Raw genomic sequence first — 260587 nt, 5'->3', positions numbered from 1 at the left:
TTTGGAAAGATCTTTTGAATCTCTGAAGGCGCTTAAAGCATAGTTAGTGCCTCTCCTTTTAACTGGGAGGATAAAAGTATCTGTCCAAGATATTAATATGTAAGATAACATTGTAGACATGTTATTCTGATAATACAAGTTTTATTTGCATTAGAATATTAGGATATTTGTGGACATGTCCACCTAATATAAAGTTTTTTTTTTAATCATCAAGACATGTAGGGCTGAGTTATGTAATGTAGAAACTTCTAAAGATAATTGGATGAGAATATACATATTGACCTGTATATTATGACTAATCATTACTCAGATCTTAATACAGGGATGATCTAATAGCATTTAGATATCAGAAAAGGTTTTGACCTATATGTCTTTAATATTGTTTGAATACATGTATAATCTTTATCATTCCTCATTGTTTCATTTCTCAAATTCTGTAAAACGAATACAAGAGGGAAGAATTCATACACAAAGACAACGAGATTAAAAATATGCAGTAGGAAAAACAAAGAAGGGGAGGTTTTTTTACATGAAATCTGGGGTTTGGAAATGTGTGTGTGCACACGCATGTGCACTGTGGTGGGAGTGGGGCAATTTGGGGAATATGTTACATGTGTGACTTTGTTTTGCCCTGGTGAAGTGAATGTTGTTCAGAAAGGGTAAATGTTTGGACACTTGCAATTGCTCATGGATGACTTTATATGTTTTAGTCTTAGAAAAATTGTACCCTTTGGTAGAAGCACATTTTCTTTCCAAAGTTGGTTATTAACCACAGAATTATAGCAGTTACTCATAACAGGTTTGAAAATCAATAGCATCTGCAAATGGATTAACAGATTAGAGAATCAACAGCATCGGAAAATAGGTTAATGCATATTGCTTCTAACAAGTGCATGAAGAAATAGAAGAAGCTATGTAGCTTTCGGTCCTGACAGAAAGGGGTGAAGGTGGGTATCATTTCAAGAAAAAAATATAGCTATGCACACAATGGTTATCTCTGAAAATATTTGTGTTAAGATGTATACATGGCCAGGCATGGTGGCTCACGCCTGTAATCCCAGCACTTTGGGAGGCTGAGGCAGGTGGATCATGAGGTCAGGAGATCAAGACCATCCCGGCCAACATGGTGAAACCTCGTCTGTACTAAAAATACAAAAATTAGCGGGGTGTGGTGGCCCATGCCTGTAGTCCCAGCTGCTCAGGAGACTGAGACAGGAGAACGCTTGAGCCTGGGAAGCCGAGGTTGCAGTGAACCAAGATCACACCACTGCACTCCAGCCTGGTGACAGAGCGAGATTCCATCTCAAAAAAAAAAAAAAAAGTAAACACGTACAAATCTCTTAACCTGTTATCAATGTCTGAGCTACATAATTATCTTTCTAGTTGGAGTTTGTTTTAGGTGTGTACAAACCGACATTTCAGTTTTTCTGTTTGAGGTGTGTACCAACTGACATTTCAGTTTTTCTGTTTGAAGTCCAATGTATTAGTGACTCTTTGGCTGCTCTCTTCACCTGCTTCTTGTGGCCTGTCTACAATTCTAAATGGATTTTGAACTCAATGTTGTCCCTTCTGGTTTCCTGCATATACCAACAGCATTACCTATGACTGATTTTTCCTGAGCTATTTTCACTGAGCTGAGCTAATGAACTAAAACTGAGTTATGTTTTATATTTGTATCAAATACATAAAAGGAACACTCTGCTTTTTCCTTTTGTGGTTCAAAGGTAAGCTGCATTTTAAAATATTTCTGAAAATAAATACTTTTGTTATTAGAAAAAGGATCTTGCTTTATATTTTTATTTTTGAATGTAGTTGACTTCCATATTGTTTGATATTGTTACTATAGTTTTATATGAGCTATTATCCTTTCATGACTTTTTTACATATCACTCCTGTTTCCTTTTTCCAACTGTTTCCAGATGCTAGTAGTATAATCTACACATTGCAAAACTTTTCATTCTACATACTCATGAATGGAGCTGTGACATAGCTAGGATTAATATAAATATTTTAAAATTTTGCTTTAATTACATGAATCTTAGACGAACAGCCTCAACATCACCTGGGAATCTGTGAAAAATGCAGAATCTCTGGTCCTACCTGAGAACCACTGAATCAGAATCCACAGTTTAACAGGAATCTTTAAGAGATTCACAGATACACGAACTTTTGGAAAAGCCCTGATTTAAGTCACTGAAGTTTGACTAGCTGTAAGAGTTGTATTTGACCTGTTGCTGGTGTTAGTTTGATGTATTAACAGAAGGACATAAGCATACTGAGATGAGGGGGAGGCTCATCAGACCTGAAAATGTTGCTATAAATATCCCACTAAGTTTTACAATTTGCCCTGTTGAGCTTGTAAATGACATTTTCAAACAGTAATAAAGCTAATCTATATGGCAGAGTAGAGGGTGAAGTGGTATTAAACTTTATACTCCTTTGATTTGCTGGAATGTGTTACTTGATCTACTTGACAGTATTAATGACAAATATATTTGCTACATGTAAAGTAAGGGATAGGTTAGGAGCAGATAAGGGATACTAAAATTGGAGACAGGCCCTAGACTTTATTTGAGATAAAAAATTATTCATCTGAATAAAGAGATTCTTCAGGATTGAGTAGCTTTCTGTTTTATAAGTGTATACTGAATAATAGCACTGGAGTTTTACTACGAGCACAAAACTGAGTTAGATTGCTAGATGGCCTGCTTGCCGCATGTCTGCAGTGGAGTAGGGAGCAGAAGCAAGGCAGGAGATAAAGAAGAAAATTCAAAGAAGAGTATTTACAGTGGAGAAAGTCTATACTGTTATATAGAAGTGAATGAGGAAGGCTGGGCACCGTGTCTCATGCATGTAATCCCAGCATGCTGGGAGGCTGAGGTGGGAGTATGGCTTGAGGACAGGAGTTTGTGACCAGCCTGGGCAACATAGCAAGACCCTGTCTCTACAAAAAAAAAAAAATTAAATTAGCTGCATGTGATGGCATATATCTGTAGTCACAGCTATTTGGGAGGCTGAGGCAGGAGGATCCCTTGAGCCCAGGAGTTTCAGGTTGCTGTGAGCTACGATCACACTGCTGCATTCCAGCCTGGGCAACAGAGTGAAACCCTATCTCTAAAACAAAGAGTGAATGAGGCCAGTAGAAGAGAGCTGAGCTTGGGACTGACTACCTAGGCTTAAAGTGCCACTTTGGCAGGTGTTCCTCTGCCCTAATCCTGTCTTCATTCTACACAGTTGAGGACTAGGACATTTGTGGAAAGAGGAACCTACATAACAGAGAAGGCTCTGAAATAAGTGGTGGGTAATTTCACATACTCTGCCACATTAACATTAAATAATTCAGTTATTGGAGACTTCTATGGAATCATCTTAGAATGGCAATACACATGAAAAGGGTTTATATATCTTTGGATATAGACTAGGGAACAGAACCAATTTGAAATATCAATGTAGGTTAATGTTACAATGTCCTCATAGATATCTGAAAAATTATTTTTAAATGCTGTGATGAGTTTGTGAAACTATATCCATACTGGTTAATTTAGGAATGTTTCTTTCTCCACTTTCATTGCCTTTCCATCTTAGCCCTGCAGCCAGCATATTCACAGTTTGTTTAGTAGAAGTACAAGTCAGCCACAGGCATCAGCAGAGTAATCAAATGGACAGTAGGGTTACTTGGACTCTGAAATTTCTCTGGCAGATAATATATTGCTAGAAAGTATTGCTTTGCTATTTCTGTTTTCCATATTATTTAAGGACATTTGGCTTTGCTAATAAAGGAAACAAATGACAAGCATAGATGAAACTAAGTTTAAGGAAGTAGAGTAACATGTCAGATATCAAGGAAAGCATTTATTGAACAGAGGAAGAGATGGAATTATCAAATATACATAAGCCACTAAATGTGCATAACATACTACATTTATATGGGTCAAAGAGGTATCCCACTTGTCCCCCTGCTGGCAACATGAAGAAAACAAATGCCGACACATCTGTTCAGCAGGCCTCTGGTTCTCTACAGCTGTGACCAGGTATACTTTCCCTTGTGTCTCTCCAATATAGCAAGAATTAATTTTGACTCTAAACCCCTTCTGTATTTTGGACTCCCATGCTTATACTCCAAATCTGGTTTTAGTATCCTCGCCATTAAAAGAGAAAGTTGATGAAACAGAGAGACAGAATATATTAATATTACGTACTTCAGGATTCATATATAGTGGGACTTCCACCCTCCTTGGTACTCTGTCCTAAACTTGTAAATCTGTTTTCTCTTTGCCCTAGCTTCTCACTGTGTATTTGAAGTTGATCAATAAATTGTGATATTTAATAATCTTGAGTTGTTCTACTATTTTTTTGTTCCTTTAGGACAGAGCTCTCGGATAGTGCCTGGTAGTGTACTTAGAGGGAGGCTAACATTCCCTCTAAGTAATTTACCATGCAACAGCTATGTTTTACATGTTGGGTTTAAATTTAAAAAGTTTGCTTATAATTCAGCATTCAAAATATGAAGTACAGCAGGCTTGCTAACTAAATAATGAATTATAAATATCATATGCAGTCTAAGGCCTGAATGGCAAATACATTTCTTTTACCAATCATTTGATAATTGCTTGAAATCATTTAGTTGAAAAAGTCTTGAATTGGTTAAGAAAGATGCATAGACAGGTCTAAGATCTGTGTGGACAAAAGGCCAAAAGAGTTAGCAAGGTCTATCTTGGGAAATGTAATAGAGAAAGTCCTGTAGTCCTTAAGAGAAGAGAAGGTCTCTAAAGGTAATTATGAATTGGGTGAGTTGATGTGTGGGTTTAATCATTGATACCATCAAATTAGTTAAACTTTTGTAGTCAACTATTATAATTCATTGCCACACTGTAGAACTATCTACTAACAAAAAGTTCAGTATGTATTAATAGTAGGGTTCACTTCTAAACATTAAAACTACATTTGACTCAGCTTAATATACACATTGAATAAAATATTTATCTGACAAAAATGTAAGCAAGAAAACAGTTATCGGCAAATTTTCTGTAAAGGACCAAATATTTTAGGCTGTATAGGCCATACAGGCTCTGTGACAACTACTTGGCACTGTCATTGTAGCACAAATATAGCCACAGACAATATATAACAAATGGTCATGGCTGTGTTCCAAGATAGACTCTCTCTCTCTCTCTCTCTATATATATATGCGCTGGATTTGGCACACAAGCCACAGTTTGTTGGTTCCTAGACCAGAAGGTGCTGGAACTTTGTAGATTTTGACACAATGGATAAATATTTGAGTGACTTGGTTAGTCTGAAAGTTTCCTATTGTGTTAGCCTATCATAGCTATATAAAGGATATACCATTCAGAATTGGGGGCTACTAAAAAATAGATATTCTTTAGTTGATTGAATTTCCTTGCCATGCCAGGAATGGAACTCTTCACTTTTGGGGATTAGAAGCCCAGGTTACCATCTAAATGAGGGTATTCTGCTTAATATTATCTCAGTGATTAAGAACTGTTTAAGTCATGAAGTCCTTGCCCATGCCTATGTCCTGAATGGAACTGCCTAGGTTTTCTTCTAGGATTTTTATGGTTTTAGATCTAACATTTAAGTCCTTAATCCACGTTGAATTAATTTTTTTATAAGGTATAAGGAAAGGATCCAGTTTCAGCTTTCTACATATGGCTAGCCAGTTTTCCCAGCACAATTTATTAAATAGGGAATCCTTTCCCCATTTCTTGTTTTTGCCAGATTTGTCAAAGATCAGATGGCTGTAGATGTGTGGTATTAATTCTGAGGGCTCTGTTCTGTTCCATTGGTCTAATCTCTGTTTTGGTACCAGCACCATGCTGCTTTGGTTACTGTAGCCTTGTAGTATAGTTTGAAGTCAGGTGGCGTAATGCCTCCAGCTTTGTTGTTTTGGTTTAGGATTATCTTGGCAACATAGGCTCTTTTTTGGTTGATGAACTTTAAAGTAGTTTTTTTCCAATTCTGTGAAGAAAGTCATTGGTATCTTGATGGGGATGGCATTGAACCTATAAATTACCTTGGGCAGTATGGCCATTTTCACGATATTGATTCTTCCTATCTATAAGCATGGAATGTTCTTCCATTCGTTTGGGTCCTCTTTTATTTCGCTGAGCATGGTTGGTATTTCTCCTTGAAGAGGTCCTTCACATCCCTTGTAAGTTGGATTCCTAGGTATTTTGTTCTCTTTGAAGCAACTGTCAATGGGAGTTCACCCATGATTGGCTCTCTGTTTGTCTGTTATTGGTATATAGGAATGCTTGTGATTTTTCCACACTGATTTTGTATCCTGAGACTTTGCTGAAGTTGCTTATCAGTTTAAGGAGATTTTGTGATGAGATGATGGGGTTTTCTAAATATGTAATCATGTCATCTTCAAACAGAGACAATTTGACTTCCTCTTTTCCTAATTGAACACCCTTTATTTGTTTCTCCTGCCTGATTGCCCTGGACAGAACTTCCAACACTATTTTGAATAGGAGTGGTGAGAGAGGGCCTCCTTGTCTTGTGCCAGTTTTTAAAGGGAATGCTTCCAGTTTTTGCCCATTCAGTATGATATTGGCTATGGGTGTGTCATAAATAGCACTTATTATTTTGAGATACATCCCATCAATACCTAGTTTATTGAAGAGTTTTTAGTATGAAGGGCTGTTGAATTAAAACAGCAAAAGCAATGGCAACAAAAGCCAAAATTGACAAATGGGATCTAATTAAACTAAAGAGCTTCTGCACAGCAAAAGAAACTACCATCAGAGTGAACAGGCAACCTACAGAATGGGAGAAAATTTTTGCAATCTACTCATCTGACAAAGGGCTAATATCCAGAATCTACAATGAACTTAAACAAATTTACAAGAAAAAAATCAAACAACCCCATCAAAAAGTGGGTGAAGGATATAAACAGACACTTCTCAGAAGAAGACATTTACACAACCAACAGAAACATATAAAAATGCTCATCATCACTGGCCATCAGAGAAATGCAAATCAAAACCACAATGAGATACCATCTCACACCAGTTAGAATGGTGATCATTAAAAAGTCAGGAAACAATGGGTGCTGGAGAGGATGTGGAGAAATAGGAACACTTTTACACTGTTGGTGGGACTGTAAACTAGTTCAACCATTGTGGAAGACAGTGTGGCGATTCCTCAAGGATCTAGAACTAGAAATACCATTTGACCCAGTCATCCCATTACTGGGTATATACCCAAAGGATTATAAATCATGCCGCTATAAAGACACATGCACATGTATGTTTACTGCGGCACTATTCACAATAGCAAAGACTTGGAACCAACCAAAATGTCCATCAATGATAGACTGGATTAAGAAAATGTGGCACATATACACTATGGAACACTATGCAGCCACAAAAAAGGATGAATTCACATCCTTTGTAGGGACATGGATGAAGCTGGAAACCATCATTCGGAGCAAACTATCACAACGACAGAAAACCAAACACCGCATGTTCTCACTAATAGTTGGGAATTGAATAATGAGAACACTTGGACACAGGGTGGGGAATATCACACACCGGGGCCTGTCATGGGGTGGGGGAAGGGGGGAGGGATAACATTAGGAGAAATACCTAATGTAAATGACAAGTTAATAGGTGCAGCACACCAACATGCCACATGTATACATATGTAACAAACATATGTGCACATTGTACATATGTACCCTAGAACTTAAAGTATAATAATAAATGAACTGTTTAAATCTTGAATTGGCAGGGCACTCCCATCTCCTCAAATATTCTTTATACTTGTTGGACATTTAAAATTTTGATTTACTTTTCTTTTTATAGAAAGACATTTGTAAATTTAGGTTTTTGTATTTTAAAAAATACTTTCTCAATTAGGTCTTTTATTATTACCTCTATTATAATTGTTCTGGTTTCTACCTTGACTAAATATAAAATCCTTAGGTTACATTTCTTTTTTCTTAGTGTGATGGATACACATTTATTTCTCATAGCTGGGTTTGAATTCCAGGCCTACGCCTCACTATGTACTTTTGAGAAAGTTAACCCCTCTGTGTCTTAGTTTCTTCCTCTGTAAAATGAAGATACTAGCACCTTTATTACAGAGTGGCTCTGAGGATTAAATTAGTTAATGCATTTAAAGTGCTTCTAACAGTGAATGAAATAGAGTAAGCACTCAAATATTAAGACCATGCAACTTTGATAAATCATAGCGACTATGAATTGATGGCTTAATAACTGACATTTCTCCTTTCCCCAAATAAGTAGCCCTGGAAAAATTGTTCAAAGTACTCAGTCTTCAGGAAAGTGCTGAATGTTGAACATTACCATGTTGTGATGATAATGGATGTCCTGGATTTGAATTTACCCTACTAATAAGTTAGTCTGTACTTTGTCATGGATGTTGGCAGAATACACATGATAATCCCGGGACAAAAACAGAAGACTTTGTTATTTACAGCACAGTAAAAACATGAGCATCAGTGTCTTTTCCATCAGTTGCCCCCACTTTAAGTCTTACAGGGGCCACGCAATAGGGCCCAGGTCCATGCTCCACAACTTGTGGGTTTGTATCACAGCTGAGGAACACTGAGGTTCCAAAATCCAGCACTTTGAGGAAAAGCAGTAAGCAAACCATCCTCTTGTTTAAGAGTAGGGCTAAGACATTGCTTCATCCCTCCTAGTTTATCACTAGAAACATATACCTAAGAATAGGCCCAGGCAAGGAGAAATTTAGGACCTTCCTTTCTGGGCATATGCAGCAAGACAAGTAGGAAAATAAGCCCAAGGACAACTGTGTTTTCCAACAGTATTCCAGGTGTGATATTTGGTTAATTTTTTTGCCCTTTCTAGCTTTATGAAAAAAGTTTGGTAAATTCAGTTAACAACATTAAATTGATGTCTTCTTAGAAGGCTTCTCAGAGCCTTTACTGTACTATAAATATCTAAGAGGAAAAGTTAGTGTTTAGTGTTTAGTAAAGTTTTATGACCATGGATTCCTTTTCCTTAAGAATAATTACTTAGGAAGGCAGGGTACATTAAAAAAAAAAAAATCTTGGTTGTTACTATTCTGCTTGCTTCTAATTTATTTCCTGACTTCTCTTTTTAATTACTGTAAGATAGCCATACATTTATTTGATGCATGATTATAAAGTTCCTAGGCCAATAAGGGGTACATATAAAATACCCAATATTTGAAATGCTGATGGTGTTCCCTATTCTGTGGCTTTCACTGACATGCTTACCTTAATCATCTGACCATAGTATTGACTGCATTGTTTTATCTTTGTGTACCACATGATACCTTTCTGGACTACACAGATGCTTTTTGTAAGCAGAACACCAAATATTCCTTTAATTTCCTGCTATGCTATTCTAACATTCTTCTCTCACTCTTACATGTCAGATATCTTACTATTTAATCTTTCTTTATATTCAATACTTCATTCTCTGGCAAACTTTATTCAACATCTTAAAACGTTGGTGCTAATCTATCGTTACTTACAGGAGTCATCTGTTAATGCCATGAAAACTTTGTTCATAAAAAGAATTTAAGGAGCACTCTTAGCTGTTGCAGAGACAGCAGTGGTCCTTAATCTTCTCTGCCCCCTGCATATTTCAGACCCCTACAATTAAAAGTAATAATGCAATAAATACTGGCCAGTTGTCTGTGGATGGAAGTATCAGGCAATGAACATCAGGGGCATTGAAGAGCTATCACATCTTTGTCAACTGTTGCAATAACTGACAGTACAGAAGAGATCACACACTGCCATCAGCTTGGCTTCTTGAGTGACTGTGTAGAGGGCACCGCCAGATCACAAATTTGAGACATGAGATTTGAGAAGAAAGATTTTCTTCAGTTACGTTATTGCAAAAAGTGTATTGGTTTTACCATATTTTACATAACAAAAGATCCTCCCCCAAACTGAAAGGTTTTCAGGTTGTCTTTGGAGCTGCTAATAACCTATGCAAAATCTGTGTTAATAAATTTTGAAACTTTGTAGATCCTGATATTTGAGAATTTAGAATATGCTCTAGCAATGTTTACTAAATGGTATCCTTTAGAACACTAATTTTGGGATATGATAACAGATACTTTATGGAAAATTTGGTCCACTGGTGAAATATTTGGGTGGGTTGCTACATATATAAACATGATAAATGTTCCAATACATCATTATTCTTTTAAGCCAATGTTTCTAAACTTAAGGATGGAATATTTTTTTTTTTCTATTAGATATTTGGAGTGGTGACTTACAGGATTTGGGAAATACCAAAATAGAGAAAAGTTTACTACTTCTCAGAAGGGCTGCCATGTGATATAAGGATTCTGTATATTCCACATAGGTTAAGAATTCTAGGAAATATGGGTACAATACCAAGAAGATAAACCTGAATCTTAAATTCTGAATCATGGCAAAAACTTCTGTTACACATAAAATTTTGAAGCAGCAAAAGGGAGAAAAATACAAAACACATTATATATACATGCACATATATACAGTCACATGCATACATATGTACACACATACATATATACATGCTCATGTATCTGGAGATGAAAGTCTTACTCTACAGAAGCCACTCTTGAAAGTCTGGAAGAGATGACTATACCACCAGATATGCAGACATTAATAGAGAGACACATAAAAAAGACAAAAGGAGGAAACATGACACCATCTAAGGAACACATTAATTCTTCAGTAACCGACCCAAAAGAAATGGAAATTTATGAATTGCCTGAGAAGGCATTCAAAACAATAATCTTAAGGAAATTCAGCAAGATGTAAGACAATATATAGTCAAGGAAATCGGAAAACAACTCATGATCTGAATGAGAAACTCAACAAAAAGATAGATGACATAAAAAAGAAGCAAACAGAAATATTGAAGATGAAGAATTCAATCAATGGAAGAGAGACAATTAATGGCTTCAACAGCAGACTGGATCAATCTTTTAAAAAAGAATCTGAATTTGAAGATACATCTTTTGAAATAAGTCAGAAAAAAGGAAAAAATGAAAAAGAGTAAAGACACCTACGGGAATTACAGAACACCATTAAGCAAACATATATTCATATTATGGGATTTCAAGAAGCAGAACAGTTAAAGAAAGGGACAGTCAGATTATTTAATGAAATAATTGCTGAAAAGTTTCCATCTTAGGAGAGATAGGGCATCCAGATCCATGAAACTCAAAGGTGCTTGAATAGATTCAACACAAATCTGTACTGAGACGCATTACAATCAAACTGTCAACAGTGAATTACAAAGAAAATTCTAAAAGTAGCAATAGAAAAGTGTCAAATCAGGCACTTTGGCAAGATGGCCAAGTAGGAACAGCTCTGGTCTGCGCCTCTCAGCGAGATCAATGCCAAAGGTGGGTAATTTCTGCATCCCAACTGAGGTACCTGGCTCATCTCATTGGGACTGGTTAGACAGTGGGTACAGCCCACAAAAGGCGAGCCAAAGCAGGGTGTGGCATTGCCTCACCCAGGAAGCACAAGGGGTCAGGGAACGCCCTCCCCTAGCCAAGGGAAGTCATGAGGGACTGTGCCGTGAGGAATGGTGCACTCCAGCCCAGATACTACGCCTTTCCTATGGCCTTCACAACCACCACAGAACAGGAGATTCCCTCAGGTGCCTACACCACCAGGGTCCTGGGTTTCAAGCACAAAACTGGGCGGCTCTTTGGGCAGACACGGAGCTAGCTGCAGGAGACTTTTTCATACCCCAGTAGTGCCTGGAACACCAGCGAGACAGAACTGTTCACTCCCCTGGAAAGGGGGCTGAAACCAGGGAGCCAAGTGGTCTAGCTCAGTAGATCCCATCCCCACGAATCTCAGCAAGCTAAGATCCACTGGCTTGAAATTCTCGCTGCCAGCACAGCAGTCTGAAGTCAACCTGGGATGCTGGAACTCAGTGGGAGGAGGGGTGTCTGCCATTACTGAGGCTTCAATAGGTGGTTTTCCCCTCACAGTATAAACAAAGATGCCTGGAAGTTCAAACGAGGTGGAGCCCACCACAGCTTGGCAAAGCCGCTGTGGCCAGAGTGCCTCTCCAGATTCCTCCTCTATGGGCAGGGAATCTTTGAAAAAAAGGCAGCAGCCCCACTTAGGGGCTTACAGATAAAACCTCCATCTTCCCTGGGGCAGAGCACCTGGGGGAAGGGACAGCTGTTGGCACAGCTTCAGCAGACATAAATGTCCCTGCCCGCCAGGACTGAAGAGAGCAGCAGATCTCCTAGCACAGCGTTCAAGCTCTGCTAAGGGACAGACTGCCTCCTCAAGTGGTTCCGACCCCTGTGTATCCTGACTGGGAAACACCTCCCAGGAGGGGTCAACAGACACCTCATAAAGGAGAGCTCCAGCTGGCATCTGGAGGGTTCCCCCCTGGGACGAACCTTCCAGAGGAAGAAACAGGCAGCAATCTGCTATTCTACAGCCTCTGCTGGTGACACCCAGGCAAACAGGGTCTGGAGTGGAACTCCACCAAACTCCAGCAGACCTGCAGCAGAAGGACTTGTTAGATGGAAAACTAACAAACAGAAAGGAATAGCATCAACACCAACAAAAATGATATCCACTCAGAAACCCAATTGTAAGGTCACCCACATCAAAGACCAAAGGTAGATAAATCCACAAAGATGAGAAAAAAACAGCACAAAAAGGCAAAAATTCCAAAAACCAGAATGCCTCTTCTCCTCCAAAGGATCACATCTCCTCACCAGCAAGGGAACAAAACTGGATGGAGAATGAGTTTAATGAAGGGACAGAAGTAGGCTTCAGAAGGTGGGTAATAACAACTCCTCCAAGCTAAAGGAGCATGTTCTAACCCAATGCAAGGAAGCTAAGAACCATGAAAAAAAGGTTAGAGGAATTGCTAACTAGAATAATCGGTTTAGAGAAGAACATAAATGACCTGATGGAGCTGAAAAACACAACACGAGAACTTCATGAAGCATACACAAGTATCAATAGCCGAATCGATCAAGTGGAAGAAAGGATATCAGAGATTGAAGATCAACTGAATGAAATAAAGTGTGAAGACAAGATTAGAGAAAAAAGAATGAAAAGGAATGAACAAAGCCTCCAGGAAATATGGGACTATGCGAAAAGACCAAACCTACGTTTGAGTGGTGTACCTGGAAGTGACAGGGAGAATGGAATCAAGTTGGAACACACTCTTCAGGGTGTTATCCAGGAGAACTTCCCCAACCTAGCAAGACAGGCCAACATTCAAATTCAGGAAATACAGAGAACACCATAAAGATACCCCTTGAGAAGAGCAACCCCAAGACACATGATCATCAGATTCACCAAGGTTGAAATGAAGGAAAAAGTGTTAAGGGCAGCAAGAGAGAAAGGTTGTGTTACCCACAAAGGGAAGCCCAACAGACTAACAGTGGATCTATCTGTAGAAACCCTACAAGCCAAAAAAAAGTGGGGGCCCATATTCTACATTCTTAAAGAATTTTTAACCCAGAATTTCATATACAGCCAAACTAAGTTTCATAAGTGAAGGAGAAATAAAATCCTTGACAGATAAGCAATTGCTGAGAGATCTTGTCACCACCAGGCCTGCCTTACAAAAGCTCCTGAAGGAAGCACTAAACATGGAAAGGAAAAACCGGTACCAGCCACTGCAAAAACATGCCAAATCGTAAATACCATCAACACTATGAAGATACCGTAACAACTAATGGACAAAATAACCAGCTAATTGATCCTAATGACAGGATCAAATTCACACATAACAATATTAACCTTAAAGGTAAATGGGCTAAATGCCCTAATTAAGACACAGACTGGCAGATTGGATAAAAAATCAAGACCCATCAGTGTGCTGTATTCAGGAGACCCATCTTATGTGCAAAGACACATGTAGGCTTAAAATAAAGGGATGGAGGAATATTTACCAAGAAAATGGAAAGCAAAAAAAAAAAAAAAAAAAAAAGCAGGGGTTGCAATTCTAGTCTCTGATAAAACAGACTGTAAGCCAACAAAGATCAAAAGAGACAAAGAATAGGGAACAATGCAACAAGAAGAGCTAACTATGAACCCAATATAGGAGCCCCCAGATTCACAAAGCAAGTTCTTAGAGACCTCCATCAGACTCCCACACAATTATAGGGAGACTTTAACACCCCACTGTCAATATTAGACAGATCAACAAGACAGAAAATTGACAAGGATATTCAGGACTTGAACTCAGTTCTGGACCAAGCGGACCTGATAGACATCTATGAAATTCTCCACCCAAAAACAGAATATACATTCTCCTCAGCACCACATTCCACTTATTCTAAAATTGACCACATAATTGGAAGTAAAACACTCCTCAGCAAATGCAAAAGAACAGAAATAATAACAAACAGTCTCTCAGACCACAGTGCAATCAAATTAGAACTCAGGATTAAGAAACTCACTCAAAAATCACACAACTACATGGAACCTGAACAACCTGCCCCTTAATGATTACTGGGTAAATAACAAAATTAAGGCAGATATAAATAAGTTATTTGAAACCAGTGAGAACAAAGACACAACTTAACAGAATCTCTGAGACACAGCTAAAGCAGTGTTTGGAGGGAAATTTATAGCACTAAATGCCCACAGGAGAAAGTGGTAAAGATCTAAATTGACACCCTAATATCACAATTAAAAGAACTAGAGAAGTAGCAGCAAACAAATTCAAAAACTAGCAGAAGACAAGAAATAACTAAGATCAGAGCAGAACTGAAGGAGATAAAGACACGAAAAGCCCTTTTAAAAAAATCAGTGAATCCATGAGCTAGTTTTTTGAAAAGATTAACAAAACAGATAGACCGCTAGCCAGACTAATGAAGAAGTGAGAAGAATCAAATAGGTACAATAAAAAATGACAAAGGGGATATCACTACTGATCCCACAGAAATACAAACTACCATCAGAGAATACCATAAATACCTCTATGCAAATAAACTAGAAAATCTAGAAGAAATGGTAAATTCCTGGACACACACACCCGCTGAAGTCTAAACCAGAAAGAAGTCGAATCCCTGAATAGAACAATAACAAGTTCAGAAATTGAGGCAATAATTAATAGCCTACCAACCAAAAAAAGTCCAGGACCAGATGGATTCACAGCCAAATTCTACCAGAGATACAAAGAGGAGCTGGTACCATTCCTTCTGAAACTATTCCAAACAACAGAAAAAGAGGGGCTCCTCCCCAACTCGTTTAATGAGGCCAGCATCATCCTGATACCAAAACCTGGCAGAGACACAACAAAAAAATAAAATTTCAGGCCAATATCCCTGATGGACATTGATGTGAAAATCCTCAATAAAATACTAGCAAACCAAATCCGGTAGCACATCAAAAAGCTTATCCACCATGATCGACTTGGTTTCATTCCTGGGATGCAAGGCTGTTTCAACATACGCAAATCGATAAATGTAATTCATGACATAAACAGAACCAATAACAAAAACTACATGTTTATCTCAATAGACGCAGAAAATGTCTTCAATAAAATGCAATACCCCTTCATGCTAAAAGCTGTCAATAAACTAGGTATTGATGGGACATATCTCAAAATAATAAGAGCTATTTATGACAAACCCACAGCCAATATCATACTGAATGGGTAAAAACTGGAAGTATTCCCTTTGATAACTGGCACAAGACAAGGATGCCCTCTCTCACCACTCCTATTCAACATAGTATTGGCAGTTTTGGCCAGGGTCAGGCAAGAGAAAGAAATAAAGGGTCTTCAGATAGGAAAACAGGAAGTCAGATTGTCTCTGTTTGCAGATGACATGATTGTATATTTAGAAAACCCCATCATCTCAGCCCAAAATCTCCTTAAGCTGATAAGCAACTACAGCAAAGACTCAGGATACAAAATCAATGTGCAAAAATCACAAGCATTCCTGTACACCAATAATAGAAAAACAGAGAGCCAAATCATGAGTGAACTCCCATTCAAAATTGCTACAAAGAGAATAAAATACCTAGAAATACAACTTACAGGGGATGTGAAAGACCTCTTCAAGGAGAACTACAAACCACTGCTCAAGGAAATAAGAGAGGACAAAAACAAATGGAAGAACATTCCATGCTCATGGATAGGAAGAATCAATATCATGAAAATGTCCATACTGCCCAAAGTAATTTATAGATCCCCACTGAGCCACCATTGACTTTCTTCACAGAATTAGAAAAAACCTACTTTAAATTTCATATGAAACCAAGAAAGAGCCTGTATAGCCAAGGTAATCCTAAGCAAAACAAAGCTGGAGGCATCACGCTACCCAACTTCAAACTATACTACAAGGCTACAGTATCCAAAACAGCATGGTATTGGTACCAAAACAGTTATATAGACAAATGGAACAGAAAAGAGGCTTCAGAAATAACATCACACATCTATAACCATCTGATCTTTGACAAACCTGACAAAAATAAGCAATGGGGAAAGGAGTCCCTATTTAATAAATGGTGTTGGGAAAACTGGCTAGCCATATGTAGAAAGCTGAAACTGGATCCCTTCCTTACACCTTATACAAAAATTAACCCAAGATGAAATCAAGACTTAAACGTAAGACCTAAAACCATAGAAACCCTAGAAGAGAACCTAGACAATATCATTCAGGATATAGGCATGTCTAAAGACTTCATGACTAAAATACCAAAAGCAATGGCAACAAAAGCCAACATTGACAAATGGGATCTCATTAAACTAAAGAGCTTCTGCACAGCTAAAGAAACTATTATCAGAGTGAACAAGCAACCTACAGAATGGGAGAAAATTTCTGCAATCTATTCATCTAACAAATGGCTAATATGCAGAATCTACAAAGAACTTAAACAAATTTACAATTAAAAAAAATCAAAAGGTGGGCGAGGGATATGAACAGACACTTCTCAAAAGAAGACATTTATGCAGCCAACAAACACATGAAAAAAAGGTCATCATCATTGGTCATTAGAGAAATGCAAATCAAAACCACAATGAGACACTATCTCATGCCAGTTAAAATGGTGATCATTAAAAAGCCAGGAAACAACAGATGCTGGTGAGGATGTGGAGAAATAGGAACACTTTTACACTGTTGGTTGGAGTGTAAATTAGTTTAGCCACTGTGGAAGACAGTGTGATGATTCCACAAGGATCTAGAACCAGACATACCATTTGACCCAGCAATCCTACTATTGGGTATATACCCAAAGGATTATAAATCATTCTACTATAAAGACACATGTACATGTCTGTTTATTGCGGCACTATTCACAATACCAAAGACTTGGAACCAACCCAAATGCCCATCAATGATAGACTGGATTAAGAAAATGTGGCACATATACACCATGGAACACTATGCAGCCATAGAAAAGGATGAGTTCATGTCCTTTGCAGGGACATGGATGAAGCTGGAAACCATCATTCTCAGCAAACTAACACAAGAACAGAAAACCAAACACCACATGTTCTCACTGATAAGTGGAAGTTGAACAATGAGAACAATGGACTCAGGGAGGGGAACGTCACACACTGGGACCTGTCAGTGGGTCGTAGGGTAGGGAAGGGATAACATTAGGAGAAATACCTAATGTAGATGCTGAGTTGATGGGTGTGGCAAATCACCATGGCATGTGTATACCTATGTAACAAACCTGCACATTCTGCACATGTATCCTAGAACTTAAATTTAAAAAAGGTATCAAATCAAATATAATGAAGTCTGCATTAGACTATCAGTAAATTTCTCAGCAGAAACCTTGCAGACTAGGAGAAAGTTGGATGACATATTCAAAGTTATAAAAGAAAAAAAAAAACCTTTCAGCTAAGAATACTATACTCAACACAGTTGTCAATAGATGAGAACAAACTGAAGGATTCATTATCAGTAGAATTACTTTACAAGAAATGCTTAAGGGAGTTCTTAAAGTGAAAATAAAAAGACAATAATTACTGTAACGAATACATATGAAAGTATAAAGCTCACTGGTAGAGGTAAATACATAATCAAATCAAAAATATTTCAATACTGGAATGGTGTATAAATCATACATTTCTGTAATATAAAGATGAAAAGTCAAAATGGTCAGAAATAACTAAGATTATCATAAGTTGTTATTAAATATACAATATAAAAAGATGTAAATTTTGACATTAAAAACAAATTGTGGTGATGGGAGGGACAAAAGTCTAGAGCTTTTATGTTCAACAGAAATTGAGATGTTATCTGCTTTAAAAAGTAGATTATAAGGACGGGCATGGTGGCTCATGCCTGTAATCTGAGCACTTTGGGAGGCCAATGCAGGCCTATCACCTGAGGTCAGGAGTTCAAGACCAGCCTGGCCAACATGGTGAAACTCCATCTCTACTAAAAATAAAAAAGTTAGCTGGGTGTTGTGGCATGCACCTGTAATTCCAGCTACTTGGGAGGCTGAGGCACAAGAATTGCTTGAACCCTAGAGGCGGAGGTTGCAGTGAGCCGAGATCACGCCATTGCACTCCAGCCTGGGTAACAAGAGCAAAACTGAGTCTCAAAAAAAAAAAAAAAATTTACTACAAGATTTTATACATAAGCCTACTGGTATCCACAAAACAAAACAAAAAAAGATAGCAGATATACAAATGATAATTAGAAAAATCAAAGCTTAACACCTCAGAAAATTATCAAATCACAAATCACAAGAAAGGAACAAAAAAAATCTATAAAACAAACAAAATGAAATTTTAAAATGTCAGTAAGTCTTTACCTATTAATAATAACATTGACTGTAAATGGATTCAATTCTTTGATCAACAGAGTGGATAGATTTTAAAATGATCCAACTATATGTTGTCTACAAGATAGCCACTTAAGATTTAAGAACACACACAACCTGAAAGTAAAAGGATGGAAGAAAATATTTCATGAACATGATAATCAAAAGAAAGTAAGGGTGGCTATATTTACATCTGAAAAAAAACTTCAAGTAAAAACTTTTGCAAGGGACAAAGATGGTTTAATGATAAAGGGTCAATTCATCTAGAAGACACTGTCAGTGTATGTGCACACCACATTTAAGCACCTACAGACGTAAAGCCAATATTAACGGACATGAAGGTAGAAACAGATAGCAATACCATAATAGTGGGGGAATTTATTATCTCACTTTCATCAATGGATATATAAACAAGACAGAAACTTAAGGAAATACTGGACTTAAATTGTACTTTTGATTAAATAGACCTCACAGGCATACAGAGCTTTGCATCCAACAGCAGCAGAATATCCACTTTTCTCCACTGCACATGGAACATCCTCCAAACCAGATCACACAGTCCATGAGACAAGTCTTAACAAATTTAAAAAGATCTAAATTATATCTTGCATCATTTCAGACCACAATGATGAGGAACTAAAATCAGTAACATGAAGAATATTGGAAAAGTCACAAATGTGTAGAAATTAAACAACATGCTCCTGAACAACCAATGGCTCAAAGAAGAAATCAAAAAGGAAATTTATAAATATCCTGAGACAAACAATAGAAATACCACATACAAAAACCTATGGGATACCAGCAAAAGTAGTTTTAAAAGGGAAGTGTATAGTAATATATGCTTACATTTAAAAAAAGTTTCCGAATAAATAGTCTAGCCTTACACTTCAAGGAACTAGAAAAAAAACTAAACCCCAAATTTGCAGAATAAAGAAAATTTTAAAAATCAGAATAAAAATAAATAGGGAATAGAAAAACCATGGAAAGAACTGATAAAACTAGGAGTTTTTTGTTTTTTTGTTTTTTGAAAATAAATTGACAACCATTACCTAGTCTAGAAAAAAATATATAGAGACAGAAAACAAAACAGTGGTTACTTCCACTGCAGGGGTGAATAAAAAGAAGGAAATAGGGAGATGTAGGTTAGAGGATACAAAGTGGCAGATACGTAGGAGGAACAAATCTAGAAAACCAATGTACAACATGAAGACACTAGGAAATAAAGTTGTACTGTGTTTAAGGGATTCATGCTAAATAAGATTTTTATCATTCTTGCCACAAAACAAAAACGGGTAACTGTGAAATGAAGAATGTTAATTTACTTTACTGTAATAACACTATTACTATGTGTATGTATCCCATAAGATCATGTTATATAACTTAAATATATAAAATAAACTTTACTTTAAAAAATAGCAGAAGGGGACATCAGAGAGGAAGTGAGAGCATTTTTTGCTCAGTTAACTAAGGTAAAGAGTTTAAATGATTCCTTTATGACAGTACCTCTCATTTGTTATGAGAATGTGCTGAGAATCTCCATGAAGGAGCTATGTTATGTAATATTTTTCAAACTTATTTTTGCAGAGCAACTTGCAGGACTGGCGTTCTGCAGGGCAGACTTCGGGAAATGGTCATCCAGACAAATTAGAGTCCATATGCCATATGTAAGGGGGGAAGTACTGTTAAAGCGCATAAGACCAATAGACAGGAGCTTCAAATTTAGTCCAACTGTTGATAATTTTATTATTGGACTTTACTGCTTCATCTATAAATTTAAGGAATTTTGAGCTAAACAAAGTGTTTTGATCTTGAAAATTCTAAATATTTTTAAAAGCTTGGGCTAGTTATAATATAGTGTCATAGAAAGTTATCCCTAAGCAAAGAAAATTGTATGGTTGCTCTAGAAATTCACTGATGATATTTTCAAGTCTGAAGTTATTCAAGACATTTTAATATTTTGCATATAAGATTTATTTTGAAATTTGTCCTCTCACTTGAGTGCCCTATTTAAGCTTTTGTTCAGATTAAAATTGAAACTCTCCTCAAATATTACATGACTGGCTTTAGATATCCTGGGCTTGACCGATGCTTCTCAAACTTTAATGGACATTATATCACCTGTGTATGTGGTCAGAATGCAGATTCTGATTACATAGGTCTAGAATACTGTCAGATTCTGCACCGGCCACGAACTCCCAGGTGATCATGCTGCTGTGGGTCTGCAGGCAGTGACACCATAACACCAACCTGAGTTTTAATTCATTTTCTACGACTGCTCGTCATTGTGAGACTGATCAAGTCAATAAATATTTCTGTTCCTCTGTTTACTCATTGTCAAATAGTGATCGCACACTTGCTTGAATGGCCTCACAGAGCTATTGTGAAGATAAATGAGATTTTATGTGATGATCTACTAAACTTTATAAACATCTACATTGTTCTTTTTTTCTAACAGTGAACCATTAAATGGTTCACTCAATGGGTATTTTCAAATCTTCTTGCTCATGATATATGTGATATATGTCATCATTTTCTGATTTTTTTTTACATAATTATGTCTCTCTAATAACTCACTGATCCATAGGAATGCTTATTAGGGGACTGGAATAGTTAGATATGGGGAATAAAGGGAAAATATAGATGTTTAAAAATCATAGTGATTTTTACTATATCAATTACTATATTTTACTATACTGTAAATACTTTACTATATTAAATAAAGGTATAGTAGAGTCAAACATTTCATTGCTGAAAGTGACTTCACTTGTGCTATCCCATATTTAAATGACTTCAGTGTGTGATAGAGAAAACAGTTTTGAAAAGACAATTTTCCTAGAAAAGATAATTGTCTTAGGTCACACAGCATGTTAGTCAAGAACAACGTTGTACCAAAATTCAGGATGACAGAAAACTTACTGATTTTTGAGAAAAGAAAACATCTGTCACATAAATGTGCTTAAATATGGTGAAGATGAAGATTTTGATTATATTTCAGAAACAGATTGGACAACCTAATGCAGGGAATGCTATTTTAACATGTAACTTGTAAGTTGTCAAAATTCCACTAGATGGCAGATAAAATCCGATGTTAAATACAGGAGCGTGACAAGGAGCAAAAATGGAAACAGGCAATTTCTTTATCGAAAGACTGGGCCTCTGACTTTGGCACATTTATTCAGTGTATTGATATAGCGACTATCACTAATTTAACATATAGAGATAGGCTTCATATAAAACATTTCCTATTCGTTTTTTAAATAGAACTAATGACATGTCTATACATGCATGTTACTAAATGGGAAATTATTTGATATAGTGAGAAAGCATAAAAAAGGACTTGAGTCCTGGTCATAGTTTTGACACTAAATAAAGAAGTGACCTTGAGTAAGTTATCTCACTTGTCTGAATCTCATCTTCTCACCCATAAAATGTAGACGATAAATAATAATGCACTACTAATTTGTAGGGCAGTTGAGGTTGTACGGAAATTGGCTTTATAAACTACAAAGCACTACACAAGTGTTAGTTACTGTTATTTCAAAGCTCCCTTTCCCTTTCCTTACCGAGGCGGTGGACCGTGAGCCTCAAATCAGGTAAGCCCTCCTTCACCAACCTGCCACTCTAAGCCCTCTCAGTGCCCTCAAGCTCCGGGAATCAACATCTTTCACTCATTCTGGCTAGTGTTTATTTTGGCTCCTATATGCCTTTGGACTTCTGCAAGTTTCTCTGCTCTGGTTAAAACAGTTTGCTGCTCTATTACTGAGTGTCATAAGGACTTTTGTTCCCTCTGTGGGTTAAAGTGTCACTTGGTGCTCATGGGAGAAAAATCAGGAAACTTCTTCATTTTGCTGGAGTCACTTAATTTTCAAATCTATGTGACAGAAGCCACATAGTGCCCTACTTGTTCCTTCACACTTTCTCCGCCCTTCTAGGATTTTTTACAGCAAGTTTATTTCTCTCTGCTGGTACAGTCTAAATTCCAGTAATTCAAAGACTCAGCAACAGTCCAAACTCTATGTCCTCATGAATAATATTGCAAACCACATCTCAGCAATAACGTTTAGTTTAAGATTCAAATTAATGACTACAGTCTGACACTACATAGAATATCTATCACAGGCAACACTTGAAGAAAATGTGTGCTATCCCATATTTAAGAGGGGATAACATGTGACTTGTCAGATCTGTAGCTGCTTAGCAGAATCGCTGTAGAATATTTCCCAACGAAGGTTGTATCCACGGCTTATTACTGGGGGAGAATTGGTCACATCCATTAATCAGAGGTTGATCTAGAGACTGCATGCAGAAATAGAGGGAGTTTTGCATGATCTATGTAAAAACATATCTGCCACTTACAGGCTGTTAGAAAGGTATGTTCTATTGTGGAAACTTTTCCCCTATCCTTTTGCTAAGAATTGTTCACAATGCAACTTAAGATCCTCGACTGTAAACATTATTATAAACACATACTTGCCCTCATTTTTGAGGGGGTGAAACTGATCCACTGTGATTTCTCTCTGGTAGCATGCCATTCCCAATTTTCCAGTAGTGACCCTGTATTCGAGCTTTCCACTTTTTCCTACCCATCAAATTCTACCTCCTGAACTTGAATTTACACTGAAACATAAATACTTGATAAGTTCAGAGTAAATTAATTACTTCTTCCAAAGCTTTTCACATTTCAAAGCAATCAGAACAGGATAAGGCAGGAAGAGGAAGAAAGGTAGATATTTTAAATGGCCTTTAAGGCCCCCAAAATTCCTGCTGCCCTCTCCCCTTCACCTCCCCCAGCCCTGCCCCACCACACACAGAAGACTGAGGTTTCCTAGCATCTTCATCTATGTACATACTTAAATTTATTTTTGTTACTAAATGGTGACAAATAACTAGACAGAGTTGCAAGAAACTGAACAATTATGTTTGGAATGACTCAATCTGAAGCATAGGCAATGCATGTACATTTAACTTTAATGGCTTCAGGAACACATCTCAAGGATATAAGTAGCCAGCCTTCAGAGCAGAGGCAATTGGGCTACAAATAAAGGCCCATATGATTTTCAGCTGCACACGGTGCCCCATAAAAGTTAGGACACTCCAGCTGGGTGCTGCTCACGCCTCTAATCCCAGCACTTTGTGAGTCCAAGGCGAGCGGATCACGACGACAGGAGAACAAGGATATCCTGGCTGACAAGGTGAAACCCTGTCTCTACTAAAAATACAAAAAAATTAGCCGGCGTGGTGGCGGGCGCCTTTAGTCCCAGCTACTCAGGAGGCTGAGGCAGGAGAATCGCTTGAACCAGGGAGGCGGAGCTTGCAGTCAGCAGAGATCGCGACACTGCACTCCAGCCTGGGCGACAGTGAGAGACTCCATCCCCCACCCCCTCCAAAAAAAAAAAAAAAGTTAGGGCACTCCATATAACAAACTGTGCTTTTAATTGAAAACTCCGAAGTTGAAAGTGGCAAGAACAGATCATCTAAAATGCAAAGGCTACTATGTTATTAAACAGCTTTTCACTTGAGCAACCCCAGAATGAATGGCGGCAGAATCATTTACATAGACTGAGCACTAGAAAAGAGGCTAGGTATTGAATATATGCGGTTATATACTAATAACCTTGTCTATTACAATGCTATTACAATGCTACTTTCAAGCTCAAGTTTGGGAATACTGGTAATTATAGCAGGGTCTAAAGCAATATAGAATGGGGCTTCTGATAAGTTGAGAGAGAACCTTGGCATATTCTGCTCACCCCTCTTAACATCATTGGTTAGAGACTGAAGGACAGCTGTCATCCTGTCACAACATGCCCAAAGAGCCCACAGGTGTCACCCTCTAACTCAGAGCAAACAGACTACCCTGTCAGCAATTTCTCAGATTGCTTTTCATCCACCAATAGGCTTATTTTCATGTACTGCCATCTAAATCTCTTCATTTTTGTGTCAGCGTAGAAAGTATTATCCTTTTTATCTGAGGTTAATTCTTCCACCTAAGCAAATGAGTGTGCTAAAATATTTTCTATCTTTAAACTAAAACAAAAATCCATCCACTATTGGAATTCTAGGCAAGTGGTTATAACCACCATTATCATCCTTATGTGGAAAGGATGTTTCTATCTTGCCAACCTCCTCACCCCCTACACCACAGTCTATTCTTAACCCAGCAGTGAGTGTCCCTGTTAAAATATTGTTCCATGTCACTCCTCTGCCTAAAACCCTAACTCAGGGTATAAGCCAAAGTTCACAAAACGTCCTTCAAGATCACAGGTAATTGGTCCACCTTCCACCTTTAACTCTGATCTTACCTTCTATTCCTTTCCCTGTGCATCACTCAGTTCCAGATTCCCTGAACAATTTGTCCAGTCTTGTATATGCCAGGCACACTCCCACTGCGTGGTCTTTGTGTGAGCTTCTCCCCCTGCCCAAGGGAAGATCTACATTCCTATATATACTCATGACTTTCTTCTTCATCTCATTCAACATTTTTGCTTAAAACTAACCTTCCCAGGCTGGACGCAGTGGCTCACGCCTGTAATTCCAGTACTTTGGGAGGCCGAGGCGAGGGGATCACCTGAGGTTGGGAGCTTGAGACCAGCCTGACCAACATGGAGAAATCCCATCTCTATTAAAAATAAAAAAATTAGCCAGGCGTGGTGGTGCATACCTGTAATCACAGCTACTTGGAAGGCTGAGGTTGGAGAATCACTTGAACCTGGCAAGCAAGGTTGCAGTGAGCTGAGATCTCGCCATTTCACTCCAGCCTGGGCAACAAGAGCAAAACTCTGTCTCAAAAAAAAAAAAAAAAAAAAAAAAGTAACCTTCCCAGAAGGTCATCCCTAATCACTATTAAATTTGCATTCTACCTCAAGTCCACCCTTTCCTCTTTTTTATCCTTACGCTTATCTCTCAACAAGTTGTGCTCTCTCCCTCCCTTTCTCTCTCCAGATAGATAGATAGATACATACATACATACATACATACATACATACATACATACATAGATGAAGTTTGCGTGCAATGAAGAATTGTGTGTATGTGCTTGTATATGCAGAAAGCGAGGAAGAACAGGAGAACATTTTAGTCTATTTGTATGTGATATAAGCCCCAGCTCCTAGAGCAGTGATAGGCTCATAGTAGATACTCAGGAAATATGTGTTGAATGAAAGGAATAGTGATATTGGCATAGACTAAGAGAGCTGACATTGGAGATGGAGAGGAGTGGATAGATTTGAGCATATGAAGGAGACAGAAATGTCAGGATTTGGTGAGTAACTGGCTATGGTATGTTAGAGGGGGATGAGCTGTCAAATGAGACTGAGAGGAGACAGAAAACCCAGGAGAGGAGTGATGTAGGGGGAGCCAAAGGATGTACTCCTCCTGGGGTTTCGGGGAATAGTTAGTATTAATAGTATCAAAGTGAGATAAGGACCAAAAAAACACTTCATTGGATCTGGTGGCTTGAATAACACTGTGAGAATAAGTTTGATGTAACTCAAATGTTCTATGATTACTCTCCCACCATGCTGCTTCTTACCAAATAAGCCTCCTTTTTCCTCCTCTCTCTGACCAGCAGCCATATAAATGCAGGCAGATACTTCTAACTCTTAGTATGCAGCAGAAGTGATGTTGCATGACTGCCTAGGATGGGTCATAAAAGGTGATGCAGCTTCTGCCTGGCTTTCTCTTTCTATTCAGACATGTCCCTTTGGAACACTGGCCATCATGTCATCAGCCTGGCTATCTTGAAACTACCATGCTAGACAGACCATATAGAAGTAGAGAAATGCCTATAGATCCCCAACATGTCCAGTCTCCAGCTGTACGAGTTTTCTCAGCCCACTTCAACATGTGAGTGAGGAGGCTTTTGAGATGACTTCAGCAGCAATCGCCATCCCATTCTAACAACAACAGACACCTGTGCTAGTCAGCTCAGCTTCCCTAACAAAATATTATAGCCTGGGTGGCTTAAACAAGCTATTTATTTTCTCAGAGTTCTGGAGGCTGAAAGTCTAAGATCCGGGTGCCACTGTGATTGGGCTCTGCAGAGGACTCTCTTCCCGGCTTGCAGACAGCTGCCTTCTCGCTGTGTCCCCACACGATACAGGGAGACAGCTAGCCCTGGTGTCTCTTCTTATAGACAGTACTAATCCCGTTGGACCAGGGTCTCACCCTTATAACCTTATAACTTCATCTAACCCTAACTACCTCCGAGAGGCCCCATCTCCAAATACATTACATTTGGGGGTTAGAGTTTCAATTATGAATTTGGGGGTAAGGAATGGACACAAATATTCAGTTCGTGAACAGAAACTCCCATCTGGAATACCTACCTGAGGCCAGTCCACACCAGAACCATGAGAGATAATAATGATAAAGGATCATTGTGGTTTTATGCACTAAATTGAGGATACTTTGATATACAGTAGAAAACCAGAACTCTGGCCAGGCATGGCAGCTCACACCTGTAATTCCAGCACTTCGAGAGGCCGAAAGGAGAGTACTTCCTGAGCCCAGGAGCTCAAGACCAGCCTGGACAAGATGGTGAAACCCCATCTCTACAAAAATACAAAAATTAGCAAGGCGAGATGGCGCACGCTTGTGATCCTAGCAACTTGAGAGGCTGAGATGGGAGGATTACTTGAACCCAGAAGGTAGAGGTTGCAGTGAGTCAAGATCATACCACTGCACTCAACTGTCTCAAAAAAGAAAGGAAAAAAGAAAACCAGAACTCCTGTTCATCTTTCAGACTTCTGCCAGCTATTCCTGCAGAGAAGAACTTTCTGCTCTTCACTTCCTTCACCCAGGTACAAGGTAACTATACATCCTTTGTGTTCCCCCAAACATTTTATTTTGCTTTAACATGGAGTTTTCACAAATGAGTACAATTGTCTGTATTTCCTACGAGAATTGCTGGAGGAAGACAATATAGAAGTCATAAAAAATGTTGAAAAGATAAATAAGCATTTAAAACCTACACACATCATGTCTGAAGAATAGACTTGTGGGTAGAGAGGAAGTAGAAATTGCATCAGATGTGGAAGGGGCAATAGGGGCAGTATTTTATACCTAAAGAAAATCAACATCAGTTTTACCCTCCATCTTCAGTCAGCCCATAAGTATGTATGAGAAAGAGAGAGAGAGAGAGAGTGCATATGTGTGTGTACAGGGTTGCCCCACCTGAGAGAGAGAGAGAGAGAGAGAGAGAGAGAGAGAGAGAGAGAGAGAGAGTGTGTGTCTACAGGGTTGCCCCACCTAAACTGACCCAGAAGTCTAGATGAATTTTAATGAGGCACAGACCTAAAGGAGAGCATCATCACAATAGGGTGCTTGCTTTTCATATTATATAATGATTTACTGTAACCACAGATGGTGATTAACACTGCAAACATTAAACAGAAGAAAGATTCCAAATGTATTAACTTAATCAAAGCATATTTATTGAATATCTGCTATGTGTCTGGAACTATCCTGTTTGTTTTAGGAGAAATGAGAGAGTATAAATAAGGAAGTCTTCAAGGAAGTAATTTTCTAGTTAGTGCGATAAGACAAACACAAAAGAAACTTAACGGAGGAGATAAATGGCTTATTTGAGCATATTAAGATATAATACAACCCAGCAGGAAATAATACATGTAAATAGTTTCCAAGGCTACGTTTAGAAATATTTTCTCAATGTAGTTACCAGGGGTGGGGGAAAGCAGGGGTGGGCAATGGGGAGATGTAAGTTAGAGGATACAGAGTAGCAGATATTAGGGTGAACAAATCTAGCAATCTAATGCAGATGAGATTTAGAGTTAATATATTAGCCAGGTGCAGTGGCTTATGCCTGTAACCCCAGCACTTTGGGAGGCCAAGGCAGGCAGATCACCTGAGGTCAGAAGTTCGAGACCAGCCTAGTCAACATGGTGAAACCCCATCTTTACTCAAAACACAAAAATTAGCTAGGCATGGCGGCGCACGCCTGTGCTGAAGTCTGAGGCAGGAAAATCACTTGAACCTGGGAGGCAGAGGTTGCAGTGAGCTGACATTGGGCCACTACACTCCAGCCTGGGTGACAGAGTGAGACTCCGTCTCAAATAATAGTAACAATAATATATTGTATTCAGAAATTGTGCTAAATGAGTAGATGTTAGTTGCACTTGCCACACACACTCAAAAAAGGGTAACTATGTGAGATGATGGATATGTTAATTTGCTTCACTCTGGTAAGCATTTCACTATCTCTATGTATCCCATATCATGTTATATACCTTAAATATAGACAATAAAATTTATTAAAACATTTTTTTCAAACTTGGGCATTTAAGACTTGGTAATATGAGTGATTCCAAGCTGAAACACAGAAGGGATTGCTTATATTTACACATTTTTAAAATATCACAATTACAAAAACAAAGCTATTCCAAAATAAGAACTCTTGAATTTTCTAATTAAGAGAAACAGCAGTATTCTCCTATGGGCTCTAACAACACATCTGCATACTGATTTTCCTTTCTCAGCTTTTATATTTAAAGGACATGTATCGGCTTCTCCTCAGTGTTTTTAAGGCCCCGACACTTTCAAAACTTGTATGTGATCTATGGGGAAATATGATTGATATCAAATTTGATTCAGGCCATCAAGTAAAATCTCAACATTTCTTACTGCTCCTTCTGAAAGTCACAATTCCTATTCCAAACAGTTATTTCTTATTCTTTTTTAGGCTTTGAGGCCAACCTTGATAATTTTGCTCAATAAAAATTGTGCTGTTTTTAGTTTTTCACAAAAAGTTAATATAAAAGTAGAAGCATAAAAAATACACTAGAAGCATAATGGAGTATAGAAATGTGTAAAATGAATTACATTTCTTTATCCTGTCCTTTTTATTCTTTATATTAGTTGATGGCTCCTTCCCTTACCCAGCTGTGAATAAGATCAACTTAAGTTGCTTTCAGTTTAGTGGGGATACAAACAAGCATGTAGGAAATTATGATACATTTTTAAAATCAGGGAAGGGCAAGAAGCCTGCGGAAAAAATCAGACTCAGAAAATTGAAAAACAACCAGGAAACATCAGAAAAATTAGTTGTTAATGAAACCAAAGCAGAGGGAATTCTAAGCAGAATTAACATCATATGAAAAGACTTAGGAGTGAGATTCACTGGAAGAGCAAAAACAAGTTTCATATGGCCATAGTTTCCAGCACAAGTTAGGGACTGGCAAGAATGGAACTGAGAAGATGAACAGCGGGCTGAACAAGGAAGGATTCTGTAAATCAGGCTAAGAATCACTGAACTTGCGAGGGTAAGGTATAGACATTGGGGGTTTTGGGTAGGAGGATGACACAACCAGATAATATTTAAAGGATCATTCTGGCTATTGTGTAACACATTTACTGAAGGATTTTATAACAAGTTCCATAAAATATATTAGTGATCTGAACTAAGCTAGTAGATATGGGATATGAGAGGATTTTTATTTAGATAGATTAGATATTTAGATAGATTAGATAGTTGTATAACTTGACATAGGCAACACAGAAGTAGACATGGTTTTGGCTGGGTGAAGTGATGTGTTCAACCTTAGAAGTACTACTAGGTGCATATAGAATGTGTAAGTGAACCTCAAGAGAGAAAAAGAGAACTGGATAAAGACATAACGGAAGCCATGGACATGAATGAAATCATGCAGAGGAAGAATAAATAAATAAAACATAAAAAGAGGAGTAAAAATAAATAAATAAAACATAAAACAGTCTAAACAAAGTCCCAAGGAGTATTAACTTTAAAGATGGGGCTGGAAGAAGCAGCATTTCCAAAGGACTTAGAAAGAATGCCAGGAATAGGAAGAGGAGAACAGCCACAAAAGGTAACAGAAGAGTGTGATTCAGGGAGAAGCACTGGTGACGAGCAGCCCCCATTCTTGTGAGAGACTGTGGAGGGAAGCAATTGCAGTAGAGTCATGGTCAAGGAAACCAGATTGCTAAAGAGTGAGTGAAGTGTTAAGTATTTAAAACATACATGAAACTCTTTCAAGAGGTATGGCCACAAAAGGGAAGTCATCAACTAATTTTCATCATATATGTAAATTAAAACACTAAAAGAAGGTATCCAGGATATTGCGACATGGAGAAAGTCTCCTAACTCTTCCTCTTTAAGGGCAATCTAAGCGAGCACGCTTTGTCTTATCTGCAAGCAGACTATCTTCATGAGTGTTAGAAAGCCCAAAAACCCAACTTAACACTAACATACAAGGGTATGCTCCCACACTGTGTCTGTCTCATCCTTACCCAAGTGAAGTTACACTTTCTAATCCCTTTGCTTTTTTCCTTCCATTCATAATCAACGTAAAATTGGATCCTCCATTGTGACTGGGGTGAGGTAGTATGTAAAAAGAGATTACCCAACCTGGGGGTTGGTAAAAATCCCTCCTTTTCCTTCTTGTGGCACCAGATAGAAGGAATTTGGGCTTGAAGAACTTCTAGAGCTCTCAGGACAATCACCAGAAATAGACTTAACCTTGCCAGTGCTTCATGGCATTTCAGTACTTTGAAAGCTGCAGTCAAGAAGGGTGGTGATCTCTTGATGAATTTCAAGGTTCATTTTCTGATCAGGTTGAGTAAAGTCTCTTTTATGGACACAACTATTCTATCCCAGGAGCTTCCTCAATTGAGCGTCCTACCCATATTTTCTTCTGGATGTTATGAAGGTGATATGGTTAGGCTTTTGTCCCCACCCAAATCTTATCTTAAATTGTCTCCATAATCCCCATGCATCATAGGAGAGACCTGGTGGGAGACAACTGGATCGTGGAGGCAGTGTCCCCACGCTGTTCTCGTGATACTGAGTTCTCACGAGATCTGATGGTTTTATAAGTCTCTGACAGTTCCTACTACACCCTATCTCTCCTGCCACCATGTGAGGAAGGTCCTTGCTTCCTCTTCATCTTCCTCCATGATTGCAAGTTTCCTGAGGCCTCCCCAGCCATGTGGAACTGTGAGTCAATTAAACTACTTTCCTTTATAAATTACCCAGTCTTGGTGTTTCCTTATACCAGTGTAAGAAAGGACTAACACAGAAAGCAAAGCTACTTGGGAATCATAATGGATTCTCATACTATAATCACTCGGGATAACCTATCCCTGAGACAAACGTGTGCAGTGACCCTGTCTTTTCTGGGATGAGTTCACCTTAATCATTTTGATTGAAATGATTACCTACAGTGGCATTTTACCAGGTGGGGAAAAAAAAACTATTCAAGATCGTGTGATTAACAATATTCTTACAGATAACAGAAGTTTGATATCTCAAGGAAATAGAAAATGAGCCTAATTTGAGGTTCAGTCACAATATCTCAATTTATTTAAAAACCAGTCAAGTTTCAGTTATTTTTTGATGGACACTCTGTGCGATCTGATATACTGCTATGCTTGTATGAATGTCCCTTCTCAACCCAAAAGCTTTTCTGGTCTGGCACAGGTCACCAAAATAGATGGATTTACCAGAATCCGCATTTTTGCATATCTTTGACCAACATCAGAATATTTCTATTGAGAACATACAGTCAGTATTGAATCTTTATCTTATAACAAACACATACACACACACACACACACACCCCTCGAAATGGATTGAAGACTTAAACATCAGACCTGAAACCGTAAAAATCCTAGAAGAAAACATAGGCTAAAAGCTTCTTGAACTTGGTCTGGGCAATGATATTTGGGATATCCTACCAAAAGCTCAGGGCACAAAAGTTACAATAAAGTGGGACTACAGCAAACTAAAAAGCTTCTATGCAAAAAAGAAACAAGTACCCAACTGGAAAGACAGTCAAGAGATTGAAAGAAAATATTGCAAGCCTTGTGTCTGATAAGGATTTAACATCCCCAACATATAAACAGCCTACACAACTCAATAGCCAAAAAAAGAAAAGAAAAGCAATCTAATTAAAAAGTGGAAAATGGTCAAAGGACCTGAATAGACATTTTTTCAAAGGAGACAAAAATGGCCAACAAGTGTATGAAAAGGTTCTCAACATCAGTAATCATCAGGGAAATGCACAGCAAAACCACAGTGAGCTATCACCTCACACCTGCTAGGATGGCTGTTAACAAAAAGATAAGAGATAGCAAGTGCTGGCGAGGGTGTGGAGAAAAGGGAACTTTAGCGTGCTCTTATGGGAATACAATTATGGGAAAAAGCATGTAGATTCATCAAAAATAAAAAAAGTAACAATTAGCAATAGAACTACCATATGATCCAGCAATTCCCCATCTTGGTAATATACCAGAGGAAATGAACTCAGTACCTCAGAATGATATTCTGCACTCCCGTGTTCATTGTAGTATTATCTATAATAGGCAAAACGAGAAAACAACCTAAGTTTTGTAGACAGCTGAATGCATAACAAAATTGTGGTATGTTATGAATACATATAAAACCTCTCTAAGTTTAAGGCTACATAATAATTATCCTCATTTTGTGTGTGTGTGTATATACACAAAACAGGTTATATATAACTTGTATATAACATATATAACTTATATAACATACACACACAAAATGAGGTATTATGCAGCCTTAAAAAAGGAAATTCTGCTACTTACAAAAACACGGATGAACCTGGAGGACATTATGCAAAATGAATAAACCAGACATGGAAATTTTCTAACAGAACATTTCAGGTGCTCTCATAACAACAATAAAGTAAGTGAGGAAATTTAATTTGCTTATTTTAGTCCACATGTGTATCAAAACATCATGTTTTATATATTAAATATATGGTTTTTATAAAAAATAAAAAATATGTGTTAAGCAAAGTGAATTATTTCAGAACCTCAGTTGACTTATATCATAATCCAATTATACTTCATTGAGGATAAACTAGAGGGCAGAGTCCTTTCCACACGGTTATCTCCCTTTTATTGTCTGGCATGTTTGCCTGCACATAGTAATTTCTCCATAACGTTTTATGGATTTTAAATTGCTCCATAAGAACAAATGCCTAGATGATACTGGAGAATTAGAACAAGGGAATTTTCTAGCTGTGTGCCAAAGAAGATAACATTGTCTTCTTAATATCTTAGCATTATCTTATTATTATTAATATGGGAGGTATTGCAAGAATACAACTTTAATAACTGTACCATATAATTCTGATAATTTCTGGTCAGAGCTGTACTTTTCATGTTAATAGCAAGCAATTTCAAATGCTGAAAGTATAATAAATGCTGCAGTCTTGTCTGTTATAAATGCATGTTTGTTATTACCAAGTGGCTCTAGTTTTCAAGTGAATCCTTACAGTGATCTAACTCCTTGTGTGCACAATTAACTCTGCTTGGCTCCTCAAAATCCCTGGGGCACCCGTTGGCTCTGCTCACACTTGGTCCCCCTGTGGTGTAGTCATCACATCACACACCTCATTGTCAGGCACACCCACCTGAACCCTTTCTTCCCCTGAATCACATGCAATACTGCCAATCTCTGTGTCATCTTCTTGAGTCGCTACTCCCTAGTGGTCTTGCATCTGGCAGAAGAACTTGGAGAATCAGGAGGCAGGCCCAGAATTCCTGGATATCTCTTGTTGCCAACTGGGATTCACATTTGGGTTGGACTAATCATGTTTTTGCCATTCCTGAACTAAGTGCAGTGGACCTAAGTGTATCCTGCTGACTAAATCCTAAATCCCCAAGCCTCCTGCTGTACACAGCCAAATTTTACAATTCCTAATGTTTATTCCTTATTCCATTGTACTAGGTCACTCCCATTTTCTTCTTTATTTTAACCATTATTCAATAGAGATAATACTAAATGTAACTCAAAGAGCTTTATCTTGTCAGAGGATTGAAAAGTGAGTTAAAAGAATTTTAAGGCAATAAAGCGGCTTTTTTAAATTTTTAAATTTTTATTATTAAAGTTCTTGGATACATATACACAACATGCAGGTTTGTTACATATGTATACATGTGCCATATTGGTGTACTGCACCCATTAACTCATCATTTACATTAGCTATCCCTCTCCACTCCCCCCACCCCACGACAGGCCCCAGTGTGTGATGTTCCCCACCCTGTGTCCAAGTGTTCTCGTTGTTCAATTCCCACCTATGAGTGAGAACATGCGGTGTTTGGTTTTCTGTCCTTGCGATAGTTTGCTCAGAATGATGGTTTCCAGCTTCATCCATGTCCCTACACAGGACACGAACTCATCCTTTTTTATGGCTGCATAGTATTCCATGGTGTACGTGTGCCACATTTTCTTAATCCAGTCTATCATTGATGGACATTTGGGTTGGTTCCAGATCTTTGCTATTGTGAATGGTGCTGCAATAAACATACGTGTGCATGTGTCTTTATAGCAGCATGATTTATAATCCTTTGGGTACATCCCAGTAATGGGATGGCTGGGTCATATGGTATTTCTAGTTTTAGATCCTTGAGGAATCGCACACTGTCTTCCACAATGGTTGAACTAGTTTACAGTCCCACCAACAGTGTAAAAGTGTTCCTATTTCTCCATATCCTCTCCAGCACCTATTGTTGCCTGACTTTTTAATGATCACCATTCTAACTGGTGTGAGATGGTATCTCATAGTGGTTTTGATTTCCATTTCTCTGATGGCCAGTGATGATGAGCATTTTTTCATGTGTCTGTTGGCTGCATACATGTTTTCTTTTGAGAAGTGTCTGTTCATATCCTTTGCCCACTTTTTGATGGGGTTGATTTTTTCTTCCTTTCTAAGTTGGCAAGGCCAATTTTACTTTGGATGTGACTGAATTTTAAATTGTCAAAAGCAGTGTTCTCCAACACATGATCTTGGAATACAATTTTCAAAGCATGTTAATAGTATTTACTCAAAGAAAGTAAAAGTTTCAACAAGGAGCTAAGTGGGCTGTGAGAATAACTGAGCAAAGCTGGATGGAATATACAAAATTAAATCAGTGCTTTATTGCAAAATTCTTTAGCCATTAGTAAACAACAACACAATGTGCATACTTGAGAAGACAGGAATGCAGCATGCAGCATTTCTTGCTTGAGCTTAGTGGGTTGAGATTGGGGTTAGTGTTTCACAGAACATGGTTAGAAGAAATATTTTTCTGAGGGCATCACTACTGACAGGCTCACATAAGTCATGCATATACATGAGCTATCCAATTGCTGATCAGTTTAATTTGCTTTAGCTCTAAGACTGGGGAAGACTATCACCTGCATTATTCTCTGGTGCCTTTATGGACTCCAGTACAATAGAATACTAATTAGTTGACTGGCTAAAATAGGTAATGGGTTAATCAGTTAACACGTTAAGATCAATGTCAATTGGCAAGTTCTATCCAGATTGAAACGCAAAGCATTTGTATTGCAGGTTAACTAATAATCTTTTTGGTCCTACCTAGCACTTTAGCTAGTTAACATTATCATTCAAGTAATCCATATAAATAGGAAACATAATAAGGAATATGTGCCTATATGCCTAAGCAGGTGTAATTTTCTTTAAAAATTAAAAGGGTTTTTTTTGTTGTTGTTGTTTTTGAGACAGAGTCTGGCTCTGTCACGGAGTGCAGCGGTGTGATTTTGGCTCACTGCAACCTCCGCCTGTGGGGTTCAACTAATTATACTGCCTCAGCCTCCGGAGTGGGATGTGCCACCGTGCCTGGCTAATTTTTTTTTGTAATTTTAGTACAAAAGGGGTTTCACCACGTTGGTCAGGCTGGTCTCAAACTCCTGGCCTAAAGCGATCCACCTGGCTCGATCTCGCAAAGTGCTGCGATTACAGGCTGGGATTACAAGCATGAGCCACCACATCCAGACTAAAAATTAAAAGTTTATACTGTATTGTTCACATTGTGATGCAACTTTCCGCATGTATTTCCAGAATCAACTATGTATCAAGGAATGTTGAAAGCATGAAGTGAGATCGTGGTGAATTCTCTCCCATTATCATTCTTGTGGTAAGAGAATGAATGGTGGGGAGACAAGCTAAGAGGAGAATCTGCTCTGTCTCAGTGCTGTATTGCCTCCTGAAACAGAATATCAAGTTTTTTTTCTTATCTATATGTGAAAAGGCTTTCAATTCTTATAAATAAGGGTACCATGTTAGTTCTAAAAGATGATTTTGAGTGTTCTGCTCATCTCCTATGTTTGAGGAACAGCATTATCTCTGGTTCTGTGAGCACTACTATTTCAGGACCAAGTGTCCTGGTGCTGATGAGTTGCCACACTCTGAGCAGTGGTGATATTTAACAGAGTATGCCTTAAAACATCATCTATGGCTACAAATTGATGAGGGCGCCAATCATTCCTTAAAGCCTAGTAAGCAAGGAATCCAATTTTCTCCTTCCAAATTTAGGGAGATTATAATATCAAAGAGATGGGAAGTGAAAACTTTGATATAATTTCAAATTAGGATATTATAATATCAAAGAGATGGGAAGTGAAAACTTTCAGACTCAGCAATCACTGAGGATGGTTTCATCTAGACAATTCATTGAAGCAAGAAAGTGAGGACTAGGAGTTGTAGTATTCTGTAAAATATTTACCGATTTTGACGGAAGTCTTATATAAATATATCTATGTCATATATTTATAACTTATAAAATTTTAGTGTACTCATTATAAAATATTTATAATAGAAAATATTAAAATGTAATTAGAAGAAATGTAAATTGTAAACATACGTTTGGATAAAAATTTTAGAAAATAAAATTAACATAAAGTTAACAAACATGAAGTTAATATGACATGGACCTTTATTGAATCAAATAATGAAAATAAAATACTATTTGATCATTGTAGAGTTCAACCTCATATATGTATATAAATTATCCATAAAACTAAAAAGTAGAAACAACTCAAATATCCATCAACTGATAAGTGGATAAACTTAAGATGATACATCCATACAACAGAAAATTAAGCAATAAAAAAATGAAATACTCGTATGTGCTACAACATGTATGAACATTGAAAACATTACGCTAAGTGAAAGAAACTAGTCACAAGTGACCATATATTGTATAATTCCATATATCTGATATGTCTAGAATGAGAAAACCCATAGAGAGAGAACATAAGCTAGTGGCTGCCTGGAGTGGAAGAAGGGGAAGAGGATTAAAACTGACTGCCACACACTATAGGATTTCCTTTTGAGGTGATAAAAATATACTAGATTATGGTGGTAGTTGCACAATTAATATACATCTAAATGGGTGAATTGAATGGTATATAAATTATATTTCAAAAAAGCTATATATACACAGCCCCCAACTAGTGTGCCTTTGAGTCTTAAGAATATTTTCATGCAATTTTTAATATGCTAATTAAAAGCAACTTATACCTCTATACCAGTTAAAGGAAGAATGCTGGGGTATTTTAAACTAACTCCAAGTATTTCTTTCTACCTTTTTATTCTTCAAATAATCCCAACTCTCCTTTGATAACTTTGGTTAGACGATTTTTTTTTTTAAACAAGGATAACAATTTTTTATTGGCAAGCGTTGTATTTTGTTTCAAACTACACTTTCCAGTTTGTTTTTGTCTTTCTTGGTTCATAGGCACAGTCAGATGCAGAAGTACCAAAAACAGTTTCTGTCATGTTGAAATCCTGTTGATTTGGAAAATCTAAGGTCTAAATTAGAGAACTTTTCTTTCTTTCCTTATACTGCAGGTTACTCAATGTGACAGTACGGTATGACTCATAGAAGCACAGATCTGCCTACGACTGCAGGCTGTGGGTGGATTGGAGTCAAGGAAGAAAAAAATGGAGTAAGAGATTCATATGCTTTGAATTCAAGGCATAAGGGTGCGATTTCCAAATGTCAAAATAACCTGGCATCACAACAAAATTGTACGTAGTTTGCAATACAAAAATGTTTTAAAATAATTTTAAAATAATTTAACAAGGACAATTTTCAGATTGCCAGCCTGGCAGTCATCACTGTTATTGCAACTGCACAGGCATCTGGGTGCTACTCCAGTCAGGATCACTGTGGATGACCTTGTTTTTTAAGTCAGGAGGATTCTTGATATAAGCCTCTTCTGTCAATCACATGTCTAGTAGAGCCAGGGTCTTTGACTGTCTGAAAGCCCCATCATTGTCACCTTCTTAGTCTCTGCTACTCTCTGGGAAGCCAGAGAGATTCCCCGCTGTTCTAGGACCAGGAGACTTTCTTCCTTTCCTAGCCTCTAAAAATCTCTCCTCCTTCTTTCTTCCTCCCAGTTATTGCTCTCTTCTGATTCCCCAGCATGGTCCCCTCAAAGAATTCAGGCACTAGAAAACTAAAGCCCAGAGGCAATTTTTTCGAAGCAATTTAATTTTTAATCAAGCTATGCAAAAATCTCAAGGGGCAAGGGAGTACTATGGCCTGGGAGGAAGAGAGAAAAGACAGAGAGAACAAAGTAAACTATCTCTAATTTAACCTGCCATACTAGGACTTAATCTCTACCAGTTCACTCCAAATACTTCTTAGTTATATAGAACAAACCGTGTCATCCAATTTGCTGCTGAATGACCTTTCACATCCTGGGCTGATATTAGTCAGAGGTGGTGATTGCTTAAGGCTCAGTTAAAGGAGCTCGGTTTGCTCCTTTGCTGTGTCTTTCAGTCATTCCATCAGCATGAGCCACTGCACTTTGTGCCAGTGTACTCTGTGCCCCTTCCCACTGGGCTCTGCGTTATGCTTTCATCTCATCCCAACCACTGGGGCTTCTGTTAGTCAAACTTGCATTCCACATGACACATTTCCCCATCTGTGTCTTACTGTGAATTATTTTCTACTGCTCTCTCATAAAATCTTTCACTGTCCTGGGTTATTCTCATTTCCTTAATTTGTAGAACACATGATGGTTAATGATTAGGATTACAGCACATTTCTGTAATTTTAACATGGTATCTCCAACAGTCATTGTTTTGTGGCTACAATAACACATTCCAGATACATAAGATTGAAGGTTAAGTTAATTCACTTTTATTTAAATGGGCTTATTTCTTTTGGACATTTGCAGTCCAGCTGTAGAGTGTGAGTATGTGTATATGTGTGTGCGTAATGATAACAAATAACAGGGGAAATATTTGAGTCAACTGCTCACTTGGGAAGGGAAGTTAAATCCACAGTTGTCAGATAGATTCCTTAAAACTGTAAAAAGCCTAAATTAAATACCTGGATTAGTTCACCTTGGTGTAAAATGGGACATTCAAATTCCGGTCTCATTCAAGCCACATCAGTTACGTCTGCATTTTAGAGGTGTTGTTTTCTCTTCCTGAGCTAGTTGTACATAATCCTTTAATCAAGTGAACATACCTTTTTTTTTATTTTTTATTTTTTTATTTTTTTATTTTTTGAGACAGAGTCTCATACTGTTGCCTGTGCTGGAGTGCAGTGGCCGGATCTCAGCTCACTGCCACCTCCACCTCCCAGGTTCAAGAAATTCTCCTGCCTCAGGCCTCCGAGTAGCTGGGATTACAGGCATGCCACCACGCCCAGCTAATTTTTTGTATTTTTAGTAGAGATGAGGTTTCACCATGTTACCCAGGCTGGTCTCAAACTCCTGACCTCATGATTTACCCTCCTCGGCCTCCCAAACTGCTGGGATTACAGGCGTGAGCCACCACGCCTGGCTGAGGGATGTTTTTAAAAAGAGTAATGGCAAAAAAGAATAGGAGAACAGCAGTAAATGCAGGAAACAAGAAGAGAATGAAGCAGAACTGAAAGGGACAGAATAAGTGAATATAAAGGAAGAGAACAATGTCACCAATAAATACCATGCTATGAAGTTACACCTGTGCCACAGAGCCCAGGTTACCCTCTGGAATGAGAAGGAACATGGCAGCTTGGATGGAAATCCAGTTTATGTGAGTGCATCACTTACCTTAGTTTCATTTTGCTTTTCTGTAAAGAAAGGGACAGAATGACCCCAAGGTTCACCCAGATTTCTTTTTTATTTAAAATTTGAGAATTCTATGAAAGGTCACTCTGTAAGCCAGGTAGCAGCTGGGCAATTCAGTCAGGCATGTATTTACATTCCAAACATATTCCAAAAGCACCCTGTAGAGTTTGAAAAGACCTCTGAATTTGTCCTTTAAAAAAAAGTCTTCAACATGAGCTGTTCTTTGGACTTTGTTAAAGTGTTCTTTTCTTCTTTTGTAAGAGACCTCTGTCTGAAAAAGCCATCTGGGAAATATTCACCAGAAGTTTTCTTGTAGGATGGAAACACTGCTGCACGCTAGCTGCCTAGAATGAGTACAAATCTATCCAATGGTCACTAACTGCCCTCAAAGCCCTAAATCACTTTCAGCTTTGAGGAGACATATGTGTTGGGATGGGTCCCATTCAATTAGTCTTTTCCAGTCAAACTCCAGAGTGAATCAGGGTTTTAGCCAACTCTTAATAAATATACCAGATTTTAGCATCTGGAAGGAAGCCGATCCAAAACAAATTATATGATCCACATAGTATGTAGCTCTGGTGTGGTCATTTGATTCCTGAGTGGTGACCATACCCTGGATGTGTAGGACGAACTTTTAACCCAACAAATGACAATTTAGCAAACAACAGCTGCATAGCCCTTTCACCAGTGGAACGATAGAAACTCATATTAAACGAGTTGTATGTACGGTGATATCAGCACTTCAAAAATGACATTACTCGGCAAAAAAATAAGGCGGCCTACAGTAATTACAGGATTAAGCTCCTCTTCAGGATATAAGTCACGCCCCGGAAAGGCAGATAAAATTAATGTCTCTTCTTCTGCTCAGTTGAATATTTGCTTTTATCTTTACCTCTATTTCGAATCTTTGCTAAGGAAAGGAAGACTTTGTCTTGGATGGTTTAGTTAACAACATGGCTTATGTTATGTTTTATGACTAATTAAAATTGAACTGAAACTTGCAGGATGGTATCACAAATTAGCATGCTCCCATTTGGACCTCCCCTCTTAACTCAGCAGGTTGTGTCTTAATCCTGGAGCTCTAGGCACTTTCACATGGTTATTGATTGAATCCACAGATTCAGTTTCATACAGCAAATGACACTATGTAGTCAGCCTCTTAATTACTTAATGCAGTCTCTGTGTGTCACGACAATATGCACATTAAAACAAGTAGTGTAAATAGAGCTGAAATGAGCCTGGCTGAGGCAATTTTTATAAAAGCTGCTCTATGTGAATGGAAGGTGTCTCAAATTCAGTTACGCAAAGTGTTTCAGTGAAAACGATGCATTATCCTAAAAGCCATTTGGATGATGTAATCTCTTATGACAAAGAGATTACAAAATGACACAGTGAAAAAATAACTAATCCATAAATGTCCGTAGGTTGGGGTCTGTATGAGCAAGACAGTACTTTGCTTTGCAGTAAGTCTCCTTTTTAAACTAGAATGTGAATACTCATGATATCTAATTACTAAGCAGAGTTTAGTGGGTTCTTATTAAGGACTTTCAACATGTCCTAAACATTGAAGCACATCTAAACGCTAGATATAGAAAATGAGTAGAATAATCCACAATGTAGGAAATCAACTACATAATCTGTCAGTTTCCTGTGATAGATTTAACCTTTTATTATTCTATAAATCAATCCACTTTTTAAAAATGCATTTTGATTGGAGCTGATTGACTAATTTTTAACTTTTTCCCTCTTCTTTTCCCTTTCCTCCTTTCATCTACTTTTCTCCTTCCTACTTTCTTCTTTTCTTCTGTTCTGTCCAAAAACATTTGCAGGAGCCAAGGGTGAAGATTTTTGAAAAACTCCTGAGCTCAGGCAGTCAATGGGCAGGAGAGGTCTTCAGTTCTTAGGATTCTAAGATTTTTAAAACATTCCATGAGTAATTGAAAGTTGTGCTTATTTTCTTTTTGATCATTTTATACGTATGTTACCATTAGAACTTCCAGGTATTTTCATTAGGTCTTTTGTCAACTAATGTGTCTTAATTTTTTTTTTGAACTATTAAGAATTAAAACACAGTGCAATGTCTTTCAATATCCTACTCATTCCTAGTTTTTATGTAAAAAGAAGTTCTTCTGAAACTACCAAAAATCCAGATTATTTTATTAAAGGTTAATTATTCCCAGAATATGTAATTGCTTTTATAGTCTTATTAATCCAGCACTTGAAAGTATAATACACTCTTTTGTCATAGTTCTATTTCGCATTGATTCAATGGTATGTGATAGAGGTAAAACAAAGGGATGTGTCTACCAGCAAGTGTAAAGCAATTACCTCTGCAGGAAACTAACCCAGTTAGTAAGAACGAAAAAAAATATACTAAAGGAACTAGTTTTTGATAAGAATTTATCCATGGTAAAGACATAGCTAGCATGACTTTTCAGGCCTTGACTTTTGAGTCAAAGACAAGTTTTGAAAAGTCTACTCTGTTGCTAAAGTCTAGCAGCTATGCTCTCTTTGCCATGTATTCATCAGTCTGATGAACTCTAAGATCATGAGACTATAACGTTTCTTTAAAAATAAAGGAACTTAAAGAATTCTCTTGTGGCATATGCAAATAATTCTCTTGTGGCATATACAACTCCTGTGCCAGTTGAATTATACTGTTGACTAGTTTCATCTTCAATAGCAGTGATGGACAAGTTCCTCTTCACTGACCCCACTGCCATCTGTCATCCTGGATTCCACCTACAGTGCATTGTATGAGCTACACTGAACAGGTTTCACCCTGGTCAAGGTCACTGGCCAGCCAATCAGAATTGATGGGGTCACTGCAAATATCCAAATTACTTCCAAATGGAGGTGCTGACAGACACTGTTAATGAGTACTGTTTTGTCAGACTTGTTGATGACCTTTGACAACATCCTTCTTCCAGACTGCTGAGATTAGTCTTTTTTTTCCCTCCTTCTGACATTTAGGTGGTATCCGATACTTAAATGTACATTTGAGGGTAATCTGAATCTGTGTCAGAAGATGAATTTGCAGAAGTGATAAAACTGATGATGTTATCAATCCATTAAGGAAATGTTTTATTTGCCTTTCTTAAGAAAGATCTAAGCCTGCACCTTTGGGTAACTGCTATGGATAATCTGATGTGAGATGCACAAATCTGTATTATCATACAATTATGATAGCAGAGCAAATGATCCTACTTCTAAATAGTATCAGGTACCTTACTTTTCCACTTGTGTCCCATGCTGGCCAATGAGGTGCAGAATACGAAAGAGAATAAATCACTCATAGCTGTATGTTTTCATTCTAAAATAGTAATATCTGCTTACACTGGTTGGGTTTCAAGACAAAATTATCAGGTATGTTATCAAAGAGACTCTTAAGATCATTGTCTTGCTTTTTTATATTTCTGGTTATCCTCTGTGATGAATCAGCCAAATTCCAACACCCTCAAGAAGCTACTTAAAATGATGAGGCATTAGAGCGTGTGGGGGACTGTGCAGGTAGAAACCCTGTAAACAGGTAGACCAATGAGAAGTCTACAGTTCAATAAGGGTAGAAAAGTTTAATATATCACTTTGTTCTTTAAAAATTCTTCTATTAGCAGCTATTTCTGTTCTCTATTTTCAGGTACTAGCACCCAAGGGTGTTTCTGTTAAATGCTACTTTGTTCAGCACTTCTCCGTTACAGCAACTGGATTCTTCAGTTGTTCACAAACTTAAACTATGTGAAGAGAAATCCTATCCCTTGAGCTCTATTTCCTTGGCCTCCAAGGAAATCTTTATGATATTCTTTTCCTCTGCTTCATGGATTAGATTTAATTTCTGTTCATAAGCAGACCCTTACTATCTGTGGCCTCCCTCAGGATTCTATTGTTCACCTTTCTTCCAACCTAAATCTTGAAGGCTGCCTTACAACTAATCTACAACTTCCAGTAAAAGTACTTGTAAAAGTACTTTAGAAATAGAGAAATTTGCTCAGAATATCCATAAGTTATAAAACATTGCCTTTATTAAAAAAACTACAGGTGATCATCATAGAGATTTACTCTATTAGTATTATTTTTAATTAATAAGTCACACATGTGCTATCTTTTTCCCTTCAATAATCATTTTAATGGAGTCAATTTTTATGCCCCCTCCATTTGCAATTCAACACTTGTTTAAAATATTTTACTGCAAATAAGAAGGATCAAAGATATTTAGAACAGTCTTATAATCTAATGTCTGGGAAACAAGTCCAAAATTAAATATGAGACAGAGATAAATGAAATAGAAGCCTTAATATATATTCAGTGTTCTTGAAGATGATAGAATCCTCAACATACTTTCTCTGTAATTTTCCTTGGATTATGTCATCTTTTCTGTAGTTTCAACTATCTCTTTGTGGAGAGTCTCTCAGTGGTTCCTCTGAAGTTTCTGAAGACCAATTGTGTGAATCTTTTCCTAGTTTTGTATTCAGTGACCTCTTGTTGGGTAACTCAAACTTGGCCATGATGGTACTTGTGTATTTATACCGTAAAAATGGTCAGATGCTACACATCAAGGCTTCTTTGCCCCTCACCCTTCTCCTGGAAAGTCAGTGGTTAAAGTATTACCAGTTCATCACCAGTCTTGACCCTATCCTAATTCAATTCAGGTTAAATCTCACTAAAAATAATTTTATTTTGTTTTCCCTTTGTCTTTAAAATAAGCATACCAAAAAAAAGTCATTTTAACTTAGTGAGTAATTGCTATGAAAACAAACAAAATTAGGTTTCTTGGATAATTCCTCTCCATATATCACTCTACAAAAGATATGTAATTGTACACTAAGGCAAATTATATATTCTTAGAGTCTGCCTCACCTGTCCCAATTGAAGAGTGTTTCTGTTTGCAGAGAAAGGAAACACTCATTTCGCTGTGAAGGAGGAGGAGAAAAGAAAAAATTATTTCCCTCTTCTGTCTCTCCAAAATCTACCTTCATCCTCTGTATCATAAATTATGTAAGTAAAATAGAGCCTTGTCCCTCAAAATGTGGTCTGCAGACCAGCAGCCTGGGCATCTTCTAAGAGATTGTTAAAACATGCAGATCTCCAAATCAATCCAGACCTCTGAAATGAGAATCTACCATTTCACAAGGCTCACAGGTGATTCACGGGCACATACAAGTTTGAGAAGATCTGGATTCGAGAAGAAAAAGGCAAAGGGCAGCTAGGAGAAAGAAGGGACTTGGGAGGAGAGTAGAAGATGTAGGGTTAGGGTGGAGGTACATCCATTCAGTCATCAGGCCCCAATATGCTGGCTTCTTTACAAACAAGAGGCACAACTGAGGACACACTTCACCCCTTTAAATGAGTTTTTATAGATGACTTTTCTATTTTCTTCACCTGTGGCTGGTTGTCTCCTAGCACCTGTTACAAAAGACAGTGAGACTGCCAAGATAATTCTAAACTACTGCTAAGAAATTTGGAGAAAGTTTTCATTATGACCCTGAGGATGAAGCTCTTCATTTCTTCACCAAGTTGAAAATGTGGCTTGAGGAAAAATATTTCTGCTTTCATTTTGGCCCTGTTTGTCCTGAGGCCATGTGTAGCTGAGCACAGCCAAATGAAACTGACCGAAAAAATCTGGTATAGACAGTGCAGTTGAACAACAGCCAAGCCATGAAATTGAGTCCCAGAAATTCAAGCTCTTACTTGGTTGATGCTGACAGCTGAAAAGAATAGGTTTTTTTGGTGTCACATGCACTTTTCTACACTGTATAAACCATATCTCTAGGTCACTTATATTGACCTGCCTTTGTTACAAAATGTGTGACCTCTTCAAGTGTCTCAGTTTTGTCGGTAAAATGGTGGTGTATGACCGCTCTTGGGACCACCCTGGTCTTTCCACCTGTCCTCACACCTTTCACCCCAGAATATTCTGCCCTGTAAGAGCTATCTAATTAAAACACTTTGTTCTCCAGCTGCAGCTGTTTCAGAGAATCCTGGCAATATGCTTCCCTTGTTTTTTTGAATTCTTAAGTCCTGCATTTATTAAATTTGTCAGAAAGATTTTCTCAACTCTGTACAGACATAGTGAATGTGTGTACACATGGGTGGTATTTTTAACCTAGTCTTAGCCACTGATTTTTCTTGTGAAAAAAGTGATGTCTTGAGACATTTCAAAGGTTGTGGTATCATGCTAGTTAATTCTCAGATGTCATATGACAAAATTATATTATCTGCAAAGGCAAACATCTATAGATAGGAAGACAATGCTGGAAGTCCTCATTTATACATGTTATGCTAATATTGTCTACCAAAAATTATCACTGACATTAAAGATCACTTGAATCTCAGAGCATCTACGGATGACACTTCATAATTTCAGCATCGTAACATAGAATAGTCTATTCTTTTATTAATTTCAAATTTCTTAATATTCATCAGTTTCTCCATGTGCAAAAGGCAGATAATAATAGTACCTATTTCTAGGTTTGAACATGAAATTTAAATTGTTTTTTAAATAAAAAATAAGGTAATGCATAAAATCACAGTTCCTGGCAATTAGTAAGCATCCCATTAATGTTAGCTTTATTGTCATGATATTTTTACTTATTCTTTTATAAAATCTTCAAACCAGAATGTTGGCAATGTTCAAATGCATTCAATAATTGTTTAATTAGCATCTAAATATCAATCAAGTTGCTTCTTTGAGTTTTAACACATACTGCCTAATCTCAGTATGCCAGCTGAATTACTAAGAAAAGATAAAACTCTCTTTATTGTTGTGATTTCTACTGTTATAGCTCATTTCTAACTTGGTCTGGAGATCTCTCTCTTCAAAGTGGCCATAACCAAGATAGCCACTCTTTAGGAAAACTCTGACTAGAGAAAAGTTAGGCTCAGATTGAGATGTGTTGGTCAGGCAAGACAGAATGAGAAAGTAAAACTAAATACATGGAACATAAGAAATGTATTACTTACAGGTCTCAGAGAGGTGAGGGGTGCCAACGGGAGGCTGATGGAAGTCTGGAGGTAGTAGGGAACTCAACCAACAAGTGAGGAGTTAGAGTGTGAAAAAGAGCCAGGCAAAGGATCTGTGGAACTGTGAGTTTGTAAGGTCCGCGGGCACTATCCTTTAGGCTTTCCTGTGGGGGGTGTGGATTGGCTAGTTTAAAAACAAATGTTTGCAAAGGGGGATTCTGGTGTTAACCATTAGGTTTCATCATGGGCAGCAGCTGTCGGGTATGTTGGTTTTATTTTTTTTTTTTTTCAGTGATTAAAATGAGGAACAAGTGGCTACTTGCAAGCACTCACACATGGAGAGGAATTTTTTTTTTTTTTTTTTTTTTTTTTTTTTTTTTTTTTTTTACCACACCAAAGGTGACAGGGTACAGTTGCATTTCAAACAACTTAAGTCAGGCCTAAAAATGGATGTCGAGGAAGAAACTATATTAAACAATTTTATGACAATTATTGTTCCACTCCTTTAACCTTATTGATCCCTAATTGTATTTCTCACTTCAGATTCCTTTGGGAAACAGCCAGGGCATCAATCAACTAATCAATCAATCAAGTAAATACTTGCCTCTTATCTCCTTCTTCTTAAATATATCTAAATTCTCAAGACATCTACATTGACCAACTCATCTCAAAAACTAATAGCAGGTGTTTATTTCATTATTTACTGCATTGAAATGCATATATATCTGCCTCGATCTCTACTATTCCCAAACTTCAACTCTTGGAATCAATCTGTGTATTCTTTTTTGGAAATTATTCATATGTTTCCACCCCCAAACCTATAAAAAAAAGTCATTCTTCTACCACATTAACCTTTCAGAATTCTGTACTACACAGTCCATTCCAGACTCTTCCTAGAGCAGAAGCCCCCCGTGATTACTACACTGAAGTCTCCATTCTCTAAAGTTCTGACACTTAGGTGGCATAGGACAAAAAGCAGATGTGTTTTTTTTTTTTCAGTCCTAAACAAGCTGCTTGCTAGCTGCAGAAACTCTCAACTTATTTTCCCATCTGTAAAATTCATAGCAATGTCTACCAAATATCACTGTGGGAAATAGATGTGATCATGAATGAATAGGACTGAAATAGCATCTTAGTAGAAGAAAGTAGGTTTTTCATCATGTTCTCTTGTGGCCATTGTGATACAGACCAAATTTTTTAACTGTTGTTGAAGTGTCATCTTGTATGATTAAGTATTTTACATTTGCCTTAGCTTCCTTTTGGAGAATAGATATGGTGTTATTCATTTCTTATATGGGAGTACATGGTATAATTGTATTTGCTTGCCTGATAAATTTTAGTGAGTGTTTTACTTCATGGAAATTCTATGGATATTCAAAGCAACAAGTGTGCATTTTCTAAAATCTCTATTAGAGTATTTAACACTGATGATGCACTATTCATTAGATATGAGTGTCTATAAAGATTCATTATGTATTATAAAAAAGGGGAGGCCCCAAACCAATTCCACACAGGCTTATTAAGCAATTGAGCACCTGTTTGGAGGCTGGCACTGTCCTAGATATAAGGCATAAAAAAGCGATTGAGATATGAAGTTTACACTCTACCTGTGCTTTTTTTTTTTTAATGAAAATATTTCAAGGCAGCCCAAAAAGGGCTTTTATGATTGAAATGAAAAAGAAGTGCTGACAATCTCAGAACACGTTAAGCATGCCCCCTGCTGCTCATTGGCTACAAATATTTTTGTCTCCACCCAAGCTCATGTTGGTGGTGGTGGCTATGGTAGGGACAGTAGAGTTTAACACTCTTTAAGGAGAGGTAAAGACATAAATCATCCCTTTCCTCCTTTTTCCTTTTTGTCAAATTCATCTTCCATAAGTATTTTTATCCAAAAGCATCCATACTTACTCCATTTCTGAGAAGGAAACTCAATGTACCATCATTTTCAAAGCCTCAGTGCCAGCTTTTGATGACACCATCTCAAGAGGGTTCAGAAATCCCCTTTTTAGTAACAATCTTCCTTATTTTACCTGGCAGAGGAAAGCAGTTACCTGCGGTGTAGGGGGTTCCGTCACAAGGAATTGGAACAGCCTGGAATAACTGCTTTAATGCTGACCCCATTGCTCCAATTAAAGATTAAGTTCCCACATAAACTGAATTGTGAATTTCACTCTTCTGAAAAAGGATATTTTACCACAATATCCATTCTCTAAGCTTTCCTCATTCACTTAGACAGCTTGTTTCTAAATGCAGGATAAAAGTGCCATAATTTCTGCAATAAATAAAATCAGGATTAAGTAACAGAGTAACTAAGGCAGCTGGTCTTTGCAAATACTTGGTCTTAATCATGTGGCATTGTATCTTTAGTAAGGTTATTTACTGTGGACTCTCATCCATAAAATCAGTTTGCATCCTCAGTTGTTTAGAATCGCTGTCCTTATGACCCAGCCTGTCTTAATCTAAAGCATCCATGCAGCATGGTCTTTAATCACTCTTTGATTTTTCATCTATGGTTGTTTTGGTTCTCAATATTGAAACCTATGCCATTTCTTCTTCTGGACATTACTGGGTAATAAATCTCTTGTTCTGACAGTTTCTGCATATTGCATAATAGCTCCAGCACCCCCTCTGATGCTCTCTTCCGGCCTCTATTTGACCCCTTTTGGTGTTCTTTTTTCCTTCTGGACCACACTACTCCCCTAGTCCATTCTTGCTGTAAGAGGATGAATACTGCCTTATAACACTCCTTCCCCTTATTTCAGAAATGCATCCCAGGAGGGAGCTGTTGCATGTTGCTTATACTTCTGTGTGAATGAAAGTAAATACTAAAGTCTACTAGACTTTAAGTCTAAAAGAAAATCTACACTTAAAAAAAAATATGTTTCGGACTGCTAGTTGATCTTTCTATTTTCTTTATTTCCATTCTATTTCCATTCTTCCTCTCAAAAGGCCTTTAAAATACAGACAGAAATATGTTATGTTGAATGCAAATCACTCATATCACATCATTGGCCTCCAATAGTTTTTATAACCCTTAGAATCAAACCTGAATTTCTCATCACGGTCATCAGGGGCCAAGGGACTTGGTTTCTCCACCTTTTGGATCCCATCTCCTCCCTGTCCTTTTCTTTCTCACTCAGATGCAGCCACACATGTTTTCTTTTTTTTTCCCTCACATCTGCCAGAATTATTTTACCCTGGAACCTTTTACTGCCTTGTCCCTCTGTCTGGAATTCTCTCTTTCCTAATTTTTGCATGATTCCCTTACCTTTCTTTAATTTTCTTCATAGCACTTTTCTGAACCTAACTTGTTACATAATTATTTGCTTGATTCGGTTAACTTAAAGAAAACATACAATTTATAACTTTAGGTAAACAGAAGGGGATATTTTATTTCTCACCAAGGGTTGCAGCCTGCAGGGTGTCCATTCTGAAAGGGTGGGAAGCATAGCCTCCAGCCAGAAGCCAGAATCAGATACTTCCATGGAGGGGCAGAGGGAACAGGAATTTATGCCAAACAGCTAATTTCAGAAGACTGGCTACTTGACCTTTACCTTTTACCATATACAAAAATCAACTCGAGATGGATTAGAGACTTAAATGTAAAACCTAAACCTACAAAGATCCTGGGAGAAAATCTAGGAAATACCATTCTGGACATTGGCTCAGGCAAGACTTCGTGATGAAGACTCCAAAAGCAACTGCAACAAAACCAAAAATTGACAAGTGGAACTTAATTAAACTAAAGAGCTTCTGCACAGCAAAAGAAACTACCAGCACTGTAAACAGACAATCTACAGAATGGGAGAAAATATTTGCAAACTATGCGTCTAACAGAATGGGAGAAAATATTTGCAACTATGCATCTAACATAGGTCTAATATCCATAATCGATAAGGAACTCAAACAACTCAACAAGCAAATACCAAACAACCCCATTTAAAAATGGGCAAAGGACATGAACAGACACTCCTCTAAAGAAGACATACATGTGGCCAAGAAGGATATACAAGAAATGCTCAATATCACTAGTCATTAGGGAAATACAAATCAAAACCACAATAAGATACTATCTCACACCAGTCAGAATGGCTATTATTAAAAATTCAAAAAACAACAGATGCTAGGGAGATTATGGAGAAAAGGGAATGCTTACACACTGCTGGTGGGAATGTAACTTAGTTCAGCCCTTGTGAAAGCAGTTTGGAGAGTTGGGAATAACGCTCAAAATCCTAAGGAAATTGAACACTCAAACAAAGGATTCTTAGCAAAGCAATTATACTTCTGCACAGAAGGGTGCTTCTCCTTGGCCAGTTGCCATGAGAGCATACGTGAACAAGGGGGCACGAGACCCTTTATTCCTGATGCAAGTCCTGCCTCTATACCCTTTCCCCATTGGCTGGGGTCCAGCCATACAATCTAAGCTAATCCCGCTTGGCTAAACATTTGAACTTTTTTTTTTTAGATAAGGTGGGCACGTAAGGGAGACAGGGGGAAAGGGGAAGCGGTGTCTACAATAAGCTAGAGAGCTAGTCTTCTTTCCACATAAGGAAAGGAATGTGAGCTGGTACTGATAACGCCTGGTACTGTGGCATGTCTGGTCATGTAGCAAAGGCAGAAAGGAAGAAAAAAGAGAAAAAGGAAAAAGGAGTGGGGAGTACAATGAATTAAAAAATAAAGGATTGACCAGGCTATTTGAAGAGAAACCTCATCATATTCCACAGGAGATTTCTCAAAGAACCTACAACAGAACTACCATTTGACTCAGCAAATGGTAGTTCTGGTTATCTACCCAAAGGAAAATAAACCATTCGACCAAAAGGACACATGGCACTTATATGTTCATCGCAGCTCTATTCACAATACCAAAGAAATGGAATCAACCTAGATGCCTATCGATGGTGGGCTGGTATAAAGAAAATGTGTTACATAACACCACGGAATACAATGCAGCTGTAGAAAAACAGATCATGGTTTTTGTAGCAACATGGATGGAGCTGGAGTTCATCATCCTAAGTGAATTAATGCAGGAACAGAAAATCAAATCATGTTCTCACTTATAAGTGGGAGCTAAACATTGAGTAAACATAGACACAAATAAGGGAACATTAGACATTGGGGTCTATTTGAGGGTGGAAGGCGGAATGAGGGTGAGGATTGAAAAACGGCCTATAGGGTACTATGCAGATTACTTGGGTATCAAAATTTTCTGTACACCAAATCTCCACAACACACAATTTAGCTACGTAACAAACCTGCACATGTACCCCCTTGAACCTAAATACAAGTTGGAAAGAAAAAAAGGAATTTATGCCAAGTAAGGTAGCCAAATATACTACTCAATAAGCTATGGAAGGAGTCACGAATACATGGAAGGAGAAAGGTGCACATGCGCAGTTGGGCTTCCTGCTTCTCCATAAAATGGTGATGTAAGGGTGGAATTTTCGACCCTTTGACATCCAAAGATGAAGCAGAGGATAAAAAAATCCCTTACTGTGCAAGCTCTGTTGACTCACAAGAACCACTCCATGACTGTGATTTCTTAATCAGGCAAAACAAAAGAGAGGCAGCATCAGGCAGTTGGTTGATATCAATGGTGGAGTCATTTAAAAGGGTTGGTTCCTCTTTAGCCCTTAGGGAAGAAAGGCTAATCACCGTCGTGAGGGAGGGAGGGACCTAACACCCTCATCCCATCAAGACTGACGATTTCATTTTCAAGGTTACTCTGGGGTCCCCTTGGTCAAGTGATGGTCTGTTTAGTCAGTTGTAGGGTTTAGGATTTTATCTTTATTTATCATTTATTTGTTTTCTTCTCCTCTAGAAAGAAGGCTTTACAACAGCAGGTACTTCACTTTGTTCCCTGCTATGACCTCAGTGACTGAAATACTGCCAGGCGCATAGGAAATGCTAAATGAGTATTTGATGAAATCACGAATAAATGATATTTCCAAAATCAGAGGCATGGTAATAAAAACAGCCAACATTTATCTGATATTCATGTTATGTCAGGTAAGTTCTAAGCACTTTACATGGATTATCTCAATTAATCTTGACAGTAATCCCATGAGATTGATATTACGATAATGATCTCAGACTTACAAAACTAGGAAGTATTAAGAAAGCAAACTAAAACAAGGTGTTCTGATTTCGTGGCCTGAGCTAGATGCTCCCTAGAGTCCTAGAAATCCTATTTCAAAGGGTGCTGTATATAGAATCTGTCCAAATGATCTAACTTTCCTAATAGATGTTCCTGAAGGGGACTCTTGATAATGAAGCATAGAAAATGAATAAAATTTGTAGCCAGACTCTTTGTTTTTCACGTTTTTTTAGCCTTTAGGAAGTTATTAAACTCAGGGAAAGTCTCCAAATGCTTCCAACCCTCATTTGTAAAATAGATGAATAGCATATACTTCAGAAGATCCTGTGAAAGAAGATACTACGTATAGTGTGTTTTTACACAGAAATGCTCACTAAATGGCTATCTTTATGAGGAGGATGATGGTGGAATTTGTGGTGGTGCTGTGACTACTGCAGAGGGCAGGTGCATAGCACAGTGGTTAGCATCTCTATCAGTATGACTTCAACATGCTTGACCATGCCTGCGGACTGGCCAGGATAGAAGGGACAGGAGACTGTGGTATGGGGTATCAAAGATTCTTAGGAAAAGCCAGGTTTCTCATGTGGGGGGTGACAGCTGACATCGTGGATGAATAAGTCTAAGCTCCAGGGTAGTCACTCCAAGGTTCCTAGGCAGATATGGAGAAGGAATTCAGCTTCAGGAAGGATTGAGTCATGGGCCTGATCTTGGTTTGGAAAAAAAAAAAAAAAAAAAAGTAAGACACACAAGGTTCATGTCCTGATAATGACTATCAGATCATCTGCCTGCCAGTGCCAGGGGGGATAAGGAAATAGGAGCAATAATAAAAATAACAAACGGTCACTGGAACTTCTGGATGAGCTGAGGGGCTTTGTAAAGCATGTAATAATAGCACCAATTAAACTAATAATAATATCTCAATCATGTGGCAGGAATGTGATTTTATCCTTACAACCATATGAAGGGAATAATTATTATTATTTTTTAATTGAGATGGAGTTTCGCTCTTGTTGCCCTGGCTGGAGTGCAATGGTGCAATCTTGGCTCACTGCTACCTCTGCTTCACAGGTTCCAGCAATTCTCCTGCCTCAGGCTCCTAAGTAGCTGGGACCACAGGTATGCACCATCACAACTGGCTAATTTTTTTTTGTATTTTTAGTAGAGACAGGGTTTCTCCATGTTGGTCAGGCTGGTCTCAAACTACTGACCTCAGGTGATCCACCTGCCTCAAGCCTCCCAAAGTGCTGGGATTACGGGCATGAGCCACTGCCCCCAGTCAGGAATAATATTATTATCCCATTTTTTTCAGATGAGGACCCCAACAGGCACAGAGAAGTTAAATAACTTTCCCAACATAACTCGGTTAGCAAATGGCTACTGGGAGTCTATATAAGTAGAAGAAACAGAGGATTCTTCTGGGAAAACCAAGGAGATGGCCTCATTGAGCCAGAGAGCCCGACAAAGACACAAATGAAAATATTGGTCCCAGTAATGAGAAGAATGAAGATTTTCAAATCTTTCCTTGAATAAAATTGTAAGAGAAACTAATCATATTGTCAACTCATTAATTAAAATAACATTTGATGATAATGCTGTGAGATATAGCCTTCAAAAGATATTTAAGTATTTGGATGACAGCTTTATAATGAAACTCCAATCTCCATTTAATTATGTAAGTACAGTTGCTTACTGTTATTTGTAGAAATTTTTAATTTCTACAAAAATTAGAAATAGCATTTTCATTGAATTTGGTTCATTGTTTCAAGTAGACTTCATCCACAAGTAATTTAATTAATGGACAACGAAAGAAGCTCCATTTATCTTATTAAATGTATTTTCATTTAAGATTTTTACTTTTTAATGATTTTCAAAATTTGGAATATATTTATGTCCTTTGGGCAAATTGTGATGATTTGTAATTTTAATTTAATTCCAAAAAAAAGTTAATACTTGGAGGATTTTTTTTTTTTTTTTTGAGAATGAGTCTCACTCTGTTGCCCAGGCTGGAGTACAGTGACACAATCTCTGCTCACTGCAACCTCTGCTTCCCAAGTTCAAGTGATTCTCCTGCCTCAGTCTCCTGAGCAGCTGGGATTACAGGCATGCACCACCACGCCTGGCTAATTTTTGTATTTTTAGTAGAGACGGGGTTTTACCATGTTGACCAGGCTGGTCTCGAACAGCTGACCTCAGGTGATCCACCTGCCTCGGCCTCCCAAAGTGCTGGGTTACAGGCGTGAGCCACTGTGCCTGGCCTACATTCTTAAATAAGAATTAAATATACATATTTTTGTTTCACATTTGTGTGATAGTAATCAATAAAATAACTTAAAATATAAGACTTGCTGTATCAGGATAAAAATGTTTGAAGCAAGTGGAATAGAAATATGAATAAGAAGAAATAGAAATAATATAAAATTTCTGGCTGTTAAAAATGGTTAAAGTTGGATTGTTTTTCATTATTTTAAAATATGATGTTGAGTACCAAATTCCTATAATATTTTGATTTCATTGCTGTCATTTATAAAGAGATGTAACTATGTTATTTTAAAAGTTTGAAATTGATATTATACTGAAAGTTATATGCTTTGCAACTATGGAAACGTATAATAAGAAAGTTAGTTTTTAACTTAAAAATGATTTAGTGGCTACATAACTTTTCAAAATTCTCTTTTAAGTACTTGAGTGACAAAGGTTGAAATCTACTTTTCAAGCTCATGGGTGATATTCAATGGATAATCCTTGCTCCAGAGAACCAAGGCAATGAAGAGTGAGTTGGTGGAGGTGGATGGTAAGTATATAGGGATTTCTGGGTTCTGTTTCTACCTCACTTCTGCGTTTGTGTCCTGGGAAGGTACAAGATCTCTGAGGGGCAAACAACACAGACGTATCTTGGTGGTTTTGGGCTGGAGAGGCTCAAATTGTCTCCCAGAATGGTGCAGGAATAACAGAAAAATTCCTATTCCTCTAAAGCATGTTTGGACATAGTGGAAAGCTCACTTGCCCTGAACAGGCTTTGCATTAGAAATAAGAGACAGCATAGAAGACCTTCGTGAACCGGTAACAAAGTTAAATGGAAAAACTGATGTTATCATAGACGTCAATATGCAATATGGATAAATGACATGAAATATCAGCTGAACTATGTAGGTGCAATCTGATGAAAAAGAGAAAAATGCTCAAATGAAAAAAATGGTTTTGCTCTCCTGATTAAAAAATAATAGCATACGCTGGAAGAACTCCACGTATTTTATTCTCACAACACAACTACCACATGGGATAGATATTATAATTCCAATTTTAGAGAAAGTGACAATTCATCAAGAGGGATTAAATAACTGTTCCAGTTTATATCACTTATAAGTGGAGAAGCTGGAATGGGAACTTGAAGCAGAAATTGGGGCTCATTTTGGAATAATGAATACACTGAATATAGCTGGTGTGTGGATTTGTGGGTATGTAATATGTATATACATATACACATACATATGTGTACATGAAAACATCACTGGGATTCTGCTGAATGTGCCAGGCTGGTGGGGCTTGGGTAGCATCTCCTTCATTTTATTGTTTTCTGTGGTCTGCTTTTCCTACACATGAGACAAGCTGTCAATACAGAACCACAGCTTACAACACTTCCAGTTCACATCAACTCAAAGGAAGGTAATTTACAGGTATAATTTCTCTGTTTGACTATTCATGATTTGACAGAGAAGTAAAGATGAATACAGTTTATCCCCAGAATCAGTAATAAAGGAAAAAGTTAAAACATATAACTTTTCTTATTTTGAAAAGTCCTAAGAAAGTGAGAAATTCCTTTTATCTCATGAGCCAAGGATAATTTGTATATTGAAAAATATCCAGAGGAACAATAGGAATGACCTTTTTCATAATTCTATCATATATTCATTCTGCCTTGCAGAAATAATTTTGTTTATGATCTCATAAAGTACTTGGGTAACTTTTTTTTTGTGAATAATTCAGAGAATTAAAAAGAACACTAAAGGAATAGAACTTCACCCTGCTTTTGTACTTGGAGGTTGAGAGGTAACCTCACATAAACAGTTTTAATGTGTTTGTTATAATGTCATTCTTTAATAGCACTTTATGTAAGTAACACTCAAGCATGGCAACATAATAGCCGAGAAATACACAATTTAAACTATGTGGAAAGTAGTATTTTATGAGGTGAATAGACAAATACATTAGAGTCACTAGAATGAAGATGGCATTTTTTTTTTTTTTTTTTTTTTTAAATCTTGGAGCTGGTTCTTCCAACTCTCATACCTGTGTACTATGAAGGTAACCTGTGTACTATGAAGGAAACCATAAAAATTAAAATGTATACCAGAGGTCCCTTAAGAAAAACAACTTATTGACAATGAATTTCACCAATTGGCATGCATGCCAGTAGAATTCGTGGTGGTTTTAATTTTGTGGAGGGGCCTGCATTCTTGTGCAAAAGGTGGTTGGCTAAAAGGTTACTAGGATAAACTCTTAAAAAAAAAAAAATTCCACAGTAATCTGCAGCTTTGTCATCACGCATGGAATTCAATAAAATTCTCAATGTCTCTGGTTAAATAAACATTTTTTCTTACTTAGTCTGCTTATTTTTTTGTCTAGACTAAAGCTTTTTAACAGGCTGCAAAACAAGCTGAATGTTTCTCTTGACTTTAGCTAGCAGAATACACGTAGGAAACTGTTACCATTTTCTTAAAAATTTTCACTTAGGTAAAAGACATAAATCAGCAGCACATTAAAATTATAAGAAACACATCAAATATTTTAAAACTCAAGTTAAGTTGAACCATAAGCAAGGAGATACTGAAAAATAATGAAGCAATTAGTGAGTAGTGCAGAATTGTTAAGTTGGAAGACCTGTTAAGACAACTTTTAATTTTTGTGGTTTTTTTCTTCACTGACATTATAAAAGATTGAAAACCCAGAGGTAGAAGAAAGCTGTAATAGGTCTGCCATTCAAATGTGTTAACTGGATTATGAGTTAATCTGTGGTTTCTTTCCTCTAATTTATTAAAGGCTCATTTTACCTGATAAGGTGTTACCTAACCCAATGACTGCAGTTTCCCCACTTAGATCATTGGTATTTAACTTGCCATAGAATACAACTGAAACATTCCTTCTTGTTCTAGCAAAATGATGCCTTCTAAATAAGGCAACATTAAGACATTTATTGAATACTTACCATGTAAAATGTTCTGTCCTAATGCTTTACTGGTATGAACTTGTATAGGAAAGGAAGGCAGAATTTTAAAACTTTCCCAGAATAAGACAGTTAGTCTGGATTCAAATGCAAGCAATCTGGCTCCAAAGACCGTGCATTCCTAAACTGTGTATTTTTTCCAACGTAGACACAACATACTCTGAATAAGTATCTATAGATGTGTATGGATGTACAATATTGGGAGAAAACAAATATGTATTTGTTTGGAAGTATACACAGAAAATGGATGATATTGGATGTCCTTTGGGTTGGGACTCGAATAAATGAGGGCTATTGGTACTGGGAGAGCTTTATATGTGCATCTTTCTGCAATTTAAATCTTGAAATAGATGTATTACCTTCACAAAAATGGATAAAGGAATATTTAAAAATCATATGAATTCAGTAGATTGTATCATGCTAACAAGTAAGTTAATCCTACATTAAAAATAAAGGCTAGAAACATAGTTGGGGAATTCAACATGTTTTATTTTGCCAGGCCAATGATTTCATCAATATCCAATTAAATTTTAGTGTGACAACTACATTTAGTTTGTTTTCTTACACAGATTGAACATTCACCATTATGACAGTTTCATCATGCTAAAATCTATTCACAAACTTACACTTTGGAAAAAAGTGTATTTCTAGAAAATTTTATGTACAATACAAATGGAAAAGATATTAAGTCCTGAATTGTCAAACTACACAAAACAAAACCAATCAACCACCAGTAGTATACATTAACAACATTTTTGAAAAAAAATTTCTTTTACATTCAGCAGAGTTATGTTCATGAAGAATTTCTACATTTTTAAAAGTAATGAAAGTATACACAATTTAATAATTGTGAAAATATAAAGAATTAAATAGCACAAATATAGTATAAAACTAAACACCCTTACTGTCTATCAATTTGGGCTTATGTGAAACAAAGGGAACTGTGACTCTAAAACAATTTTACTTTTAACTTTGGACATAGAATAGATTGGCCATAAACACAGAAGATGGTTTTGGCTTTACACTGACACATTTCTATGTGTCAATGTAGAGGAGAAAAGTTTAATTATACCTTTTAAGCAGGCAAACCATTATAATAAACTGCTTTAGAAATTACTGTAAAATTATACACATTTGGAACAACAGATTTTTTAAAAAATGAAGTTTGGTGTTATGTTATACATTTTAACTATTTTTGCCATATCGAGGCCTCCTCATATATTATCATAATTTATGATAACTTAAATAGTGAATCATATTCTGATATTCTGACTAATAATCATATTCATTTTGACAATGACTTTAGTTTTTGAAGTTTTATACTGCAATACTTAAAAAGGCCATAATCTACTTTAATTACCTTCATCATAGATTATTAACTATAAATAAAATTTTTATACAAGATTTGGATTAGGTACATGGTACAATATCTGTCTTTACCTGGAAGCATGAAAATGTCTTAAAAGGTAAATAAAAAAGCAAAAGTAGTGTTTTTTAAATATATATGAGAACATGAATAATTTTTTTCACATTTTTCCATCTAATTTTTATTTGGAGAAAATAATTTCAGTATGAAATTTTTCTAATAAAATTATTCAAACATACAATTGGGAGATAATTATTTTATTCATCACAAAACTTACTACATTTACACTTAGAGACCAGTGAACATAGTACCATTACCTTTTGAAAGAAAGAATGTCTCTTCATACTGTTTTCTTACTTTCTAGACATAACAAGCACCTTGCCATCACACCAAAAAGATCATAAAATATATAGTGTTGACTTAAAAATCAGTGTGATATCTGAGACTGGTTTTAATAAAACGGAGAATCAATCATTGAATTTGAGTACTGAAGTTGAAAACTAGCCACATTTGTTATAAATTCCTCTTTAAAAATTAGTAGTTTCTACTTTGATTTTTCTTTTTGATGATTTCACCCCTTATTTAGAAGTCTAATACTTCAAAGATTTTTCCTTCTTATATTTTTTAATTTGCCACACAGACTAGGAAATAAGAGAACAAACAGTAATAACTGAACAATGCAAGATTATATTCTTTGAGTCTAAAATAAATTAAATAACTTCCAAAAAAAGTAAGTGCTTTTGTTTGGAAGGTGATAACAAGAATATAAGCCGAACTGCTTCACTGATATAACTCCCATCAAGTATCTTCATGGAGCAGGTTACTGATTTTTATCTTCCTGAATAAGGAAACAAAGGTCAATGACAGATACTGGTAACTGATTATTTCTACAATCTTAAAAAAAAAAATAAAATATTTCATTGGAACCATATAAACTCATCATTTTCTCTTTATGAATAACTCATGTTTTCACACAATTTTAAATGCCTTCTTCCTTTTACATTTCTTTTGATAGCCATTCTGTCATATGCATTTATGACTTTTACTATGTAAAAGCTGTGGATTTGGAACTTGTTTTCATATATAAAATCACTGACAATTAGAATTCTAAAGCCCCAGAGCAGGAAAGGAATACCACAGGGATATGGCCCTCATTCAATTGAGGGATGCAACAATTCTAGTTTTGTAGCTACCATATCGATTTTGAAGAAAAGGTGAATAAAGATATAAATAAAATCTGGGTTAAGTTAAATATTTATATGCACCATGAGGACCATGACATGTCTAGTGCTAGTCACTATCATACAAGAAAATGCATGCTCATTTCAGTTCATGTAAAACTCACTTTAGGAGTAATTACCTTTTTCAGTAATTCTCATTGGTAAAGCACAAGTTTCTTTGCTCAAAATTTGATCATTGAAGACAGAGCATTTGTTAATGGAAGCATAAGACCCACATAAGAAAATATTATGACTCTGGCAACTGATTCCTCCTGTTTCTACTTTTCCGGCTATTGATGAGGGCCTTTAACTTGCCATAGTCCCCTCTCATTTTCTGTGACTCGTCTCCCTGCTGATGTTGCTGCCGAGTGTCTTTGCAGTATTGGTTAATCATCTGCATTTCTGAGTGGCTGAATGCTCCCATGATGTCCTTCGGGTGGAAGGGTAAAGCCCTCACAGAGCTGGCCCAGGTCCATGGGGACCATTTGTCAGTCACAACGGCCACCATTTCTGAATCTAAAACTTTGAAGTTGATCTTGGCTATGGTCTGCTTGAAACTATTTTCTGTAGCAATGCAGTGATAAAGTCCTTGGTCAGAACCCTGAACAGAGCGGATCAGGAGTCCCTGTGAAGTGGCTATGATTCGTTCATTCAGCTTAACCTAAAAGAGAGACACATTAAAGTTACTGAAACTGAACATTACATTTCCTTAGATTATGACCAACATATACAGAATAGTGTCAACTTTCACAGATTTGGGAAAAAAGTATTGAGTACCACTTAGCATCTTTCTCAGTGGACACGAAATTTTGGTCAGTTCCACTGCCTTTAAATAAAAAAAAAAAAACAAAAAAAACCACACAGGAGATCTTGTCACACTGTCACAGGGGTATTGAATCTAATAAAGACAGGGTGAAGATATTATCCATATTGGCAAAAACAGCTTAAAGTGCTTTCCCCTGGATAGAAGAAGTTTCTCCATATATAAGCACAAAATTGTGGTTGCCTTTGAAATTAGAATCACAGTCAATATATGTAAATGAAACTCACAGATACTTTAAAATATCTATTCCATCCTGGTGTTCTAGTCTTTTATATTTATAAAAAGTACTCACTAGTAAAAACATGAAGCCACAATTAAAGGGTGAATTTTATCTTTTTGTTTCAATGAAGGAATGTTCTTCTAAATAAAAAATACATAAGCAGAGGCAGAATTTTGAACATTATCAAGGGCCTTTTTCAATTATCCCCAAATAAACAATGTCTAAAAATTAGCTGGGATGTCATCATCTTTTAAGTCCTGTAAGTGGTTCTACTTTACAAGGAAAGGTAATAAAAAGCTATGAATTAATATTTAATTGCTTTATAGATTTTACTGGAAAAATGATTATTTACTGGGTATCAGTAAATGCTTGAAACCTTCCTTACAGTTCCACCTGTAGTATTGCCAATGAATAGATAAAAACGTAAGTGGTAAGAGGTTCTTTGACACGTATACTCAAGAATACTCTTTCATTGAAGAAAAAAGAAATTTGATCAAAATCAAAATTAGATAATGCATGTTAAATGTTTTCCTAAATGATAAAGTTCTGTGCAAATGGACAAGATATGACTAATAATATCTGAATCAAAGATCAATTGGTTTGTGCACACACACACACACACACACACACAAAACACAAAAAGGCAAGTATAGTATTAAAAGACAGATAATAGAACAGAACTAGAAAAGAGAGAGTCACTTGGAGGAAGAAAAAATTTTGACATTAATTAATTTTACTAAGTTTAAATGTCCCTCAAAGACAAATCATGTATAAATACATTCAGAAATTAAAGAAAAAATAAATGTTATCCTATTTGTGCAAAATTGGGAAAATATTTTGAGTCCAATATGGTAAATCCATTGAACATGTATATAATATTTCGCACAATTACATTTTAGGAATTTATCTAGAATATATACTCTCACATGTGTGCAGGTGTTTTTGATAAGAGGAAAACAAGAAATTATCTAACAAATAGATGGCTTTGAAAAAAAAACACTTACAGTATATTCACACGATGGAATATTATGCAGCCAGGAAATATGACATTGAATCACATGTACTGATATTCAAGCGGGGTCTGTGTGTGTGTGTGTGTGTGTGTGTGTGTGTGTGTGTGTGTGAGTGTTGTGTGTGTGTGTAGGGGAAGAAAACTATGGAACATATTTGGAGAAATATATAAGTCTTGGGAATCTTACTCTGGGCAGTGGGAATAAGAACTGAGTAATTATTATTCCATAAGTATTAGTATTATTCAATAAGTATTAGTATTATTCAATAGATATTAAAAGTGATAAGTATTGAAGTGGAGGAGGGCTTTCAGTTTTCACTTTATGCTACTTAGTATGAACTATTTGCCTTTGCTCTGTGAGCTTTTATCATTTGTCTTACTTAAAAAAATGATTAATGTTTACACAGTAATATGAGTGAGAAGCATATGTTTTCTTAAAATAGAAAGGATCACAAAAAGTTTAATAAAATATTAATAGTTTAAGAATAAGTAAAATTGTGCTCTGCTTAAATTCTGAACAAAACAGACTGTCATACTTGTGTTAGAGCTAATGTTATTGCAATATTAAATTATTAAATTCTTATGTTTTTGAGATTGGGAAAGAAAGTCAAATAGTAATGTTTGAGTCTCCATATTCTTGAGCATTCTGAAATAGAACTTTGGAAATATTATTAGAGGGAATAAATCCTTAACATTCCATTTACATTTTACTATTAATTTATATGGCAGATATTCAAATATATATATTTATTTTAAATCATAGATGTTATATTCACTTATATATTATTCTATTGAACTTTTTACTGAAGAAAAGAAAATTACTTTTTAGTTGATCCTTGTTTCAGTATTACCCAATTTACATATATACCTATAGGCTTTTTCTGGAAGGACTGTTCATATCCTTGTGTTCCTGCCCTGGCCTAACAGCTCACTTGTGTATAGTAATCATCATCACACATTATGACTTCTAACCCAGGTTACTCTGCAAGCTAATTATTATAATCCATATCCATTCAAAATAGTTGAAAATTAATTTGACTGCAGAAATGTCAAGACTTCTTTGATAACAGATTTTACAGCAAAGAAAAGAGATCTCAATAATTTTCATTATTAAAATCTTTCTAAAAGTATTGTTAGCATGATAGGCTTTGGAAGACTGATGGGACTCTGATGTCCAACTAGCTCATCTTTCCTCCAGATAATTCAATGTCCTCCTGCAAGTAGTCATCTGCTTATGGTGTAATATTCCAGTAATGAGGGACACATAATTTCCGAAACAGTTCATAAGATATTTGGGTAGACAAGTCTGAGAGTCGGAAAGTATTTTGCATATGAAACCAACATTTATATCAGTAATGTTGATGCAGTATCTGTGTTCTACAGCTTAAGGCGGTACTCAGTCTACATACCCTTAATTAACTTAAATGTAGTAACCAAATTGCCCACAACAGAAGAATACACATAAATGCAGAAGGCTCCACTTCCCCCTTGGCTCCATCAGACTTTATGATGCACAAATGATGGTATGTTTTAGACCTCCCTAAGGCTTTAAATATACATATATATTTTTATCATCTCATTTGTCAGGACAACATGACATCGATATTACGAAATTCATTATTTATAATATATCACCCTATGCCATTTTACAATGTCTCCCTTATTTCAAAAAACCCAGCTCTTTCCAATCCATGAAAAGTTTCAGTAAGCGTGTTTTTATTTGAAAATCTAAGGACTTTTTCCATATCACTAAATAAAGGCAATGGTCTCATAAACAATGATTCCATATATTACCTAACCAAAGCACAAGAGTTATGAATAATAAAGCAATGGAAACAGATTACCACAGAGCAGAAAAAACGCTCTTTGTCATGAAGGTTATAGTTCAGTGTACTTTCTTGCTGAGGAAAATTAAACTTTTTTTAAAAAGCCCCCTTTTATCTTGTGAATCACACAAAGGTGCTGTTGTGTGAAAACTTGGCTTCTGGATTTGCACACATCTTGTTTCTTTTAGGAATGTTTCCTCACATCAATACCACTGTCTTAGTGCCCAGGCTCTTGTTTCAATCACCATGTTACAGAGGTGAGCAGGCAGAGAGAATTTCTAATTAACCCATCAATTCTTAGGACAAAGGATTTTAAGGAAAGTGGCACTTGTCATCCCAAAGACATAAAAGATGATCATATGCCTTTCCTTTTTCCTTAGATCTGAGCCTCACCGAGGGACGTTGATTTAATGTTCTCTCCGAAGCCCTGATGGATTGCTGCTGTGCTGCTTTACTCACCTCTTTCCTCCTGTCTTTGTCTTTCTGTAACAGCCACTTGATAGATGCCTGCGGAGACTTGGGGGCACACTCCAGAAAAGTGGTGTTATTTTTTACTCCATACTGGACAATTTCAGCTGCATTTCTGTATGCTAGCAGGCAAAAATAAAAGGCGAGAAAGAAAGAACACAACTGAATTTAGAGCACATTCTCCTGTAAAAATGCTATATACATGATTATTTTTATACAAAATTGTGAACAACTATGACAGCCAGTAAAAAGCAGTGATAATCATTTAACAAGCAAAGTAGGATACGTTGTTTACTTGTTTTGTTTATGTAAAGGGAAGGAGAGACTGTGAATTAAGGTAATGTTGATAAAATCATGTTTATTCAAGAATTACTCTACACCAAGGATTGTTGTTAATATTACTTTGTTAACTTAATTATTACAATACTCCTGCCACATTTTCTCAACTTTTCACAGCTGAGCAAACTGAGGCTGTGAGTTATGAGGAAATACACTTTAGTGAATGTGTCAGGCAATACCGAAGCCAGGTCTATCCCATTCCTAAAGTCCATCCTCAGTGTCATATAGAGGAAACAGGTAAGCACTGGGAAAGGGCAGAAAGAAAGCTGTGGCCTTGGTGGAATGCAGTGATTGAGAACACTGTCTTCAGAATCAGTGGAACGTAGGGTAAAATCCTGACCTTACCACTACCGGCTGTGTCAACTTAGACAAGTTACTTGATGTCTCTGTGCTTTAGTTTTACTCATCTCTAAAACATGGATTATAGCATTTTTACATAGGGTTCTCAGTAAAAGTATTAAATTAGGCAAAACATTTAGTATTACCATATGGTAGCTTAGACGTGAACAGAATCCTCACTAATAAAGCAGGAATAATAGGACTCTAGTATGGTTTTTTTTAAGCATTGAGTGAAATAATCATTAAAAAACACTGAGCTCAGGTTCTGACACAAAGTCAGCATTAATATTTGTTTGATGTTACCTCCACTGCCATTATTCTTACCACTATGACAACTACTACTGATGGGAACTGATACACTTTTATAAAATTGCAAATGGAGAAATGGTAACTTGAATTTATTCCCTCAACTAGATGTATGGAACAAGTAAGCAAAATCTGTCTTAATTTGCTCTTTGCAGTTAGAATAGTAAAAAGAATGTCATTTTTTACTACAGGAAAGCACAGACTCAAAGGGATTAGAAATAGGAGTCTGACTGTTAATTTTTGAAACAGCATATCTGTAGCACCTTAGTGAGCCACAAGGAAGGTCTGCTTGGAAATATTTTTATTTGGTGGGACTGAGGAAGGGAAAGTATTGTAACATGGTAACTCCATGTCAGAATGGGAAGGATGGAATTAGTTTAATTGAAGGACACAAGGCAGGATTGTCAACAGGCATTGTAGTACACCCATGTTCACAGCAGGATTCTCACTATAGCCAAAAGATGGAAGTAAACCAAGTGATGGATGAATCTATAAACAAAATGTGGCTTACCTACATACATATGTACATATATATGTATGTATACACACACACACACAATAAATACACACATGACAAAATATAATTCAGCCTTAAACATGAAGAAAATTGTGATATATGCTACAATATGAATAGACCTTGAAGACTTTCGGTTTAAGTGAAATAAGTCAGTCACAAAAGGACAAATATTGTATAATTCCACCTATAGGAGGTATCTAGAGTAGTTGAATTCATAAGAAATTCGTAAAGAAGTAGAATGGCGGTTTCTAAGGGCTGGAGGGAAGAGGTAATGGTTAGGTGGTATTTAATAGGTCTAGTTTCAGTTGGGAAAGATGAAAAATATCCAGACGTGGCTGGCAGTATGTTGCACAACAATGTAAATATGCTTAATGCCACAGAACTGTAAACCTTAAAATGGTTAAAATAGTAAATGTTATGTTATGTATATTTACTGCAGTAAAGAAAAATGCTGTTCTAAAGGTTCTTCGGTGGTAAATCTCAAAATGGAAAATAGGTTTTCTTTAGAACGAAAATAGTAGCTAAGAAAATCTGTAATTACAATCTGTGTGAAAGATCTTCCAGCTAACATACTTGAAGTATATGTGTTCCGAGACATTTGTTTTTCATGATTCTCAGTATACACACAAAAAGCCTTTAAGTTTTAATTACCATATATAAATACACAGAATGTTATAATAAATATTTTTGAAAGTGAAACGTTTGAATCTATGACAATGTTTTCCCTTACTGAAATGTGACACGGAGCATTGCCACTGTGCACTGAGATTGGCCATTGCTCACTTTTAATACCTTTTAGATTAAATCCTCTGCATTGAGTCAGTGGGTTTCCATGTCTCACGTCTTGTCTTCGGCTCCTCCTGTAAGTGCAGAAATACATAAAAGTGACTGAGAATTATCACTGCCAGTTACACCAGTCTTAAAACACTGTAATTTTAAACGTTGCATCCTTTTTATTGCTAAGCTTTCATAAAAATTTTTAAAAAGAGTTCTGATTGATGTAGCTATCTCACATTTCTTATACAATTCATCAGTAATGGGGGGGGGGTTACTTATCTTTGCTTTTCAATCTGAATAAGTTTTTCCATCTACATTCAGGATGGAATGGCTCTGAATCTCCTGTTGCATGCATATCCTGAGTAAATGCTACCTTCTCTAATTAATAGTGTAAATGTTTAGTTTAGAGAAATTCAGCCTAAATTTTCTAAATCTATAACCTCCAAAGTATAAACTCACTAGCATTTTTCTTTTTATAATAGTTTGTCTTAAATAAACATACTTGTTTCTTACAAAAGTCAATGTTTTCTGTTTCTAGATATATTAAAACTTTTCTGAAATAAGCAATAAAGATAAAAATAGGGACATTTAATAAAAAGTTAATTTCATTTACTAGAATAAGCATGTTGTCCCCAACTTTTTATTTTCAAAATTTCAAGTCTACAGAAAAGTTGAGATATGAGTAAAATGAATACTGGTATACCTAGATTCACAAATTGTTATATTTTGCCACATTAATTTCTTTCTCACATGTAAGTACATATCATGTATATATTATGGATCCACACCTATGAAAGCCTTTAGAAAATAAGTTACAGACACAATAATGCTTCACCTGTAAGTGCTTTAGTATGTATTTTTCAACAAGTAATCTTTCAACATAACAATATAATTATCATCCTAAATATATTGATATTTAACAACATAATCTAATGCATATTCTATATTAAAATTTCTCTAGTTCCCAAAATCTCTTTTATGGATTTCTTTTAAGTTAACCAGCTTCCAATCAAGGTTCATCCTTTGCATTTAGTTGTTATGTATTGTTAGCTTAAAGCATTTCGACATTTTAGTTACATTAAGCCAGATGCGGTGGCTCACGTCTGTAATCCCAGCACTTTAGGAGGCCAAGGCGGGCAGATCACGAGGTCAGAAGTTCAAGACCAGCCTGGCCAACATAGTAAAACCCTGTCTCTACAAAAAATACAAAAATTAGCCGGGCATGGTGGTGCATGCCTGTAGTCCCAGCTACTTGGGATGCTGAGGCAGGAGAATCGCTTGAACCCAGGAGGCAGAGGTTGTGGTGAGCCGAGATCATGCCACTGCACTCCAACCTGGGCCACAGGGTGAGACTCCATCTCAAAAAAAAAAAAAAAAGTTACATTGTTTGCAAACTGGTCATTATTTAAATAAAAGTTTTAAGTTGTATTAAATTATTTAATTTCGTGAGTTTCAGATGCACTAAGTACCTTACTTTCAGTGGTATTACATCGTCTAAGAAATCGAAGTGGAGCAACTGAAATCATCTGAGCAAGGCATCAAACATTGTTAAAAGTCAGAAGAAGGTGACTCTTTAAATATTGTGAATACCAGCCTAAATTGATTGCTTACTATCAATACGTGACTGAGCATATCACTTAATTGGGTTAAATGCTAAGTCTTTCTTAATACTTTCAAAGATAAATAAAAATATTCAGCAAGAACAGAAATATTAAAAGTACACAGTGGTTATTAAACTTACAAAGAAAAATTAATCTCAAAGTCATTGATAGTGAAAAAAGCTCATTTTCTAGCTAAAGAAAACATTACTTCATGTACACAACAGACTTTATAAATCTACTTATGGCAGAATAGGTATAAAATTTTGTACCACTTAGGTATTCCTTTTCCAAAGTCCCGTGACCCTTACCAGTTGTATATTTCTGTACACACACAAACACACAACAGTGAAAGTGTTAGTCACTTTTCTCTCAGGAAATATGATTAATATGGCACTGTACTCTAGAATAGCTCCCATATCGAGTTTTTACTGCATAATATTTGCTATATTTTGAAGTCCAGCATTATTTTACTATAGTCAACTTCTAAATATATATTATATGAGCATCATGAGAGCGTTTTCAGCCCTCTAGGCAAGCAATATCATTCACAATGGCTAAATTTATTGTCCTGTGATCAACACTATATAATGGTTTACTCATGTATACAAACTCTCAAGCTGGGCAATCTCAATTTACAATATCACATAGCTTCTAGACATTCAAATATAGAAAAAACACTGTTATGGCTTGGCTTAAATCATGAGATCAGCAAGGCAGCCATCTGAGTCTTTTTTATGTATAGATTCCTTCCACCGTACTCACATAGCATCACAAAAACATGCTCGTAGGCAGAGTAGTATTGTATTGCATGTAGGATTTGGAATTTGGTTCAAGTTTCCCATGTTTCATACACAATAGTAAATTCTTTTCGATAAACAATGAAATCTTTTATAGAAAAGGTATTTATTTGAAAATTGATCTGATTATCTTGTCTTAAAATAAAGTTTCTAACTACTTGTCTGAATCCAGAACAAATAATGTTAGGGACTATACAGCAATATTTGATACAAAACCACAAATATTTAAGATATTTGAGAATGAAAATGGAAAAAAAAATGCTTTTATTGTTTACTATAGTTTTTTTTGTTTGTTTGTTTGTTTGTTTTTGAGACAGAGTTTCACTCTTATTGCCCGGGCAGGAGTGCAGTGGTGCAATCTCGGCTCACTGTAACCTCTGCCTCTTGGGTTCAAGTGACTCTCCTGTCTCAGCCTCCTGAGTAGTTGGGATTACAGGCATGAGCCACCATGCCCGGCTAATTTTGTATTTTTAGTAAAGACAGGGTTTCACCATGTTGGCCAGGCCAGTCTCCAACTCCTGACCTCAGGCAATCTGCCTGCCTTGGCCTCCCAAAGTGCTGGGATTACAGGTGTGAGCCACCATGCCCAGCATGTTTACTATAGTTTTTTTAAAAAGGCAGACTATTGAGCCAATGATATTTAACAACTTCATTATGTCAAAGTATGGATTCCACCAATTTCCAAGTATAACTGTATTTCTCCATTTGTATACAAATAAAACCGTTTTTTGCTTTTTATTTCTATGAAATCCTCAAAGTGATCTTTGTGTTTTGCTTAGAGTGGCATCAGCACAAAACTAGGTAAATTAACACTATTAAAGAAAATAAACGTGGAAAAATACTTCAAATCCATTACCTTCAAAGGAAAATCAAAAATTCATATGGGAATTTACAAAATAGTTAATTCATTCACCAATATGTTTTGCATTTACTATAAGTATAGGCTTAACTAAGTTAGGACATAATTTGGAGAATGTAAATACTGTAGATATTTTTAGTGAAACTTCCCATATGCTAGTCAAAGATAAATATGGGTAGCCTCAGGCATATTTTATACATATGTAGCATTTTCTGGCTTTTCAAGATAGAATTAAAGCACTGCTGGAGATAATCAAGATAGCCTCCCCCCATCTTTTTTTTTTTTTTTTTTTTTTTTAAAGACAGAGTCTCATTCTATCTCCCAGGCAGGAGTGCAGTGGCGTGATCTCAGCTCACTGCAATCTCCAGGCCCCAGGTTCAAATGATTCTCCTGCCTCAGCCTCCCAAGTATCTGGTATTATAGATGCCTGCCACCATGCCTGGGCTAATTTTTTTTTTCCATTTTCAGTAGAGATGGGGTTTGCCATGTTGGCTAGGCTGGTCTCAAACTCCTGACCTCAAGTGATCTGCCTGCCTTGGCTTCCCAAAGTGCTGGGATTATAGGCGTGAGCGACTGCACCCAGCCAAGACAACTCTTTAAATAGCTACTACTTTCCTTCTCAACCCATTATTCATGGTTTAATATCAGACATGATATTGTAAATGCAAAGAACTGTATGATAGACTCATTTCTTTATTAAAAAAGTATGATTAAAATTGTAATTTGTGGCGGTAGAATGACAATGTAGAATCTATATTTAAGCACACATCTTAGAAAGGATACTTGGGGTTGTAATAGGTGGGAAAATATGCAAACAAATGAGCTAGTGCATATTGGGCAGCAACTTCTAAAATGTAAAAAAGTATCTCTAGTATGCAATGACAGTCTATATACAGTATGGAATTTTACTTGAGAAATATTATTTGTTACATAAAAATGCTTATTGGTCAAAACCAGTCTTTGCAGAGAAGGAGTACTGATGTCCACTTCCCTTATATTATATAATAACTGATATACCTATACAACTATGGTAAAAGTCCACTTACAGTCCCCATATCCCTTTCTTCCTTGGAAAGTATAGTGCTTCAGCTTCCTTCAGCACTAAATCTGCTTAATAAATTGAAGATTATATTGCAGGTGCTAGAGAGGAAAATTTTCAGAGCATCTTACCAAGTAAACAGTATCGCCTTACAAAGAATTATGGTAATTTAACATATCACTACTATCATATTTGGCAGTGAAAAACAAATACGGTTGAAAAATACCAACAGTGGCCACAAAAATCACTTCTTATGTGAGATTACGTTTGAAATTTGCCTCCCTCACACTGTCTGTCCAGGTTGAGGCCTCCAGCCCCATATTAAGATGAAAGATCAGAGTAATGATGTCTAGAAATTCTAGATAGACATCAAAAGAAGTCAGGGACCTCCTCACTAGCACCTAAATTAACATGGAGGAACACAGAGTCTTGGAACGCATCTATGAGGCTCCTGTTTTGAAGAGTGGGAGTTCTCTTCCTATCTCATGCCATTAAGAATCTCAAATGATCCAGCCCAGGCCACTCCTTTCTACTCCAGAGTCATATTTCTAACTGCCTACTCAATATCCCTGTGTGAACATCTTATTGATACCATTAACGTAACATCCTCTTTCTCCCCACAAACCTGCTCCTTTCACAGTCTCTTCTTTCTCAGGAAGTGACATCTATATAAATCCTAATGTTCAGTTCTGAGAACTTGGATCATTTTTGACTCCTCTATTTCTCTAACCTCCCACATCCAAATACATCAACAGATTCTGTGAGCTCTGTCAAGCATCAGATCATTTTTTTTTTGCCACCTCTACCTTTATTATCCCTCTACAAGCCACCATTATAACTCACCTAGATGATGGCAGTAGCCTCCTGTCATGCAGCTTCTGCCACCCCTTCCCCTCTAACTCCAACTTCTTCCTACACCAGGTCTTCAAAGTAAGCCAAATCCAACCAGTGATCTTTTGAAACCAAAGCCAAACACTATCATTCACATGTTCAAAACTCCTCAGCTGTTTTCCATTTCACTTTAAATAAAAACTTTTCAATTACTTACAAAGTCTGACATTGTGTGGCATTCTGACCTCATTTCTTCCTATCATTCCTTTTTCTCATTACAGCGCAGCCTCATTAGCTTTCGAGCTGTTTCTTGAACAATCCTGGCATCCTCCAGTATTAGAGATTTTTGATCCCTCTTCCTGGAATGTTACTCTGCTCGATAATGTCTTGGTGCATTCCACATCAAGTCCTTGCTCACACAGTATATCTGCAGTAAGGCCCTTTTTGACACCCATTTAACTTCACAACCTCCTGCTTACCACACATCATACCTACTTTCTCTGCCCTTTTTAAATTCACAGATTGTGTTATTATTTGATATACCAGGGGTTTTCCTTATTTGTTTATTATCGATCTTTTCTCTTTAGAATGCATTATTCCTGAAGACAGAGGTTTTTGTCTTTTTTCCTGTTATACGCCTAGCTTCTAAAACAATGCCTAGAAAACATATTTCCAGTGAAAATATTTGTTGAACTAATGAATAAGAGGATCAGAATACTTTTAATACACAAAAGCACTAAGGTTGTTATAATCTGTTAAGGTCCTCAAAGAAAGGTAGAGAATAAAAGCCATAAAGCACCATCACCCCAGTGCTTTACTTGAAAGATCACTCATGCTCGTGGCTGCTACTATTTGCTCCCTCTGCTAATCCTAATTTTCAAAGGTTTTAGCCCCATCACCATCATGACCCATGTCACTCACTGTATAACTGAAAATAGCTATGACCTTGGCTGACTCTGAATTCTGCATATTCCTTTTCAATTTCTCTACTCATGGTTCCTTCCAATTTGGTACAAGTTGATGCAGTTTCCTGCCTAGGTTTACACTTGGATAAAAAGTACCCTGCCTCAGACTGCCTTTCTTTCTTAACCCAACCAGTAATCACGCAGTCACCACTCCAAGGATAAAGCATGGTCATCAAGGTTCTGAAAGCAAATCTCAAGGTATCCATGCTGAAATAATACTCTTGTAGCTTGAACTGGAACCAGCATTATAAGATAATTATTTATATCCTTGTTTACAAGATAATTAAGCAATGTAGAGAAATCCTAGGAAGGTGGGTTTTAAGGATACACTAAAGCATATAAAATAAAAAAGACGGCCTGGAGCGGTGGCTCACGCCTGTAATCCCAACACTTTGGGAGGCCGAGGCAGGTGGATCACAAGGTCAGGAGTTCAAGGCCAGCCTGGCCAAGATGGTGAAACCCTGTCTCTACTAAAAATACAAAAATGAGCTGGGCATGGTGGCGGGTGCCTGTAATCCCAGCTACTCGGGAGGCTGAGGCAGAGAATTGCTTGAACCCGGGAGGCGGAGGTTGCAGTGAGACAAGATCGCGCCACTGCACTCCAGCCTTGGCGACAGAAGTGAGACTCTGTCTCAAAAATAAATAAACAAATAATAAATAAAATAAAAAAGACATAAATTAGATGATGCAAAAAATGAAAAAAGCTAAATGCTACTTGAAATATTTGATGGGTCCTAGAGGAGTAGGTGTTACAGAGGAGCTCTAAAGGGAGAAAGGACTCTTTCCAAAGTACTGTACTCTGGACTTGCCATATCTGTGAGAATCTCAAGTTATAACGCATTACCATTTTCTTCATTCAAATACTATGTGTGGTGCTAAACACAGCTTCTACTTTTAATGTCATTTAAAGAAACAGCAATAGAGCTAATTCTAAAGATGTGAAACACTTCTGTATTGTCTGGTGTCATACATTTGGATGTTGAACTGTTTAGTGCTCACCGTTTCCCAGTTGGGTAGAATCTGGAGCAGGAATGGCCATCCCAGGCGCAATAAGGGTCCCGTGCCAGGCAGCAGTCAGCACAGGCGGTACCATAGATGTGGCAGCGATGCAGAGACACTTGGGAAACCCCTTCATTGGAACTCACATACAACTGTTGCTATTAAAGGAAAATGATGATTTATTTCAGATGTGGAAGTTAAAAGAAGACTTTCAGCAGGAACACATTATAATATATGCTCACAAACCCTTGGATTCATTTTGGAACCGACTAAAAACGTGAAGCAAAGCACAGAAGGGTATAAAGCCAAAACAAATAGAATTTTCCTACGTTAATATGCCTATAACATTACCACTTTCCTGTTAAAAAAGAAAAGCTCAAAGCACCATATAGAATGGTAATGTGTTTTAGACATTGGGATTCATTGTTCTCTCAGATTTGAGCTAATATATTACAGATTTAAGTTATGAATTATTTTTTCTTTGAATGCAGTGTCTTAGCAAAGCACAAGGAAGCATTCTTATTTTTTAAGTATGGCCACACATTACTTTGTAAATTTGAGAAAGTCTGGTTTAAAATAAAGGGCATTTTAAGTTTACAAGGAAAAAATGGTCAATAGTAAGCATTGGATGAAATAAAAAAGTACATTTTGGTCACATGCCTTTGAAAGTAGCGTGTTATTCATTAAAACTACTTAAAAATAATTATTTAGAATAATATCAGTATTTATATTTATACATGTGTTAAAATTCTGCTTGATCCAGTGATCATCATCATCCTAAAAATCTCATGAATGAAAATTTCATCCTCTTTCAATTGTAGGATGTCTACTGCTTCTAATGGTTTGATTCCTTTAGCTGGGCATAATATGGTTCTAAGGAGTTGAAGGAATGAGTCTCTTAATTGACACTCCTTACTTTCCAAAGGACTGATATAACTCAAGTTAGCACAGAATCTGTAAGCTGAAACTTGAATAGACGTGGATGTATGGGTGTGTGTGTACTCCTCCATGTACACATACACATACATGCACATATATATACATTTAAAGATTAAATCTCTGGAGATACCATGTGTCCACCAGGCCCTGAAGCTCTGGAACCAGAGTTCCAAGATTCAAATCTCAGCTCAGCTACAAATTTGCTGTGCAACTTTTCTGAATCACAGCTTCCTCATTAGTAAAATGAGGATAACATAATACTTACCATATGGAGTTTTTGTAAGAAATAAATGTTGTAAGGGTTTCCTCCACATAAAATGCTTGGAATAGTTTCTGGCTCATAGCTTGCTCAATGAATGTTAATTAATGGTAAAAAGTATGGTAAAATATCAATTAAACTATCAATATATGTTTTTAATTCTAATCAGTTATTTGAATCACATCTCACTCTATTACATCTAATAATTTTATTCATATCAATTGACTTTTCAGAAATTTTGCTGAAATTGACTGGTCTCCAGTTGAAACATTCAAACTACAAGAAAACAACTGCATGTTTTGACAATAACCATTTGTCCAGGAACATTTGAAATAAATGTTTATTGAATAAATTAGTAAGTAATACAGTAAATTTATCAGCTTCATTAAAATACTTTAAGGATACTAGTATATTTGAGTGTAGGACACAGGTAGTTTCATTCTAGATAATATAATTTTTATTAGTCCTACTATTTTCTGTTATATGGAGTAAAAGAACAAATTAAAAAGAGAGCATAAAATGGATAATAAAATGAGAAACACTGAGAAAGTTATTTAAATACACACAAGATGTCATTAACAATTTGTAGTCCTCTCGCACTGAAAAAATGATGCAGTATGCAGTTGTACAAATGATTTCCAAAAAGTCAAATAATTATCCTTGCCTTGAATCTCACTGTTTTAATGAGACATTTTAAATTATCTACAATTTAAGATGTTGAAGACAGATGTAATACGTAACTACAGTTAAAACTTGCATACAGGATTACTATGCCACACAAATGACTTTGTGTTCATTTTGAATCTTGCCCTGATACTTTCTCTTTCCATTAACTACTGTAAACAAAGGGCTTCCCTGCTGACTTCAAAGACAATTCCGACTTGAGAGTCCCTCCCTAGGACATTAGACAAAATGACGAATGGCTTCTCGTTACTTGGGAAAATGTTTGTTATGCACCATACAAACATTTTTACAGATGAGATCGTTAGCTCCATTGTACCTTATTTATTTTCCCTAATAAAATTCAGTGATGTGAAAAGAGTGTAAGACTGACCACAAAATACTACTTCATCTCTAACAAACCAAATATGGTGAAGAGCTCCAGAATTATGTAATCAGTTGTACTAACACATAAAACCTTTATTGTGTATTCCAAAAAAAATAGGTCTCAGGCTTTTACACAGACAGCATTTACTGAGGATCCACTTTATTCCAGGTAATTTATATAAATTAACTTGTTTGTGAGAAAAGCATTACCTTACAAATGTAGAAACTTAGGTCAGTGAAGTTACTTGATTTGTTCGTACATTATGGTCAGATAGGGATGCAAATGCATGCCAAGCCTATTTGGAAGCCTACTCCATTCTGACTATATTACTCTGTACCTTAAAAATTTTTTTTTAAATAATACATTTTGGGAATGGAGAGGTACATGGTTTGCTCACGTATATAATGGAATTGTACTTTTTATTTCCACGATCATTGTATATTTGCATGTGTAGGGACAGATTTGACAATTAACTTGAGGATTTCAATTACAGTCAAATATTTCTTTTTCAATTCCTGAACTCTTAGATTTGAGACTTTCTTTCTTTTCTTTCTTTTTTTTTTTTTTGACATGTTTAAATCCTAGGAAATAATATTTCCTTTAAAATAAGCATAAAAGAATGCACTGCGTATTTCAAATATGTGACAACAGTAGAAACTTAAGAGAGGATTGATGACTCATTCCAAGCCTCTAACAATGTTGTGACATTACAGAGTAGCCCAAACTTTATGCTAAATTCTTCTCAGAAAGATTATTTTTATTTTAGTTGGCTTCACACACCGTTATATTTGAGAAAATCAGATATACAAAATGTTGGAACATCTTGCTGTATATATGTTCTGCTCTGACAAACTTTTATACAAAAATAAACCTATTCGGTCTTTCACTAATAACTAGTAAATTCTACATCAAAATTAAAGGTGACTTTGTGGTATACTTTCAGTGGTATTATTTATTTTGTTAATACGAGAACTAATTATTCAGAAGTTATAAAATATAATGTCTCATAATAAAATATTTTAATAAGCAAAGAGCATAAAATAGCTTAGTTTTTACCTTTTTAGATGAAATTTTCATTGTCGTTATAGGAGCATGATTCTAAAATATTAGAAAACAACGTTAGTTGCTCAAATATTCCTTAAAAGGATTTTACATTCAGATTTTTTTCTATTAAATCTCAAGAAGAAATCATTTTTCTTTATATACACATCTACTTTAAAAGTACTTGTCATATATAGCACATTTGCATATACTTGTCTATAAAGTACACTTTCTCTTTGGAAACTAAGGATAGAGTTGTTATACCTAAAGTTTGAGACCAGCCTGGCCGACATGGTAAAACCCCATCTCTACTAAAAATACAAAAATTAGCCAGGCATGGTGGTGGGCACCTGTAATCCCAGCTACTCGGGAAGCTGAGGCAGGAGAATTGCTTGAACCTGGGAGTCGGAGGTTGCAGTGAGCCAAGATTGCACCATTGCACTCCAGCCTGGGCAACAAGAGCAAAACTCTATCTCAAAAAAAAAAAAAAAATGTAGTAATTAAAACACATGTATCGATATAGGCACTAGAACAAAAAATGAAAATCCGAAAAGGAAATTTTTGGAATATTCAATACAATGAATAATTCAGAATCAGATCCATGGACTCAGGTGGAGGAAGACGTGGAATGGTACACCACCTAATTCCTCCGCAACACAAGCACTCTGCATAAGACACTGTTGTTCACCTGCCAGTGCTGTTTTGGAACGATAATATATTAGGCTGAACTATACTAGTTAATACTCATTGTTGCAAACAAAAAATATTGTTAGAAAAGGTTCTCTTTTGATAAAATGTGAATGAAAGAACCTAAGAATTTTCTGAAATAGTAATGTGCTTGCAAAGTATTCATAACTTTACTTCTTAAAAATTATCTGTTACTTTTAATGATTAAAAATAAGACTTCTGGTGGGGTGCAGTGGCTCATGCCTATAATCCCAGCACTTTGGGAGGCGGAGGTGGGCGGATCACCTGAGGTCAGGAGTTCAAGACCAGCCTGGCCAAAATGGTGAAACCCTGTCTCTACTACAAAATTAACTGAGTGTGGTGGCACATGCCTGTAATCCTGTAATCCCATTTACTCAGGAGGCTAAGGTAGGAGAATCGCTTGAACCCAGCAGGTGGAGGTTGCAGTGAGCCAAGATTGCGCCATGGCACTCCAGCCTCGGTAACAAGAGTGAAACCCATTTCAAAAAAAAAAAAAAAAAAAAAAAAAACAAATTAGACTTCTGGTAAAGTGATTGAGATCGATGAGCTTTACTTGAATAACTCAGGTGGGAACAAGCTCTCAAAATCAAGTGTACCCCAGTTATTTTGCTTTCTGGAGCTGCATGTATTTGCCAACATTTTAAAAGGGAAAACAGTGGTATCTTTAATTCTCCATTGCAACAATTTTTGATCATCCCATATAAATACGTGCATGCACATGTGCGCACACACACGCATATACACATATACAAATGTTGCAACTTACAATCAGCTAGACAGTTACTAGTAGTTATACTTCCAATTCTAGTTAAGCTCAGGGAAACCAGACTTATTGCCAGAAAATGTGGAACAGAGGACTAAAAGAAGAGATTATGGTCCTGCACTGTATAAAAACTAAGCTCCTGGTTTTTCGAAGTCACACTGAATTTTCTGCAGTACATCAGTGTGACACTTAGCTAAGAAAACTTTTCAATTTAAATGCATTATTTCCTCACATGCTCATCACAGTATATCATACACACCCAATTATTTTTACCCCACCTCAGAAATGTGACACAAACACCATGCTGAAGACAGTAACTGTATTCGGCAACTGTGTCTCCCGACTTGGCCGTATCAATCACTGGCACACACATTAGTAAGAAAATTCAGACTTTTTTTGGTGTCTCTTGAGCTGATGTCCCCACATGCATTCTGACTGACTCTGTTTTTCCACTGAGAGTTTATTATTCAAGATGATAACACCAGCATAACTCATATGACAGACCATAAGTAGTTAGCACGTGATCAGAATAACTCATGTTTCTTTCTGTAACATGTATGTTTAGGCTTATGTCATGCTCACTTAATTTAACATTTCCTGATAATCAAAAGGTGATATTTCAGTATAAAAAATGAAGTGCTGCTATATGACATTTTTGCTATCTTCAAGAATACTCCAGAATAAGGCACTTCATATTATTTTGGCAAGCCAAGTTGTCCCTACAGAGTTGAATGAGAAAAAAAAAATGTTCTATATAATGTAATTTTGGTTAATCTAGTGAAAAAATCAATTTCTTTATAAAACAAAGCATGAAAAAAGCACTTGTTTGAATATCATTAACATCATTTTATGAGCCCAATTTTAACATGCCAATCACAAAGAACCTGTGCCAGTTAGTCTGGCATTAAAACTTGTAAATTTAATAATGTAGTAGGAAACTTGCCAGAGTTCCGCAAATTTTTTATTTGATTCTATTACATATTTCTTTACATTTAAAATTTATTACCTAAATCTAACAGCGCTGCACCCTACCCTCTTACGTGCTTATAAAGTCAATATTTTTGGTGACAGTGGGAATGTCTATTAGTGAGTCAATACATTCTAAGTCTACTCAACTAAGCAAAGCAATTTGCTGGACTAGCAATAGTCTGCTACTGGGAGTTCTAAAGTGCTACTTTTACTCAGTCATAGGCTGACTCTGGTCTTTTGTTGTGTCTGGGCCATTGTTTCTTAATTGGTTTAGTTGGAAATAGTGGTCTGCAGCAGGACTGATTCCATGCCAAACTTTCTTTGCAATTCTAATAGCTCCTCCGCTGCGCTTTACCCATCTTTCCAAATGCAGATAAAAAGCACCATGTGAACTACAGTGACTGATACTGTGAGCAGAGAAGGGCACGGCAGGACACCACAAATCCACTCTCCTGGCTCACAGATAAAGAACAGGCACTCTGCCCTGACCAGGTGAGATCTTACAGTACTGAACTTCCCTTGGGTACGTTTTTTTTTTCTGTCCTTTTTCTTTTTTCTTTTTTATCCCAAATTCAAGGACAAGGAGAATAATACAATGAAATCTCAAGTTCTGATAGAACATGAAGTTCTGAGTGGTAAAGAGACAACATTTGTTTTATTTAACTGAAGTGACATTTGAGTTAAAGGCAATAAAACAAGAGAAAACAAAGTCGTTTTTCATGAAATTACTGGCTAAAAAAATATGAGAAAGCTTATCTAACAATCAATAATGTGCAAGTATTTGGGTTTCAGTGGCTTGTGAAGCAAATGATAAAAGCCCTTTCATGGCAAAATCTTCCAGACCTTGACAACTAGAACTCATTTTTTAAAAATAATGATGACCACAATTCTTCAAGTTGTGATGATAGCTTAAAAACAGAAAGAATCCTTTTATGTTAAGATAACTTGAAATGTAGGAAAACACTTTGCAAAAATATTTGTTCTGTATTTCTTATTTTATCTGGTGTTTTCCTACCCTCAAAAATTCATAACATTCATTTATTTGATCTTTTATCAAATATAGTTTCCTCCCAACTGGCTGTAAGATTAAAGAATTCACTCATCATGCATGTTCTGAGATTAATAGAAGAGATGTGCAAACCTTAAAGACTTCCAGCTCCTCCAGAATGAGCTCGCCACTGACAGAGTTGTTAGTAGGAAGAACAACCACTTTTTGCACAGTACCCCGATCTAAATTTAAAAAAAAAAAGCAATGAGATGTTACAATACTTTTTAAAAGAAAGCTATTTAGACACAGGACTACTGACTTAGAATATTATTTATATAAGTATTTAGTAATCAAAAAACATTGTATGTATTAAGCCATTGACATGTGCTGAATGTATTCCAAATCTCATAAAAATTGAAACACATACAATTCAAGGGGAACCAAGAATATCTTTTTTTTTTTTTTTTTTTTTTTTTGAGGTGGAGTCTTCACTCTGTCGCCCAGGCTGGAGTGCAGTGGCACCATCTCGGCTCACTGCAAGCTCCGCCTCCCGGGTTCGCGCCATTCTCCCGCCTCAGCCTCCGGAGTAGCTGGGACTACAGGCGCCCGCCACCAAGCCCGGCTAATTTTTTTTTGTATTTTAGTAGAGACGGGGTTTCACCGTGTTAGCCAGGATGGTCTCGATCTACTGACCTCGTGATCCGCCCGCCTCGGCCTCCCAAAGTGCAGGGATTACAGGCGTGAGCCACCGCGCCCGGCCAAGGGAACCAAGAATATCTTATATTTTGCACATATTGGGTATAGCTACAACTATGAGAGAAGGAAAGAATCTCCAAATGTTAAGTCAAAAGTTCGGAACCGAATGTGTATTCTTGTAATACAATACATAAGTTTTTTTGTTTTGTTTTGTTTTTTTGAGACAGAGTCTTGCTCTGTTGCCCAGGCTGGAGTGCAGTGGTGCAATCTCGGCTCACTGCAACCTCCGCCTCCCGGGTTCAAGCGATTCTCCTGCTCCAGCCTCCCGAGTATCTGGGATTACGGGCGCCCACCACCATGCCTGGCTAAGTTTTTGTATTTTTAGTAGAGACAGGGTTTCACCATATTAGTTAGGATGGTCTCGATCTCCTGATCTCATGATCTACCCACCCTGGCCTCCCAAAGTCCTGGGATTACAGGCGTGGTGAGCCAATGTAACCAGCCAATACACAAGTTTAAGTTTGATCATTAATATTACTTTCTCCTCCACACCAACATTCTAAAGTGACAATCTCATTTTGTTAACATTAAAACAATGATTTCATTATTCAAAGAAAGATGACTACAAATGAATTTTTATAATAACTGTATAAGTCACTAGGATTGGAAAATTCACATTTGGTCTGTAACTATGATGAACTTTAGACATGGTAAAATGTTTCCCTCACCATTCAAAATCATCTTCAAAAAAGAAACATAACTGATTTTATTTCAGGTGTGGATTCCTATTCACAGAAAAGTTCTACTATTTACACAACTTTGTCAGTTTGTTACAGTAGGTAGATAGTCAGACATGAATAGGTGAGGAGAGAGTCCCCACCCCCAACCAGTAATGTCAGGCAACCAACGGGTGACGGTCAGGCAGTTATCACATGTCATGTCTCTCTAAAATAATAACTGGTTGCAGCTGGTGCTGAGGCAGGAAAATAGGGTCTGGAGGCAGGGAGTGTCAAGCCAATTCACACTTCAGCTATGACAGGAAATATCCTCTCCACAGGGCATACACCGGGTAAATGACTGTAACTTTACCTCATCCCCTTCCTTTACACAGGTCATACCCCAAATAGAGGGTATTTAAACTCCAAAAAATTCTGTAACGGGGCCTTTGAGCTCCTGTGCTCAGGCCCACTCCCACACTGTGGAATGTACTTTCCTTTTCAATAAAACCCTTCATTCCTTCCTTGCTTTGTGTGTTTTGTCCAACTCTTTGCTCAAGATGCCAAGAACCTGGACACCCTCCACCGTTAACAGTGCCAGGGAAACACAGTCTCCCAGTAGATGGAAACACCTGAAACTGGTGATCGGCAGCTTCCCAATAAGATCTCAGGAGCTGGGTGAGTGAGCTCAAGCATGTGCATTAACAGGCAAAAACGGGGCAGTTTTACTGGTCTCTGACCTTCTTTTAGGAATGCTAGACTGTGAAGGGAAGAACGCCTCAAGTGAGCACGGGCACAACTCCAGTAAACACACTGTGCATGCTCCCCTCCCACGTGCTGGCAGGCCACCATGCCTGCGGACAGCCTACCCCAAGGCAGGAATCAAGGGAGAAGGGACCCAAGACCCCAGAAGTATGTGAACCTGTAACACCCTAAGTCAAAGGCCAAAACTGCAAACTTGATTTCTCAAGTCACACAATTGTATTTTCCTTCCTTTAATTCCTGCTCTAAAGCTTTTCAATAAACTTTTAACTCCTGTTCTAGAACTTGCTTTGGTCTTTCACTCTGTCTTAGGCCCCTTGGTCAAGTTCTTTCTTCTGAGGAAGCAAGAACTTAGGTTGCTGCAGACTCATACAAATATGCCGCCAGTAACAAGCTGGCAATATGTTTCTTTGGATATTCTCAAAATGTAGAGGAAATACTGAAATTAGAGGATCCAAATAAGTTAAATCAAATAAGAAACGTACTCGTATTTCCCAATTACAGATAGCCAAAAACTGAGATGTCCAAATAAATATAAGAATATAAGAAATAACATTTATGTCAATATTTGTAATTAAAATGGTTTCACAAGTCACATAAACATTATGCATATAATCATGCCACTCAACCAATCACATACATTTTAGGTTGAAAAGACACTAGTTTAGATTTAACAATGTGGGGGTTAAAGCAAATTTGTGAGTAATCTGGCAAAGTAAAAATGTATTTACTTAAAATGTTTCTATTAATTAGTGAGTTGGATCATAAATATCAAGATATTGCTCTTTTAAATTATAACTATAAATTTTTAATTTGTAAATATGTATTATAATCAACATAATGCACATTTTTAAATTATGTTGAAAATGTTCTAAGAAGAATTAACTTGAACTGAATTGTACAGGGATTTACAACCAGAAATCATTTAGTGAGTAATACGATAAATTTCAAATCTCGTATCTCAAGTTGGCTTCTATTCCACAGGCACGAGTTACTCTGACATCAAAGATTTTATCTCATGTTTATAGTTTGTGTTTTATGAATCCAATGGAGTCAAAGTAATTCTTAATAAAGAATAAACTCAACTTTAAAACACTGCAAACTAAAAAATAAAAATCCACTAAATTAAAAACAGTGTTTATACAAAAGAGCAAGACAGAGTTTGCCAGGATAATGCCTGAAATCTGTAAGGATACAAAGTATAAGCACATAATCTTAGAAGTTGCAAAGCACTCTGTAATTTAAAATTCACTTCTTAAACCATACTCAAAAAAAGGGAAAATAATAATAATCCAAAAGATTTGCAGGCTTTAGTTTTAATCAAAAAGCTCTGAAATATCTGTTTTGTAGCTGCTTCCTTAGAATTACCCCAATAACAACTTAGATGATTTTCTTGAAAAATAAATAATACAAGGAAAAATTAGAAGTGAAAAAACATTTGGGGATGCTGTGCAGAGACATGTCACAATTGAAAAGGGATGCATGTGGCTGGAGGTGTTCCTTAATTTCTACTAACAACCTATTGGAATTAGCAGTGGAAACTTCTAGGTAAATACAACATACCAAAAAACGATCTGAAAGCCAGGAAACTGTGATAGCTAGGGCAAGATTTGTGTGTGCATGTGAGTGTGTGTGCGTGTGTAAACGACCACACACATGTGTATGCATATATGTTCCTGTTGAATATTTGTTGAATTAATCTGTAGGCCATGAAGGATGAAAGAAAACTCAGGAGGATACAGATGTAAAATCTTTGTTATACGGGCATGTTATCATAAAAAGCATGTTCTTTTTTTTTGTTAACAAATCATATCAGTTTTACAGTTCCCTGCTGCAGTTTGTAAGAATCACTACCATTCTATGTGACAGCAAAATCCACATTCTTTCTTCTTTGTTTGCAACTCTTTAAATTTTTTTATCTTTAATCATTATGGATATATAATAGTTGTACATATTTATGAGGTACATGTGATATTTTCATATATATATATATACAATGTTTAATGATCAAATCAGGGTAACTAAGGTACTCATTATCTTAAGCATTTATCATTTCTTTGTGTTAGGAACATTCCAATTCCAATCTTTTAGTTATTTTAAAATATACAATAAATTTCTGTTAACTATAGTTGCCCTATGAAAAGAGACGGAGTAGAGGCTGTGTATAACACAGCTCCAAATAAAACCATGTAAAAACAGGTTTTGATTAGAAAGGTTCCAATAGATAAAACTATCAGCTCTGAAAAGAAATAAGTACTTCAAATGATACAACTGACTCCATATTCCCCTAATGTTTTCACTTACTATGACAGCAAAATTTTACAGAAATCCCCATTTTCTTCTGACAGGGCCCACAACAAACGTACTTTATGCACACCACCTTTAAAATATTACACAAAGAAGGGCTATAAAGATGAGCTAATAAGAAGATAATGCAGGCCGAGCACAGTGGCTCATGCCTGCAATCCCAGCACTTTGGGAGGCCAAGGTGGGCGCATCACCTGAAGTCAGGAGTTAGAGACCAGCCCGCCCAACATGGCGAAACCCTGTCTCTACTAAAAATACAAAAAATTAGCCAGGTGTGGTGGCAGGCACCTGTAAATCCAGCTGCTGAGGAGGCTGAGGCATGAGAATCGCTTAAACCTGGGAGGCGGAGGTTGCAGTAGGCTGAGATAGTGTCACTGCACACCAGCCTGGGGGATAGAGCAAGAGTCTGTCCCCCCTTCCCCCCCCCAAAAAAAAGATAATGCAAACCCTGTTTTTTATCCATTTGCAGTAAAAGTTACAATACTACTTTTAGTCATTTCTCTTTTCCTTTGTTATTTTTGGTTTTGACAGTAATGGGTTCCCTATATGAGGACTACTTCTGAGGTATCCGTGGGCTGTATCGTTTACTAATAATTAAGTAAGTAGTCTTAAGTTGTCTTCTATCCATTTTCACTCACTGATTCAACAAGAAAGTATTGAGTGAGTTCAGTGAGTTGAGCAGTATGCATGCAAACACACAGGCATAGGACTCAAGAGTTTAGAATCTAGAATTTATGGTTTTCTGAGAAGTAAGTGTGTTCCCATTAAAATGTTCGTCATTGAGAGATAGGCATTCCAGAATGGCCGTAAAACTCCCAATTACTTATGTCCACAAAAAGCCATCTCCATGCCCTTTCGTTTGAAGATAATAATATACTTATCAAATGTCTTCCTTCTGGGGGTGGTGAGAATGGTATTCTCTGAATGTATTCACAACTATAAATCCTTTTTAGTGTTCTGTAGAATTGGGTTATTTTTACATCCTTGGGGAAAGCACCATGCCTGTGATACAGTTACAGTGAAGCTGTCACTTCTTTTTTCTTTAAACCTCACTTTGCTATTGTATAAAACGTAAATAATAACCATGCTTTTCATAATGGCTATCTAAAAATCCATTAAGCTAAGGCTAAAGCCTAGCCAGAATCACTTCCCTTCTTTTGGCACTAACACCCTGACACATCTTTCGGAAACACCAACTACCTCATTTCGAGTCTACCTGCTTAAGGAATGGCTTACCTCTCTCCCAGCTCCAGGGAGGCCCACATGATGTAGGCCTGGCCAACAAGAGCATACCCTTGCCCCTGTGACTCACATAGGAACAGGCTAGAAACAAGTGAGGGCCCTGCCCTTCCCGGGAATGAGTGAAGTGAGACTCTTCTTCTTTCTGAAATCAGGAGCATTAAAGCTTGTAAATCTGGAGGTGCTGGAGCCATTCTTGCTACCACATGCAGAGACTTCGTTTAAGAACAAGCAATGCACAGGAAAATAAAACTGAAAGGCGGTGAAATAAGTTCCTGACAACATGATATTAGCACAAATTCAGCTATGTCTGAGGCTGTGTTCTGGGTTTCTCAGTTAAATGAAGAAAACGGTATTTTGTAAGTAGTCTGAGTAAGGTGTGTGGTCACTTTCAGTTGAAAGAGTTCTGACTAATAAAAATTAAACAAATAAGACATGGAAATTGCTTAGCATGGTGTCTGGCACATCAATAACATTCTCAGTAAGTGGAAGTTATGTTTTAGCTTTAGCTCCATCATTGAGTACACTTTTGACACGATTGTAGTCACTTTCTTTGAGTGGATCTCAATTTTCTCATCTGTGAAGTATAGATAATTTAAGAGATACTCTAAATACATTAAAGCATTGTGTGAATAAGCAAGACAAATCTGCAAAGTGATTTACATAATGCAACTCTATGCACAAAGATAACACAGCAGACTCATCAATCCATATGAGATATTTTCATTTTCTTTTGTTTTATTAAATCATCAAAGAAAATTTCCTAGACAGGCTTCCTTCCTACCTTATTTTATACTATCTAATTTTTTTTTCTAATATAAGGAGCACAGCAGTTATCCTTAAACCTTTCCACTGTCTCTGGCCAAGAGATCAGCTTGCATTTATAAGTACAGTAAGTGTTGGCTGTGGCAGGCAAGTGATCAAACACAGCTCATTACCAAGCAGGTCATTGGAATAGTCATTTGTATATCTATCTCCTGAGTCTTATGTAAACAGTCCTTAGGGAGTTTCCCTGGAAACTGATGTGCCAAACTGTCTGCTTTCCCCTGTGGTTCTGGTTGCCTAGGGATTTGGGGCAACTACTGCCTCCTTAATGAGATCTGGCCAGTCCCTTCCTCCTGGTTGCTAACCTATAAACGTATTCCAGTCAGGGCCAGCCTAATGGGTGTGTCACCCACAGTCACACAAGTTCCTGTGCTCTTCGTGCTCCTAGGTGTCAGTCTAGGCAGCCCCGTACATGATATTAGGTGTAAATTACCGCAAAATAATTAGTTCTAGTATTAATTTATAGTAGTATTATAAAAGATAAAATCACTACATTTACTAAAAGGCATCTCTTCCCTTTTAATAATTTTCTGAGACAACTTGCTTATTAAAATAAAGAAACATACTTTGAAAGCCCAAAAAAGAACTGCAAAATCTTTGCTTGGCAAATGAATGCTTAATAGAGATGAGGGAGGTATGACTAGACATGTCAATTATTAATTTCTATAATTATGTATTGATAATTGGCTGCCTTATTTTACATTAAAATACCCATTCCTAATACATTTATTTTCCTGTTAGGTAATCAAACTGCTGCTACAATCTTTTAATAGTGAGTTTTAACATTTCAGAATAAAACTGAATCATGAGTTATAAAATCTTTGTTAGTTCACTGAATCTACTTTTAAAATGTAGCATTCTATGCATGTGTATGCCTTGTTACAAAAAAATATAAAGTATTTCTAAACTGAGTTATTTAGCACAATTTCTCACGTTTAGCAGGGTTTCTCACATGGTGAGCTTTGAATTGGTCATTGGAAAGCTGTAACGTTGACACCTTCAGCCTCAGCCCTGGGGGCATTAGAGCCCCAGTCGGGCATCTCAAGTGTCTGTATTTGAGGGGAGGCCCTAAGAAAGGCTGTCTCAACAAAAGCCATCTAATCATCTTCCCAAGTGTGTTGATGCTAAAGATTTTATAGGGTCATATAAATTTGGAAGGACTGGATTAAACTAGGTTAATTTTTTTTTTCCCCTGCAGAGCCTTTCAGAAAAGTTAACATTCTTTGTTGCATTACGAGGAAAATAGTGTACTCAGTGACTTTCAAGTTTATTTGCTGATACCATTAATTTCACTTGGCTCCTTAGCACCTTAGTCTGGCTTTCAGATTACCTCACTCAAAGTCACCTTCGGAGTTTACTAAAAATACAGATGCTGGTTCCCACATCACACCACAGACATAATTTCTGGAGGTGCTGCATATTAAATAAGCTTTAGAGAAGAAGCATGTGTTTGCTCAAACATTAAAGAATCATGAGAGACAAACAGTATCATTTTTTAAACCTATTTCATTTCTTGGTAGTTGTCTGTATTTAATCAAAGAGAAAGCTACCAAATTAGTTTTTAAAATATAAATATGTTACTTTTTTTCTATTTTTAGCTAAAATAACATATTTTCTACAACTATATTAAATTATTGACCTATTTGCAATATATTAAAATATTTGGGGGAAGTCTTCAGGCAGAATTTTAACAAATAATTTTCACATGGTTTGAAAATTAGAGTACATATATAATTTAAGAAATTGTAAAAATAATGATCTTCAGTAAAATGAATGATAAAGCCTAGAGTTGGCATAAAAATAAGGAAATAGACATTTTCAAATGCTTTTGGTAGAAATGTAATCAGGAAAATCTTTCTGCAGGGCAATATGGCCATTAACCATGATGGGGTAACTGATACTAGAGTACTTTCCTGCGGTAAGGAAATAAAAAAACTGGACAAAATGTATGAGGCCATTCTTTTTAGGTAACAGCTAACAGGCAGTGCAAGACTAGAAGAAAGGATACTCACAAGCTAATCTTCATGATCATCCCCCACTTTCTGTCTGGGAACAATCCCAACAGAGGTTCAGAGAGCTTGTGTTCAAGCAGAACATGGTGGTCCCACTAAGATGAGGAGGCAGATATGAAAATGTGGGGCAGCAGAAAGAAATCAATTCTGTGGTCCAGAGTGTCAGAGAGAGGGAGGCGTCCAGAAAGCGGGTTTCAGAAATCCATGTGGAAACACTCTGTGAGTCTGTGCTTGAGTCCTGGGCTACATATGCAGGATGAGAGCACCGGAGGCTTACCAGATTGCAGGTGCTACTTGAGAAAACTGTTCAGATAAATTACAGGTTTGGCAATTCTGGAAGAGCAAAGCTGGATGAAGTTGTTCTTGCTTCAGTCAGATCTCATTAACACCTTGTTAAAAACCGTGACATCCAGCTGACACAAGAAAGGCTGAGGTTTTTAAAGTGTCACATTCTAGAGTAAGACCTAATTTAGGCCTGCCCTAACAAAACCTGTAACCTAATCTGATAAGATGTGGAAGGGAGAGATTTTGGAGTTTGAGTCCTGTAAAATTGGAGTGACATGCTTTAAGCATATGCATTCGAACAAAGAGTAGTACAAGTCCAAACAAGCGCAAAGCGATCAGCTAATAATAAAGTGCTTGCTATAATAAGAATGAACACCATCAGAGGAAGAAAACAGAACTCAAGCCCAGGGCATTATCCATGATTTCCAGGATTCAACAACATAATTCATTATATATCAAAAAGAGAGAAAACAGGACTAAGAGTCAAGAAGAACAAAGTTGAGATAAACCAGATGCTGGGCTTAGCAAATAACAGCTTTAAAGCAGTTACTGTAATTAGTATAAATATGTTCAAATAATAAAACAAATATATTCAAAAACTAAAGGAAGGCATGGTTTCAACAAATTAACAGGAAAATTCAGAAAAGAAATAAATACTATCCACCCAACAAGATGGAAATTTTAGAACTAAAAGTATAATAACAGAAATAAAATATTAACTCCATGGGTTTAACAGCAGATTAAACTATTAAGAGTTGAAAGAGAAAACAATTAACTTGAAGGCAGATTATAGAATTTATGCAATTGGAAGAACAGAGGGAAAAAAGACTGAAGGAGGTGAACAGACCCTCTTGGTCTATGTATTATCAAATGGTCCAACATATATGTGACTAGAGTTTCACAAAAAGAATAGAGAGATTGGAGAAGAAAAATACTTGAAAAAATAATGGCCATACACTTCCCAAATTTGATGAAAAACATTACATTACAGATGTAAGGATTCATTAATAACCAAGCTGAAGAAATGTTAAAGGAGTCAAACCCTGGCATATTTTATGTAAACTGCTGAAAACAAACCATAGAGAAAAATCCTTGAAAGGAACAAGAGAAAAAATACATTGTCATGAGAACAAGGAACATAATTATTGGTAAGTTTTTATGAGAAACAAGGGAGGCCAAGAAGATAATGGAATGACTTTTTTTTTTTTTTTTTTTTAATGCTGAAAGAAAAGACTAAGTGAACACATAATTCTATATCCACAAAAATACTCTTTTTTAAAAAGTGAAAACAATCAGTAAAAGCATGGAAAGTTTGTTGCCTGCAGACCTCCTGCATTTGGAGAAATCTCCTGCATTTGGAGAAATTTCTAAAGGATGCCTTTTAGCATGAAGGGAATTGGTACAAAATGGAAACTCCAAAAGGAATGAGAATCTGGTATGATTCTCTTTTTGTTAGTGCTAACTGGTGTGCAGGTAGAAATTTTGGAACTGCTACAGATATTTGAGAACATGGTAAAAGCTGAAATAAGAACAAAGCTGACCCATTTCCGAAAATCTTAGTGACAGAAAAATAAAACTATCTACTCTAAAAAATAAATTAAAAAGTCAAACAGACCTGTATGTGATATCTTACAGAGTATTAAAAAATCAGTATTTTTAGTCTAATCCCTGTATTAAGTAGGGAATTATATTCTATTTTTAATGCAGGCCCATTATCTTTTATCTACAATTGTAAAATTCACAAGTTTGTTTTCTTTTTTCTTAAATTTCTTTGGTGGCAAAATCTGTCCTTACTTGAACTAATTTGGTCATAAAACCTGACCTGCACTGACTTCAGGCTATTTATGGCGGTTGTTTTTTTTACACAGGGTTTGAAGGTTTCTGTTTCGCTGCAGAAACAGTACTGTGCATTATTACAGGGTGTGGTCCCGGGTTCTGCAAGTCATGTTACCTCATATATATGAATACATTACCTTTTCCTATTCAACTACTTCTGAATTCTGAGGCACACTTGGTTTCAAATAAGGTAATATAAACTGTAATTGCTTTTCTTTTAAAAAAAAATATTTTCTAGATCCTTTTTACAATGAGCATATGTAACTTTGGCAATAACAATGTAAGAGACATAGTTAAGTGAAGCTATAGACTGAAATGTATGTTCCTGTTTTTACTAAGATGATGAGTGTACATCCTCAAAAGCAGATCTACAAAGACGACTTTACTAAATCAGGATACCACTATGTCTGCCCAACAGTTATGTTAGAAGGAATACAACTAATTTGTACTGTTCTCTCACACGCTGAACACCATGTATGTACAAGACCGTGCTCTATGAAGGTTCTCTTTTTGCAGTTATCAATGGCCCTCAGGAGTAGATAATGATTTCTCATTAACACACCAGTTAATGGCAGCCCCGACAACACTGCCAAGTAAATTACAAAGAAAAAGAAAATACACCTCCTTCTCCTGAATCTGCAACAAATGTCCTCTATTTCCATTTTATTCATTTTCGTTTTGCACTTGCAAACAGTATAGAGTAAAACCTGCCAACTGTAATCCTTTGTTTCTTTATAAAATGTGAATACAGTATTTGCCCTACATACCTGACAAGGCTGTTCAAGATCAAAGAGTCTATGTGAACCTTTCTTGTAAATTCTACAGATTGTAACTAATTTTACTCCCCATAGTCTGAAACTGCCTTTCCTATTTGTCTCTTCACCTGTTACATAAATTATTTATGTTCTTTTGCTATACACCAGTGGTTTTTACTTTTATCTACAAATTCCAAATGAAAGAAATGCCACCAACGTACTACCAACGGATTCATCTATGATGTCACTGAAGTTTTAAAAATATATATACTTTTTGCTTTCAGCTTTTCCTGATATAGTGGGTACTCAAATGTAGTTGATACTGGAAAATAATTGCATGCATATTGTTCATTACCATTTGTATTGCTTACAAGTATCCGAGCTCTGTCAAAGGAGATGCATTTTTTTGTTTTGTTCACTGCTTATGTCTAGTGAATAGAACAGTATCGGACATGTGACAAACATTCAAAATACGTATTAAATGCATATATACTAATATATATGACATACATCATAGATATGTGTGATTGATTTCAATAATAGATATTATATAGGTAAGTGTGTGTATGTCTCTACTGAATGCTTACTAATTGCTAGGTTGTACACTCAGGCTTATACATATTTTATCTCATTTGGTCTTTAAAGTAAACCTATAAAGCCTACTTTAAAGTTCTCCTATAAGGAAACTGGGCTTAGAGATGTTATATAATTTCCTCGAAGTAATACAACTGATAAGTGATAGAGGGCAGGATTTAAACTTGAATGCCAAACTATATTCCCTAATTTTTCATCCAGGAATGACATTAAAAAACATTCTAATAAATTATTTTCTGGGGGTGTTTTTTGTTTGTTTGTTTTTTGAGACAGAGTCTGGCTCTGTCACCCAGGCTGGAATGCAGTGGCAGTCTCGGCTCACTGCAACCTCTGCTTCTCGGATTCAAGAGATTCTCCTGCGTAAGCCTCTTGAGTAGCTGGGATTACAGGTGCATGCCACCACACCCAGCTAATTTTTGTATTTTTAGTAGAGACGGGTTTTGCCATGTTGGCCAGGCTGGTCTCAAACTCCTGACCTCAGGTGATCCACCCGCCTCGGCCTCCCAAAGTGCTGGGAGTACAGGCATAAGCCACTGCATCCAGCCTTGTATTTGGTTTTATACAAGGTTTTGGAGAAGTCACAACCAAAATTAGAAATCTCTTGATGTTCCCATATGTTGATCTAGATTTTTATAGGTGCACACACATGCTTGCATCCATCATGGTTGTAGAAAGTTTCAGAGTTAAACCTTTAGGCAGGTTAATTGAAAAATAGACTTCTGGGACGAAGTTGAAAGAGAAATCTTAAGGCCAGTGGTTTTACTAAACTAGAAAGTATGTAACGAATGACTAAGTTATGTTTTAATTGAAAAATACCAAAAAAGCAGAAAACAATAAAATGTTCCCTTTTAAGATTTGACCTAATACTTTATTTATTCAACTAAGGTGTCTGTCCTCACAAAAATATCTGCTATATCTAATGTGTCAAAAAGTGTTTAGTAAGTTTGTATATTCTGGTTCTAGAAGCAAATTTTCTCTGTGAGGGTTAAAAAAAACACCATAATACAGTATTGGCTCAAGTGATAATCCACCAAAAAAGGAATTACTACTATTATTTCCTGTGATATAGCTAAAGAATATTCACATAGGGCCTCAGGAATCACTGAAATTAATGTTGTAGGACTTTGTAAATTACTAAAAATTATATATCACGTTTTAGTATTCCTGTTGCATTACATTAAGAATTGTTTCTATTTTAATTTCAGATAAACTGACACATCTTCAATAAAGAAGTCTTATTATGTAAGTTTTTACTGATCCTACACAAAAGATGCAACAACTACATTTCCAAAGATGTAAATTCAGGGCTAACCTTCTCTATTTAATCCTTTATTGTTTAGGGAGAATTACTCATCCGGGATTCATGAATTGTATAGTCACTCAACCTGTTTTCTTGCACCATTTTTTATCATAAGATAGGTTCTTCTGTGTTAGTTTTCAAAGTTTAAACCACATACATAAACTGGCCTTGAATATCTATCTACAGTTCTAGGTGCCTGGGTAAGGAAAACATCTTTCCTCTCAGAATGTGGTCATCAAACAACCCATTTACTTGCATTGTTAACCTCTTCCTACTTCTTTCTGTTCATGTCTCAGGTCTTTCCATCTGAAATGGTTATTCTCCTGGCAAATGTTACTAGTGTGTAAGAAGATAGGATGAGGAAAACAACCTACTACCAGGGCACTCAGCTATAACTGTGCCATGTCTGATGATCTTGACCACTGCATCTTCCTTCCTTTCAGTGTTTGTTCTTAAGACCACCACAATATCACATTCTTTTATTCTCCTGTTACTTGTATGATCACTCTCCATTTTCTTGGTAAATATTCTTTATTTTCCCACCCCTTAAATGAGCTCCAAGAGTTAAATCCTTATCTGCATAGTCTCCTAGACTGACTTCAAGCATTTTCATGGATTCAGCTAACACCCACATTGCTAATGACTCCCAGATCTCCAGCTCTAGCACAGTGCTCTCTATAACACCCTCTTTGACTCATCTGTCTGAATTAGTCCACCAAATCTTCAACTTGTTGTGAGACAGAGCAGAGCTTGAATTTAATTACTGTTCCTACTAGCTTTGCCATCCTAAGCAAGCATTTAATGTCTCAAAGCCTCAATTTACACAACTGTAAAATGGGGATAATGATTTTTATTGGGTTGCTGTGGGGTTTTAATGAAATAATGTAATTGAAGTGATCAATTTAGACTCTTATGCACAGTAGGTCAAAGAAGGAGGTAAGTGTGCCATTTATTAACAAAAATGAGTTCATCACTCTCCAAATCTGATTGCTGATTCTCTCTTACCTTGATCAGTCAATGGTATTTCTTTCTACCATTTGCCAAGTCATAAATCTATGAATCAAGTCACAAATCAATTTTTTATCATCAGGTCCTTTCTTTCTCCCAAATACTTTTTAGACCAGATAATGTCATTTCTAACGCCTGTCTTAATTTAGGCTCTCATCATTTCTTACCTATAACCTATAAAGAGTCTTATTTTCTTTCATCTGTCTTTAATGTATCCTCTACAACACTGTAAAAATGATCTACCTAAAAACGTGTATGGGTCACGGCTGACACACTCTAAGGTGACCCTCAATGAGTCATGCTCCTGTATAACTCCTCCTCTTGAGTGCAGGTGGAACATGTGACTTGCTTTTAAGCAACAGAAAAATATAAAAGTGATGGTATGTCAATATCAAGATTATGATTATATGAGACCCCATCTCAGCAGACTGAAGTGAGAGACTCTACTACCCTTGAAGAAGCAAACAACCACATTTTAAAAAGCCAATGAGGAGATCTATGTGCAAAAACCTGTGGGTGGCCTCAAGGAGCTAAGGACCTTACTTCTGCAAAAGTAAGGAAGTGAATTTTGCCAAAAACCAGGTGAGTTTGGAAGAGGACCTTGAACTTTAAAAAACAATTGTGGCCTGGCTAAATTTTGTTGTGAGACCGTGATCAGAGAGGCTAGCTAAGCAATCATCCTTGGGAGCTGTAAGATAATAAATGTATGTACCTTAAGCCACAAATTTTGTGGTAATTTGTTATACAGCAATAGAACACTATCTCAAATACGTATCAGGCAGTAGAACACTATCTCAAATACTCCCATGCAAAATAAATATTTATTGAATTGGATTAAATTGTCTCCTCCACTGAGTCAAGAGATTCTTAAAGGAAAATGATGTTGCCATTTTTCTAAGTCCTGGAATGCAATAATCTCAATAAATTCTAATGACTGAATAAATGACATCTTTGTGATATATTACTATGTTATTCTATACTGGTAGAGAAAAGCTCAAGAACATAACATGTTATCTTTTTGCATAAATTATTAAGGACATTTCCAGAGTTTTAAAACATCAGAATTGATTAATCTTTATTTTAAAAATTATTAAAAGAAGCATAGATTAAGTTATAACTCAAAAGTTAGTTGTCTTAAGCTTCTATTGCTGTCAAGAGCAAATTACTACCAATTTAGTGTCTTAAAAACACACGTTGAAGGCCGGGTGCAGTGGCTCATGCCTGTAATCCCAGCACTTTGGGAGGCCGAGGCAGGCAAATGGCTTTGGGAGCCCAGGAATTCAAGATCAGCCTGGGCAACGTGGAGAAACTCCATCTCTACTAATAAGAGAAAAATTAGCCAGGTGCGGTGGTGTGTGCCTATAGTACCAGATACTCGGGAGGCTGAGTTGGGAGGATCACCTGAGCCCGGGGTACGGAGATTGCAGTGAGCTGAGATCACATAACTGCACTCCGGCCTGGGCCGCAGAGTGAGACCCTGTCTCAAAAACAACACAAATTTATTATCTTAGAGTTCTGTAAACTAGAACGCCATCACAGGTCTCACTGCACTAACAAAAGATTTTGAGAGGGTTCCTTTCTGGATGCTTTAGGGACAATGAATATACTTCCTTGCTTTTTCCAGCTTCTAGAGACCACCTGCATTCCTTGGCATATGGTCTCATTCCTCCATCTCAAAAGCCAGCTAAGTCACGTTTCTCTGACACTTCTTCCACTATGACATCTCTAACAATGGCCAGGTAAGCTCTGCTTTTTAAGGACTCATGTGATTAGAATAGGCACACCCAAGCAATTCAGGAAAATCTCCCCATCTCAAAGTCTGTAACATTAAACATATCTGCAAGTTCCTTTTCACAAGTAAGATAACATGTCCCCAGTTCCAGAGATTAGGACATAGAGATCTTTTGGGACAGAGGCATTATTCTGCCCGCCCCATTAGTGGAAGAGAAGAATAAGAATGCAACTCATTGTAACACATACGACTCTTAAATACCACAGACTTCCTCAGAAACTCTGTTTTCAGATCTTTTCATTCCAACTTATACTACATTTCACATTCTAAAATGAAACATTTCCTTCTATTTTCTAGAATTTGAACTTTTCCAAGTTAAATAAAAAAATTTAAAATCAGCTTTCTGCAAAAACCACCACAACTGGCAGCTATAGCCTTCCTATGGATACTCACATAGGGAAGGCCTGGCCTGACTGAGCAGCAGGCTGTGAATTCTTCTCCTCGGGACAAAGCCTGCCAAGTCTGCCTCAGGGAAACTTGGCAGCACATCAAGAACAAAAACTTAGTGTGGCCATTTATTCCTGACACACAGACAATAGACTGCATCATTTAATGTCTTCAGGCTAGAACATTTTTCTTACATTCATATCACTAGAGGGTTAAATAGGGGCAACACCCAGGGATGAGGTGTGACTGTAATTGTTTTCAAGTCATCTAGAGAAACATCAGGGATTCAGTAGTAAATGAGCCAGCGGTGCAGAGCGAGTCACTGCCCTCTGTCCTCCTGCTGAGAGCCACTAGGTCCTTGCATGATATTCTAAACTCTCCAAATATATGCAGAATCCATTTTAATTAAGGAAACAAAAACATGCCAAAGAGTTTGATGGGTGTTTTGGTGAGCGTGTAAGACATTTTGAATATAGATATGAGTCCCATTTTAACACAAATTGTAAATGGGCAAAAATTTAGTGATACATCAAAAATGAAGGTAAAGTTCTACTCCCTTTTCACATCTTCCCCTCTTGCCCCAAAGTTTTATCTCCTTTCTTCCTAGCCATAATGTAATTGACATAAACATATCAAATTCATAGGTTAAATTCGAGCACATAGGTTAATTCACACAAAAATTCAGTCTGTTCCAAGGTGCAGTTCATCCAAGTCTTCTCTGTCATCTTGCAAGATGAATCTTGTTCACATGTAAGACTTGGCAACAACATATGGATGGGTTAAAATGAGTGGTATCATTCAAACAAAGCAATGTCAATGCTAATGTTGCATGTCAACACATCAGGGATATCATCATGATATATGTGGATGAAACATTTAATTCATAGTAAAATGAAAAAATATAAATGAAATGAACTTCATTTAAGGAAAAAATGTAAAGTAGTTATGGTAAATGAGGTAAAAATGTGAAGAGAATAAATGTTCAATATATGAAATCAGATGGCATGGGTTTATATTTTGGTTGTATTACATATTAACTACTATCTTTTTGATCTTAACTTATCTGTGATTCTTCCCGAAAACAATGACAAATAATAAATGCAACTCATTCATTCAAATAATATCTATTGAGTGGCTACTGTGAGTGAGGCACTAGTCTAGGTACTAAGGATACATCAATCAATCAATGAAACCCATATCCCTGCCCTCCATGGCACCTACATTCTTATAATTCTTCATATGATATTTATAAGGGTTGGATGAGATAATTTATTTAGCATTCCTGGAAAAAGATAAGCACTGCAAATAAATTTAATTAGCATCATTATAATAGTAATAAAATATTTTAGGAATCTGTAAATATATATTTGCCTAAGTCAGAATACTAAATAAATGGGTAATTTGAGCAGACTAGAACCAATTATTATATATAATAACATATATATAACACATTATATGTATATATTCTTTATACAATCATTATATGAGATTTTAAACTGTCCTTAAAATAACAGGTGTCCGAAGAGGAGCTTAAAGAAAAATAATTCTGCTTTTTGAAACGAATTTTTTCAGCAATGAGCCCTATTTTTATTTCTAATAAGTTCTCTTTTTAAAGTAAAATGTAAATGACAACATTTGCCTCTAGATTAGCATTCACTCAGGGCTATGTTCCTTTCTTCCCCTCTCTCTTCACATACCCCTCTTTGCTACTCTTCCACATGATCAAGTAGTCATGACACCGTGACTTATCACCTATCTCCCATCAATTCAGCCATCGTTCTACTCTGCTCCATTAGTATTTCCTGCTGTGAAAATCCCTGTAGAATCTATGGTAAACTCTCAGAGGTTTCCACGTTCTGCTTTGGAAAGCAGTGACCCACAATGTTATTAAAAATCAGTAACTTACAAAGGGATTTTTCCTTACGCCAAAGCAAAAGAGACATCTAGACATCATCCTCAGAGTGACATTCACGCACAACTTCCAGCTGACAGTCATCGCTTCTGAACTCACATGCACTGCTCCAGCTATCAAATTTTACATGGGGTATTTTAAGGAGTTCTTTAAAAATCAAAATTCCTGGCTCTGCAGTTCATTAAGTGTGCCATTCCAAGAGATGCAACTGCCAGAACTGGTTAGTTACTATGAAGGCAGTTATCCTCTAATGCTACAAGGCAAGCATTTTAAAGCTTTATTCAAATATGTGACACACACTTCAAAACTCCACACTTTCAGAGGACTTCCTGGAACTAATATTCCAACTTAGTACTCCTCCAGTTAAACGGAAGCTAATAAGAAGCATGAGACAGTATACACTATGTAAGAATGTTAGCAGAACACCACATGTATTGACCCTACATTAAAAAATCATAATAGCATTAAATTATCCTAAACCTCTAACACCCATTCATAAGAATACTCTCACTCTTTCATCAAAAACCACACGTCATTCTGATTCATGTATAGTGCTAAAAATATAAATTTTACAGAATGTCTCTGAACCTGACCCAGACACTTAAATATTTTCATAACTCCAGAAGCAAAAGGAAAACCAGCAAAAATCTCTTGACTGTGTAACACAGTCTGCTTTGAACAAACGGCCTGGATGCAAGCAGTAGGTGGCAAAGTTAAAATAGAAATGTTAATCCTATGAGAACCCTTGCCTGCTGTTTTATAGCCCTTCCTCAAGATTAAAAAAAAAAAAAGAGAGAGAGAGAGAGAGAGGTAAAGAACATAAAAACACCTATAGCCCTAATACTACAGAATAAAAGGAAGTGCTGATTTTAAAATACATGTTTTCAACCTGTGATTTTTTTTTTTTATAGACAGTAGTATCAGGAATGGGTGGGAAAATAAATAAATATAGTTTCCAGTTTAAATTTTAACAAAGTAGCAGCCTTTTTTCTTTACCCAGGATAAAAGAAGAAACATTAATTTTGGGTAACATTATGAATTACTTTATTGTATCTACATATTAGAAAATAGCTTCTTGAAGAAGTATTAATTTTTAAAAAATTTACAATGATCAACCAAAACAGTAACAAGCAAACTTTTTCTATAAAAGGCCAATATATATATATATATATATATTTCCGGCTTGGCTGGCTACAGGGTCTCTGTAGCAACTAATCAGCTCTGCTGCTGTAGTACAAAAGCAGCCACAGATGAAATGTAAATGAATGGGTATGCCTATATTTTAATAAAACTTTCTCTGTGGACATTGAAATCTAAAAATCATACAATCTTCACTGCTCATGAGATATTCTGCTTTTTATTTTTTCAACCACTTAAAAATGCAAAACAACATTATTAGTGTATGTACCATACAGAACATACAGTGGGCTAGATTTGGGCCACAGGTTATATTAACAGTTTGCCAACCCATAGACTAGATAGCAATAATGAAAACCGTAAGAAATAAAAGGTCAGAGGACAAAGCTCACTTTTCCTTCCTTCCTTCCTTCCTCTTTCCCTTCCTCCCTCCATTTTTTCTTTTCTTTCTAAATTAATTAATTAATTAATTTTGCTTGATATCTGGCAACACAAAAAATAATCCGATGCAGTTTGATGAAGTAGAAGGTCAGTATCTCAAATTCAGTCAGAGTTGTACATGATAATGGTACCGGGCTAACTGTAACAGTTACCAGGCACAGAGCTCACACATCTACCATGGAGATTCTGTAAGCTACAAAATCATTCATAATATTCAAAGTGAATATCATTACATGGAATCCTATTTGCATTCCAATGAACTGTCACATAAGTTTCCCCTATGGCATCTTCTTTGACAAATAATGTCTTCATTGAATTCCCCTGAATTTTCCTTGATGATACAGAAAAAAAGACAAAAGAGAAACTTGCTTCACTGTGCCAATAACTGGAGCATCATTATTCGTTTATAACAGCTGAAGGGTTGTCTGACACTAGGGGACCTGGAAACACCCTAGAAATGTTATATCCTTCCCAAGACAGTTAGATATATAATGCTGGGAAATCCTGGGACAATGACCTGTGATTCTCCCCCAAAAACGCTATTTTGTCTCTTTTAGTTACAAACAAGAAGAGAGAACTCTCTTTGGGAGAAATTTCACCAGCAAACCAAGAACTACTTGAGCAGTAGTTTTTTTTTTGTTGTTGTTGTTTTTTTTTTAGATGGAGTTTTGCTCTTGTTGCCGAGGCTGGAGTGCAATGGCACGATCTTCGCTCACCACAACCTCCACCTCTCAGGTTCAAGCGATTCTCCAGCCTCAGCCTCCCTAGTAGCTGGGATTCCAGGCATGCGCCACCACACCTGGCTAATTTTGTATTTTTAGTAGAGGCGGGGTTTCTCCACGTTGGTCAGGCTGCTCTCAAACTCCCGACCTCAGGTGATCCGCCAGCCTCGGCCTCCCAAAGTGCTGGGATTACAGGCGTGAGCCACTGCACCCGACTGCAGTAAATATTTTATACCAATATACTGGTTGTTAGAGACTCAGATAAATTGAAATCATTGTTTAAAAATTATAATGCAGCCTGTAATGACAGTAAAGTCCAGTGGCTAAGGGCGCTACCATGTCTTCAGTAAGATGCTGGGGCATTGCCACAGCACACACTTTCCTATTAGGATGGGATCCTCAAGAGACTCCTGTGGCTTTGTAAGCAATCATCAGTGCAGCTTCCACTACAATTAAAAACATATGCCTAAATATTGTTTTTGAAAATGACACAAGTGTTTAAATACCAAAATAAAAATTCTATGAAATGGTGCCAGAAGCTTATGTGGTAAGAAAAGCCAAAGAATTTGTGCAAAAGTATGCTTCTTACTGTCTTCTATGAATAAACACTGCTGAACAGTTCATAATGGCTTAAAATTCCACCCATGAAATCTACATCTTTTATGTAGAAAATATAATTATTTCATGTAGATTTTCATGAAAAAACAACAACAACAACTTAGTTGTGGCATCTAAGTCCACCTTTAAGGCAGGCCTCACAAGAAAAAAAGCCAGTCATCTTTTCTGGGTAATATGAGACATTATGGAGAGGTAATATTCCAAATTACCACACAGCCTCAGGAAAAAGAAAACTGTTTTTCTAACACGAACTCTACATTGAATGATTGAGCTAAGGCTAAAAGCAAATCTTTGTAGTCACTGACATGAAGGCTGTATCTGTAGAGAACAAAGCTTATATGCGAATGAAGATTAGCTTTTACAGTCACATTTATGAATTCATATTACATGAGTAACAATGGACATAGTTATGATTTTCAATTTATCTTGACAAATATTTATTGAGCTTATCAGGTACTGTGACGTGCCTAGAAAAGAAATTATATAGCAAAGAGAGATAGAACTTTGAGAGAAATGTTCAGTAATGAATACAAATATGGGAGATTGGATTAACTGCTGGGTGGAGAATTTTCAAACAGGATAAATTGAGTTTGAAGCATGATGTTTGAAATGTTAATGGGTTATACAATGTGTGTTATCTAACAGTCAACTGTACATGAAAACACTGAGCATAGGAAATGGTAAGGAATAACGATATACATTTGGGATTTGTTTGCACAGAATGGATAATTGAAGCCAAGTGAATGAATGAGATGGGCATGGAGTATCTTAAAAAAGGGGACTATAAGGCCAGGTGCGGTGGTTCATGCCTGTAATCCCAGCACTTTGGGAGGCTAAGGTGGGCGGATCACGAGGTCAAGAGGTCAAGACCATCCTGGCCAACATGGTGAAACCCCGTCTCTACTAAAAATACAAAAATTAGCTGGGCATGGTGGCACGCACTTGTAATCCCAGCAACTTGGGAGGCTGAGGCAGGATAATATCTTGATCCTGGGACGCAGAGGTTGCAGTGAGCAGAGATCGCGCCACTGCACTCCAGCCTGGGCGACAGAGCAAGACTTCATCTCAAAAAAAAAAAAAAAAAAAAAAAAAATTGGGGGGGACCACAGACAGAACCTCAAGGAATACCCACATTCATGGGCAGGAGGAAGCCAGCTAAGACGGAACCACTAGGAAGAGAGGAGAATCCTCTGACACATGAGTGGAGCAATAGGTAAAGTGAGATTCTCCAACGCCAACTGATGCAAATAGGAGACAGAGGTATTTCAGTGGTTAAAAGCCTGTATTTTTCTTATCATGAGACCATGCAAGACCTTGGCAAAATCTGCAAAACAGCAGAGGTGGCAGTGGGTGAAGACAGATATCTAGTTTCATAACCTGGCAAGGCTTCTAAGTTGAGGATTCAGTGGAGGATGAAATGGAAGAATCAAGTAAGAATATAATTGATAACAAAAATCCTGGAGATGGTAGGATGAGATACAAATTGAGAGAGAGTGAGGAACAGTTATTCTGGGAAGGAAGGATTATTCCTCAGCTGTCAGGCAAGCAAAGAGAGGACTAGTGAAAACTCAGATATGTCCAACTGTGGGAAAGGATGCCAACCTAGGATGCCAAAAAGGATAACCAATGTAGTAGTACATTTTAGAAGATTCTCAGTCTCAGTCCAGTAAAGCTGAAATTACATGAAAATGAAACATTCAGATATGGGATTTTTAAGAATAAAAAAGGATAAAATAAAATCCTTATCTTAGCACACTTTGGAAATTTTATTTAGCCAAGAAAAAGTATCCACATCTTAAACTGATCGAAGTATGAGTGCAATTTATCCCTTCATCCAGAACACATATTCCACCACTACCATATTTTATAATGACTTTTACAGACGTGTGGTCTATTTCCTAATAAACTACCTAATTTCATAAAGTAGTTCTAAGATTACAATAAGATGTTATTGTAAGGAGTGTTATTGTAAGTGAAGAGATTTCATCAGTTCCTGTAAGGTAGTTAGGGATGTTTGAAATAGATTTTAAATTACTGCCTGACCAACAGCCAGGGTGTGAAAGACGTGAGGAGTGGTTCCTAACTTTTGTGTGCATCAGAATTACTTAGAGGGCTTGGGAAAGCACAGATGAGTGGGTTTCATCCCTAGAATTTTGGAGGAAGCACCTCAGAATTTGTATTTCCAACAAGTTCTCAGTGACACTGATATTGCTGGTCCAGGGACCACACTTTGAGAACCACTGCTCTGTAACATACAATGCTAGTTATTCCTTATCGTGTGGGTCTATAAACAAGCACATTTTCATTCAACTTCTATCAAAGTAAATTGATGGAATTTGTAGATGTGTTAAGACTGCCATCAATATTTTCAAAAAACCTGTCTATATTTGAGTCACATTCACTTTCAAATGTTGTATTGAACATGCTATCTGTCATTATCATTATCCTTAGAAAATGGCTTCAGGTACTGATTAAGAAGTCACAGAGTCTGTTTCTGTTGAAAGGAACACTTAACTACATGGCTTATTAAATAAGGGATAAACCAGCTTCGGTTATGTGTGGATGCAATTCTAGTACTTAATCATTGCTTTTTTTTTTTTTTTTTTCCCATCGGGACAAGTAGAAGTTTTTCACAAGGCTGGTTCATTTCCAGTTCAGGTGGAAAGTGCAGCAGAGAAATCATACAAATATCTTGTAATGACAAATTGCCAAGAAAATCATATGGCCCTACCTACATATATTATATGTATTATATATTATATATATATATATATATATTCCTCACAAGAACTCTATAGTTTATTTATTAGCTTCATTTTACAGACGTGGAAACTGAGGCAAAAAGAGATTAAATATCTCACTAAGGGCTAGACAGAAGTAATTATTGGAGTTTTTCTAGTTTCAGTATCATGGCCCTTACCTACTACCTATATTTAATACATACTTTTACTACATATTAAAGCACATGTTGGGCTCAAATATTTACCTGTTCCGAGAAACAGGACGTGGTATCTCCCATCAGCAGCATTCACTCGATCCACAGCTATCTTTGTATACTTATAGTCAGTGCCAATACGAACAATCAAAGGCCTTTTGTGGATTGGGTAGATGGAATTGTACATGAGAGGATGGTTCCGAATAAAAGTGACAACATCATCTGGGAACTCCTTGGTGGTTCGCATATTGGGTGTAAATGCTCCTCCTGGACACTAGAAAGAAAGTTTTAAAGAACCAAGTTAATAAAATAGTTGCCTTGTTCTAGTAATAACAAAAACTCTCTACTTTTGAAATCACTTAGTAGCTCCAGTTGTTTTAAGCATATCTGCTACCTATGGAGGTGAAAAGAAATAGCATGACTATGTTTTACTATCTGTAGATGATTAATACTGTGTGTATTAACTTTGAATTAGGCTAAGTCCTTGTATGTTATTCTGTTTTCAGAGAAGAGCTGATGCCATCTCGTATATGAGATAACTCTTCACCCTTCTCACTCACCATTTTTCTATTTCTTATTTTGTGCCAGACACCATATTGTTAGGAAAACAAAAACTAGTGGACACAATCTAATGCTGCTACTTCTTAAAGTAAGTCATATTATCATTAAATTCAGTCAAACTCTGACATGTAAGTTTTATTTCATCTGATCTGCCCTCCCAAAAGAGAGAGCTTAGAAATTGGGACTTAGGGGCTTAGGTGGCTCAGGCCTGTAATCTTAGCACTTTGGGAGGCTGAAATGAGAGGATGTTGAAGCCAGGAGTTCAAGACCAGACTGGACAACACAGCAAAATTCCATCTCTGGGGAAAAAGTTAAAAATTAGCTAGGTGTGGTTGTGCATGCCTGTGATCCCAACTCCTTGGGAAACTGAGGCAGGAGGATCACTTGAGCCCAGGAATTTGAGGCTGCTGTGAACTGTGATGGCAACACTGTACTCTAGTCTGGGCAACAAAGTGAGACCCCATCTCCATAAAAAAAGGAAGAAGAAAAAAAGGAGGAGGAGGAGGAAAGATGGAGGAGGAGGGAGAAGGGGAGGAGAGAAGAAGAAAAGAAGAAAGAAGATAGCTTAGACTGGATGTGTTAAATTAAATCTGGTAACTCCCCTCTATCAAAGATCCCATTCATTATCCTTAGAATAAAATACCAGCAGCTTAGAATAGCCTACAAGCTTCTGCATGATCTGGCCTGAGCCTGCCCCTCCTACTATAGGTCTTGCTGCTCCTGAGCCTCAAGCATACCTTCCCTCCAGGATCTCGGCACCTGCTGTTCCCTGCCCAGCATACTCCTCTTCAGAACACCCCATGTCGTTTTCTGTTACCTCATTCAGTTCTCAGTTCAAAAGTTGCTTCTTGAAAGTGATGACATATAAAAGTATCTCCCCTTCTCCATCTCTACTTTGTCTCCTTGGCCTGCCATTTTTCTTCACAGCCCTATTTTAACTAACAGTATACTATATATCAGTTGCTTGCGTCTTTATTGCAAGCTTGTGCTGACTGTAACTGGGTCTATTTTGTTATTGTTTTGCCATCAGACTTATAACAGAGCTGGTTAGTAGATAATCACCAGAGTAGCTGAATGAATGCATTATATCATTCATTGTATCTGGCCTGCAATTTTGGTGCAGGGTCTGTATGAAACAGGGGCCTCAATTCTGGCCAGGAGGGAAAAGTTTCAGAGCATTAAGTCCAAAGGGGCAGGCAGAAAACAAGAATGAGATCTGGAGAAAGGACTGCTGAACAGCGTCAGCAGTTCTGGAAAGAGAACCTGACAAGGGCCTCTGAGGAGAAGATTCCATTCGTAGGGTACCTAAGGCCAAACTTAAGGGTAGGCTGGGAACTGCTGAGGCCAGAACTCAAACTCACTCACTAATTGGATCTGAGTGTTAAGCTATATGAGAAAAACCATTGGGTATAATATTTTAACACATACAACATTATTACTAATGTTATTAAATACCTGTCAATATTAAATTCCTGTTGATATCTCTACTTGCAGAAACAAAAACACTATGTTATAGTTTTCTTGAAACACACAGCACTATTGTGTTATTTTTCATTTATCTTCTTTAGAGAGGTATGTGGTAAAAGGAAAGTAACAAAGCAAGCTGCCTGTTCAATAGCAACAGGCACAGCATCAGACATAAATAGCAGGATGCAATGGGGACTGTGACAAACTGGGGAGTTATGTGTTATCCAAAGATGGTAATGAACACTTATCCAGCTGACTGCTTCTAAGCAGGAATAAAATCCTCGTGCTTCCAGACCTCAGCAGAAGACAGAATGTGGAGTTTTATGTAAAATCTGCCAAGTGTTTAATGTTGATTCAGTAAAAAAGAACAGCAACGTGGGGGGCCAAACAAAATATGACAATCTCCAGGTTAAATCCTTGCAACAGCTGTCCAACAGTATTAGTGCCTTCGGGCCAATGCTGCCAAGCAGACCTCCATGTGCAGCTAGATCTCAGCCGATTACTAATATCATCTCACTCATTTAGATTGCATCATCATGAGTGCAATATTTAGACTAACTTTGACCAGTTAACATTACTAGACTAGAACTTTTTACAGATCTGATAAATATAGTTCTCTTTTTGTAGAAAGGCACAAGGAGCAATTAAATGACTTAAAAGAGTAGCAGTAATGAGACAAGTAATAAAACGAAACCTCTCATTCTTTATTCCATTAACTAGACTTTCATCTGGAGTTCACGCTTTTATTTTTTAAAACGTATTATATTTAAATACACGTTTATAAACTGCTCACAATGAAGACCAAAATGAGGACAAAAGTTTTAATTTGAGGCTGTTCTAAGCTGATGAATGTGTTCCATACTTCTGCAAAATACAGAATTATGGGTGTTTTCTAGCCTCAATCTTCACACAAAGTGGAAAAAGGGAACTACATTGCTCACTGCATGAAAACATGGAAAGAGCAATGCATGGGTAATTTAAATAGTTCCAGATCTTCATAAAACACCACTAATTATGGCTTGCTAAACTGATATGTCTCCTTAAGTATTTGCAAGCATTCCCGTTTCTAAGTTCTGGAAAAATCAAAGTTAGCATACATTACTAAACAATTTACATAATTTCTAGTTAGTACAGTTTGATGTGAGATAAGCTTATTAAGTTATCAGTGCCTAGTCTCTGGCTTTTCCTTAAAGGTAACTGAAATCCAGGTTAACAAGTATGTCAAGGTTGTTCAAAACCATAGTTATTAAAGAGGTAATCTAAGCAAATCGAATCAAAGACGTTACTTTGCATTCATTAAAATATTCCCCACAAGACTTTTTTTAATCCTCGCATGAATTTATCACCTAGAAATAAGTGTCTCCTAGTACATGTTCAAACTTACCAAATAATTTTTTCATAATAATTAATTCTTCTATTGATTCATGGAATCAACTCTGCTGATAAGACAATGAGTGCTAATAATGTAACACAAACAAAAATTGATTGCCCTTTGTAGACTCTATCTGCAGTACTGAGTTTGCTCAGTGTCATACTGCCAAGAATAAATCAGAAGTGATTAACTTTTCTCTCACCTTGCAATATAATAAAGCATGTTTATTGAAACTTCAAGATAACATAACATCTATGTGCTATCGTAAAGTATCTGTCCACTAATTTGGCTGGTGTTTCATTCTTTAGAACATTAATTTTACTCTGCAAATAGTCATTAAGTAATTTTAAGTAAGTAAACTTCTCCTTTAAGTGTTTTTCCTCAGTTCTCCTAGCTATTTGTTTATCAAGCAGTGATAACCCCTCCTTTTTTGAGTAAAGACAGTTCAAGGGCTCTGATTACTAAAGTGTGAGATAAAATGCTACGAACAATAAGAATGCCATGTTAGGAAAGTAACAGCAATTGTCCTTACCAAACTTCTTTCCTATACTCAGGTATTCATAAATATCTGTTGCCCTCTGGAATTTCTAAATGTTCTCTTAATCTTCACATCCATTAGGCCAGTTTTCAGAATATACTTATATATTAATATACGTATCCATTATTTGGACATACTTTATCCAAAAAGCACTCTGATGTGCCCAGTAGGGGATATAATAATATAAAATTACTATTATCTTCTAGACACAAGTATTCAAGTAAGAAAGACATATTCAAAGCAAAATAACAATATTATGACAAAAAGTAATAACTTGAGACAAATGTAAGATAAATAATCAATTTTGGTTTAGGATCAATTTCCCTACATAGTCAAGAGCCAATATTTTTAAACTGAGTTTGTAATAGTGGAGAACTTACAGCTGCCAAGGTCAGTGAAGATGTTTAGAGATGAGAAAACAAAATTTAGAGTATTTAGAGAACTGTAATTCCTAGGGCATTGCTGGATCATGGAGCCCAAAGTGAAGGAAAGAGGTAGGAGGTGAGGCTGAAGACAGATTGCAGAAAATAATGCAAAACCAGGCAGAGAAAGAGTGACTACCATGGTCGAGGGGATCTTAACACGTGGGGGATGAGTGGTATATAGATATATAAAGGGTCTTAGTGGCACTCTAGAATCTAGGTTTATTTCTAGTACTGGTCTATGAAATTTGTATACTGAGAAAAACTCATATTTTATGTTTCAACCTTGGTAATCCAAGCCCTTTGTTTGAAGCCCAAAAAATTACATAGTTGAAGACTTGTACTTGTGTATTAGCTGACCCTCATCTTCCTTATATTTGCCCTCCCCTACATATAAAAGCCCACCGTTCCAGTCCTACTAACCCACACAGAGCTTTGAAAACTCACTTATTCATTTCCATCTGTGTCTTGTAGTGTATGCTGTACCCTGCATCTGAAAACCCCTTCCTTTCTTACCCAATTTATTCACATCCAATCACTCTTTAGGGCAAGTTCAATCTTACATTTTTTTTTATCCCTTTTCAAATCAGGCTGTTTTACTACAATCTCTCTCTCCTCTAAACTTTGATATTTATTTTTTTTACGATGTGAGATGACATGTAATTAATTTTTCATGTCTGCATGTCTTATGCATTCAATTTTCCTAGAAACGTTCCTGTTTTCAAACATCTAAGAGAAACAGAAATACTCTAATGTAAGCACAACCAGAAGACGTATGTAATCAACAAAACTGCCAGCAATGAACTTCTCGTATCCTTGCCACTACTGACTATGTGGATCATCAATTTTCTGTGATCCTTTGCATGTACCCGACCTGTCCAAAGCATGATGATGGAAGCACATGACTCTGTTATAAGGAGATGTTCAAGTTGAACACTTTCATTAAGTTCTGCCTTAACAGGATATACAACATATACAAACAATCTCCTGCAAAAGCTTTATACACGTTGCAGCAGAATAATGTAATATGCTTGCTTGGCCACAGAATTTTCATTCTTTGGCTGCCCTTTGCAACATACCAAAAGTGTCTTGTTTCTTCCACAAACTTGAATTACTTATGGAAAAATATTATGACACAATTGGCAGACTTCTTCCTACTGACTTGGGCTTGCTGATGGGGTCGTTTGCTAACTGAGCTATCAACCGTGCTTTAAAAGAAGTACCTACAGGGAACATTAGAACGAGGGTATGAGATTTCTGCCAGTCTCATTTCTTTAAGAACACAGCCATATATTTATGGGGTTGACTGGGCAACCATACTACTGTATGGGGAAATAAAGTAGGACAATCACAGTTGATCCTTCATTGGGAGGACTTCAGAAGCAACATTCTTAACCTTAGAGAAGAGAGAATACTTTGGATTACTTGGCTGCAGATGGTTTGGCTACATGAGACGATATTAAACCCTGGAAGTGCAGGAAGAGACAGACACTGCCACTCTGAGTCAGAGAGCTGACTTCATGATGTTTTGCTGGTTGAAGGGTGGAGGGATAGAATCTTCAGGGAGGTACGCTTTTCCACGAGGAGTTCCAGAGGTCACTCCTCTACCCTGCCTCTTTTATTCTCTAAGGATCACTCATCTGACAATTTTTTGATTTAAAGGAGCTGCTCTGGTCTCAACACCAGATGTAAGAAACCACATTATAGAAATATTTCTCAAACCCTGACTACTCCCTTTTTTCACGGAGTCTGCTGCAGATGTGTGGTGCTAACCCTGGCTTACTCTACACTGCTTTGGAACAGGAAACAAATGGTCATTCTTCAGAGCTAAAAAAACAGTGAAAAGTGGGACTGTTAGCAGAATTTTCTAATTTAGCATTGGTTTATTCTGTTTTACTAAAAAGGGTTTAGTATTCCTACATTTTATGTAGAACAATTGCTGCCTGACATGAGTGGTTTTCTCACAGTGATTCTCTGAGTTCTACACACCTGTTAAGGTGCCTTTCAAGTTGTCACCTGGGTGAAGAGCATGATGAGAGGTAATATCAGAGGTCACTTTTCTTGAGGAAAAAAAAAATCCCTAATTTGTAGCATTTGTCAGTTTCCATGGTGTAAATAGTTTCACGATGGCTGATTTCAAGTTACCACTCTAATGTTCTTAATTGAGAAGAGGTGCACATTATCTGCTCATGTAAGCTAGGTACATGCTGGCTCCAGCACAGACTGCATGAGGCTCTGAGGCCTCAAACCCTGATTCGAGCAGCATGGCTCTCTTTTATCTTGGTAATATCTTTATATTTGAAGGGTTTCCCTTAAGTTTTTTTTGGGGGGGAACAGAATTTTGTTGAGTTTGCAAATCAACTGCTCCTGTAGTAACCCCATTTATATGTTGTTCAAAAGAATCACTGATGAAAGCACATGTAAACACAACCACCTCTTAGTTTTCCATATTAAGATGAGTCTATGACTAGGTCAATTTCAAATAGCAGGTCACTCTCAAAAGTATATTTTTCTCTGAAAATGCACAAAATATGTTGAGTAAAATAGTAACAGCCTTTGATATATAATGGAATTTCAAAGTTGTTCAGCCTCCCCTTCCTTTCCTCTTAAATAATTTCTGCTTCTTATCCAGCACTCCCCAATCTTAAAATGGCTGTATCCGCTGATGCTTTTCCCTGTTTTATACAAAATTAATGTTTTGTCCATCTTCTTTCAAGCTGTGAACATCAAAGAGAGATCATCTTAAAGGATAATATAAATTCTGTGACAGGACTTTGTTGTCACTTATTTTTTTTTTTTTCATGACCTAAAAGTTTAATCTTTTTATGAATAAGTAGCAATTCCCATAATTTTTCCAAAGTTAATTAAAGATCAATTGTTCCACACAAAATACACATAAATGATTAAACTTTGAGCTTCCTAGCTAGGAATGAAACTTAAGCTTTAAAAATTTTGGAATAAAATGTGCTCTTTAAAGGCTTAGCAAACTATATTTTCAATTTTCAAAAAATGAACAATAGTATAATTTAAGATAAGAAAATAAAGGAGTAAACAATATTGCAAATAAACTCTAATAACAAAGATAAAATGAATCAACAATTAGTAAAAATTATATGGGATAATTATTTGGAAGAATATTAGCAAAGATAATTTCAAATTCAAGAAAAAGGAACACCTTGTTAACCTAACTGTTAGTATCTATCTTTTGATTTTTAAAATAAATTCATTGTTCATATTTATCCATTCTATAATTATAACCCTATTTTATGAAATACAGAGATATAAGATTACATTTCTATTAATGTTCAATTGTATAACATCTCTCGGTGTACTGTCTGACATTTTAGAAACAAAAACTAATCAACATTCTAGAAGGCAGCATTATTATAGGCCAAATGAAAAAGAAAGAGTAGGACTTATCAATGGACCCTTAGAAAAATTCTGGTTCTAATATTCAAGTGCACTCTCTGTATCTTCAGCTGGAAAACTGAATTTTCAGTGTATCCCTAATACTACTAATATTGCATGATACGGATATATCTACCTGCTTTAATAACAGTACTTCTATTTCAGACCATTCCTAATTAGAAAGCTGCCTATAGTTAAATCGTTCTAATTTGTGTTACTTTATAAATATTTTTTTTGAATAATTACATCTCATCTGTGGTAATTATTTGCTAACACATAAATTTTCTTCCTTTGAGATGTATGTAACATAATTTCTATCTAAATAGATGCCTAGAAATGGCACTATCTCTATATGAAGTATCTCTAAATTATTTCTCACATGGTTATTCCTTAATTAAAACAGATATTCAGGCTGCGGTGGCTCATGCCTGTAATCCCAGCACTTTGGGAGGCCAAGGCGGGCGGATCATGAGGTCAGGAGTTCGAGATCAGCCTGACCAACATGGTGAAACCCCATCTCTACTAAAAATACAAAAATTAGCCGGGCGTGGTGGTGCCTGCTTGTAATCCCAGCTACTTAGGAGGCTGAAGCAGGAGAAATGCTTGAATCCTGGAGGCGGAGGGTGAGGTGAGCTGAGATTGTGCCACTACATTCCACCCTGGGCAACACAGCGAGACTCCGTCTCAAAAAAAAACCCCAAAACCCCACAGATATTCATTACTTGTTAAATGAATTTATTATTATTATTATTATTATTTTGAGACAGAGTCTTGCTCTGTTTGTTGCCCAGGCTGGAGGGCAGTGGCACGATCTTGGCTCACTGCAAGCTCCGCCTGCCGGGTTCACGCCATTCTCCTGCCTCAGCCTCCCGAGTAGCGGGACTACAGGCACCCACCACCACGCCTGGCTAATTTTTTTGTATTTTTAGTAGAGACGGGGTTTCACCGTGTTAGCCAGGATGGTCTTGATCTCCTGACCTCGTGATCCGCCCACCTCCGCCTTCCAAAGTGCTGGGATTACAGGCTTGAGCCACCGCACCCAGCTGTTAAATGAATTTTTATAAAGCATCATAACAAAGAATTTTTCCTGGATACTCACAGTTCCAGGGCGAGGATATGGAATTCTGCCCTGATAGGAAATCAGCTGGTGATTGGGCCCTTCTTTGTGGGCAAAAGGCCCATTAAACACAGTCTGTATATCAGATAAATGATACACACACACTGCTGATCCTTTGAAAACTGAGCTAAAAAAGAAAACAGAAAAAGGCATTTTCGAATTTTTAAGATTAAAGTACAATTAAAAAATTTATGGTAAAATTTATGATAAAACGTTAACATAATTCACCATAGAAAAGTTAAATGTTATCGAACACATGTGAAAAGTTGAAAAACTTTGAAAAAAGGTATTGATACATAAAGCATTACAATATTCAATTCATCCACGGAGATAGACAATAAGTTATAGTAAAATCCTTTTCAATGTTTCCAAAATATAGGACAACTCAAAAAAGTTTCTAGTTTATCTTAGCAGCAAGAAAGTATACTGATGATTTTATTTAAAAATATGAATTTGAATTCCAAATCACTATCATATAACCTATCAGCATTTAACTCAAAGAAATGAATCTCATTAATAATTTAACACCATATCTTTCTGTATTATGATTATTTTAATGAGAGTGTTCTCACATGGTATCTTGAATACTAGTTGGAGAAGTCTATGTCGTCACGGTTTATGTACTTCCCCTGTTGGTCACAGAACAAAAAATAGGAGCCCCAAAATATTCACCAAACCATCTTTAGTCAATGACACCTCATAAAATTTGTTTGACTCTTTAGTAAGAAATATTTCCATTGTCCTATGGCAGGTTGGCTGAAACCAATATTTCTCTGACTCACTCATTTATTTCAAATTAGATGTCTAATGAAAAAAGGTGCATTCCCATAAAAACAAATAAGATACATTGTTAATCGTTAACATTAACAGGCAGAATGATGATTTTGAATTTTTTTGATATTAAAGTTACGGGTATTGGAAAAAAAAACTAGAAAAACAATTTTATTGAAAACATTTTCTTAAGAATTTGATTTTTTTTCTTTGTTCAATTCTTTTTTTTTTTTTTTTTTTTTTTTTTTGAGACAAAGCCCAGGCTGGAGTGCAGTGGCGCAATCTCGGCTCACTGCAACCTCCGCCTCCCGGGTTCACACCATTCTCCTGCCTCAGCCTCTCGCATAGCTGGGACCCTGTAGTCCGCCATCACGCCCGGCTAATTTTTTGTATTTTTAGTAGAAACGGGGTTTCACCGTGTTCGCCAGGATGGTCTCAATCTCCTGACCTTATGATCCGCCCGCCTCGGTCTCCCAAAGTGCTGGGATTACAGGCGTGAGCCACCGCGCCCGGTCTCTTTGTTCAATTCTTTCGTGAGTTAAATCAAGACTATTTAGAACAGGAGTTAAACACATCCTTAAAGACATCTTTTTAGACATCTTGTGGGGCAACCGCAAATATTTAAAAACAATTTCCTTGTACATTTCTTTTACTTTTAATAGCTCATTGCAGTTTACAATTATACTGTGTTTTTCCCATTAAAGAAAAAAACAGCGAAAATCTTTAGAGTTTTGTTTTGTAGTTGATTGTCTAATCAAAGAGACCCATTATCTTCCACACTGGCTGAGTTACAGCTCAACTCTAAGGAATATGCCTAGTATAAAATTAATAAAGAAAAATATGAGCAGGAAAATATGAAAATATTATTTTTTATCTTGAAATATATACTTCAGTTTGGGCATCCCAGAGAAGTGAGAAAACATTAAACTAATTTTCAAATACATAAAATAATCGCATATGGAATAAGAAAATTGGCCGGGCACGGTGGCTCACGCCTGTAATCTCAGCACTTTGGGAGGCACAAGTTGGGCGGATCACAAGGTCAGGAGTTTGAGACCAGCCTGACCAACATGGTGAAACCCTGTTTCTACTAAAAAAAAAAAAAAAAAAATACAAAAATTAGCTGGGTGTGGTGGCACATGCCTGTAATCCCAGCTACTCAGGAGGATGAGGCAGAAGAATTGTTTGAACCTGGGAGGTGGAGGTCGCAGTGAGCTGAGATCACACCCTTGCACTCCAGCATGGGCAGCAGAGCAAGACTCCATCTTAAAAAAAAAAAAAAAAAGGCCAGGGGCGGTGGCTCACGTCTGTAATCCCAACACTTTGGGAGGCCGGGGCGGGTGGATCACGAGGTCAGGAGATCACGGCCATCCTGGCTAACACAGTGAAACCCTGACTCTACTAAAAATATAAAAAATTAGCTGGGCGTGGTGGGGGGCGCCTGTAGTCCCAGCTACTCTCGGGAGGCTGAGGCAGGAGAATGGCGTGAGCCCGGGAGGCGGAGCTTGCAGTGAACCGAGATCGCGCCACTGCACCCCAGCCTGGGCAACAGAGTGAGACTCTGTCTTAAACAAAAAAAAAAAAAAAAAGAAAAAAGAAAAAGAAAATTGGTTCAATGTTTTGTCAGGTTCTAAATAGTCATCACTTTACTTCAGAAGTAGAAAGTATTTTTATAGAAATGCCCAATTGTTTCCAGCTTTCCTAAGGTATAACTGGTATACAAAAACAATACAGTACATAATTAATGTATACAATGTGGTAAGTTTGAACATATGTATACACTTGTGTTACTATCACTACAATCCAGGTGATAAACATTTATTACCTGTGATAACAGCAACCAAAAAAATGCCAAAAGTTTTATTTGCTCATGAGTCCTCAAATTATTTTATTGAAAAAAATCATTTATTTTTTCCTACATGATAATTCATATCTTCATTTGTTTGATAAAAATATCATGCAATCGCTACAAATACTCTCTACAAAAGCATTTGGAAAGCATTAGTTTAGCTCCAATATATTTTGATAATCAGGCAAAAGTAAATAAAATGGAAGGGTTACATCCCAAATGACATGTAAAATTAAAAGTTGAAGAGAAGAATGCTTTTATAATAATTACTGTTACTCCATGAAGCTTATTGTTTAACTCGTAAAATGTAACTGTTGAATAATTACCTTGATGTTGTAAAAATGCCATACACTAGTGTTGTCCTCGGGTTATCAGTTTCCAGCAGAAACACGTCCTCTATAAAAAGAAAAATATTCTTTAAGTTTCTAAAGAGTAACTTTTGTTTTGAAAAATTTACCCTAAGAAAATAATTTCAACTATGAAAAGTATTCTGTAAAAAGATATTCCTGTACCATCATGGTAATCTGGAAACAAGTAATGATAGAAACACTAAATTAAGTTAAATTAATACAGATACTAATAGAATTTATAAAAATTTTGTATCCTTGTGAAAACCATGCTAGTAAAATAATATTATGGGGAAAAAGTACAATGGCATATTATATGGACTAAAACCATATTAACCTCAAAAACATCCATCAGAATATAAGAAAAAGATTAACAGTGAGTGTTCCAGGAGGCAAAGCTATAGGAATTTTCTGGTGCTTCTTTCTAAATATCCTTTAATGTTAATATATTACTGTTTTAATTTTAAAAAATTACAAATCTCAATTTCTTTTTGATCTAATCTTAGGAGTTGGAAGATGGAATAAAACTTTTTCACAGTAACTTATCATACCATCAAATAGAACTTTCTGTGGCAATGGTCAAAATTGCTAGTGATACTTTTATTTAATGATAGCTCCTCTAACAAAAAGATGTTTAAAGTATACTAAGGCAAAGACAAAAGACAAAAGTATGCATAGTGAAGTGATAAATAACAGAATATGAAAGTAGATTTCCGATAGAAAACTCCAATTAATAATCAATTGCCATGATTATATGAAAGGCCTAGATGTAGTGACAATCTTGCTAACATAATTATTGCTGAGAAACACAAAGAAATATGTATTTATTTTAAATTAACAATGAATTTAAATGACCTCATAAGCAATAAATTTATAACCACTCAAACAAGAAATTAACAACCACTAGTCCTTCCATATGTGAATAAGGGCTGACAATATCTAGCTCTCCCTAAAAAAAAAGAAAGACTGAAACATAAAAATATTCCCAAACATTTGGAGGGATAGAATGAGCAAGTAGGCCTTTTCACAAAATAATACTTAGAACTTTTCTCTAGAAAAGCTTATCCGGAAACTTTTGTTCCATAATCAACATAATGGTTTTTGAGCAGAAGAACGATATAGTTCATATTTATAAAACTATTAGAATCAGTAAATTTTTTCCATATGGTAACACAGATTTATAGCTTATATTATCACCTGTCTCAAAATCTGAGAATGACCATTATTTTACATTTTAATGAATTACAGTGAAAGAAAAGTCATTTATAAATGGCATTTAGTAAATATGATATGCCCTGGGATATTCAGATTAAAAAAATAAAAAACTGTTCCTTGGCAGATGTAATCAGACTGTCAGTCCTTATTTGACCTGGAAAGTATAAGCCTCATGTCACACTGAGAATACTTAATCTCAGAGTCACCAAGCAGAACTAAGAAGGGAACACGAGTCTCCAAATTTCTACTCTGACACTTTTTTCCATCCAAACTCTATTCTGTCCATTAGCTACAATAGTAAAAATATATAGCTGTATTTTCACACAAAATGAGAATATTAGATATTCTAATATACATGAAATAAATATAAAAACATAAACATATCATTACCTATATACAAATTATACAAGTTACACTCCAAACACACACATTCGTTCGTATATTATGGTGAATTCAATGAGTTAAATGTTTCAGCAGTGACTCATGGGCATAATAGATTAAAAAATACTTAAGAAAATTTATGAAAATTTATGAAATTTAATTATTTAATTATTTTAAATTAGCATACTATTTATGCTGAAAATACGGAAAATACATCCTCTTCTGAGACCTTATTTAAATATATAAAGCCTTCTTTCAGAAACATTTTTCAATCTCATATGTATGTACCTAATTCATCAAAGTGCGTTTCTGGGCCGTCTTCATCTGTTACCGAGCACACCAGCCTCGCCTTTAAGAAAGTGGTCCACTTGTTGACAAGACTACGCAGTCCACCAGTGTCATTCTAAAACCATTTTGTAAACATAATTCAGATTGCTTAAGTAAATACTGAAGCACATTAAAAATTCAACTTGAACTCTAGTTGCTTGGAGGATGAAAATCTGAAGAATGGATATGTTAACCACTTCTGCACATCGATAGTCAAAGAGGAATATTTATCACTTATAGCATTTTATACAATAGTTATACTATTATTCTCTTACAGCATGATATCAGCTGAAAATACATGTATTTGATAAATGTATGACATAATTATTTCTAATTTTAACAATGTATAATGGAAGTATTTATAAAATGTCATGGAAAACAGATCATTTAATCTACCTTTCCTTGATAAAACTAATTGTCTTCAATTTGAACATAAATTATTATATACGGTGAGTCCTGCAGATTGTGGTCAGGAGAGTGCTTATATATTTACACCAAATGGTCCCCAACAGTTTTGTATTCACTCCTTCATTTATCCAAATTATCACATAATTTTCAGTATTTCTAATCTGATGCCTTATTATACATTGTAAGGGGAGATGGCATTTGGATCATTCACAAATAGTCTCTATTGAAGACATTTTTTTTCTGTGTCCAAAAGCCTTTTAGCCCTTCTGCTGACTTTGCTGTCTTGTTGCAAATGACTGAGAAACAGCTGAGCTCCATGATCAGTGGAATATTATAATATATAAACTATTTTAAACACTAAGCACTTTAAGAAACATTTTTTCACAAACGACGCTAATCATAAATATGTCAGGACAAGTCTGTAAAACTCTATGATAAATAGGGCGTCACAAATTTCCTTGTGTTGCTATGTATACTTATTGTTTCTACACAAGAACATTTTGGTTACTGTTTTTAATTAGAATTTTATTTTATTAAAGCTGTTCTTTTCACTATTTATAAATGGTTCCTTAATAATCATCTTTTACTGAGATAGTTACTGTATTTTATTCACAAAAATCAGTTTCTTTTGGTAATATACAATTTAGCTATTTTTTTGAATAGCAATGCATTAAATGGATACGTAGAAATTTGCCACAAGTGTTTATTTGTTCAAGAACACAAACAAAATATTTTCTTAAATTAAGATATTTACTAAAATAGGGTATGCTTATCTCATATAACTTAATGAAGGTTAGAATTTGAGTTAGGGTTATAAACACTATATTCAATATAAAATGATGAATATTAAATACAATAATGATGAATGCTACCTTAAATGTTCCCCTCAATATTTCATTTATTTGTAATAGTTGATAATAAAAGCACGGAGATAAAGTACAATTTGAATTTCTTGGTCTTTCTTCAAATTAGATTTGGTACTGTTAAAATATACAAGCATTAATACTTACAGGACATATTCGAGCAATCATGGAATGAATCTGTTTTGTGCTCCTGTTATTGTCAGTCAGTTTTTCTTTGAAGAAGAAGTATACCTTAGCATCATTTGGATCAGTACCATCTGGGATGACATGTGCATCTACAAACATAGGTTCTAGAAAAAAATACAAAAGACTAGGTATATATTCATGATGAAAATCCATCTTCTGTCATCTAAGTAGACCACAGGCACATGCCTTCCCCATCTTTGGTAGAAAAAACAATTCAATATTTACAGATACCATTTCTAAAAGCAGTAATTGCATTCACTCACCATACCATATTTGATGTCAGGTACCACAAAGTATAGCTATAGTATGATAAATCACTTTATTTTTTGTCTGCAATATATTCTGGAAGTGCAGGAAATACAAAAATTCTTTGTGCACTGGTGAGTTTCAAAAAATTGAAAAACTTTTCTACCAGTTATTTCCTAAGGAACCTGATGGCTGTTTTATTGAAAAAAATATTTATTTTTCAAAGTGTGTTTTTCAATCTAGCGCATATAAACTCAAATTCGTTGAAGCAGAATAAGGAGTTGGAAGTCCAAACTCTGAAAAACATGATCTTTCTTAAAATGCAACATATGAAATGAAGGGGAAACTTTTCAAGGAAAAACAGCATCGTTAGTCATTTGGAGACATACAGGGTTTCCTTATTTCAAGAACAGAGCAACTTTTAGAATATTCTATTTCCAGATGTACTGGAGGAATAATCTGAAGAAGTAAATGAACAATCAATGCTTTCTTGTGCTGGCCTATCAGCGAAATAGGATGCTTCACTGTGGTGATTCATGCTTAACTCTGCAATGTTAAATGAATTGCCACATTAAGGGTCAGCTAAAAATTTTCTCCAGGGTGAAATGACAAGAATCTTAGTTTTTTTTTTTTTTTTTTAATTGCTCTAAACAACAGCAATTGATTGGAATAATACGGTAAAACCAAATGAGCACCTTTTTTGATGTGAATTTCATATGATGCCAAGAGCTGGAGGCAACTGAATATGCATAATCATAAAGTTATCATTCCTATGATTTCTACTGAATATTAGTCCATTTATGAGAAAATACATACCAGTTTCATAATTTTAGAATCTAAGTTTAAAACAAAAAAGGAGGACCCAGCTATACCCTATTCATTGCATCTAAATGTCATACATTTGGGATAATTTTTAGATTTGGTATTGTTAAAATATACAAGCAGATTAAATGAAGTAAAAAGCATATTTAATTGCAATATGTTACAATTAAACAACTGGAGAAGATGCTTGGGTACTGAAATATAAATTATCACTGTCACTTTTATTTATTCATATTCTTATAATTGTAGGATGATTAATAGAAATAAAGAATCAAAATATGGACTATGAGCTATTCAATTATTTATTTTCCCCAAATATTTTAAATCATAGAGTACAGAATTACTATTATTCATGTCATAGCCTGATATTTTAGTTTTTAACCATTATCCCTAGTTGTTAGGATGGAATTAAATAAGTTAGTTTAACATGATACTAAAAAAAAAAAAAAACATCAAATGCTTTCTTACCACTTAGCCATTTGGAATTATGTTGATCAGTTCTGACCGCATTCCTCTTGGTTAAACTTCGAAAAATAGCAGCATCTGTCCCCATGAAATCTATATACATTCCAGAGAAAAGCTCCTCATCTATGAAAAAGAAAATATTAATGAAATGTAAATTTTTAAAGCTAGTTTGAAGTTCTATATGAGTTTATTAGGAGATCACCACAGGTATTACAGTGTTATGATAATTGGTTATAACCAAATGTTAATTGGTTTGCACTGTTCAGTGAATCAATAAATTTTATAAATTTTAATCTTTTCTCATTATTGCCTGAATGATAATTACTATGTTTTTAAAAAAATCAAACCTCAAAGCAACTTTATTCTATGTAAAAGTGAAAGTTCCTCTACCTGTACTTAATTATACTATATATTAATTTTTATATAGAGTCTATCAGAAATGGCAGGTGTATATAGATAACAAAATAGCTTAATTGTTTACCTATAACACATTTAAAAGAAAAACACTGTAAGAGTCAGAAAACATGGTTTCTAACTTTGGTAATCCCTAACAGGCTGGGAATTAGTGCTAACCTATTGAACATCTGGAGTTCCAACCTTCTAATCTATAATGTATGGGAATTAGATTATGATCTTAAAAGTTCTTAACGCATATTAAAATTTCTATGACTTTCCTAAATGGATTGAACATAATAGTTTTAAAAACTATTATTATGACATGACGAGGAAGCCACATTATAACTGTCAAAATATTATCAGTGATTGAAAAATGTAATCACTAAAAGTATATATTTTGATCTTTAGTGCTAGAAGGTTCCTGGTAAGGTAAACAAAGTGCTACTTTTTCAACTGCAACTCAGCCATAAAAATAGAATACAATGATAAGAAAGAAAAGGTATTTAAAATTAACTAAATTTTTACTATTAACAGAATCAGATGTATTAATCTATACACACATATATACATAACATTCAACATTTAGCTTATTGTCCCAAGATCCATATTACTTTTCATCTAGTAAGAAGCAGTAAGCATTGAATTGGTAACAAATGTGACTCCTGAGTATAAAACAGTAGCTAAATATCTATTTTAAAAAGCATGAAATTTATCAGCCTGGCCCACTGAACTGCCATGCAGCTGTGTTCCTTGACTGTTATTCTAGGATTACTCCCTGGGCTACCTTCAGACTGTGGTCATTTTGGCAGGACTGGAACGTTTCAAAGTACTCTAAGCTCACTGTTTAGTAATAAGCAGTACCAGTCGGCCCAGCATCGAATGGAGAATGGAATGTGTCTAATATGTGCTCACCAGGTTATGAACTGGACCCCTACCAGTTAGCAAGCTGGTGTGGCGGGTATTTGGTTGCTCAGCTCTCCTTCCTAGTAGGGGTTCTAGGCCCATGGAAACAGATTACAGGGAGATAACAAAAATGTGCATGAAGGCTTTTTTTTCTTTACCATTTTAGCTTCTTTAAAATTCTGAGAACATTTGTGAGGCTTATATACACACAGATCTAGCTATTGTGGCAACTTTGTAAATAATTATTTCACATTTTTGTTACAATAAAACTGTAGATTATACATTCCTGCTATTCAACAGATTGACACAGCTATCAATTGTCGTACCTGTTTTCAAGCAGAAAGAGAAAAAAGATACTAAGAAGTTTATGAATGGCAGAGAGGACTAATTCTAATCCTACTTCATACCATCTTATTAGTTATGTCTCAAACATTACATAAGCCTGCACATCTAATTGGCTTCATTTCCTATATTAAATTCTCAGTAATTTTAATAGCAAGTTAGGAACTTTCTGCTTCATTTTATATCAATAAGAAATTTTTGATTAATGTCACTTTGGTAACCATTTTGAGAAGAAGATTTTTTGCAGGACTTCATGCAGAGATAAACTTGTGCCTTTTAACTTTATTTCAAAAACATTTTGCTTTCCAATTGCATTTCTACCAACTAGAAAAACTTTATAAAGTTTATGTAGACTCTTTAAAAGACAACATCCGACTTCGTTGTTGCCCTACAGCAGTGACTGAAAATAGCAAAAGCACAGTGAACTTGCACAACTACATTATGAAATTTGGAATTCTAATTCTTCAGGTCTCTGGTCATTTAATAGATATAAATATCTTAACCAATCTGTGCTTTTTTTTTAGCGCACTGTGCTTGAATGGAAATGATAAAGCACTATTACAAGGTTAAGGGAGATGACCACACAAATCACAAGAGGTAATTTTAGAGGGATAATCAACTGGATGAATAAAATTATAACTACAATCTCATAAAGCTTTTTGTTCTTTTTTACTGTCAGTTTTTAAGGTAAGCAAATTGTTTAGTGACTTTCATTTGATTAAAAAATGTCAAGTTACTCAAATATTAATAGTATAGGAACACGAGCATAGGAATTCAACTCTCAGGTCCTTGAGAAACAAAGAAGGCCAATGTCTAACTCCTATTCTGGAAACAAATCCCGTTCTCTAAGGGCAAGACTATTAAATGACTTAAGACAATTTAGCAAGAAAATTTATAATGCCTTGTTCTAATCCTTATTATTCTAAACAATATTCAATGAGATAAAACTCCAGTAGCAGCTATGTGAACAGACCCTTGAGGTTTATTTTGTAGCATTTAAATGGAAACAAATGAAAACTATATATATTTAATTACTATCAAACACACCACATGGTTTCTGAAGGTGAATAAAATTTCCTTTATAATGGAGAAAAGAATTTCCAAACCACTGCTTCTATTAAATAATATTTGAAAACATGCCTTGCATAGGACATAATTGGATAACTTTGTAGTTTCAAAGCTAACTTTATGTCCTAAATGATATACTTTTGGCTCCTCCCTGTCTGATTTGAATGCCAATATTCAAGCAATTCACTGAATAACTTCCAAGGTTTACCTGTCTTAATGTAATTTCCAGATATGAGAAAGAAAGATGAGTTATCTATGTAGATGAATCAAAGCAAGCATTTTAAACACAATAATTATTTTTCACCTATTCTATGGTTGAAGGATGAAATTTTAATGCTGGCAATACATTTAAAAAAAGCAAAGAGGAAAAGGTATCTACTGTATGTATGACATACTAAAATCCAGCATTTGTTACTTGGTCAACACATGGTAACTCAGATATATATATATATTCTCAGATATGTAAGTATATACATATATATTTGTACTCATATATATAAATATACATATATATTTAATACTCAGACATATAAATATATATATTTATACTCAGATATATATTTATACTCAGACATATATATATATATATATATATATTTTTTTTTTTTTTTTTTTTGATACGGAGTTTCGCTCTTGTTGCCCAGACTGGAATGTAATGTCACAATCTCAGCTCACTGCAACCTCTGCCTCTCAAGTTCAAGTGATTCTCCTTCCTCAGCCTCCCAAGTAGCTGGGATTACAGGTGCATGCCACCATGCCTGGCTAATTTTTTTGTATTTTTAGTAGAGACAGAGTTTCTCCATGTTGGTCAGGCTGGTCTCAAACTTCCAACCTTAGGTGATCCACCCACCCTGGCCTCCCAAAATTCTGGGATTACAGGCATGAACCACTGCTCCAGGCCAACTCAGGCATATTTTTAAAGTGTCTTAATCAAAAGAGAATGTCTTTTAAGTGAGTCATGGAAAGCCATTCAATGACTGAGGTTTAAAAATTGACTTGTCTATGTGTGGATCATTAAGCAATTAGGCACGTGGCTTAACTGATATTTTGTGTAAAGTGAAAAAATGAAAAAAATAGCTTTATTACCATCTCCTTTTTGCCATAGCAATTTTTAGACAATCCCCAGAGAATGTACTTGGCTAACACGTGCACTTTGTTCATCTTTCCTTTGAAAAAACACCCCTTTAACTATTTCTAAAAGATTAATAAAACACAGTAGTGCAGATACCTCTTTGACATACTGGTTTCAATTCCTTTGGATATATACCCAGAAGAGGAAATGCTGGATCATATGGTGATTCTATTTTTTGTTTTTGGGGGAATGTTCATACCATTTCCCAAAATGACTGTACTAATTTACAATCCCACCAACAATTTACACAATTTCTTCTTCTCCATATACTTCCCAACACTTGTTATTTGTCTTTTTTGATAACAGCCATTCAAACAGGTGTGAGGTGATATTTCATTGTCTATACTTCCATGTTAATTTCAGCATTATTCACAAAAGCTAAGACATGGAAGCAACCTAAGTGTTCATCAACATATGAATGGATTTTTAAAAATGTGGTACATATATACACAATGGAATACTATACAGCCTTAAAAAAGAATGAAATGTTGTCATTTATAACAACATGGATGGAACTGGAGGACATTACACTAAGTGAAATAAGCCAGGCACAGAAAGACAAATAACATATGATCTCACTTATATGTAGAATCTACAAAAGTTGATCTCATAGAAACAGAGGTAGAATGGTAATTATTAGGGGCTGGAGGATAGAGGGAGGGGCAAAAAAAAAAGATGTTTATCCAAGGAATAAATTTTATGTGATTTTAGTGATCTACTATACTGCACAGTGACCACGGTGACAATAAATAAAATTTATTGTATATTTCCAAATTGCTTAAAAATAGATTTTTAACATTCTCACCACAAAAAAATCAGTTGGTGAGGTAATGGATATGTCAATTGGCTTGAATGAATTTTTCCTTTACATATACATAGATCAAAACACCACATTGTATTCTATAAATATACACAATTATTTGTCAACTAAAAACAAATAAAAAATAATGAAAGGTAAAGAAAAAATACTAAAACATGAGGAAAAGTGGGTGTACTTAATACTACAAACACAATTACAGAAAACACTGAAAACTACTTTATGATAATATATAAGTATACATATAAGTATACACATGATAACATATAAGTATACATATACACACTTTTAAAAATGCTTGGCTTGCTCTAGGTATGACGAAACTGTCATTTATAGATGAAAAGTTACATGCTTATTAATTAATCTTATTCTTACAAATGAGAAACTGAACTCTCTATTTCTCAGCTCACAACTTTCTTCGTATTATTTTACTCATATACTATCATCCATACAACCATCAAGAACAGGCCTACCATGTCAAGCTAATTTTCCATGTTATTTTATGTTTAATCCTCCCTCTTTCATTGTCTACTTACTGATCATAACAGACACCGTGTTCACGTTGGGGTTGAAAGAGCAGCGTCCTTTTCCAGATTCACACTTGGAGTCAATCATGAAAACTTGGTCCTTTATTGTAGATAAAATTTAAAATGTGGCAACAATAACTTATTTAGTGAAGACAATTGTTCATCAGTAAAACAAAACATCGTTAAAATTAATATGCTTTCTAGTTGGTTGCTTATTATGCCTTCCAATTTACTATATTAAGATTTGCTAAAACTATGAGGAGAATTGATCTGTAATTACAAGCTAACCACAGCAGGGCTAGCTCTCATTCTATTACACTCCCCAGAGGGCTAATCCAAGAAGTCGTTCTCCTCAAATCGACATTAGCAAAAATCACTTGAAAACCAAGTATTATTATAAATCTCAACTAGATGTGTTGAACATCAGCCGAAAGAAGACAATTGTCCATAGAGGAACAATCTATGTAAGGACTATAATATTTTCAAAATAATTAAGATTTTTAAAACATAGAATTTTATCTTACTGTTTAATTTTATCATATAAAGCATTGTACAAGATTCAACAAAACAATTCATAATTCAGATTTAAAATGTGCCATTTACTCATGAATTTATTTAACAAAAATTTACTGAGCATCTGCCATGTACCAGAAACTGACTAAACACTGGGGATATTGTAAATAAAATACACCAAAATTTTTGTCCTCAAGTAATTTATAACCTAGTGAGAAACCTAATAAATAATTAAACTATGGAATATGTTAGATAGTGCTTGCTACTGAGAAGGAAAGTTAAGCAGGAAAAGGGAAGAGAGAAGACTATAGATTGGGGGCAATAAATTCAATGGTTTTAGCCTCAGCAAGAACAAATATCTTGTCAGTATAAATATGTACCTTTTTCTTTATATAAAGTTAGTACAAGCCCCCTACTAAAATTCAAAGTAAAAACAAATGACCATTTTAATAGGTCAAATAAGATGATAAGGAATCTTAATTATCAAGCTAAGGCTTTTGAAAGTTATCCTGAAAGAAATGTGAACTCAGTAATATTTTTGAGTGTGGAAATGGAAAGATCAAAACCTTGCTCTAGAAAGTTGGCCTTTATCTAGGAAGACTGGGAATGAAATGTATAAAAACAGACACTGCATTCAGGAAAACTGGTTAGTTTCCTATTACAAGAGTCCAGGAATTAGAAGGTAATAATCTGACATGGCATGTTTTCAGTGGTCAAGGTAAGAGCAGCAGAGATGTAAGAAAATTTATATAGTGGCAATCAACAGAGCTTGGCAATCAGTTGTAATTTGGTGGTTCTAATTTCATTGTACTTGTTGTCCTTTTCACATTGCCTCCACACCTGAAAGGATACATCTATTACATTCTCTATACGTGCCTCCAAACTACTTTTGTAAAAGGAACCTAAAAAGGTAAATCCAAACAACTATAGATATGTGATCATCAATCACAATCAATTTCTAATTGATCATATTCAGGAAAACAAAGATGATTCTAAAGTTTTGACTCCTTGAAAAAATAAAGCTAGTACACAGTTGTTATACTGAGTGTCTATACTACCGCAGGACCTCTCTGAACATAACAGAGAATAATAGAGCTTAAAAAGAATCACAGACCTCTAGCCTAAAAGGTTCTTTCTGAGTATCCTAAGATCTTCATCAATGAAGTCACTCTACAGGTGATGAAAAAATATGACTTGTCCAGAAGACCATGTAGCTAAAGGGTGATGATAATAGCACAATTTGAATTCAGTCTCCTGACTCCTAGTGAATCACATTTCCAAAAGGTCTTCATTCATGTTAACGACTAAACTAAAAAAAAATCATAAACCAGAAGAAAAACAAACAAAAAAGCCTTATTGTGATTCTAGAGCTGGAGACCGATATGACCAAATAAGTGAGAGTTCGTCTTGCAGGAATGGATGAGGTTGTTTAGGTACCATTTGCTCTCAACTGACCTACTCCTACATCACACAGCACTCTAGATGTAGATCTTGTCACCACCAGGAGCAGACGTGGTCTATCCTAATAATAACTATCTCAAGTACCCTGAAATAATTCTTCAGACTTGTCTCCTAAGAACTCTTCTCTACTTCTCCCCAGTTCATTAGGCTTTTCTCTTTTTCACTTTGTTAACAGGTTAGATTCCATGTTTTTTGTTTGTTTGTTTGTTTTTTAAAGACAGGGTCTAGCTCTATCTCCTGGGCTGGAGTGCAGTGGTGCAATCTCGGCTTACGGCAACCTCCACATCCCAGGTTCAAGGGATTCTCATGCCTCAGCCTCTGGAGTAGCTAGGACTACAGGGATGCACAACCATGCCTGGTTATTTTTTTGTATTTTTTTTTCTTTTTTTTTTTTTTTATAGAGATGGGGCTTTCACCATGTTCCCCGGGCAGGTCTAAAACTCTTGGGCTCAAGTGATCTGCCCACCTTGGCCTCCCAAAGTGCTAGGATTACAGACATGAGCCACTGTGTCTGGCTAGATTCCATTTTTAATTTCAATAAATTTTGACACAACATTCGATTCCTTGAATGTATGACTTTTTTCATTGCATCCACACCCCAAAGGAATACATCTATCTACATTCTCCATACTTGCCTCCAAACTACTAAAGATTTTGTAAAAGGTAACCTAAAAAAGTAAATTAAATACACTACAGATTTGTGATCACCAACCACAAGTGGATCCCCTACAATGTACAGTGGCCTTTCAAAGATTCTCTTATCACAACTGGTTCTGTCATCAAAAATTTCAAGCCTTTGCCACTACAGTCAAATCCTGATTTTTCTGACCCCCTAACTTATTCTCAACTCATATTATTGCTACTGTGCAGAGAAAGCAAAGCCCTTAAATGGCATATCTTCAATTCCTCACTACTAAACACACAAATACCATATTATATTTAGTAATGTAGTATTATATTGATATATTCACTAATACATGAGACTAGTTCTCTTACTTTGAGGCCAGTACTTCGGATTTCATTGCTTTGGATTTCATCTTGTCTTGTCTTTTTGGGCACCTTAGATTTCCATTATTCCTTGCGTTTATTTGATACATACTTTCATCTTATTAATTGGAGCCTTTATGCCATTATTTAAACAACTCCTTCAGCTCCCATATACTACTCTCCTTATAAACCACACTTCTCAGGGAATTACATACATCCTCATAACCATTTTCTGACCTGCCATTTTATTTTCAATCCACTTTAATTCAGCATCTAATGTCAATTTTGCATTGAAACACTTATTGATAAGATCTTTAATGACAATCATGATACACAACTCAGTGCTTATTTTTTAGACCTCATCTTACTTGAATTCTCAATGGCACTTGGAATTGTTGAAAACTTCTATGTTTTTACAATGACTTATTTTTATTTCTCAGAACCAACATAGTCTTTTTTTCCCTACCCCCCTTCCTCTGTCTGTTTCTCTTTATTTTTTTAAGATGGAGTCTTGCTCTGTCACCCAGGCTGGAGTGCAGTGGCTGCGATCTTGGCTCACTGCAAGCTCCGCCTCCTGGGTTCTTGCCATTCTCCTGCCTCAGCCTCCCAAGTAGCTGGGACTACAGGCACCCACCACCACGCCTGGCTAATTTTTTGTATTTTTAGTAGAGACGGGGTTTCACCATGTTAGCCAGGATGGTCTCTATCTCCTGACCCGTGATCCACCCACCTTGGCCTCCTAAAGCGCTGGGATTACAGACATGAGCCACCCCACTCCGCCCTGTCTGCTCCTTTTAAGGCTTGTTTGTAAGGTGATTTTCCTCCAATTGGCCATTAGTTAGGAGACCCTCAAGTCTCAATCATAGTCATTCTTTTCTTTTACTCTATACTTTATCTCCCTCTCTGCATAATTAAATCCATACTTTTCTTGGGCTCCAGTTACTCTTATAAACAATGACTCACACATGTATATACTCAGCCTTATATTTAACCACCTACTTGATATCACTAGTTAGACCTTTCCATGGCATCTCTCATTCAACAGACCAAACTCAGGCTTATAATCTTTACCCTATACATGGTCTCTTCATTCTCATCTCAGTTCATAGCAACTATACAATTAAAGAGGCTGAAAATAACAAACGAACAAGGAAAGTGTCAACATTTATATCATTTTCTTTTCTATATCCAAATCCATCAACATCATCTATACTATTTTATACTTTATACCATTTTATACTCTCTGTCACCATTGCTATCACCTGAGTAAAACAATCTCTTTTGTGGTCTTCTACGTCAACTCTCAAACTAATCTCCTACAACTTTTCCACTCCCCTTCTCCCCATGCCACAAATCATCTGTTACCTAACACACGAGTGACAACACAATTCTGTTCATGCCATTTTCTGCTAAAGATTGTTCCAATTTACTTCTCTGTTGAGATATAAGAAAGACCATGATCTTTAAAGTAGCCTAAGCTTCAACATGATTTTCATTCTGCTTTTATTCTCATTAAATGAATATTTCTGGATTGAACAATAAGAGAAAATAACAGAGAGTAGGTGGTGAAAAATTTAAAAGTAGGCATAGCAAAGTGTCCTATGGTCATAGACGTCAATAAAAGCAATGAAAAATACAGACCATGAATGGCGGAATTTAATGTCATAGATTGTTCTAGGAGAGGGGATACAGATTGAGGGAGTCAACTTGGTCACTGAGGAATCTGCCATTAATCAAACAGTTTTAGTTAATGTGTAGGAGTGAAATATTAGAAAGGATGAATAAAGATATACAGAACTGGAGCATAAAACCTAGAAATTCAGCCTCCTACTCTGAGAAGCTTAGTAATGAAGTAAAAGAGAAAGGAGGAAATTAGAAAAAAGAAGTCACAGAACCAAAAAAAGGATTTTAAGGGAAAGAAACCCAATCCTTTCTTTAAATGGGGAAAAAAAAAAAAAAAGTAAAATATGAAGGTTCTTTATCAAAGAATTTAATACAGAAAATGTATAATTTTTCTTCTAAAACAGAAAACATATTAGCAAAAGATACTGAAACAGACTAGATTGGTGGCAAATTTCATTCAAAAAGCATAGAGGATAATTTGCATACCTATGACATTCTTGGTCACCCGTGATATTCTTGGTCAGTCTAAGGTAAAGTTACCTGCCTGATGAGGGTCAGGGTCAGGGGAGCTTAGGGGGAGCTTAATTGGTATTCAGTTGTTGAAACAGATGTTATGAAAACATCTGATGAAATCAAAGATAAGATATGGTAATATTCCAAGAATTTATTGCAAAATTAACCAATCACCATTTTTGCTTTATGTTTTATTCATTCATTTAAAGTCATAATTCACTTGTATTGCTTTATCTTTTTCCAGGAACAGAAGACAAGGAGTAAAGACAGTAGACACAGGAGAAGAACTGGGGTTAGGTCTTCATGTAGCAAGGATTCTAGGCTCTTTAGGTGGGTACTGTTGAAATCTCAGAAAGCTCTGAATCAGTCTTGCAAATAATAGAAGAGAAATGGGATATAACAAAAGCATGTGATGTGCCAAACACGAAGTAGGCTCATCAAATATCCCCCTAACACCAATGAATATCTATGAAGACACTCCAATGAAAGATGGCAGGTAGCCGGGCGCGGTGGCTCAAGCCTGTAATCCCAGCACTTTGGGAGGCCGAGACGGGCGGATCACGAGGTCAGGAGATCGAGACCATCCTGGTTAACACGGTGAAACCCCGTCTCTACTAAAAAATACAAAAAACTAGCCGGCCGAGGTGGCGGATGCCTGTAGTCCCAGCTACTCGGGAGGCGGAGGCAGGAGAATGGCGTGAACCCGGGAGGCGGAGCTTGCAGTGAGCTGAGATCCGGCCACTGCACTCCAGCCTGGGTGACAGCGCGAGACTCCGTCTCAAAAAAAAAAAAAAAAAAAAAAAAAAAAAAAAAAAAAAGATGGCAGGTAATGTCCCAGATATAAAATTGAATAATTAAAATAACTCTGCCAACCTAACTTGGTTCACCTTCAAATTATGGTTGAATAGATGAAAAATGTCATCTCTCAATAATAATAAAAGTATCAGCAGTAACTATTACCTTTGGTGATTACAAAATACAATGTTAGTGATAGAGAAGAATTCTCTCAAAATAAAACTTTCTGCATCATGGTCATTTTATGCTAGGAGATCTTTTATCCTAAACTAAAAGAAAGCAAATCCATTATCTGTTTGATTAAACTGTGTAGTTCTATATTTACACTATGGTTTTCATACTACAAATGTACAAAAGTGACGTTATGGTGAGATTCTCCGACTAGAGTGAACTATCAAGGACTACATTTTATAAAGCTTAAAAATCATAACCCTGTTCATACCTAAATTGGCTCTTAAGATGTTCACATATTATTTCAGAGATTCATTAATGAAACTGCTTCTCTTTTGAAACATATCTTTTGAAGTGAGACTAAAGTAGTTCATATTTAGCAAAGTGATTAAAATGTATTCCATGCTGGTTTTCCAAAGGAGATTATTTTTTTGGACAGAATTTCCAATTACGCCTTGAAGTGCATAGTGGGCAATTCGTACATGGGAAAATAATTTTATTTGAAATGTGTGCTCTGAAAATGGCTATGCTATTGTTGGCCTGTACAGTGACTGCACAGACTTCAGGGAAGTGTCTGACAGATTGCAGACGTCTGAGGCAGTAGTTTATTTAATCAATTGATCACAGGCATGTGGTTTTAATGACAAGTTCAATGCAGCCAACTGTATTCTTCCAAAAAGCATAACTTTACTTTCCTTGTAAGAATTTTAATATTTCATAACATCTTGAACCACATTAAAAATGTCTCATTTTGGGGTCAAATTATAATTATTTTTAAGTGACTTCTTATTCATTAAAACATACTTATGTATAAATTACATGTCTGAAAAACAACTTAAAAAAGCATCATTGTTCAGTCATTAGTACCAAAATAGATTAACTGTTGTTAAAGGAAAATAAGCTTTAGATCAGTAGCCATATTTATTTTTTGCAAAATTCTAATCTAAAAAATCAAATTAAAATATTATTTAAAAACTGGACTTTCTATATTTAAGTTGCATAATAAAGCCAAACCAAGTTTGAAAATTCAGTTTTTGGCCAGGCATGGTGGCTCATGCCTGTAATTCCAGCACTTTGGGAAGCCGAGGCGGGTGGATCATAAGGTCAGGACATCAAGACCATCCTGGTTAACACAGTGAAACCCCGTCTCTACTAAAAATACAAAAAATTAGCTGGGCGTGGTGGCAGATGCCTATAGTCCCAGCTACTTGGGAGGCTGAGGCAGGAGAATGGCGTGAATCCAGGAGGCGGAGCTTGCAGTGAGCCGAGATCGCGCCATTGCACTCCAGCCTGGGCGACTGAGCAAAACTCCATCTCAAAAAAAAAAAAAAAAAAATTCAGTTTTTAAAATAGTTATATTAAGTAAAACAAGATGTTTGACTAAAAGAATGAGTAGAAACTCTCTCGGTGTAATGTACTTTCCTTAGTCAACAGCTGTGGACTGGGATAACAAAGGCTTAAGTAGCACAGGTAAAGTTCAACCAGCCTCATATTCGACTATACATTAGGTATATATTTGACTAGTGTTCAGCAAACATCATATCATAATACCCCATATCACTCTAACTAATGTAAGAATAAGGCTGGAATAGCCTAATGTAGGATGATGTTGGTCTAAGATAAAAGTATGATTTGTTAATTACATCAAGTTCTTTTCAGCAGATACTTGGCATCCTGCTTTATACATCTTTTACAGATATACATTTATAAAGTTTTATTGAATTTGAAAGACAAGAAATTTACTAGATTTGAGAAGGTTAAGTTTATGCTACAATATTTCTATAATTTGGAGCAAATATCACTGTATTACATTCAAGTTATCTTGAAACTATAACATTTTTCTTTTATCTTTTACAGCTTTACAAATATATACTAAAAATATATACATATACACTAAAACTATATATATATAGTTGTGTCCAACTAAAAGTATATATATATATTTACATATTTATAATACACACAAAAATATATACACATTTTTAGCTGAAGGCAAAAGGTGATACTTCAAGTAACTTGGCGGACAGGAAAATATGTAATATACTTTATGTTTAAAGGGCATGAAAATATTTATGAATATTGATATTTCCAAGTCTTTACTCTAAAACACAGTTTCAAAAATCCTTGACACTAATATCAAAACTAAGAATGTTAAATAGTTACGCTTACCTCTGATCTCCTCCCTCTGTTCAAGTAAGTACAGACGGGACTGAAAGCACCACTCCCACAGACATATAAATGTGTACGATTGAAAGTCTGAATTACACGGACAAAGTTCCCACAGCCGTGCTAAAAGAATCAGTAAATAAGCAGTTAGTAACTCAATGATTTTCACTGTTATTTCAGTTAGCTATGTTAACCTGAGATCGTGTATGATAGGTAACAATGAGGTGACATAAACTTTTGATGTTATTAGTCCAGGGGTGTCCAATCTTTTGGCTTCCCTAGGCCATACTGGAAGAAGAATTGTCTTGGGCCACGCATAAAATACACTAACCCTAGCAATAGCTGACGAGCTAAAAAAAAAAAAAAAAATCGCAAAAAAAAAAAATCTCATGTTTTAAGAAAATTTACGAATTTGTGTTGGGCCACATTCAAAGCTGTCCTGGGTTACATGAGGCCCGTAGGTCACAGGTTGGACAGGTTTATATTAGGCCATATCTTTGGGAAACTATTAATATATTTGCACCTCTTCAAGGTAATTTGAGAATACTTATCTAACTTGTAGAAGTACCAAATCAAATACTAAGATTTGGTGCAACTGAAGGAAAACAGTGGTTCAGGAATAGTCAAAACATTATTACAGGAACAGTTGCTCAACAAATATTTACTGATTACCTACTATTTGACAGGGTATAATCAAATTCTCTGGGCATCCTTACTGAGAAAAACACAAAAATCTCTACGCTTGTAGAATGCAACTGAACAAAGTTGTCATACGTGCCCTGCTTTTTCTATTTCTGTTTTAATCTGGACTAATTCTAATACTTCATTTGAAAATGATCTCAAATTTATACATGTCAACGCAAATATTGTTTGCCAATACTTTGCTATACATTTTCCTTTCTGCTCCATTTTTTTATTGTTAAAAGATGTATTTCCAGAAATATTAAAATAACAACATGGTTTATTCCACTGATTTATTTCAAGAGAAATATAGTGCACGGCAGATAGTAAGTAAAATGCTCTATTTCATTATTCTCATATTACAACACTGTCTAAATTTTTACGTCCTGAAACTTTATAAACATATTATTTACCTGAGAAAGTTTACAAATTAACACATAGAAGTTATTTTTTCTCAAGTTTTCCTTAAAACAATAAACACACACACATTATATAAACGTGTTCTGAATGCACCTGTGCCTATACAAGTTCCATATTACCATTAGTACACAATGGCAAACACTATTCACCTTAAGAACTGGCAAATAAAACTAAATAAAACTAATCTCCAACAAAATGCCAGCACAATGACTGCCTTCTATGAGGAATGACATAATCATTCTCTTTGCCCTGGATCCCCTAAAATATTCCCTTCTTCTCTCATAGAAACTCCTTTCTTACTTGCTCCCAGTTCAAGTAAAAGCAAGGCTGTCATTTATTCACCCAATGAAATAAAATAATTATTGCAATTCTCAATTGACTGTGACCTTGCAGGAGCACAGAAACATAGTCAGCACTAGATACACATCTCTGTGACTAAATTAACCACTGAATGTTCCAGTTACTAGCTTCACTATCCTTTGCTGACTATAATTCAATCAAGCCTGAGACTGAATGACTTCACGAAGTCATTTTTCTCTCAAAGAACATAATAAAATGATTGTATATTAGAGACAGTATTTTTATTAAAAACTATAAAGAAACGTATCAAAAGTTAACAGTAATTTTTCCCTGGGTGGCCTGGGTGGTCAGAAAATATATTTCGCTTTTCCCCCTGCTAGGTACCATGTATGCTCCTTTTTTTTTTTTTTTTTTTTTTTTGAGACAGAGTCTTGTTCTGTTGCTCAGGCTGGAGGGCAGTGGCGCGATCTCAGCTCACTGCAACCTCCGCCTCCCGGGTTCAAGTGATTCTCCTGCCTCAGCCTCCTGAGTAGCTAGGATTACGGGCATGTGCCACCATGCCCGGCTAATTTTTGCGTGTGTGTGTTTTTAGTAGAGATGGGGTTTCACCATGTTAGCCAGGATGGTCTTGATCTCCTGACCTCATGATCCACTCGCCTTGCCTCCCAAAGTGCTGGGATTACAGGTGTGAGCCACCACGCCCAGCCTCTCCTATTTTTTAATAAAGCGTATCTATTATTTAAATTATTGAAAAACTAAAACAAAATAAACGTTGCTAAAATAGAAGTTAAAATTAAAATCAATATTATTTTACATTTTCCATCATTTTTCCTTTTATGTTCATTATTACTTGCCAGCAAATATATACTTCTTTTCTTATGCAGTAATTTTATACAGGTGTTTCTATGATACATTTTTATTATTAAATAATCAATCATTAATTCTGTAGTCAAAGAAATTAATCCTTACAGACTAGACCATATACTTTATTTTTAAATCATTAAGGACTTTTGTTAAATACACAGTGTCATTTCTTGACACCTGTTTATAGAGGTATCTGGAAATTGATTACGTAACTACAGATAACATGTTTCCGAAGAAAAAGCACAGATGAAATATGGTGTGTTTATAATGTGTCTATGTAAAGGGAATCTATGAGGAATGAGACGCATGCATATTTTTTCACATTCAAGTTTAGTCATTCTGGGATTCTGTATACAATATTTCAATATTTCCCCATAAGATATAAATAATTCAATCCAATTCCTTTAATAACAGGTTATGTCTCTCTCATCTTGGGTCTTATGGATGTCAATGTACTTTCACGAATTACTGGTATTGGTAAAATGAAAGAAGTCAATAACATCTCTTTTATATTTCAAATGCACTATACTCATTTCATGTATCTATCTGCTTATTATGACTAATATTTATTTAGAGTTTATTATATCCTAGACTATGAAATAATCATATTGTATGTTTTATCTTTTATTTTTACCTTCAGAAAGTTTGATTTTTACCTTTAGAGCAGACATTTATTTAAAACTTACTGTATGCTACTTAGGCACTGTAAGGTTTTTACCATATTCATTCAGGTTTTTACCGTAACTCAGTTCCTTTTGGAAAAATAAACTGTAGAGCTTTTTAAAAAAATAACCTGTCTGAGATCATATAGGTAGTAACTAAAGCAGATTTACAAACACATACATCTCTAACACTGAATCCTGTACTTTTAGCTGCTTTATAATTTGTCATTGGATGAGAAGTCCAAAGTTGTTTCCTGCGGGGGTGGGGGTGGGGGACTGAATGTCTCTGCTGCCCAGGCTGGAGTGCAGTGGCACAATCTCGGCTCACTGCAACCTCCGCTTCCTGAGTTCAAGCGATTCTCCTGTACATCCTGAGGAGCTGGGACTACAGGCATGTGCCACCACACCCGGCTAATTTTTTGTGTTTTTAGTAGAGACGGGGTTTCATCACGTTAGCCAGGATGCACAGTTGTTTTTATAAGTTAATACTGATATAACTTTTTAGTTTTTATAACATTTATTAATATTCACAGAGCTCTTAATCCTTTCATGTAGATTGTTTAATTCTCATAACAATGCACCAATTTATTACTACTCCATTTTAGTGATGAGGAAATTGAGTCCCAGAGAGGTTAAATAAAGAGTTCTAGTTTTAATAAGTAACTAAACTGGGACTTGAACCACAGCCACTCTCCACTGTGCAGCTTTTCTATAGGAATCTGATTAGCAATGAACAGATTCCCACACTATCTGTTGCTCAGTGTGCTCCCTACCCCTCCCCACACACAAGACTACAAAAGGAAAAACAATTCAGATGAGTTAATTATTGAAAATTATTATCTCGGTCCTTTCCATTTCCATTGTGCTGCCTTCGTTTCTGACCTAAACTGCTGCAATAGTGTCAATTCCATCCTGCAAATATGTGCTGAAGTCATTCTACGCAAGGCACTGTATATGGTACTAGCAACACTGGAATGAATAGACTCAACCAACACATGCTTTTAGAGAAAGGAGAGCATAATGTATCAGACTGTGGTAGATACTGCAATAGGACTGTATTTTTAAAAATGTATTGTAGAAGGAAAGAAAGACATTAAATAATGCTGATCTGGGGTAAAGATTTGAGTAGAGGTGACATTTGAGCTGAGTCTTGCAGAATAATTTAGAGATTTTCACAGGCAAAAGCATAATAAGGAAAGAACATTTCAACAAAAAAAAAATAGCATGAACAGAAAACAGAGACATGGGAGTGCAAGATTTACTTGCAGACTAGTGCCTAGAAGGGTTACAGGATAACTGTGTGATGAAATCAAGAAAGGTGTAATTACAGTTGGTCTGCCATCCTGCCATAGTCTTCAGATAGGCACTAGAGAGTATTGCAGAGAAGACCGAGTAGATTTAAGTATGCAGGTCTCAGAGCCAGATGACCTCGGTTTAAACTTTGGCTTCATCTTTTACTAGCTTTCAGAACCGAAGACAGTTACTTGGCCTCTGGATGCTTCAATCTTTGCCTTTCTAAAATGGCAATGGTAATACTTGTTGTGGACAATATATTAATAAAGCAGTAGAAATAGTATCTGGAACATAATAAACACATCCAACTGTCCAATATTAGATTTGTTTTATTTGCATTTTAAAATTGATATTGTCTATAAACCCAGTGAAATGGTCAGGGCATCTGTCCTGCATAAAGCTTAGTGCAGGTCCTGACCACAGTAAAAATCCACAAAAAGTTTGGAGTATGAATGAAGCCTTAGAGACTTCAGTGGAAATAAATACCATGGATGCTCTCTTTTCATTGTTTAATTCTCTTTTGAAATGATTTCCTGGCACAATGTTAATGAAATATAAGGCTGCTAACATTATACAGCATATAATAAAATTCTATTTTTTATAAACATTTATGTCTATATAACAAAATCCTGGAAGAATATGCCCTGAATTGTTAAGAGTGATTATGTTTCAGTAGTGCAATTTACTTTCTTTAACAGTGATACAGTATTAACTACGTACTATGCACTGCTCTAAGCTCTCTGCAAATATTAACTCATCAATCCTCTTAACAACCCAATAAGGTTAAGTGCTACAGATTAGCACATTTCACAGATAAGAAAACCAAGATGCACAGAAAGTTTAAGTTTCCAAGGTCGAAGAGCTAATAAGAGATGGTTTATTTTCTGTTGCTTTCTATGTACTTTTCTAGGTCTTCAAAGATTGTTATATTGAAAATATATTACTTTTATAATATAAAAATATATGTTTTAAAAATATATCCTGGAGCACAGGTGAACAGGCCTTTAAAAATATTGACTCATCATGGCCTATACTCTGCAATGACATAAATATACTTCATACTTTCTTCTTCTTGGTCTGTACCTTCTTGGTCTAGGGAAATTAATCAAGGTATTTTGATAAAGAAAATGTATTTTTTAGGAGCTTAGGATTGTATGGTCACAGAAATAGGGAAACTGATATTCTACAACTAATAAATCAAGTTTGACACCATGTGCATGTAATGTATATATATCTAAATATATATAATCCTACTTAATTTTTCAACTGTCTCCTATAGTATTTACATAGTACATTCATTAAGCCCTATCTCATGTATATGTTTGACAGCATGTGCTATTGTTTAACCTCAATTTATTTAGAGTATGAATAAAATATTAGCATTTAGAAATAAATGGAGCATGTAGGAATGTGAGTATGCAGTGGCAGGAAGAGAAATGGGAAGTAGGTTATATTCTTTTTAGCTGAGGCAGAAAATTAGCTATATTCCCACCATGAAAATTTATTTTCTTTAAAAACGTTAGTTTATTACAGAATTATGCTATATTATTACCTAAGATCAAATGTTAAATCACATTAAATTTTCTTCTAATAATTGTTATCTTGTTATAATGTCAATTAAAATTTGATACAACCAAAAAATCTGAAGGATTAAGGGATGCTTAATTCTTGTTTTATTTTTGCTTTCAGTTGTTATAGCAGTATGGATATTAATTGCTACCACTTTATGTTCTGCTTAGATGATTTACAGAGCTAAAAGCAGAAAGTTTTAGCTTAATGAAAATATACCTCTAAAATATATGCATAATAAATGTGCTACAAACATAATTAATCTAAAAGCATTAATAAACTCAGCATCTACTGTGTCCTACCCTCAAGCCCTGACAATCAGTTGCAACGATTTCCCATGCTTGTATGCACTGTGACCTGAAGGGGTGAGTAGATGTTTCCCAGGCTGAAAACACGGGAAGATTATTGAAAGACAAGAGAATCAACATCATGTAGCACATATCAAACACTGGAAGAGAGAGAGGGTACAACTTGTTCGAATTTCAATACCATTGAAATAAAAGGTTAACAAGTTCTAATATGATTACCACAAAATCTATCAAACCTTTCCTAAATATCCCAGATGTGCTTTGTGTGTATCCCTTAGCATTTATCATTTTCTCTCTGGTAGGGTAGCATGTATTAGTGGCTAAGAGTACAGAATCCAGAGTTGCGTGTGACTTAGACAAAGACCGTCCCACTTCACAGCAGCACAGCTTCAGTGTCTCGCTTTCTTAGTAATGCAGGTATTTTATCTTAAAAATACAGGTGGTGACAATAATGCCCACCTTGTAGCATTGTTATGAGGATTAAAATAAAGCACTTACAACAAGACCTGGCCTGTTCCATTAAATGTTGGGTATTTTTTCTGAATATTATTGTATATACATCTCATCATCTCCAGTACGTTATGAAGACTTAAATGTAAGGACTCCATCTAACTCACCACCAGCTTCTTCACAACAACTAAATAATTTGTGCAAATTAAAATAATCGATTCCTGTGTTTTAAAAGTATTAGGTTATTAGATAATATTTATTCCAAGTTTTAAAAAGTTCTTAAGTATGTGGTTTCATTGAGAAATGAAAGGAGGATAGGTTGTTCTACAGAACTTCCAAAGATCTATTTCACATTATTTTTCTACCACAGGCCTTTTTTTCCCCAGAGTCTAAGTAAAGGACACTTCTGTAAGTACTTCACATGTATGAAATGAGACGGATTTGTCAGACATTATTTTCTTGCATAGACACTAATCACTTTTTGATTAGTGTTTCCCAGGACTCAACAATATTGTATGGACAAACAAAACCTGTCCGGCCGAGCCCTAAAAATACCTAGGAAAGAGCACTCCATTAGATATTTCCCTTGTGTAAAACAACTGGCCTTATAGTAGAAATTAAAAATATCAACAAATTACAGCATGACAAAACTATGGGAAAATGTCAGCATGTATTGAAGATTTTTATCTAATAACTTTTAATTGTCAAAAAGCAAAACAAAAACCTCAGGGTTTCTATTTTGACAAAGGAAGCAGAAACCAAATGACTTGTCTAAGAATCTTCAGAAACTCAACAGCAATTTTTGGAAATAGAAGGTACAAAGGTACCTAAATTCTGCACATTCTGCCTGTGGCAGTTCTTATGAATGGGAATTGCAAATCATTTTGAACAAAGGACAATGAAATTCAGGAACTACAGCCACGGGATATTATTGTGGCAAAAGGCAAGGCATGATCAGACACACATCAGTGGGAAAAAATCCCATAGAGAGAAAAGAAAATAGTTTAATTCATTCACAATTATTAAAATAATAGCCTCAGGGGACAAAACATCATTCTCTGCAACATTATGCTTCATTCTACCATTAGTTTCCTGGAACATCGTTGTAATATATGTAAGTGTTTTTTCTACATTTTTCTGGATTTTCCCCCCAAGATTGTGGTCTAACAGGTCCCTTGGATAGCAGATATGCCCCTGCAAATTTCTCCTGCTCACTTTTAAATTTTTCTTATTGGATAAATCACTCCAAGAACCCTTTAGTTAAGGCCAGATATCCTACCCTCCAGAGTCTTCCATGGTCCTGCCTTCAGCCAAAAATTTTTGCAACTTTACACCTGGGGCTGTTAGGAGTCAATGAAAATAAACGTTTCATTTCCTCAATCCCATATTTCCACTTTCCACAGGATTAGTATTTTTCCCATGTTTGGTCTTGTCTGATCCATCTCTACTTCCAAGACTCAGGGCACAGTCTTCACTCCTGAAATCAGTATCTCTTGACCCTACCACAAAATAAATGATTAGTCAACATTTTTTTAACCCTAAGGTGGTCTATTACTTGTTATGACCTGAGACCTGAATGTATGTGTATATACTGACTAGTCTGTCCACCCGATTACCATATTTCTAGCTTATTTCTAAATTAGTTTGTATTTCCATGCTCATTTGATTATGGCTGACTTTTCTAACAAGATAATAAAGTTGACTGGAGTTAGAACTATTTCTGTCTTTGCACCAACTATGTCTTTAGCAACTAGCTCCGTGCTAGATATATAACAGGTGCTGAATCAGTATTTATTGAGCAAATAATGGAAGGAATGAATGAAGAAAGAAACCTCTTGACCAAACTATTTTTGAAAGAGAAGGTGATTTTGATGCTTGGTTCTATTACATTTTCATTATTTGAGGCAAAATGGTGAGATGACATATACGCTCCCTTATAAACATTAAATGACGTGTACACATTAAAGATCTGCTCCACGTATTGTTTTAGAATATTCAAGAATAACAATGTACTACTTTCAGCAGTCATTTGTAGAAATTAATATAGATTTCTTCCTTGATTCTTTATTTTGAATCTCACCTAGAGGAATACAATTTGCACAAGCGTTGCATACTGAGTATTTATTGATACTTGTATCTGTCTCTGTTGCTGTTTCTGTGGCTATTTTTAATTAACAGAGGTACCATTTATCACCGGTGATTTATATTTACGGAATTTGCTGGCTAACCACTACCCTTTTGCCGAGAATCTTTGTTTGGAAAAGCCCACAGGGTATCTGGGAGCTGCTCCAGACACTTGCATTATCATCGTTTCAGGAGCCTGCTGAGAATTCTGCAGGTTGGATCCACTAGGAACAGAGGTTATTACTGAAATCCATCATGAAATGTATCTGAATGAAATAATGAAAGCAAGGCAAGCAATTTTTGCCCAGTTAGGAATTCTGAAGTGACAGAGAGCCCGAGAGTTCCAGTCTCCTCAATGTTTAGGTGTTTAGCCTGTGTCCAGCCAAAAATTTAAAACACCACCATCCTTTGTCTCATTTTTGGCTTCCCTCAAAGTACATGGATTCGAAAACCAAATATTTAAGTTAGTGGGTTTTTAAAAAAAAAAAAAAAACACTTACTGTGGGATCTTTGCCAGCCATTTTGCATTCTTCAACTTTGATTGTAGATGCTGGCCAGAAAACCTGCTCAGAAAGAAAAATAAAGGTTGCATAATCTCACTTGTACGTATGACAGCCCAGTACTCTTCATTTACTTTTTGTTAACAGATTTATTTAAGGTGATCCTATACTAAAACTTTAAAATTCTCTCTTTTTATGAATTCATTAATATTCTATTAGTTTAACAATTACAATTACTTTTTATTTCTTCCATCAGTGTTTCCTTTCACAAATGCTTTTCAATAACGTATGTTCATTTACTGATTGTATATTAAAACAATTATTAACATAAATGTGAACGATATAATTTTTCACTCCTTCTGACATACTACACTTTTCCTAACTGCTTATATGACAGTAAATTTACATTTACATCTCTTTCTCAGTTAATATTATTTTTGGTAAATCACACAGCCAGGCTAGATTTACATAAGATGGGCCCCTAGGTACCTTCAATAGCTAAAATAACTTGGATGAAATTCAAGAGATTCTCTCTCTCTCTCTGAAATACTGTGCTAGTATTCTAAGTAGTTGCAGCCTTGGGTCCAGTCTGGCAATAATCATTAATTTAGTTGTCAGTCCATTGCCTATGTTAACACTTCCGCAAATGCGGAAGTCTCCTTGTTGTAATAAATTTATAATTAATCTACTTGTATTTCTTTACTCCAGTGAAGCTCAATTTTATTTCCTTGTGAAATAGAATGATAAATATAGGCCACACTGGATCAAGTAACAGCGTATTTAATAGCTGTTTTCCTTTCAGGCCCTTCATGGGTTACATGGAGATGACAAAGTAGATCTTCCTTTTCTCTGACCACTTCTTTCATGCACTACTCTACACTCCCTTTTTTCTTTCTTTATATATTTACACACAGGTGGTATTTTCTCAGTTAGCTCCGGGTTTTGAATTGTTAAAAACTATGGAACTAGACGAGGAGAACTGAACTTAGTATCTTTTCAGTCCATGAAAAAATACTAACTTTCATAGTAACATGGGACCAGTATTTTCTATTGCTCTAATAAAATGCATATTATTTTTTACTTAATGCTTTTTAAAAAAGAGACACTCAAAAGGTGGACACTGGCCTCGTGAAAAGGATAAACTTACACTCAAAGGTTCTTGACTTATATTGTTAATATTCAGGGAAAGAATATGATCTTTGCTTCCCACATATATCCGGTCCTGATCTTCATCCATTAATAAAATCCTGTAGTCTAAAGGGTAGTGGGAAAGGCTGAAGTATTCAGAGGTCTTGGTTTCTCGAAGTTCTGAAAGAGTGAACAGCACAAGTATAGATGGAGCATCCTGGTTCTATAATTCTATTATTTTAATAAAAACCATTATGCAAATATTTACCAGAAAAAGTCAAGGTACATTTCCTTCTACAGTAAGAAATTAATTTTAAAATAGAGTTACGGGCTAGTTTCCTGTAATCTCAGCACTTTGGGAGGCAAAGGTACAATGGTCACCTGAAGCCAGGGGTTCAAGGCCAGCCTAAGCAACATAGTGAGACCTTGCCTCTACAAAATTTTTTTTGAAAAATTAACTGGGCATGGTGGTGTGTGCCTGTAGTCCCAGATACTTTGGAGACTGAGGTGGGAGGATCTCTTGAGCGCAGGAATTCGAGGCTGCAGTGAGCTATGATCGTGCTGCTGCACATCAGCTCTGGCAAGAGAGCGAGAGACCCTGCCCCCCTCCCAAAAAAAAGTTATGCTAATGGACATTTTAATTCATTATATTTATGCTGAAGTAAAACATAAGTCAGTAAGTGCAATGTTAAAGTTTATGGTAATAATATGTGATTACAAAATCAGTCATGTTTGCAATAATCTCAATTCTGTTTTATTACTGGACATCATCAACTTAAAACAAGTTAAGTTAAACAACCAAAAAAAAAATACAGTGAGCAGATTGAACAGAAAACAAAACCAATAGCAGTGTGATTGTCTTCTTATGCTCTATTAATGTTTTATTCTTGGACTCTATTTATTCATCATTTTAGGATTGCTATTTCCTACTACAAATATTTGCCTTACATCCCAACATAATTCTAATTAGTCCAACTTTTTTTTTCTATAAATTACTTGAAAGTAGATGTACTTTCAAGAGGCAATGTTATTTTTAGCAGAATAACTATGCATATATCTAACGAAAATATATGAATTTTCAGGTATCTAAATGTTCATATTTTCAGTATCCTCAATGGTTAGTGACTCACTCACTCATTTAGCTTCTTTCACATTGCCTAAGTGCCTTTGAAGGTAATGAATGTATCGTGACATTCATGATACATTCTTCAGTCAAAATGCTCCTCTGAAGGAGTGGAACTTTAGACCTTTCTATTCAAATGGTTCAGGATTTCTTTGTTCTTTTGATTATAATCTGAAGAATGACAAACTCTGAGACTGCTTTTTGAGACTACTGCTTCCATGATGAACTGTTCCTAGATTTTTAGGCGTTGAATTACAAACACATTTCTAAAAATTTTGATAGAGCTGCAGTTTGACTTAAACCGAAATTAAAATGACACAAATTCTTATAGAAAGTCATGGACTATATTCCATGAGTACTTGGGCCATAGCCCATATGAGAAGATACAGAAGTCACAAATTTAACCTATTTTCTGGGCACATTTGTTCAGAATGTCTGCCATAATATCCTGCAAGTAGTTTTAGCCAATAATCTGAAAATTCCTGGAAGAATAAGAGTGATAATGAAACCAGGTTTTGTTGCCAAACTTCCTGTGATACTGAACAAGTTACTTAACCTCTCTGTGCTTTAATTTCCTCATTTATAAAAGCAATCATAGTACCTTCTGCCAAGAGTTTCCATGGAAATCAATTTAATTGACACATATAAATGTGTGAAATGAGTGACAAGAGATAGTATTCAATAAATTATAATTATTGTTATTAAGTTTGGATCATGATTTTTAAGAAAAATATGAATTTAGATAAAATATGTTTTCCTACTTTTTTAAAATTTTGGGAGCTAAATCCGTAAAATTATTAAGACATAATCTTATAGCCTCAAATTTACTGTTCATACAACAATAGTAAAATACAGGATTTTTTTATGTTGGAAAAAACAATCAAGAGGTTAGAAAAATATTTGAGAAGAATCTTAAAATGTAAGATCATGACAGTATACAAGGACAAAAGGCAGGTCATTAACATCAAGGGCCTGGATGAAAGATCTGTGGAAACAGGGGGCTTGGGTGCTGAGCATGGTGTAGCCTGCTGACTTTCCAGTTACTGAGCCTCCCTAGGAATCACAGAGAGGTGACACGGTTGGCAGGTGGTGCCACAGCCCAGAAACTGAAACAGCTTCCTTCATGAGGAGAGCAGGTAAGGGGAGAAGGAAATCCTTCAGGAAAAAATCAGCCCATACCAGACTAGAGGTTAGGGCTAATAGAAAAAAATCCACGAGCTGAGAACATGGGAGAGACTACACAATCAAAGCAAGTATCACTCTAAGGTTGGAGAGGACACAGACTGCCTTGATTCTGTCTAAAATCCAGGTGTTTTGTAAAGCTTGCTTTCATCTCAGGGCTATGATTCATGGTTGTGTAAGTCTTCTGTAAAACACCAGGGGTAAGATATTGCTTGGGCTGCTGGAATACACATTCAACAAGTAACTCTTAATAAATAATTGTGGAGTGACATACACAGACTAACATAGTAAAATATAACTGAGTTCATGGCCTCTGGGGCTCAACCACTGGAGTCTGGATTCTGGCTCTACCATTTCATTTCTAGATGTACTTGGCAAGTGCCTTTATCTCTCTGAACTCCAGTGTCCTCATCTGTAAAATCAGGATGATAATATTATCTACATTATGGGGTTGTTGCGAAGTTTAAACTGTTGTCAAGTTTAATATACATAAAGTTTTAAAAAGAGTCCCTGAGCTATAGGGATGCTGGTTACATGGGTTACCTATTATTATAATTTGGGGCAAGACATCAATCTTCAGCAAGCAAAGTCAGAGCAATTTCTTATGCAGGGAAGAAAAAAATGACTAGAATGCCTGCTTTAGAGTTAATATTAATATATTCAATATTTATTTTTTTACAAGTAGAATCTACTCAAATTAATCAGGAGAACACAATAATAAAATAAGGCATTTTTTAAGGAAAATAATTTGAGTATGCAGAGTAATTTTTTAAGTATATAAGCTGAAAAGACTAAAAGACACTATTCTAGTAGTTGAGATATTATATTGATGAACACCTGATATGCTAAAATGGAAAAGAAAAACTGATGTGAGAAACACCTAAAACAAAGAACTTGGAATGATTTTATATAGGTTTTGGCTAGGGGTAGAGGGAAGATTGGGGTAAATTCCCCTTAACATTGAAAGCTAAGTATAGGAGAAATGAATATGCCCTTACAACTTTTGGGAGATCTGGAAAGGAGATATATTTGATAGAGAAAGTACTTAGGTATGGATAGGTTAAATTACATTCAAATCAAAGCAGAAATTTTCCACAAGAATGTAGAATTAGACAAGGAATTTAATTTTGCCATTCCAAAGAGCAAATCTTCAGGTAGAGATGTTCAGTTACTTTCATGGATGATTATATGGAATTCTGAGAGTAGATACACTCTCTGGGGAACAGTGTATCTAAAAAGCAAACCAAAGCATAGAGATGAGTTGGTTGTTAGATACAAAAAGGGAGCTGGAAGGTGATTCATGATGTACAGGAATCAGTTTGACATTGGGAAGAGAGTACTCAATTGGTGTCACAGTTCTGAGTTGAATTTCAGTTTCATCACTCACTAAGTCTATTATTTTGGGAAAACTAGCTCATTTCTGTTTTAATTTTCTCATCGATACATTGGCAATAATAACACCAAGTTCAAAGTATGTTCCACCAGCCCATAGTAGAGGATCAATACATGCTCCTTTCATCAAGAGACACTGTTGATTATCTATCTAATAGATACTATTCTTTTCTCCCACCTTGACAGGGCTGTTCCATGACAACCATACTGGCCCCATTCTTCTAGCCAGCGAGTGTTTTAAATACAGCCATGTGAACAACTTGAGCCAGTGAACTCTGGAGGGAGGGCTTCTGCATGGCTACTGAAAAAAGGCTTATTGAGTCTTAAAAACTGGCACACAGAAAAGAAGAGGTGATTTCTTTTTCTGCCTCTGGACATTGGTATGTGACTATATGATGCTTGCAGCAATTGCATCTACCAAGAAAGTTGCTTGCTGAGAATGGCAAGCAGAAATGTAGAAAAAAGAATCTGGATCTTTTAAGAAATTGAGTCACTGAATTAACAGGAATTCCATTATTAATGGAATATTCTGTTATATGAAATAAAAATAAATCCTTGCAGTTTTTAGGCACCTTGAATTGAAGTTTTCTTTTTCCGTTTTAGAGATAAATACTAACTGATATATCTTTTGAGGGTCCACAATGCCTACTACCACTTTCTCACACTTTCTCTCATGAGGAAAGTTTAGTTTTGATGTTTTTTCCAACACATTATTTTTTCTTTTTCCCTTCTTTTTCTAATCTGTACTGAAATAAAACCAAGAGTATGATCTCAGCTGGAAAAATAGGCTCAACTAAATTTTATTTGCAAGTAACAAGCAAACAATTGCAGTTCTCCTCTTTACCTGTTTCATTAGAAAATCGGCAATCCAGGCCAGGCATGGTGGCTCACGCCTGTAATCCCAGCACTTTGGGAGGCAGAGGCGGGCCGATCACGAGGTCAGGAGATCGAGATCAGCCTGACCAACATGGTGAAACTCCGTCTCTATTGAAAATACAAAAATTAGCTGGGTGTGGTGGCAGGCGCCTGTAATCCCAGCTACTCAGGAGGCTGAGGCAGGACAGCCTCAATTCTCCTTCTGAAGCAGGAGAATCGCTTGAACCTGGGAGGTGGAGGTTACAGCGAGCCGAGATTGCACCACTGCACTCCAGCCTGGGGTGACAGAGTGAGACTCCATCTCAAAAAAAAAGAAAGAACAGAAAATCGTCAATCTATCGCATTAATTCAAATACCGCAGGGAGCAATAGCTACATCAACTTAAGACCTTTCTGGTCCAGGGATTTTTATCTAGTTTTCCAAGCCATAAAGCATCTTCAAATTTAATTACCTATAGCTCACTGATAGTTGACAGCTGTTAATCAGGGAGATTTACTTCAGAAGTGCCCTTGTTGTAATAAAAGCCTAGGCTATTTTGTTAAAATGCTATTTAAATTGCTGTTAGTAGTCATAATTGAACCATATGACTTGGGGAGAGAAACAACTTTTTGTTAGAACACAGAGATGAGCTCAAAGCAATGAGAATTTTATTTATAAAAACAATGACCCAAGAATCTATCATTTCGTTTCACATAGATCCAATTTAAGTAAATGAATGATCCAGTGATTTGGCCACGGTTATAGAAAGTGACTGATGTAATGATTTGGCTACAGTGAGAGAAAAACATTACAATGACTAGTCCATCATCTAAACAAGGCAAAGAATGGCATTGTCATTCCATAATGCTGTCATCCTTTTTGAAGCATATGAGCTACAGCTATTTGTGTTGTTTCTCAGGACATGCTCAGTTAATGAATAAGGGACTCTGGCTGAGAGTATGTAGTATTAGAAAATGCAGTGGCTCCACAAAGAGCAGCATAGGTCTCCTGGCCCCTGGGAAAATCTCCCAGGAAACAGCATTAAAAAAAAAAAATTCTGCATGTTTGTTTCCCATAATCCACATTATTGTACAGCTCCATGATGGAAAATTACTGTAATGTCTCCTACACCAATGTTCCCTGGGGTAAAATTTGCCACATAATATGCTTACCTAAAATTCATGTATCTACATGAACTTTTCTTTGTAATAGAAACCACTGTGAAGCTTGAGAATTTAACCAAAGGTGGAAGAACAATAGGTTTCCCCAAAATCTAAGCCCTGACAACAGAAGCTTCCGGAGCTACCTGAGTATAGTCAATATATTGTTACAGCAATTATAGCATAATTCAAAATACAGTAATATATTATGTCTGTCAATAACACTCTATTACTATTCATGAAAGAACAAACCTTTGTTCTCTGTTAAGCCAGTCAGTGATCTTAATATTTTTGAATTAACTAAGTCACGAAGAATCTCATTCATGCACTCAAAAATGTGATCTTGATAAAGGAAGGTAGAAAGTTTAGGGTTTTATTTTAGAAATATTTTTTATAGTTGTCCCTTGGCCATCTGCGGAAGATTGGTTCTGGGATACCCTACAGATAGCAAAATCCAGGATGCTCAAATCTCTGCTTCAAAAGGGCAGAGTACTTGTATATAACCTACCCACATCCTCCCTATACTTTCAATCATCTCTAGATTACTTAAAATACCCAATGCAACGTTAATACTATGTAAATAGTTGTTATACTGTATTGCTTTTAAAATGTGTGTTATATTTATTGTAGTATTGTTATTTTTTATTTTTTTCTGAATATTTCTGATCAGTGGTTGGCTGAAACCATGGATGTGAAACCTACAATTCAGAGTGCCAGTTGTATACCTGTCAAACTACACAGTAGGGTAACTCATTCACTCAGAATACTACATTGTCTTCAGCCTTTTATAAAATTCAAAAATAGGTAAAAGATTACTTGATTGAAAATCAATTCCCAGGAGTCCCTGGATTCGAGACATATGCAGTAATTACTCATTAATTTAAAATTTATGATGTTATTAATTTATTCAATATATATTTATTGAGTCCTTATCCCAGCAGGCTAGACATTTTGCTGAAATAAGAGGACAGAAATAATGAAGATACCATGTCCTAATGACTATTTCATTGCTTACCTAACATTCTGTTATTCTGTTTGGCTAGTCCATCAAAACATTCTTCCCATCATAAACCTCAGATCTGCCTCAGGCAGAATGTACATCTACAGATTTCAAAGTAAATCCTTAGGATATCTTTTACTTCAGAGATATTGCTACTGACAGGATAATTGCCTCTTTTGAATGTCTTATCTCAGAAGAATTTCAAGTAGAGTGGGCTCAAGTGACCCATCCTCTCTCCGAGGCTTATTGTTTTGAAACTGGGTTAGAAAGTGAACTTCACCTGTCTGTTTATAAAAATAAATAAATAAATAAAGACAAGCAGTGAAACTTCAGCAGACTGAAACTACAGCTACTAATTCCTAATGTGAACAAAGACAACAGAGACCAGAGGGCATGTTGTTAAAACCACATTTGCTCAAAAATAATAGCCCTGGTCGGGCACGGTGGCTCACGCCTGTAATCCCAGCACTTTGGGAGGCCAAGGTGGGTGGATCACGAGGTCAGGAGATCGAGACCATCCTGGCTAACACAGTGTAACTCCATCTCTACTAAAAATACAAAAATATTAGCCAGGTGTGGTGGCGGGCGCCTGTAGTCCCAGCTACTTAGGAGGTTGAGGCAGGAGAATGGCGTGAACCCCGGAGGCAGAGCTTGCAGTGAGCCGAGATCATGCCACTGCACTCCAACCTGAGCAACAGAGGGAGACTGTCTCAGAAAAAAAAAAAAAAAAAAAAAAAAAAAAAACAGACAGACAGACAGCAGTGAACACAGAATGTCTCTCCCAGGCACTGCATCAGAGGGAAGATTAGCAAACACACAGGTGCCTAGAAACAATGACTCTCGCCCTGGTTTGTCCCAAACAGCCCCAGCTTGTGCCCATTTCCCCAGCATCATTATCACTAGTGCCCTCTTTCATTCTCAAAAGACTCATGTTTTGGATGTTAAAGTGTATGGCCGCCCTACTTTTAAGCAACCTCTTAATTATCTTGAATGGTTTTCTATTAGTTTTAGTAAAAATTTCAAAATTTTAACCCTTTCCCATTTAGAACAGAAAGTGGAGCATGCTGCCAGTGCTCATTTAATTTTACATAAACATGCTGTTTGAGGCTGAAGCAAATCTGACTGATTTTCGCTGTGAAATAAAATACAAAACTGTTCTTGCAGTTATTTCTAAACAGAGCTAACATCAGAATCATCTGAATCTTCAGAATCATCTATTTCGCAAACGTCGGATTAATCAAATCAATCTTCGGCCAACAACTGTTCAAGATGTTAACATCACACATAGGAATGCTACGTTTTCTGGGATTTGACATTTTCAGGAATTGAGAATTACTATATTTCGTGAATTGAAATACCACTACTAAAAACAGAATACTATAAACAGAATAAGTATTTTGTTTCCTAAGTCGATACACTAGAGTGATGCGAAAATAATAATAAAAGTGAGATATTTTGTGGCAAAGTTACCTTGGGGTAAATGCTGTAGCTCCAAGTATTTTCGGAACAAACAGGAAAGGGTTAACATGGCCCTCCAGACCTCCTATGATCTAGTTCCAGATGACCTCACCAGAAATCTTAATCATCACTGTTGGCCTATTCTTTGTTCTTGCTCTGCTGGCCTTCTTTTTACATCTTGCTCCTTTTTGGCCTCAGGACCTTTGTACATGTTATTCCTCTTGCTTATAAAATTCTTCCTGCCTTTTTCTAATTCATACTTATAATTTGACCAATAGATTTGATGTAATTTAAACAGGGCTGTCTCATAAAAGCTCTCTCAATCCTTTAGACAAAGTCAGGTCTCAGGTCCGCTGATATATTTGCTCCTTTCCCTCCTTGGTTTTCTTTTCTCTTGAAGGCCACCTGGAAGGTCACCTGAAATAGTCTAAACTGTCCTGGATTGGGGGGTGGGGGACTACACTATGACTTGCTGAAACCTACCTTGTTTCTGTACAGTTTTTAAGTAGAAATTGGCTCTAAACATGAAACACAGGTCTTTGTGCATTCACATTCTACCATTTTTTTTGTTTGCTATATTGATTTTTATTATTTTTAAATCATGGTGAATTAAAAATACGAGCATAAATGAATCAAATGGAAAAAATGTCATCAAATTTCAGAAAATCATGGTTTACATGAAATATTAATAATTTATCACTATTAAAAAGTAGGGTGTGTATGGCTGGGGTAGGCGAAAGGCTTGGCTTTGGAAATAGTTGACCAAGGCTAAAGTTCTAGTTTCACCTTTTGCTGGTACAGGGTTTCTCCCAACACCACCCTCCAGAGCATTCCCCTTAGGTCCCGCATCTACAATATAAAAAGAGAATGAGAATATTTTGGAACCAGAATAATCTCTCATGTTCTGTATAGCAACAAAATGTCTATAAAAATAATTCCTTTTTCACTGTTTGCACATATTAGCTATTGTTGTGGGATATCTGTAAAGCTAATGTAATCCTTCATATTACCATACATCTTATAGGAAAAAAGGTCCTATGTAAAAACCAATCTCAGAATTATAGCCACAGTAATACAACTGTGTATTTTCTACAAAGATGAAGCTAAACCAAAAACAAGGCTATCTTGTTCCCCTACTATATTAGTCCATTTTCACACTGCTACAAAGATACTGCTTGAGACTGGGCAATTCATGTACAAAAGAGGTTTTAATTATCTGTTTCACATGGCTGTGGAGGCCTCAGGAAACTTACTATCACGGTGGATGGCGAAGGAAAAGCAAAGCTCGTCTTACTTGGTGGCAGGAGAAAGAGAAAGAGCAAGAAAGTGCAACACTTAAAACGCTCAGCTTTCCTGAGAACTCCCTCACTGAGAATAGCATAAGCAAAACCACCCCCATGATCCAATTACCTCCCACCAGGTCTCTTCCTTGACACATGATGATTACAATTGAGATGAGATTTCAGTGGGGACACAGAGCCAAACCTTATCATCTACCAAAAACATATTCCGTTTGTGTTGTGTAATTCAATTAAATTGAGAATTCTAAACTCTGATTTCCCTTTCTCTAAGCTCACTTGGAAGACATGGCCAATCTTTTGTTTCTTGTGTGGTAACTACTGTCTGGATTCTAACTCAGGGTATGAAGAATACACAATTAGGGAATATCTCATATGTCTTGAGAGACTCTGAACTGGCAGTAAGTAACTTCTAAAAAGTAGAATAAAATCTGAATCTATCACTAATCTATACAAGGACAACACAGATGAGCTATCAGTATCAGTGATATTCATACAGCTAGGAAGGCCTCAGTTTCAGAGTTTCCACTTGAGATATCAACAAGGCAGATAAACTCATAGAGGAGGAAACACTTCATCTGACACCTGCTTTCTAGACCTGCTGGCACGTCTGAAAAAGCTTTACTTTGAGGCAAGGTGTTCAAGAACAGTGGTTCCAAGATGGTTAACAAAACAAAAGCAGATACCTAACAACAGACAGAGAAAAAAGTGGGTACAGAAGAGAAATGTGGTATCAGTTGGAGCTCGGTGTAAATAAGTGTACCTCTTCTAAATAAAGTATTACACTGTCATTACAATTTTTTTGGTAAAAATGTTAAGATATAGAAAACATTTTCTTATGTGCTAAAGTTATAAAAGCAGGCTATATTCAATATGAAAACAAGTGTTAAAGATCATTCACAAAAAATAAGACTTGTAGGGATATATTTTAAAACATTTATAGCAAAGCCCTTGGATGGTGGGACAGAAATATAAAGACAGCCAATATTTCAGACCAATGTGTGTGCATTGGGGAAGGATGATGAGCTGACATGGTGTATCATGTCAGTAAAACCCCAGAACACCGAGAATCTAATAGACTCCATTCCTCAAGCACGTCCCTTTAAGTGACCACACTGGAACCACATATGGAAAGAGTCTTACAGCAACATTTAACACTTATCTTTCGCAAAATTTATACTATTTGCTGGATTTGTATGCTTTCAATATAACTCCCTTGACTATATTGTGGGCTTCCAGTGGGTACTTTTAGTCAGCATACTCAATTATAGCAAGGATAGGAGATCCTATGTGCTAAGTGAAGTCCCTTGTCCCTCTCATCCTCATAAAGTTCTGAACACAGCCCACAGCTCTCTCTGACATAATGCTTGTGTTTATACATAACACAGCCCACAGCTCTCTACGATGTACTGCTTGTGTTTATACGTAACACAGCAGGCTGTACACAAAATAGAAATATTCTTTGAGACATATATTTATTCATTCATTCAACAGATAGTAAAAAGTCCAGGTGTGGTGGCTCATGCCTGTAATCCCAACATTTTGGGAGGCAATGGCAGGTGAATCGCTTGACTCCAGGAATTTGAGACTAGCCTGGACAACATGGCAAGACCACGTCTCTACAAAAAATGGAAAATTTTGCAGGCCTGGTGGCATGCAACTGTAGTCCCAGTTATTCAGGAGACTGAGGTAGGAGGATCACTTGAGCATGGGAGGTAGAGGCTGCAGCGAGCTGTGATAACACCACTGCACTCCAGCCTAGGTGACAGAGCACTTGTCTCCAGGAAAAACAAAAAAGAGACAGAGCGCGATGGTAAACGCCAGGAGCTAGGTAAAACTATGAAAAAAATGTGATCTCTCTCTCAAACAGGATATAATCTAAAGTGGAGGTACACAAGCAACTGCAGTATAAAAAGATGACCTCAGAAATTGAGGAGGATTAAAGAATGAAGATTAAGTCTTCCTGGAAATAACAGAGAAATCTTAGATAGAAGGAAGTACTTGTTCTTGTTTCTCCATTCAATAAATATTAACTAAGCCACTCAATATTATACTAAAAATCACAGAAATAAATGTACAAAGTATAGTAAAAGAGAGGGTAAGTGTTTAAGACAAGGGCTTTACATCATGGCTGTGGAAACAGTCAAGTAATCTTTGACCTGAAGGATAAAGTTGAGCTAATAAAGAAATAAGCATTTTCCAGGGAGTAGAAAAAGTTTATGTAGAAACCCTCAGGTGGGAGATGCAAAGGATGATTAGAAGTCTGGGGGGTTGATCAAGAAGAGGATTAGAGTGGGGTTTTCTCAGCAGAAACAAGGAGCCAATCAACACGGAAAGAGACAAACTTCTTGACTGTTAAACCATAGGGGTTAATTTTTCCCAAGTCACTTCAGATGCCAATGAAACAAATCTGAGCAAGTACCTACCGTGATCACATACAAGTTTGCTAGAAAGACAATTCTGCTTAATGAAGAATTATTGAGAGCAAGACTGCTTCATGATACAATATTAAGTGAGTAAAGTAGAATAAAAATATTTTGTATTCTTAAACTATTGTATGGCTGCACATAAATAAATAAATGTTGAAAAAAGTCTTGACAAAAATGCAACTGATAAATATTCTCATAATCCTGGAGGCTCATTTCAATGCCCTGTCAGTTAAAAGGACTGTAATTACTCTTTGATCAAGAATCAGGCTATTCAAACTTTCCTTACAGACCACTGTAATTTACATATATTCTTATACAGGAGTCTAGCTGCACGGCACTTCATAAAATGCGGAACTAGGCAATGACAGAAATATCAATATCTAACTGGAAAACAGTTATATGTTGGCAAAAAAATCCCCATCTTTAGATTCCTTCAGAATGATGGAGGACCACCCACAGCTTTCAATAAGACAAACCATTTGAAATTTAAAAACTCAGCTCTCCCCACCCACAAAAATTCTTGAACTATGCTTTCACTTGATTCATTCTTAAACTCATTTTCTTTTGAACACAGGAAAAATATTATAAACTATATACCACAAAACCTCAAATGTAAAGGTCCAGACTTTATGAACAAAGAGATGGAGAGATGTTTTCCTAAAAAGACAGCTACTTTGTCTAAATATTATTTATTTCAATGTGACTCATTGTTTAGCCAAGTTACTACATTTGGCTTCAAAACAAGACACAAGTCTGCAGAACTGCAGAGGACAGTGGAGACATGTTCATTTAACTTTAAACACATCTGTCAGTCATTCTACGCAGAAGCTCCTTTTCTTCCTTTTTTCTTGTCTCTCCCCCCCGACACTGTCTAAAATACAAGGTCAGTGACTCTGCAGTGCTCAGCTGCTGGAGCAGAGATTTCAACAGTCCTTGGGAGTGGGCTTCTACATAGTAATAGAGCCACCCTTTAATTCTTTTCAAGGGAAGCACAAAGGATGCAACCATGTTTCCTGCAGCTTTGAAAGCCCAAGACTCATCATATATACAATGGCTTTTCAATGTATATCCAAGACATTTCTTTTACCTTCGTGCTAGAGTGGGAAACCATTTGTTTCCAAAATTCACGTGATGGTATTTTGAGATGGCATCACTCAAGCTTTCAAAAGAGATCAGTGTTGCACTTTGCTGTTTTTGTTCTGGAAACATAATATTTACCATTCTTGCATGTACTTCAAGAAGAATAGCAGAATATGAGACTCAAAAGTTTATTTATTTTACAAAATGCTGCCACCCCATTGAGACAAACATTAGCCATGACTTTCTTTTTAATTTTCAGTAAAATCTTTTGGTGGAAATAAGGCGCATTTAAAAGAGGAAAGGAGAAACCATAAGAAACCCAGTTTGACCTAAGTATTAACAGCTTATGGTCACCTTTTTAATGCAGAGGGAAGTTTCACTTCACTGACTTACAGACATTTTTATACCTGAATCTCAAAAAGCAACACATTTTACTAGGCAAAATGACAGTTATAGATAGCTGAGGTGTTATTTGAGGGACTTAACATTAAACACTTTAAGTAACTTTACAAGATTAAGTCAAACAAGCCACATTATGCCATATAATCAGAAGAGCAAATAAACAGGGCTCTAGTTCAGCATCTATCTTTTGCTTCTTTTCATCAGAGACATATAAATTGTATTCCCTAATTTTAAAACTCTGCAAGCTTTGTTACTTCATCGACAGTGAATATGAAAAGAACAAAATTATCTTTGCACATCCAGGTGTAAAATTAATTCAAGTTAGTACATTTGCAGTCCAAAAATCAGTTTAACCTAAAACATAAAATTAGAGGCTGGGAGTTGGTGTGTGGGTGGGGGTGCAGATAAAGAGAAGTTGGTTAATGGATACAAACATAGAGTTAGATAGAAGTAACAAGTTCTAATGCTCTATAGAAGAGTAGGATGACTACAGTTAACAACAACGTATTATATATTTCAGAGTAGCTACAAGAGAGGACCTGAATTGTTTCCAACACATAGAAATGATAAGTACTCAAGATGATGGATATCCCAAATAACCTGACACTATCATTACACATTCTATGCATGTAACAAAATATCACATGTACTCTCTATATTATCTATCAGTTAAAACACAAATTAAAACTTAAAATGAGACTCTTTTTCTGTGTGTGTGTGTGTGTGTGTGTGTGTGTGTGTGTTTTTAGCTTAATGCATTTTCCTGGAACAAAGTCTGGCTTTTGAAGACAAATCTATTCTCAAATCTTGGCAATGCATCTGACTAGCTATGCGGCTTTAGGCAACTTAAATTATTAGTGCCTAAGTGTTCCCACCTGTATGATGAAAACATACCTATCTCATGGGACCACTGTGCTAACTGAATGAGAAAGTAAGTGTGAAACACCTGGAGCATAGTAGCCATCACTCACAACTGGTAAGCTAGTCATGCAAAGATAAGAGTTTCAATTTTAAATAGGGTATTTGTACCCTAGCTTTAGGGCATTACTCCAGAGTTGTTTTCTAAATTAATCCTGCTAAATAAAATCTATTGAATTAACATTAATTTGCATTGAAATGTAATGAATGCACCAATAAAAATCATTACGATATCTCAACAGTCTAGGAAAAACAATTTTCATTACAACACAAAAGTAAATGAGAGGAAATTTTTCTTACTCTTTATCCAGTCTGCCTAATTTAAGTTACCACACACACTACCTAAGTCCTACTGAGAACATACAAAGTACCTATAAAGTCTCTAAGAGGAGTTTACAAGCACTACCTCATTTACTCTCTACAAAAATGTTATTAACTAAATTTTATTATATTCTCCATTAAATATATAAGAATACTGCAGATGAGTCGTGGGCACCTTTCCCAAATTTTGAATGTTAAGTGCCAGTGCCCACACTCTCCTGTCCCCATGGAGAATGAGAATATGCTCAGCTGAGGCACTTGGTCTCCATCACTTTTCATGAGTATAGCTGTAGTCTTCAAGTTTTAATGCACATACGAAATATGTAAGTTGCTTATTAAAAATAAACGTGCTGGTCAGTGCCAGTTTTATGCTATAAACTGAGATCCAACAGTTCTCCCAGCAAAACCTATCTGACCAATTGTCATATTAGTATTATTAATGATTATATTTAATCAAACATTTATCCAATAATATTTTCTAAGATTTTACATAAATTAACATTTATCCTCATTACAGTCCTATCTGGTATACAGTGGTTCAGAGTGTGGGTCCTGAGCTTGACACTTACTTGTTTTATCATCCAGCAAAGTTACTTAATTTCCTTGGAACCTCAGTTTACTTACCTGTAAAATGGGAGTAATGATATTATCTATCTCATGGGTTTCTAATTAAGATAAAGCAAATTAATAAATTAAAGCAGAGCAGTTCCAGGTCTATTATATTGTTCAGAAAATATTGACTATGATCATTATTCTCATTTTTAAGGAATAATAATAATAGTTCTCCGAGAGGTCAGATATCTTTCTCAAGGTCACACAATTAAAAATGGCCGATGGGAGAAAATTAAAATGATTATCTTTCTGGCTCTAGAACTACTGCCCTTTCCAACACAACACATCACCTTTCTACACTGTCAGGGCAAACTCGACCATCAGTGAACCATGCCTTTTTGAGTAAATGCATGAAATGTGCCAAGGAGTTAGCACATTGCTGCAGTAGTTTTCAAGATGTATAACAAGAGCACCATGAAAATGTCCTTCTAAATCTTTGTATCTTTGTGAAATGTCTTTCTTTTTTTGTTAAAGGGTTCACTATCTCACTGCTTGAGTTGAATTTTCCAAATGAAAGCAGAATCCAGAGTGTGAACTAATCAGTGAGAAACTGCTCTTGTTGAAACTATTGTGAAGCTAAAACTGACAGGAAATTTGGAAATGGGAGACAAAAGGTAATCATTTCTGTAGCTACTGGGAAGTTGACCACACCCTCTGTGTCATCTTTCACTTTTTTGAAACCTGCATTTCCTGTGTACTTCTTAGGTGGACATCAGTAAGCCAACTGTTGTTGAGGGTATTAACACTTTTAGAAACTAAAACCGTCTTCAAGGAGAGAGACAGCATGCTCACAGTACTAGAATACAAGGCAGTATATGATAAATGCCTGTAAAGACAGGCAGCGAACGGCACCGCCATCCATATTCAACCTACAAACAATAAAGTCATGCTCCATTCCTCCCTCCCAACCTATCAATCAACCGCTGAGCCTTGCTGATTTTACCTCTAAAATGTCTCTCATGTCTGTCATTTTTTCTCCACTTCTATTATCACTCCATTCTAGACACATATCAATTCTAGTCATTTCTGATGGATAATGGCATGAGCCTTCTACTTGCTCTTCCTGTCTTTAGTTTCCTTCTTTGTTCAAATATTTATTGAATGGTGGAAAACCATGGGCATTACAGTCTGTGTGCTGGGAATACGACGACTAGGACCTACCTTACAAGGCATGTGGAATTCTCACATCAGCTTCGTGCTTCTATCTGAACTAATTTACTACCCAACACTAAACACGACCATGCTTTCACACATTTTCACTCTGTCCCCTTTGAAATCTACTAATGACTTCCTATTTTTTAACCAATAGTTCTGAGAAGTCGTGCCTACTTTAAGAATGTAGCAAATGCGATGGCCTTTCTTCTTCTGAAAAATTTCATATAGGTCATAGTCATAAAATATTTCATGCAAATTCAGGGTGTCGCTGATACTATGAAATTCATTCAAGTATCCCATAAGTGTAGTCTATGTGCCTAGGAGATAAATCTAAAGGGAAAATTTCAAGCCTACAAATATGTTAAACAAGGCCCTTCATAACCTGACCCTTGCTACCTCCTCAGCCCGATGCCTGGTATTTCCTCCTTGATCTTTATGCACCTACAATAGAGCTATCTGTATTATCTGGAAAACATCATGCTATCTCATGCTTCTCAGCCATATTCATACTAGTCTCCTGTGCCTTTTTTGCTTTGCTAACTTTTCGTTGTTTGTATGTTTGTTTTTGAGACAAAGTCTCACTCTCACCCAGGCTGGAATGCAGTGGCACGATCATAGTTCACTGCAACCTCTAACTCCTGGGCTCAGGGGATCATCCCACCTCAGCCTTCTGAGTATCTAGGACTATAGCCACACAACACCACACCCAGCTAATTTTTGTTTATTTGCTCAGCTGGTCTAGAACTCTTGGCCTCAAGTAATCCTTCCACTTCAGCCTCCCAAAGTGCTGAGATTACAGGTGTGAGCCATCGCACCCAGCCCCTTTTCCATGTTTTTAAGGCTTAATTGATACTACTATCTATATAAAGACTTTCCTGATTCTCCTGTGAGAAATGATGAAAATGGCTCACTTTTATTTAATAATACACTATTTTACTGGTGCCAAGATAACTAATTGTAATTACATACATTTAAACTTTGCAACAGCACTACGAGGTGCATACACTGCATATCGTATCTTATACATAAGGAAACTACACTTAAGAGGGGTTAAGTATGTGTGGATCAACTACAGCTGAGGAGCAGCAGAGTCAGGACTGGAACTCCGGAACGCTGAACTCTAAAATTCTTTCCATTGTAACACCTCCCTCCAGTACTCCTTTTGTATACTGAGTACATGTCCATTCTTACACACTTTAGATACAACCTTGGACTAATTTATCCCACAAGTTTGAGTGTGCCGGACAAATTTTACTATTTATTTCAGGAAACTTCAGAACAGTTTAGAGAGACTGGAAGACTGTGCCTGTTCAAAGAAAACTGTTTAAGCTGACCTGGCTGAGACCTTCAATTTTCTACCCAGTTTGGATGAGGAGAGAGAAACAAGGAGAGACGTGATTACTCATCTCAGCATTTAGTGCTGCCATATTTTGGGTATTTGTCATTCACCCCAGAGCAAATTTGATGAAAGAATGGTATAGATCACTCTCTAATGCTCAGTGGTGAAGAAGTGTTTCTGTGTCTTTGTTTTGTTTCTGTAATATACAATAAGAGTAAATTTCTAGGTAAATAAACATTAATTCAGCCATACAAATATAAGCCCAAATTTCTTAACAATAGATTTGGTAGATATTACTTTGTCAAATCGCTATACATGTCCTAAAGGTACACTAACATGTTCTGCATTTATTGTTTTATGGACTGGTAATAACTGTGGGCACTCTCTGCCAGCTACAAAGGAACATACTTAAACAACACTGGCATTGAGTAGGATTGTTTTTTTCCCTTTCCAAAAGGAAAAAGAACAAACTCACTTGGCATCCTCATTTTGCTTTTGAAGCATTTAGGACAATGAATCCACAATGTAATTTGTCAGCAAATCTTCCAGTACTGAGAAATCTATATAGGGCTGACTGTGGCAACAGGTGTTAAGAGCCACTGGGGCTACAAACAAGCAAGGTGTCACTGTAGAAAGCATACACGAGACACAGAGGAGCTGGAGGGGGCACAACCACCACCTTGTTCATACAATCAGCTTTTTATTCTGAGGCAGATCATCTCAGCCTCAAATTTAGCATCTGTAAATGAAGGGGTTGAACTAAATAATCAGTAAGATCGTTTCTAGCATTGGTCTTTTCTGATTTCAAGATTTTCTAAAACTACCTTTAACTCCTACCCCAACATAAACTTTGAATGCTTTCAGATTTTATGTATAATATGCTGTTCCTTCTTTCCTGAGATGTCCTTTGCTATACATGCAACTAATTCTAGTGTCTCAGAGGTAGTTATACAATTTCTGAATAATGGTTAAGCATGTAAACTTAACTACATCTGAATTTGAGTATGTCTAGTTTGCTCTAATTAGATATTCAGAATAAAAATCAGCACCCAATAACTAAAGTTCAGGACATTAAAGAGAAAACTATTCCCAGTAATGTCTCCCTTGAGATTTTGACTGTGACTATGCTCCCTCCTTCTAGTCTCATAATTGAACTGCAAGCTCTAACTTTTGACTTTGGAAAGTCACATAATCTCTTGATTATAGTCCTCTACCTACAAAAATAGTGCAATAGTAAATAATTGCCCCCTCTATCTAGTACACAACAGTGAATAAAATCTGGCAATGGAAAAATTGCTACTTACTAGATGATAACTTGACTACCTTCATGCCTATATACGCTGGACACTGAATAACACTGAAGGTCAGGTCATGGGGCACCATGTTCCACCCTGCTAAATATTTCTTCTCCTAGCAACATTTGAAAAAATAAAGTTAGCCTTCTTTATAAAAGGATAAAACAACTCTTTGTCCCATCCCTCTTAGTTTTTGATGTTTTTATTCTTCAAAGGATTTATCTCTCTCTGTTTTTCCAGCAAGTATTTTTAGAAAACATAAGCAAAATAGTCCATTCCAAAATTTTCTTCAGAGCATTCTTCCTCTCCATTCTTTCATCTCATTTTAATTTAGTGTTTCTTTCCTACATATTATTTATGCAAACTATGTATTTTATAGAAGCTAGTCTTCTCAGCCTATGTTTTCATTTTAGTTTTCAATTTACAGTGGTTTTATTCATGGTGATTTTGTTATAAAATTTAGATAGAAAAATTCTTTTTCTCACTTTGGATGCCCTCTTTTAAATTGAATGCAGTCTCTAACATGGAGAGATGATAAGATCTCTTATAAACCCACTTCAATACTCTTTCCCTCATCATGTTTCACAGCAACACATGTTTCTTAACGCAAGAGATTTTACTGCCTTTTAATCCAGCTTTTGAATGTCATACAAAACATCATTTTGCAGCTAAGTTTCTAAATTTAGCCTTAAGTATGTCTACCTAATTCTACCATGAGTGGATAATTGCTTAATCTTCTACAGTAATCTTCTTTACTGTTCTGAATAAAAAGAATACAAGAATATATATACATACTTTGCCTTCATTTTATATAATTTACATGCAGCTTTCCATCTACAATTTCAAAACAACAAGTAGCAACACTAAGTTTTAGCAACAGTGGCCATTAATAAACTTTCATGCTTTTGCTGAGTAGACAGCTACATAAAGAAAATCATCATTGCTGACAAAATACTTTTCCTTAATTTTAAATCCTTAATATTTTCTTTTTAAACTGATCAACTATAAGTTTCTTTCATCATTATCTCTATTTCATGCATACAAATGTATATGCATAAAAATACATGTTCTTAAAGATGGGCATTAATGAATATATTAGATAATAGTGTACCTTTTCATAACTGAACGATCAAAGAGAAAGAAAATCAACACTTTAAGTGAGGGTATAGAGTAACAGATATTCTCAGTTGGTGCAAACATAAATTGGCATATTGTTTCTGGAAGGGAAGTCTATTCGAAGTTTAAGTATAAATTTCTACAGCAAAACTCTTGGAGAATAAAATAGGAGACAATCTTTGTGGTCTTGGGATAGCCAAATGTTTCTTAAATAGGGCAAAGAAGTATAAATCATAAAGAAAAGAATGATGAGTTAGAATACATTACAATTCAGAATGTTCATTTATATAACACTACCATTATGTGGTGAAAAAGCAATACAAATAATGGGAAAAGATTTCTAAGCACATATAATCTATAAAGGACTCATACCAAGAATGCATAACAAACTCCTAGAAACCAATAAAAAAATACAAACTAAAATAAAATGGGCAACGACTTCAAATAAATGTCTTACAAGATATTTAAATGACCAACAAACTGAATAGTGTTCAAATGTAATCCAGAGAATATAAACGTAAACTATAATGAGATACTACTATATAGTTACCTGACTGGCTCAAACTTTGTTTTTAAATAACAGTAAAAAAGAAAGGTGTTTATTTCCAGGATTTATCAAAGACAAAGAACAACTAGAATTATCATATATTTTTGGAAGGAATATAAATGTCTATAACCATTTTGGAAAATGGTTTGGCTTCATCTGCTCAATTAGAATGTATATATACCTATGACCCCACAATTCAATTTCTAGTTACATACCAAAAGATGTGTGTAAAATGTTCACAGCAGTCTTATTCATGATAGTTCTAAAACGGAATTGGTATGAATGTCCATCAACAGGGTACTGGGTAAATGAATTGTTGCATTTTTCTTACAATGGGTACTACTCAGCAATAAAAAAGAATTACACGTAAAAATGCCAGTGAATCTCTCAAGACATGAAGCAAAATCAGTCATACACAAAATAAAACATACTATGCAATTCCATTTACATAAAGTTCAAAAAAAGGCAAAAGTAATCTATGGTCATAGAAGTAATCCTGGTGGTTATATTCAGGGAGAAGGGAGGAGATAGTCACTGGAGTGACAAAAGGGGTCTAGATATATTTTTCAACCTGCGTGGTAGTTAGACAAGTATGGTATCTTTTGCTAACTAGTGTGGTATTTCATATATACTGAAGATTTTGTGTCCCGTCCCGCGGGATCGTCAAAGTAGGCCCTGAAAGAGGGGGTGGGAATTTGGGGAAAAAGAGACACGAGAAATGGTGACAAGACAGTGTCCTGATCAAGTCTCGTTTATTGGCGGCAGTACAATGCCTTATATACGTCAGGAGGTGCAGAGGTTGGGCTAAGGCGGTGATGATCTTTCCGCGGTGGGCGTGGCCAGGTAGGTTTCGGTTTCTTCGGTTGGACGTCATGTTGCGCCTGCTCCGTCAGATAGTGATTTTCGCGGGCGCGGGAAAAATGGGTGAAGAAGAAGCAGGAAGAGCGCCATCTTTTATGGGATATTAGTATAGGGAAGAGGGTAAATCTAGGGAGGAGGTATAGAGCAGAAATGTATTTAGCTCAGGCGTCAATCGTCAATAATTACTCGCTATGGCCGGGGCGCGCAGCTCCGGACAATTTTGTACTTTATTTATGCTCAATTTGCTGATAATTATAGTTTCTAAAAGAGTATTAAATCGATGCATGCATAATCTCTGAATCAGTGTATATTAGTTCTCTGTGGTTGTTGTAACTAATTACTACAAGTGTGGTGACTTAAAACACAAATTTTTTACTCTCACACTTCTAGAGACCAGGAGTATAAAATCGGTTAACACTGACGTTGAGGTGGGCTGCAGTCCCTCCGGAGGCTTTGAGGATCTGTTTCTTGCCTCTTCCAGCTTCTATTGATTTCTTGGCTTGAGACCACCTCCCTCTAATCTCTCCCTCTGTGGTCATGTTGTCTTTTCCTCCTCTTCTGTGTCAGTTTCTCAGCCTCTTTCTTGATAAGTACATTTGTGATTCCATTTAGGGCTCACCCAGATAATCTAGGATAATTCTCCCATCTCAAGAGCTTAAGTTTATTCACATCTGCAAAGTCGATTTTGCCATGTAAGATGACATTCTGCCCGGCGCGGTGTCTCATGCCTGTAAACTCAGCACTTTGGGAGGCCGAGGTGGGTGGATCACAAGGTCGGGAGATCGAGACCAGCCTGACCAACATGGTGAAACCCCATCTCTACTAAAAATACAAAAATTAGCCAGGCCTGGTGGCAGATGCCTGGTCCCAGCAACTTGGGAGGCCGAGAAAGGAGAATTGCTTGAACCCGGGAAGCAGAGGTTGCAGTGAGCCAAGGTTGTGCCACTGCACTCTAGCCTGGGTGACAGAACGAGACTCTTGTCAAAAAAAAAAAAAAAAAAAAAAGACGTTCACAGGTTCTAAAGATTAGGATGAGCGCATCACTCATGGGGCCATTATTTAGCCTACCACAGAATATGACTGACAATACTAACTATGGTTTCAGAGGAGCCAGACCTAACTGAGTGCCACAATCAGCTGAGAGGGGCTCATGAAGCAGGAGGGGAAAAACTGCCGTTTATGGACAATGGTATCAGAACACGCAGAGGGAGACAGGTAGTCGCAGCACAGAATGACCACAAATGATGTCAAGTGATAAAAAAAAAAAAGTTGAATATATATCCACTATTAGTAAAAACAAATTGAAATATATCTGCCTAAAATGTGGTACATTTTCATGAAATAAGACAATATGTTAATTTTAGTTATATTTACATCAGAAACTGTAACAGTAAATATATTAATTTTAATATGATAAAAATATGATGGAAGGAGAATATCATGAACAATGTTTGTTTTGGTTTGTTTTTCCACACTTCTGAAATCCTTGATCTTCTCTAAATGCCTGAGCTTGTTACTCTTACACAGAATTACTCAGGCTGCTAATGCAAACACAATGACAGAATGTTGCCATAGATGAGGCATTTCATCACCCCTCTGGAACTAGAAGACTCTTGGACACATTTGGCTGGAAGCAGAGGAACCCCTTTATTATATCCCCTCAGCAGGTATCTGAGAGAAATCCCTATGGAGAGTCAGGACACTCTCATACACTGCTTTTCACATAACTGTTACTTTTGGCAGCTTCAATGTGACCTTATTCATGTTACTAGTTTGAAATGTATGTTTATCCCCTTGATACAGTAGCCGGTGTCACTTGTTATTCACTTGTCTCTTCAAAAGAAAAGATTCAAACTATGAAACTACTAAAATAAAACATTAGGGAAACTCTCCAGGACACTGGTCTGGGCAAAGATTTTTGAGCAATATCCCACAAGCACTTGCAGCCCAAGCAAAAACAGGATCATCTCAAGTTGAAAAGTTTCTGCACAGCAAAGGAAACAATCAACAAAGTGAAAAGAATACCCACAGAATGGGAGAAAATATTTGCAGACTGTACACATGATAAAGGATTAATTACCAGAATACATAAGGAGTTCAAACAACATTCAATTTTAAAATGAGCAAAGCTGAATAGACTTTTTTTGGTTTTCTTTGAGACGGAGTCTTACACTGTTGCCCAGGCTGGAGTGCAGTGGCATGATCTCGGCTCACTGCAAGCTCCGCCTCCTGGGTTTGCACCATTCTCCTGTTTCAGCCTCCGGAGTAGCTGGGACAGGCGCCCGCCACCACACCCGGCTAATGTTTTATATTTTCAGTAGAGACGGGGTTTCACCAGGTTAGCCAGGATGGTCTCGATCTCCTGACCTTGTGATCTGCCTGCCTCGGCCTCCCAAAGTGCTAGGATTACAGGCGTGAGCCACCGCGCCCGGCCTGAATAGACATTTTTCAAAAGAAGACAAATAGTAAACAGATATACAAAAAGGTGTTCAACATCACTGATCATCAAAACTACAATAAGGTATTATCTCACCCCAGTTAAAATGACTTTTATCCAAAAAACAGACACTAATGAATGCTGGCGAGGATGTGGAGAAGGAACCTTTCCGTACTATTGATTAGTACAGCCACTATGGAGAACAGTTTGGAGGCTCCTCAAAAAACTGACAATAGAACTACCATAAGATCCAGCAATCCCATTGCTGGGTGTATATGCAAAAGAAAGGAAATCAGTATATTAAAGAGACGTCTGCACTCCCATGTGTATGGTAGCATTATTCACATCAGCCAAGATTTGAAAGGAACCCAAATGTCCATCCACAAATAGATAATGTGATACATATACACAACGGTATACTATTCAGCCATTAAAAAGAATGAGATCCTGTCATTTGCACAACATGGTTGAAACTGGAGGATATTATGTCAACTTAAATAAACCAGGTACAGAAACACAAACTTATGCGTCTTACTCATTTATGGGAGCTAAAAATAAAAGCAATTGAACTCAGGGAGACAGACAATAGAATGATGGTTACCAGAAGCTGGGAAGGTAGTGGCAGGAGGGGTGGGAGAGGAAGTGGAGATGGTCGATGGGCAGAAAAATACAATTAGACAGAATAAATAGGATGGAGTATTTGATAGCACAACAGGCTAACTACAGTCAACAACAATTTATTGTACATTTAAAAATAACTAAAAGAGACTAATTGGATTGTCTGTAACAAAAAGATAAACCCTTGAGATAATGGATACCCCCATTTACCCTGATGTGATTACTACATATTGTATGTCTGTATCAAAATCTTATGTACCCCATATATATATATATACACATTTGCTATGTACCCACAAATATTAAAAATAAAAAAAATTTAAACAGGAGATTCATTTTGGATATCATTTTACAGAAAAAAAAATGAAATACAGTTATCGCTATAAGCTCCATAAATAAAATTCAGGTCATTGAGAAATGTAAAAATTACTTTGCTCTAATTAATATAGTATGTTTATAAGTGAGACATTACAATGACCCTGAAAAAATATATTATGTGTTTTAGGTAAGGTTACTGATAAAAATATTCTCATAAATCTGGAAGACTGTATGTACCCCAACAAGATGCTCTCAAAGAAAATGATAAAAAGTCTTTTCAAGGATCTCCATTTGTCCTTAGCCCAAGAAGACATTCAGATCAGACTCCATATGAGCTTGCACTAAATGGCAGCTCATGAAGGTACAGGGAAAGGGGAGGCTCAGTGTTCCTTTAACTGAGCATGCTCTAGAAAGCAACAATTCCCCCTTGTCCGCTATGTAGAGGTGCTTAACAGCATAGGTAAACAGCACAGGTATACCTCCCATTAGAAAGATGACAGTCTTAAACTAGAACTCAGTTCTGGGGCCTCGCTACTGGGCCAGAAATGAACTTCTTAGTTGTTAGATCCTGGGTGGGACCAAGGTTCTTGTGTAGGGCTGAGGTAATTATTGTGAGAGTCACCTGGGGTGTGTGTGTGTGTGTGTGTGTGTGTGTGTGTGTGTGTGTGTGTGTATATATTTTTTTTTTTTTTTTTGGATACGGAGTCTTGTTCTGTCGCCCAGGCTGGAGTGCAGTGGCCAGATCTCAGCTCACTGCAAGCTCTGCCTCCCGGGTTTATGCCATTATCCTGCCTCAGCCTCCAGAGTAGCTGGGACTACAGGTGCCTGCCACCTCGCCCGGCTAGTTTTTTGTATTTTTTTTTTTTTTTTTTAGTAAAGACGGGGTTTCACCATGTTAGCCAGGATGGTCTTGATCTCCTGACCTCATGATCTGCCCATCTCGGCCTCCCAAAGTGCTGGGATTACAGGCTTGAGCCACCGCACCCGGCCTCCAATATTTTAATATTAGTACATATATACCAGTGCCTGTCAGTTGGGTATAAGACCTGCATCCATTATATTAATGAGTGGCCACCTGTGCTCTTTTACATCTTTATGGAGAGGGTATTTATCCAACAATGAAATCCAGTTAGCTTATGACCAATATCTAACTTACTATTCACCTAAAATATTTGCCTGAAAGACCAAGAATAATTTTTATACCTATTTCTACCAATAACATTGTTATCTATGTTTGCATTTCATTAAGGTAGTGATTTGAAACTTTTGGAATGCGGATCTACTAATGGAACAACATTGTTTCTATATTTAGATATAAGATAAGATGTAACCAGATTTTTTGCCAACAGACATTTTGAGGCTATCTTGGAAAGCCACGCTATTTAAAGCATGCATAGCTCTTTGAATTTCCCTTGTCAATTCTTTTATTGATATTAGAATAATACACAAGAAACATAATAATCTTATATTCATAAGCAATATTTCTCTAAGCCCTTTCCATGATTATGGATCATCTCGTTTAACATTCACAATAGCTATATAAATGAAAAGACTGTAAGTTATTATCCAAAATGGAACATTTTTTAATGTGAAAGGAGAAAGCTAGCAGTAATTACTTCAGGACAATTGGCATAAACAGGGATTGTCCCTGGGAAACTATAATGGATGGTCATTCCACATACAAAAATTATTATTATTGTCATTTGATCATCATTGAGACAGTGTCTCACTCTGCTTCCCATGCTGGAATGCAGTGACATGATCATAGCTCACTGCAGTCTTGAACTCCCAATTCAGCCTCTGGAGTAGCTAGGACTACAGGTGAGCACTACCATTCCTGAGTAATTTTTAAATTTTTCATAGAGATGGGGTCTCTCTATGTTGCCCAGGTTGGTCTAGAACTCTTGAATTCAAGCAATCCTCCTGCCTTGGCCTCCTACAGCACTGGGATTACAAGGTAAATCACTACGCCTGGCCCCATGAAAATTATTTTATCCTAATCTGAGGAAACTGGGGCACAAATGTTTCAATAATGTGCGCACATTCACAGCAGAATCAGGGCTGGCTCCCTGGCAGTCTGAGTTCAGAATCTCTCCTCTGAATCTCAAGGCTGGATGACTCGAGTAGAGTCAACATGATGCAAAACGCAAGGCAACTGGTAGTCACAATAAAAGGAGATGACAATTGTAATAATTTACCTTCTTTGAAATATTCACTCCTAACACTAGTTTGAGCTGGAAAGTTAACTTTTTCACTTTAGATTTCACTTCAACATGAAGCTTTTTAAAAAAATAACCTCCCTCAATCATTCATGTTACGTTTTAACTAGACTCGGCAGGGAGTTAGCAGGCTCGGAATCATGAATTTATGAAAAAGATAAGGTTTTGTGAATTTATTTCTTGCTTCCTAAAAAAAGTCACATGTATTAAATATAAGCAGATAACATCACTTTTAATAGTATTTCACACATTAGCAAAGGAATTTTTTATTAAACATAGTTATGAAATTTTTTGGAGTCTTTTTAAATTTTTATTATTTTTTTGAAGGGCTCACTATTAATATGCAGGCAAAAATTCACTGTTCTTCCAATTCTGTGAAGGTATCAGGATAACAATGGATTTGACAGATTATCTGAATTTTTTAAATGACTCCTTTGAGGATACATTTTAGAACATTTGATGTTTTCTGTTCATTCTTTTCTACATATAGCAGGCAAACCATGTCCACTTCTTATATATAATAATACATCCACATCTGAACAAAAAAAGCAACATGAATATGAAATAACTGTGAACTAACAAAATGATAACCTGGAAAGAATGAAGATTAGCACAAGCAGAGAGAGGCTGGCACTGCCATGTTGCAGAGCATTCAGTATCATGGTGACAGCCAGCCAGAGATTTTCAAAGTGTATACAATTCTGCATTGGTTAAGAAAAAAAAAAAAGAAAAACTAGGTCAGAATAGGAATTTATGCTGAAAAAAAATCCTTACACCGTAGGCTTGGAGGTTAAAGGATTAATAAACAAATGAGCATTGTGAATATAAAATCTTTTCTGGAAAAAAATGTTATAAACATTATTTCATTATCTTACCAACACTTCTGTTCCTAGATAAAACTCATCCACTGCAAACGTCTCTGCTGCTGATGGGTTAGACTGAAAAGAAAGTGGATCTAATCCTGTATCTGGGCCTAAAGGTCCTGACTTGGGAGAACAATGAGAAATTCTGCCCCCTGTGCCACCAAGTATGGCTGAAATTCAAGGTGCTATCATCCTAAATGGACATTCCATTTGCCTCCCCCATGATTTGGAATGAAAATTACAGTTCTCAGGATTAACCTTGAAGTGAAAATCAACATTATCCCCATCCTCCCCTTCCTCCCTTCTTCCTCCCTCTTATTTCATTCTAACAACCACATGCCACTGCATAATGGGAGGACCAGTCACTACGGTGCTAACCTCACCAATTTCATCATCGATATTTACTTTTAAAAAGTGTCTCATCACCTCCACCTTTGCCTTTCATTAAATTAATTCCCGAATTAAATGTGTTTTATTTGCCTTGTTATATGTGTGTATGTGTTCCTTAACAGAGTCAAATTATTGATTTGCACAATTTTCCCAAGAAGAGCACATAAACACTCTGATGCAGGTTTTGGCCTCAGTGACGTGGGCCCTTTAATGAAGGCAATTTGAATTTTCAGGATGTGCTCATGTGCCACATACTCTTAAATCTCCCCAAGTTAGTATTTCCTAAGTATTTAGCAGGTAAAAGAAAGTTTTTAAAAGGCAAGAAATTACAAAAAAAGGTGAAAAAAAGCAAAATCCAATGTCTAAATTATATGATTCATTGCTAATTCAGCCAGGACATCTCAGAATTGCTTATTAGACAAAATATTTGCTTCAGATACGTTAATTTTTGAAAATTGCTTATCAGGATTTTGTTTTAATTAGTAGCAATAAACTGCTACAAAGTGTTCTCTTCCCATTAAAAATACTTTGTAAAAACTTAATAGAATATTTTTATAAGCATCTTAATCGATCAAAACTTATTTTCTAGGTAGCATAGTCAGCTTTTTCATTTCTCTCAACCCTTGATAAATGCACAATAATATTGAGGAAAATAGTTTGATCATATTAGTTACAAGTTAGAATTGGTACGAAGAACTTGTAAAAGAGCTAAATATTCTTTGCTAACTAAACAAACCAGAATTTTTACTGGCTCAAAATTCTGCTAAAAAGACAGTGACTTAGTTGCATGTCATGTTTATTAACGCCTTGTTATTGTATGTGATGTTTCTAAATATAGGCAAATATACTCTATGTTCATAAAGTGCAAAACTCATTCAAATAGACCTATTTTTTTCCATACCAAAACTTCTATAATATTCAGATATCAGATTATAATATGGGGAATCCTGTTATGCTATGATATGGCTTAAAATTTACCTTAATATTTTTATGTGTCTAAAAGACTCAATCACACTTCTAGCATTGGCATATTGAAAATAAATATTAGGTATTTGCTATCCAAGATGGCTTATAGTCCCAGTTATTTGTATAAGGAGGAAGGCTTTCAGGTGAGTCTTACAAAACCAGGTACTCCATAAGCTACTAGATCACAGTTTCTTTGGGTGCGGCTCAAAAATGCATACTTGAAAAAATCTTCCAAATGATACTGAGGTTCAAGCAGGTTTGAGAAGCACTGATATACATCATGACGGACCAAATATGTTTGCCTGTACGGCTTCCAGTTGGTTTCACTGATGACCAGATACCAGATCCCAGAGGAAAATGTTTAGTTATACAGATGTCCAGATATATTCCAAACTGAAAATAACTGTGAATAATTTACAACAAGCTAGAGTAATGCTCTTGAGATAGTTTAAGATTAAAGTTTTAGGTTGTAAATTTGTAAAACCACAGACATTTTGAGGAGGAATTCTAGTTTCTATTTTTAAAGATGAGGAAATTATTAAATAAAGTAAACAATAGGCATCAGCTTTGTGTGTTTACAAATCACACATGCTCAAATGAGAGCGCACAAAATGAAATGGCTATTTTTAAAATACCTAAAATAAACAGAAACAAAAAGCTTGAGTTACATCAGGTTGAGTCATTCAAATTCATACATATTAGAGGCCATACTTTTCACATCCTCCTTTGTGACCTTGGAGTGTTTAATTAGAGCAAATGCACTTCAGCCCAGACTAATTCCCACTTTAAATAGAGCAAGCATGAATTCGAGGTAATTCTCCATACCAATAACTGAACCCAAGATGTGTAGGACAGAATGGTATCTTAAAGAGGATAAAGTTTGGACCCCTTAGTTAGAGGTGCATTATTTGTCCTCTTTATTATAACACTCAGACTTTACAAGGGTTTTCAACTTTTCAGGCTTTTCTTCTTTCCTTGATCTTTTCCTATCGTTTGAAACCTTTGAAACTCCCTCCTGAAACAGGCATTCATCATACTTTAGTTCTTAGACCATAAATCCAAGAAAAATAAATAGTGGTGAAAACTCAAGAAAAAGAACAAGTGTGTGTGTGTGTGTGTGTGTGTGTGTCTGTGTGTGTGTGTGTGTGTGTGTGTGTGTAGCTGCAAAGAAGTATATTTATTTTTCCTATAGAGATGAGCCATTGTAATGGTTTATCCTAGTTATATGTTTATGCATACATACATATTTATGTAACTTTTTGTTTTCCTTAATGCCTTTAGATCTAGAAATCACTTCCTTCTGTTTAGAACAAGTATATTATCAAGTTTTGTTATGCCTGTCTTACAGTTTTTGGCTATATTGAAAAAGAACCCAATAAACTCCCAGAGAGGATACTGTTCTGCTCTATCATTTTCAAGTTCATCCTAAAGATGTCTACCAAGTGTCAGGTGATCCAATCAGCTCACAAATGCTCGGAAGAGCCTCTCTAAGTCAGGACAGCAACTAGTTCTCTTAATCACTTTGAGACAACTGCAGGAACTGAATTCTGTATGTTGAAAACAAAAAGAAAAGATTTAAGTCAAACGCAAAGCTTAGCTGATTTCTGTATGTGTATTCCATATTACCAATAGTTTGGGGGCATACATTTTCAAACTTAGCACCCTTCTGTTGCCACAGTCTGCTGACAGCCTCCGTTTAGCTGTCTTTTGAGTCCACTGCACGGCAAGCTCCTCTCTGAGGCAAGCCTCAAAGCCTTATTTGGTGATGACAGTTCAGTGGCTGGCTGGCTGGCTGGCACAGAAAATGTTTCTGAACTGAACTGAAATTTAGCAATCTCTAACACCTTTCACATGTGTTTTGGTTTAGGAGTCCCTTTGTAAGTCTGCTAGACATTATTTGTTTTTTTTAAGTAATCGGGTTTCAAAAATGTCTCATCTGTGGGCTACAAACTCATTTAAACTTGGGAAACAATATTCTAATTAATAGTAGGCATAAAATATAAAAGACTATTTATAGAACAACCACTTTGCTTTTATTCAAATATCTTAATTCTTCTAAAATAATCCTTTTGGTAATATGTATGCTTAGCAAATACATACAGACTAGTATTTTTATCCAACTTATCATTCAGCAATAATACTATGTTCAAGAATAAATGAACTATTGGTTAGTTTTTATGATTAAAGTAAACTATGACTAAACTATGATTATAGTTTAGTGGTATAAATTTATAATCATAAAAATCTTTTTAAGAAAAATTATAAACTTTCTCCTAATGGCCAACTACTCTTGAATTTCTGCCTTAAAATTTTGATGAACACTTTTATTTCTTCCTCAAGACACATTACCAAGTCTATTATGTCTCCTTTCAGAATGCAGCACCATCATATTTCTGTTAACATGTGGCTCTGGACATACAACAGATCCAACTGCACCCCTTAAAACACAGCTGCAATGTGGCAGAGAAAACTGACTTAACTAAGTAAAAAACTATAGCCTGAGCTCTGCCCACCAAGCTGAGTATTACAGAGGCATTATCCTGTTTCCATTTGATAGAGTTAAAGTTATCTCAATCAGAGAGCAAGATCTAAGCTTGATGGGCAAAAACGCGAAGTGGAGGTCTGAGATCCCAAACTGCCGAGGTCAAGGGCCCATGGTCATTACTCTTCCAGCAGTGACAGAAACAGAACGGATAAGTGCACTCAATCAAAAGGCATGAACAGCAAAGACGAGGCCACCCACACAAACATCTGTTTGCTTACGAGGTCCTTTTCATAGGATACCATAAAGACAGGTGTGGGGTTTGAAAAATTCTGTTTGGGGAGACCTGCTGCTTGGTGAGTGCTTTTCTTCCATAGGTACCTTCGAAGCATACTTTCAACAATCCTTCTTTAAGTCATGTTTGTTTATTGAGTGTCAGTAATGTTGACATAGTTTATGTGTGACTTTAAATCAAAGGCATACTGAAAGAAATAATATGGATTTTCACTTAATTAACAAAGGCTTCTATCCAGTTGACCAAACATGAGAAAATGAGAACATACCAATATGAACATTCCTTTGCCATTCTGTTCCCTCACAACAGCACTACAGGGCAGACTTTGAGTATAAAACACATGACAAAAAATGTTCTTTTCTCCTCTGTTCAGAAAAACTTTGATTATTAATCCATCAATAACTCCTAAAGCATCAGTTTATCTATTATTGAAAAGAAATATATATTTATGTATATATATAAATTATTTTCACAGGGCAACAGCTTCTAGATCAATTAGACTATATATATCAGAAAATGATTCAGTTATTTATAATACATAATATGTTTCAGTTAAATTTGCCATTTAATAACATGATATCACATATTTGCTTGCAAGGATTTTCAATATTCTAGATCTTCCTTTAAATAGTCTATAAAATGTCCAAATTTTAGAAGTTACTTCATTGTATATCTATATCACATTTAATAAGAGGTTATTTGTGGCAATATATCAAGTCAAACATATAACAAGGTAGATTTAAAACAAAACTGAGCATGGGTCACACAAATTAAATAGCTATGAATTTAAACAGTTAAAGCCTTTAGAAGACTGATCTCAAAGTTTATAAAATGCAACTATTATTTAAATTGCAACATTTGTTATTTCAAAGAATATTTTTGTGTATGTATTCTTCACCAACCATTGTATTAGGCTCTAAGAATACAATGTTGAAATTAACAGTGTATCTCAGATGATTTAACACAGGCAAGTCTGGTTTAACATAGGCAAGTCAATAAATGTGATACACCACATAAACAGATTTTAAAACCAAAATCACATGATCATCTCAATCGATGCAGAAAAAGCGCTTGACAAAATCCAGCATCCCTTTATGATTAAAACTCTCAGGAAAATCGGCATACAAGGTACATACCTCAGTATAATAAAAGTCATTTATGTCAAACCCACAGCCAACATAACACTGAATGGGGAAAAGTTGAAAGCATTCCCTCTGAGAAATGTAAAGAGACAAGAATGCACACTCTCACCACTCCTCTTCAACATAGTACTGGAAGTCCTAGCCAGAGCGATCAGACAAGAGAAAGAAATAAAGGGCATCCAAATTTGTAAACAGGAAGTCAAACTGTCACTGTTTGCTGACGATAGGACCGTTTACCTTGAAAGCCTCCAGAAAGCTCCTAGAACTGATAAAAGAATTCAGCAAAGTTTCCAGATACTGACTTGTGTACCAACAGCGACCATGCAGATAATCAAATCAAGAACTCAGCCACTTTTACAATAGCTGAAAAAAATGAAATAAAATACTTAGGAATATACCTAACCAACGAGTCAAAAAACTTCCACAAGGAAAACTACAAATCACTGCTGCAAGAAATCACAGATGACACCAACAAATGGAAACACATCCCATGTCCATGGGATGTTCAATATTGGTGGGTAGAATCAATATTGTGAAAATGATCATACTGCCAAAAGCAATCGACAAATTCAATGCAATCCCCATCAAAATACCACCATCATTCTTCACATAATCAGAAAAAATACAATTCTAAAATTCACATGGAACCAAAAGAGCCCGCATAGCCAAAGCAAGACTAAGCAAAAAGAACAAAACTTGAGGCATCACACTACCTGATTTCAAACTATACTATAAGGCCATAGTCACCAAAATAGTGTGGTACTGGTATAAAAATAGGCACACAGACCAATGGAACAGAATAGAGAACCCAGAAATAAACCCAAATACTTACAGCCAACTGATCTTCAACAAAGCAAACTAAAACATAAAGTGGGCAAAGAACATCCTTTTCAACAAATGGTGCCGGGATAATTGGCTAGCCACATGAAGGAGAATGAAACTGGATCCTCATCTCTCTTCTTATACAAAAATCTACTCAAGATGGTTTAATGACTTAAACCTAAGACCTGAAACTATAAATCTAAAAGAGAACACTGGAAAACCCTTCCAGACATTGGCTAAGGCAAGAATTTCATGACCCAGAACCCAAAAAGCAAATTCAATAAAAACAAAGATAAATAGTTGGGACTTAATTAAGCCAAAGGGTTTTGCACAGCAAAAGGAACAGCTGAGGCGAGAGAAGCGCTTGAACCTGGAAGGCAGAGGTTACAGTGAGCCAAGATCGTGCCACTGCACTCCAGCCTGGCGATAGAGCGAGACTCCATTTAAAAAAAAGAAAAAAAAAAAGCTCAACATCACTAATGATCAGGGAAATTCAAATCAAAACCACAATGTGATACCACCTCACTCCTGCAAGAATGGCTATAATCAAAATATTAAAACAACAACAACAACAACAAAACAATGGATGTTGGCATGGATGTGGTGACCAGGGAACACTTCTACACTGCTGGTAGGAATGCAAACTAGTACAGCTGCTATGGAAAACAGTGTGGAGATTCCTTAAAGAACTGAAAGTAGGACTACCATCTGATCCAGCAATTCCACTACTTGGTATCTACCCAGAAGAAAAGAAGTCATTATACGAAAAAGGTACTTGCACAGGCACACTTATAGCCTGTGCAAGGATGCACAATTCACAATTGCAAAATTGGGGAACCAACCCAAATGACCATCAATCAATGAGTAAAGAAACTGTGGGGTGTGTGTGTGTGTACATTTAAATTGCAGCATTTGTTATTTCATATATATAGTATATATATATATTGTGTGTGTGTGAATATACATACACATACATGATGGAATACTACTCAGCCATAAAAACCAATGAATTAATAGCATTTGCAGCAACCTGGATGAGACTGGAGACCATTATTCTAAGTGAAGTAACTTAGGAATGAAAAACCAAACTTCGTATGTTCTCACTGATATGTGGGAGCTAAGCTATGAGGACGCAAAGGTGTTAAGAATGAGACAGTGGACTTTGGGGACTTGGGGGGAAGAGTGAGAAGGGGCGAGGGATAAAAGACAACAAGTATGGTGCAGTGTATAATGCTCAGGTGATGGGTGCACCAGAATCTTGCAAATCACCACCAAAGAACTTACTCATATAACCAAATACCACCTGTACCTCAATAACTTATGAAAAAATAAAAAGTATAAAAAAATTTAAATACAGAAATAAGAAAAAAAATGTATCCCTTTCCTTAGAGTTTTTATTCAATGTTTAACTTAGTAACACAAGGGTTATTATGTTGTTACTAAAGTAATCTTAAATTAGGTAGTAATAGGGAAAATATACTAAGAAAAATAGGACACAATGTAGAAGAAAAAAATAAAGAAAAACAAAAGCCCCTCACCAACACCTTACAAGAGAGGTGTTGTAAGGAGGCTCTTACAAGAGCTTCCAAAATATTATGATTAGATAAAACTCAACCTATTCCCATAGATTCACATAGATGCAGATGGTTACTAATATACCACTCTAGATTCTACATCTCTCCTGAGCTATGAAATTCTCATTTTCCCAAATGCCTACTAAATACCTTTTCTTGATTTTTCAAAGTTTAACTCCAACTTTGCATATGTTGACCAGAACTTACTAACCTAACTTCAGATCAACTCTTTGCCTTGTCTGCCTTCTCCTGCAGAAGGTACCTTAATTTCCCCAGACACCCTGGTCAACATCTTTCACTTCCTCTCATTGTTTCTCCAGCTCTCCTCACATCTTTTCTGCTGCATTTCTTATTACTCTACATCACATATTAAATGATTCGTTTTATCACTTGAAATGATCTCTTAAACTAACCAATTACTAACCAATCTTAATCATTTGCAGCATTTACATACACTCTGGTGCAGTATTAATTTTTCTAAAACGAGTTTCTTTAAATCCTCCTTTACAGTTAGCTTTGTGGTCTTAAAAAGGTCACTTAAAACTCTGAGAAATAAATGTATGGAAGTAAAATGGTATCTAAAATCTTGTTCTTTAAAACTCAATGATTCTGTATCTGTCAGAGATACAGAAACATTTTTTAAAGCTTCACTCCTATGTATATTAAATATACATTTAGACTTAATAACACTTAGCTAACATCTGTAGCCATGTCCTCCATGACACCCCTAAATGGTACTGGCCTATTAAACTACTTACTATTCTACTAATATATTCCAATCATTCTATCCTTATGTCTCTGTTTTTACTGTCTCATTTATCTGGAATATCCTTTCTCAATCATATTTCCATCTTTAAGAATGCATATCAAGTACGAGTGCGGTGGCTCATGCCTGTAATCCCAGCACTTTGGGAGGCCAAGGCAGGCGGATCACTTGAGGTCAGGAGTTCAAAAGTGGCCAGGCCAACATGGCGAAACTCTGTCTCTACTAAAAATGCAAGGAAAAAAAATTAGCCAGGCATGGTGGTGGCCACCTGTAATACCAGCTATTCGGGAGGCTGAGACAGGAGAATAGCTTGAACCCGGGAGGGGGAGGTGGCAGTGAGCAGAGATCGCGCCATTGCACTCCAGCCTAGACGAAAGAGCGAGACTCCATCTCAGAAAAAAATAAAATAAAAAAGAATGCATATCAAATACCAGCATTCTAATGAAAGCATTTCTGGTCTCTTTCTTCAATTACCAGAATACTTTGTTTATATTTATTTTGTGGCATTTGATCTTTGAGAAGATAATTCCTTACATTATAGTTAACAACAATAAATGTATTAAGAGGCTGTACTATAGTTTTCTTCTTTTGTCTATCACCTGTAGTGCCTAATTCAATGTTTTGCATAAAGTATTGAATAAGCATCGTTTAAATAACATTTATGTAAATATTGGACTCCTATGACTTGTCTTATTAGAACAGGATAAAGATCCAAAAGTGTTTTCAGATATGTCTCTTCAATTAATTTGCATAAAACTCTGTAAGTAGATTTAATTTGCATATAAGGACACTGATTCTCAGGAAGTTAAGTAATTTGTCAAGATTATATCCCGAGATGTTACCACTTAGGCCTGGAACTAAAAGACAAACTATCTTCTGAGGAATCCAGTGTCTTCTATGATATTATGGTAAAAATTCAAATTAAAAAAATATTTGCATAATAAAAGCCATACTTTAAGAAGTTTCCTAGTTTAATGAAAGAGCTAGAATCAAATCTTTGAACACAATAAGTTTTACTTTTAATTATCACATTTAAATTTTCTTAAGAAGTAGCTCAGCACTATAACACAGGGCAAAAAATAAATAAAAATGAAAAATAACAACAACAACAACAACAAAGGCCAAGCGTGGTGGCTCACGCCTGTAATCTCAACACTTTGGGAGGCCGAGGCAGGCGGATCATGAGGTCAGGAGATAGAGACCATTCTGGCTAACACAGTGAAACCCCATCTCCACTAAAAAAAATTCAAAAAATTAGCCGGGCGTGGTGGCGGACGCCTGTAGCCCCAGCTACTCGGGAGGCTGAGGCAGGAGAATGGCGTGAACCCAGGAGGCAGAGCTTGCAGTGAGCCAAGATCGTGCCACTGCACTCCAGCCTGGGCCACAGAGTGAGACTCCATCTCAAAATAATAATAATAATAATAATAATAAAATAAAAAAATATTTAAAAAAGGAAGTAATGTGTCACTTGGTTGACATAAAGCATGATTTCTCAATGAAATCTATGATGATGGCTATGCATAATTACAATCTGCACTCCCGAACGGTGCCACAATAGCTGGAGAAGGTGTTTTGACTGAAAGCTGTCTATGCATTCCAGAGAAGCAAATAGTAACTTGGTGTTGAGGTAGCTCATTCCTAGACTTCTTACAACTTAATCGTAATTTTTAAAAAATCATTCAACATAAGGGGCATTTAAAATATATAGAACATTTCATTTGCATTTACAGGCACTGCCATTTTCCCATAAGATTTTCCTGATGAAAAAAATAATATAAGTGTCTCATAAGAGATAAGTTGTTGAGCCTATATAGCTTAAAAATGGACATATTTTCCAACTACATGCGTGTAGAGAAAATACAGAGAGCAATATGAGGCTGAAATTGTGGAAACAATGGAGCTTGTGAGTCAAGAAAGTTGACTAGGTTTTAGGTAGAGAAAAGTGAGAGAGAATTCTAGGAAAGAGTTCCAGTTGTACTGCCTATTGGGATAATCCCTATTTGGAGAGCATTTATTGAAAATATACAAAATATACAACAAAATTACCAATTTAACACGCAATTATGGGTGTTCATAATATTTTCTGATGAATGGTTGTAGGAAAAGACTTTATAATAATCAAAACATACCTTTTTAAAACAAACAGAAAACATCGATGTTGAAGTATACATAAAAGTAATTTCTTTGTTTTCTTCTATTTTTTCTTTTTAATTTTTTTTTTTGAGACAGGATCTTGCTATCTTGCCCAGACTGGTACAGAACTCCTGACCTAAAGCTATCCTCCTGTCTCAGCCTCCTAAAGTACTGGGATTACAGGCATGAGCCACCACTCTTGGCCTAACAAATTTCTTTATGTTGGGCCCCACATACTGAGCAAAGTGCTAATATTTCAAAAGATTATAGTGTGGAAATCCCTAATAAGTAGTGATGTTGTAAAGTTAACTCTGTCCTCACTTTTTTCTACAGTGTTGAGTCCTTTGACCTCTTCATGTTTTCCTGTCTTGTCCTGGGTGCCCTGTGAAATTTTGGGAACTGCTAGTACAGGTGGGGTGCATGCCATAGTACTGAAGTCAGGGAGAAACAACAGGGTACAGAGTGGTACCATATAATGCTGGGTGAAAGTTTATCATTTCTTTCTATATCCTTATGTATAAATCACATACACATACACACACACACGTACACACACAAGTTAACCTCTCTGTGTGGAAAATGTCATGAGAAGGAAACACTCAAAATCTTTAGAGACAAAATATGTAATGCAAATGAGTCAGGCAAGCCAGGAGATACTACAAATTGATGATCAACTGGAACTGAGTCTTCGTCTCAACATCAGGGAAATGATAGGGTACGACAAAGACAGTTGAAACCAGAAAGCATATGCTCTGTCTAAAGAGAATGGCCATTTTTAGCTATTGTAGTATCTTGTGCTGCTAGATTTTCTAATTTTTAAAAGGAGAACCCGACCATTTAATTGTATTATGAAATCTTGCTATTTAAAAGTATTCACAACAAATTCCTTGTTTTTAACAATGTAGGTCAAGCTACACATGTCAGTGGCTCCAATATGTCTGTAAGAAGCAACTGCTGACTTCTGGAATAGAGGATGGTGCATGTCTCTCTCCCAGGAAGACAAAAACGATGGCAGACTTGAGGAAGCACGAAGAATATATTCCTTTCCTTCATAGATCCCTCCCTTATATTTTATTTCACTTTATTTTTATTCTTTTTTTTTTTTTTTCTGAGACAAGATCTTACTCTGTCGCCCAGGCTGAAGTGCAGTGGTGCAGTCTCAGCTCACTGCAACCTCCACCTCTCAGGTTCAAGTGATTCTTGTGCCTCAGCCTCCCGAGTGGCTGGGACTGCAGCCATGAGCCACCACACCTGACTAATTTTTGTATTTTTTGGTAGAGACGGAGTTTCGCCATGTTGGCCAGGCTGGTCTCAAACACCTGATCTCAAGTGATCCACCTGCCTTGGCCTCCCAAAGTCTTAGAATTACAAGTGTGAACCACTGCACCCGGCCCCTCCCTTGTATTTCAAAATACAATGCTGATTTTTAATATATTATTTAATCATGTTTGTAACCAGCTGATGACCATTTACTTTCCTTTCTCTATAAGCAAAAATATTCATGAAATTCATACCAAAATTTGTTGTTTAGGGTAGTGGGAGGAGGGGGATTACAGTCTGGAGAAATTCCACAAGTAGCAGATTGCAGGAAACCACAGCTGATTACTGTGTGGTTGTGCAGCCCATTACTGAGGATATACCAGGTGTCATAAAAGCAACTGGGGCAACCAACCAACAACATTTTAGAAAACAATTTATCTGTAAATTAGGACTTGCCCACATTAAATGCATAACGAGGTTTTCTTGTCAAAGGAAATGCTGCATTACACCACCAAAATGCATACTTAAAATTAGACATATCAGCGAAGATTTACTAGTCCTAAAACCTAAATTACGTATATATTTAAGAGCATAATATTCCTTACATACTATAATGGAATAAATTATGGGTAACTATAATTTTAACTACAATGAGGATTGTGGAGATTTCTTATTTAAAATCCTGGTGTTACAAATCAGCACAATTTTTAGTCACTGGAATGAATGAACTAGAATACCTCCCTCCTCCTCTTCCACACACACAGATTTGGCAATGCCTGTAAGTGATCACTTAGGAATTTAATGTTCATAATTAGCAGTAATTAGCTAGCAAGATGTTAATGAAAACGTGTTTGTTAGCAGCAAAGAAAATCAGCATCTCATTACAAGACAAGCAGGGATTGCTTGGTATATAAATCTATTTGCTGGTAGATTGGTTCTTAAACATTAAAAATACAAATTTGCTGTGTGCCCTTTAATATTTACAGCCCATAACAACTCTCACAGAAGAAGTAATAATGTGTAGTAGGTGATGTTTGTCTACCCAACCCCATTTCCGTTTCTTACATTCTTCTTTGCTTTTCCAGAACTCACAACAGAGCCATTCAGGGTTAATGGGAAAGGAATTCATATTTATTGATATTCTCCATGCCAGGCACTGTGGCAGTAGTGAAGTGAATCAGAAGAGCCATGAGCACCTAAAATAGGTTTCCGATTAACATGTTTTCCTCCTGTCAGTGTTCAGAATTATAAAATTGTATTGCTAGATTTTTTCTCCTTTTCCTGAGAGCACTATTCGTTTAACAGCATTTTTCTAGTTTCTGGGGTTCACACCTAAGTATCACTCTCAACCCTTACTCCCTCATTCCTCAAACCAAAAAGGGTCGGGTGTCTTATGGAAATCTCTTAACTCATTCTGGAATCTTCCTGAGTTTAACTCCAACTTCAGGTACTTCTCCTTCCTGGCTACTTTTCCAGACATTACTTTCTCTGCTCACCAATTCTTCCTTTGCCTTATTACCAAAGTTTTATCTTCTTACAGAACAGATGATCAAAAACTTCATGCTCAAAAATATTCAGTCTCTTTTTCTCTGTCTCTTTCTCAGAGCAAAAGTCCTGCCTATAATTGGTAGGGTCCACTGTTCTCCATGCTCTGTCTGAAAGTCTCTCATTTTGTTTCCACTGCACAGCTTCTTACTGTGTGCTAGATGAGCACTCCTAGTCATTATGCAAACAGATTACCCAGTGCCTTGTTTCCCCTACCTGCAACTACCTTGCCCCAACTGAGTGGCAGGACAATACCCTTCTCATGTGTCCAAAATCCATCTGAAAAGTTCCTTTCTCTTCCATGTCTTGTTTGATGCCACCAATGAATATCATATTAACCATATTGACTTTTTAAAAAAGTCATCATTTATATTCAGCACATCCATTTGTTAAACAGATTTCCTCCCTTTTAATTTATCTAAAGCAAGATTTTGCTTCTCTTTTTAAACAAATAAATCAAAGCTTGGGCATGTTAAATGACTTAATCGGGGTTTCACTGCCATTCAGCTGCAAAGCGAATCCTCCTTGAAACTAGCCTTCAATGCTACCATAATGACAAACACTAAAAAGGACAGGGCATGCCACGTATCAGATGTTCTAAGTATTTTTACGTGTGTTACTCAGTTCTCACATCAAATCTGTAGGAACATCTATTTTACAAATGCTTAAACGGATGCATAGAGACATTCAATTGGTTGCCCAAGGTCATGCAGCTCATATAACACAGAAGCAAAATGAAGCACGGGGGTTTAGCACCAGAGCCCACATTCTTAATGTTTTGCTCTGAGATTTGTATTTTAAATGAGCACAGCAGAAAGAGACACTTTAAAGAAAGTCTCTCTAGTGGTAGAGTTTAGACATTTGTGCCTTCTGGCTAGGAGGGAGAAAGAACTCCGCTGAACCCTTCAAATCGCTCCAGAGATGCCACACTCCCCCTGCTTTATATGAAAGGACTGCCTTAAAGGAATATGTGTATTTTTGCCTAAGTTTAGACCTTAACACTGGCCCTCTGAACACGATTTGGCCACCTTTAATTTATGTTCCTCTATAAAAGTCAACAGAGTTTCTGGCTGTAAATTCGTCATGCCTTACTAATGAGCTAAATTGTGTTTTCTGTCAGTGTTCCATTTAAATTGATGTGACCTCATTCATTAGCACATATGTATTTATAGTTGTAAGAAATGCACGAAGGTTTCAAAACCTTCTGCCCAATAAAAAAGTCAAGAGGGGACCAGTAGGAGAATTGGTAAAGCTATTCAGGAAAAGAAAGAAAAACTAACTTTCTTTCCTCTAACCTTCACTACAAAATAATCTTTCTAATACACCATTTAATCCTGTTACTTCCTTGTCTAGAGATCTTTAATTTTAATCTTTAATTTGGCTGCATAGATCCGTTTCATATTTATAGCTTTGTATATAAAGCTTCCTATAAAGCTAGCTCAACCCTATCCTTCTAAATGTAACTCCCATTCAAACATTATGCTCATTTATTGATTTGCTTATTCTAAAATGTTTACTGAGTACCTACTGTGCTTCAGACACCGCTCGAGGTGCTGAAGGGTATTAACCCATTTATGCCAGAGGTTGCAAATTTTTGAATTTTTTCCCATCAGACCTTGGCGATCACCCTGAGCACTAGGATATAAATAACTCCCACACGCTTACCATTCCAATAATGGAACACTGGACATAAATCCTTAAGGTGGAAGTCCCTGCCCTCATGGTGCTTATATTTTAGTAAACAAGTAAATGGGTGACATAATTTTAGTGTTTGATATGTATCTATAAAGCAACAGTTTTCAAAAATTTTGGTCTCAAGACCTATTTGCATTCTTAAAAACTGAGTACCTCAAAGAAATTTTTTTGGTCTATGTTTATTGATATGGTGCTTATATTTTAGTAAACAAGTAAATGGGTGACATAATTTTAGTGTTTGATATGTATCTATAAAGTAACAGTTTTCAAAAATTTTGGTCTCAAGACCTATTTGCATTCTTAAAAACTGAGTACCTCAAAGAAATTTTTTTGGTCTATGTTTATTGATATTTATCATAGTAGAAATTAAAATTGAGGGAAACCTTACATATGTATTAATTTATTAAAAATAACCATAAAACTCATTACATAGTATAAATATAAAAATTTCCTCTTTCACTACAAAATAATTTAATATACCATTTTAATCCTGTTACTTCCCTTTCTAGAGACCTTTAGTTTTTCTGCATAATTTGACTGCATGATCAGTTTCATATTCACAGCCTTGTATGCAATGTTATAAAAATATGGGTATTTTTACAAAATCAGTGAAAATCAGTGAGAAGAGTGGCGGTATTTTACGTTTTTCTCAGAATCTCTTTTTGTTGGTGGTGGTGTTTTCAGACAGTCTCTTTTGAGATGGAGTCTCACTCTGTCGCCAGGCTGGAGTACAGTGGTGCAATCTCGGCTCACTGCAACCTCCGCCTCCCAGGTTCAAGTGATTCTCCAGCCTCAGCCTCCCAAGTAGCTGGGACTACGGCACGCACCACCATGTCCAGCCAGTTTTTTGTATTTTTAGTAGAGACGGGGTTTCAACATGTTGGCCAGGCTGGTCTCAAACTCCTGACCTCAGGTGAACCACCCAGCTCAGTCTCCCAAAGTGCTGGGGTTACAGGCATAATCACAAGAGAGGAGTGAGTAGGAGTTACATTTAGAAAGATTACATCTCTTTAATGTCTATTTTAATAGAAGATTGCTGAATTCTCAGCCAGGCGTGGTGGCTTACACCTGTAATCCCAGCACTTTGGGAGACCGAGGCGGGCGGATCATGAGGTCAAAAGATGCAGACCATCCTGGCTAACATGGTGAAACCTCATCTCTACTAAAAATAGAAAGATTAGCTCAGCATGGTGGCGCAAGCCTGTAGTCCCAGCTACTCGGGAGGCTGAGACAGGAGAATTGCTTGAACCTGGGAGGTGGAGGTTGCAGTGAGCCAAGATCGCACCACTGTACTCCAGCCTGGCGACAGAGTGAGAATTCATCTCAAAAAAAAAAAAAAGATTGCTGATTTCTCATACTGCTTCTGGGTTCAGTATGTTGCAATTTCACCTGTCATATAACTTTTGGAAAACTCATATACATTCATGAGAGAATGAGAGTGAAAAAAAAGAAAGCCACATCTTACTTTTGTTATGAAACTAGTTTTGACCTTGTGGAACCCCTGAAAGATCCTGAGGGCTTCAGAGATCCCCAGACCACACTTTGAGAACTACTGGTAGAAGGGAACAAAGGGCAGGTGAAGGGTCAAAGCCAAGTAAAAGCTAATGCGAAGTCAGAAAAGTTAGAAGGACCAAAAACAACCCTAGGCATAAAAAGCAAAAAGCATACAGGGCCCAAAGTAGGCACCAGCTTGAGAAATGGAGAACCTGAAGAGAGCCACTGTGGTGAGACTGTGGTCAGCAGGGAAAAGTGTGGTATAAACTGTGGCTGCAGAGCAGGCACAGCCAGACTGTGCGGGGCAAAGGTCATAAACTAGAGGCCTGTGGTTCTAATCTGGACATCTGTCTTGCAGATGTTTTGAGTGTGCACAGTGCTTTATTACTGTCTTTATGACAATGATGATGATGAGATACCTGAGTCAACTTTTAAGTGGAGATTTTGCTTACAAATCTGGATTTGTGGATTCTCTTAAACGAATCAGAACATCAGGCAATACTAGGCCCATTTCTATGTGGGACAAGGAGAACTGAGTAACATCCAGTGCATTAGAGGAAGCCATAGTCTCCACTACCCTTATTGCATCTTCAGAGTTGAAGCTCTCTTCATTGCCATTCCTCTTGGCCTAAGTCACTTATTAAAGTCACCATCCTCACTGCACAAACTTGTCATAGGTGTCAGACACTAGGAGGTACTTTTGTGGTGTTTGGTTTTTGATTTTAAGTGAAATGAGAAAATCTTTGAATTGTGGTATGCAAGGGAATGATACTCTCATTTCCATTTTTAAAAGACTTCCAGTTGTTGCCTGGAAAACAGTTTGTGCATGGGGGCAAGGGCAGAAGCTCTAGTTAGGATGTTCACTGTGCTCTAGCCTCTCCTGGACTTATTTGCACCATCAGGAGCTTTGTTGTTGTTCCTGTTTTTCCCATGCTGAAAGCTCTTCCTCCCACTTGCAACTTAACTTACCTTCTCCTCTTTCAAGATCACCTCAAAGCCCTTTTTTTGGAGTGGAGACAAAGGTGTAAGGTGTCCCAAAATCACAAGTGTTCCCGGCCTGGGGCATTTACTGTACTCCTTGTTTACATTAACAATGTATAATGTATGGTTTTGGAGCTTTTCACAGTAAGAGTTATCTCATCAATTAGACTGTAAATTGCTTAAGGGCCTGAACTCAGCTGCTCTTATCTCCTAGAATTGACTGCTCCTAACAACCCCAAAAAGATAAATCATAACAATTAGCACTGGTGTTTACAGCATTCCAATTCCTTAGGTGCTTTTCTCACAGGGTCTAGGCTTTCAAAGCCCTTTGCATATTGGTTGATTGACAGGCAGGGTTTTGAGAAAGTATCAGAATTATATCCATGTGATAAGTAATTGTTTTTACAGCAAGGGTACTACCTTGTTATATGCATTATTTAAAAGACCACAGCAAGTTATTTATTTATTTATTTATTATTTGTTTTTTGAGACGGAGTTTCACTCTTGTTGCCCAGGCTGGAGTGCAATGGTGCAATCTTGGCTCACTGCAACCTCTGCCTCCCAGGTTCAAGCAATTCTCCTGCCTCAGCCTCCCAAGTAGCTGGGATTACAGGCGTCCACCACCACGCCTCATTAATTTTTTGCGTTTTTAGTAGAGACAGGGTTTCACCAGGTTGGCCAGGCTGGTCTTGAACTCCTGACCTCAGTTAATCCACCCACCTCGGCCTCCCAAAGTGCAGGGATTACAGGCGTGAGCCAGCGCGTCCAGGCCATAGTAAATTATTTACTCTTCTCTCTTAGTTTCTTCATCTGTAAAATGGTGTTATAAAAAAATAGCACTTCGGAGGCCGAGGCAGGTAGATCACCTGAGGTCAGGAGTTCAAGACCAGCCTGACCAACAAGATGAAACCCCATCTCTAGTAAAAATACCAAAATTAGCCGTCGGGTGTGGTGACAGACACCTGTAGTCCCAGCTACTCGGGAGGTTGAGACAGGAGAAATGCTTGAACCTGGAAGGCAGAGGCTGCAGTGGGCAAAGATCCCATCACTGCACTCCAGCCTGGGCAACAAAGCTAGACTCTGTCTCAGGAAATGAAATGAAACAAAACAAAACAAAAAACGAAAAAAGCAAAACAAACAAACAAAACACCTTCCTCATAGGCTGTTGTAAGGAATAAATTAGATTGCACATACTAAGTGTTCAAATCTTTTTAACTGGATGGTTGTGTGATAAATACCAGCTATCATCAGCAACATGGTTCTTAGATGCTTGTCCCTGCATACAAAAGAAATAATAACTATGTCTGCATTATTGAAAATCAGAGAAAAAATCTGTGACATTTTCAAAGTTCTCCCTACTAACGGGCACCTAGAAGCAGACTTCCATTGCTATATTAATTTTTTAGTACCAAAACTATTTTCAGTGAACTCATATATACATACTACTTAAAGACACCTTTCTGGGAGAAATGTATGATTAACCAACTAATGGGAGTAGTCCCTCCTTATTGGTAGTTTGGCTTTCCACGGTTTCAGTTGCCCTTAGTCAAGCACAATCTGAAAACATTAAATGGAAAATTCCAAAAATAAACAACTTACAAGTTTTAAATTATGTGCTGCCCTGAGTAAGGTGATAAAATCCCCCTCCATCCCACTAGGGTTTTAAACACGCCTTTGTTGAACATATCCACTACCCGCCTATTACTTCACTTAGCAGCCTTCTGAGTGATCAGACTGACTGCGGAAGTATCTCAGTGTTTGTGATCTAGTAATCCATATTTTACTTGATAACAGCCCCAAAGTGCAAGACTAGTGATGTGGGCAATTTGGATATGCCAAAAAGAAGCTGTAAGTGCTTCTTATAAGTGAAAAGGTGAAACTTCACAATAAGAAAAGAAAAAAAAAATTATATGCTGATATTGCTAAGACCTACAGTAAGAACACGTCTTCTATCAGTGAAACTGGGAAGGAAGTTTAAAAAATAATTGTGCTAGTTTTCCTGTCGCACCTCAAACTGCAAAACTTACAGCCACAGTGCATGATAACTGCTTAGCACGGAGAAGGTATTAACTTCGTGGGTGGAAGATGTGAACAGAAAAATGTTCCTATTGATGGAAATCGAGTTTGCTACCATGCATGGTTTCAGGCATTTGCTGCGGGTCGTTGGAACATATCCCCTGCAGATAAAAAGGGACTACTGTATTAATAATTCCTCTAATCTATTTTTAGTAACTTTAGAATTTTAGATATTCTTACATTATCTGGTTTAGTATCAAGCTCCATAATAAGTATATTTAAGTGTATATTAAGTATATTAAGTATTTGCATACTTAAGTATTTAACTTAAGTATTTAAGTATGGTGCCACTATTCTATACAGGCAGGTTGAATGTTTTAAAGACAGCACGGGGAAAAGTGCAATGATAAAGAACAGAGACTCTGGCACCAGATGGCTCAGTTCGAGCTCTGGATCTACCATTTGTTTTGTGTCACAGCTAACTTTGTACCTCATTTGCCCCATCTATCGATTGGAACTAATAACAATATCTAATTTACTGACTTGTTCTAGAGATTAAACAAGTTATAGTAAAAAATTTGCAAAGTGTATTCCAAAATAATGAGAATGTTACCAAATTATTTAAGAAACATTTAAAATATAAATTACACTGCTTTCTAATCATTAAAATATTTTTCAAAATTACTTAAATCATTAAATAGCTGCTTCTGCATTACAAACTAAAGCCCTTTGATAATATTTAAATTAGGCCACAATGAAAGTTCCATGAATTCTTCAATTTGTCAATTTGATTTGTCACATGCAAAATACGTATTCTTAAGCAGCGTGAAAACACTTGTCAGTAAATTGAAAATGCTGCTGGTCTCCCAAACCTCTTCTTTCTCTGCTCTTTCCATCACTGCATTGCTCCCAGCATTTCTCGGGGAATTGCTTTCAGGGTCACGCCAAGCTGGACCCAAGAGATTACAATAATTACATCCCAATGGTGTTGACATTCAGCTTTGTCCCACAAGCTGCTGAAGACAGGCAGGGCGCCATCTGTCATGTTAGATGGTCACTAGTTAACGATAAGTGGTGGAGATTTCTTTTCTGACATTCTACAGTTTGCTTCTGAGTCAACCTTGTAAAGTCTGGAGCAATTAAGAGTTATCTTGGGAAAAGATCATAGCAAGACTATGAGTGCATATTGATAATACAGAATTATAAAATGTAAAGCACAGTATCACAGGAAACATGCATACATCACTCCAAATTACACTACACACTTCTTTCTATGGTGGCAACCACGTACTTTTAACAAGTGTCCTAATTTATTATGTATTCTGAGATACAACATTTGTTAGTCATGCCTACTGAATCCTTCAAATTTGGAATGTTTTGCCTCATTCTCCTTTAACTGCCAAATTCTTTGTAACCTGATGATCTCTAACTTCAGCAGAAACACTTTCCTTTATACTGAAAAAAATAAATTAATTTCTGTAAAGATTAATCTCAAGTGTGATGTAAATTACCATACTCCCTCATGTAGTCTCATCTTAATGTTTTCATGCCATATGGCAATAATGGTCACTATACTTCAAACAGTATTTTATCTACATTTCTATTAAATATACTTATCAGTTGAAAGATGGAAAAAAAGAAAATACGTTCGCCTGGTGTTTTCCCTCTTTCTTGTCTATGTGGACACAGTTGTAGTGACTATATAATTCAGTATTTTTCTCAACCAGTCTTTGGTTATGCAGTGGTAAGAAAACTGATTGTAGGCCGGGCGCGGTGGCTCACGCCTGTAATCTCATCACTTTGGGAGGCCGAGGCAGGTGGATCACGAAGTCAGGAGATCAAGACCATCCTGGCTAACACGGTGAAACCCCGTCTCTACTAAAAAAACAAAAATAATTAGCCGGGCATGGTGGCGGGTGCCTGTAGTCCCAGCTACTCGGGAGGCTGAGGCAGGAGAATGGCATGAACCCGGGAGGCGGAGCTTGCAGTGAACCGAGATTGTACCACTGTACTCAGCCTGGGCAACTGAGCAAGACTCCATCTCAGAAAAAAAAAAAAAGGAAAATTGATTGTAACAAGGATTTTATATTTTTAATTGTTTTCAGAGTATAACTTTTGAAATGGAAGAAATAATTTCTGATGTGTGAGAATGGATGCACTAGAGTTGGAAGCGGTATGACTGAAGAAGGCAAAATTCCTCTCAGGAGATTCCACATCATGAATTCCCACTCAAGCTGAGCTTATTTATTACTTCACCTCAACTCACACCTTCAGTTAAAGTTTTATACTGGCAACTTAAAATTTATTTCCTTCATTTAAATTTAATTACATTTTATAAGTTGAACCTCTTCCATTTACATCAATTTCTTACTTGTTTCAAGTCCTATAAAATTAAAAAATGAATATAATTTCACAAAAATTGACATTGGGACACTGAGGTAATCTCGAAAGTTTTATATTATAAGCTATAAATGACAAAGCAATTGAAAGTATGGGGCGGGCGAGAGAGGAAGCTAGCTTGGGCATTGGGGATACAGGACTGTCATTTACTGGATACAAAACAAGGAAGAGAAAGCAGTTTGGTGAAAGGAATGAGTGGGGATCCAAGTTAGATATCTTAAGTCTGAGGGTGCCTATGGCTTGTGGATGTTCAATTAGGTGTCCAGTACACCTAATGCAATATTTTTATTGCATATAAAAATATTGGGTTCAGGAGGGAATTAGGGACTAGAAATACACCTGGAAAAGACCACAGCATAAAGATAGTGATGGAAGCCTTGGCAGTGATGAGATTGCCCAGAATGTGGAGTGTGATCCTAGAGACACTGATATTTATTAAGAAGATTCAGAAAGATGAATTCAAAAACATTAGAAAAAAAGTTGTTATAGAGGTAGGAAATGATGTGAAAGAATACTGTAATTAAAGCTAAAGAAAAGAGTATTTTCAAGAACAGTGGCCCATGTCAAATGTTATAAAGTAATCAAATCAGATAAGGGGTGAAAGTATTGTAATGTGGCAATGAAGGTGCAGGGGTCCCTTCAATGCGGTAGTGGTAAAGACCCCCAATTGTAGAGGCCTAGAAGCTAACGAAGAGGAGAGGATGTGCAAATACCAGATACAGAAATGCAGCCAAAATGCTTGCTACCGAACAGGAGAAGGCAGGAACTGCTAGAAAATTGAACCTAGGAAGGAGTTTTTTTAAAAAATGGGAGATATCTGAGCATACATTAATGGAAATGGGCATCTGAGCAGGATTTCCTGGAGGTAGACAAGAGGGACAAATAAGTGATGGAACAAAGTTCTTTTAGAGACAAAGGATGAAGAATTCCAGAACATGAGGAATGAAATAACCTTTGCAAAAGGGGTATATCATTCTTTTCAGTCAGCAGGGTAAGGGGCAAGAGAGATGTAGGTACAGTAAGGTTGCAGGCACCTGCTTGTCCTCTCAAGATGCTGCACAATAATTGGGAGAAGGAACACAGATTCTAACAAACAACACTCTGTGAAACCCTCCCTTCAGTCCATGCATGGAATTCAGCTACTCATTTCCCTGAGTTATGCTATAGAGTCTACGTTATAGCCTTCAGCTATGTATTATATTCAGTATCTTATATTTAGCTTATTAAGCTTTAGCTTAACAGCTTTTATACTGTATTCAATATCTTATATTTAGCAATACATTAGCCTTTGTTGAGGTAATATATAACTAAAGTTACAGTGTAAAACACCAATACAGAATAAACCTAACAGGAGGCAAACCGCAGAGGTTAGGTGGTATTTAAAATTAGTTTGAACACATAGCCAAACCTCTTCAGGGTGACATGGAGCCAACAATCTTACAGGGTTTCTCTGTGAAGTTTACAGAATTTCCAGTTCTTTTCTTTATAGGAGGTCCATCATGGTACCAACGAAATGAGATGTGCCTTTCAACCCAATTTCTTTTTTACTTTAGCTCCTACTACTCATTCTCTCACTCACTCTGCTGGCCTTCTTCCCAGAATATGCTAGAAATTCTCCATCACACCTTTGGGCCTTTGCTCTGGCTTTTTCCTCTGTCTGGAATGCTCTTCCCACAGATATTCCCTTGGTTAAGTCCCTTATTCCATTCAAATCTTTGCTCAAATCTCCATGTCTCCAGGAAGCAAACCCTGACTACCATTTAACACCACAGTCTGCCCTTTCCCCATCCTTGCAGAACGCCATTAACCTACTCTGTGTTTTCTTGTCCACAGTACCTACCATTGTTTAAGATACTGAATAATTTATTCATCATGCTTAGTGTTTTTTATCTGTCTCCTTCCATAAGAATATAAGATTCACCACAGTACAAGTACTTGTTCTGTTCAAAGATGTATTCTGAGTCTCTAACTCAGTATCTGGCACATAGTGCTAAATAAGTATTTGTTAAATGAATGAATGAATTTGATGCTGTGGTGATTCTCACTATGTTTAAAAATCATAGTGGTTTCTTATCTCAGAAATACATGTTGGATAATTTACAGAAATTTTTCAAAATATCTATGCCCGGGGGGAAATGCAACTGAAATGTGTTACTTTTACTTCCCTCTATTTATAGGCCATAATCTTATCCAGAAGCAAATCACAGGCTGGGAGGGGTGGCTCACACTTGTAATCCCAGCACTTTGGGAGCCCGAGGCAGGCAGATCACTTGAGTTCAGGAGTTCGTGATCAGCATGGCCACCATGGTGAAACCCCATCTCTACTAAAAACGCAAAAATTAGCCGGGCGTGGTGGCAGGGCCTGTAGTCCCAGCTACTCAGGAGGCTGAGACAGGAGAATCGCTTAAACCCTGGAGGTGGAGGCTGCAGTGAGTTGAGATCACATCACTGCATTCCAGCCTCGGCGACAGAGGGAGACTCTGTCTCAAAAAAACAAAAACAAAAGTAAATCAGATTGCAGCAAGAAATACTTCATCATATCCTTTACAGGAGTCCCTTATATTGTAAATATTCCATCACAATTATTCTTATAAAATTACAATTTGGATGATAATCTACTGAAGTTAATTAAACTGCAAGGATGTACAATGTTGTTTCTGATAAAGAATGATCTTCTACCAAAAAAATTCATGCCTGAGTGTTATTTTTGTTGCCTGGAGAAAGAAACACATACACACACACACACACTCATGTAAAGTTCTTCAATCATTTTACCCAAGAAGTCAATAAGACAAATAAGATTATTCTTCCAAATGAACCTCAAATATTGTTCTACTTATAGTCTCTTAGCTGGTCTTTTGTCATTTTAATATACCTAAAAATAACCTGTAAGTTATAAGGAAATTTCAAATGTGTTTTATGTCAAAGTCATTTTGTGTTTTACAACTAACACAGCAGCACTAGTAAGTATCCAAGAAAACAGAACTGATACTTCCTCTGAGTGCACTCTGAGTTTTATACTATACTTACAAGAAATAATGAACAATTTCTGGCGTCACTGGAGGGGTTTTACATGTGTAAGTGATTAGGAAACTGAATGCTGAATTCTCCCAGAGCTTATCTTTTGTAATACGGAAAATCAAACCTCTCCTACATGTGATGTTTGTCTTAGTAATCATGGGAACAATTAACTGTGCTTACAATTGGCTTCATAGCAGCGCCGCAATGAGTTGAAATAAGGTTAGAGAATTAGATTCATACTGTTCCTTAAGGAGATAACCCATTAGTAGGGCTGAAAACCTCTAAACAGGCAGTGCATTAATATGAAGAGAGTGTGAGGGGGAAAACATCAAGCCACATAAAATTTGCTGTGACAGAGAAAGCTTGCTGAGCATCATAAAAGGCTGAGGAGGTTTATCCACATATGGATACAGGTATCATCTATTGGGGGACAAAAACATGAAATAAACCACGCATGCAAATTGGTTGATTTAATATAATAATAAATATTTTGGGCTGGGTGCGGTGACTCACGCCTGTAATCCCAGCACTTTGGGAGGCCGAGACAGGCGGATCATGAGGTCAAGAGATCAAGACCATCCTGGCTAACAGGGTGAAACCCTGTCTCTACTAAAAATACAAAAAAATTAGCAGGGTGTGGTGGTGGGCGCCTATAGTCCCAGCTACTCAGGAGGCTGAGGCAGGAGAATGGCGTGAACCCGGGAGGCAGAGCTTGCAGTGAGCCGAGATCATGCCACTGCACTCCAGCGTGGGCGACAGAGGGAGACTCCGTCTCAAAATAATAGTAATAATAATAATAACAATAAATATTTTGAATGTATTATATTTAAATAAAACATACATATCTCAAGTGAAGGAAAGATGTTACATATAGAAGCATTTAGGCACACAAGAAGTGGCCATGTTACTTCACTGCCCATCCACGAAGTACAAATTTTACCGTGACTATATAAAAGAACTACAATCACAACCTATTAGTCATTATAAATGTAGTACAAATCACTACACTTCATTCTCAAAATGCTATTGACTCAATACTGTGTGGATCAGACCACTAAAATGCCTCCACACAAAATCTCAAATAACCTCAATTAATAAAATGAGATGTTAATAATGTCTATTTTATTGGCCTGAAATGCAACACATCGTCTGGCATTTTTATTTTCTTGGAGACTGAACCATAGCAAGAATTTTGTGATCACTATACAGTGCTAAGTGAAACCTCAAAATACATTCTGGAATTTGTAAGGGATGCTTTTTTTTTTTTTTTTTTTTTTTTTTGTATTTTCACTGTCAACTATGCCTCATATTATTTATTTGCTAAAATATGATTGTATGAAAAAAAGCTACCTCATAGAGCTCATGACACACAGTAGGTATTCACTGAGCATTTGGAGATTTGTTAAGCTCTCACATCAATCAAATATTTCGGCTCAACAGGCACACTAGGGGCCAGATGAGCACTGGCTTTCTCCATTGAAGAGTCTCGATTACCTCATGTCTCACTTCAAACAATTTATTTTCCTTGTATGCATAGCTGGGTTCAAGAGTTCTTTCTTGTTTTAATTGGATATATTCTTTTCTTTTTGTAAGTCCTAAAACACAGTAAAGACATCAAATAGAACTCTTTTAGAGTTATGCGGAAAACTTTTATATATAAATATTTAATTTGGACAATTTTCACATAAAAATAGACATACGAAAATTTAAAAAGAAAGGTCCTGATGAGGAGGCTCCTATCAGAAAGTGACATTCACCTAAACCCAATTATATAACAATAACAACAACAAAAAAGTAAAGGTAAATACACTTGAAGGACATGAATGAGGATGCCATGAGATACATCTAAATCTCCGAGGAAATACATTCTCTCTCTTCCATTAGGTAAACTGCTTTGAATGACTTCTTCTATGTTTTACTGTTATATACCTTTATACTTTATCTCTCAAGCATTTGTTAATATGCCACAAGTTTTCCTATATGTGCTTCTTTTTATACTTAGCAATGAACACAAAATGCATTCATTACCAAATATTAATTACATCAAATCAACAGCCTCCTTGTAAAATTAAACGAAAGGGGTCTGAAAATGTTGCTTGTGACTATGCATGTGACATCACACATGGAATTTAGATTCTCTTCCAAATCAAAGGACAGAAGCACACACCTTATTTCAATCACAAAAAGCAGAACCAGTCCCAGGAGTGTCTGTTTGAATTCTGCTTGGTCTGGGATACTTTCAAACTGAATCAGACGTAATTCACCTGAATTAGCAAACAAAAGTAATTATACAATCATAATCTCCTAAGATAAAAATATGTGTTTTCCCTTAATACATGAACTTTTAAGATCAGGCCTCTTACTTCCTCAGTTGGATTTTTGCATACTCAGACACAAGGTCACCACCCTGTCTTTGGAATGACATTTTGTGTTTTTGTCCTATGACTCACCCATGCTTCTTGCTGTTCCTTCCATTCTGGACACAAATGAAGGCTCACAATTTGCCCTAAGGCATGTTTGAAAAGCAGCTTTACAGTGATTCACTGCCCTTTGGTCCTTCATAGTATCAAAGCACATCTTTAAATCATGAGGAAAAGACCCGAGACTTCAACAAAATTCAGTCATACCATTAATTAACTCATAATTCACAAGAATCATTGCTCAACTTTCATTTTTACTTAGCAGTCATTACTTCCCATAAGAAATGTTTTTCGAGTCTGAACTAAGTGTAAGGCATCGTGATAAATCCAAGGGGTCATTTCCTAACATATAGGGTGTAAGTCACTGTCATGGCCATTTTATGAGCAGACATTTCATTTTGGCAAAAATCCTTATTAACGTGGTACATTTTCTTTGAATTGCATTAGCTTTGAATTTTAATTCTAATCTATTAATAAGCTCATTTTCATTTTATTGTTACAAAAAGGTGAAAGCTCAAGAAATTTACCCGATTTTATATACAGACAGATGAAAGTGAAATTTCACACAATCAACTTGTTTCTCCTAAAAGATACGAAATATTTAAGACATAACTATCCATTTGAATATCTACGTTTTATAGGTAACAAAACTGAGACTAGTCCAAAATTACAAGTCCCTCCGTGAAAGAATCAAGAAGAAGTTTCTTGACTCTACCATAGCGGACTTTTAACTAGTGTCTCTTCCTAACTGCTACAAAAATGTGAGACCCTAATAACTAACTTATCAAACATTAGATACTCTGTAAGTATATCTGGTTTTTTAAAATACTATTATGATTCAAAATGATGAATGAAACTTTTTACAGACTTCCGTATTAACAATTCTGTAGTGAAGATAAGTAGCGAATATTTTCCATCAGTCTAAACAGAAGAGGCAAGCAGAGAGAAACGTCAGCTTTTGAGGGAAAAGTGCTGATGCGAGAACATAAGCAGTTCACTCTCATACAAACAGCAGCTTTGTCTGCCATCTAAGCTAGTGCAAGGTAACCAAGATGTAAACTCTAAACACGTGTTCAGCAGAAACAGTAAAGCGACTGTTTCTTTGTAGAAGAATTTCTTTATGTGTTTATTACTGCTTTGATGTACACCATAAATTTCTGCGTAAAGGTCACAAGATTGTGATGACAAATCAAAAACCAAGTTGTGATAATATGTTGACTGTATAGGAACACTGTGTAAAGAACTGGAGAATAATAAACATTAAGGCCAGCACAGGCATTTTAAAAATACAGATTAGATGCTCTTAAAAAATCTTCTACAAAATATTTGGTTCCCACAAAGTACAAGCAAAATATTTTACTGTTGAGTAGAATTCATTCGTTTTTATGAAATCATTTTACTTGAAACCTTTCATAATATTATAGTTTTGTGATGACATTTCTCTTTAGAATGAGACAAGAAAGACAATTCTTATAATTAAATGTGTTAACTGGTTTAATAGTTTCACAACTCAGGATTTTTCCCAATATATTGTTTCTGAAGCAGAGTATCACCTGATGTCTGAAATCTAACATCTTTTTTTGTTTTCAGACATTTGGAAAATAGCTCTTCTCCCCCTTTTCCCCTCTTTTATCCCTATGTAAACTGTGTAAGGAATAGTTTTTGCCTTCTTAAAAAACCTGGATGACTGGACTCAGTGGCTTACACCTGTAATCCTATCACTTTGGGAGGTTGAGGTGGGTGGACTGTTTGAGCTCAGGAGTTCGAGACTTGCCTAACCAACATGACACACCCTACCTCTATAAAAAAATGAAAAAATTACCCAGCCATAGTGGTGCATGCCCATAGTCCCAGTTACTTGGGAGGCTGAGGTGTGAGGATCCTTTGAGCCCAGGAAGTAGAGACTGCAGTGAGCTGAGATCGCGCCACTACACTCCAGCCTAAGCAACACATCGAGACCCTATCTCAAAAAACAAAGAAACAAATATCCTGTATGTTGGTTGTTGGTGAGTTCACAAGAAAATACAATTGTTTAAGGTAAAAGCTTTAACAGCTCTTTCGTAAGTCTTAAACACTAGTCAAAATGATTGCTACATCCATGTAAATTGATATTTAAAATCAGTTTTCAAAACAATATCCCAGAGCATAGGCACCTGCAAACTGTGTACATTCCACCATTCCAAAAATACTGCATATATATATTTGCATCCTCTGCTGCCCCAGACCAGTGACTGTGCCTGTGCAGTCCTTTAATCTGTCTTGTCATTGCACAGTGTGTCATTAGTTTATACAAACCCGCTGTGCTAAGCATCTATTACAACAAACCTGCTGGTGACATATTGATTTTTTCGTTTCAGTTGTCCCCTTTGAGACCATAGGACAGCTGTGTTTTTTTGTAAGATTCCACTGAGTCTAAAGTATACTTACATTATCCATTCAAACTAACTCAAATAGAAGGATTGTTAATTACTAGTGAATGCACCTACTGTTGAAGATTCTAATAGGAAAGACCAATCAGCAAATTAATTAATTATATTGTTGCACATCTCAAGTCTACCTTTTTTTTAATTTTTAATTTCTAAAATCTGTTATTGTGGTTATGACATGGTATTGGTATAATAAATGTATACCACATATGTAGTATGTATTCATATATCTGTGCATTTATGAAATAGGCTCAGCTGGATGTTATACAACTGGAAATTAACCTTTTTTGTTTTGTTTTGTGGAGACGGAGTCTCATTCTGTTGCCCAGGTTGGAGTGCTGTGGCGCGATCTCAGTTCACTGCAACCTCTGCCTCCTGGGTTCAAGCGATTCTCCTGCCTCAGTCTCCTGAGTAGCTGGGATTACAGGCACGCACCCCACACCCAGCTAATTTTTCTATTTTTAGTAGAGGTGGGGTTTCACCATGTTGGTCAGGCTGGTCTCGAACTACTGACCTCATGACCTGCCTGCCTCAGCCTCCCGAAGTGCTGGGATTACAGGTGTTAGCCACCTTGCCCAGCCAATTAAACGTCTTAAAAGTGACTTGCATTCTCAAGCTCTCCCATGACGTATCATCTTAGAAGTTGCTTGGTTAGCAAAAATTCAGATATCTAATAAATGTTGCATCATAAAATTATTAAACCAACCTTGTACTAGAATGTCACCAGCATTTATTCTAACCTTAAATTATGAATAATATGACTGAATGTATATACGTAGTTAATAATCTCACCAAGTCCATTTTTTTAAAAATAGCAAGACCAGTAAGAAAAGAATTAGGGTATTGCTAGGTAACAAATATTGATTAATTTTTCTCTCATTTCAACACTAACCACTAAAGTCTTGAAATGTGTGCATGTTTGTATAAAATCATTAATATGTTATATAAACTAAATTAACTAAAATTTCAGTTTATCAGTTCTGGACATACACATATAGTTACCAGGGAGTGAAATTAAAATATTCCTTTAAAAAATTTCTATTTTAATGTATGAATGTAATTTTACAAAACAGATCCAAAATTTAAGGCATAATACATCAAGCAAATTTAAATTTTCTCACATGAAATATTTTAAATGTCTGCAAAGTTTTAACAGTTATTAAGTATCTAAACAGATTATGCTCACCAATTTTAGACAGTATTCAAAACAATTACTTCAATTTGGTATAATAGAAATAGTATGAGGAAACAAGTCACTAAATAGACAAGCACAATTTATGGAACCTTTACGAGTTTCTGAATGCCTCTCACTATGGTGCTATCTTCAGGAAATATATTGAATTTAGAGTAAAGCAGAAAGATTAAATCAATGATTCAAATCCGTGACCCAAGATTAAATGGATGAATCGAATCTTCAAATCAAAGCATTGGTAGTATGTCTAACAAATTACAGTATTAAACAATACAGTAGTCTTCAGGCAAAGGTTAAAGACTACTACCATCAATCTGTCAAACCAGTTATTGAGATGCTGGTTACAGGCTTTACATTTCTTAGAGTTAATTACATCACAGATTTTTTAAATGAATTGAAAGAGCTGCTTATCCTGAGTAAAAAGCATAACTAACATTGGATACATACTGACAATTACCTGTCATGGAAAAAAATCTTAAAAGACTCCAAATACATTCAACTCTTTAAAGCAATATTCCTGTGTTAGACATAGTCTAATATAGAGGCTTTTTAAATATTGATTTTTATATTATCTTAGGCATCTCTGATTGTAATTTTGATTTCAATTTACCAACATTAAATAGTATCCATAAAGAGTATAGCTGGAAGGACAGAAATATAGATTAATGCTACTTGTCTGAAAAGGTCTCTTATTACATGTTTTAAAGATTTGGTGATTTTTATATTAAACAATAAAATGTTTTAGAAAGAAGTCTTTGGCCATTTTTCCCCTTAAACTATGAAAAGTCAGAAATGATTCATGAGCCTCTAGGCAACTTAAAAAGAAACAATTGGCCAGCTGTGGTGGTTCATGCCTATAAATCCCAGCATTTTGAGAGGCCGAGGCAGGAGGATCCCTTGAGCTCAGGAGTTGGAGACTATCCTGGGCAACACCGCAAAACCCCATCTCTACAAAAAATACAAAAAACTAGCTGGGCATGGCAGAGTGTGCCTGTAGTCCCAGCTTACTTGGGAGGCTGAGGCAGGAGGATCAACCGAGCCCAGGGAGGTAGAGGCTGCAGTGAGCTGAGATGGCATCACTGCACCCGAGTCTGGGAGACGGGAATGAGACCCTGTCTCAAAATAAATAAATTAATAAATAATAATTACATGGCTCTTACAAGGTTGTTGAAGTGAACATTAAGTTTCCTATAATAATGTAGCAAGGAAACATCTAGGAGACATACATAAAATATCTATCTACATTGTAATTAACAAAGGACAAGGAAGACATTTCTACTATCATTCTCAAGTGTCTGAATTTTCATCTATGTCATTACTTCTGTGTCAAAAGTATGAAGATTTTTATATCAAGATTTTATACAGTTTTGCTTATAGACATTACAGACATTTAAAATATTATAACCACAATAACGAAAAAATGTATTGAGTCCAACTAAGGAGACGGTATATTTTATCCCATAATTTAATGTTAAAATGTACCTTGATTTTATCTTATATTTGAAATGTGTTTTGAATTTTTTTTGAGATGGAGTCTCACTCAGGAACCCTGGCTAGGTGCAAGGGCACGATCTCTGCTCACTGCAAACTCTGCCTCTCGGGTTCAAGTGATTCTCCTGCCTCAGCCTCCAGAGTAGCTGGGATTAGAGACATGTGCCACCACGCCCAGCTAATTTTTGTGTTTTAGTAGAGATGGGGTTTCACCATGTTGGCCAGGCTAGTCTCCAACTCCCCGCCTCAGGTGATCCACCCGCTTCAGCCTCCCAAAGTGCCGGGACTACAGGCGTGAGCCACCGCAATCAGATGTGTTTTGACTTTCATATACAAATATGAATGTCTTTTTTGTTTCATTTGACTTCACAATAACTTTATTTGAGAAAAGGTAGTTGTTATTATATTCTTTTAGGTATAATAAATGTAAAGATTGTGAAGTTTACAAGAATAAGATGTAGTAAAATTAAAACTAGAATAGAGGTCTCTGTATTCCTAATCTTATATATAAACTTTGTTACATACAATCATCTTTTTGTGTTATGAATAAATCTTCAAATAATTACTTATGAAACGTAATTTACTATCAATATAGAAGATGTCATTATCCTCTTCATTATATTACAACACGTTCCTGTGAGAGACTTAAGATACCTGTAATATAGGTTCTAAATTATAATTTAATCTTCAAAATATATTGTCCTCAAAGAGGTACGGTTACAAATGTATTATGCATTATTGGGAAAAGTATAGATTATTTTAGGTAACATAAATACAAATCAAAGTAATTATATACTTTTCTACACTGCAATGTTTTCAAGGCAGAGATGTGGTTATTACAAACATAAATATGACAAAATAAATGATGACATATCATATATTGTAAAAAGAAAAATAAAAGATTCTTTCTTTATAGCATCCTCCCAAATAATGCCTAATGATATAAATTTGTTTCATCCATGATAATTTTCTGTAACAGAATCACAAAGAACTAAGTCAAGTCAGCCAGATGGAGTCAGATGTGGGCAATCAATCATTCAGATTATACCTTTGGTATCTTTAAGCAACTTAGTCAAATATTTGTTTTTGGGTGTTTGCTTGTTTGATATGTAGTCTATTATTCTTATAATTGGAAAACTAATTAAAATGTATAGAAGTAAATCAGATTAGATGTGCATTAAGAGAAACCATTTGTTTTCAGAAGTCCAACATATTGAAGGGACCGACGTTGTGGCTAAAAGGTCTATTGATTTTGATAATCTGGTCACTTGTTCAATTTAATCTATCACATTTTCAGTACATAAATCTTTGACATCTGTTGCTATCATCTTTTGATAAAATATTACTATTGGTCAATCAAGGACCAAAAAAAGAAAGCTTGTTTTTGTGATCTTCTCAATGACTTACAGGCAAATATTTTCTGAAGGAACCTGAGGGTCTTCCAATGCTGCAAGCATTCCCAATGATTTCTCCCTTTGGTTGTAGCCCCCTTTTCAACATAGGCCTTAAAACTCAATGAAAAGACTAATGTCTAAGTTAAAAGTGTATAAAGAAAAATAAAAATAAATTCAAAAAGCTTACAATCTTGAAGGGGTACTCAGTAAAATAAACTTTAGAAACCACTCCTAAACGACCAAATCTAAAGGCTCAAAAATGAAAGTTGCTTTTTACTTGAGGTTTGGCAGAGTTATTTTATTATGTATACTTTCCACTTTTTAAATCTATTGGTCTGGAAACTGAAATACACAGGTTCAGTGGTGACTGAATTTTCCCCAACTGGCTCGACACATGATAAACTACAAAGTTCATGGAGCTCCAAAAATACCCAAGAAGAACCAAGAGCTCATGGCAGAGAAATAGGGCTACAAAGGAAGTTTAGATTCTGGCAAAGTTTTCAAAACAATGTCCTAGGTAATGTGATATTATTTGCATATTGTCACTTTCTGCAAAATCTCCAATAGTCAAACGTGCTGTGCATTAAACTGATGCATCATCTGGCTACAAAGCCAGTAATTTATGATCTTTGTAGTGTTGTATTTTAGCTTGTTTCTTTGAGAAGCACATGCACATGTTATCTGCATGTCACTTGACCTCCCTGTACTAATAAGATTTAATGAATATTGGTTCAGATCTCAATTCCAGGATCTAGCACAATTAAAAGCCTCCCAGGAATTCCATGTCTAATTCCCCTGTGCTTTTCTCTGTTTCGCTTCTTGATTTATAGCCGTCTGCTTGCTTCTGCCCCAGGTCCACCCTTTTACTGGTTTCCATACAAATTTCAAACACACTCAGCATTTTGTGATATTTGGTTAATTTACCGATGGTCCACAAGTGAAACAGAAGGAAACTCATCAGACATTGAAGCCCTCCTGCCATTTTGTCTGTACCCCGTCCTGTGTCCCAACTCCTGACATGTGTCCATCCTCACTTTGCAAAATCTGTTACTGAGTGAGTTCAGTTCCACTCACTCCTTATCACTCCCTCCCCCATAATACTTCTACTGCTTCCCTAGTAGTAACAGCCTAGAGGAACAGCTTAACTTCTCCAGCCCCCTTAAATTCTGAGATATGAACTTTATCCATCATTAAATTCTTCAAACAATTTGAAATACACATGGAAGGATAGGAATCAGAATGAGAAAAAAAGTAAGGAAAAGCAAGAAGACATACATGCCCTTTCTTTGCATACCTATCTTTGTTTTAAATGATTAAAAAGATTAAAAACATGGGAAAGATCAATTAATTAAAAAAGATTTTGAAATGTTTTTTAAAAATAAAAATGCAAATTATCTTATTGAGTCCTTCCTGGGGGAAAATATTCTAACCTTTTCTGCTGAATTTAATAGTTAAAAATCAGAAATAATACCACACATCTACAGGCATCTGATCTTTGACAAATCTGATAAAACAAGAAATGGGGAAAGGATTCCCCATTTAATAAATGGTACTGGGAAAATTGGCTAGCCATAAGTAGAAAGCTGAAACTGGATCCTTTCCTTACTCCTTATACGAAAGTTAATTCAAGATGGATTAGAGACTTAAATGTTAGACCTAAAACCATAAAAACCCTTGACGAAAACCTAGGTAATACCATTCAGGACATAGGCATGGGCGAGGACTTCATGTCTAAAACACCAAAAGCAACAGCAACAAATGCCAAAATTGACAAATGGGATCTAATTAAACTAAAGAGCTTCTGCACAGCAAAAGAAACTACCATCAGAGTGAACAGGCAATCTACAGAATGGGAGAAAATGTTTGCAATCTACTCATCTGACAAAGAGCTAATATCCAGAACCTACAAAGAACTAAACAAATTTACAAGAAAAAAACAAACAACCCCATCAAAAAGTGGGCAAAGGATATGAACAGACACTTCTCAAAAGAAGACATTCATACAGCCAACAGACACATGAAAAAATGCTCATCATCACTCACTATCAGAGAAATGCAAATCAAAACCACAATGAGATACCAGATACCATCTTATACCAGTTAGAATGGCGATCATTAAAAAGTCAGGAAACAACAAGTGCTGGAGAGGATGTGGAGAAATAGGAACACTTTTACACTGTTGCTGGGACTGTACACCAGTTCAACCATTGTGGAAAACAGTGTGGTGATTCTTCAAGGATCTAGAACTAGAAATACCATTTGACCCAGCCATCCCATTACTGGGGATATACCCAAAGGATTATAAATCATGCTGCTATAAAGACACATGCACACGTATGTTTACTGCGGCACTATTCACAATAGCAAAGACTTGGAATTAACCCAAATGTCCATCAGTGACAGACTGGATTAAGAAAATGTGGCACATATACACCATGGAATACTATGCAGCCATAAAAAAGGATGAGTTCGTGTCCTTTGTAGGGATGGATGCAGCTGGAAACCATCACTCTCAGCAAACTATCACAAGAACAGAAAACCAAACATCACATGTTCTCACTCATAGGTGGGAATTGAACAATGAGATCACTTGGACACAGGAAGGGGAACATCACACACCAGGGCCTATTGTGGCGAGGGGGGAGGGGGGAGGGACAGCAGCATTAGGAGATATACCTAATGTAAATGATGAGTTAATGGGTGCAGCACACCAACATGGCACACATATACATATGGAACAAACCTGCACATGTACCCTAGAACTTAAAGTATAATTTAAAAAAAAATAGTTAAAATCAAACTAAAAGTTACAAAACTATGAGGACTAGTGATTTCATTCTCTTAAGTAAAATTCATTCTCCAGATTATATACAAGTATCTTAATTTCCCTAAATGAAGATTGTTTTTCCATGCTAAGCAGAAAAGTCGTATTATTATAAAATTTACTTTTTAAAGTAAAAAGCATTAGCAATAGTTTTATAATTCAAACAAGAATAATCAACCAGAAATATTTATTTTCTTTTCAATTCTTTTATAAGATACCTACCCACATGCTTAAGATACTATCTTCCCAAAAAGTCTGAATTAGTAGAAATAGTAAGTAACTTACAAACCATAAAATCTTTTCATTCATTCTTATATTAAGTTATAGGTTAGTTCATTCAGAGATACAGCTTTGCAATAACTCTTTGCATAATGGTAGAATTGTAGGATCACAGACAAAATCATTGGCTTCTGTAGTCTCTTTATAGGAGGCAATAAACTACTATGTGCCAAATTGACTAAAATAATTTTGACATTTGTCTTGCAGTTCTCTATAATGTTTCATAATTGAAAGTTAAATACACATTAATATTTTCATGGGAGACCTATCATAGATTATTAAAATGTATTTACAGAGAGATTATTATTTACTTTTAACAGTCAGTATGAATGTCTTTGTTTTTTTCTAAAAGCAAGGTCATCTGTGATATTTTCTTCCTTTTGTATGATTCTCTACCTCTTATTCAAGACTTGTGATTAAGTTGTGTGTGTATTGTCTGTAAAATGAAACAAAAGTAGGTCCTAAACATCCTTAAGAATATGGTACACTAAAAAGCTTTGAAACCAAAAGAAAATTAAAAAAAAAAAAAAAAAGGTGGAGTACCTCATACCTAACAGACACTATAGACATGCTGATATTTTTTTAGTTGAAGACATTAGATTATTTTTTCACAAAAATAGATTCCTTAAATAAGACATGTTGTCTAACAGGTATTTAAAAGACATTTCTTGAAATTCAGGCGTAAGTATTTTGCTCTTTGTCTACTCAAGTTTCTAACCAAAACCCCACTCTGAACAACAAATTCCTCTTTTAAAGGTTGGAACATGTGGTTGTACTATGATGTTTTTTCCTTTATTTTTCATGGCTCTAACAAGAAATAATTTTTTTTGGAAAACAAAAGACTGTGTTTCTTCTGATTTTATTCTAAGGGAATAGAGGGTATTGATTATTCTTAGAGTATTTTCCTATTCTTCACTGATAAAGATAGATGCTAGGGATTGTGTTACATTGTGCAACCTAAAGTTGTGCTTCAACTTCATAAAACCTCTTGTCCTTAAAGCACCTTCGTTAGCAGAGGACTAAAAGACAAAAGGTGGAAAATGTGAAGCCCAGAGTTTTTATTTATTTTTAAAGTCATACGTATCCCTTTTCAGTAGCTTATTTATATTGCTTTCCTTATCTAGCCCTCTTTTTCTCCTAATGTACCTTGAATTCCAAACAACTGCCCTATCAGGCCAACTTGTCTCATCGTTTGGACAATTCATGAGCCAAGTTAGGTTTCTCCAGCCCCATTTGTCCGAGTCTCCACCTCCATTACATGATGTCTTAGACTTAAGGCAGAACAAATTGGGAAATTAGTATCGACACCATTGTTCTATCAGATACACTCTCTGCCTTCTTTCCTGACCATATATTCTTAAACTGTACTCTTTCCAGGTGCAACTAAGATTTTACACCCCTTTTCCTTTATCTCTCTAGTCTTCAACACTAATTGCTAATAATATCATCTGTTATATAGTTATTACTCTCATTGTCTCCTTACGGGATTGTAAATTCATAGCAAGCAAGAAATTTACCAAATTACTGATGTCTGTTCAATACAAAAGACAATGCCTCAAATACAGTAGGTGCTCAAAAAGAATTTTAAATTATTTTATTTAAGGGAAATACACTGCAAGGTTTGGGTGGGGGGGATCATATTGATATGTGCTAATGTGTATTTGGTGTTAGATGTCATCCTAGATTTATGTAGACTCTGAGGTTACATAAATAATTCAGAGAATACATTAAGGATATTTCCAAGGTATATAAATAATTCCTGGAAAAGAAAAGAAAAACCAACCTATAAAAACTTCAGTTAAACTGCACTTCCACCATTTTGAAACAGACAAGCATTTTTAAAATGTAAACAATGTTACCATGTTACGGGAGTTTTCATGCTGTATCATGAATGAAAGGTAACTGAAGACATTCCTCTACTTTTTTTTTTTTTTTTTTTGAGACGGAGTCTCACTCTGTCGCCCAGGCTGGAGCGCAGTGGCGCGATCTCGGCTCACTGCAAGCTCCGCCTCCCGGGTTCACGCCATTCTCCTGCCTCAGCGACATTCCTCTACTTTAATGACCATTTCTACAACTCACTTGAATTTTAACCCTTGACACACATGAATGCTGTGAAAACTAGTTCTATCTCCCAAGGACAAACAATCTACTTTGCCATCGTTAAAAAATAAATATCCAATTTATCATACAACGACCAAATGCTTTCTTTTGTAGACAATACCATCTACCTACTACTGTCAATTCGTTCCTGAATACTGTAATTACAATTTTAATTACAGCAGCTGCATAAGAAAGTAAAGTATACCATTTTTCTTATTTAAATGTAGAGACCTCGATTCTTAAAGAATATAAAGAAAACACAGTAAATTAGATCTGTATATTTGTAATTGGAAACTAAAATCTTTGTACCTCCCTAATAACTGAATTACAAATAGTTCTTGATGTGTTACACAATGGTTTCACATTATCATGTCAATAGAATGTTCATGGGAATTAAAATTTACATGATTTAGTTTTTCAATGATTATGAGAATTTTTTTAATGTAGCACTCACAGACATATGTTTCTACAAAAAAAAATTTTTAATCACACATTACTCCAAAGGAGCTGTTTCCAAGGTAGAGGGATTTGAACCCAGTCTGATGTATTAGCACTGGGGATTTGAAGGCAGATGACTGACTATACATTATTACTTTTTCTTCTTTTCTTTAGATGCTAACAGCAAACAGTGGATATTTTAATAAATCAACTATTTTTTGCTTGTTTTAGGTCCCCAAACTCTTGCAATTGATAGATCTCAATTTACCTTTCAAAACCATATTTTTTTAATGCCTGACCGGACCCACTCTTAACCTATTTTTATCATCCTTCACACTGCATTATCTCAATTCCTCCATTTACTTCTTAAGTGGTTAGGTAGAGAAGAGAGTGATGATGGGGGAACACCATGGATGCACAAGTAGTAAGTATATTCAAGTTCTAGTTACGCTGCCTAGTAGCCAAGATTCGTCACCTCTTTGGGCCTCCCTCAGCTGTAACATAAAGGGCCAGATTAGATGATTCTAATTTTTCTTTTAGACTGTGAGAAATAACACTGTAACATAAAACATGTCCCAGTCACTAATGGCATCCAACTATCACCACCTGATTTCTTCCTTATTGATTTATCCCCACACACACGTGAGCATGCACGCGCATGTGCACACACACTCCATAAATCCACCTTCTCTTTGAAAGTGCCATTTATTTTACCTAAAACTGTTCCTAAAGTAGTCTTTACTAATGGCACTTAATCTCCATGTGGCTTAAAGTAACAAACCAAGGAGTATGTGTGTGGTTAGCGTGTGGTCATGAATAAAAGGAAATTTGAAAGTAAAGGGCAGAAAGCAATGGAAAATGGAAGCCAGCCGACTACCACTGTTTTTCCAGCTGTTTGTTTCACTGGTCAAAAATTCTAGTAAAACAGATAGTATTTCTTTACAGCCTCATTATTTTCCCCTATGTAAACTGACAGTGCAAGGCAACGTTCACTGCATCTGGTGTTCAGATACAGCAATCTTTTAATTTTTAAAAATTATTTCTTGACTCTAGACTTAACAAAATGACTATAAACGTGTTAAAAATCCGCAAATTTAATTCTTGAAAAATAAAACAAATTCAGTCCTTATATACATATCAAACTACACATTAGCACAGAATGATTAGAAAATTGCAGAGACTATTAAATCTAAACATAAAAGGGTCTCAGGAATACATGTAATCTATTAACTATCTAGGTGGAAACAACTATGAGCTTTATAATGAGGAGAATGCCTTAAACAAGCTTGTTAAAGATGCAAACAGCTACTTATTTTCCAAAATATCTCTGTTATCTGGAAAAATTAAGGTGATAATTCAATTGTGGGCTGTCTAAAGCAAAATTTATTCTATAGAAATTAATTACCTTTATTGCATCCATTTTAAAAGTCTTCTTCCGTAATCCTTTAACACCTGACAGATATTTAGGCCTCTAGTTGCTCCTTAATTTGTTTCACAATATTTTCTGAAATATTGTGAAATAAAAATACAGATGATACAGTAATGTGAATGTAAGATTTGTGTTTAGTTTATCATATCAACTGTACTTAGTAATATCCCCATAGTAGTCAAAGCATATTAATATCTATTATAATTCATATTACAACATGAATTTTTAAAATTGCTTTTTCAATTTCCCAAAAACATCAATGATTGTCTTTTAAAACAGCCCTACAACTGTTAACATGGAATTCATTCATTAACATACAATAACTGATTCAATTGTAGAGAAACTGAAAATGCTTCAAACCTCAGTAAAATCAGGAAAATAAAGTGGAAAGAACCATTTGTGTTAAATCACAGTTCTGTAAAAGCTTGTGTTGTCTGCCCTCTAGTTGCTCCAACTCTACGAGTCCTTTCTCATTTCTCTATTACTGTATGCTGTTATTTAGCTAAGCCTTAGTCATAAACCTGCTATCAAGAAAAGTTATATCTCAGATTACCTTTAAAGAGAATGCATTAAATATATACAGGATAAGGTGCATACAACATACAATTATTTGAGATCATTAAATATATGAGATAAGGTAGAAAGGGAAATAGAAAAGTTGTCTTAGCCTCCTAAATCAGCCTAATATCTAACTGGGACCTCTGCTGGAATGGGCTGTTTAGCTCCACTGTTGAACAGGATCTCTTGTGACCCTCTGTCAGTCCTGGTTGTTGTTCTTTACAACTGGCGGTCTCAGAATTGTCTGTTGGGCCCTATTCTGGTCCTTGCCATGCGATGAACCAGCTAGTCTATGTGTTCACTTCTCTTCTTTCTGAGACAACTTTTCTAGAAGCCCCCTGCTTCTCCTTTCCTTATGGCTTCTGCCCTTACCCAGCTTCCAATGTCTACTTTCTCCCTGTGTATCTCAATTTCTTCACCCTCTCCTGATGCTCCATCTTGTGTTACGATCTCAAAAGAAAGGAAACCTGGTGAGAGTGTGTGGCAGGGTAGCAGGGCTTGTGTGGCAGGGGTGGGGGGGGGCAGGCAGGCCCCCGAGGGCATGGGGCTGTGGGATGGGCCAGTAGCTTGCACAGCCTGACTCAACCACTGGCACACACTTTTGGAATGTTAGCAATTCTACTCAATTCTTCTCCCTCTAATTTCCCTTTTAGTAATTATTAGAAAAATAAAGACCTAAAATGAACCAGAGCTAGACAAAACTATTCATTTTTGCTGTCCGAGTTATGAGGCAGCATGTGGAAACATTATATTTGGAAATTCCCATCAAAAACATAAAACCATAAAACAACTAAGAAAAAAGCCATAAAAACATTAAAATATCAACATCCTTTCCTTGTTCCTTGAATAACAAGTGGATCTCCAGAGGGAAGTAATGCCTTCTTTTGCGGGCTGGGAACTACAGGAGAGATTCAGTAGTAAAACAGCTGCTTTAAGTAAGTTTTAGTCAACAGACCACATTTGCTTATGTGCCCTGGCCAATTCTGACCTCCCTTCTTCAACACCAGAGAAGAAAAGCAAAGGATAAGTAAAAACAAGAGGAGATGTTCAGGATAGGAAACATAGAAAATAGTGCCCAGAAAGAAGAGGGATAGTAGAATTAAGAATGAGAAAAACTGAAGAGAAAAAAGATAACCCAGATGAGGAAAACATGCTTAAAAAAAGTTTGAGGCTGTTTAATTGACTGCAACGTTTGATACTGGCGTAAGCAAACAAGTGAATAGAAATTCAGAAGGCTTCATTTACCATTTAGAAGATTAAAGCTACTGTTCTGCTTTGATAGCCATAAATTTTATTTTTTACTTTGTTGTGAAGTGTCTTTATTGATACTACAGTCAGACAATATAGAACAATGGATCCTAAATACATTGGAATAAATACATAATAAAGCTATTTTCCCAAATTATTTATAAACTTAAAAATATAGGGTTGTTTTCTTTGTAGTTAGAGACTGACATGCCTTACTAAAAGTCTTGTCAATTGTCCTGAAGGATAACAATATTTATTATTATTATTATTATTTATTATGCTGTTTATATTGATCAATTACAGATTCTTTTTTCTAAAATATATCATAGATTAAAAAACAGAAAAATAGGCTGGGCACAGTGACTCACCCCTGTAATCCTAGCACTTTGGGAGGCTGAGGTGGGCAGATCACCTGAGGTCAGGAGTTTGAGACCAGCCTGGTCAACATGCTGAACCTCCTGTGTCAACCAAAAATACAAAAATTAGCCAGGCATGGTGGCACATGCCTGTATTCCCAGCTATTCGGAAAGCTGGGGCAGGAGAATCGCCTGAACCCAGGAGACAGAGGTTGCAGTGAGCTGAGATGGCGCCACTGCACTCCAGCCAGGGTGACAGAGCGAGACTTTGTCTCAAAACAAACAAACAAACAAAAAACAGAAAAATAAAAATCCAAGTACTAAAATGTGAAATAATTCTTATTGAAGAGGAGTAACACCGAATTCCATATATGTAACAGAAACAAAGATGGATATGTAGCAAAGTAATTGTATTAATAAAATGAGAATTATTGTATGTATAAAAATATGTATGTGCCAAGCAATGTTTTGTGTGTTAATATTTAGCAAAGTATAGGCAGAACCAAATCACACTAGTCCTGCAGCTCACAGGACATGGGAATCAGGCTTCCATCATCACTCTGTATTGAGTATCAGGACACATAGGTAGGGAATCTCTTTCCTCAAATGTACCTCCATAAAGGCAGGATAGGTTTTCACTGAAATTACAGGATAATTTTTTCACAATAATTATGCAAAATATTAGCCCATATTGTCTTGGCAGTAGCCACAGCCTGTCCATAATTTTTGTGAGAACAAAAAAAAAAAAAAAAAAAAAAAATGAGAACTGTTGGTCACAGCAGTGGCTTGATGAATTCTATCCCAAAGTCTTCCAGCATAGCCTAAATTGGTTTATAGGTGATTTGTAGCTTCATACAACCTGAGCATACACACCTATGTACATAAATGGATAAAAATGAAGTAATGCCATTGTTGAGTCCCTTCATTAAATAAACATTCTTATATGCCTTACTTTTATCAACCTTTTTTTTTTTTTTTTTTGAGACACAGTCTTGCTCTTGCTGCCCGGGCTGGAGTGCAGTGGCACGATCTCGGCTCACTGTAACCTCTGCCTCCCTGGCTCAAGCAATTGTCCTGACAGCCTCCTGAGTAGCTGGGATTACAGGCGTGTACCACCACGCCCGGCTAATTTTTGTATTTTTAGTAGAGACAGGGCTTTACCATGTTGGCCAGGCTGGTCTCGAACTCCTGACCTCAGGTAATCCACCCATCTTGGCCTCCCAAAATGCTGGGATTAGAGGCGTGAGCCACTGTGCCCGGTCTCAACTTGTTTTTTCATAACAAATATGTTCACAGACGAAGACAAAAGTAAATGCACTATTTTATTCAATTTTGAAACAACAAACATGACATATTTTTAGAAAGGCATGATATATACCTTGTTTTATGACTTTAACTTTTTCCTAACTGTATTTTCATTGAAATAAATAGTTCTACTTTTTTTCTTCTGTGCCTTGATCAATACCTCCTTTGAGACAGCATTCTTACAAGAATGTTTACTTTACATAGAAATTAATTTTTTATCTGTCACTATGCTCTACTCTAGACCAAGAGTAGAAAACTCCATGTTATTGAGGTCACGCAAGTAACATAAATTAGTAAAAGAAACTAGGCTAGAAGAGCTGTTCTCAGCCCCCATCAGTCCTTGCCAGATCCTGACTTTTCAAGAAAAAATGAGAAATAAAGACTGTCAACTGAAGACTAATTCTTAAATGTTAGCAGCTGATTCATTTTTAAATATTATATGAACCAAGACCATCCTTTTCTAGGCCAGTGACAAGTTTTCCACTTCTATATTATTATTTCTTAATATATCTAGATAATACATTTCTTCAGGCAGGGAGTCTATTCTAGTTATATTTTAAAATCTGTATAGATTTAAGGGATATAAGTGCAGTTTTGTCACATGGAGAGACCTTGCACAGTGGTGAAGTCTGGGATTTTCACGTAACTATCACTCATATGGTGTACATTATACCCATTATTTCCTAGTCATCTTTTAATTTCCTCACTTTATATAATCTTATATTTAGTATGTTTTTACTGTGTGTCACATCTTGATAAGTTTTACACATATTACCTAATTTAATATTCACAATGATATTATCAGGTAGCAACTAATATTATCCTAATTGTATAGCCTAGTAAACAGTTGAGGAAGTTGAGGCAACTGATGTGAGTTACATGGCTAGTAAGTGGTGAAGCAATATTTCACACTCCTGCAGTCAGCTCCTGAGCCTGACCTAGGCTTTCTACATTTGCCTCAGCTAGTAGAGGTTGTGCTAAACAGAATCAATTGTTTCCATCTTGGTTTGAACAAGGCAAAGATAAAGGTTGGGAGGGCCCATTCACTACTGCCCTATAAGTCGTCCGCATACTAAAGAGTAACTCTATAGAACAAATGAATCACTTTCGTGACTAGTTCATTGTACAACACTATAAATACTCCATCACCTCTTCTTCTGCGTACTGCTCAGATAACAAAGAGCAAAGAATGAAGTATGGAAAACATGTAATTTGTGTTTTAACGTGTGTTCCCTAGAATAGATGATGTTGGATATATTGCCTGAATGACTCAAAAATAAACTGGGAAATATTGTGCCATAACACCTCATTTTGTACATTGTGCTAAACAGTCCTGGCATAACTAGATGGAGGAAATGAGTCATAGTTTTTGCCTGTTGTACAGGGTGGTACAACGAATTACTGCACCTAATTTTGGTGGATGAACTCCAGAAATGAATTGGGAACATAAAATTATAACAAAGTCAAACAATGTTTCCAGTTGTCAAGTTAGTTAGAATTAATAATTTTGGTTTTATCAACAATATTCTAAAACAAATAATTAAGTGAAATATGTGAAAAATAAAAACTATCCTTGACTACGTGATTCAAAGATTTACTGATGTGGCTATTTTAGTGTTGTCCAGAAGTAATTTCCATTAGGCAAAACAATTTTTCTTTGTTCCATCCAGGGAGGCACCACAGCTGTGAAATTCACATTTTGACACACAGAGAGCTGTAGTCTTACAGTTTCCTAAATCAGATATTGATATTTTACAACACCTAGAACTGTATCCTAAGCGTTTCTTAATTGTCAGGTACTTCACTGTGTCTATATACTTTGCAAAACTTACCACCAAGTGCTAAGTAATAGGAGCACACTATGTTTAATCACTTCTTTCGAAGGGAAAATATATCTCCTTCTATTAAAGATCAATCAGTGAAGTTATAGGTGGAAACCTGGAATCAATATCTTCGTTCTCTGTGACTACAATTTTAAAAATACACAATGTCCCAGAATATCATCTGCTCTTTCATTTCATAAAATAGTTGTCTAATTTTCTTATCTTGCCTAAAGTGCATCCAATCGGCAACATGTGTGTCTCTGACTTTGCCCATATTAGGTATATTGTACATTATAAGGTATTACATTTATACCTCCCACAAAAAAAGTTATTTTTCCTCTTTTCTTCTATAATGAAAGACATTATATTGATGCACTAAAACAAAGAATGTTATAAGCTGTTGATAAACGCCATGTAAAGTTTTTCAATTCATGTTGTTTGGGGTTTTTTGTTGTTGTTTTTGAGACTGTCTCACTGTCACCCAGGCTGGAGTGCAGTGATGCTATCACAGCTCACTGCCCTCTTGACCTCACAGGCTCAAGTGATTCTCCTACCTCAGCTTCCTGAGTAGTTGGGACTACAGGTGTGCACCACTGCACTCAGGTAGTTTCTGCATGTTTTGTAGAGAAAGGGTTTCACTATGTTCTAGGCTGGTCTTGAACTCCTGGGCTCAAGCTATCTGTCCACCTTGGCCTCTCAAAATGTTGGGATTACAGGCGTGAGCCACTGCACCTGGCCTTCACGTTGTTTTAGCAAGAACAAATAAAGATAACATATCCTTTCTAGCCAACGCTGACAATTTTCAAAGGACCTAAGTACTCAATTTGTATTCTGTTTATTATTGACCTGTCCAGAAGACTTATTTCTACCTCGTATCACACAGTTTTTTCCTTACAAATTTTTTCAATTGTAAATATGTAGCTATGTTTATAAGCTAATGAAAGCATCTAACTGTGCATATTAAAACAAAGTTAATCTCTCATATAACTAAAGAAAAATTATATTCCTGAAAAAGCACAAATATTAAATTGATCACATAAACAACTATAAATTTCTATGGTCCAAACGAATTTTTTAACTATCCAATTACTCAAGGCTAACATCACTGAATCATCTAAAACCAAAACACATGTAATCATAATACAACATGACAGTAAAATAATATATGATTTGTAACTCATAACAGCAGGGGCAGTCTTGTTCCCATTTCCAGGCTCCAGTGAAGTTTCCAATATTCCTCAATGAAACCCCACGTTTATTTCTAGAGGCCCATGGGTATTTATACTTTTCTTTGTGTATTTTTAAGTATACCAAAACAGAGGTGTCAGCCATTAGCCCATGGCTTTCTGCCTACGTGATAACAGCAGGATTATAGTACAAAGGGCAGAGACCTAAGCCAAGATTATGTGCTAAGAAGAACGGTAAGAGCATAAGCCCTCTGAATTACTGGCACCTTATGATCCTGGAACTGAGAGCCCTGACAGGGTTTGATCCACTATTTTGGTTCTTTCTGCTCTACCTATGCCCCCACTCCTAAGGCAGATAAAATTCATTCATTCTTTCACTTGCAAGTATTTACAGTCACACATCCCTTAACAACGAAGGTATGTTCCGAGAAGTGCCTCATTAGGCAATTATGTCATTGTCTGAACGTCATATATTGAAGTTACACCAACCCAGGTGTTGTCTCTTACTACACACCTAGGCTGTATGCTATAGCGTACTGCTCCTAGCTACAAACCTGTACAGCATGTTAGTGTACAAAATACTGTAGGTAACCCTAACACAATGGTATTTGTGTGTCCAAACATATCTAAACATACAAAAGGTACAATAAAAATATAGTATAATAATCTTATGGGGCCAGGCGTAGTGACTCATGCCTGTAATCCCAGCACTTTGGGAGGCCGAGGCAGGCAGATCACCTGGGGTCAGGAGTTCAAGACCAGCCTGGCCAACATGGTGAAACCTCCGTCTCTACTAAAAATACAAACGCTAGCCAGGCATGGTGGCACATGCCTGCATTTCTAGCTACTCAGGAGGCTGAGACAGGAGAATCACTTGAACCCAGGAGGTGGAGGTTGCAGTGAGCTGAGATCATGCCACTGTACTCCAGCCTGGGCGACAGAGCAAGACTCTGTCTCAAAAAAAAATTTAAAATATGGCCGGGCGCGGTGGCTCAAGCCTGTAATCCCAGCACTTTGGGAGGCCGAGGCGGGCGGATCACAAGGTCAGGAGATCGAGACCACAGTGAAACCCCGTCTCTACTAAAAATACAAAAAATTAGCCGGGCGCGGTGGCGGGCGCCTGTAGTCCCAGCTACTCAGGAGGCTGAGGCAGGAGAATGGCGTGAACCCAGGAGGCGGAGCTTGCAGTGAGCCGAGATCGCGCCACTGCACTCCAGCCTGGGCAACAGCGTGAGACTCCGTCTCAAAAAAAAAATAAAAAATAAAAATAAAAATAAATCTTGTGGGACTACCATAATATATGTGGTCCTTCTCAATGGAAACATCATTATGCAGTACATTAGTGTGTTAAGTATCCACTATGTATCACACATCATTTAAAAGGCTAGAAAAAATAATATACAAAGAAACAGACATAAAGAGCCAGAACCTGTTCCCATTTCCGTAAGCGGCATATTTTTGTGAGTGAGAGGAAGCCTTCCCTATCTTCTACTTCCATTCCCCCACCCCTACCACCACTACAGCTTCTTCATCTTTTAGAAAGTCTGCTATCCCACCATTAGACACAGAGGGCATCTATTGTACAAACATGTATTTAACCCCCTATATGTTAGGCCTGATGATGTAACCTAAAGGCGTATTTAATTTTATTTTATTTGAGACAGAGTCATGCTCTGTTGCCCAGGCTAGAGTGCAGTACCAAGATCTCAGCTCACTACAACCTCCATCACCTATGTTCGAGTGATTCTCACGCCTCGGCCTCTCCAGTAGCCGGGACTACAGCCATGCACCACCATGCCTGGCTAATTTTTGTAATTTTAGTAGAGACTAGGTTTCACCAAACTGGCCAGGCTGGTCTCGAACCCCTGGCCTCAACTGATCCACCCGCCTCAGCCCCCTAAAGTGCTAGGATTATAGGCATGAGCCATCACACCTGGCCTTAATACCTTTTCAGGTTGTTGAGATTCGTACAGAGATGTCACTATGCTTCAAAATATAAAGGATATAGCAAATAGAACAGTTTTCTAAATCATGGCTTTGAAATGGATCTTCACATTCCACACAAAAGTGAAGGGTATTTGTTCACTCTTAATGGGTTGTAGACACTCAAACTGCATTACCACTACACTGATGATTTATCTGGCTTTGAGAATCTCAATTGTTGAAAAGGGGCTAAACTTTAACTTTTAGTAAGGACTGTAGCCTGAAAACTGCTAGAACACTAGATTGAATAGTGTTCTGTTTTATTGTTAAAAGGAGTTCCCTGACACTTTCATGTTGTGTAACAGAAACTGCATTTTAGGGACTTGGGGGAAGTGGTTTCTAAATATGGCAGTAGGTTAAGAGTCACCTGGGACAGTTTTACAACACTAGTGTCATCCCTAGAGATACTGACTGAATTGGTCTGGGGTGTGGCCTTGGCATCAGCAGTTTTTAAAGTTTCTAGATAATGTACAGCCAAGGTTGAGAATCAGTGCTCTACGATCTCAGGTTTAACCTTACCAGTCATTCCAAAAATTCAGAATTACAGTTTCTTTTTCCTGAATTTTCTGAATCTTAGTGCTAATTTTCTAACTTCAAGCCTTGTGGTCCCATAATAGGGTGGCAAACTGCTGATAAAAAATGAAAGCACAGAGAAAAAAAAAAAAAAAAAACTTTTGAATTCTGGGTATGAAATCTGTCAAGAAAGACATTTTTTGAGGTAACGTTGTTTTGAACTTCTGATATTTAAAATAGCCTCCTTCATGCCTTTGCTGCAACCCTCAATTATGGCCAATTTTTTTGGGGGGGAGGTGGGAAAAGGAGGTAGGGAGAGCAAGGGAGAGAGGGGGGAGAGAAGAGAACAGAGGGGGAGGTGGAGAGAGAGAGAGAACAGAGAGAAGAGAGACCCCTACCACCACCACAGACAGTTTAGGATCTTAAATGCTCTGGGCATTTGGATTTAATTTGACAATTAGAAGTCAGCCTGTTTGTCAGTTATCAGTCAGGCAGTCATAATGACTCTGCACCGTTACAGGCACTGCTGGGAATTTGGAGGTAAAGAAAACAAAATCAGCAAAAGCATTTTGCCCCAGAGGCTGGGAGACCCCTGCAATAAGTTAAGTGCAATAAGCTCATCCTGGGCATTCCAACTTAATTCCCATCTCCATCCAGTTTGTAACTATGATAAAGCTAATCCCTGCTAGCAAAATGATTAACGGCTACAATGAGTTTAAAGCTGATGCTCTAAACTAGTTTAAGATAGTTTTTGTTTTTAAAATGTCACCTTCTGTGAGGTGTCCATGCTTCTTTTATAGTATGCAACAGGGTTTGCCTGGTGTAATATTTACATGGTTGGCGTATCCTGCTTGCTAGAGTAGATGGCTGCTGAGGACCAAATTCATGCCACACTTCTTTTTGTACCCACAGATGTAGCACACAGCATTGTACAAGGTAGGCTCTGGAAAAGAGTCATGGAACTGAATGTAATTTTGGGTTTTTTTTTTAATTGAATAATAAAACCTCTTTGTAAGGAAGGTGGGTGAGTAGAGCAAAGGAAGGAGAGACAGATGGATATAACAATCTTTATAAAAGGGCCTAAAAGCTTTTTTTCTCTTAACGATCCATAATTCACCAACAATCAATTCTAACTAGATTTTCCTGCTTCCCCTGGAAGATGAACAAAATTTCTACTGCTGGAACTTCATACAGATACGTACATATCTTGAAAAACGTCTGTGCTATTAGTGGACCTCAGCAAATTTATCTTTAGTTATTAAAAATCTAATATTCTTTTTACCCAGAAGCAATATTAGAAAAGGTTAAAACTATGTCTTACTATCAAATATTGTAAAATTTGGAAACTGAAGATGGTTATTGCAGAGGTAATTTCATCTAAGTGCTCATGGCACTGAATTTCATCTCTATAGCACAAATAAATGACACATCTTAACTCTCGGCCACCTTTAACTACATTCCTGCTACACATTCCATCAGCACCCGGGCTCTGAAGCTTTTACCATTTCATGAATAATTCCAGGCTAAACTTGATCATCTTTTTCTCATGTCAGTGAAAAAGAAAAGAAAAAAAAAGAGGGAAGAAAGGAAAACGAATGCAAGAGATCAATTGCTAGATAGCATATTTTATATTTTAAGTCTCTAGTGTAGTATCTGAAATGTCTACATATAATTATGCATATTAAAAGTGTTGAATACATATCAGAAGAATAGAAGGTAGATGTAAGATGAAATATACCAATGTAGATCATTATAAAATATTCTATGCAGACAAGCTGTTGAAAATAAAAACATTATAACAGACAGGAATACTATAGATATAATAAGGGGAGAGGCAAGCATTTCCTTTTCACCTAAAACCAGAATATTTCATTATTCTGTAGACAAGTGGTATGTGCTGTTTTTTATTCCACCAAGTAAAGCTGACTGAATATTTTTTCTTCTATAATAGAAACTTGATTATACCACTGCTGTCAATATAATTAAATGAATAACCAAAGGTTATAATACTAGCATAAAGAATCCTTTCCTTACTGTACTTTAGATATCAAAATAGAAAATACAGCTGCATAGATCATATTCATTATCAGTTCCCTCTGAAAACATTTTACATAATTAGATTTTTACACAAAGGTTTTAAAACTCCAGTCATATCAGCAGGTTTTGACTACTAATGGAAAATGGAATTGATGCAATTATGTTAAACAGTGGCAGGAAGTGTGGCTTTTAAAAGAATCAGCTTAAAGAAAAAAATTCCAGTTGCATGTGCATTAAAGCTGTCAAAACTCTAAGCTAAAGATCCGCTCTCTGTGCCAGCTAAACCCCTGCCCGACTCCGGAAAGTAACTTTCTGAAGCCATGCCAAGCCCTTTACTTGAAAATAACATCTTAATTGGTTTCTTCTAATAAAATTCAAAATGCTCTTTTGGTGATGATAATACACTCATTGTTTTATTCCTGCTTAATGTTCTGGTCTCTTGGAATGTTTTGGGCATTACTCTTCAGGAGAAAGGAAAAAGCCCTTGAGCCTGGATTTATGGAGCGACAATCTGGCTGGATGGACCAACAAAGTTGGAGGCTTTTGATGCCAGAAAGATTGCTTCTATAAACGGTGGCTCTACTTAATGTCAGATTCCTATATCATGGCAATGAGACTCCAATCTCTTCCTATTAACTGCATCATTAGTATGTAATGTTTAGTTGTGAATACAGAACCAGGTTGCTTAGAGAATACTTAGGGCTCTGACTGGCAACTGACACAAATTAAATTATCTGATAATTCTTTTCAAATCAAGGGGTAATTTAAGTCATAAAGTTTTTCTTTTGCTTGAGTTATGATAGCTAGTGTACATCTATCTACAAGGGCAGACATGTTATTTAAAAGGCTCTAAAGTATCCACCATACCATATCTAAACTTCTACATGCCTTATCATCCTGTTAAGTTCCTTTATTAAAATTTGTTCAATTCAGGCTACTGAATGGTTTGTATACACATGGACTCTAATTATGTAACTAAATTCAACAGAAAAATATCATTTGTATAATATTTATACAAGCCAATTTTATAACCACTTTGCTACTACTCACGAATTCCATTAAACAAGAGATCCCTGTGTTAAGAATTATAGCTGTATTGGAATTGTCTTTTTACATGTAATAGTCTATCATTTAAAATAAACTGTGATCATATACATTACTTCTACTTGACTCAATTACAAGGAAGGTCAAGCAAGAACACTAGGGTGTTCAACTCCCCTTATTCTCAGTTTCTAATTTTGTTACTGCTGTCTTAAAACCTTCAGACCCGTTGTGTTCATTATTAAATTTCAGTGATGAATGAAGTGCCAGCTTGGTGTACTTAACACAGTTTGTACAAAGTTATGTCTATTTACAAAAGAGAAAAGGTCTTTTCTAATTTAACTTTTATGAAATGAGGATTTTGGGAAACTGAAGCACATAATTAAAGATTATATTTCATATGCTATAATTGAGATTCTGCTCACTCTTCCCCAACTGATGCTAACTATAGTAACACTAGCAACTTGGGTTGCAAGACTTCGCTGGCTGGAAAAAAGAAAAGCAGGCGTAGAGAGCAAATTTAGGTATTTATCTTATTGATGCCTTTACATATTATGTGCCCCATTCACTCCCTTTACATCCCTGTTATCTGTGCTAGGGATGGATTATTTCCTTTTTGCGGGTTGCCATTCAATAACTCATTTTGTTCTCACTATCACTAGCTGTCAGACAAATGGGAGGGAGACAGGGTTCAAATTCGTAAGTCACCAGAGTTGCTTGTCCTGGTCCTCAGCTTGCTTGCACTGAAAGCTGTCACTACATAACTGTTACAATAATGTTTTAAGTAACTGAGTGTTCACCAAACTAACAATCCAATTATATAATTATAAACCTGTGGTTATTCATAAATGTAAAATAAGAAAACATATAAATAATGCATTTAAAATGATACCAGGAATACAACAGCTTTTTGCTGACTTACTAGTTTTTGTTATATGAATATACAAGAGAATACACACTTAGGAAAGACTAAAACGGTATTCAAATATTATGTAATTTTACTCATAGACAATGTGAGTGTGTGTGTGAGAGAGGGAGTTAGGCATTTATTTTTACTCAGATATATATTCTCTCTCTATAATTAATTCTATCTGTAGAAAGTCAAAATCTATAAGGAAATAAGTTTTTTCCTAAAATAATTTAGAAGTTGCTTCTTTAGAGCTATTAATGCTACATAGAGTTACGGTTTTCTTTTTGCTGGATCAACAGTCTGTCTCCCTTCTCTGAGGAACAGAAATCTTCTGTAAAATTACATTGCTGTAACTCCCTGGGTTTATCTATTCCATATAGACTAGAGACTTAACATTAGCCATTATATTACAAATAAGATTGAACATAACAGCAATCTTGCATTCAAAATTCAAAGTCTGGTACCTGATCATTTTTATCAGAAAATAGTTTTACTAAGGTAGTAATTTAGAAATTAATTAGGTAGAATATTTTATACTTTCATTATCAAGAATCTTAAATGCTAGCAAGCGTTAAAGTTGAGTAAGGCAAGAATATTTAGCATTTTCAGTGGCATCAGTTCAAACCAGACCATAAGATTATTTTAATGGGTTTTTCACTCTAAGGCAATACATAAATAAGTAGAGTGGAATATTCTAGGGATTGACTAATGGGACTATGGAATCTTGATGTACATAGCACATCAAACGAGCTCTTGACTACAAGAGCAGTAACTTGGGGAAAGCAAGACAAGACTAGTATGTTCATTAATTTGCATGAATTAGAGATAAATGAAAATATAAATTATTCTTACCTATGTATTGCCTCAATCTTTGCAAAGAGAATTAAGAGGCACTTAAAATATGGTGTTGAGCAGATTTAAAGTCTGCTATATAATGATCCTCAGATTATTGCTGAAAATCAGCCCTTAATTAAAAATGTAAGGTATGTTAAAGCTACAGTGCTGTACATACTCGGGGCAGAAATAGCATGAAGCAAGTTTGTTAATATTCATGTTAATAGCCTTGCGTTTCTGCAGATTCTGTAATATACATTTGCAGGGTGTCTCTGATTCTATACAAGCACTGCTCATAATTAATTTTTCTCTTCATATACCATTTTGTCTTCTAGTCTTGTCAATGCCACCATCAAGCTGTAGAACCTTAACCAAGAGCTTTAGCCTCCATGCCAATCTACTTCAGACTTTCTACAATAAATTAAATAATATGGGAATTCTTTGAAAAGTAAAAAGCACTCTGCAGAAATAACATCTCTCTACTGAGAGCTTAAAGACAGCTCATTCTCACTGGATAAGGAGGATGGGTTGAAATGACTGTTTCTGAAAAGACTGCAATTTAAAATGTAGAACATACTTGCCATCATTTACAGCTCAGCAAATTGTTTCATGGCTAGTGCTACCCTAAAATAGCACATGGCTCAGCACTTAGTTCTGCCTTCCACGTGCCCTTCTTGCCAACTCATACTCTGAGCTAGAAAACATCTTACCTTTCTGTTCCTTGCTTTTGAATGTGTTTTCCTTAACAACAGACGTCTTCAGTAATATATAAATGAAAATGGAAAAGGCAAAAGAGTGCTGAATTTGCCCAAAGCTCAGAGCTCTATTTCCCAATGTTTGTTCTTTTTTTTAAACAGTAATGGAACTAAAACCAAAGTGATAGTTTTTTTGTATCTTGTTATATAAAAGACGTTTATGAAATGAAAAAATTGAGTGTCTCAGTGCTATTTTTTAATGCAATGAATGATATCCCTGAAAAAGAACATCTGAATATTTTATTTGTTTTAAAAGACAGTGCAAGGTATAGTGAATTTATGGAGATACACCCTGATAAATTTCACAGTGAAATGAGGAGAGTGAATAATAATTTTTTTCTACAGTTATCCATCTAAGCACTGATTTGCTCGCATAGACACAAAGGGAGATCTCAGTTACAGCAACAAAATAAACATGTTCCAGTGAGATAATTCCCCTCATCTTCGCCTTGATGAATCATAAATTAAATGAGGAATTTGGGATGGTATAGAGAATGAATTTTCTTTCATTTTCAGGCAGGTCTGATGTTCTAAGAGAAATGTAAAATTCTAGCATGATACACTTAACATGATATGTTTACAGCATACCTTACTGAGAAAACATTCTTTTCCTTTTTCCTTTCATTGTGATCTTTGTGGATCTTAAAACTAATTCTCACGGCAGCTACAGAAATGGCTGTCACAAAGTCAGTATTAATGTTAGTGTTTAATTACCAAAACTATTTTAGAAACAAAGAAGACAAAAAGTAGTATACACCTAGGAAGAATGTGAAAATGTATAACTTTGGTTCTAGATATACTTTCTGAATCAAAATTGCAAATAAAGGCTATGTAACATTGTTTTATGAATATATGTGAACATATCAACATATATGATCAACATGTGAACAAATTTAAAATAAGCTATCTAGGATCACCTGCACCATCTTCATTTGATAAAGAGTTCAATGTAGTAGGCATGTCTATGGTTAATCCACAGAGTAGAACATTTTTTTTTTTTTTGAGACGGAGTCTCGCCCTCTCACTCAGGCTGGAGCGCAGTGGCGCGATCTCCACTCACTGCAAGCTCCACCTCCCGGGTTCACACCATTCTCCTGCCTCAGCTTCCCAAGTAGCTGGGACTATAGGCGCCCGCCACCACGCCCAGCTAATTTTTTGTATTCTGAGTAGAGATGGGGTTTCACTGTATTAGCCAGGATGGTCTCGATCTCCTGACCTTGTGATCCGCCTGCCTCGGCCTCCCAAAATGCTGGGATTACAGGCGTGAACCCCGCGCTGGGCCACATTTTTTTTTTAATGCAACCACTTTGGCTGTTGACTGATTAACATAACACTGAAGCTCACTCTTCTAATTTCAGAACACTAAAGCATTCCTTCTTTGCTCCCAATTGTAGGAACTTTGTTCCTCTGAATGGCTTAACACATAACATCATTTATTGGTAACAGAATCAAGCTTATTATAATCTGATGAAACTCACCTGGAACAGTAATTACCTTTTTAAAACAGGAAAATATAGGCTTACACATTTTTCTAAAAATTTTTTCTAGGAGAAATCCATAGCATATCAATGTAACACATTGTATCCTAATATTTTCAAGAGACATTCTTTGCAATACCTGAAATAAAATTTCCTCCTTCCAATTCAACTCTACTAGAGTTTTTGTTTTATTTTGATTACCAGAGCCCTATATCAATACATATTACAGGGGAAAATAGACATATGAGGCTATATTTCTCAGCAATTTTTCTCATCTTCCACTGCAACTGTATTTTATAACAGTTTTTACTTTGCTGCTTGACAAATTTAGTGTTACTCTATTCTAGACTCTTATGATTTAGGTAATGTCCAACTCACACATGAATTCATCAATCCTTTGCTGAGTGCAACTAAACTCTCACAATGGGAAGAGTAGAGGGAACTTTTTATTCACAGGGCACCCCTTGAGTTTGGGTTTACTAAAACACTCATGCGTGCTTGAAGATATTTCAGTGACATTTAATTGAAACCATCATAAGACGACTTAAAAGAAAATGCCACGGCCGGGCGCAGTGGCTTATGCCTGTAATCCCAGTACTTAGGGAGGCTGAGGCGGGCGGATCACGAGGTCAGGAGATCGAGACCATCCTGGCTAATACGGTGAAACCCCATCTCTATTCAAAATACAAAAAATTAGCCAGACGTGGTGGTGGGCGCCTGTAGTCCCAGCTACTTGGGAGGCTGAGGCAGGAGAATGGCGTGAACAGGAGGCAGAGCTTGCAGTGAGCCGAGATCACGCCACTGCACTCCAGCCTGGGCAACAGTGCGAGACTCCGTCTCCAAAAAAAAAACAAAAGAAGGAAAATGCTGTAACACACAGCTGAGAACTAAATATTTCTTAGTAACACAAACTGAGAAGATTCAATACAGCCAGAGTAAGCATCTTCCAAGATTAACGGAGAAATCAGGAACAACTGTTTTTCTTTGCATTTCTTGGGCAACCACAACACAAACTACTACAACAAATGTGCCTTGTAATGCTAATGCTACTAGAGCTCATAAAGAGGCAATTTAATATTTTGAGTTTATGGTCCAATAACAATTCATCAGCTTTGGGGCTTAGTTCATTAGTTCACAGGGGTTATTTGTTGAAGGGGATTTTAAAAGATGTTTTATACAACTCCATAGTCTTTCATTTATATACTATCAAAGACCTGGAGACTTGGCAGCTTTATTAGTAAAAATTCAGCATAGACAAAAGGGAAAATGAATCACTAAGTAAATAAATTTAAAAAAAAAAAAAAAAAAAAAAAAACAGGGCCAGGCGCAGTGGCTCACACCCGTAATCCCAACACTTGGGGAGGCTGAGACAAGCGGATCACCTCAGGTCAGGAGTTCAAGACCAGCCGGGGCCAACATGGTGAAATCCAGTCTCTACTAAAAGTACAAAAATTAGCCAGCCATGGTGTTGCACATCTGTAATCCCAGCGACTCGGGAGGCTGAGGCAGGAGAATTGCTTGAACCCAGGAGGTGGAGGTAGCAGTCAGCCAAGATCTCCCCATTGGACTCCAGACTGGGAGACAGAGTGAGACTCTGTCTCAAAAAAAAAAATAAGAAAGAAAGAGAGAAAGAGAGAGAAAGAGAGAAAGAAAGAGAGAGAGAAAGAGAGAAAGAGAGAAAGAGAAAGAAAGAAAGAAAGAAAGAAAGAAAGAAAGAAAGAAAGAAAGAAAGAAAGAAAGAAAGAAAGAAAAAAGAAAGGTAATCCTATGCAAGTCTAGTGCTTACTCATAAAATACCTATTTCCAATTCAAAACTCACAGTCAGTTTTCTGTTTTTAAACCATTGTCATGCAGACGCAAATGTGAAAATCAGCGATGGGCTGGAAGATTGGCCAATCTTAACTAAGGAAAAACTTATACTAAAAGCATTTGTGTGAACCTCATATTCATTTGCAAAGCTATTTGGCATAAAATAAGAGTTAGACAAATTACAAAAGAAAATATCTATTAGAAGTCACAGGTCTCAACACAGAAGATTTTAGTAGCACAAATGTAACTAATTAATAACATCTGAAGTACACTCTCCCACAGGACTGCTGACCATCTGGTTGACCTTGCCCTAGATCAACAGGGAAGGCGAATCTGTAAATCACTGTTTTACAAATGTTATCACTCCATTATTTCACCACAAGAAAAAGGGATGGAACATGAATGGGAGAAGAGACTCATGGTTCTACACAACTTAAAATTGACTATGATGCTTATGGCACCTGAAGTAACACAAGACTGAGTGGTTTCTTCTCAGGTTCCACCCAGAGAGAGACAGGCAGAGGACCAAGTTATAGTGATGGAGAAGAAATCAAGACAAAAGAGCCAGTAGGTAAAGTAATTACGAGAGAATCTAAAGGTACTTAGAGATATAAAACATGACCTCTGTCTGATACAACTTGAAACTATCTGAATTTCCGCAAAACACCTTTCAGTTGCTGATTTTTTTATTGGAAAACAGTAATAGAAATTTAGAAATATGAAGTAAAAGTATATGTCATAAGTATTTAAATATACATTCTTAAATACGTTAACCTCATACAAAGCTCTATATTTTGATGTTGAGAATAAACTACTTTGGAGGAAACTTAAAAACCTACCTGGTACAATAAGATGAGTCATCATTTCACTAACAAGAAACTTGAAATAATAATAAATTTGGAGTAGGCATGTCAAGCAGGTACACTGTGAAATCTCCTAAGAAAACTATATTGTACCAAGGTTTAAAATTTGTACATTTTGACAACTATTTTTGCCTGATACTTTTCATATACCTTGCCTATGTAGTTCATTGTAGGAATGTTTAAAATTATTGAGCTAGAAATTGTGGAATTTTATTAGATGTATTTTTACTGTTGATACATCTCTTTTAAACAGTATTCAAAATAAGTGATTTTCTCTCTCTCATTATTTGCTCTGTTTTTCTCTCACTTCCTAAGAGTTCCAGTAATACACTTGAGAAGAACAAAATATCAGGAATTATAGAACTTTGAGATCAACAACTCACATGTCATATTCTACATAAGTTTCAAGTTAAGGCAAGTCTTATTCTGCAAGAATCTATTTTGGGTTTGAGAGCATTTAAAATATTACGCATATTTTTTTTAAATCTCATCATTACTTCTAGTCACCGTATAGCAGAGCTGTCACTGTCTTACACAGTTCTGAAGTTTGGTTCTAAAAGATTATACTATGTAATTTCCTTCTGTAAAATAAGAATTCTAATTTCCTTTTCAAATGCAGAATTGGTTCATTATCTCTAGTGACATCCTTTTTGTTAATATTTACATTAGTTTGGATTAATTTTCATGTAATTGAAAAGAGAGCAGGTAGAGACCTCTATTAGATCACTCCATCTCTATATACACTAGGAAAAATATAGAAAATAGAGGGGAAATTGCACTACTTCTTAATGCCCTTTCTCTTTTATTTGAAAAGGTATTAAATAGTTCTCAATTTGGGAGAGAAAGTGTGGGTAGTACATAAGATGCTTTAGTAATTAAGGGGCTAAAAAGGATACTTCAAAGGGTCTGTCTTTCCATTCTTCACAACTTAACTGCATAGCTATGGGTTTTAAGGGGAAATGCCTGGCATGGAGGCTAAGGAAGCAATTAGAAGCTCACACATTCTAAGTTCCAAATATGGCTCCTTTGGTGCTTATGACAACTGTGGGGAAAGCACTGGTGACTTAAAAAGAAAAAAAAAGACAGCCATTTGACTGGTAAGTGTCAGTCATTCTGCTATTTGAAATTTGAGGCCGGGCGTGGTGGTTCACACCTGTAATCTCAGCACTTTGGGAGGTCGAGGCAGGCGGATCACAAGGTCAGGAGGTCGAGACCATCCTGGCCAACATGGCGAAACGCCGTCTCTACTAAAAATACAAAAATTAGCTCGGTGTGGTGGCACACGCCTGTAATCCCAGCTACTGGGGAGGCTGAGGAAGGAGAATGGCTTGAACCTGGGAGGTGGAGATTGCAGTGAGCCAAGATCATGCCACTACACTCTGGCCTGGTGACAGAGTGAGACTCTGTCTCAAAAAAAAAAAAAAAAAAGGAATTTGAAACCACAAAGAGTTTCAGAGACACCCTGCTATAGGAAGGTCTGAGAGTATATTGTTTATCAAATGAAAGAAAAATATTTGAAATGACACTAAAGTTTATGCAGAGTTGAAAGAAGTAATAAAATTATAAATGACCTTGATTGGCAGGATGGTGTTCCTCATCCATGTCTTGCTCCATCTGTCCAATTAGTATGGGTTACTTGACTAACCAAATTCATTCATCTGTAAGTCCTTTGAACTATATACATTAAAGCTCATGCAAACCATTCCCGCAAAAGACCTTGCACCTTTTATGTATGTGAAAATCTGAAATCACACCCATTTCCCTAAGCTTCTGAGGACATTTGTATACAACAACAATCAAAAGCATATTTCCAATTATTCTTTTAGGTCCTTTTAAATTAATTAGGGGCCAACTATGCCAATCTCAGGAAATCCTTGTGGAAAAAGAAGAAACACCATTAGAACACCACACGGAGTAACCAGTTTTGAGACTAATGCCCAAAAAATTAATTGGGAGAATTTTTTAGTAATTGAACCCGCATAGCTCTTTCTGCTGCTCAGGATTAGCACAAAGGGGCAATTTCTTAACATTACCAGGTGAACAGTAAGATCAAAGATGCTAGGCTTTGAGCTCGTGCCCATCTCCCCCATGAGTACACAGGCAAGCACAGAAGAATTATTTTATAAAAAGCAACATATACTATAAGCATTTTCATAAATATTGCCTCAGATCCAACAGAGGGTTTTTGTCTATTAACCAATCATTTAAAATAGCTACTGTCCTCCAAAAAGCAGCTCAAAATATTTTTAAAATTAATATCCAGTAATATTTTATACTCTTAATTTTTGAATCTGGATAAGGAAGAAAACAAAACTTAAAATAACATTTTTTCCCAGAGTGTTTATCAACTCTCTTACCATCAAATGTTAAATAAACTCTTGCTTGGGGCTGGGAAGATCCTTTTACAAAGACAGAACAAATAAATACTCCAACCAACACGCAAATTTTCCGGAATGCCATTTCTTCAGATATGCAAGTTAATCTCCAAGGGAAAATACCTTTAAGAGAGAGATAACAGGTTTGTTATATCTCATTTCACATTTTAGGAGTAGGAAAAAAACAGCAATCTAGACAAAACACCCTATTCACAAAAGAACCATCTGAACTTTTACAGTAATGCCAACAGTAGGAGGTGCTCTGTCTTTGCTTCTCAGACGTGAAAATGTGGATTTCATTCATTTGTGTGGGGAAGTCTTTCCAACAAGAGAAACTTTCGTCTTCGAGTAAACTGATGCTACCATCAAAACAGAACAAAGCAGCGAGGAAAAACACTGATACCCAAAGGAAAGCCCAATATTTTAACGGGTCTTCTCTCTAGAAATCCATCACATTAAGAAGACTTGAATAGCATTGTGCTAATAGACTATGACTGGATGAGAACTCTTTCCCCAACTAATGTAATAGCAGTAGCAAAATCTCATATGAGCATTCATGTGTACCTACTCACTCTTCTATAGTCATTAGCTCTTTTGGAGTAATTGTCTCTGAAATGGTGTTTCCTTACATAAATCTATGTGTGCTCAATCCTTGATCACCAAAGTCACTGGAATCAGTTATCTGCCATTTTATCCAGATGACCAACAGGCAGCTGTTAAATGATGCAGATGAGGTAACCACCGACTTGTGCCAAATTCAAACCTAGCGGTGAGCAATCCAGTGAGCCATATATCCACCAATGCATATTTTAAATAAATCCACCAGAAAGTGGGCTTTCAAACTTCTCAAAGATAAATCAAAGAGACAGGTGTCACTGCTTGAAACTATAGATATAAAATTGGTACATGCTATTAACTAATATCCAAATCCCAGATAATGTGTTACCATAAACCTACAGGAGCTCTAGTGGCTACATCATGTAAAATAAACTCAGGAGCATCAAAGAAACACAATCATTTTGCTTCTACCATAATTATACAATAAAATGACCCAACAGTCCAATAAAGAAATTTATTTTTACAGGTTACAACAATGCTGATCTTCATTATTTGGCTTTCAAATTAAAATTTCATAGTCAAAATTATTAATTTCTTTGTAAAAGCCACTAACAACTGAAAAAGACCGCTTCATTAATACAGAATACAAGGAAGAATTAAACGGAATACGCAATTTTAAAGAAAAATTGTAAGTAGATTTCCTAGGTGGTGCATATAAGAGTTAGAAATGAAATTATACGCTTCTTTTACCACACAGATGGAGGAAACTCTAGAGATGTTTGTGTTGGTAATTTTCAAAAGAAACAGTTTCTTCCTGCTTCTACAACCTCTTCACCCTGTCATCCCTAAATTAACTTAGAAGAAAACTGATTTTATGGGTGACTTTCCCTTAGTAATTTGCCCCCTTGGGTCTGTTGACTTTATAGTTAAAGCCAAAAGAAAAAAGCTATTAATACGCCTAACCTTTGTTATGTTTACTGAGCAAGCTGATATTAAACTTTTTTTTTTTTTTTTGCATATTTGTATCTTACATGTTTCTCCCAAAGGTACATATACAACCATTTGCAAAGAATACTGGAGACACAATGGCAGGTGAAACATAGTCTACAGGGCAATTTGATTTACATCCTACCTAGTGATGAGGAGTGAGAGACTAAAAGCCAAGTGTCTTAAATATGCCCCCGCCTCCCCAACAGTATCTTACAAGTTCTTCCCTTTAACTCAGACACAGACGTTCGTCTTGGTGTTTTCGCTTCTGCTGACCGCAAACTAGTAAACATAAGAAAAGAATTCTCTTATAGCCTCTGGAGCAATTTTGCCTTGGAAGGCACTGTAATACTCAACTTGAAACTCTCCGCAGGTGTCACCGCCTAAAGAAACAACTCGAGCTGGACTCTCAGTAAGGGGAAAGCTTCCCTGACAAACCGCGTGTGCTCTTAAGAAAATGTCCAGGCTTGAGCACACTAATGTATGAAAAGTCAATATGCAGGCCAAAAAAGTTATACTTTGCTAAATTTGTAATGCGGAAAACGACCAATTTAGCTTACCGAGGTTGGAAGAAATCAGCACGGAAAAGTCATCAATTTGCTACCGGGGTTGGATCCGCTTGTGTCTCCAGTCCTTTTCCCAAACGACCTTATTTTCTAGCACGTCCCAAAGGTGAAATTCTTTCTTCCCGGTCCTCTGAGTTTCTTTGTAAAGGAATCTCAGCGCTGCAGTGCCGCGGCACCCGGAGCTCTTCTCCGCGTCGCTCAATCAAGCACCTCGGAGTGAATGGAAAGTGGCCGGACGCCGGGGGCGAGCGCTCTTGGTGTCCGATTACAGCGCCGCGGCGCGCGGCTCCAGCTGCCCCGGCGCGCCGCCCAGCAGGCTCGCATCACCGCCGCGCAGCCCCTGCCGCATCTCCGCCGGCCGCGAGGCCCCACCCCGAGCGCGCCCGCGAGAGCGTGGCAAGGAGCCGCGGGGACGGGCCGGGCGGGGCAGACCCTTAGAGCCCGCGGCTAGCCAGACGCAAGAATGCGCGGCCGCAGGCTGTGCCCTAGCCCCGAAACTCTGCTCCTTTCGCAGTCCGCGGCGGAGTGAGCAACTTACAGGCTGCGCTCTACGCTTTTTGTTGCCGGCGGCTCTTGGAAGACTCACACAGGCTTTGCCTGGCCGTAAATATCAAAGTGCAAAGCAGTTGTGGTTTTTTTATTTTTTTATTTTTTTGCCAAGGAAGGATCACTGCAGCCTTTTAAGGCAAAGAGATGCGTTTTTAAAAGGACGTGAGTTTTGTCCTTATTCTGCTGCGTGTTTTTGTTGTTGTTGTTTTGTCGTTGTTGTTGTTTTAGAGACGGAGTCTCGCTCTGTCACCAGGCTGGAGTGCAGTGGCGTGATCACGGCACACTGTAACCTCCGCCTCCCCGGGTTCAAGCGATTCTCCTGCCTCAGCCTCCCGAATAGCTGGGACTACAGGCTCCCACCACCACGCCCAGCTAATTTTTGTGTTTTTAGTAGAGACGGGGTTTCACCATGTTGACCAGGATGGTCTGGATCTCTTGACCTAGTGATCCGCCCGCCTGGGCCTCCCAGAGTGCTAGGATTACAGGCGTGAGCCACCGTGCCTGGCCTCTGCCGAGTATTTTCTGAAACAGGTTAAGATAAACGACCATCTTGTTGCGCAAGTGTATCCTTTTAATGTGTATTGTTTCCTATTGAGTTTCCTTAGTGCCCTGAAGGCAGTAATTCTGCTGACCCCTCCACATTGACTCATACCCAGTACGTTTCCCCCCACCATACTCCCAAACTTAATTACACGATGAAATTATTTCACAATTCTATGTTGAGAGGCTGTTCTGAGTTATGTCAACAGATTGCCATAACCACACATCTACAGAAATATATCAGAGGTATATTTCCAGCATTAGTTTCAGGTACACTCGTTAAACTCTGGAACAGACTTTGATGTTTAAGTGAAAATTACTTCTTCGGACCACAATAAACTAGATGTTTAAACATCGGAAGAAATGAGCTTTGATCCCCATAAAACAAGCAGGCACTTGCTTAAAATCACTGTGACCCACAGCCCAGCAGATGTCACTCTACAGAAGGAACGTAGAGTGTAATTTCTCCACCTTATACCTGACAATTTTCTTCACATCATGAAACAGAATCATGAAATTCTTATAAACTGTATCATAGAAAACACCTCTGAGGGTGCAAAATCATTGCTTGGTGGGAAAGTCGAATGAAATCCCAGGTAGGAGGAAGACGTGAGCGAGACGCGTCTTTACGTGTCTAGGGCCCACCTCTTGTGTTCAGTAAACATAAACGTGTCTCAGACTCATGCTGCATAGTCAAGAAACGAAGGGATCAAGTCAAATAATGCAAATTTAAGAGTTCAAAAATACTATTCCGGGGCCAATATTATCTCCAAACTTCAAAAACTTAGTATAGTAACAGTTAAAATTATTTTTTTGTGATGATGTGTGAGAAGATCCTTGACATAAATTTGTAATAAGGAATTTAACCCCCCCAAAAACTTCCAGTATTAAAATCCAGATGTCAATGTGAATAAGCACTATGAGTGCTTCTCTGAAATACTTCTGAAACTCAGTAAGATCCAGGTTATATGCTCTGCACTATTATCCTCCTACTGATATCTCATTTGGCATTTACATATTAAGCAGGGAGAAGAATAAATCATTAGACGAGCGTGGGGATTACATTGTGTAATTATTAATTTAGAAATGAGCTGCTAGAAACTGATCAACACATTCACGTAAGATGGAATTTGTTTATACATTTTAAGTTTGAGAAGACCACGATAAAGAGTTGCAAGATGAAATACATCACATACGGTGTGTTTACAAAGGAGCTTAATTCCAAACTCAATTTACAAACACTAATGAATTAGCTCAATCTGTTACACATTCAGGGGTTTGGAGGCCTTGACAAATAGCTTAGATTTAAATCACAGTCCATGAAATTTGTGCCGAAATTCCCTCAATGTTGCCCAAATAAACCTCTTTTCAATGTGCTCCTGGGATTTAATGGTATTTGCTTAGCTCTGAGACGTTTACAGTTGGCCACACCTCAAAATGAATCATAAAAATACTGATAGGCTTTAGCCAAGATAGATTCAAGCACAAGGACACAGTGCTCATGCTGGCCAGAGACTTAGGCCACAGAATGGAATTTTAACAGTGGTACTAGAAGCCCCTAAGATTAATCTCTGCCCACATTTCCCCACACTGCTTAAAACACCTTGACAAAAAAAGACGTGCCTAAGAAACATTGCTGGGCACTGCCACTTTTTTAAGACGTCAGCTTTGACTGTCCTTACAAGTGGAAAACAACAGCTAATTGAGAACGGTGTTTTTGGTAAGGGGAACACTAAATGGATCTACAGGAGTAATGGCGCAACTAAATTTAGAGAGCACTAATTACAATGTTTGCACCCAGCAAAATGTTTTAGACAAACAGCCAAACTAAAATACTTAGGATCACTTTTATTAAGATGTTTTAGAAATGGTGCAGTATCTTACACACTGAAGTGTCTCTGCCTGCCAAGCTGTAGTGGGCATATTTTTAATATTTTATGTTTTTGATGGTCCTGAGGAATACTATTTAACTTAAAACTCTAGCACCGATTTTGAGTTACATACTTTTCTTCAGGAGTTTCTGCAGCTATACATTATCTTATTTCAAATTTAAAGAAAACAGATTTTTGCCTATGATACAGATGAGTCATGTAAATAAACTCTACCCTAACCAGAGAATATGAATCCTTCAGAGGTTAAAAATTGTCTTATTATTTAGTCATAACTGATATTTGTAATAGAAAATAGATCGTGTATTTGCCAGGTACTTTGCTTATTATCTGCATAGCATTCTTTAATGAAGTTACAATTTTCCATGAGAGAACGCTGAAAGTTTGCCCAAAGTCAAATGGATAGTAAATATTAGAATAGGAAGAGAAACTCAAGCATGATTGCCTTAATGTCTCATGTTTTTCAATAAGTTTCAATAGCTTTCTCTTACCTTTTTTGCTGAACTTTTTTCTCCTCTTTTCTACTTCCCTGTCTTTCTCCTTTACTCAACTTACATATGCCATCTTTTTAAGTTTCCTGAACTATATCTTTGGAAAGTCTGAACTTCCAATGGTAACTTACTTTATTTACATTAGCCTTACGTCTCCTTGGGTTACATTAGCAGCTCTGAGACCAAGCCGGTCAAACAGGTCTGGTCTAGAAATCTGTGTGTGAAGCTGCTACCTGCACAGCAACTAGGCTTTAATATTTCCTCTATCAAATCATTTCTAATTTTTCAATAGGATGAGTGTATCTCTATTTTCATTCTTAATCCATTGCTAATCTATATTGCTGACTGTTTTTTCTCTGTTGATATGTACTACTCTATGCTTCTCAAATTGTAGGGTTCTTGACATTAAACAAAATAAACTGGCAACAGTGGTTTTCTCTGGAGAGGAAAATTGGCTAGAAAGGTTTCACGGTTCACTCTGTTTTACATTGATAATTTTAAACGAGGTGAGTGTATAAGCTATTTCAAAGTTCAAAGTTTAAGTCCTCAATATTTCTTTAAACATATCAAATATATAAAGCGCAATATTTCCCAACTCAACCAAAATAAGAGCATATTGTCTCTAATGTTTATATTATTATAATATTGCACGTATAAGGTAGAATAGTAAAGAATTTCAGTAGTAAGAATCCCTTAGTGAATTTACTTCTTTAGTACAAAAATGTCATGTGTGCATGACAAAGGTTGTAAAAGAGTTATGATAGTTCACATTTTCATCACTAGGACAAAATGTAAATTTTCTATTTGTTTTGTCCTTCTTGGAGTATTTCATGTGAAGCCTCAGTGAAGACAGAGTATATGTATTTGAGATTAACTATATACAACTGCGGTTGCAGACAATCCCACAATTACTTAATAAATAATGTTGGCTAGTTGAATATATGCACATACATCCACAGTCATGTCTTGAGGAAAGCCAACAGCTTTTATGAATCATATTGGATCCCAAGCTCTCTGTCTCTACACCTGGAAGTACAAAACCACTTCCCATATCTGTTCTCACAGGAGAGCCATGAGAGGCCTGTATAAGTGCCTCTTATTGTCAGATGCATGTAATGAGGCTCAAAAAAAATAACCAGCTGGAGCAATGAATGCAGGACTGTCAGTTATGGCTAATTGACTCCCATCTACAGCCCTTCAAAATGGGCAAGGGCCTCTCCATGTAATCTTCAAATTTTACTATTGTTATCCTCTTCTTGGACTTTAAATGGTTGACTAGAAAGTGGAATATTAAATTGTGCAAAGAACTTTCATATCCTAGCAGATGCATTCTCATAATGAAAGTCCCATGAGAAACCCTGCTGTCTACCAGTGAGTTCCAAGAGGTAGAGGGGGCTGTGTAGGAAATTTGCAAAGAATCAACCACTTATTCAGTTTATTTGATTTATTTTTCGTCATGAGGCTTTGAAATTTTTTTTTTTGCTTTTAAGTTCAGGGGTACATGTGCAGGTTTGTTATATAGGTAAATTCATGTTAGGGGATTTTTGTTGTACAGGTTATTTCATCAGCTAAGTATTAAGGTTAGTATCCGTTAGTTGTTTTTCCTGATCCTCTCCCTCCTACCATCTTCCACTCTCTGATAGGCCCCAGCATCTGTTGTTCCCCTCTATGTGTCCATGTGTTCTCATCATTTGTGGCATTTAACAACTTTAAAGAAGGAGATACAATTTTCATTATTCAACAAATATGACATACTTTAAGATATAAAGCTCTTGGAATATATTTCAATTAAATATTTTTCCTTGATCAGTTTTGTCCACTGCAATGGACTCATTGAACTTTAGACCAGCGGAGTACCAGAAGGAGCAACATGATTTAGAGGGCATGCATTATTAATAGACATTTGAGGAAGTCTATTTCTTTCAATCTCCATAACAGCCCTAAAAAAAGAAGATGTAAGTACCTCCATCATGCAAACAAGAAAGCCAGTCAGAAATTTGAGGTGCCTTCCCCTACTTTCGTCCCTAGGCAATAAATTCAGGTCTGCCTGTCCCACAGTCCATGTGTTTCCTGCTTTCTACCACCTCTTGGCAAACACTTCTAATAAAAAGCTCGATAAATAAGAAATGGGAGTGGAGACTTTTACTTTCCTCCTAGGCTCTTTCGGTCCTGAAGAAGGTTTTCTGTTTTAGTTGGATGTTTATCACATTACAGTTCAGATTTGAATGATAAATGCAGACATTGTACCTTCACTAAAATTGCAGACAGCTTGAGAGCAGAAACAATGTCTAATTCTCCTTAGTATCGTTTAGAATACCAAGAACCAAGATGATTAATGAACAGCCCTGGCAGATAAATGGAGAAGGGGTTCAAGGAATATGGGTAGAAACAAAGAGGGAATCAACAGCAAATTGACCACATAAATGATTACACATTCTAAAACAGAAAATCATATGAATTATTTTATTACCCATCCAAGTACATGTATAGTTATATAAATTAAATCTATTCTCTTTAAATATCTAGTTTGTTACTCACGTAAACACAGTAAATGAAAACCCAGAAACAAATTTGCACAGTGGATTCAAGCCTAACAGGAAGTTCATCAATATCAAGTGTAATTTTAAAATTGAAAGTCACAGGTTACCTGTTTGCAAATTGTCACCAGGGTTACTGAAGTCTTTTGTTCATGTACTGAAGGATAAAGTTGCAGCTTATTCCCATGGCTTATACAGTATCTTTCCACTGCTTGGGTCAAGGTTAATTCTTCACCCCTTCTCGCTCATTCCTTCTCCTGGCACCTTAAATTCTGTATGTATCTGATGTCTTTACCTGACCGTTGTTTGACTACACTATTCCTCCTCACACTTCCGTGGCTTTGCAAATGCTCCTCTGTCTTAGTACATCCTCTCTATAGTATAATCCTTTTCTTTAATCCTAAACAAAATTAATCAAGTCCTAGATGGCATATATAGAGTTGTAACTATATCAATTTTGATGTCAAATAAATTTACATGTAAATCACCAATTTCTAACTTACTAACTATATTTTGGGTATTGTTCGATTTCCACTTCTAGTGTTGTTATTTGTAAAATGAGAATTAAAGCAACTACCTTTAGGTTTATTGGTTAAAAACTATAACGTGTTAGTTAAATACTACAATGTGTGTGAACACCTCCCTCACTTTTGTATTCTCTTAAGTTTTTTGGCTATATCATTTAATGTTACAATTATGTGAAAATTTTCTCCATTGACTCTCAACAGCTCCAGAGTAGGACACAGGAATTGTAGACATTTTGTAGCCAGCTAAAGCCAAGTCTTGGCACATGGTGACAGCTGAATAAATGGCTGATCAATTAATTAAACTGATCTTTTCTTTTAATGATGATTTGAAGACCTTGAAGACCTAAATAAAATATCTTATTGTCACTGAGACTGTGGTATTTCAACACATGTGATTTCTTACAGGATTCTTAAGTAATCACTTTCCAAGGTTCATAATTTTACTCCAAAGGTAATTATGTTTGTATTATCCCCTTTAGACCATAGTAAAATTTGATTTTGAATCTGTAAATACTTTGGGAATATTTGAATTGGTTTGATTATTGATAATCAGGTGCCACAGTAACAGGTGGTTTGGATAAATTCTTTTTTTTTTTTTTTTTTGAGACGGTCTCGCCCAGGCTGGAGGACACTGGTATGATCATCGCTAACTTAACTGCAGCCTCAACCTTCAGGGCTCGAGCAATTCTCCCACCTTAGCCTCCCGAGTAGCTAGGACTATAGGCATGCACAACCATGCCCGGCTATTTTTTGTAGAGACAGCGTTTCCTCATGTAGCTCAGGCTGTTGTCCAACTCCTGCTGGGCTCAAGCAATCCTCTTGCCTATGCCTCCCAAAGTTCTGAGATTACAGGCACCAGCCACCGTGCCCAGCCTTAAATTCTCTTTTAAGTTTTAAAAATTAAGAATCAGAAATTACGTTTTTAATTTTCTGTTAATAGATTAGAATAAGATTCCCTGAAAATCATATCACAGTAAAAATAAAAAGAAAATATGATTACAAAGAAACTAGTAGCAATTCCTGGCATAGGAAGGAAAAAAGTTTTCTAGTACAGAAATTCAATATAAATTTGTTTTTTCTCGTTTCACTGTAGGTTTGTTTCATTCTGGATTTCTTCTACTAAAGTCTTAATTTAAGGCAGCAAAAACATAATTCTTTAAAACCTAAATTATCTACTAATTGTATTTTTATATTTTCATCTATTCTGTAAGTTTCCATCTCAAGTTTTTTCTTTATTTTAAAGGTAGATATCATTTAAGATAATCCATATGTAAGAATCTGGAGTTAGCTAATGCCTTTATAACAGCATGACTTTTAAAACTTGCTTTACAAAAGGATTCTTCGTCTGAAAGATTCCTTTAATTAGCAACTTCCCGTAATATATTCAGATTTTAAAAATTATATCTAGATTTTCAGAAAATGTCTATGGTTTAAATGAGAAAGGAACTAAAAAAGTAATACCAGTTAAACAGTTTTAAAATGATATGATGAATAGACTAATTTAACATGCTTATAATTATTAGCATATTGGTTTAGAAATATGTTGTTTATTGTACATATTTATCTACAGATAACACATATCAGCTAGGAAGGAAGAAGCATTTGTCCTTCACGACCATAGAAAATGTAAGTTTTGCAAAAGTAAACCTTGTTGGGAGGTATTGCGCTGTCGCCATATAGTCGAGTGCTATTGTTGGCTATGTTTATCACTGGTCCCTTAGAAAGTATAAATGTGTACCTGTAACTCCAGGAAAATCTTCTTTATGGTTACTACAAGGATAATATTTTATTTAGAGAACTTCCTCTTTCAAAATAAACTATTACTCTTCCTGGCTTTTTAAATCCCGCCTCTCACATGCCCATATACACACCTCTATTTTTGAAGAAGTGTCTTCTTAATTTTTTTAAAACAGATTCTTACTCTGATACTATAAAGTTTAATTAAAAACATTAAAATAAATTTCGATAGTATTACAACATAGGCACACTGAAGTCATGATCTTGATTTTGATAGTATACATCAGATTTGTGTATCCATTTATTGATGTTGTCATCTGTCTCTCTGTGTATTATGGACCACATTGGAAAGCTCTGCCAAGTACAACAGACTTTCTTCAATATTTTATTGAGAAATATTTCATTATTTGACTTCCATTTAATTTGTCTCTTAAATATGCATAAGCTCTTTGGTCACAATATATTGCCTCTCCATAGGATTTATGTCCTTTAACATTATATGATAAATGTACTTAAGTACTTTATTATTATATCATTTAGTCTTCTAAGATTGCTGTATATTTTGATGGACAAACAAATGTCCTTTAACATTACACGAAGTAAGCACATTTATTATGTAATGTTAAAGGATACTTTATAGACTTTATCATATACTTAAGTACATTTATCATATAACATTAAAGGGTACTTTATATTCAGAGCCACTGAAACTATTGTTGAGACAACATGGCCATGGTCTGCCTGCAGGGAGAACATCCCAGAGGATGTGGCAGGGCTAGATGGAGATGGCCTGTGTCCAGTTCCCCAAGCCAGATTCCTTACATGTAGCTGTGTGGAAGGAGTGGAGAGGGGTGGAGATGCTCAGTACAGCTTTCTGTCTTCCCTATGTTTCATTCAGATGTGTTTCCTTAGTGTCATGGTTAATGCTGAGTGTCAACTTAATTGGGTTGAAGCATACAAAGTGTTGATCCTGGGTGTGTCTGTGAGGGTGTTGTCAAAGGAGATTAATATTTGAGTCAGTGGACTGGGTGGGCACCATCTAACTAGCTACCAGCACGGCTAGAATATAAGCAGGCAGACACATGTAAAAAGAGACTGACCTAGCCTCCCAGCCTACATCTTTCTGCCTTGCTGGATGCTTTCATCCCTTGCTGGATGCTTACATGAAATATGCATTACATTAAATAAGCACATTAAATAAGTATCATCATATAATGACACTTTATACTTTATATACTTTATCTTTTATGTAATTTAGCATTATATGATGTGTGTACACACACACACACACACACACCCCCACACCCTCACACATACACCTGGGTATAGATGGTTTAGGCATATGACACATTTATACAAAATATATGTATTTAAGTCTTTTAGTCTCCCAATTTCATTTAAGGCTCTTTAACCCCATAGCCATCCGTTGCTTTTATTCTTTTAGCACTTCCTTCCTTGTCAGTCTTTTTTTTTCTAATTGTGGATAATTATTTGATAAAACAAAAATACTATAAGAGTATCTGCAAATTCATTTCTTTTAATGAAGAAAGTAGCCTTTGGCAACACTTTAAACAATTACTGGCTAAATACTGCACTGGTTAACAATTTGAAGATCTAGATATTGCATTTTTTAAAATCTTCTAAGATTGCTGTGTATTTTGATGGACAAAAATATGTCTTCTTCTTTTAAAGCTTAACATTTCCCCCATATTTAGACTTCACAAGAAATTTCTTCACCACTCAGTTTCATTTTAAAATAATTGTATACATACATAAAAAATGATAAAAATACATATATAAAGTGTGTATATATATAGGGAGCATATATAAAAGGGATATATATAAAAAGGAGATATATATAAAGGGATATATATAGGGAATATATATAAAGGGGATATAGTTATATAAAAGAGATATATATATAGATATATATATAAAGGGGAGTTTATTAAGTATTAACTCACACTATCACAAGGTCTCACAATAGGCCATCTGCAGGCTGAGGAGCAAGGAGAGCCAGTCTGAGTTCTAAAACTGAAGAACTTGGAGTCTGATGTTCAAGGGCAGGAAGCATCCAGCAAGGCAGAAAGATGTAGGCTGGGAGGCTAGGTCAGTCTCTTTTTACATGTTTCTGCCTGCTTATATTCTAGCCGTGCTGGTAGCTAGTTAGATGGTGCCCACCCAGCCCACTGACTCAAATATTAATCTCCTTTGACAACACCCTCACAGACACACCCAGGATCAATACTTTGTATGCTTCAACCCAATTAAGTTGACACTCAGTATTAACCATGACACTAAGGAAACACATCTGAATGAAACATAGGGAAGACAGAAAGCTGTACTGAGCATCTCCACCCCTCTCCACTCCTTCCACACAGCTACGTATTAGGAATCTGGCTTGGGGAACCGGACACAGGTCAACATCATCTAGCCCTGCCAAATCCTCTGGGATGTTCTCCCTGCAGGCAGACCATGGCCATGTTGTCTCAACAATAGTTTCAGTGGCTCTGAATGATGTCAGCATTACTCAGGAGGGATTATAGGATAAGTTGTGTCCCCTCAAAAGGTATGTTGAAGTCCTAACCCCCTTGTACCTATGAATGTGACCTTATTTGGAAATAGGGTCTTTGCAGATGTAATCCATTTAAAATGGGGTCATTAGGTTGGTTGTTAATCCAATACGACTGGTACCTTTAAAAGAAGAAGGCAATGTGAAAACAGAGGCAGACATTGAACTCACGCTGCCATAAACCAAGGAATACCTGTGGTTAACCAGAAGCTCAAAGAGACAACAAAGGATCTTCCTCCAGAGCAGGGGTCCCCAGCCCCTCGACTGTGGACCGATTGAGGTCCTGAGCTCAACCACCTGAGCTTGCCTCCTGTCAGATCAGGGGCAGCATTAGATTTTCACAGGAGTGGGAACCATACTGTGAACTGCGCATGCGGGGGATCTAAGTCGTGCTCTCCTTGTGAGAATCTAACCAGTGCCTGATGATCTGAGATAGAACAGTTTCATCTCGAAACCATCCCCCACCATCCTCCCCCCTGCCCCCCTTCATGGAAAAACTGTTGTCCTCGAAACCATCCCTGGTGCCAAAAAGATTGGGGATCACTGCTCTAGAGGGTTTGCAGGGGGCATGGCCCTACTAATACCTTGTTTTGGGACCTCTAACCTCAGACCTTTGAGATAATCCATTTCTGTTGTTTTAAGTCACTCAGTTTGTGGTACTTTGTTAGGATAGCCCTAAGAACTTAATAAATGTTAATTTTCTGTCCCTAATCCCTGTATTATAATATCATCTTTCCCCTCGATCATAGTACTTATTATAAATTAACACTCCGTTCTCAGAGTGGAAAAATTCTCTTTCTTCTGAGCTTCAGACTCCCGACTTGTCAAATGTTTTCAATCATGTTTTCCTCTCATAATTGTGTAGTTTAAGCCAAATAAGAAACATGAAATATCTGACATATGAGTCAATTATTCTTTAACTCCTTCAATAATTTTAACAACATTTTCTGATTAACCATAGTAGTAACAAGCACACTCAACACCCAGAACTTGGTGTCTAAATACTATTCTCCAGTGAAAAGTAATGAGGGTTCATTGAGAAAGTGGCTAACTTTAGTATCATGAGCAGAAAAATAGAAGATGGGTCTACAGCATCTTGTAGTTTCAAAAAGTAAAGTACTCAAAAACAAAAGAATGTGACCACTTAAAAAGAACATAAATAACCTAAAAGAACTCTCAATGGCCAAAGCTACAATTTGAACCACAAATACGTAATATAACATAGTACTGGGTTCTAACCTAAAGTATAATGTAAGTATATATGGATACATGCTGATATAAAACAAATGACTGAATAAATGTTTCTTTCAGAAGAATTCCAAATAATATGTGTAGATAATCCCCAGTGCAGGAGGTGGAGCTTAATTCCTATCCCCATCTCCAATGACTCACTTACAAAGAATAGAGCAGGAGAAAGAATAACAGTAACTGCACAATGGAGAAACCTGGAAAACACTACTTTAACCTGATAATCAAGGATAACCACATGAGTAGTATAATCTGGATACCATATACTTCCATTGTGATATGAAGAAAAGGGGACTTCAACTCTGTTGTAATCTTTCCAAAACCTGTAACCACAGTCTATTCATGAAAAATACAGACAAACTCAGATTAAAAGACATTGTGCAGAATACCTGGCCAGCACTCCTCAAGATTATCAAGGTCATGCAAAGAAAGAAAAGAAAGAGAAACTCCTACAGACCAGAAGAGACGGGGAAGACATGAAGACCAAATGCAGTGTGGTACCCTGGGTTGGATCTGGCACATAAAGAGAACATTAATAAAACACCTGGTGAAAGCCATAAAGCCTGGAGTTCAATTAATTATAATGCATGGTGTCAGTTCCTTAGTTCTGATAAATTTATCACGGCCATGTCAAATGTTAACAATGAGGGTAATTGCATGAAGGTTTTGAGAACTGTCAGTAATATCTGTCACTTTTCTATAAATCTAAAATCATTACAAAATAGGTTTTTTTGGAAGGTAGCATCAATCTAAAAAAATGTAAATAGTAGAGAGGGGCTTACAATGAAAAATAATATTTCTCTGGCCATTGGATCTTTTCCTGTAGTCCTGTTCTCCACTTTTAAACATTTATAATGGTCTATATTAATATTTCTTAATTTTAGAGATTATCTTTGATGTTCATGGAATTATAGGTGGAAGTAGAGACCTCATATCACATTTGCTGTTGATCGTCTCTCCCTGTGAGAGATTATTATTTATTCGTTTAGTTTTTTATGTTATAAATAATATTCTTATACTTTTATTTCATCAACAATAAACAAAATTTCTTGAATACACATTTTATAGGATGTGTATATTATTACTACCCACAACTTCTTCAGCTCTTCTCAAACTTCCTCTTATTAGTAGCTAGAACATTTTATCATGTGTTGTCAAAATTAGTTACATTTTATTCCATTTTGTAGCCAAAATTAACCCTTCTGGTCTTTTCTATAGCTTAGTTTATAAAATTGAAAAACAAGAAGTAGTATTCTTATGTCCATCTAAATAATGTCTATGTGGAACCAAGAGGTATACTGCGATACCATTTTCTTTCCTATCTAGTGCTGTTCATTTCATCAATTTACGTTTTTCCTTTTTTTCTGCAATATTAAGGTGACTTTCTTTTTTTTCCTTGTAGCTGATATCATGTTTCATGTTCTTCAGAATTCTCAAAAACAACAAACCTGTGATATCCCTCTTTTGTTTCCCTCCTGAAATGATTCTTTTCTCTAACATTCTATTCTTCTGCTTTGATCTGGGCTGATTATTCTGTAAACCATGTGGTACAATTCTACATGACTATTGAGGGTTAGATTCTCCATTTTCCATATTCAATATGTCTATCTTCCTCTTCTTGTGTATTTGTATACTCCCTGTTTTCTTCTGGAATGCATATGTCAAGAGTTTCCTAAGAAAGGCTGTGTGGAAAGTAATATTAAAATACCTTAATTTTGTGCCAGTGAATACTTAGTCCACCATTCTCTCCACACAGTCCAAGATGAAGATTGGTTAACCCTGAAGACATTGTGTAGCATTTTTTTCTAGAATCTGATTTTGTTGTTACGTAGTCTGACTCCAGGTTGATAACTATTCCTTTCTAGTTGACCAGTTCACCCTCTCCTTTAGGAATTCCTCTTTCTCATTGTGATATTAAAGTTTCATAATACTTTGCTAAATGCATATCTTAAAAAAAAACAAGGAAAGCAAATTTTATTATGAGCACACATGTGCAGAGGAGTAATACAAAATATAAAAACTCAAAGTAATGGCCAGATGGTTGATGCTTTTATGCCCTATTGAGGTTACAGTAAGAATAGGAGCTGCGAGCATGCAAAACAGGTTATGGTGGCGAAAAAGGTTATGGGAGGAGGAGAAGATGAATAGTAAATGTGTATCTCTGCAAGCACTGTGTTGAGAACTGAATTAGACCTTTTTATCTGTAAACTTGTGCCTGTATCTCTCAGAAGTGATTCTCTATTAATTCCTTTTGAATTATTTTCCTTGTATTTTCTCTCTTCCAGCTTTTCAGAACTTTTGAATTCATTCAATGCTAAGTCCCCAGAATTCATCTTCTGTGTATTTCATTTGTTTAAAAAAAATTATCAGCCGGGCACGGTGGTTCACACCTGTAATCCTAGCACTTTTGGAGGCCGAGGCAGGCAGATCACCTGAGGTCAGAAGTTCGAGACCAGTCTGGGCAACATGGTGAAACCCTGTCTCTACTAAAAATACAAAAATTAGCCAGGCATGGTGGCGGGCGCCTGTAATCCCAACAACTGGGGAGGTTGAGGCAGGAGAATTACTTGAACCCGGGAGGCGGAGGTTGCAGTGAGCTGAGATCATGCCATTGCGCTCCAGCCTGTGGGACAAGAGCAAGACTTTGTCAAAAAAATTCTTTTATCTTTGTCTTCTGAATTTTTTAATGAATTATTTGAGGAAAAATAAATTATTATTATTTTTTTTTGATGGAGTCTCTCTCTGTCGTCCAGGTTGGACGACAGAGTTCAGTGGCACGATCTCGGCTCACTGCAAGCTCTGCCTCCCAGGGTTCACGCCATTCTCCTGCCTCAGCAGCTGGGATTACAGGCGCCCACCACCACGCCCAGCTAATTTTTTGTTTTTTTGTTTTTGTTTTTGTTTTTGGTTTTGGTTTTTTTTAGTACAGACGGGGTTTCACTGTGTTAGCCAGGATGGTCTTGATCTTCTGACCTCGTGATCCACCCGCCTTGGCCTCCCAAAGTGCTGGGATTACAGGGGTAAGCCACCGCGCCCGGCCTAAATCATTAATTTTTAAGATATACTTTTTGTTCTCTAATGATTTCTTTGTCATAAAATCATATTCTTGTGTATACTTTATATTCTTTTTAAAAACTCTAATGACCCCTACTATATTTGTGAATGTTTCCCTGGGGTCATTTCTTTGTTTCGTCTGACTTTTTCATGTTTCAGACTTCTCTCAACTGTCCTGTGAACTTCAGTTATGCATTTATGTGGCTTCATGACTTGAGGTTTCTGAAGTGTGAGGCACTGGATTGCCAGACTTAGGATGTGGTCAGAGGGCCAGGTTGCTAAACATTTGGGTCCCTAAATATCAGTATATTGACGGTCTTATTTGGGGGTGGCTATTTCTACACATTGAACTACCCTTAAAAGATTAATTTTTGGCCAGGCGCGGTGGCTCACACCTGTAATCCTGGCACTTTGGGAGGCCGAGGTGGGTGGATCACAAGGTCAGGAGATTGAGACCATCCTGGCTAACACAGTGAAACCTGGTCTCTACTACAAATACAAAAAATTAGCCAGGTATGGTGGTGGGCACCTGTAGTCCCAGCTGCTTGGGAGGCTGAGGCTGGAGAATGGTGTGAACCCGGGAGGCAGAGCTTGCAATGAGCTGAGATCATGGGTCACTGCACTCCAGCCTGGGTAACAGAGCTACACTCCATCTCAAAAAAACTAAAATAAAAAAAGAAAGATTAATTTTTGACTATCAAGTAAAAAGGCTGTCTTCCAAGTGTTCTATAATCAGTTCTGAGAAACAGAGTAGGCCACTTCTTCCCTCTACCTGCTTTTATTGCATTTCCCACCTTTTATAGTGGCTGGTGCTTCCAGGCCTGGACCTTGTTGTGGTTTTGCAGCATGTATTGACTCTCTTCTCACCAGCTGCTGCCTTCTCTTGGTGTCCTCTAGGCCACAGATTTTCCTATCCTGTTGCAATACTGCCACTTTACCATCTGCCTTCTGCCTTCTAGAAACACGTTAAAAGCTTGGGAATAGCCTCATTCTGCTCACTTTGTTGCTGCAAATTTATACTCTTTACAAAACTCTTCAATATTGCTTTAATATACAGTTAAGTAGATAAAGATATAAATTCAAATGTTCCAGCTACTATTTTGAACAAAGCCTTCCCTGCTCCCCTTCAATTAGCACTTGATTCCCACTGCCCTCCTCCCTACTGTATTCTGTTTGGAATTACTGTTGCTCCATCCCACCTCAACACTGGTAAACATTTTGTTTTGCTTTGGGAATATTTGCTTACCAGGAAAAACATAATGCTCATATAATTGCTCCCCAAAGACCATGCTTATTAGGCTCCGGCTGGGCTAAGAGTTCACTACATGTGAGAAACTAGACAATTCTAAAAATGAAATACATTATGTGTGATATGGAAAAGACTGGCTATCTTCCCTAATTTTTAACTTCTGGCCTTAATTTCTCATCTGTAGAATTAAAGAAAAAAATTATACGCAAACCACGTGTTAAAGTTTGTCTTTCAAATTTTTTTTTTTTTTTTTTTTTTGAGACCGAGTCTCACTCTGTGGCCCAGGCTGGAGTGCAGTGGCGCAATCTCGGTTCACTCCAACCTCTGCCTGCTGGGCAATTCTCCTGCCGCAGCCTCTGAAGCAGCTGGGACCACAGACATGAGCCACCATGCCTGGCTAATTTTTTGTATTTTTAGTAGAGATGGGGTTTCACCATGCTGATGAGGCTGGTCTCGAACTCCTGAACTCGTAATCCACCTGCCTCGGCCTCCCGAAGTGCTGGGATTACAGGTGTGAGCCACCGCATCCGGCCATTGTCTTTCAAATTTTTAAATAACATCTCAGTAGTATAATCAGATAACAATATTACATATTTTATATTTTTAGATATTTTATAGAAGGCATTTGCAAGGCATTCTATAAAATATTTGCAGAAATGGTTTTCGTCTAGGGATGAAAAGAATATTTTGGAATTTGCCCTCATAATTTTTCCCATTTAATGCCACTTATGGGCTTTATTATACACTATATCTTTTCATTTAATAAATTTAATAAATAATATACATATTATTTTCATGTAATTTTTTATGCATTCAGGAGTCTTGAACATTATGAGTCTTCATCCTCTTGTAATAAGTCACTACATCTTCTTGTAAGGATTGTTTCTATCAACAGAAATGAAAAGTATAATTACTTTTTCATGTGGAGTGGATCGTTGACTTCAATGACATTTTAATGGATCTTAAGTGGATCCTGACCCTGACCTTATCTTATTTGTATGTGACTTTCCATAAACCATTAGGCCTGTGTTCTTTATTCACTTAAGTTGTGTGAAACCAACCTGGTACATGATTCACTTGCCTTTTATTCCTTTTGTTATGTGATAAAACAATATTTGTAAATCGCTTTAACTCATGTATTAATGACACGATTAGGTAGTTATTTTTAATCATAGACTAAAAAATTGGGTAAGCCAATTTTGGATCAGTGCTTTTGAGCTTAACACTCAAAATGATGCCATTTCCAGTGTCAGGAATGGCCTCTGTCTAATGTATGGTCATTTCATTGATGTCTAGGACACCTTGTCTTTCTCCACTGGAGGTATTTATAGAATTTCCTTATATGACTAACTGGTATCTTGGAACTACTTATTGTAAAAACCTGGCCATCTTTATTTCTGCATGTAACATAAAAAATTAAAAGGAAATACATTAAAGAAGAGAATTTATAATCACTGTATTTTGGTTATAATTAATATAATTTTATACAAATTATAAATAGATACTTTCCTTAAACCAAAAGATTTCTTTAATTTTTCTTCTGAGAGAAACCAGTATTATCTTCTAAAAAACAGTTTTCTACTTGATTAAACTCAAATCTAGTCAAACCACCTTTTATCTCTAAATAATCTGCAATATTTAGAATTCTAGAATTAGAAAGGATCTTTAAGATGGTTTTGTCTAATTTATTCATTATACCTATAGAAACTGGGGCTCAAAATAGTTGGTGATTGTTAGGATATCAAAATTAATAGGCAGCAGAATCTCAAAGAAAACCAATACCTGGCCGGGCGCGGTGGCTCAAGCCTGTAATCCCAGCACTTTGGGAGGCCGAGACGGGCGGATCACGAGGTCAGGAAATCGAGACCATCCTGGCGAACACGGTGAAACCCCGTCTCTACTGAAAAATACAAAAAACTAGCCGGGCGAGGTGGCGGCGCCTGTAGTCCCAGCTACTCAGGAGGCTGAGGCAGGAGAATGGCGTAAACCCGGAAGGCGGAGCTTGCAGTGAGCCGAGATCCGGCCACTGCACTCCAGCCTGGGCGACAGAGCAAGACTCCGTCTCAAAAAAAAAAAAAAAAAAGAAAAAGAAAAAGAAAACCAATACCTGTTGATCACCAGACCGGGGCTCTTTCAGTTGTTACTTTATGTCCACCACACTTCTATATCTTAGAGAATCAGATTGGCATTCTTCATTGGTTCAGAGAACTGATACGAATGAGTAGATGTAGCAGAAGCTATTGTCATTTACCGTTGTACAGGAATTTGTGAAGTCCTGGCATTATAGGATGAGAAGCATCTAGGAGGCTAGCTAATCTAATCCATCTGTACCCTAATACTGTGTCTATTATGTATATTACATAGGCGTAATGTAGACACACACATATATCTCTATATGTCTTTTTTATTCCAGTTTGTATACCATATGTATTTTTAAATCCTGATTTTTTTTCATTGAATTCAAACTATTGAATCCTTATCATGTAAAAGACACAATGCTTGGCACTTTATATACATTACCTAATTTCATTTTCACAATAATCCTGAGAAGTTTTCTTATGCCCAATTATACACCGTGAAACAATGTTAAGAAACAATCTCTGAAAGAGTGAACATTTCATTTCATACCTCACAGAGCAAGGATTCAAATTCAAGTTTGTCTTTCTCCACAATAGCTTGTATTGTTAACCATAATTTTCTCTGGCTTTTCACACTTCTGTTCTTCAAAACTGCCATGCTTGTTCTCACTTTAGGGTCTTCAACCTAATGAGTCTCTCTATCTAGGAATGCTCTCCCTTCCATCCTGCCATGATTCACACATTCTACAAATTGAGATCGCCGCTGACATATCAGTTCTTCAGAGAGTTATTTCTTGTTCATTTGTTTATTCATCATCTATCTATATTACCTATTATCTATCTATCTTCTACTGTCCTTTCTCTCTACTAGAATGCAAATTTCATGACTGCAATAAATGTGTTTCCTTTACCACTATAATATCCAATAGTCCAATACCTGGCATGGATTAGCTCTTGAAAAGTATGACTTGAATTAATTAACTAATTAATTAATTTATGCAATTTACAGACCATCAGCATTTTCTACTTCATTATCATCTCGTCATAAGTGTCAACAATTTTTTTAAAAAATAATTTATTTTCAGTGATAGCATATTATTTAGTTCAGGGGATGCATTATAATTTATTTAATCTTGCTCTGTATCTAAATTTGTAAAATATTTGCTTTCAACTTTTTGTTACTCTATGTTAAAGTTTCTCAACTGTACACTATTGACATGTTGGTCCAATACTTTTTCGTTGTTGGAGGGGGTGTGAGACTATTCTGTGCACTCTGGGTTGTACAGCACCAGCTGCTAGTAACTTCCCATCCCTGAGCTGTGAAAACAAAAATGTCTCTAGATACAGCCAAATGTCCATTAGGGACCAAAATCACTCCCAGTTGGGGACCACATCTCTAAATTATGCTGCAATAAATACCTTTAAGTGTAAAGTTCTTTCCATATTTAAAGGTATTTTTAAGGGTTAAAATCTCAGACTCATTTTATAGATGGAAAATCAGAGGCTTAAAGAGCAAATTGCTTTGCCTAAGGTTATACACTTGTGAGGTAGAAAAGTTGGAATTTTATCCTCAGTCAGTATGAAGTCAGGGCCCTGTGTTTCAGCACTATGTTTCAGGACCCCTAAATAAAGGTCCCGTATACTATGGTGCCAGACAATAGTATCTCAATTCTTGATTCCCCCTTCACCCTATTTGCCCTCCTTTCTTGCAGGATTTTTTTTTCTCCATCCTGCCTTCCAGTAATCTCTTATTTTTATCTCACTCTTGGAGATTCATCTTTTCCCTGTCTCCCCTTTTTATTCACCCCTCCCTTTGTCAGAGGTTTAGTACAAGCTGACCCTGAGCCAAGGATGTATGTGTAACCGATTTATTAAGGAAATTCCTCTAGGGCATGCAGGTTAGGGAGTTGGAGAAAGCAGAAGGAGGAAGGGAAGGAAGCCAAGCAATAGTGCAAGTGCAGAGGCATGCATCCTGGGGAGGAGAACTTTAGCCTGATTTTGCAGGGAGCTCTGGAGTATGTGTTACACCTTAGAGTTGCCCCAACTAGAGGCAAGAGAGCTGGTTTTCATAGCATCAGACACTCTTGTGTCATTGTTATAGGAGAGAGAATATACACAAAACACTTAACATCCCTCCTTCCACACATACAAATAGCAAAAAGGGATAACAAGGGATTTGTGAAGAGCTCCCATATTGTTCACCACATACTTCTCAGGTATTGTGTTATCGCCACCATGAAATTTGCCATCTGCTGTTTTCTGTTGCTGTAACTGCTCTGCTAGGTCCCAGCTAATAAATTAGGAACACTGAAGCGGAATATAAATAATGGCTCTGGGAACCAAAGTTCTGAGATAGTCTCCTTATAGACCTCTTCGGTTTTTATCCCAAAAGGAAAAAAATGGAGGCTGCTTATGTGTGTGGAAATTCATTAACACTTTAAGAGATCTCTGGATCAAAAGTAACCTCTTAGAGAATGTGCATTTCAAGGCCCTGTCTTACCTCAAACTGGAATTTTTGGCCAGAGGAAAATAGCAATTATCTCACTTAGGGACAGCTGGTGTCCTCATGCAGGTTTAAATTTAACTTAGCAGCTAGAAGCTAGTCATCTTTAGATTCAGAAATATGAATTCATTGCAATAAGGAGTTCACCAAGGGCAGGCAGAAAGGACAAAGCAGAGACGATTACAGTCTTATTTCAGTGCCATAGAGGAATTGTCATATGAGCCCTGACACAAAAATTCCACAACTGAAGATCATGCAACTATTGCCCAAGAAATTTAAACAGAGTGATTGCACTTGGCCTTAATTGTCCAGTTTCTATTTTTGAAAAAATCCAATGAGCAACACAATGATACATAACCAAGAAAGAAGTTTTTGGATTTCTTTATATCAGAGATAGTGAACACAATCTAAAAATAAATATTAAATAATCAAAATCCCAATGCAAACTATATATCTATCTGTACATATTATCACATGGAGGGAAAATTTGCACCATTAATATACATGCTATTTATTAGGCATTGCTTTTCAATAGATTTTCACCTACTCCTTGATTCTTCTGCTCTATTACTTGGTCACCTTCCTTCCATCTCTTTTCTTTCCCCTTTTCTCCATCTTCAATTTAGTGTTTATTTCTTAAGAAACACATTTACATATTTCTTAGTTCTCTGTTTATCAACAGAACCTTTCTGACTCTTCAGCTGCAAAAATCAAGGTATTTTTCTAAAGAATCCATCAAGATAGAAGTTCTAATGTCCACTGATTAAATAACAAT

General features: G+C 36.4%; 1 protein-coding gene across 1 annotated transcript; it reads right to left on the bottom strand.

The window, feature by feature from the left end:
* Positions 1 to 61148: 61148 nt before the first annotated feature.
* On the bottom strand, positions 61149 to 239219 carry SEMA3C (semaphorin 3C). The gene is given in 18 exon segments (NM_001260533.1): positions 61149 to 62150; positions 65830 to 65960; positions 68132 to 68199; positions 75208 to 75365; positions 78510 to 78551; positions 82076 to 82164; positions 106253 to 106475; positions 115069 to 115213; positions 118033 to 118102; positions 119938 to 120052; positions 121395 to 121537; positions 122970 to 123089; positions 128161 to 128251; positions 136384 to 136503; positions 145552 to 145614; positions 146699 to 146859; positions 236710 to 236850; positions 238833 to 239219. Coding segments are annotated over 17 exon segments (2256 nt in total). The 5' UTR covers positions 236813 to 236850; positions 238833 to 239219; the 3' UTR covers positions 61149 to 61736.
* Positions 239220 to 260587: the final 21368 nt, after the last annotated feature.

This window comes from Macaca mulatta, chromosome 3 (genome assembly GCF_049350105.2).
Source record: "Macaca mulatta isolate MMU2019108-1 chromosome 3, T2T-MMU8v2.0, whole genome shotgun sequence".
NCBI classification, from domain to species: domain Eukaryota; kingdom Metazoa; phylum Chordata; class Mammalia; order Primates; family Cercopithecidae; genus Macaca; species Macaca mulatta.
This window is presented reverse-complemented; position numbering and strand designations above follow the sequence as displayed.